Raw genomic sequence first — 250,623 nt, 5'->3', positions numbered from 1 at the left:
TAAAGCCAGTGGCAGGGACTTAGAGGCCTTTCCCCTTACATCTTTCCCCACTGCTCCACGGTCTGCCTTCCCACAAAGGTCTCCCTTCAACTGAGTTCTTTCAGCTCTTTATAGAAATCACCTAATCCCTTCCCAGCTGGGTTATAACCCCCTCTAGCAGGCCCAAATAGTTGTTCTTAAAGGGGGTCCATCTCTGAACTGGCGGGGGAGGGAGGCTCCTGGGGCAGACCACCCTGTTAGCGGGGAGTCCAGTTTAGTCAAGCTTTTTTCGCATTGTTGCCTACTTGCTAAGCTATCCCTTCTTCTCCACAAGGTGGTCTTGATGTCAAGTAGGCTTTTAAAGTGTTTGTATGAGCACCCTTGAGATTAACAGACATGTCTACTCTCAAATGGCTTTCAGTTCTTGCATCAAAATGGCTCAGTTTACAGGTTAAAAATATGGCCGTTTTCTAATTGTTTCTTCTACAAACACAAACTTGGGCTGTGGCCTGGATATGCTCATTTCAGGACCTGAGGGGATAAAGGTTGTTGCAAGTCACTTTAATGCCTCCCTACTCCTGAAACTACTGGAGGATGGTTTGGCCCCATCACAAGTGTGAGGTGTCTCTGAGCCAGCTATGGCTACTTTAAGCCACACTAGGATTCCTCCAGGTTCCCTATTAGGGCTGCTTTGCCTTACTTGAGTGGCACCGGCTGCTAGTGGGAGTTCTTTTTACTTTTTACATCTTCACCAGTAAGAGAGGTTCCTCGGGCTGGATTAGGCCATCAGTAACACTTGTCTAACTCTTGCTGTTTTTAATAGCTTTGCAGAGATATAGGTAAACAATTCTGCTGAGGCACTAACTGGATCAGAAACCAAATTATTCCCTCCTACCTGTATTGGCTCTGCAGGGCTAGTAAGAGTAAAAAGCAGCATGCACATTTTTTCCCTCTGGAGTCAGCTGGCCAGATTCTGATCAGGGAGCAAATCTGTTTGAGTAAAAAACTGTTATTTTCACATAGTTTCTTTTCAGATTAAAACTACACTTGAAGCAGAAAGTTGCAGTGCAGTGCTGCAATACATCAATTTATTTGAATCATCAGGCTATCCTGACACACCAGATACAAATACAAATTTACTATAAAGCCCATGTTTGACCAATTCTAATTCTGCTAATATTGTTCTGGAAAAGATTTTTAGACTTACATTTCCAAAATTAAATGGTGAGAAAACTGATTTGAATGGCTGAATTCTGTAATTAAATGACACAATTTTCCTTATTGTACTAAGAATTGATTGAGTTTAAACCAAAATGTCATTGAAATAAATTAGTGTAATTGTGTATGTTTCCCATTGTTTTGTAAAAAGGACAAGGGCCTGAACAAATTGTATTTTCAAATCCTGTGCTAACTCTATTTTAGAAATGCCTACATTGTAAGTAATTATCCTGTTGAAGTTTTAAGTCATTATTTCTGCAGTTGCCTGGGGAATTTTACAGACGAACAGTATTAATAAGATGCCAGGAGTAAGAATTTTTTAACTTCATCTCTGTCATAAAACAAAATGCATATAAACAAAATGGCATTTTCATTCATAATTACTTGACCTTCTGCAGATCTGGGTCAAGAATGAGGGAGTTTTGATTTTATGTTCAACTTAAATGGAAAATTTTAAATCCAGCATGCACTGAGAATTCAACATGCACTAAGAATCATGCATCCCAAACTTTGTGATCAAAAAGGCATCTGCTAATTATTTTCCCACTCAGAAGGTCTCAGCAGAGGAGTCCACAGAGTCTTCAAAGCTTACAGTGGAAATTGCTCATGGAAACATTAGCTCTCTACTTATTTTAATGAGAGGGAAGGGAGTGCTGTCCAAAGGTTAGACATGGGGACAGAATAAATATTTTGGGTTCTGTTCCTGTACATTTCTGCTTCTAACTTACTTGCCCTCATAGAGGGCTTAGAGCTGAGAGTTTATTAATGAATGTTTAAGTATTTTTGCAGTCCTTTAAAGAGTACCTTATTATTGGAGTGCATCCTCATGCATGGCTGAACACCCAGCCCCACTGTGTTTTGTTTTGTTGGGTCTGGAGAATTCTACAGCCACTCACCTTCCCTCCCCGCTGCCCTCTTAGTTGGAATGTCCAAAGGATAGTAACAGGATATTTTTGCAGCTCTTTCTCCCCTTCAATTGTATTGAAAATGGGTTTCTCTAGCAAGGTAATTTGGAAAGACTTTCAACTCTACTAGTTCAGAAGAACAAACAGGCCAGTCTGGTGTCTTTCACGCTGCTGGCAAATTGTGAAACAAAAGTGAAATGCAAGGAGGTGCTGTGAATCTGGGGGTTCTTTGCAATATTCTACTGGGAGTTTGAAAAAAAAAATCTCGAGTGAAAGATTCACTTAGGCTTTGGCAAACACTGTATTTTGTTGTGTTTCTAATGCAGCCGCTGTCAACCTGGAAAACATGTGCCTTGTGCTGCTTTTCAACATGAACCAAAGAAGCAAGGATGTCTTTAATGCTTATACAACTGGATATCATATATAGCTTTCTGATTTCTTTTTAAGTTAGCATTCCCCAATAGAGGTGCAATTTGATCTGTTCACGTCCCATAACAGACACAGACTGGTAAGGAATCAGTGTGCTTTTCTTCTAATCCAGAAGAAGGATCTTTATTGGACTTAGGGGGATGATACTGCTTTTCTTAAACTACTCCTTCCATCCCCACTCTGCTTCACTGTATAGCTGCTGCCTAGAAACTTCCCCAGCCCCATCCTGCCTGGCTTCCTGCTAGAGTTTTAAAGAAATAGTATATAGGCTACTGTCCGTCCCTCTTCCTGTATTATACATCCTTACCTATTATCTGTCTCGGGGAGTTGATTTTTTTGCTGCCAGCAGGGTGTGAATTTTTATAGTGATATCAATTATATGCCTGGCAGTAGAGGCAGCAAGGGATGAGTATGGGGGTGGGAGGAGGAGGGCATAACTGGAGGTGAGGGAATGGAAAAATATGTATGGATACAGGACCTTGAGAGCAGAACCCAAGAGGCAAGCAAGTTGTCAAAGTGATTTGCATTATTAGGCCAATATTTTCAATTCAAAGTACTGATGAATGACTTGTGGTAGCTTTTACAGCTGTCCATTATACAAAACATAATTTGTTTCCCTGCTACTTTGTCCATGTGACAGTCTGTACCCTCATGTTCATGCTTTTTACAAAATTATGATAAATCTTGTACAAAATATGCCCACTGAGGTACCATTTGAAAACTCAACATTTTCTGATCATTACTGTCCTGGTAAAATGTGTGGCAATATTTTATGTACAGTTATGAAATTCTATTGTATATGGCATGTTCCAAGTCTGGAGAAACAGCTTCACACCAGTTCCCCAGAGACAAAAGGCTAGCCAACACCTTAGCCTCATGTCAATATAATCAAATGAACTATAATCTGGTTAAGTGGTGATTCTTTGGCACAAAGAAAGGTATGAGCAAAAAATTTACATGTTGGCAAACCAATAGAGTTGCAGTGGTCTGAGCCCCAGCTGGAGATGATTCTCAAGGAGAAGGAGAGATATAAAAATGAAGAACAGGGGCCCCAAATCACCTCTCTCCCTTCATCTCTACTCATGGCATGAACAACGTTTGAAAGACAAAAGAAGCACCAGTGAACTGGGAGAGTGGTCCTGGCTGAAGGAATCCAGCCAGACTGATGTGAACATATAGTGAGAGAAATTTTGCTTTTGCTTTAAGTTCACTTAGCTTGTTAAATTAGGTATTAGTTTGCACTTTACCTTTTAGTTCTTTGTAACTAATTCTGACTTTTATGCCTCATTACTTGTAATCACTTAAAATCTATCTGTAGTTAATAAATTTGTTTTATTATTTCATCTAAGCCAGCGTTTTTGGATTGAAGTGTTCATGAACCTCCATTTGAAATAACAGGATTCGTGCATATCATTTTCACTTCATGAAATGACGGACTTTCTGCAAGCTTGTATTGTCCAGAAGGAAAGAGCTGGGCATTACAACTTGGCCATTTCTGGGGACAAGTGTGGGACTGAGTCCTGGTGTCATTCTGCACTATAATTCAGGAATGGCAGGCTAGAAGCACTGATATAATTCAGCTGGAAGTGTTTTTTCATGCTATAGCCTGTATGGGAACAGACCAGGAGTGGTTCCTCTCTCAGTGAAGCAGTGTAAAAGTCACCTCAGTTGGAGAGTTTAGGGAACAGAATTGTTCAACTGTCCAGATTGTACACTGAGGAATGTCACAGTCCACTTCCCTCCTGTTTTGCTCATTGTCTCCATGTGTTGTCCCACCACATGCTAACATTCTAGGATGTTTGAGGTTAAGTATGTGTAGGGTGCCCTATTGCAATCCAGTAATAATAACTGGTAGTCCCATTTCACTTGCTTCATGGCAGCTGTCATTCCTTAATCGTGCCAGCCCCAAAATTATGAGTCAAGCCCTAAAATAGCATTAGATTGGATTAAAAATCATGAGATCTAAAAATATAATACAGTTGGGATTCTTTTTATTTGCCTCCTAGGCTTTGAGCATGTAGGATTCATATTTTCATGTTTTCTCCTGCAATCATCAGGGCTAATCCTTGGGTAATCAATGGACTTCAGGACCTGAGGTTTAAACCCCCCCACTAAAAAGCATGAGACTTATGATAAAGTCAAGGGTAACACTGAGATGCCCCTCCACCAGCCCCTCACATGTGATCTTTAGAAACAATCAGATTATCTAGCACTATAACTGTCTGTTCTTGGAAGTTTTCCATTATGATTAACAGCAGGACCCTCCAATGGCTGCTAATGGGATGCAGGCCTTTGTTTCCAGCACTTCCCATTCCATAGTGCTCAAATTCTGTTTCCTTTCATCAAGAGCCCCCATCTTTGTTTTCCTCAAAGCTGAATAAGCCTGGAGCATTACATATACCTATTTGCTGTAGACAGCTTCAAATCATTAAGTAATAAATTGAAACTTAATTGGCCTCCGTGGTCCTGTAGCAAAAGCTTTTGACAGGTCAATGTAAAATTGTACCAATGAAAAGCCACAGTCCATGACTACAGCTAAATATTTATGTACCAAGGCATTGATGGCAGAGTGCTCTGCTTTCCTGAAAAGGCAGTGGGGTTTCTCGACTAAGATTTTTAAAATAGTCTTAAACCTGTCTCTGAGTTCGAGCTCTAATAAAGTTGATCCAATTCTTTGTTGGATGTTGTGTGGATGATGCAGAACTGCATCTCTAAACAGACTTGACTTCAAATGCTTTCAAATACCTTATAATTTCCCTCAGGCTCAGGGACACACTAGCAGGCAAGGAATACAATGGTTCTCATGTTACAAGCATTTACAAATACAATTACTATTCAAAACACCTGTGAGGTGTCATGATTTGAATTGTACAGATAGAGATACCTATGGGTTAAATGACTTGTCTGAGCTCACACAATGAATCAATGTCCACTGGGAATAGAACCCCAAGCAGTCTGGCTCCCAGGGCCCGACCTGACCACTTAGCCAAGTTCAGTGAAAACCTACAACATGTGCAGTGCCTTTTTCTTCTAAAGGTAGAACTCCTGCAACCACAAAACTGAAGCCGTCCCATAAAACCTAGGTTTGTGTTTTGTCCTGTGCTCATGAAAGTGTTAATTTCTCTTTAAAAATATCTTTATAAGCTCTCTTTTTATATATCTGCACTCTGGTATAATGGCCTCATCACTGCTCAGGCACTTCAGCTCTGTCTAGTCAGTGATCTCAGCTCTGTCCTGAAAGGCTCACCCTGTCTGGATGGAGAGTCATAATTCAGTTTCCCTATTAGTTTAGGTTTAAGCCTCTAAAACATGGAGGCTGCCAGTAGTGATAGACTGTACCAGTTATGCTTGGTGGCTTTATAATATTGAATGAACTGTCAGCTTCAAACTCATTTTATTTAGGATGTAGGCTGATCATGATCCATAGGCCCAAAACGGCCTATAGAATGCTTTCTGCTCTGAGCCAAATCTCCTCTTACGACAACATCCAACACAGAGCAATGGGAGTACAGCAGGATCAGGGGCACAAGAGGGACTGCAAAAGTGTGTGTGTGGGGGGGGCATGCACCTGCTAACAATGCCACATATTCAAACGTGCCCTAGATGCCTTCTGGTCATGCCACAGGGAAGGAGCTCTGCCATTACTCCACACAGCTCTGGTCAGGCCAAGTGGGGGGCTTGGGCTTCTACCGCACCACTGCACCCCTGCCAAGTTCAAGGTCTCAAAAGTGGGGGGCATGGTGTGATGGGGTGTTTATTCCCACACGGGCATAAAGGGGGATAATAAAGCCTTTGGGAGGCTGTGTGAGAAGCAGCCAATAGGCGAGAGACTGCAAGAAGCAGCCAATCAGGCCCCTCCAGGCTCACATTAAAAGGGCTATAGGGGCAAAGGTTCTTAGAGCTTAAGAGGGGTAGGACTGGGTTCTTAGTAGGTGGAGGGATGCAAGCGCTTTGGACAAAGCAGTTGCTAGCAGGGACTGGGGGAATAAGAGGGTGTTCCTGGTTGGCTGTGGGACTGAGCAGCTGGGTGCCCTGAGTTGAAGGCAAAAAAGGTGCTGGGATCATGAGGAAATGGCCTAGGGGATTATAGCAGAATAGACAGAAGTTAAAGAGATGCAGCAGGCAGTTGCTATTTACATGGTCCCTGTGTTGGGATCTAGAGTAGTGGATGGGCCTGGATATCCCCTGCTTGTCATTGGGGAAATGGCTGGAAAATAAGACTGTGATATGCATTCCCTGGAAGGGGGACATATGGAGGGTGACCTAGCCAGAGGACTGAGTTGTGAAGAGGACGCAGTGGTTCCAGAAGTTGAGCGAGGAGCTGTACGTGGGAGCAAAGACAGAGGGATGGTGTGCAGGATCAGGGGTGTTAGCCTTGAGTTAATCCCCAGAGCAACCAGAAGGAGGCATCAGTCTAGCAATGAGAGCTGCATCCAGTGACAATAGGCCCCTCTATTTAAAAAGAGTGTGTGTGTGTGAGGAGGGAAGGGGACAATTGCCTTTCCCCTCCCATCTGTGGCACCTATGATCAGGATTTGTCAGGAGTAAATTTCACAGTTTTCCAAACTTTCTCAAATAGTCTCAGACAGATGTTTTTCAAGTACCAACAGTGACAGTATGACAAACAGCCTGCAACTCCATGAGCACTAAGACATATGCAGAAAATCTATCATTATACCAAGTAGGGTGTGTAATTACCTTAGAAACTGTTCTACAATTGGTGTTAAACAGACAAAATTCCCTCTGATGGTCTCCACCTTCCTTCCTCATTTATATAGCTGCATATTGAGATGATATTTAATACTACTGTTTATCACTTATAGAGCTCTTCATGCAAGGATCTCAAAGCACTTTACAAGGGGGAGGGTATGTAGCATTATCCTCATTTTACAGATGGGGACACCCAGGACACAGAGTCAATAGTAGGGCCAGAAAAGAACCCAGATCTTCTGACTTCTAGTCCACTGCTGTGTCCACCACACCACATCACCCCGCCTTATTTGAATGACACACTCTGCAGAGTCTGGAAGGGAGGGGACTTAGGAAAATGGGGGAACTTGTATAATAAGCACAGGCCTGAACTGGGGCACGTACCACAACATGGATGGTGATGGTAGAGTGAGAACAAGAGCAAGACAGCTGGTCAGAGTCTCAGATCAACTGTTTACCCTCTTTCCAAATCCCCAAAGTTAATTTCCTTGAAAATTATCTAATAGAATTTTTGGCTGCTGATGGATCAATGGTTAAGGTGAACAATAAATTGGAAACCTGCCTTGTTCCCCTTGATCATTTAAACTCTCAGAATTAAACCCCTGATCCCTTTTCTACCAGCCTGAGGAATTGTAATAGCAAAATCCAGACAATGTTTAGGAGAGGTACAGAGCCACATAGACTGTGACCAAGAATCACCAGCTAATAGTCTCATGCACTTCTTCAGCATTGTGGATGCAATGTTTTCAAATAGCCACTACCAAGAAAATAAGAATTGATTGTTACTCAGTTTGTTATTATAAATGACCCCTATAGCCAGTCAATCTGTCATCTTAATGGATTCAATACCTAAGCACCATGTGGTTTTTAAAGCTGTTGTAAGACCTTCGATATTTTACATTAATGCTTTTGCTAAAGGTTTGTTTTGTAGGGGGCTGAGGAGAAAGAAGCGAACGTAGGAGGAACGTGTTAAAAAGAAATTATAAACCTTCTGCTGTACAAGAAGTTTGGAGAATGGCTTCAAAGATTCCATTAAAAATAGATATGGGGCCAGAACAAAAGTAAACAGAAGAAGCTGTTTAGTTATTGCAGAATAACCCAGTAGGAGCAATGCATCTAAGAGAACTTTGGCTTTGAGGCACAACATGGTGTTGATTAGTGCAAATAAACCTCTAAGAGAGGCACCTTTCAGCAATTACAATCAGACATTGCCACTGGGGCTTCAAAAGCTTCATTAAAAAAACCCTCTCCCAAAGCGAGCTAAAAATCTCAAATACCAAAGAAGTTAAACTGCTCAAGAACTTTTTTTGCATGTGATTATTTGTACATGGTTATCTGCTTTAAATTAAAAATGTAGGCATATAATTACACACATTCATGAAGAATAAAAAATCATAATGGCCCATTCCTGAATCCTGAAAATAAATGCAGCATGTGATATGGAATAAAAAGGCAAAAAATCTTTCTGAATGTGTGGAGCTGCATTGATGTTTTATAGTCATTTAAAAGAAAAGCTATACAATCTGAAAGATGAAGGTTCTTTTAGACATTGTTTAGGGGAATACTGGAGAAACACTCAGTGACAAATGAGATAATTCCATGTTTTTATTAGGTTTTGCTGATTAATAGCAACTTTGTCTTTCTTAGGTCCCAATCTTAAAACATTTAAGGATGTGTGTACATAACTTTACTCATGAGTAGGCCCACTGAACACTATAGGACTACTCATATGAGTAAAAATGCACACGTTCTAAAGTCTTGCATCCCGAGAGTTTCATAAGGAATAAGGAACTGTTGTGAATGGCACCAGGATTAGACACACTTGCCCCCACAAACAGAAGCACCCAATAACTACACCCAGTAAGTAAACTGTTTAGGCCAAAAACCTTTCTCTACTCCTGCAATCAGAATTTCAACTACAGAATTTCTAGTTAAAAAGAAGGCTGCATGTATTTCCAGTTTTTTACTATCAATTGTTCATGATACACTTGCAAATTTTTAAAACATTTATTCCCTACCATTATATATAAAAAAAAGTTTTTGCTGTTTTTTACGGAGCAAAAACCAGCCTGATTCTGCCTATTACATAATTGCAGATGTCTTCAATTATGTCAGCATATTTCTAGGAAGAGGGTTTGCTAACTTACATCTCTTCTGTTGGCTGACTTTGAGTAAACTGTTGGTTACTGTGTTTGCTTTAACTTCTCAATCATAAACCAGTGAGTTTTAAGAGAAGTAGTTATTTGGGAGATGGAGGACATTCCCCATCAGACTATAGTTATTATAGAAGAAGTCAAATTTTGGACCAAGTTACTTAATAAGATAAGGGTTACCAGAGTAAAAAATGCAAACATGTGACAAGCTTTTAATCTCAGTGGCATGCACATCACAAAATGCTGCAATCTATACCTGTGCTTTTGGAGTTTAATCCTTAATGACAAATAGTAACCAAAACCTGATAGAAGGACAAGCACAAGCATTGCATTTTTAATGTGTGGCACATCTAGAAAATATTATTTTTTTCATGATATTGCTTTCACAGCACCATGCTGTGAGAGTGGCATGCCTGGCCACAGAATATTTAGAGCAGTAAGACCATCAAGGGTGTGTATGTGTGTACTTTGCCTGTCACAAGTCACGCACCAAAGGGGTGTGTATGTGTGACCACCTTGTCCTCTGCAACAGTCCCTCAGTGCATCTCTATCCATTAGATGGAATTGCCCCTCTCCTTTTCTGAGTAGTTTTGTATTTACATTTTAAAAATAGTTAGTCAGTTGTAGTGCAGCTGGTTTTTGCAGTTATTCTGGTTAAAATTGTTATTGTTCTTGCAGAGCTGTTGGGCTAGGCCACTGCGGCAGCCTTGATTAAGCAGGGTAGAATGTTCCATTTTAGGGATATACATGTCTTGGCTTTTCTCCTGTAAATGGATTAATGACCAGAGTCATGATGCCTACAGTGTGGCTCTGCATAAGAAGCACATTGGCAGAACAATGCTTGCTGGATAAGTAACCTGATTTTTACAATAATTCATTAAGGGGGAATTTTTCAGAGTTGTGATCTTCATCTTCCAGTACAAACACAAATGTATGTCTTATGATGGTGTTTTCAGCTGGAGTGGTACAGTCTGCAAATTCAGGATAGAAAACAAGTAAGCAACTTTCTTTTTGGTGACTGGAAAAAGATACCTTGAAGAATCAACACATTTAAATCTAGCCACAGATATGAGTCTAGCTAGTGGCTGAGAAATGACCACACATTTGAGAAGTAAGTCTCTCACACTCCACCATCATTGTCAAATTTGCATAAGAGCCACATTGTAAGCAGTAAAGTGTCTGGAATGATTTTTGTTGGGGATTTTCAGACACCCAGGAAACCTGATCTCCTGGAGAAATTAGCCTTTAAAAAAGAAAGTAAATTCTAGAAAGTCAGATATTTTATTATCTGTATGACAGACAAAGTCAGGATGGAAGGATTCAATGTAATCAAACATATGGATAATAAAAGTAACCAATTTATGAAACTCATTGTATTTCCTTAATTATCTCAAATAATAGAGATGATTACAGGAATATTGGCTCAGCTCCTCAAAAGTATTTAGGCTCCTTACTTCTATTGGAACTTGACAACCTATAAAACCAGCAACCCAGAACAAACAAAGAATATTAGGTGAAATCCTGAGCTCACTAAGTCAATGGGAATTTGTCCACTGACTTTTCTGTGGTAAGGACTGAAGTTGGCTGTATATTTCCAAATTGCTTGTATCCTAAAGTGATTCCACTCTAGGAACACTCAAATTTACTAGACATAAGAAGGCGATGTGTTGGCTGCACAGTGGAAACACTGAATATATAGATATGTCTGTTAGAATAAAAATAAAAGCTGTAGAGAAAAAATAAAGAATTTAGGATTGAGTATTTTTCATAGACATCACTTGCTCTCACTAAGAACCTGTTAGTTGCTGTCCAACATAATTTGGTTCTTTGCAAGATGATGGTATGAATAACAGGGTGATAAGTATGTGTACAGTCAATATCTGCTCACCCTAATGCACATAAATGGAATTGTGACACTCCAAGGCTCTTAGTACAGGGAGACTGTTGGCTGTTGTAGCAACACAGTGTAGAATGTGATGACAGCAGAAAGTGTGACATTAAGATGGCCGATGAAAAAATAAAGGTTTCTGTGGTGATTTGTTTGGGGTTTGAAGAGGGATGAAGGTCAGCTTTCTGTGTGAGCTGGTTGAGAAATGTAGGAGTGTGTGAGGATTTGAGACTGCATCTGGTGTGTGTGTGTGTGTGTGTGTGAATGTCTAAAGTATCCTGTCCCACCTGCATTAAGGCCTGTGTGGAAAGAGACTTTGGCAGGTGAGGGATTTGTCCTTCAGTTTCTGATTTCATTATGTTCCAACTGGATTGTCTGGAAGGGCAGTAGCCAAGGAGGAGAAATATTGGCCAAGACTATTGGCACAAACCCCAGCTCTTAGGAAAACTGCCATGGATTCTTTAAAATTCATACAGATGAGACAGGTCTTTAGTTCTTATTCTAAAGATCTATCCTGAGTAAACGGCATGGAATTCAAAAGAATTTCCTATTAAGGACTTTGAACCTGCTCTTCTTCAACCTGTAGCTTAGATCTCTAAACCAGCCTCCTCCTCATGGCCAGTTGGGATATTTACAAAGTTATTATTAGGCTGTGGTGTGTTTTGCAGTTCCCATTTGGAGATGTAACTTGCTTTAAATGAGTGTGAATATTCAACTTTAGATTGTATTCATAATGCAATAACATGTAAAAAACAAATTGAGAAATAAACATTTTTTAAAATTAAAAATGGAATTTCTATGCTGGAGTCCAGGAAACCCTGTCAAACTTTGTAGTGGAAAACAATGAACTGTCTCAGAAAATAAATATCCATCTTTCAGGAGGGGAAGTTATTAATGAGATTGTCCTTCTCAGAGGAGTCTGTATCTCCCCTATCTCTAATGAGACTATCCTTTGAAGATTCAAGCATACTGAGAAGTCATGCTGTGTTTAAAAAAAAGAGTTGTGTGAGGCAATTAGCTACTTCAACTGCAATGGTGACCGCAAGTAGTTGTCAATTTGGCAGGCAGAACTGATACAAGAAAACAAGTAAGAATAGTTGTGAGGAATATAGTAGCTTGTATTCTATGAAAGATATTCAGCAGAAATGTGCATCACATGTTTTGAGCCTGCTTTTATAGTTAAAGGAGGTGCCATCAACAGACCACTGAATTGCTCTGCGTAATTGTAATAATGCCAGCTACCAGGTGGCACTTCTACCAGTAGTCAATGAATAGTATATAGTGAAACAAACGAACAGCTGAATTCAACCTTCCATTAGACAACCACAGCTCCTAGTGAAGTTGATGGGAACTACGGTGCATATCCAAAGACAGAATTTGAGTCTGGTTTGGTTAGCCAATGGAACTGAATTGGGCACATATGGGGAAAATAAATGGATAACTATTCATTAGAAAGCACATCAACTTACAGTTAGAAACTCCCCCTCTCTGCCCCCCACCAGAGATTATTGGTCTTAAGAAAAATGAAACGTTTGGGCTGAATATCTTTCACTTACAGCCTACACAGCAGGCAGTTACAAATGTTAGACTGTTATCATGAACAATGACCGTTTGTCATGGCTGTCATATGATGCTGCTTTTTTTAATGTCCATGGGCAAAACTCATTCCCAGTGTAACTTCATTTACTTCAGTATGGAGTTGAAACTGGGTGACTTCAAAGGACTTACACCACCTGTGAATTGGCTTCTGACACTTGGGATTTTTGTGTGCTATCATTCTGCATGTGGAACCTCCATTCAAGTCAGCTGGAGCTTTATAAAGAAATCAAAGGAAGAAAAATATGACTCCTATTCAGGGGGCAATTGGGATGTATGATGAAGTAGGTCAATGGTTGCACAGATTTTGAATCACAAGAAAATAGCCAAAAGGACTTCACAGGAATACATTAGAGAGCATGGGATCAGTAACAACATTACAGGCACATGAAAGACCAGATTGGTGGACCTGTAATACAAGACAAAAAGATATAGGAAAAAAATGGCTGCAGGCAATTCCCCAAAACTTCAAGACAATGTGTGTATGGGGTAGAGGTAGGCAATGAAAGAAACAGTTGCCTACAAGGAGAGAGCTATAAAGAAGAGGAGGGGGAAGCAAATAACTACAATAAGTACAAACAGGTTGTTAGGTGCCCCAAGGCGAAAACAATTAAATGTAGAGACCTGCTTTTATAACACAGGGCCAAATCATCCTTTCCACTTAAAAACTCATAAAAAAGAAAATTTGCTGCAAAAATTGTGCAGCGTTCAGAGAGCAGAATAAGCACTTTGGCCCAGATCCACAAAGGTATTTAGACTCCCAATTTCCACTGCAATCAATGGAAGTTAGGAGCCTAAATACCTTTGTGGATCTGGGCCTTGGATACTAAGATGATGAGGATGGTATGCTTATCTAAGCATAAACATCATGCTCATCACTATGGTATCTAAATGTTTATTGGGCATACCTACTTTCATCTGAAATCAATGGGAGTTCTGCAAGACTTTGATGACACTACATCTTTTAATTGAGTTTATAATCAGTTAGTATGGCATGATTGCCTCTAAACAAGGTTTGTGTCTGCTCACAATAAGATTAAAACTTGGTTAGTAACTATGGCAGCTAACAGTGTTTCATTCATTGCAAGCAGGCTAGACAGTCATGTGGCTGTTTTCATGTAACTGGTTTAACAAACTTTTTGTTTTGCAGTGAGGACAGGTTCCTCTAACCAGTTTGGCTGGTCCTCTTTCCTCCCAGATCTGTGTGGCAGGATATAATTGAGTACATCACTTCATGAGCTGCTCTGTGTGCTCTGGGCACTCTACCCCAAATCTAATGATCATTTCACAAGAGCATTTTAACTTAAATTAATTATATTAATAATTCTTCAAAATATGACAATTGCTTGAAGAATATTCATATGGTTGGTAGAAAGAACTAGTAAGATGATAATGAAGATTTCTAATTTATCTAATTTAGCTGATGATGAGGACCAAGAATTTTTTATCTCAAAGAAAAAATATGTTCCTGTATTCTAATCAGCAAAATTAGAGTGAGCTATCAATTGCTGTGATAACCAAGGGGCCTAATCTGATTCTGGGATCATTTAAAATACATTACAGTAGAGATACTCATGGAAAACCTGTCAGTACTCCTTCCTGTCTGAGATTTTGCTTATTACTGCAGTCAAATTGACCCTGATTAAATCATTTTTGTAACACTCCCTTTGCATAGAATAAATTATGACCCCTTCACCTTCCTCCTTCCCTTCTAGTTCAGGTATGAAGTTTTCCATTATTTCATCGTACCTCAGTCTGCCCCAGAAAATTATGAAGCATGTTGATATTTATGGCATGGTGGCAATTCTAAGCTGAGGTAACAATTTTAGCTGGCTCTATAGATGATTGATATTGGTTGCGTGTTATTTTGTAGTTTTATCAAGGGCAGTTGAAATAATAACAAAAATACAACTTTATCCATAATCAAGACAAGTACATAAATATTTGTATCTTGAAGAAATCCAGGGGAGAAGAAGCCTGGAATATATTGCTAAAAATAATGAAAGCAGGAGGAAAAATCAAAATCTTGCTGCCATCCTATCCTGGTACAGTATATTCAGGCACATAAAACAGGGGTAATGATATAATTACAAGGGCTTAGATGTGTTTTCAATCATTTTGTCAAGGTCCAGACTGTCTAATTTCAGTCTATTTCCCACACTAATATTTCATATAAAAGAACAAAAGGCCTCAAAACATAATATATCTCTTTTATGTAACGTTTGGTAATTCACTCCCACTATTCCAGTAAAGACCTTGTATTTTAAATCTTCCTGCTTTCCTCCCATTTTCCAGTCATATTTCTTCATCTAGTCATTAGTCGCCCATACACTTGTATTCTATCTTTAATTAAATATTGTTGGGTAAGAATCAAAGGATCTTTCTATGCCATCTGTTAGTTTAACAGTGTTTTGTATTTTGAATGAGGACTAAGCCCAAATTATATATTTGGCTCTTGCCATGAGTTCTGAAGCTAACTGGTGTTATTAAGAAGGCATATAATGGCAACTTCATGGTTAGGACAGTCCTTGTGTCCCTAGGATTTCACTGCCTCAAGAAGTATTTTCTGACCTTGTTGTTCTATGCGGATGCAAACAGGTCCATTTCTAATAATCCCATCTTCCTTGCTAACCACCTGAAAATCACCAGGTTGAAACTAAATTCTCCCTAGTTTATGTTTTACCATTTACCTAGTAATTTCTTCTACTTAGAGACCCTTTGATTTGGACTACATGTATTGATTTTATGTTTTGTTATATCCAATTGAACAGTTGGGGCTCCTTCCTTAGGGCTCTGCTTCTAGTTTCTTCTTACTTGTTCACATATAATACAACCATGTTGTTTGTTCTTTACACATTTTAGGGGAAGCTGAAGCTGGGCGAAGCAGCTGGGGTGCCAACCTGTTGACGTTGGAACATTCCTATGTCTACCACTGACCCTGTATGTATGTGAATTACAGATGGGCTCATCAGTCTATCAGGCTCATGTTCTGCTGGATCTTTCAAGTCTGGAGTACAATCTGTGCTGTAGAACTCACTGGTGCATCTGCACAATGCTTTGGACATAGAATACAGACTTCCCCAAGAAACTCTTTGATGTCACTGTGAGAAGGAATGCATCCTCCATACCAGATCTGACTAGCCTGGAAGCCTTTGAAATCTACATTCCAATGTTGTGTGAACAAGGTCACATGAAATTAGTGCAATGGCTGTACCAGACAATGACAGCAAAGCATAATACTTAAGTAACATCTCCTTAATAAGTTTTCAACTAGACACATTAAATACAGGAATATAGGACTGCTGGTTAGACATTTTACTCCAAGCCCTGAAATTGACATGCTGGATGAGGTGGGCAATTAACCTTTCTGGAATAGATGCTGCTCTTGATCACCTCACTGTAAATTTTGATTTGCTCTACTGAAGTATGTGGGCCTGATTCTGATCTTCCTTATACTGTTTATTACAGTGGCATAATTCCATTAATTCCAAAGGAGATAGTCCTGATTTACAACTGGATGAGATTAGAATCAATCATATTGAGACAAATTATTTGGCCTGCCCCTGCTTCTTTGTGCTGCTGTAGGGGAGTAAAGGGACCAATGAAACTGCTGGATCTTCATAGTTGAGGCCACTGTAGGGGAATCCCCAGCCAGTGTAGAGCTTGCTCTTACACCACCCCATATGCAATCCCCAGCATAAGTGCAAGCCAGGAGGGAAGATGGGATGTAACTGAAGCATGCCGTACTCTGGTAATCCTGAATTAGTGGATGCCAATTTGAGGGCTGTCAATAGCTGGCATAGCTGATTACTTCTATAAACTGTGCTGTTGTAGAGCTAGCTTGAGAAGCAAAGTGCACAACCGGCTCCCTTGTCGGCTCACCTCGCTCTGAACTGCCCAGCAAAAACTAGACACATCAGAGAATCTGGACCACTGCAGTAGAATTACACTGGTGTGATCAGAACTGCACACTGGCACAACCAAGCCTTTTGTGCTTCAGGTCAATTATCTCATTACCAGTAGTAAATACTTATATTATGGTAGTGCCCCATTAGGACCCCTTTGTGCTGGGTACTATACAAATACAGAAAAGAGACAGTCCCTGCCTTGAAGGTCTTACAATCTAAAGCTACAAATGGACAAAGGATAGGGGATGAAACATACAAGCAAATGGACCTGGTGAAGAATTGGCATGGTTGATTATCAGTGATGTGGGTACTTACCTCCCTTCCAGGGGATGTGGTAAGGCTTAAACCTTTGTGGGATCCTTTGATGAAAAGGGCTCAACAATGCACTGTAATATTATTACTAGTTTGATGGATGTTAGTGAACAACACCCTAATGTTTGTGAAGTTTCCCCCACCCCACAGGCTGTGGAGCAAAGTTCTGCCATGGCTGTGTGGGTGAGGAGGGGGTGTTTATAGGGGACCTTGTGGAGAAAACGGTGGAGAAAGGAGTGAAGGCCCTGCCCTAGGGTGGAGGGGGAAGACAAAGCAAGTAGACTGAGAAATACAGTGAGATGAGGTAGACAGGGGGAGATGGAGGGAGCTGGGGGAAGAAGGCATCAGAAAGGGAAGAGGGAACAGCTGGGAGAAGAGGGCTGATGAAGAGAAGCAGAAGAGGGAACGAGGTGTCCCCTGGGCCAGAGGGGAAGTTGTGAGGGGGAGGGGGTCCCACAAGGCAGGAGGAGTTGTTAGGGTTGCCACCTCTGAGGTGCAAATAAACCAGACACCCGGGATGATCATGAGTGCATGGGGAGTAGCTGTTGTTGATGGGGGGTCCCGTGGGCAGAAGAGTTAATGGGGAAGAGAGTCCTGGGGGCGGAGGGGGAGGCGGTTAGTGGGTGCTGGGAGTCCCGGGGGGCGGAAGGGGAGGCGGTTAGGGTGTGTGGGGGGATTCCCGGGAGGCGGAGGGCAGGTGGCGGTTGGGGTTTGGGGAGTCCCGGGGGGCGGAGGGGGAGGCGGTTCGGGGGCAGTCCCGCGAGGCGGAGGGCAGGTATGGGGGGGAGTCCCGGAGGGCGGAGGGTAGGTGGCGGTTGGGCTGTGGGGGGGAGTCCCGGGGGGGGGGGGGGAAGTGACGCTCCCAGCCGCCTTCCCTCTCCCTCTCTCTCTCTCTCTCTCTCTCTCTCTCTCCAGCACCGCCCTGCGGACAGCGCCCGGCCAGACGCTCGCACGCTCGCTCGCTCCCCACGTGGCCCCTCCCACCCATCGTATTGTGACCTCACCACGCCCATCGAACAACGCCGAGTACAGATTCCAAGCGCGCGGCCGTCGTTCTCCCACGTGACAGGTAATTCTCCTGCTCTCCTCCCCCCGCAGACTGGAGTCACTGTTCCTCCATCTCCGTCCACCCCGCTGCGTCGGGTCTTCAGTAGCGGGCGGTCCGGGCCGTTGGGGGGCTGCGCAGCGTCACCTCCCGGACCCTCCCCGCCCCGCGCACAGGTGTGTTCCTCACCCCCTCCCCCGCCCCCCGGAGCGGGCAGGTGATTGTCCTGCGCTAAAGCGGAGTCCGTCTAGGCTGTGCACTCAGAGGGGGCAGGGGGCCTGGCGTGGGGGGATCAGCTGAGGCATTGCACGTTAGAGAGGAGGCTGTTAACTGCTCCTGGCTGGAGGAGGAGGAGGATGTGCCCGATATTTTTGTAAAGCCCTTGATTTTTGGTGGGCAAGGCCTGGGTTCCTCGGGAGCCGGTCACTGGGCAGAGGTGGGGCCTGCCGGTTTGCCCTTGGGGTGGGAAAAGGCTGGCTGAAGAACAACAATCCTCGGAATTCCGTGGCTAACAAATCTGGCCTTTTAGGGATAAGCAGCTGTTGGTTAATGTTGCTGTAGTGCCATTGCCAAGCCCAGCTGATTTCTTGCCTAAGCTGCTTCTGAATCATGGTGGCTAAGCTGGGTGTTTGTTATGGTCACTACAGTTGCTGTAGTGAAGCCAGGCACCTAACCCAAATTGATAGGGTCACCTCTGCTTTATAGGACACACATGTTCTGGACTAATGTAATGTGGCTACTACTGTATATCGAAGTAAACCTTGACTACTCTGCCTTGCTCTGCATTGCGTGACCTCCCTATGGGTTGCAGCAGCACAAATGTGAAATGTAATAGTGTTTACATAAAATCATTTTAGTTTGCAAAAAGATGGAGAATTAGATGGTGATTCAAGTCCTTCTCTAAAGTTCAACCAAAAAAAAGCATTATTTTGCATTCATGATTGTTATGTAATTACATATTCCATCATCTACCACATACTTCTATTGGAGGTAGTGTGGTCTAGTGGATAGAGCACAGAATTGGGCCTCAGAAGACCTGGATTCTAGTCTCAGCTTGGTCTGTTGGCTGATCTTTGGCAAGTGACTTCACTTTCCTGTGCTCAGTTTCTCATCTGCAAAATGGAAATAATGATATCCACTGATGAAAAGCTCTATATAAGAGCTAGGTATTTATGATCTGGCACTTGGAATGGAAATATATGTTTTAATTATGCACTTGTGGTTCACTTAATCCTGAAAATGTAAAGGAAAGTCTTTAATTCATAGTTTCCCCCTTCTCTTATTCACCCAGGAGTTATACAGATAAGCAAAAGAAAATGGTAATGTTGGTCCTAATTTGATTATTAGCTTTCCAAAGCTAGGGCCTTTGGGTAAGAGGCCTGTGTGGCTGAAACAATAAGAAGTCTGCCTGGCTTTCATTGTTATGCTAAGGTCTGATACATCACTATGAATATTTTGACAAACTGATTAGCTGTAATTGTTCCATCTTGGGCAATGTGAACAACAGACTGAAAAGACAATGTTGTGTTCTGTAGTCATAGTAGGTTGAGGCACTTAAATTTCACGCAGGAGACTGAAGAACAAAAGTGACTTTCCTTCTCCTGTCTTTCAACTACTTGTCCTAAGTACTCCAGGAGACTGTGAAAGTGATGCTACCAACTTTATTGTCCACTAAAGCATACCAACTGGGTTTTATGTTTGTTTGTAAAAGAGTTGTATGTCCATTCCTGGTTTTTGTTTTTTCCCTCACCGTCTGTTAGTTGGGTTTTGCTTACATATAGATGACTTTAAAGATTTATTGTGTGTGAATAAATTGTTTGGCTACCCAAAAGATTAAAAAAAAACCCAAAAAAACCACAACCCACCAAAACAAACAAACCAATCAACCAACCCAAAAGAAAGCCATTAAGGGGAATGTATTTCTACATTTAGCACAGTTCCTCTATGCAGAAAAAACAAGGATTTAATTTGTGGTGATGTTTGAGCATTTTTCTATCCTCCTTCCTTGCCACTGTCTGCTTCTGTGATCCAAGGCTACTTATTTCATATCTGTCTTCTTCAGTTCAAATATCCATAAGGCACCAGCTTCTGTAAGGTTTTTCTACCTTTATTCATTCTTCAACACCAACCATACCTTATAGAGAATTTTGTTGTTGAGGAAACTCTGAAGGGGGAGTTGCATGGAATGCATTTTGAAAATTAGCCATGTTAAGGGACAGATGTTTTTTCTGAAGCTTAGGCCAGATTGTTAATGCTCTTCCTGTGAAGAAGTATTACTTCTTCACAGAGATCTAAAAGAACTGCCATACACACCTGGCATTCTAGGAAAAGGTTGTTGATCCATGAGACCAGTACAGTCTCCATACCATACTTAAGTCTAATGAGCAATGAAAAGAGTCAGCTATATCAGAAGATTACCATTGATACCAGACCTACTGTGCCACAACCTTTCCCTTCCACCCCCATTTCCCCTAAAAGGAAGATTAGATGCAGGGCTGTGTTAATTGACAATCGTGTCAATGTTAAAAGATACTTTCTTGTGCAAGGGTTGAAAACTAGTTTGAGTGTTAAGTATCTCTTAAACTGTATTACAGTACAGGCACGTAGGCTTTCAGACTTAAATCCACTAGGGCTATTTGTTTTTCTCCATTATTGTAATGTTGGATTTGTGTATTTTGTTTAAAAAATATCAAGTTTGCTTTTCCTTCCAGTTCAGTACTCCCTCCTCACATTTCAACCCCGGTAGAGATTTAATTAATATTTTCCTTTCAGTTGCTTGTAACTCAGCATGCTCCCTTGTCAATCACTGTTTTCATTTCAGGATTGATTTAGGAGACATTGTGCAATGGAATAATCATAACTGCTTCTTGATTCTGTATGTTGCCCTTTGTGCTGTTTTTTTGAGTGATGGGCTCAGGGCTGAGAATGCCAAAATGCGTTGTGATCACACTGCTGGTCTCTGATTTGCTAAGTGTTGATGTCGAAAACTGATGTCTGTGCTGGAGGGTGTCAAGCACAAGGGAAAAACCAGATGGAGGTCAGATTTATTGAGCAAATATTAATCCTTAATGTAAATCTGTTGATTTTGGAGTTATATCAGAAATAGCTTTGTCTACTTCTGTTTCATATCTGTGTAAAATGAGGTATCCCTTTTTTGTTAGGGATAATAGGTCTGGTATCAGTTTGCCTCAGCAATAATATTTGTGCCTTCATAGGAGACAATTAATCTGTCTTTGACTTTGTGATATATGTATTTAATAATTGGATTATCCCTTAAAATGGAGCACTGACTCATGAAATTTAAGCAGAACAAGAGGAAGATGGCTGGAATCACTTGTAGACGCCTTGCTTTGTTTTTTGTTTGTTTGTTTGTTTGTTTTTTTTCCCTGCTGGAATTTTTAAGGTAACAGTCAACTTGAGATCTAGTCCATGTTTTTAAAAAGTGAGCTAAAAGTAGCTGTGGGTGTTATATCTGCCCTAAATATCCCTGGCTGAATTTTGTGCTTTTACCATCACTTCCTTGTTTTTAAAATGTTTCTCTTCTGTAGTTGGTATATGAAAAAACTCTCATAAACAGGGAAACTGACTACCTGGATGCTGGGGGGTGACAGCTTTAAAGGCTGGGTTGACAGAGGGCTGGCCAGGGTGACCTCAGAGGGGCCCTATGGGGGGGTCCCTCTTCCTTTTTCAGGGGGACCCTCAGCTTCCCTCATGTGGGGTTCACTCACTCCCCCACCCACAGAAACTACATTCTGTGCGTGGTGGGTGCCCCCATAGCTCTAACTCCACCCGCAGGTCTTTGCACCAGTCGCAGCCCCGTGGCTGCCCCTCGTCATGCTCCCCCAAGCTTCCTGGCTGGGACTCCTGTGTGACCTCCACTTCCTCAAGGGCACCCTGGGCTTTCGGGACCTCAAGCCCACAAGGCAAGGCCTGGGGCACTCCCCCTTGGGGTCCCATCAGTGTCGCCTTACCCAGACCCATACATTTTCAGGGAGTCCCTGTAAAAATCTCCTCCACTGTCTGGGTGGTGGGTCACAACCACCGGGTGGCCCAATATCCCAGTCTTTGGGCAAAGACTCAGGGCTGCAGACTCCCTGTCCACCTCGCTGCCTGAAATTTCTGGTGGTATCACTCTGTGGCCAGCCTGACTCGTTCCAGGATGGCAGACTTTACCACCTCATAATCTGGGGGCTGTCCATCGCTCAGGGCCATGTAGGCTGCCTGGGCCTCACCCATCAGGTCGGGTGCCAGTCGCAGGACCCATGTTGCCTTGTTCCATCCTGCCCCCATGCCTATCCGCTCCAGGAATGTGTCCGGATTGTCCGCCGGGCCCATCTTACAAAGTTCGAAGCTCCGTGCTCGTGTGCTCTCCCCCATTGTGGGACTCACCAGTTTTGCAGGAGCTGCTGCTGGACATTGGCTTACTCCTTTATAAAGTCCTGCAGAGAGATTTTGCTAATCAGCCTGTCAGGTAAGCAAGGCCTGCCTTTCCAATGGGTGAGACTCATGAAGGCTTTGCACAGCCTTCCCCATCGCCTCCTGCTGCTCTACCAACCATTGCAGGCTCACCATCTCTCGAGCAGGCTGGAACCATATCCTGGACAAGCCCCCATGTGTAAGAGGTTCCTCTGCTGCAGCCCCTGTGCTTCGGTTCCCCTCTGGCCAACAAAGGATACGAAGGGTCTTTGTGCCCTTTGTTGGCCGGAAGGGAACTGAAGCAGAGAGGCTGCGGCAGAGGAACCCCTTACACTGACTATACAGGAGAAAATGTGAAACTACTTGTACATAAAAAGTTGTCTAATGCACAAAATAAACTGAGGGTTTTTTCCCCTCTCAGCTCTTTGCTATAATAATATTACCAATACTTGTAGCAATAGTAGGTGAAACATCTCCCAACATAAGTATGGTTTTAAGTTGACAGTGACTCTTTAGAAATGAATTCAGTATTCATGCCTGGCATCCCCATATCTTTTCAGGCTTTATTTATTTATTTTATTTATTTTGCCAATAAGCAAAGTGTTGTTTTATAAGCAAAGATTTTTACCCACTTCCCTCTTGGCTTGCCTGTTCCTGCTGTGAAGTCATGCCTCATTGTGATATCTCAGTTCTTTCCTTGATAAAACACTGACATCAGAAATAGAGGACTTTTACATTATGCTGTGGATCATAGCATAGGCACATAATTGCTTTTAATGCCATTCACTTAGAGTATATTTTTAGACCTCTTAACTCTGCTAATGTCATTCCAAATGGCTTTAGATTTTTGTATAACTTTATCAGCTGGTTCCAAAATATTTATTATTTATTCGTATTACCGTAGCACCTAGGAGCTCTCATCGTGATCAGGACTCTGTTGTGCTAGGTGCTGTACAAACACAGAACAAAAAGACAGTTCCTTTCCCAAAGAGCTTTATAATCAAAGTATATTACAAGATGGAAACAGACTGCTGAGAGTACATGGAAACTGAGGCAGTTTTAGTCAGCTTGATAGCTAATAGTCTCAACACACCAGGGCATAACTTAAATTTTTTGTAGGCATCAGGGAGAAGGAATTTTAAGGAAGGATATGAAAGAGGATAATGTGTTAGTTTTACAGATGTTTTTGAGGAGCTCTTTCCAAGCGTGAGGGATAGCCTGGGAAAAAGCATGAAGGTGCTTGTTTGAAGATGTGACAAGCTGGTGCAGAGGTTGGCATTATGGGCATATCTGAGTTAACATCTTGATAGTGAATGATAGGTGATAGGCCATGAAGGGGATGTCTACACTGAAGTTGAGAGGTGTGATTCCCAGTGTGGGTGGACTGATACACTAGCTCAGCTCGAGTTATCATGCTAAAGTAGCAGTGTGGATGTTGCAGGGTGCCAGGCGGGCGTGGACTTGGATAACTAAAATGAGCTATGTTGAGCAGAGCCAGCATGAATCTGTCTACCTGCACTGGGAATCGCGCTTCCTAGCTGCAGTGCAGGCATACCCTGCGGGTATGTCTACACTGCAGAGTGAGGTCAATTTACTTTCAATCGACTTTCACCCGCCGAACTGTAGAAGTCGCAGGAGTGTGATCACACCATGCTCCTTGCGTCTGGCTCTTGTATCCCCACTTGCCACGCTTGGGTTGATGTTCAAAGCGGTGCACCGTGGGTAGCTATCCTACAGTGCAACTGCCTGCAGAGGCTTTTGGGAAGCTTGTCCTCCCAAACATGTTTCCTCCCCTTCCCTTCTTGTCCCAAACAAACTTCAAACACTTTTTTGTGCCATTTTTCTATGCCGCACGCATGCTGTTGCTGGAGAGGTATGGAGCCCGCTCAGCTCTGCACTGTGATTGTGAGCGTCACAAATACCTCACGGCTTATCCTGCAGTATTTTCAAAGGCGAGACAGGAGCCGCAGTATGGAAAATAGTGATGTTACAGAGGCCACCCTGCTACAAGCCATAGAGCAAAACAATTCTCGTTTGCTGCAGGCTGTCACTCATCATCTTCAGTTCATGGAGCGCTGGTTCTGGTCCCGGGGAAACAAGCACAGACTGGTGAGATCACATCGTTATGAAGGTGTGGGATGATGATCAGTGGCTGCAGAACTTTTGTATGTGAAAGGCCACTTTCTTTGAACTTTCCATGGAGCTGTCCCCAGCCCTGAAGCGCGTGAGTACTCGCTTGAGACCAACTGGAAAAGTGAGTGGCCATCGCTCTGTGGAAGTTGGCAGCCCCAGACTGCTACCAGTCAGTTGGGAATCAATTTGAAGTTGGTAAATCAACTGGTGGAGCTGCTGTGATGCAAGTGTGCAGGGCCATTAATAGACTTCTGCTACACAGGGTAGTGACTTTGGGAAATGTGCAGGACATAATGGATGGGTTTGCCGAAATAGGGTTTCCAAACTATGGGGGGGGGGGGGGGGAATGGTTGGCACGCATATCCCTATCCTAGCACCTGACCACCTTGGCACAGAGTACATAAACCAGAAGGGATATTTCTCAATGGTGTTGCAGGCCATTTCATCAGCGTAAGTGTGGGGTGGTCAGGAAAGATGCATGACACGCATATCTTTAGGAACTCTGGTCTGTTCAATAAGATGCTAGCGGGCACTTCCTTCCCTGACCAAAAAATAAATATTGGGGATGTTGAAATGCCAATAGTGATCCTTGGGGATCCTGCCTACCCCTTGCTCCGTTGGCTAATGAAGCCCTACACCAGGCACCTGGACAGCGAGAAAGAGCATTTCAATAACAGGCTCAGCAAGTACAGAATGATGGTGGAATGTGCCTTTGGGCATTTAAAGGCCAGATGGAGATGTCTATTCATTAGGCTTGACATCAGTGAAAAGAACATCCCATCAGTTACATCTGCATGCCGTGTGCTCCATAATTTGTGTGAAACAAAGGGTGAAAAATTCCCCCAGGGTTAGGCTGTGGAGGCTGATAGGCTGGCTGCAAATTTTGAGCAGCCAGATTCCAGCGCTATGCTCAGAGCCGATGATGGAGTGTTTCGCCTATGGAAAGCATTGAAAAATCAGTTTTTCAATGAACCGCAGTAATGTATGTCTGCTCTGCCTTTCTCTTACCCATCACCACATCAGCAGCCCCATCCTTTTCTTTCCCTGCCCAAGCTATGAATGAATAAAGACAGATGTTTTTTAAAGCCACAAAAATGTATTTGTGACCCATTTCAATGCGGGGAAAGGAGGATAAGTTAACATTGGAAAGTGTCACTGTGCAAGCAATTGAAGTTTTTAAAGGGGCCATCATGTCTTTCTGCTCACCTCCACCGGTGTGGAGTGTAGCACATACTTCACCCTGCTCAGCCTCCTCCTAGAGCGCTTGGGGGTGGGGGCTGATAACAAAGTGGTAGGCGGTGGAGCGTTTTGGAGAGGCTGTAGAAGGAGTCTGTCCTGCCGCTGCTCTTCCTGGAGCTCTACCAGATGCCTCAGCATGTCGGACTGATCCCTCATAATATGCAACATATCCTGTTGCATATCACGCTCCTGCTGCTATGCTGATCTTCTGTGTTGCATATCCCTGTCTAGTTTTTCAGACAAGGACATCCTCCAGGCGCTGAGCTCTGTCAGCACCCTTGGAGGCATTCATTAGTTCGCTAAACATGTCATCTTGAGGTTTTTTCCCCCCTGCTTCCTAATCTGGGAAAGTCTTTCAGCAGGAGTATCCCTTCTGCAACCTATGCAAGGTATCCCTCCAGAATGGTAATGGGGATTTCCTTCTGTGTGATCATATCGGTCTGAAATACGTACTTCTTTACACTTAGGCTTATTCTTTAATGTGGAGATGGTGAAACTGTGTAACATACACAGTTTCTGTGGACAGACAACTATCCCAGTTGCCTGCTGCCCTCCATGTGTGAGGTGGCAGTATCTCAGAACAGTGAGATCTGTTACAATAAAAGGAAAAAGATGGTGTGGAATGCACACTGAACTAAAATGCTCCATGTCTTTTTTGTGTTTGTTTTTAAATATATGTTTGCCTGATAATGAAGTGAGGCAACAGTGAGGCAGGGCTGACTGAAGTGCACTGTTATGTCTTTCCTTTCTTTTGGTGTTGCTCTGGTGGTAGTTGTCAAGAGGGAAATGAGTGATAACTGGGAACTTTTAAAGGCTATTTTACTTAATGCTCAAAACTCCAGAACAGAGAGAGACTAGACTGGTTTTAAAAAAATAAATCAACCTGTTTCTGGATGAAGTGACAGCAGTGGAAAAAAGGGGAAGTTGAATATAAATTAGAAGCTAGGAATTGTAGAAAACCAGTAAAGCAAGCGAAAGGACACAAGGAGAAATCAATGGCTAGCAGAGTTAAGGTCAACAAGGAGTAAATAAAATCCTAATGGATAGCAGAGTTAAGGACCACAAGGAGGAATAAAAGGAATCCTAGCAAAGTATTGGTTCATTAGTAGATAGAAATGGAATTGTCTATAATGATGTAGAAGGCAAAACTATTTAATGTATTTCTGCTCTGTATTTGGAGAAAAAGCAGGATGATTTAAATGATTAAAAACTGGCTGATAGCTCTCAAAATGTAACTATATATGGGGAATCATCATCATCAGGGCCCTACCAAATTCACAGCCATGAAAAATTCATCATGGACCATGAAATCTATTTCCTCAGGTGAAATCTGATCTTTTGTAATACTTTTACTTTATACTATACACATTTAATGGGGGAGACCAGAATTTTTCAAACTGGCTGTCCCGACCCAAAAGGAGATTGCAGGCCTGTTGTAAAGGGTTGCAATATTGCCACCCTTACTTCTGCACTTACTTCAGCACTGGATGGCTGGAGAGCAGTGGCTGCTAGCCGGGCACCCAGTGCTGAAGGCAGTGCCACCAGCAGCAACAGCACAGAAGTAAAGGTGGCATGGAATGGTATTGGGTCAGAACCTCAGTTTGAGAAACATTTACTTAAGGACTTCACATGTTTATATTTTGCTGTTTTTAAATATATATTCATGCTTTGTTACACCACCATGAAATTTAAGATTTAAATATCTGAAACCATGAAATTCAATATTTTAGAAGTGCTATGACTCTAAATTAGCAAAAATGGACTGGGAATTCGGTAGGTCCCTAATCATCATCAAAGATGGTGTGCACGGGCGCCCGGTATGTAAGGCCAGGGAAGGCTTAGCCCCATTCTGCCCCTCCTGTTGTTTCACTTGGACTTGGTGGCGGTAGGCAGCCTTAGCCGGCCTGGCTCTGGCCTCTCCATGGTGGGTTGGCAGCTCTTTCAGCAGTGGGGCCAGGTCACCCCCCAGCCAGCCTGGGGTTGTTGGGTCGTGATGCGTCTTGGGCTTGTGGCGCTCTGAGGGTTGGGGTGGACTGGCCAGCCTGGAGCTGGAGTGGGTCGGTGGGCCAGCTGTGGCCACAAGCTAGGCTGGGGGTGGCGGGTGTTGCTAGGTCAGGCCGGCAGCGCTCTGGTGGCTGAGGCACTTGGGCAGGCAGTGCTCCGGGGGTCTGGGTGGACTGGCCAGGGCTAGCCCAGAGGAAGGCTGGTGCTGTGGCATGGCGCAGCATGGGCTGGCGGCACTCCGGGGGCTAGGGTGGACCAGCTGGGCTGTGGCTGGGGTGGGTTGGGGTAGGGCAGTGCTGGGGCATTTGGGCCGCTCCCCGCTGGGGTGCTCCAGCACTGGGGGGATCACCTGGCCGGTCTGGCTGGTGCTCAGGCGGCAGGAGAGGGGGTGGAAGGGGCGGGGGTTTTGGGGGGTGGGGGAGAGAGGACTAACCTTCCCAAACAGGCGGTTCACGAGCCGCCCATGATGGTGTGTTTTTCTAATTGTGTTCCTTGGGTCAGTTCTTGGCTATTGAACATTTTTATTAATGACCTGAAAGAAAACACAAAATCTTTACTGATAGTATGCACGTGAGACAGATATTGGGGCAGTGGTAAGTAATGAAGAGGACAGCTCACTGATACAGAGCCATTTGGATCTCTTGATAAGCTTGGTGCTAGCAAACAATATGTTTCAGTATAATAAAAGATGAAGTCATAAATAATAAAAAAGTGCAGGCCATATGTACTCTGACCTGGTCTTTGTATGGATTAATGTAGCTGATTACTGTGCTTTGATTATCCCATTTGCAATACCTGACAATAGCACAAGTTAGCGATGAAATGTCAGGGTTAACTTTTAATATTTTTGCTTTATATCATATCCTTATGTTTTTATAGTTTTTCGGGTGTTTTAAAGTGAAAACAAAATTATCATCTTCTCCTAATACTAATCTTCTTCTTTTGGCAATTTTGATTTCTCTAGCAGTGCAGTTGAATACTTGTCTAGGTTTCAAACTAATTTACATTTAGAACTCTAATTGTAAGAGAGGGCTGTGTACCTTCAACTCCCACTGGTGTCACAGGAAGTTGCTGATGCCCAGAATTTCTCAAAAGAAGTTGCAACTCTTTTTTGGGAGGAGAAAGGGTGTGTGTGATTCTCTTTGGGTCACTGGGAATAGCAGTGCACCTTCTTCACTATTCAGGAGTGCTCATTTACAAAAATTACAGACTGCTTAAAAGAATTACCCTGGTGGGCATAGACAAGACACCCCTTACAGTAACCTTGTCTTATTTAAAACTAAAGCCGATATGAACACTTATTCAAGCCCCTCTCCGTGTTCCATATCCTCCCCTCCACCACACACAGAACTATGAATTTGGGACCAGCTACCCCCTCTTCCCCTCTCAGGCCAAGATGTGGGAAGAAGCCCTCCAGGAAATCTCCCAGGGGGATTGCTCTTAAATGTCTCTCCTTGAAGGATGATGTGGCATCAGCAACAGCTGCCAATAGCACTATGAGGTGTGAGTGAACTAGTGAGTCTCATATGCCCTTCATGCATCCAGGAGACAGGGGTACAAAGCCCAAGCACTTTCTTGTTTAGAGCCATAGAAGCCCTCATGGTGTCCACAGTTCTAGATTCTGTGGGAAATAGTAATGGGCACCTTCACAGTTGTAGACAGCAGGGATATCAGAGCATAGACCTCGTAACTGATCAGTGGGCTTGAACTTTGTTAAAGAGGAAATCTAGCCTTATGCCATACTTTCCATGGTAAGTTATCCATAGTGCATTGGACAATAATGCTGATTGTTTATTTTGTCTTTTTAATAGACTTGGATCTTCTACCTAATGAACAAATATGAGTCACTTGAGGTTTCTTGCAGCTACATTGAAACCTCATGGCATTCAATTTTTGGTAAAGCAAGATGTAGCCAGAAAAGTATTTCCACAGAGCCAACGATGTGTTTCATCAGGAGGCACAGAACCATTCCTGAGTGGAAGTAATTCAAATTATGTAGAGGAAATGTACTACACATGGCTTGAAAACCCTAAAAGCGTGCATAAGGTAAGTCTAAATGTTAACTGAAAATAATACTATTAACCAATTTTTGTACTTTTATTTTGTAGGGTCTCCCAGTAAAACATCTTTTATTAAATTAAAAATATGAATCTAATCTTTTATACATTGATTGTTTCAAGATTGTTGATTGTTCAAGGTTAACCAAAGCAGGCATCTAATTTTCAGGGTTTTTTGTTGCAATACAATTATTTAATGAGTTTATTGGAGGAAAATAGTTATGATTTACAGAAGTTTCAAGCTTCTAATATTATTAATAGGGTCACAATGTGTCCCCTGCTGTATTTAAGTCATAAACATCTAGAGTAGTATTTTATAGCCGCCTGAGAGAGTTGAGTGCTCAGTTCTCCTTGCTGGCTTTGGAAATCCCAACCTTAAATGTTTTGAAAACTACCTAATTTAAGTTTCTGCTTACAGTTTGGAAAATATTTCACTCTGTACACATCTCTAAGCTTCAGACATCTGATAGCTATTTCTTAATTGTTACCCCATTCTTTGTATTCTTGTTTATGAAATGTTTTTTTCCTACACTATTAAGTTTTCTGTCAATTTTCAAGACACTTTTGTTTGTATAATGATGCTAATTCACTTACAAATATTTTGCTTTTATGCATTAATTTTTTTCATGGATTGGAATCTTAATGATAACTTATTTAATTATAGAAAATTACTCTTGTTTTTCTCTGTTAGTAATTGTGCAAACTGGTTATAAAGTGTTTGGTGAAACGTTGCTGCTGTGTTCTGTGCTCAAGACACATTTTTATAAATGTGATATTTAGAACTTGGTGGTTTAATTCTGATAATTTGTCTAGAAATGAGTAAAATGAGGCATACAAGTAATTAAAAGGAAGGCCAAAATTAGCAATGACATGATTGTTCTTTTGATTTTTCTCTGTGAATTTAGTTGTGGTGACACATTGACAGCACTGGTGACTGAAGCCTTCTGTTTCTTCACAGAACAAGTGTAGCAGAGACAGTGCGAGCTTCTCTATTTTATTTATCTTCTGAGCTGGAGGGCCCATCTTTAGGGGTGAGAAAGGTAGTTCAGTTTCCATAGGCTTTGGTTCCTATGATGAAACTGCCAGCAAAGTTACCAGCGAGTGTTGCATAGAGGTGTGGGTGTGTAATCCTGAGACCATCTCCTTTTTTCACGTACGTAATTCGCTTCTGATATGGGGACAATTTTTAGTTACTAATGACATTGGCAATTTTTAAGGTACTGAAAGGGTATTAATTTTTCCTCCTCTAGATTGCTGGGGCTTGTGGTGGTTCTTAGCATCTTTTTTTAAGAAAGAAGGGAAAGTATTTACTCTCCATGCCTGAACGCACAATGCAGCTATGGAACTTACTCATTTCTTATTCTTGTCTTAATTAGGCTGAAAACAAAACTTAATTTGACAAATGGGGTTTTCTGTGTGTTGGTGTTCAATTAATCAAAAGGAATATGTACCACAACATTCAACACAGTAAATTGATAGTGTGGCCTTTCATATAGATATATATCTTTTTGCCAGTAGTAATTTGGGAGCCATTTTTTGATATATGTTAGGGAGTGAAGATGATAATGGATGGAGTGTACATTTCTTGGAGTAAATTTTGCAGCAACCTGTCTTTGTCTCTTCTGTCTGATCATGTAACCCTTTCCTTACATGAGTCATCCTCACATGGGTAAAGACTATTCTCTTAAAGCGTTTCAGGATCATATCTTTAGACTTTAAGATCATCAGGACAGAATACATCTTACTCTGTTTGCATAATGTCATGGAGTCGTACATCTTTGCATAACGATAATACACTTTTTCAGGTGTTGCACAGCATTTTAGCATTGCATGTCCCATTGACTTTGATGGGATTTGCATGGCTGGAAATCCATGTAACGTTGAAAAATTTTGTCCGTCTAGTGTTTGTTATTTGACTATGTCCTCAACACAGATTAAATTCTGCACAATGATGATGATAAAATCAAAAAGGAAATAAGATTCACCTGTTACAATACACTTTTGATTGCTGATTGTGGAGTTCAACAGGATTTTAAAGGTCAATGGGGGATCTATTGTGCTTGGAGATGTTGACTGTTTTTAATTGTATATGGCAACACAGTCAGAAGAATGTGACTTCAGCAAAGCTACCAGCTTGGGTGGAAGGAAACTATCATGTTTTGTGATAATTTTGGTGTTGGTTTCTTTATTATTGTATTATACTAGCACTTGGACACTCTGGTTAAGATTGGTGCCCCATGTGCTATGTCCTGTAAAAATGCATCATAAGAGACAATCCCTGTCATCATGACCTTATTAGGTAAGTGGAAAAGAGACACAAAAGATGGGAGAGAAAATAGAGGCATGGAAAGGTGGAATTAACTGCCCATGTTGGTAGAGCTAGAAACAGAACTCTGGTTTCTTGGGTCTCCATCCAGTGCCCTATCCATTGGACTTTGAGAATCACGAAGTCGTAATTGCAACCATTGTGGTTTTTTAAGAGGAAAAACAAAATCAAACAACTTTATCTGTTTTTGAACATTTTTATTTTGTGATATTTTTAAACAGTAAGTACACATATTTGAAATCATTAAGCTATTGAATAAATGAGAAATGTTGAGCAGGATGAGAAGTTTATATGCTGACCAACAATCTTGGATGGGCATCTTAACCCTAAATAAATAGTGCCTAGCAGTTGGGGTCCAAGCCCTAAAGTAATCAAAATAAACAGAGATTGTTATCCTGGTCATTGACAAAACCGCCTGCCTGCAGATCTCTTGACTTCACTTCATTTCTGGAATTAGCTGATATCTAATTGATTCTTTAGAAGACTGCTTTGCAATTTTAAGAACATGTGGGTATTCAGTCTCTTGTAGGTAAAAACAGCCTAACAGTGCCTCAGATGTTATAATTTAATCTGTTTTGTGTCACTTATGAAGTTCAAAGGGACATGATCAGATTAAAATCATAATTAAAAAAGGAAACAAGTGTTCTAATTTAATTACTGTCGACAACCTGGATGATTAAAATTAAGAGATTTAACAAATCTACTTTTCTCTTGTTATGCTGTGTGTTTACTTTTTGCAGTTTTCCCAGTCTGGGCAGTGACAAATGCACTAGGCAGTTTTGCTTTTGTTTAATGAATGTAACTTTTAGCTTCTGGCACACAAACTCATTGCTGCATTGTTTGGACTGTTTAACAGACAAAACATTTTACTGGATTTTTAAAAAAATGTCATGTAAATGGTTTTATTGGTCTTAGATTTTTGTAAAAATTTTTAATCAAATCTAAATTTTGGGCCATTTTTGACTGCAGCGTTGATTTCCTGGCCAGCCCCTTAAATTAAAAAAATGTCTTCATATTCCTTCTACCCTTTGCATTAACTCTGATACCTGCTAAATTATCTCCTCTCCCAAAGAAGATTGGAAACTATATTCTGCTTCCAGAGTCGGGGCTTTTCCCGCCACTTGTTCGGCAATCCCAGAATACTAGATTGATTGATTGATCTTGCATTTGAAGTCCAATAGTTGTAAGGAGTTCTAGTGAACATTGGATACGATTCTTTTTTTTTTTTTTTTTTAAATACAAAAAATCTTATCAGAGCATGGTAACTCTTTTAATCTATTGCATTATACTCTCTGAGATAAAGTTTTAGCTGGCTTTCTGCACATGCCAAAGGGAAAGTCGGCCTTTGTAAACGTAGGTTGCTGTATTCCTGGGTTGAGAGGCTTTTAATTTGCTCCCTCTTTAACTCAATTCTGGGTGTGAGCGAACTTTAAAAGACTCCTGTTGTGCATATTTAGACCATCCATTGTGAATGCTTAAAGGGACACAGTCAACTTAAAAAGTTACTCTTTTTGAACATTTTTATTTAGGTGTTACAAGTAGCACTAGTGAGAGTTCTGTAAACAAAAGATACTAGTTGAAAAATAAATATTTTTTTCAATGTGTTTTCTTTCTGCACTTGTCATCAACTTGCTTATAGCCAATTTCACTCCCTTCCCTCCCCTTCCTCCCCCAGTCAATACCACCTATTGTTTTTGGGGCTTTTTCACACAACAGCAAGGGGAAGAAAGACTTTTGTCTGTCTTTAATTTGTGGGAGGGATGCAGGGGAGAGGAAAGGGAGAGAAACCACAGAAAGTTGTAAGGAGGTTCTGGAACAAGTATAATATCTAAGATTATATTTAGCATGCTCTTAAAAATTGACTAGATTTCAGTCATTAGCTCTTTAAAGAGACAAGTGCACAGAAGATTTTTTTTTCTCATCACTCCGTGAATCCAGATGAATTTACAAATTAATCAGACTGTTAATAGGGGTCAAAGAACTCCTCCTAAAGCAAGAAAGACTTGCTAGTAGTAGGTTTAAGATGTTAATATTTTATTGATATAAAGTATTGTGTTACACCAGTTAGGACCTTGAATATCTCCTCCACACATTGAATGATGCAGCACTATATACTACTATGTCCAGCATAATTTACAAAGGCCTGGTTTTGCATCAGGCTTATGACTGTTATAAAAGCAAGTGAATCTCTAACCCCTTGGTACAGTACCCAAAATATTCATTTTCCTTAGTTTTGACTCCCTCTGCTGAGGTGTAGTTTTCTCTTTTTGATTCTGGGAGGTGGAAAGATTTTAAGACGATTCCACTCACTTCTTCCTGGAAACTCCTATTAATCACAGCTCTCTGCATTATTTTTCTCAGAAGGACAGTAGAAGGTGTGGCTAATCTTAAGGGTGTGTGTGTGTATATGTGTAATTTAAAAAAAAAAACCCTTCTCTTTGTAATGTTGTCAGTTTGTTTCACACTCTCTCGTAATCAGTGTTGGCACTTATACATTTCACTTTTGAATATGCAGACTGTTAGGAACTTTTTACAAGATCGAAGAGAGAATAAAGATCTTTCCAGGGGGGGTGTGAAGGGGAAGATGGGATGGAATTTCTCTTGGAAACTATTTCACACCTCACCCCCTTCCCCGCTAGTTGATCCTTTTCTGAGTTGCTTTTGTATTCTTCTGCATTCATCTTTCTCTTCCTGAAAGTAGTATCTAGTATCTAAAACAACTATGGTCATAAAATGACATGAGCTCTGAACAAGGTGTCATTATTTCTGCTCATAGAATGGTGTCAGGGCAGTATATCATAAGGAGGGGGCTTGTCAAGGCTCAGTTATTACTATTACAAGATTAATTACAGAACTCCATGGTTTGATATTGAGTACATAATGGTTACCATGTTTTCCTGTATGCAGCCAGTCTACCGTGAGTGTGTAATTGCTTCCTTATATTGTATGTTTGGAAATCAGTCTTTATAAAAGAGAGGCTGTGCTATATAAATGTGATACCCTGAACTTGTCTTTTAGCATGTTCTAAAGCTTTATTGTGCCTACCTTTTAGCAGAACGTGGAAAAAGACTTTTAGAATAAAACTACTTTAGATTTTCTGGAGTGATGCTAGAATATAAAATAGCAACTAACCTCTCTTTATGTATGTAGATATGTACTGCTTTACAGTATGTGGTAACAAAACACAGTCATTGACTCATTTGAGTTGTGTTTATATTTGTTTGAAAGTAAGAGCACAAATTTATTTACTAGACTTGCTGCTTTTGGAAAAAGTATGGTGAAGCTCACTGCAAATGTAGGGCATCACAAAACTGAATAAAAGGTTTAATTCCTTTTTTTAATAGCTACGTTTAATATGACCATTCCATTGATAGTCTTTTCTTCCTATTGCTATAACTTAAATCAGATTTGTGGTGATACTTTTATCTTAAAGAATTTTACTCATTCAATTGAGAGAGGCTATGGAACTAGGTGGGTCTCAGTCCATTCAGTTGCATAATAAGCTCTATTGGTAGAGACAGACACTGATACGCAAGAGCTCCAGAAGACTGCATTCTGATGTCTTTCAAGATTGATACCATACAAGTTTATGAATGTCTTGATGGATGTGTGTCTAGGGGAAAACTAATTTTCTTTAGCTAAATGGTATGTTTTCCCTCTCTGCTGATGAAATGTCAAACCTGCTCAGCAAATCGCTACAGTCAAGAACATCAATAGCAAAAGTGAACTACCCCCCCCCCCCCACTTCTTCCCTTTGTCCCTCATCTACCTGCATCTTCAGATGTAACCATTCTGAAGCTATATCTGAAGTCTTTTGGCTTATTGAATTTGCATAGCAGGAACAAGGCCTGGGGTTATAAACCGCAAAAACAGTTAACTTATAATATCTGAATAGACTTGCTCGCCAACAGCCTCAAAGGCCATTTGTTTCGAGGCATGTTATTCCATTGCTTGTAGGTCTGCCCTATAATTTACTCTCTTTTTATATATCTAAATGTAAAACTTCTGGGAGACATGACAGAAAAAGTTACATTTGTCCCCTCCATGACTGTAACTTTGAATTTATGAATATCAAATGTCAAATATGTTGTGAAAATTAGAAATGTGAACTAATAAGCTGTTTGAAACTTCTTAATTTTAATGACCATTCTGAAAGGACCCTAATAAATGCTGTATTTAGGTACCTTATTCTCACTACCTGAAACTTAAAGACTAACTTTCAATGTTCTCAAATGTGTGAATCTTTAATGTTCCTTTCTGTGTAACTATATGGAAGTACTCTTCCAGGAAACCTTTCTTATTACAAGTGTGATTACTGAACAGATTACTGTTGACAGTACTTGGGATGAGCAGTCAGTCTGAAGCATTGTGGGAGCTGAGAGCAGTGCATTGTGGAATAGGGAAAACAAAAAGCACAGCAGCAAAGTGACATGGAGTGATCCACAGCTGGAACTTGAAGGGGGGCGGGCGGGGGGTGGTTGGTTGGTGTGTGCTCTGATCCTTTAGCTGTTGCTTGACCAGCTCTGCCCTGTGAGATGTCGGGCTAATCCCAGGGTTTTTATAATTAAAGCTGCACTCCAATCATCTAGAATCTAACAACTATGTAACCTGAAGATCTAATTTTGGTACCTGCTGAAACTTTCTTAAAGTGATTGTCATCACAAATTCAAATTGGATGTCTTGTCTGATTTAAAGCAATTAATGATGTGATAATGCTTTTCTTACGTTGCTAACTTTGTTTTTAAAGTTTAAAAAAAACAAATAGTTATCAGTCTGGATTTTGTTTTTTAAATAGTTTGGGTAGATTTTAGTTAGGAGGAGATTAATCAAATGGGATTGGTTGCTAACTAATCAATGGGACTTAGTGAAGTTAAGTATGTACATAAGTGTTTGCAGGATCAGGTCTTTAAGACTGTTGATGTGGAATCATTTAGTAGGGAGTTTAGATTTCAAATTGTTAGTAACCCATGGATTATAGAAACAACCTTCTACTCTGATGTATGTGGTATCATTCCAGAGACATGCACTGCTGGGATTCAAGTCGGTCAGCCTTCTCAGATTTCCTATGCTAGAGTCAGAATAACTTACTTAAGCTTATTAGTTAAATGTGACTCCAGTACTTGACTGGAGTAGTCATACAGCTTTGGTCTGCCTAATACTTATCCTAGGACAGATAGTGCAGGCCCAGTGTTCCAGGGTTGAATGCAGACCTTCAGCCTGCCTCTTTGTGCCCATGTCTAACTGATGGGGAGGCACAGGACCTTTTTCAGTAACTTCAGAATAGTTTTTGAGAATTGAAAGGATTTCCATCGCTTGGGTTCAGATATTCTCTTATGCAGGAAAAATGTGTGTTGGGGAGGGGGAAAGGGGAGATGACTGGAAACTGAATTCCCACTAAAATGTTTCTTCCCATCTGACCCCCTCCAAATGAGGTGGATGTTGCATGGGAGGCTGTGTCATAAAGGAGGAGCTTCTACATAACCTGCAGCATCAATGAGCATCAGATGAAAAAACTCATAATGGACTAAATGTAAATCTTGGATTAAAAAGTGGTGACGGTCTTTGCCTGGCACCATTTTTAAAGGGACAGATGCCAAACAGGTGGCGGGTGTGGTAATGGTAGTAGTCCCCTGGATACAAGTAGCCTGATGGGCAGAACTCCTATGGTCAGTGACATCTGGTTGAAAGATGAGCTCATTTTCTCTGGTTTCCCTAAATCCTATGCATTTCGGGAAGGAAATTTTAATAATGAACTCCCCCAAACTACTGAGTGAGTTGACAAAATATGAATCTGTAAAAAGACTGAGAAAGAGAAATGGGATGAGTAAAGGGGAGAGCAGAGTAAAAAGGAGTGAAGGAACAGTGCAACTGTGTACTCAAGAAAAGTTAATGTTAAGTCTACAAACTGAATTCCTCTTGTGAATGAATAAGCTTCTAAAAGTAGTGGGCAGTTGCCGCTAGCTTATAAATTGCATGAATGGCAAATAAGAGCTTCAAGAAAAAATCATATTTTGGAAAAACATATCCATCCTGTTTTATGCCTAGCCAAAATGGTGCGTTTAAAACATGTTGGGTGGCTGGAGATGAAACAAAGCATTCTAAGGAATTAGAGAAGTGTTGTTTTGCTTCATCAAATTTAATGGGTGTAGATGAGGGAGAGAGGGAGGGAAGAGAACAGTTTGTTGCACTAACAAGTTGCTTTGATTTACAAAGAACATTAGAGGCTGTAGAGCCCAGAGGCTCTTAAAACACCCAGTCTAAACAGCAAATAACACTTTGTGTCGGCTCCAGCCACTAAATTGATAACACCTGGCCCTAGGATTTCAGTGTTTCACAAATATTGAATATTACTAAACCCCAGTGATGTGGGGTGCAGTATCCCCATTTTACAGACAGGAATGCTCAGGCACAGAGGGATTGTCTGGGTTACCGAAGTCTATGTTAGACCCAGGAATGGAACCCTTTTGACACATGGGCTTGCCTGGGCTGCTATACATAGGGACGGAACTTAGTTACTGTTGTGTGTGTGTTTGCACCAGTAGGGCCTCCCTTCCACTCCAGAGGCACTGTGAGAAGAGAGTAGCTGTAACTTGCATTTGGAGCCTCTTGGAGCATTGTGGGCTGAGGCTAGCTTGGGATATGCCTAGTCAGTGCATCCTGTCCTCTCTCCTGTCGGCATGGCCCACTTTTGGGACTGGCATGGCCCAATGCACAGACTTTCTAACTCTGGTTACTACACCATTGGTTACATGGACAATCAAATCTGTTAGCTGTAAAACAGTTTAGAGAATTCTGCCTCCCACTTGGTCAATATTGTTCTGACTTTCTGTAGCCCATCTGTTTGGGCTCTGGTTCCACTAGGGAAAAATGAAGCCTTTCTAACTTTTCAGGGTTTTTCTTTAAATAGAGATTAATAGTTGGCCTTGTGAGACTGTATTGCAATTAAATTCCACATCATGGCATTTACTTTCTAAAAATACCATCTATTTGAAAACAATCACAATTGACTATTTTGGTTTCCAGTAATGTAGTTGCATCATCTTCCTATTTCAACAATGAGGACAAGTTGTGTGGTAGTTCTGTATTTGGCAAAGGGTTTAAATGTGATGGCTGATGTGATACTTTGCTGTAAGGCTTCAGTGCAGCAGGGTGGTTTTTCTGATGATGGATTTTATTTTTTAAATAATCAGGCTCTAATATCCAGGACACTAGATCAGGCATTTTTGTTTAATTAAATTCATTTTTGTTTTAGACTTTTAAAACAAAAATCTTGCCATAGAATTTCCCGAGTCTGGCTAACTCAGGAGAGAGAGGGGAAGTATTAACACTTTTTTTCAGTCCGGTGATGGAAATCAGAGGTGAAACAGACTTACTAGGCAGACCCCTGATGATGCAGGATTGCTCTTTTGATGCAGGATTCTTTTTCTTTTCTTTTCTTTTCTTTTCTTTTCTTTTCTTTTCTTTTCTTTTCTTTTCTTTTCTTTTCTTTTCTTTTCTTTTCTTTTCGCATAATATTCAAATTTTATCCTGTTATTCTGCTATCCACTTCTGTCGTCATCAAAGCATTTAATGATGTGTGCCAACATACTTGCTTAAACTAGAAGAGCAATACTCTTTCCTCCGAAAGGGTACAGCTCAGGAACTTAGGTGGTAATGGAAAGAGAAGAAGGCGATTGTTGTTTTTTGTTTCTTATTCACTGCATTATTACATTTAAGTCAACATTTGTGTTTGTACCTCAAGGAGTGTGTATGTCTTGCCTGAGGAAATAAAGATAATATCAGAGAAGGGATTAGCTCCAAACTTGTTAAGTCATAATAACCAATTCCCCCTATAATTAAGTTCAAATGGTTATGATTAATTTGGAAGGGATTGGACTAGAAGACCTCTTGAGGTCCCTTCCAGTCCTATGATTCTATTATTTGAATAGGACTAATTGATGCAAATAGGTGGATCTTTTGTTTGTGACATTTTGACTTTTGAAACGAGTATCCTCATAAAATATGCCCCACAGCCATTTAGATTACCCTGAAATCACAGCTCTGAAGTCCAGTTGCCTGTGTAATATCTTGAGATGCTGAGAAAAGAGCCCAATCCTGTTCTCATTCAGACAAAACTCTAATGGTAGTTGATAAGACCTGCTTGAGTGAACAGTTGAAGGATTATACAGTAATATAATTAAAGAAATCTACCTATTTTATTAATCAAGGCTTTCAGATATAGAGCTTATATATGCCATAATAGAACTTTCCTGGTTATATATCTGTGAATGTTTGCCTGCATTAACATCATAGGTAAATGGACTGAATGGATAATGTTATACTCTTAGCAATGTTCTACTTTTTAGATTTCGCTAAAATAGGCAGCCAACGCATCTTCACCCCCCAAAAAAACGATTATTTTTCATTTTGAAATGCCCATCTGATTGAGGAAGGTCATGACAGGTCATCTTTATTTTTAAGATTAGCACCATGACATTTGTATTTCATTCTTCAGAAAGTAATGGAAAGGTCTATAACATGGCAGAAATCAAGATCTTAGAAATCAAAGAGCAATAATAGTTTACATTTAGCCAGTGTCATGGAGTTGCCACAGAACTTGAGCGGAGCGGGAGGAAGGGGATACACAGCAATGTATATGTAATCTTATCTGAAATGCATGTGGCAGCCAAAGATGTCACAGAAGGATCTCACAAAACTGGGTGACTGGGCAACTAAATGGCAGATGAAATTCAGTGTTTGACAAAAGCAAAGTATTGCATACTGGAAAACATAATCTCAACTGTACATACAAAATATGGTATCTAAAGTATCAGTTACCACTCAAGAAAGAGATTTTGGAGTCATTGTGGCTAGTTCTCTGAAAAACATCCTCTCAAGGTGCAGCAGCAGTCACAAAAGCTAATAATGTTAGGAACCATTAGGAAAAGAGAGATAACAAGACAGTAAATATGATAATGCCACTGTATAAAATCATGGTACACCCATGCTAGGAATACTGTGTGCTGTTCTTGTCGTCCCATCTCAAAAAAGATGTATTAGAAATGGAAAGGGAAGGGCAACAAGAATGATTAAGGGTATGGAACAACTTCCCCATGAGGAGGGATTAAGACTGGGACTTGTCACATTAGGAAAAAGACAACTTAGAGGGGATGTGATAGAAGTCTCTAAAATCATGAATGGTGTGGAGAAAGTTATTTATCTCTTCGCATAACGCAAGAACTAGGGGGTCAATCAATGAAATTAATAGGCAGCAGGTTAAAACAAAAGGAAGTACTTCACACAACAAACCTGTGGGATTTATTTCCAGGGGATATTGTGAAAGCCAAAGTTATGATTGGGTTAAAAAAAGAATGAAATAAACTCATGGAGGGTCAATCAATGGCTATTAGCCAAGATGGTCAGGGATGCACCCCATGTTCTGGGTGTCCCTAAGCCTTTGACTGCCAGATGCTGGGACTGGATGACCTGGGATGGATTGCTTCATAATTACCCCTGTTCTCTTCATTCCCTCTGAAGCATCTGGCATTGGTCACTGTCGAAAGACAAGATACTAGGTTAGATGGACCATTGGTCTAACCCAATATTGCCATTCTTATGTTGCCATATTCATTGTCACATGCAAAGTTACTACTTTTTGAATCATGGATTTTATTTGGTCTAATAAAGCGATTTTCTTTCTTCCCTCCCTTTTTCTCTTCATCCCTCTTCTCTGCAACCTTGTCCAGTCTTGGGATTTATTTTTCCGAAATGCCAGCGCTGGGGGTCCTCCTGGACAAGTTTGCCAGAAACATTTACAGGACCTTTCAAAAAGCAGAGCACTATTGTTTCAGAGCCATGGATTGGTAAAGACACCAGGTAAAGCTGAAAAACTGGTTGAGGACCACCTGGCTGTGCAGTCATTGATCAGAGCATATCAAGTAAGTGTACTATTGCTACATAGCATTATATAGGGGAGGGAGTTTCCTTTTAGAAGTACTTTGCACATATTAACTGATTGTTTTCTTGTGCTTCCCCAGTCTTTCTGATTCCATTTGTTGTTTTTTATGTCTTGACTGTAAGCTCTTTGGTGCAGTCATTCTTTTTGCACTGTTTGTACAATGTGTGGTTCAGGGAGGTTCAGGTCTATAATGGAGTCCCTAAGGATACTGCAATATATGATTGATCCCCTTAACACTTTTAAGAGACAGATAAGTTTATCCCAGCTGTCCAGACTGGGACCCATAGAAGTTAAGTGACAGTACTGCAATGGGTGTCAATATCAGAGCAGGAACAATTTAATTAATCTTGGTTCTTTTATTTCACTCAGCACTGTGGAAATGTAGCACTTTAGTGTTTTGCCTTTTCATCAAGGAAACCATGCTACATAAAACAGCTGATCTTCAGTTATACCTGCTCATCTGACTGGAGGCATGGATTCCCAATCATGTGGCATTTATGTCAGGTTAGGAGGCCAGATGTGGAGCTGTTGTTCTTCAGTTGGCTATTTGACTGTGTTAAGAGGAGAAGGGTATTTGGGCCCTGTTAAATTAAGCAAACCAGCTGACCACTTCTGTGCATTTCAGTTGATCTAGATGGAGAACTGAGTAAGAATAAAGAAATGTTCTCAAATCCATTTGTTTCACTGGAGCTGATTTTTTCCTGGGTAACAAGTGATAATACAATCCATTGTAAAACAGTTGCGTGTTGTGCAGTAGCCTAATCTGCAGTTTAATGAATGTCTTAATATTTCATGAAGGTATGTGCAGTGAAAGGAAATTCCTCCTTGTCCTCCACAATCTGCTTTTCTTTGTTGAAATCTGTTTTCAGACAAGGGAAAGCCACTGTGATCTGTCAGTTTTACTTTCTAGAAGCTCTGAATTCTAGAAATGGAAATGACTTTGGATGACCAAGCAAATTGTGAATCCTAATCACCTGTGAACACAAAAGTTGGAGAAAATAGTTTTGTGACTTCTTTAGGTTATTTCCCTTTCAGTTCATGCTATGGTGTCATTTGGTTGTATAGTAGCATCCTTGTCCCGATGCTAAATATGATCCAGTCCAAGTCTTTTTAAATTAACGCATACTGCAGTATGATAAATAGGTGAAAAGACCTATGTAAATAGTCATGTGATGGAAGTCACTTTAAAAGAAATAATCTATGCAGAAAACGTGGCCATTTCCACACCAGCCTGTTGTTCCATCACTTGTTGTGTGAAATCTATAAGATAATTTTGTTGAAGTAACAGCAAGAATTACAGAATATTTGGCTGCTTTGATGTTTTGCTTAAAAAAAAAAAAGTGTGTGTGGGGGGGAGGCAAGCCATTGGAAGCAAAATAACCCAGAGAACACAACTTCCCTTTATTTGGGACTATGTATTCTCTGACTTAATTGATGGACTTAGAGATGTTTTTGCATGTTGTAAGCATCTACATCTCCATGAAAAAATAATGAAAAAGGGATTATTTAAGGCATCTAGGTGATTTTTAAATGTATCTAATCCTTTTTATAAATTGTGTTGAAGGGATGCTATCAATTTGTAAATGCCTCTTTGTCAGATTATGAAATATAATGGAGAACAATATAAAACTTTGATTTCTTGGACTTGCCAGTTTTGTGCTTTTTTGCAGTAGACTGCTTTGTGGCCCTTCTATTGGTAAGTCCAATCAATGCACTGCTTTTTCTAATATTGAGCTCTGGATTCTGTGAAGGAGGACTTAATACAAAATCAGAGAGTAATTTAGGTTAAGAAGAAGAATCCGTCTCCCTCCTCCCTCACTCCCCCCCAAAAAACCCACTAAAATGTTTCCAGGTAAACTTCATGATTTCTCTCATAATATAATTATCAGATATAAGTGTCCTTATCTTTCCATAAAGCATAAATCTAAGGCGTGTGCTTCTGATAGTCTGTACTTGAATTTATGCAAACTACTAACATACCTGGATGTTGACAAGGATGATTTCTGTATTAATATGTTCTTATTTTGTTGTTGCCACACTCTGAAACCAATGTGGGGAGGAGGAGAAAGTTTTGGATCTTTGTTGTGATCACATTAAACTTCATCCTCTTTCTCGTCTCAGCCGCTGGCCCCCCTCCTCCGTGCAACTGCTCTGTCATGAGTATTTATGCCTAAATTCAAGTGAGAGGCTGAAAGGGGGAACTGTTTTAAGATCTTGATTGGGATTATGTTTAGGTGTGAAGATGAATTAGAGCTAGTATTTATGTTCTGTTTCAATTACTCCCAAATCTTATTGTTTGCGTGAAATTTTGGGCAAAAATAGTAGAAATCTCTCAAGAACAGTTAAGTAGGAGATTTTTACCATCTTTGACTGAAATCTTGCAAGAAATATTATTGCAAGAATTTCACCCATATGTGAACTGAAAAATATCAGATTGTTCAAATTTTGGAATCCAGTGCAAAATTATAAAGTGGGTTTTGATCCTGAGTTTTGAATTGAAGTGTTCCTGCCGCAGGCAATTTGAAGGGCTCATATTTGAGGCTTTTGTGTTTTGCCCTTCTGTATTAGTGCAGGGTATTAGTTCTTTGTGGGTGACACACAATTCCATTAAAATGATTGATTAAAATGCCTTATATTGTGATTAATTATAGAACCTTACTTAATATTTACTAAATTACAATGCTATATTAACCGTTAATTTTAATGTAGTTCATGGAAATGCCTCATCACTTTTTCTTTCTTTCCCTGTAACTTTGAATGACTCTCTAAAATATGCTTTTGTACAGACCGTTCCCAGCATGATTTCCCGAAAACAATTGCATCGGGTTACCCTGGGTTTGAGTTTTGCCCTCACTGACACAGCAGTGAGTAAGAGCTGATTCTAAACACAGGCTGAACTTCGGTGTGTTCTCAAGAAATCATTTGGGTTCTTTACTTTAAAAAAAGATGTATGCAGAGAATAATAAAATAGAAGAAACAGACTGCTTCCATGTCATCTTCTGTTGTATCTTACTATTTCAAACTGCGGTTTTCAAACTATGTTGGGTGGAATGGCTGAAGCAGCCCTTCCTAATGGTCTGTAGAATAGAACAATTGGGGGAGCCACCTGATTTTGAAGGCATAGAAGCAATGGAGCTTAAATTGGTTGCTTGGAGTTGTTATAGGTTTCCTCGTCACCCTGTTAAAGGAAAATTCCATCTGATAACATTAAAACACCTTTGAAAAGAATTGCCTTCTGTGCATTCACCCGTGCACTGGTATGTAAAGTATTAACTCATTTCAGAACACACTGTGAATTTGTATGCATTATTGCTCTTCACACAGCACTCTAACCATTTTTTGTCCATATCAATAATTTTTCTTATTTTTAATATTAATCTTGCAAACCAGGAATACCATCAGACTTGTGATTCACATGCGTCCCTAAAAATAACGTGTCTTGAAACTGTTTTGCCGAGACTGGCAAATACTATTCAAAAGATAATCAAAGTGTGGTGCAGAAGTACTTTAAATCTCTTTTGACATCTACTGTCACTGCATGTAACAATTAAATGTTTTTAGCCAGATGGCTTTTTGTGATATTTTTACTGTTACACCTAACATGATTTATGTTATGCTGTCTTGGAATAGTTATGTTACAAATATTAATTAACAAGATAATTAAAATGTTAATATCCATAAAGAATTTGCTGTTTCCCTTTGCCTTTATTACTTCCCTCTTTCCTGAATTTTATGCAGTTGATCAGGATAAAACCTTTAAATGGTAGAAAATAAAAGTAATATCCAGTGGAAACATGTTCAGAGGCTCAATTTTGCAAGCTCTACCTACAGGGCCTATTGCTTACTATGCTGAGTTCTGATGAGATTATTCGCAGTAGTAAGCACTAGGTTTGGTCAGAAGTGTTTGCTGGATTGGGTCCTGAAGATGAAATCCTAGTCTTAATCAGTGAATTTTGCTACTTCAGTTAGATCAGGATTTGGCCTTTAGAATATTACTTTTCAGTACCTGGGAATGGCTTAAAAAATGTTATCTTACCATGTGAGATACCAGCATGACTTTTTGGAAATGTAATCCTAGCCCAGTGGAGGATGGATGTACTCTGTGGTGAAGAAGGGGAGGAAGCACTGTTGAGCTAGGAAATTGCTATATCCCTCTAATGGATCCTGCTGAAAGCTGGCATCTTCTTGCTTTAGGAAGTCAGACTCAAAGGGCAGGAAGAGGGGTAGCAGAAGCTGAAATTTTCAGTTTGTGTCCAGACACTCTCAAGAAAACTGGGCACAAAAGGGCGCGCTTGCTTTTTTGCACCATTTTGGCTGATGTACAAGAGGATTTCTCTTAATTTACTTGTAAATGGTTCTGGGGAGAATTAAAAACACACAGCAAAAAAAATCTTCTTGTACAATCTAAAAATATATATCTTTCTTGTTTTATTAGCAGGAGTTCCTAGTCAGCAGTGTCCCTGTTTAGAAACGGTACAATGGACTTTTACCTTCTTGTTTAGTTTTCTACTTTAAAGCTTTTAAAGACTGCGGCTCTGCTGCACTTAATGCATTCCCTGTCTTGAAAGCTTTTTTTTCTACCAGAATAATAAGCAAGTTAGTGTATCATGGCATCCTGGCTGGGTCATCAGTAGCAGAGATTGAACCTGGGTCCTCTGTTCATAAAAGCATGAACCTCTACTGCCTGAGCTAAAAGGCTCTGTTAGCCCAAAGGCAGTAGCAAATTCATGAACTTCCCATGTAGTCCAATGAGTACAGGGAGACTGCATGAGCATAAGTTATGTAAGCTTTTAATACATTAAATGACTCCTGCATCACTTTCCTAGTGACAGCATCCCAGCACCACTACCTCTTCCCCAAAATTGGGGCGGGGGAAGGAGGGTGGTTAGCAGTTGCCAGTTGTCAATGGCTCTAGTTTCAGACTCTCTCAGCTGAAAGTCCACACCATTCTTTTGTGCAACTCCCCTCCCCCCAACTCCTATTGCATGTCATTTCCATGAATTTGTATGCAGAGAGTAGTGTTTAGGAACCTTAAAATCCCACTTATTTTGCAGCAAGGACGTGTGTGTATGTTAAACATTGATAAAAACAGTTGCAATAAATAATATTAATATAGATGTAGATGCATGGGAACTGTGGTGTTCCATGGAACTAGCCCTGGAGAGTGGGACCTTCTTTTGCAGGACAAGGGGAAATTTTACAGCTCTAGATCTGAGTCTCATAAATAAGATGGTCTCTAACCTGGCACTTTGGTATCGTGTTTATCATCTCTATAATATGCCTGACTTATGCCGAACCTATGAGCAAGAATCCCAGGTTTGCTTGCAAATGATGGATCTTTCACATGGCAGTTTCCAGACTTTCGTGACTTGTCAAATTTTAATTTTAAAAATTAAACACAGTCTTGAAGCTTTCAGCCATGAATGGTCCAACCTGTCATATGGGGTCAATTTGTATTCCTTTTGGCTTCATTCATCCTGGGAAATAATTAATATTCTGGAATCAAAACATGGTTTTTTCTATTATCTGGCTTTTTCTTAAGGAAGATGGTTGAGCTGGAAAGCAGACTTAATTTAAAAAAAAAAAAAAAAAAGAAAAGAAAAGCCTACACTGCTACAGCATTGAACCTGATTCCCCCCATTTGTATCTTGTAAATGAAATCAATGTGAAGTAGCAACTGAAGAAAAAATGTATATGCTATATCTAGCATTTTATATTGTAATAGCCAATGTTACCATTTATGCTGTGTATGAACCATGTGATCATCAAATAGACTTATGAGTACCGGGCACTTTATGTGTATGCATATAACTGCTGCAGAAATGAAATGCTGAATTTTCCTTTCTGGAATATGGAGTTATTTTTTAAACTAGTTTTATGCTAAAAAGCTGTATATAAAATAGCACCATTTTACAGATCATTTGACAGATCTGCTTTTTCCCAGAATTATAGCTGTTGATGCTAGTACCCCAAATGAGTTACTTTTACTACTTCTGTTAATACTCCAGAGCAAACTCAAGTAAGACAAGGTCACTGGGGGGAAGCAAAATGAATTCTTTGCATAGGGCTTCACTGCAGAGGAGATGAGGAAGATCCCCATACCGAGTCACTCTTTTTAGGTGACAAATCAGAGGAACTGCCCTAGATTGAGGTATCAGTAGGGAGTATTTTGGAGCAAATTGATAAAATAAACAGTAGTAAATCACCAGGACCACATGGTATTCTCCCAAGAATTCTGAAGGAACTCAAATATGAAATTGCAGAACTAACAACTGTTGTATGTTATCCATTGCTTAAATCAGCCTGTGTAGCAGATGACTGAAGGGTAGCTAATATAACACCTATTTTTAAAAACCACTCCAGAGGCAATCCTGGCATTTTAGGTTAGTAGACCTAATGTCAGTACTAGGCAGATTGGTTGAAACAAGTAAAGAACAAAAGTATCAGACCCATAGGTGAACACAACACATTTGGGAAGAGTCAACACAGCTTTGGTAAACAGAAATCATGCCTCACCAATCTATTAGAATTCTTTGAGGGTGTCGTCAAGCAGGCGCGCAAGGGAAATCCAGTTGATCTAGTGTATTTGGACTTTTAGAAAGCCTTCAACAAGTCCCTCACCAAAGGCTCTTAAGTAGAGTAAGGTCATGTGATAAGAGGGAAGGTCCTCTTCTGGCTCAGTAGTAACTGGGTAAAAGATAAGAAATAAAGGGTAGGAATAATTGATCAGTTTTCACGTGGAGAGAGGTAAACAGTGGGGTCCCCTGCTGTGGCCTGTGCTGTTCACCCCTTTTTCCAGATCATTTATGAATAATGTTGAACAGTGAAGTGGCCAAAAACACCAAAGTTTCTCAAGACTTAAGTCAAAAGCTGACTGCAATAAGTTACAAAAGGATCTTAATAAACAGAGTGAATGGGTAACAAAATAGCAGATGAATTCATTAAGTGTATAGTAATGCACATTGGAAAAAATAATCTCAACTATACATAGAAAATGATGGGGTCTAAATTACCTGTTAATTCCATGATCTTTCTTGAGTGGTTCCATGAAAACGTTTGCTCAATGTGCAGCAGCAATCAAAAAAGCTAACAATGTTAGGAACCATTAGGGCAGGGATAGGTAGTAAGACAGAAAATATCATAACGCTGCTATATAAATCCATGGTACACCCACACCTTGCATATTGTATGCAATTCTGGTCACCTTATCTCAAAGAAGATTTATTAAAATTGGAAAAGGTGTAGAGCAGGGCAACAAAAATGCCTAGGGGTATGGAACAACTTCCATACAAGGAGAGAGGCAAATACTGGGATTGTTCAGCTTGGAAAAAAGATGACTAAGGTGGCTATGAGAGAGGTCTATAAAATCATGAATGGTATGCAGAAAGTGAATAGATAAGTGTTATTTACCACCTTCACATAACACAAGAAGTAGGGGTCCCTGATGAAATTAATAGACAGCAGAGTTTAAAACAAACATAAGGAAGTACTTCACACAGTCAGTTTGTGGAACTAATAGCCATGGAATGTTGTGAAGGCCAAAAGTATAAGTGGGTTAAAAAAAGAATTAGATAAGTTCATGGAGGATAGATCCATCAATGGTTATTAGCCAAGATGGTCAGGTTCGCAACCCCATTCTGTGGCCCCAATTGCCAGAAACGTCTGTCCTGGCCACTGTCAATAGGAAAGGATGAAACCTGCGGAAGCCTGACTCTCATCTGCCTCCTTTGTTGGGAAATGTCTGCCCCAACTGTGACAAGATCTGTGGATCCCAGATTAGTTTTATTAGCCACCTGCAGAGCCACCTGCAATAACTGGCTATCATTTTATGGAAGACAGTCATCCTTGAACTCCAAAGGGTTGCTGACTACTACTGGGTTGGACCATTGGTCTGGCCCAGCGTGGCTGTTCACGTTTGTTTATGATGATTCCATGAGTGATTTGTGTGTTTTCCCTTTTGACTGATTTAGTTTATCATGATTTTTTTTTCTTGGCATTTCCTTCCTCTTTCCCCTTCCTATCTAATTGCACCCATTCAGATCCGTGGACACCATGTGGCTCAGCTGGATCCTCTAGGAATCTTGGACGCAGACTTGGATTCATTCGTTCCATCTGACTTGATCACTACAATTGATAAACTGGGTGAGAACTTCAAACTACTTATGTAAATCAATATATTTGGCCAGAGGCATGTCTTGTGGCACATTGTGTCCTCGAGTGAGAATCAATAGACAAGGTAACTACAACTGAGTGTTTTGTTTTTCTTAAGTAGGACAACTATTAATTAGTGAAATGTTAGTCTAACCCTGTGTATTATTTTATGATAAATCACTGTGGCTTTGCTTAGATTGTGGAACATTTTATGTGAATCTAACCAGAGACCACTTCTCAGGAAATCTGAAAATAGAACGTTCCCTCATTCTTGCACTACCTACTTTTACATGAGTTGATTTATTTGTAGAAGCAGCCGGAGCTCATTAGTGCGCTTGTTCCAAAGTTGAAGAGATCAAGCACGCTTTTAAAACGTTAGGGAATCAAGTGCAGATTGGCTGATGAGATGGTAATATAAAATGTGGATTTGGTAATTTGCACAGTTGTAAGAGGTTGGCTAAATCATTCCAGTGAAGCTTCTCCCTTCTTAGCTGGTTGCCACTGCATGATATGTTGTTGGAACTTTTATTCTGGGAGGGTATGGGGGCAAACTTAGGACAGTAGAATTAAGAATAAGTGCATAGTAAATTAACAGTTACTGTAATAAGGCACCATGGGCTGGGGTCCCCAAACTATGGCCCACGGGCTGCATCCGGCCTGCTGACATTTTGGCCGGCCTGCTGAGTCCGCCCCCCCCTCCCGGCCCCACCCCTCTCCCACGTGATGTGGGCCCAGTGCCCTAGCCAGGAGGAGCCGCTCTAGCCCACCATAAGAGCAAGACTGAGCGATAGGAGACGATCATATGCAGTACATGGTTTGGACTACATCTAAGGCGACTAATAGATATAGACATTTCTATAACTGCACATCACTATAGTTTGAGTGCTATGTAGCAGAGATCTTAACTGTCAACTGAATCAAATTCAAAATGCATCCAATACATAGTTCCATAAAGCCTAGTTTCTAATAATTATCATAGTCATATGGCCTTATTGTTATGACTTAAAGATATACTCCAAAAACCATACTGGCCCATAGTTTTTTTTAGAGAGTGATATTATAAACATGCTAAAAAATCTTAATACAATAGTTCAGTGGTTGATAGTTATTCCTTAATTAGTTCTGTGGAATAGCAGACAGTATAGATTGCTATGAATGAATCTTTTTGTGGATGATGCAGGAGCTACATATTTTTTTAAAATACTTTTTATGTAAGTTTTCTGACTAAATGAAGAGATGCCCACACTAGTGTCTTAGTCTTCTCAATATACATCCCATCTGCTTTGCTTAATTTGAAGTATGCCTGAACTGTATCTTATGAGGGAGGAAAAAAAAAAGATTGCAGGATTTTGAACATTGACCGTAAATCTTTGTCTTGAAGTTCTCTTAACGCTGTCTTAGAGAAATAATGTAGTGTGTCCTGGTTCTCCAGGAATTGCTTTAGCTTCCTTAGATGACATTTGTTTCAGAGATGAAGCAACATGATTATGTGATTCCCAATGTTTTGAAAATGTAGAGAAAAGTTAGAATAAACAGCACCTGCTAAAAAAGATCAACTTGCATTGGAACCTAAAATTTATCACCTTAGTTGTTTTAAAGGCAGGTAGGTAAATTGGATTGAATTTCTGATCTTTCTTTGATCAGGAGATCAAAAATATGGTGGAAAGAGTGGATAGCAGCATTCTAAGAAATATCTACTTATTTTACATCTGTAATCCTCTTGGCCCTACTGCCTTTCCCAGATCTGGTGATCCAGAGAGATGAGACTCTGGGCTTCCTTCTGTGATATAAAATCAATGCCGCTCTCAAGCCTATAAACTAAGGAGACATTTACACAGAGCATTGATTCTCTCTGGCTCCCCCCTTTTGGAATAAGGCCCTCCTTAATTTGAATGAAATGTCAACTAGAAAACCCAATGGACACTTACTGATTTTTAACGTGCTTTCAGTAATTTTATTTTCAAATACGGACATCCTGCAAATAGGTTTGATGAATTAAATCTTTGTGAGTTAAACAAGATAGAAATAATATGTAAATCAACCTGGTGAGACGGATGAAACTTGAAATTGCATGTTATAAAATCCCCCTTGCCACCTACCCTTCAGTACTTTGGTGGTTAGTTCTTTCTCTAGTGTCACGAGCACTGTCTGTAATAAAAATCCTTCCTAGCTTCTTATACTGTCGCAGATAAACCAGTCAGCTTCACTCAAGGCTTCTGTGTCTGTTTTAAGGTGAGTATTCAGTGCCTCAGCATTGTTCTTTCCCCAAATGAGGAGCTGCTGTTTTGGCAAAGGAGACTCTCCCTCAAATGGGACCATGCTTTTGTGTGCATGTGTGTGTGTGTATGTATGTTGGGAGCGGCCCTCATTTCCTCAATTTTGGGAAAGGGAGTTGATAGCAGAATTTCCTCCTCTAGCCCACCATCTCTTGGGAGCAGAGTGGAGCTGCACAATTCTGCTGTCTTTGAGTGTGTGAGGAGAGCTGGCCACCATTAGCCTGGCCACAAAACTTCTGAAAAAGAGCTCTGCAGTGCATATCCCCATTCCATGTATCCTCTGTTTACAATGTACACCAGCAGATGGTGTTAATTTGGTTAGAGTGGTGTGCCGGAGGAATGCTGCTAGCCAGTGATATTCTGTAGCTCTGCACTCCAAAGGCCAGTTAGATAAAACTCTGTAGGATTCCAGGCTAAAGAGGCCAAACGTAGTGTAGTTCTAATAAGAAATAGCTGAAGAATAAACCCAGCTCTAGCTTTGTTAGTCACGCATGAAACAGTGTAATTAATGATTCATTCTGGAGTGGCCGAACCTTTGTCATGTGCTGAGTCATTAGCGTAAAGCTAGGAGCCTAAACTGTCCAAGGATTTCTATTTTCTCTAGCAGATGCATTATTTGACCTGACTTTACCTTTGCTTCCCTCTTTGAAGTTTTTGGGTGTGTGTGTATGTGTTATTGAGACAGGAAGCTGTCCTGGTTTTCTCTTCTGTAGTCCTTTCTGCACCCCAGGATGGCAGCAAAAGGCTTGAGGACACTTTATAAAGGCCTGCACCTGCCCCGCACAGAGCTTTGCTGTGCACTGACACGAAAGCTCTGTGAGGAAGCAGAACTGGGTTGAGTTTAAAAACCAGGAAGTTTTGTAATATGTAAAGCTAACTGAGATGACTCCTCAGAACAGAGAGACTCCTAGGTTTCTGGATATGATTATGATGTATGGGTGAGAGCCTTTCCTTCCTCAATCCCTTTTCAGGACAGGGAAAGAAACAGGTGCTGATCTATTTAAAAAGGGTCTACCTTTAATAGTGAAAAATTAAAAATGAGAGTGGGAGGGCCAGAAATCATGTCTTGCTGAAATCCAGGAAGAAACCTGGTGCGATGGATCCATCCTGTGGGAATTAGTGTCGCAGAAAACTCAAGTTCCACTTCCTCCCACCAAAGCCATGACTGATGCTACCCTAGCGGTGTAAGTGACTATCTGGAGAAAGAATAGGATATGACCTTAACCTTAATGGAAAAAATATTTGCAGTATGTTTTCTTTATTCATTCTTGTGACACTATAAATGAAAAATAAATCCTACAGTTAAAGGGTCTGGGTGGAAGCTACATAGTGTAGAAAGCCCTTTTCCTGTTTCTTTCAATCTAGCTATCTTCATCCCTCCTGGGCCATGAGATTATTGGATTTTAAGCCAATTACTGGTCCAGAGTTGGATCTTGTCCATCCTGGGCCTCAGGCCAGTTGTAATTTGTGGGTATAAATTCCATATACTGGATCAGAACAGGAAACATTTCACTACACTTTTTAAAAAATGGCAGTTGTTTGATTTTGCTTCGAGGTTTGGAGTGTTAGAACAAGTCCTAAGGGGATGGATTAATGGGCAGAGTGCAGATGAGGGAGTCAAAGCTGCATGTTAAATGCAGTTTATTGCATGACTCTGACTGCCTCATATGGCAAGTGTGTGTATAATCTCCAATTCCTGGCGGAGCTCCATAACTTCAGTGAATTTGGCTCATTTTGTTTTTCCTCATTTGATCATCATCATCTTTAAGGTGATTCAGTTGGTCAGATTAACTTGGCCAAAGGATTTGTGGTTTTTTGTGTTTTCTTTAGTTTGGACTCATCTAGGCCCCTGTTCCTTTTATAAGGGAATTCCAGAAGTTGGCTGTATAATCACTTTCTTAAAAAGTCTTGGGTTACCCCACCAGTTCTGCCTAAGCATGGGGGATGCCAAAATAACTGCAGCCCTGCAAGGGAGTTTTTGTCAAGCTTCTGCAGAGGGAGTAGGGTTTCTGCTAGAGTAGGAAGAGCTGAAGAAAAACCCTTTCTTAGTCACTGCGTAAGCTCCCTTACCTGAGCCTGCTCTCTGGTATAAGCAAAAGAATTATGATATACTATGGGTTGAGAAGTAATAATAGCTGTATTCTTAAATTAACTGAAAATGAACAAATATAGGTAATTTTAAAATTAAAACACTTGGATCACCTCATGCTATGTGCAGTCTGCAACTGCTGATCATGGTATCTATTAGAAATGCGAGGCACAAAAAGCAGCAGTAGATGGGGAAGGTGTGGTGTCACAGGGATTGTGGGAAAAGAGGGTTCCAATCCAGAACAGTGGTGGCAGAAATACTTAGTATGTCACACTCTTATATTCATGTTTGGGACATGCAATTTTGACCTACTGCGGTGGTGGTGTCTAAAGCTTTTGTCATGCTGATCACAGACTAGATGATGGTAAAGGAGACTTGCCTGACCAGCCTTTGGTGGCTTTATATGAGAGCTCACCACTTGGGCAAGGTGAAGAAGATGCACTACACGCATTGGCAGTGGCACAGGTTAGGAGGGGCTTCAAGGCTGCTAGTAGCTTGCCTTATGCAGGTCAAAGAGCCATTCTGTGATTCCTTCTCAATAAAGTGCCGCACATGTTGCCTTGAAGAGAGTGCAGGGTTTTTCCCCTCTTGAGATGATTTCATTTCTCTTCTTTGTTGTTTGTTTTCTGTGAAAGGAAAGCATCAAGCACTCAGGATCCCAGCTGTATTACCTTCACTGTGAACAATTGTCTGCACTTTTGATTAAAGTGAGAGGTCTTACTTTCTCCAAAATGGGGCACCATTGGAACCCTGTTGAGTTTGGCTTCCAGACTCATGCATTGCATGAGACAGATTAGTTATGTTCTCAATCTCAGCCTGCTGGGAAGAGAGAAGGCAGAGAGAGAGAGAGAGCACAAAAGTCCTTCAGGGTATCCAGAGTATATTTCAACCTTATCATGACTTTAAGTACAAGTTCAATGGTTTGCATTGACATGGCTTCTCTGAACCTCAGAAATAATGCTACATGAAATCCTGGGCATCTTGAAGAACTGTCAGGAATATGACATCACATGAAAAAGATGCATGCACTGTGAAACAGGAAGGGATGATATGGTTAGAAGTGAGGGTGGCATGTAAGTGTGTGTCTGGTGGAATGTGTGATATGAGTATGTGAGCAAAGTAAGAAAGAAGGAAGTTGGAGTGTGGATGATGGGACTCCCAAGTTCAGTGCTAACTGTTCCTCAATAACTTGTGATAGACCAATAAAGAAACTTGTGAAGAGCCTCTAATAACCACACAGGATACTTATGTATTGCTGGCCATGATATTCAGATATTCATTACCTGTATGTAGTGTCCAATGTATCAGTTGCCTTTAGGAGTTCTATTTACAATATAACTAGTTATGAGAACACATTTTGCAAAATACTAGTGCCTAAAAAGATCTTCAGTGAGGTGTAAGCTCAAAGATCCTTATCCCTTTAAACCTGAAATGATGCTCTAGTAAATATGCAGTGCTGAGGTAAAAGGCACAGCTGTTCTATTTGTGCCCAAATCACTTCTATTACATGTTTCATTATTTGCATGTAAATGCAAAGATTGCATATTAGTAATAACAATGTCAATGAACTGACTGTCTTGAATGGTAAAGCTGATGGAACTACTTAGTTCCATAGTGAGTACACTAAGTTCCATATTGGTTTGATCTTTAAGTTGCTTACTGCTCTTTCCCTTCTAGAATTTGAACATTGATCCTTTTTTCTCTCGTTAACTCTTAGATTTCTGGGTAGTATTCAGGCTGTCAGTCAATGAATGCTACAGTACTTGCTTACGGTATGTGTTCAGAGTTTCCAGTGGGTTAACATTAAGTTTCCTCATGCGGAAACGTCATCATGTACTATGAGCAATGTTGTGGTGCTTGTCGGTCTTGTTCATACCTCATTTCTTGAAACTGTAAAAGATAGTGAGGTTAAAAATTGGTTGAAACTGATTTCTTGGCCTTGGCAAGGTCCAGAGATCCCTAAATCAAGGGCAGAGATAATACATTCTTTTCACAGTATGTGGCCATGAGAGAAACTGATTTGTAAACCATCTAGTTCAAATCTGAAGTTATGGGTAGGACTTCAGTTACTAATGGCAAAGACAGGGTCAATTTCACCTCCTAACATTAAAATGAGACCCTGATATTTTTCCCCTGTGGGTTTCCAGTTCAAATGTAACACAGATAAATAGTGGCAGAAAGTTACAATATGGTGACTGTTTGATGGCATGTGTAAAATAAATTGATAATGTCAGTGAATGTCCCCAGACTGCAAAACTAGCTGGCACTCTTGTTGGCAGTCTCAAAAGCCAAGGACTGAATGTGTGTGCAGTGCAATTATAGCCCTACTTCTGTTGCATCTCTGATAAACAAGTATATCACTTCTTCAGTCTGGATTTTCTTCAGTCTGTTTTATTACTTCTGATTTTGCTGCTGCTATTTTTAGGTAATGCTTACAGTAATTTATTGTATTACTCAGTGGTTGTATAAAAGCATTCTATTGGCTAAAAGGCTGCTAATTATTTTATTTGCCATCATGTTACTTATGGACTTTATAGTATTTACACTTTTAGGTAGTAGGAAGAGTTTCAGAGAATACAATTTTATATTCTTTTGAAAACAGATTGGTCTGTAAAGAGAGATTATCAGAGGGGAGTTACCAGAAGTAGCTGGAATGAACTCAACTATGTTATGTATTTTTGTGTTCCCAAAAATGCATTGGGCATGATGATGATTCCCTTACTTGTTTTTGCAAGTCCCTTCCTTAAAAAGCTTATAGTTTAAACTTAGAAATTACATAAATGAGGTTCAAAAATTAAAAATGGGGGAAGGTGTGATGGGTTAATTCATGTACTCATTTTGATTCTGTTCAAAATGTTTGGGTTTTTTTTTTTTTCTTGTATTGCCACATTTCATGGCAGAAATGAGTTAAGGTGAAATAAATAAATAAATAAAGGCTAAAGTAATGGGAACGTGGAACATAGTGAAGGTGCCATGTTATTCCCCATGTTGAAGGTTTTCTGTCACATACAGCCTTCCACTGGAATATTGCACCACTTGCTTGCATAGCAGATACCAATCTAATAAATGAAATTTGCTCCTTCATCTAATTAACATCTTGAAAACTCTGCCAATGTGCTTGCACTCAGTTTATAATGCATTTCTCCAAGTAGTGATGAGTATGATGTGCATTAGAATCTGGCAATTCCGAATATTATTTGCCCCCTTTTCCCCAAGGTTAAGATGTGTTTCTTTATATTTCTAATACAGCCTGCTTAAACTTTCACTGTGTGTTGTCTTGACCAGGACATACTGCCTCTTTATTTTGTGCTTTTTGTCTCTCCACCCCTTTCTCATCAATTGACACGCTGTAGGGTTTTATGGTTTGCATGAATCTGACTTGGACAAGGTTTTTCGGTTGCCTACAACCACCTTCATAGGAGGAAATGAGACTGCTCTTTCTTTACGAGAGATCATCAAGCGGCTGGAGGTCAGTGTGGCAATTTATCTTGTGTAACTGCTTTCATCCAAATGGAAGTGGGCTGCTGGTGCCAGTTTCTATATTATGAAATTGGTCCATTCCACTTCAGCTGCTAATAGGACACAGAACGGAACTTCGAATGGCATTAAAGGTGACCTGAGAGGTTTTATAAAGGTAGAAGCTTCAGTGTCATCTATCAAATGCCCCAAATAACCAGAGCAGTGGAGGAGGAGGAGGGGAGGTGGTGGTGGGTACGGTGACCAGATGTTCTGATTTTTATAGGGACAGTCCCGATATTCGGGGCTAATTCTTATATAGCTCCTATTACCCCCCCACCCTCTGTCAGATTTTTCACATTTGCTGTCTGGTCACTCTCGTGGTGGGCCTTTCAGCACAATACTAATTTAAGCCCTCATCCTGTAGAAGGATCATGCTGGCAGATTGCTTTGCAGGATAAGGGCCCCTAAAACATTCCTTTGTGTTTTTCTTTGGGTCCGTCACAGACACATCCCTTGTAGGCCACAATTTGCATTGCAAGCTTTTATACAGCATTCTGTAGGGAATAGCAAGCATTGGCTAATTTACAGCACCTGACCTTGCTTCCTCACTTTCCTCCTCTTTTGGCACCACAGACAAATTCACACGGCCTTGCACAGCCTGTTTAGCAAGCTGAGCAGTGCCTCTTATCAAACCAGTTCTGACCAGGCCCGTCAAGCCCCTATCTCTGTCCAACGCATCACAAATATCTTCCGCGGCCTACAGTCACTAGCTTCCATTCCATGCATTTCTCCAGGATGCATTGTGAGTTCTATCCTGCAGCCTTGACATCAGTGAGACTCTTTCCTGAGTAATTACTTTGGGGCTGGACCCTAAACTCACGACAACCCCATTACAGATTGGAAATGGCTTGTGGGATAGTGGCTTTTCCTCCCTCTTGCATAGTTGTATTTGTTCCCCAATAGCTGATGTAATTATGCCATATGAATTCTGTGAAACTGGAAACATTTAACAGAATAATGTGGGGAGAACCAAAAATGAGATAGCAGATTATATTGGAAATGAATCACAGTACCTGATCTTGCTGGATGCTCCTTTCGAAGTACTGAATGCTTTCAACTATTGGCTTCATCACCTTGCGGGATTGGACTCAGCGCATGTACTGGGGCACTGGAGGGGATCCATGGTCATTTTCTATATTGCAGACTGTAGAGTGTATCTTTTAAGTTTGTTTTGTGCCTGTTTGTCTTATCCCCCTGCTATTTGTGTGGCAATTTTAAAAGCACCAGGCTTTTTCTAATCTATTTGCACATTGCATAATCATGAAAATATGCTATACAGGAAAAAAACTGAAAATTCATTTAATTGCAGAAGTTTGGGTTGGCTTTCTCAATGTTATCACAATCAGACTTTTGTATAATTGGATTTGGTGCTTTTTTTCCTATAAGAATCTCAGAATTTGGTGCTCCTATTAACTTCCTCTTTTATGTATGATATACCTTTCCAGTAAAAATTTCCTCTAAATAAATGATAGAAACTTTTAAATACCCATAATGACAAACTAAGGAGTTACTTCCAAAATATGTTGATTTTTGCCCTTATCAAAGACAAAATTAGGTTACTATTTTTTTCTTCCCCTGCCCTCTGTTTAGTTGGAAATCTAAAAGTAATTCCTATTCTTTTGAAAATTGACAGCTATCAAACAATTTGCATGAGTCTTCATAAATATCTTTTCACTATCTTTATTACTTGATTTCAGGTGACATTAAAAAAAAAAAAAAAAAAAAAGGCTCTTGGGATAAATTTTGATAAGCAATTTGAAGTTTTTCTGGGAGCATCCAAAGCAATGACTGTCTACAGAAATCTTTTTGTCAGTTAGATAAACTTATTCAATTAGTTTAGGGCATGTATACTGACCTGCTTTTAAATGGTTATTACCAGGTGGGAAGAATCTTCCAGATTCCAGGTGTCTGAAACTAGTTTTTGTGGTGAAAGTTTGGGGGTGTTGGGGTCAAGCAAATTCAGGATTTAGCAAAAGAACTGAATTGCTTACAATCCCCTAGAAAGAATTAATACAAGAGTGGGGGGAAATCGCATTGTAATACAGGGAGGTGGTGGGAGTGATAATTGAAAGAAACTATTTGCTTTAATTTTAAAATATCTGTCCTGCTTCTCCCAATCCATTAACTCCCAAAGTTGTAAGTTTCTGGACTTTGTGTTTTACCTTAGAGTACATACTGTCAGCACATTGGACTGGAATTCATGTTCATCAATGACGTGGAGCAGTGCCAGTGGATTCGGCAGAAGTTTGAAACTCCTGGTGTCATGAAATTTACAAATGAGGAAAAACGGACATTGTTGGCGAGGCTGGTGCGCTCCATGAGGTGTGTTAGGGTTTGTCCAGCAACATTTTCTTCTCTGTTTCTTTTGGGGAGAGGAAAGAATAGGTCACATTCTTTGGTATTTCCATGGCTTTTGTGACACAGTTAGCAGAAGATTCACTGGTTTGTATTGGAGGTTTGGGAGAATGTTTTAACAAACCAATCCAAGTAAGTAGTTCATAGTTGCTGTCTGAAAATAATTCTAAAGAGTAGCTTTGAATGCTGTAGCTGAGCTTTCCCTGCCAGTCTTCTCTTCTAAGGTACCTGATTGTCCACTATATTCTTTCTACTTTGCCCCACTCTGGTGCCACAAAAGCAAAAAACCCTTTTAACTGTCCCTCTCAGAATTTTCCTGGTGTAAGGAGAATCCCTAGGTGGTGTATAGAGTAGATGTGCTCACCCTATGTTGGGCATAGGTGGCACGGCGAGGGCATCCCTGCAACCAACAGTTGCTCTACTGCTGGAATAGCCTCTTGGGGCCAGGACAACTAGACATAATTTAGCACACTTCCCAGGCTTCAGAAAGCTGTGCCAGGAGAGAACAGGATTTGGAAGCATAAAGGTGACACAAAGCCATGTCTGTTCCCCCTCTTCTGAGCTATGCCAAATGCAGCTCTACCGTGGCACTCTGCCTGACCCACAGGCTTTTTTCTTCCCCTGTCTGTTTAGTGACCTGTATTTTAAACAAGTTGGAAATCTGTCTAGTTCCCAGTAGACTGAATTCCACATCTTACGAGTCACTCCCATCATTGGTACCCATGTTGACTGTCTCTGTGGCGAGGTTGTGGAGCATGAAGGCTGAGCTAAACTCTTGCATGTGGAGTGAGGCTTGCTGCCTGTTCTCTACATGGTTATCCACAGGACAGGGCTTCATTCCTCAGCGCTGTCGATCTGGCACCTTTGACAAACACTGCAGTGAGCACAAGTTAGTGACTCTAATTTAGAGAGTGATTAATGGGAATATGTTTCTTTACTAGAGTTCCCCCCACACCGCAAAAAAAGAGAGAGAGAGGCTGCAGAAAGCTGTTACAAATGAAGTTCCAATAAAATCTACTAAAGTTATTGTCACTGTGTGTGGTGTTCAGCAATGTTGTAGGTTGGGGAGACAACAGAACATCATTCCTATCCAATTTTAAGGACACAGAAAGGAATTTTAGTCAGACACTGAATAGTCAGGTGAACGTGGCATTTGAAGGACAGGTTGTTAAACAACCTGACTGTGTGAGGTTTCCTCATTTATCTTCCCGATGCAGGAATTTGCATTCCTTCTGCCTGTGGAGGGACCTGAGTTTTTGATCAGCAGGTGAAAGGGCCAAACACCTTACCAAATGTGCAAAATCTGCTTCATACTCTCTGGATTTGCCACCTTGTAGTTCATGGGGCATTGTCTCACTAAGAATCCTTCCCATGTTTATAATATCCCTTTAAATTTTTAAATTCAGTTTTAATCATTTAACTTCTCATTTGTGCTGTTTGTTTATGGCAGATTTAGAAATCGCATCCGAGTCATTTTTTTATTTTAGAAAACATGTCCATTGCATATTTCTGGAGATGCACTTTTTAAACACAGGCAATGTTAGGCCCTGATTTTGCAGTCTGATTCATGTGTCCAGATTCTAATGGCTGCACACGAGCTGGCGGGATCGAGGTCTTTCTAGACATGCCTGTCTCTGTCCCTCTCTCCTTCTCATGTACAAGTCCCCATGGTGTTTAGTTTCACAGTCTGGCAGGGAGGATGTTTAAATCTGACAAAAGCTGCTACTTTAAAACAAGGTGTGTGTGTGTGGGGGGGGGGGGGGGGTGGTGGTGTGTGAAATATATTTTTTGTGAAAGTTTAACAACCTAAATTTCAGCTAGTTCAGGGAAAATTTAGATTATTCAAGTTTGTTTTGCATACCTATCCTTTGTCCCTTTTTTTTTTTTTTTTTTTTTTGGGGGGGTGGACTTTAACTTAGCAACCTAAATTTGGCCTGAATTAGCTGTCATTGTCCCTTGAAGAGTGTGATGGGACTACTAAATTAAGCCTGGATTGTTTAGTGGGTTTCTGACTTGGCTGGTTTAAATATCTTGTTGACCTGGAGGTTGCATGTACATTTCTCTTCTTTAGAATGATAGACTTGTCAGAATTTGATCAAAATACTAATAAAGCCATAAAAATCCCTTCTAGTTGTGGTAACCAAGTCCTATTTTTCTTTAGATGTTATAGGCAGCCTTTTAGGTAAGGTGCACTGATACCTCTTCACTCTCCACGTATGAGCATATTGCTCTCTGAACACCAGAAAGGCTTTGGTTTTCCAAATGCTATTTTAGGACCCAAATGTTACACAAGGAAGGAGGAGAAACTTTTTTGTTTTTTATATTCCCACGTGTGGATGGAGGGAGGCAGGAAGGATGGGACGTTGTGAGGAGAGAGCCTTTTAATGTTATCAATTTGTGACTCTATCACATCAAAGGCTTTAATACATGACGAGCACAACTTATCGGCTTTGTCCATCTATGGCCTGCCTGCTTGTGAACATTTCTGACATACTTTTCTGGAGGACAGTAGGATAACCAGCTATTTCTAAACATGTGTAATCAAAATCCCTCTGCCCTTGCCCCTCCCCCAGGCTTTCCCAAAAGAGATGCCTAACTGGCCTCTTTTGATTGCTTCGTACATGATATGCCAGCGGATAAGGCGTTGCACAATAACACTGAAAATTGCAGCAGCCCAGAATGACGACTTGCAAGATGTCACTTTTAAGTGTTAAAAATGCTGTCAAAGTCAGTGGCAACATGCTCTGATAAATACACTTGCTAACTGGAAAAACAAACCAACAAAAAAGTTAAGCTGTGCACAACTGGGTTAACGCCAAGCCCCAAAAGAAAGGAAAATCGCTGATACATCTGCCATTTTGATTGACCCCATTGTCCAGAGGGCTTATGATCTGAGGGAGCCAATCCCTGAGCTGTTTGTAAATCGACGTGGTTCCATTGATTTCAATGGTGCTATCAAATTTACATCAGCTGAGGGATCTGGCCATTGTTCTTAAGGTTCCACACTACCTTCGATCTAAGCTGTTGGGTGAACTAAGAGTTTTCTGGAAATGTTCCATTTCACTGCTGTTTTGGCTTTTAAGTTTTAAGTCAGAGGTAACCTTCAGCATTATACTTGGTGAGTAAGCTGAGTATTAAGGGACATTATCAAGCTTTGCATTACACTGATGATGTAACCACTAATGTTATTTCATGAAGATTTATTTTTCTTTGTATTCCATATCTTTAGGCTTTATAAATGACCCTTTCAGCATTTGTTAAAAGCCACTTTAACTGTGTGCAGCGCTTCTGGCCCAAACCCATTAAAGGATGGAACAACATAGAACTGTCAGTAAAGGACAGATTTTATGTCTGTAGTTACAGATTCCTGAGGCATAGATTCCAGTGTAGTGGCTCTTGGCAAATTACCAACTGTTACATCACTTAGTCTGAAAAACTGTGCCATTGAATAGGGTTTCCAAGATTTCCCCTGGAATTACATGTTTTCTGCTGCAAATTTTTTTGCAGCCATTTCCTTTAATTGTTTACTCATTGTTACTTCCAGAGGATATGGGACTTTCTGCTGTCTCCTCTTGGATCTGCAGGGTGGCTTACTCTTCTGACATTCTGTTTTCCCTGCATGTGAGGCTTTCCCCATTGCAGTCAGTGGGGAACTTCACACATGTAGGGAAAGCAGAGTAGAAAAGTCAATATCTGACCGAAGGAAATTTTGCCATAAGGAGGTAACTCTTCTTTTTGTGCTTTGGTTTTGTTCTTCATAATATTTTCAAAGTCTCAAGATCAATTCACAAAATGCTGGTGAAAACTTTTAAAGGTGGGCAGGGAGGGTAGGGGGAAGAGACAGAGAGAGGGAGAAATCCCTCCTCTTTTATAGACTTATTTACCCCCACTAAAATTCATGCTCTGAGAAATATGAATGTGTATTGAGAAGTCTTCTCTAAACCTTCAGTGGGCATCTTGTGTTACTTTTGGAAATGCCCTTCAGTTGATTTTTTTTTTTTAAATCATCATCTGCTGCATTTCCTTAACTTATTGCTTTTCTCTCCCTCTTTTGGCAAGATTTGAAGACTTCCTTGCCCGCAAGTGGTCTTCGGAGAAGCGTTTTGGTTTGGAAGGATGTGAAGTAATGATTCCTGCTCTTAAAACCATCATTGACAAATCCAGTGAAATGGGGATTGAATATGTAATCATGGGGATGCCTCACAGGTAAAACCGTTCATTTAAAATAAAGGCAATTAAGAAAGCACTCATTTGCACAAGTGTGACAGAGGCTGCTTTAGATTGCAAGCCCCCTGTTAGAGACTGGGAATATAATGTGATTAGAGAGGCTGGGGTAAAACCGTTTAATTATTCCAGCTAAAAGATTGTATAAATAGCACAGAGTCCTAGGGGAGCTGTCTTTTAGTGAGGGGCCAAAGCTTTCTCAACTGGAGACCAGTCAAGATCTGCTTTGAAATAGCAAGTGAGTCTGGCAGGCATTTTACTTTAGTCCCCACTGAGGAGAGCTTGGAATTGAGAAGATGGGTGAAATAGGATGTACCAATCCATACTCTGAAAGGCAGTGCCAGGAATGGGGGCACTCTGTTGATGAAGAAGATCTTAAACAGGAAGGAGCAGAATCATTTTAAAAAGGGGAATTAAATCTCCTTTTATTTAACAAGTGAGATGCACATTTGCTTGTGGAATTTGTTTTGTTCCCAGGTCTGAATCAGCTGCATCTATGCTACAGTTGTCAATATAATCAACTTTTAAAACACTTTAGTATTTGGAACATGGCTGCTGAGCCACAGATTCTTTTTGAAAGGGTAGTCAGCTTTCTAGTAGGTGGGAGAAATGGTCCATGTAATTCAGGGAGCTTTAAAAGACTGGGTAGGAAAAATTAGCAAACAATATATACATATATCTCCATCATAGTAGGGGAAAAAGGGTTTATAAGGGTATTTTCTCATAAACTTTTACTAGGAGCTAATTTTCATACTCTCAAATGTTACATAGATGTCATAAAATTGTGTGTGTGTTTTTAAACTTAAATACAAAAATCAAAAAATGTAAAATGAAGGAGCTGTCCTGTGATAGCAGTAAGCCACTCCAGGGATTGTTAGTTGGCTATTGGTGCATTTTTTTGGCCTTCTGCCTCACAACATGACTGAAGCAAGTCGCAATATTCAACTAATGCACAACCTGCTGTGACTTATTGCTTATAACCATTAATTAAATGTATTTTCAAAGAGCCATATCCTACCTGCACATGGGTGTGAATGAGAGTAGCTGTGCATGTGTATCCAAAGGCAAAATATGGTACCCCCTTATTTCCCCCCAAATAGTCAAACTAAGTAAAACTCTCTCTCACCTGTGATAATTACTAAGTAACTGGTCTGGATAATAGCAATCCATTGATGGCATGTTAGGGTTGTTATAGAAACCCACAAAAGAAAAAAAGCCATAGCTTGTGATTATGGAGTGCTAATGGAGATGCAGTAGGGACACCTTGGTGTGTGGGCAGGGCTGGAGGGAGTGGTTGTAGGTTTAAAGAACAGTATTTTAGATGTTTAAAATCTTTTTTTTTTTTTTTGTAATTTCCAATATTGTATGGTAAGTTTTTATCAAAGAACTTTCTGTTGTTTCTTAGAGGTAGGTTGAATGTACTGGCCAATGTCATCCGAAAGGAATTGGAGCAGATCTTCTGTCAGTTTGATCCAAAACTTGAAGCAGCTGATGAGGTAATATGCAACTTTATTACTGATAGAGGATAAGTATTGAATTGTTCTGGATGCTCCAAGTAAATACGCCTTATTAGGAGCTATTCATGTGCTTAGTTTTGTTTTGGTTTCTAGTTTGTGATCAGAATCAGTGAGGTTCGTTGGTAACTTTATTCTTTACAAAACGCTATGGCATATCTTGTAAATGCAGAAAGATTTCTAGTCATTAACTCTAAACAGTAGTCATGGGTACTCAAATCACAGCATCTCTCTCTAACATCGCATGTTAGCTCCAACCATCTTCCTCTCTTTTGAACAGAGACAAGCATGTTCTCAGTGCTTAGTTAATATTAAGTGTTGGGGTCTGACACTGAGATATTAAAACAGAAGCAAATGATTAAAATTTTAAATTATTAAAAAAAAAAAAAAGAATTCCATGCAGAATGACACATAACTAAACAGAATCAATTTTCAGTATGAAGTGGAGATTTTAAACATTGAATTGCAAATAATTTATATGGTTGGTGGATGTTGATCTTGACTATCTCTTCTGTGTTAGGGGTCTGGGGATGTAAAATATCATTTGGGAATGTACCATGAGAGGATCAACCGAGCAACAAATAAGAACATCACTCTGTCGCTTGTGGCTAACCCATCTCATCTGGAAGCAGTAGACCCTGTTGTTCAGGGGAAGACCAAAGCAGAGCAGTTTTACAGAGGGGATGCAGAGGGGAAAAAGGTACAAATATTAGCTTTAATAATTTAACTTTTGCTAGTGTGTGTTTTGTTTGTAATAGACCAATTTACAAACGTTTTGAGCTGCAGAAGTGGGAGATACTTCAAAACACTGAAACTTTTCTATGTATAATTGTATATGTTGGCCTTGGAACTAAACTAATACTTCTAAATTAGATCAGGGTAAAGCTTCCTAGTTCTCTGACTGATTACTACGTTGATGAATTTAGTTCCTGAACTTGGAAACGTCAGATAGGTTGAACCTTTCACAGAATTGGGAATCCAGCAAAGTAGTCAGAGTGCAGACAGGCATGTTTATGATTTCTTATTGTTTTTTATTTCAATTGTGATAATTTCTAGGAATCCCAGTCATAGACCAGCGACTATGGTGCGAGCAATTGTAAAAATACATCACTAAAAGGAACTTACAATTACACATCTTGTTACCTAATACTTTTTTTTTTTTTTTTTTTTTAATTCCTCCCTCATCTTAGGTCATGTCCATACTACTACACGGAGATGCTGCCTTTGCTGGACAGGGAGTGGTTTATGAAACTTTTCATCTCAGTGACCTCCCGTCATATACCACAAATGGCACTATTCATGTTGTGGTCAATAACCAGGTGAAAAACAGAATTTCTTAAGCAATTTGGGTCTAATTAATGGCTCCCCAGATATTCCTTTGTTTTATTCTTGTCCTGATAGATTGTGTATACCAGCCCTCTTTCATGGACTAGAATGATCATACCCTGAAAACGGTCAGTACATCTGGCTGTGCTCAGTGTAGGAGACATGAATTTTGTGGGAACCAAATAAGTGTATTAAAAATGTCACATTATGTTAGATGAGTTAAAGAAGAAACTTATCTTCCAAATTGAAAACCCTATAATTACTGCCATGTAACTAATTATGTATTAAACTAGGACTTCAGGCATTGAAAATAAAATCAACCCTCTGCCCTCCGTTCTCCCTCATATTAACAGAAGCTTGTTGTTTCTTAGATTGGTTTCACCACAGATCCCCGAATGGCCCGCTCATCTCCTTACCCGACAGATGTTGCCCGTGTGGTCAATGCTCCCATATTCCATGTGAATGCTGATGACCCTGAAGCAGTGATGTATGTGTGCAGTGTAGCTGCAGAATGGAGAAACACATTCAATAAAGATGTGGTTGTAGATTTAGTAAGTAGTGGAGTGATCTTAACTCTTCACTTTGCTTATTTTATGCTAGTCTTTTAAAATAAGTCAGTAATGTCAAATATGTTGCTGAGTGTCCAATACATTACTGAGCTTGTCCTGTTTTTTATTGGCTTGAATGCTACCATTAAGCAGTTTTATCCATCTTTACATTATTGCTTGAATTGTAGTACTGCCTAGAGAACTGAACCAAGGCCGGGCCCCCTTTGTGCTAGGTGCTGTACACATAGTAAGAGACAGCCCTTGCCCCAAAAATACTTATGCTGATGTCTCTTAGCTTCTGTAAAAGCAAGAAATGTAATGCCTTAAGCCCCATAACTCCCTAGAAAGCAGGAAAGGGTAAGAGATTAGTTTCATGTCCCTCGTTATTGACAGAAATGAATCTTCCCTGTGCAGGTTTGTTACCGAAGGAGAGGCCACAATGAAATGGATGAACCTATGTTCACCCAGCCCCTGATGTACAAGCAGATTCACAAGCAGGTGCCAGTGCTGAAGAAGTATGCGGACAATCTGATTGCAGATGGGACTGTAACACTGCAGGAGTTTGAGGTACAGTATGTCAGCAGAGTAGAAGGCTGTTTGTGATGCTGTTTGCAGAAGGAAATGACTGCATGCTGTTTCCCTAACTACTTTTTGCTTCACTACTTCGTTGCCTTGATTCTATGCCTTTTTCTTACCTAGTCTTGTTTTGTTTCACATAAAATAGAAAATTGTACTCCTGGAGAAATGTGTGGAAGGAGCTTAGCTTAATTTCCATTACTTACCTGATAAAATTAAGGCTTAAAGATGGAGAAAAATGGAGGTTTATCTCTAAGTGGTGAAACTGAGTCATTTGTCTTGAGATCTACTATGTACGTAACTACTGTCAACCCAGGAGGACTGAAAATGCTGTGTAGTACTTAAAATAATACATGGTACCTGGAAAAACATGTTCTCCTCAATTCTTCGACTGATACCGTGATAAGGTAGGGTTGTTAAGGCTATTAACATTGGCTATGTTAGTGCCTCAGGAGCCTCTGATAATTGCGAATTAGTATGATAAACAGTTTAAGTGCGGGGAGATGCAGGGAATCAGAGTTCACCTCCCTGCCTTGGATCTGTGCGCACAGCGATTCAAAGGTGTCTTTGAATAGTCACGATTATATTCACAGCAATCTCTAATCATAGGAGCGTCTTATTGGAGCATCTTGTATAACTGGCAACGGTATGCAGTATGCTGATGTTTACTCAGAGTGGGATAACAAACTTGTTAGTTTTGTGCCTCAACTTGTATTGGATCTGTTGCTCTGAGTTCAAAAAAGATATATCTGAACTACCCTATAAAAGATTAAATCTGAATATTTTCTTATATTAGCTATTCATATTACACTGGCTAAATCTTTTATAGTGTACTTTTTATACTTTTGGAAGTGCATGTAGTAGTAGAAGTATTAATGGCACTGTAAAACAAGGTATTGCATGGGGAGACTGTATTCCAACTTTTTAGGAATGTAGGATTCTAGATTGAATCAAAGATCACTTAGTCTGTACCGAATACTTAATGAAATAGCCCAGATCAGCTAAGGTGTTTAGGCTTCTACTTCCATTGATTTCAGTGGAATTTAAGAGCCTAAAGATCTTTGTGGATCTGAGCCAGTCTGAGGGAATTCCTTCCTGATCCCTGTGGTGATACTAATAGCCAGCTGAATAACCTTAATCTTCATACGTAAGAAAACAAACTGTATGTGCTGCTCTGATGCTTTCATTCTATCATGACGTGGAATACCACCAGCTATTCTAGTATTGGACCTTTCATCTACAGAATCTGCTCAAAGAACCTAATAGCAGGGTAGTTTTGTGGTAGGGACAAATGTGTTTTTAAGAGTTTTTGAGCTGAGTTAAACTCCATTAAAATCAATGGCGTTACTCTGGGTTTATATTAGCATAACTAAAATAAAAAACTGGAATTTTGCATATTCTTATGTGGATGTTCGTTTTGAAATGGTATGCACTTTCTATAAGCAGTGTTTTTTTTTTTTTTGTTTTTTATCTCTAACTTCTTTATATGGAGACTTGTTGTTGTTCTGTAGGAAGAAATTGCCAAGTATGATAAAATCTGTGAAGAAGCTTATACTAGGTCTAAGGATAAGAAAATTCTACACATTAAGCACTGGCTTGATTCACCTTGGCCTGGTAAGTGTCCTTTCAATTACCCTAGTGCCAGTGAGACTGGTTGGTGCCATTTGTGCTTTCCTTTTGAACCACAATCCTGGCACCTTTATTGAGCCCTTTATCAGACAACACATCCTTTTGAAGTGAAGGATTTGGTCCTTGGTTTGTATGTACTAGCAGAATGACAGGATGCCGAAGCAGTTTGGCAGAGGTGCAGTTGTCGTACATCTTTAGAAATGGATGTGTCAAAAGCAACACTTTATCACTTTGAAAACAGCTCATTTTCAGTCTGCTATTAACAGAGAAATGATTTATCTGTAATGTTACCTGCCTTTATTCCTTCAGGAGGAAATTCCAACTCTGTGCACCTTTATTTTGAGGGCTTAAGAAGGTCTGAAATGGTGCACGTGCCTTATGCTGGCTAACTCTCTGCAAATGGTTGAATTTCACTCTCAGTGCGTGAAAGTAAAACAGCAAACTAAAGAGCCATCATGTGCACATGAGATCAAGTATTGTTTCGTATAGGGCCTGAAAATAATCAATTTCCTAATTTAAAGGTGTGGAAATGACTTTTGACTGTTGAAAACATTAGGACATTTTAAGAGTTTCTTTTAACAGTAAAATTCTTGTTTTTATTTTTATTGCAGATAATGTAGAAGTTCTCTTAATAATTAGGAGCCTCCATTCATCCACAATGTCTTATAAAAATTTCTCCTTCCAGGGTTCTTTAATTTGGATGGAGAACCAAAGAGCATGACTTGTCCTCCAACCGGCATCCCAGAAGACATGCTGAACCATATTGGCAATGGAGCTAGCTCTGTGCCCCTTGAGGGTTTCAAAATACATGGAGGTCAGCTGGATTCTCTGTTATTTTTGAAAGTTCAGACATTGCTTTCTTTGTCATTGCTTTGTTTGTTTCCACACCTCAGTTGCTGGGTGGTTGCTCTTCTGAGGTGTATTGATAAAGGGGAGGAAGGAACTGATGACCTGTCTTCACAGTTCACATATTCTCCATCAAGAATTAGTATTAATTTGTTATCATAGCACTCTCTCCTTACCTCATTAAAGTAAATTCCTTTTCTCTGTGGTCTTGTAATATGGAGGGAGGTGAAAACATGTAACATGCAGCTGGTTAAATGTTTCTTAACGAAGAGGGTAAGACTGTAACTACCCAGACTAATCTAGGCAACTGTTCTTTTCTGGCTGTGCAATGTATGTGTGTCTTCAGTTGTGCAGGTGGACACGTGCTTGTATTCTTTAATGCATACTATAAAAAGATGTCTGTACTACAAGTACAAATCTAACTTCCTTCCTGAAATGAGTGTTCTAGATCCCAGCATGTTTTTATAATAGTAAAGGCACAGTTATGATTGTGGAGACCATGCCTTATGATGCTTTTGTTGTGGGTAAATAACTTTGTCTTCATACAAGGTCTTAGCTCAGGCCAGTCAGACAATACTGCTTGTTTCAAAGCATATTTCTAGTACAACTAAATGGCATATAATTGTATTCTGCTTAGTGTGGGGAAGTTTGGTCAGACTTTCTTTCAGCTTGTGGGCAGACAATCACACTTTGTAGTCCAGTGATTACATAAGTCCTGCTACTGAGAGTCAAGTGCTTTGTGAAAAATATCTTAACCCTGGGCATCAAGGGGCTTAATTCTGAACTGGTAACTATAACCATTAAAAGTTAAACATATGACTAGCTCAATGGATAGTGGTCTGTGCTAGCACTCCAAAGTTCTGAGCATAATTTCTTTCTTCCTGGGCTGTTGGAATCTGAAGGCACTAGAGAGGCAGTATACTCAGTCTGTGGGGAAAAATGGAACCACCTGACACAGTAACCCTCATTCACCTGGTCCATATCAGGTGAAGGGAGTTCACCTGAGTGAGAGGGCTGTTTTCAGCATAGGATCCTCCCTAGAAAATCTTCTTCCCCTCTATACCCACCCTTTAAAAAAATGAAATGTCAATATCCATCCTGCAACCACTCAATATCAGCAACTGCATAGGACCTTCGATGTATCCATTTTCCTTCAGGAGTATTAAATGTAACAAGTGGTGGTAAGGGGATCCCTAATTATTATTAGCATGTTTATTGCAGCAATCACTGTATTATCTTGAAAAGTTTGGTGTGCATTTATGCAAGAGGCTCTGAATTGCTGTGACACTTTGATTAGTTTTAAATTAACATTACTGGAAGATTAATTTTAGGTGTTGATTGTACACAGTCTAATAAAAATGAAGGACATGCCTCTTTCAATAACCTGATCAATCCTTGACATCTCTAAGTGACATGTATCAAACCGTAACATAGCTTTCTATTTTTCTATGGGATGGTATTCCTCTAAAGCTGTGGATACTACAAGCTAGGGGTGTGATTCCTCTGCTTGTATACCCATAACTCTTAGTGTGGATAGAGCTGTAGGCAGCAGTGCCCAAACTATGGTCCACAGAACTCTTTCAGGTGATTCAAAAGGCCACCAGAACAGATGGAGAAGGAGAGGGCTTAGGGAGTTAAAACGGGAGGCGCTCCATGAAGGTACGTGTCCATGTTTTATCTCTGGAACAAAAGCAACAGTGAATACCTTCCTCTTTTTCCAGAGAAATGCCACTGCTCAGATTGTCTGGCAGTAGCTGTGGTTGTAGCAAGTGGCCAGGTTGTGGTTCTGCCTTGCACAGATTGATAGAACTTTATTGTGCAAGTCTCTGATTTGGGGAGGTTCATTCCTGAACCTGAATCCCAAGTGCCCCATTATAGTGCACTAATCGTAAACCACCAGATGAGCTGTTTAAGATTTGAAGTAATTTTTGGTGACTGAATCTTGAGTTTATTGGCTGGGTGTGTTTTATGTGATTAAAATTCAGAAGATGATGTTATGGCTATGCTTTCAATTAAACATTTTCAGTGTTTGTGTTCAAGTGGCATTTAATTAACGTAAATAATTTGTCTAAATCTAACTACAATTACCAATCAGGAAGGATACTCCTATTGCACACAGTGTAGCAGTCAGTCCTCAGATACATCTGCAATAATCGTTTGCGATGTTTAACATACAGATTTCTTGTAAAATCTATATCAGTACAATTTGGGTCTCTCTTGGTGAGAAGGCATGTTATGTTTATTTGTACAGCATCAATATTGTGCTTTAGAGATGTCTAAAGACAAGAACCCTCTGCAAAGAGATGGGAGCGTAAAGAAACAGTGTACTAATTAGTGGCATGGGCTGGAAAGTGAGAAAAAGGTATATAATTGTGAGTGGTGAAATAGAGCACTTGATCATCTGGAGTAGGGAACACTTGTTTGTTAGGGAGGATATTGACATTTGGAAAAGCTGTGGTTTGAAGGAAGAGTGAATTGAAAACTGGTCGACTGAGTCTGTAAAGGCGGTTTCAGGTGAATGCGGCTTCATGAAGGACAAGTTGGAGTGAGGTGGTGGTGGTGAAAGGAGTAGTTAGTTAGGTAACCTGGGCAGAGGCAAGGGTCAAATGAAGAGAGACTAGTGTGGAGTGGAAGTGGCAGCTAAATGTACACAACTTAGATGATGAGGATGAGTGTTGGGAAGCTAGTGAAGGAATCTGAAGTGGGGCTGGAAAAGGTTGGATAAATGGACAAGGTAGATGATTTTATTGAACATTTTGGACAGATTCAAGGCAGGCTAAAGAGGAAAGAATCAAGGGATTGTGGAAATGAGAAAGTTGTAATAATTGAAATGTGAGGTACCTTTGTCAAGGGTTTTTTGTGCTAGGAATGGGGAGAGGCAGAGGAGGGATTTTGGAGGTGTTGTAAAGGGGGCAAATGGCAGGATTTAGCAACAGCATCAGTATGGAGGCAGGGTGACGCTCTGTTTGCAAGGCTTGTATTCTCATAATTTGATGTACACTGATATATGGAGTTTTCAGTTTTGTTTTCTGTGAAAGTCCCTGATGTTGCACCTTGTGCTCTTTTTTTATTTAAAATTTCCATGCAATTGTAAAGACTGAAGAAATAACAAGATCTTCCCTGTGGAAAGCAGCTGGTGCATAAACCATAGGCTAACTGAGTATCCATATCCATTTCAAAGTAAACAAAAGTTGGTATGGAGACAAGCCTACTAGTGTAAAATCTAAAAACAGAACCAACCAACTCCAGTCTCTTAATTTCAGTCTTCCGCAAAATAGTACCAAATATATTTTTAAAAGTTGTTTGTATTGCTGCACAATGATCTTCATGGCAAACTCTGTATCTGACCTTATTTCCTGTTGCTAAATCATGATATAAATAACTGTTGTAGTTTAATATTATCAAGTCTTGATTCTGTCAGATGTTGTCTGAGAAGCTAGCTATTTCTATTCCCCTCTCTTTGAGCTGTATTTTAAGTATATTTGTGTGTTCTTGGATGTATTAGGATCTGTGTGTTTTTTAATTTGTGCTGCTGCTGGTCTAGATTTGCCAAGAACAGTGGGTCAGCACCTAACTGTGGGAGTAACTATTCAACCTTGACACATTTTCCTGGTTTATCCTCTGTATTCTCAAGGCAGAGAGAGAATCATAAGATATAATAAGAGGTGGCTGTGAAACCTTTGTCAACTAGCCTCACCAATTCCCAACTGTTACCCCAATATAGGGCTTTCTCGGATCTTGAAAGGCCGATTGGAAATGACCAAGAACAGAGTTGTAGACTGGGCCTTGGCAGAATACATGGCTTTTGGATCTTTGCTGAAAGAAGGGATCCATGTCAGACTGAGTGGGCAGGATGTGGAAAGAGGCACTTTTAGGTGAGTACCACTTTGGCTGCTGCCAAATACTAGTGGATGAAAAACTGCATGTAAATTTCCATGCAATTTAGAGACTGAAAAAATTACAAGATCTTCCCTGTGGAAAACAGGTGCATAAGCCATATGCTAACTGAAAAGACAAGTTCCATACTACGGGCGAGGGGAGTGCAATGGGTACAATCCAATGTATACAACTTTTATATGGATTTGCATTTTTCTCACTAAAGGAATGTCCACTATCCTTGCATGCTCCCACCCCCAAATTAACCATTGATAACTTGCTTAATTTCTTACAGGTGTCATAGCAGAAGTGAATAGTAAAATGGGGTTTGACTGTGGAGAAGGTGGTGGCTGTGGTGTGGGAGGGTGTTTGTGCATTAAGACATTGTGGAAGGAGACGCAGATAGTTATGGGACAAACTGACAGAGGAAGCTATGCAATAAGAAACTAATGGAAAAGCAGGGAGGGGCGGAGTTACGAATGGGTTTGTACCTGAGGACAGGTGACTTGAGTGTGGCATAGTTGGAGCAGTGGGGTGAGGAAAGTGATTTTAACGGCTATATTTTGAATGGTTTGGAGAGAGTAGCTAGGGAGACTGGAGAGAGAGAGAGTGGTTTCAGTAATTAAAATGAGAAGTAATGAGGCTTTGAGTTTTGTCTTTCTAATTAGAAAGAATAGGATGCATCACAGAAATTTTTTGAAGGCAGAAATCGTAAGTTTTGGACACAGCCTGGATAGTATGGGGTAAAAGGAGTTTAAGTTGATGGCATGACATCTAGGTGGGGATGTTGGAGATCCAGGCTGAGATTTGCAATTTGGTCGAGGGGGAGAGGCCGGGAAAATGGAAAAGTAGATCGGGGAGTCCTTGACATGATGGTAGTTGCCCTCCTCAAGGGCATAAAGGGCAGAGCATGCTCAATTGTCCCTCAATTCCTCCTTACTGCCCATAGCAGCATGGCGGAACCTCTGTGGTGTCCACTCTTTCTCTGTGTACTTTGCTAGTGTTAGTCAGAACTATAGTTATATAGTTAGGTAAGTAGGTGGTTTATATAGTTAGTCATCCATTAGCAAAAATATATATAAAATAGATCATTTTTCCTTAGATAACCTTCAGTTAGGCTAAATCGTTTCCCCTTGTACTGAGGTAGGGAGGGGTTGGCAACATGGCAGAGGCTAAATCTCCAGGATTTGAGACCTCCCCCGCACATGATGCTTCTATACTTATTAACAATGAACATTCCTGATGCCTCCACTGCATGGGAAAGGGACACATCCTGGAGTATAGCTCAGTCTATCACTTCAAACACAGTGGCTGTTGTGCAGGAGTGATCAAGACACCAGGGACCTCCAAAGTCCATACCAAGAGAAGAACCTAACAACATTGGATCTCTTGGCACAGTGTGCATTCATCTGCTAGCCTCCATATGAAGGGTTGACTCACACGGGGTCCTGGGCTGGGACACAGTGGAGAGGGAGGGAATTGGTCACCCTGCTCCACCACCTAAAAGACTGAGGCACCTCGCCCTTAGGTCATGTGCACCAAGTAGGCCTCCTGGCCCTCCAAGCACCTTGTTACAGGATCTCTGTGTCCCAACCCCAAGGAGTAAGTGATTACCCCAGCAGAAGTCTCTTTAGACAATACTTCTATATCTGTTGTTACCACCAGCTACAGAGGACCTCAGAGCCACTGAGGAAGAGACAGATATTTCATCATGAAGAACCCTCGTCTGTCTTTTCCGCTGCCTCACAGTTTGGGGCTTCCACCTGGCAGCAGGTTTGATATCATCATCAAGAACTTGATAGAAACATCAGAGAATTTTTTGCATTCTTACACCACTTCCTCCACCCCTGGACAGCTGTATTTAATTATCAGAAAGGTTGGGCTAGGATTACCTCAGACTGGTGGATCCTGAAGATCATAAGCAAGAGAGATCCTATTCAGTTCCATTGCCTTCCCACCCCTTCCCTACTTTCTGTATCCCTTTTTGGGTGCCCTTCTTATGACTGTTAAAACAAGTAGATCCCTTCTACAAATTGGAGCAATGGAACGTTGGAGTAGAGACTTTTAGTCCTATTTTTTTTTCTTATTCAAAAGGAGAAAGGGGATTTGCAGCCCATCCTGGACCTTTGACATCTCAACATACTCATTCGACATTTCCACGTCAGGATGGTGACTCTAGGCTCTGTAATCCCCTTTTTGGATCTTCAGGGCTGGCTTGCTGCAAGAGGCTTATTTCCTTATATCAATCCATCTGTCCCATAGCAAATACCTCAGATTCCTGGTAGGCACATCTCTCTACCAGTACAGGGTCCTACTCTTTGGTCTTTTTCCACAGCATCAAGAGAATTCAGCAGTTCTGGTAGTTCATCTAAAGAGACAAGGGATCCAAGCGTACCCTTAAGTGAAGAGAGAGAAATCGACACAGACTCAGATTCAGAGTGTAGCTCATAGGAGTGGGGTTAGGCTCCAGGACAGCAAAGCTTATCTCCCACAGCAGAGATTTCATACCAGAGTAAGTCTCGTCAACCCACACCAAGCCCACCCACGAACATCAGTGAAAAGATACCTTATATTTCTGTGACCTCATGCACTTTTTACACAGCATGTCAGACTTCACCTACTCTCTGGAGACAAGGGTGGTTGAAATCTGTACCTACCCAAGAAACACCACATGCATTTGGTGGTCATGATCTCCAAGGAACCCTTTCCTCATTTAAACTGGTGGAAGAATCTCCTCAGATGTGCAATACAGTACCCTTCTTAGTATCTCTACCTGCCAAGACTCCGGTGACAGAGGTCTCCACTCAGAAGTGGGGCGTTATATGAGCTTCCAATTCAGGCTTGTGGTCCTCTCGGGAAGCTCACCTTCATACAACAGTTTTAAAGCTCTGAGCCATCCACCTGGCACACACAGAATTCCTGCCTCCTCTTCAGGGATCCACAACACAAATGCAGACAGACAATACTGTAGCTCTGCACTATGTCATTAGACAAGAGGGAGCAAGATCATTCTTATGGTTCAAGTGCTGTCTCTCCCATGCCTGCTGGGAGCTGCTGTAGGGCAAGCTGGGGTGCAGCTCCTAATCACTACCTGTTGTCATGGCCTCCCCTCTCTCCCCACTGACCATCCGAATGGACAGGAAGCAGTGATGTAGGCTGAAGCTGAGCCAGATGGATGATGGCAAGTAGTGATACCCACAATCAGTTGAATTAGCTCAATACTATGATTTTTTTTCCCAACAACGAGAAGACAGAAGTGGGTATTACCACTAATGCCTCCCTACTGTTGGAATGATCACGGTATTGGGCTAACTTAGGTATTTCTATGCAGTCTGTGAAACCATGTTTTATACAAGGCCTTAAACATGAACGAATACAGAATTTGATCGCTTGACAAAATATAAGTGGTGCCCCTATCCCGACCTGACTCTCAGTGAAGTAAAATCTTAATGATGTATTTAATTGAATCCTTTGATGCGAAGCCCATTGCTGGTAGTGGATGAACTAGCAGCTGCCCTATGTTTCATTGTAATTGCCTATAGTAGCTCATGATGAACCAATTTGGTCTGTTAGCCCGTTTCCTTCTGGCATGAAGCTCCAAGTTTCTGCTTAACTTCATTTAGTATCAAACCTTTGAGGCTTTCTTCTCCCCCTTCATCTTTTATTGCCATTTTAGCAGAATCATTGGGACAAGCATTTTAAAAGAAGAGATACTTTCAGTAGATTTTTTTCTTCTTAGCTTCCGTGTTAGAGTCTTTTGCTGTATGCTGCTCAGCACATCCTGGGAGATGCTCAGCATCCTCAGCTCTCATTAAATTCAGGTAGGAGTTAAGGATGCTCTGGACTTCATAGAATCGAGCCATTAGTCCATTCTCCTAAAGTAAGGATTGATTAATATAGTAGCATTCTTCCATAGACCTGCAATGAGGCAACACAGTTTCCTCAAAATCTTGATTCTCTCATATGGCTTTTGGGAGAATTTTCTTTTCAAGTTTTATTTTTAGAGCAAACAGCCTGATTTCAATGTAGGTGTAAGGAAGTAAATAACTTAGTGGCTGCATGGCTATATAGGATATATGTCTACTTTGTAGCTGTCTGGTGCGATTCTCAGTGTGGAGTAGACAGACTCGGGTAGTGAGCTAAAAGTAGCAATATTGATGTCGTATCATGGGCAGCAGTTTGGGCTAGCCACCTGAGTCCAAGCTCACCTGATCCCATGGATCCAACTGCAATTCCTGAGCTAGCATGAGTCTGTGCACCTGCACTGGGAGCCACACTTCTAGCTGCAGTGTAGACATAGCTATAGGGAACACACAAAACCACATGCCACTGAAGAGAAGCCATTTAAACTAGCTAGGTTAACAAGAGGTTCCTATGCTGTCTGATTATAGCTCTGGAATTTATTGATCACCTAAATTGATCAGCCTTTTGGAAAATGAGTAAAAATGGAATAAGATAAATGCTTGTGGAGTTGAACTGAAGCCTTCCATAATCATAACTGTTTGATTTATAGTATCCTGCTCTTGCTTTATTGTTAAGTTCATGTTTGCTTGCAGCAGTCTGAAGGATCTGCCAAGTGCTTTTGCTAGAGTCGAATGACTATATATCTCAATTTTAATTGGTTAGGAACCAGCTGGACAACAAGGAATGAAATTGGAAAGTGCTCTAAAAAATCAGGGTAGGCCATAGTATATCAAACAATGGTATTTTAAAAGTAGAAAAAAAAATCCCTGTAGAAATTTGTAAGGCTTAACATGTAATATTCAGACTGATTTCAGAAAGGGAATGAGGCAGAAACATTTGCTCAGGATGGAGGCACATCTAAAAGACTGTAGTTTTTAAATAAATATTGTCTGCTGTTGAGTGAAAATTATGGAACCTGATGTGTAATAATAAATGTGTGTAACACACATAATCATTAACAGAATTTCTCAGAATTCCCATGCACTGATATTGGAACAAGCCCCTCTACAAGAGACTGAGGAATGAGCATTATATCTCCTGTACCCTTGCTTCAACCTAAAAATCCAGTGTTTCAAATTTGAAAGGGATAAGCAATTAGTATTTTAGAAGTGCTAGAAGTACTGTGCTACTGTAATGAGAACATTAGGGCAGTTGTTTACTATAATCTTTGCTATCATGTAGTCTCCTAAAATGTTAGCTGTAGTGTAGTCTGCAGTACTTTCCATGACTGTTCGTTTGGTTCACACCAGGACTCAGACAGATCTTTGTGGTGACACTGGGCAGCAGAGACTAGTCAGGGAACTGGAGCAAGATACAGGGTGCTGTTCCGTATCCAGAAGCCTCCACGAAGGATCCCCATTATGTTAATTTTAAGAGTCTTGTTTCTTCTCTGGAGACACTATCCCATTAGTTCTTTCGCTAGTAAAAACGCAGATCAGCTATTCTATCCTCTGAGATTGGAATTTATGATGAGTCTTTTACTTCCCACCTCAGCACTCCATATTATTTATAATTAGCAGTAGAAAGGCAGCTGGATATTGCTACAGGAACAAGTGCAGTCCCTTTCTCTTCCAGCACCTAGGAATGGGGGGAGAACAGGGTGAGGTGAGGGGAAACCTGAATCTGCATCAGCACGATGAGTCACAGAGAGACTGCCAAGGGTCAGTGCCACATCAAGATGTGATTGTGTGTGTGTGTGTGTGTGGGGGTGCCACATCAAGATGTGATTTTGTGTGTGTGTGTGGGTCAGTGCCACATCAAGATGTGATTTTGTGTGTGTGTGTGTGTGTGTGTATAATTCTGATGAGGTGGCTCTCCAACTATGCTTACTCTAGCCAACATCTACTGGGGAACTTAACTGTCTTCCCAAAAGTGGACCATGTTTTAGTTTTATTTTCCCCTTGTGGATTTGAGGGATGTGGAGGGGAGGTAGCATCAAGAAAGGAGTTCTGCCTCAGAGCTATCCCCTCCTCCTTTTCCCCCCGCCCTCCTTCTCTCCCCTCCCCCCGTTTTTACTGTTGCTCTTCAATAATCCTGCCTATCCCTGATCTTATGCTATTAATTAATTTCTATATAGATTTGAGAGCTGTTTTGCTAAGATGCATTAGAACAGAGGGGACTACAGAAAAAGTCTGTCCCTAATTTGTTCAGCATCATCAGCTACACAGCACATAATAGCTATTATCAGTGTAACAGCCTTCCTTACCTTAGTGGTTGTAGAGCTGAACATATTGGTGTGATTCACTCAGTTAGTCTTGCTCAGGGAGTTAATGGATTACAGTAATTACTTCAGTCATCTCTGTTTTGATAATGTTCCTTAGTGCACCATTCTAATGCTGATTAATGAAGTTCTGGAGAGCTGTAAAAGGTGGGAATGATAGTGGAAAGTGAGGAAGAGGATGCAACTGTTCTAAGTCTTGGTCCTTAAAAATACTCAATAGGTAAAATTTTGCTGTAAAAAGACAAACCACTGTCATCTTAGGGAGAGGAGTAATAGAATTTCACAGCTGACTGTAATTTGTTAAATGGCTACCCTTTGTGCAATGGTTTCCATCTTTTGTATTGTGTGGCATGCAGAAATATATACCAATCTAACCTCTACATTGCCCAGCAACAAAACTACAGTATTCTATCTGATCGAGAAGGCATAATACTATTTTAAAAACTGAGTATTAACTGTAAAAGATCTTACATTTTTACTACATTTACAAATATTTTTAGCAAAAACTGCAGTAATGCTGATGTATTTTCACAACTTCTTAATCCCTTGGGTGTAATAGAACCAACTCTGAATAGCCAGTGAAAGAACATTCATTTTCATGTGAACACAGTACTTTGTCCTTTTGTATAGTGGTACTTCTGGAATTCAGACGGGAGTTACAATGGTGTATAAAAGGGGTAGTTTCACAGTTCCCAGGACATAGTTTCTAAGGTTTAAGATAATATATGGGAACATATGAAAAAACATAGATAAATAATCATTTGTATCTACATCTCTTTGTAGCCATCGCCACCATGTACTCCATGATCAAGAAGTTGACAAGAGGACATGTGTTCCCATGAATCATCTCTGGGAGCAGCAAGCCCCCTACACTGTGTGCAATAGCTCCCTTTCAGAGTATGGCGTTTTAGGTAAGTCTGAGAAAACACCTGGGAAGTTTTCTTATGCAGTAAGAGGTCTCAAATGAGATCTGGTAATTGATGACTGCTAATTAGGAGCAGTTTTGTTTAGATTGTAAATTTAGATTGAACCTGCACATATTGAGAGGTTCTGTTCCGATGAGATCTCAGAATCTTATCTGAGTTATACAAGCCTCTTAGCTCTTCCCTCAGATTTCTGGCACTGCCTGCAGCTGGTCAGGCTGGAAATACAATGAAAAGCTGTTTTTGTTGTATCTTAGCACTTCTGCTTCCATTCTAGTGGGAACCAAAAAGTGCAGGGTGAGGGCATGAAAATGAAATTTTATGACTGGTAATCAGTTTTTTCTTTTTATTGAACTCCCTGAAAAATGTTGTTTGTCGAAAATACCTTAGTAATTTTATTAAAATTTGTCCTTCTGTGATTAAAGTGGGATTTTAAAATTATTGTTACAACTAGTAGCTGAGCTACTAATAGCTGAGTTGCTATTGGACTGGTGTGGGAGAGGGCCTAGTAATCCACCATCTGTGCTGTCTCTCTCTCTCTCTCAGCCAATGCAGTTGTTGCATGCAAATTAGCTGCAGCATAAGGGTGGTGATTGGTTGAGTTATCGCTGATATCACGGTGGTCTAGGTCTCTTGGCACAGCATAGAGCTTGCTGTAGCTGTACACCTCATGGATATAATTGGTAAAGTCAAAATGGCAGAGAATTTATAAACTGGACAGTAACAGACTGTGAAATCCAGTGATTATTGGACCTGGTTGTATTCTAAACATAGAGATCTCAACCATGCTTGTAGCTATTTTCATCAATTAACACTGACTCAACAGACCTTCTAGGCTTCAGAATAACAGAATGACAATCCTGGAATCTTATTATATAGATCCTAAGCCAAATTCTGCCCTTCGGTAATAGACCGTGATTTGGTCTGTTGTCCTTTTAAACAAAAGACACTAAAATATGTAAAATGGACTGGAAAAGATTCACCTTTTATTTTTATTTTTTCCTCCCAGTTTTGAGAATATGATGACCATGCCTACATATCATGCATACAGATCTGCTCAAACTGGAGCATCATTACACACCTACTGTAAAAATGCTTCCTTCCCCCTTCCTCCCCACCACTGTTCCTGTCAGCTGTTTAAAACCTAATTGTGGATGGTGGGGGGAGGGAGGAGGAGAAATGGGGTGCAAATTCAGAAATCCTACTGGAGAGTAGTTTACGTTGAACACTAAAGCATAGAGCTGAAACATACCGGCACCTGTCTTATACAATTTCCTGTTAAATACTAATGGTAATGGCTGAAAGTCATTATATTTAAAATCTATTTTAGGAGAAGGATGTGGGGCAGCACATGCAGAAATTCATCAGCAAAGGTTACGAGGAAAAGATTTGTAAAGTAATCAGATTCAAAATAACGAGAGTCCTGTAGCACTTTAAAGACTGCAGAAATTTGTTAGTCTTTAAAGTGCTACAGGATTCTCGTTGTTTTTGCTGTATACAGACTAACATGGCTACCCCTGTGGAACAGATTCAAAATGAACATTAAAATGGTTTAGAATGTTCCGTCTCCTATACTGGCACCTTTGAAAATACACCATCTCTACATCATAGAGCTGTGGAGTTCTATTGACATTATACACTTGCTAAAGAGGGACTTTAGCTATATAATGTGGCTTTGCAAATTTATTAACAAGTAGGATGAGAGGTAGTGCTAGGAGTAAAATCAAGGATGCCTTGGAATACAGGTATGAAAACCTGTTCCAATCTTGTGTGTATTGAGTGCTATTCCAAATGCACTACATATATTGAGATCACAAATCTGTTAGAAATGGCATTAATCATAGGGAATCAAATTATACTTTGGCACTGGACAGATGTCACCTTCAGCTGGGGGTGAATGGATGACCTCACTCAGACAAGCTATGGGTGGCAAGAGGATATGTGGTGCACAAAATAAAACTGATATGTTTAATAAGATATCAAGAAGTTTCATTGACTCTCGGGATAAATAATGAAGAACTATTACATATCCATTTTACAACTCAAATGAAAGCAAAAGGGAAAAAATGAAAAGTTAATAGATTACAGTGGCTTGCAATAAGATTAGTATCCTGTTATATGGCTATTTAGCTGTATAAACATCTAGAGGATTGAATTTTAATATATGTATGTCATTTAGGTTGTACTGTTGACAGTGTTAAATTCAGATGGAGCGAGGCAGTATGGTCAGAGCCTAGACCTAGGAGTTGGGGTTCCTTGGGTCTTCTATGTTCTTCACCTGACTTGGTGTATGAGCAAGTACGGGACACTTCTTCATTCTGTGCCTCAGTTTGTCCCTCTGTAAAATGGGTATATTGATACTTACTTGAGGTGGACAAGAGCGTAGAATTTCATATGGGATAAACTGTTTTGCAATTCCCTTTGGTTTTTTTTTTTTTTTTTGGTGTCTCTCTCTTTTTAAATCCTGCGTGTGTTTTAAATCAGTGCACTAATTTAAATTCTGCAGCTAGGTAAGTGTTCATGGTATTTTTAAAATAAATTCACAAATACTTAGCCAAATGTCTGCTTCTGAAATTTGGCTCAGCTCTAATGCTTAAATATATCTGGCAGGACATTGTGAGCCTTAAATTGAATTTGTAAAGCATTATGAAGTAAAATTGGAAAATGATATTGCCTATCCTGATCCTTTATGAAACATAAAGTTGGTCCCAACATTTTTATCCCCCTGGCCTCTTGATGTTGTTTTATACCACATAAAAAAAATAAAAAAAAGGGGGGGGCACCCAAAGCAATATTTTTTTTAATTGGCATGGCTTCTTCCCTCATCTAGGCTGAGAGAGTCTGAGTACAGCCTTGTATGATGTAACCATTCAAATCTGATATTTCCAGAGTGTAAATGCAGCAAGGAAACAATTATGGGGCTCCTTTTCTAATTTTTCTCCACAGTCCTCTTAAATATATATAGATGAAGGGTACTATATAGGTACAGATTAATATTGTTAATATTTTCAAATAACATAATTTTAAAAATCCACAGCTGTGGCATTCTCAGGCAATAAATGAAACAAAATGGACAGAATAATTTACAGTGGATGAGTGTGACAAACCAGATTTTCTAATCTTTTTTAAATTAAAAATACCACCTTCTATGTGAAGTGGGTTTAAAATTTTAATATAATGAAGTCCTCACCCTCTTTCTTTTAGCTGTAATGACTTGAATTTTGTTAACATTTACCATGTATCATGGCTATTGGAAATGTTTACCTTTGCAAATTGTGTTTGTTGAGAGAGTGTTCTTAAATGAGAGAGCTCCAAATGGATGTTTACCTCTTTTATTAAGAACTTTGATCAAACATAATTTATTATCATTATAATCCATTTTGCCAGTAACATTTTTAAGGGATTTTTTTTTTGAATGGATAGTTTATGAACACAATGTCATAACTTTCAAGAGGTCAGGAAGCTTTGTACACAAGGAATAGATTCTTTCTCAAGAGAGAAAGCAACACCTAGTTCCAGTTTATATCTACATAGTTGTATAGGGCTAGAAATAGGAACCTTTCCGTGTTAATCGTATGTGTTTTTGAAACTTTAAAGAGCCTGTTTCAAAGGTTAATATTCAAATGAAACTTTTTTTGTACCATTTAAAAAAATAAACATCAACAGTCAAAGACAGTGTGGGGACAAAAACCGAAAAACTCAACAACAACAAATTGCACAGACACAGGATTAAATATTCTAGTCTATCTATTTACCATATACAATATCTACCCAGTACTTATTTACTCAGTCCTACTGCAACTTGAGAAGTATCTATCAAGACAGATATATTGTATCTTGCTCATCATCATCGTATTTGTGCCCCCAAACTAAGGCCTTGTCTATATGGGAAAGTTGCCCCAATTTAAATCGGTGTGTTAAACTGATACAAATTATTAAGTGGAAACTTATTTTGGTGTAACTCATGCAGGCTGCTGGTTTGGGTGTCAGTTGTTTCTGCAGTATTTTTGTTTGATTATTGGAAAATGGTGGGAAAGAGGGCTTCTATGCAGAGTAGTAAGTGACTTCTCCTTTCTGGACTGTCATGTTTTGAATACAGAGATGGTGGGGAGAAATGCAAACCTTCCCAATCTGAGGGTTTGCCACTTCAAGAGCAGACAGTGAAAAGAGGAGCAGAATTTTTTTTTGTTCTCCTGTTATCCTTACTACACACACAACACTGTTCAAGAAGTTTTGGAGTGGTGGTCCTGGAAGTTTCTAATATTGCAGTGTGGCTATGAATGGAAAAGAAGTTAAGATTATGAATTTAATTTGTGACTGCGTAAACATGCAGTAACTCAGAATCATTTTAGGAATTCCCTTAGCTTCTGTGGATTAGACCTCATTAAGTAAGAATGGATTGAAATAGCCCTGCATGACAAAACCACAGATTGTTTCCCTGTCAGGTGAAGAAGCAAAGAGCTGGCACCTGTTCAGAGCTATGAGCTCTGCACCAAGTTATTGCTGTGCCTGTTACGAGCACCTGGGGTATAATCGTTCCAATAAAATGATACTCTGATGAGATTGATTTGCCTCAATGATAAAACCAGAGCAGTCTAGTTACCTTGCATTTTAAAAAAATATTTGTTTTCACATGCAACCTGAGCGGTGTGTATGTTTAGGGGTTGCATGCTGTACTACTGTTCTTATGTTTTGTTTGTTACAGAATAGCCTGGTGGATAGGTGAGTTTTGGAGGTATGTGGGTTCAATTCCTGGCTCTGCCACTAGTTTGCTACTTGAGCTTGGGCAAGTAACGTCCCTCCCAGTGCCTCATGTCCCCATCTGTAAAACTGAGATAATAAAAAAAAAAAACCCACAAAAAAAAAAAAAATCCAAGAGTCCGGTAGCACTTTAAAGACTAACAAATTTAATTTTTGTAGGCATAAGTTTTCATGGGCTGTAACCCACTTCTTCAGATGCAAGAAATAGGAATCAAAAGGCAGGTTATATATACATATCCAAGGTTAAACAACAATGGGGAAGTAGTTGAGGCCTATTCACAACCATTGATTAGAAGGTGAGAATGTGTGAACAGTGACAATTACTTCTTGTAATGAGATAGCCATTACAAGCCCCTATTCAGACCCAGTCTGATTGTGTTGAGTTTGCATATGAGTTCCAGCTCTGCAGTTTCTCACTGAAGTGTTTTTGAAGTTTTTTGTAGAAGTATGGCAACTTTCAAGTCAGCTACAGAGTGTCCTGGAAGATAGACATGCTCTCCGACTGGTTTATGAATGTTATTATTTTTTGTCTGATTTGTGTCCATTTATTCTTTTGCATAGTGACAGTCTGGTTTGACCAATGTACATGGCAGAGGGGCATTGCTGGCACATGATGGCATATATTACATTAGTAGATGTGCAGGTGAATGAGCTCCTGATGGGGTGGCTGATGTGGTTAGGGCCTGTGATGGTGTCACTGGAGTCGATGTGGGGCAGAGCTGGCAATGGGGTTTGTTGCAGGGGTATGTACCTGGGTTAGTGTTCTTTTTGTATGGTGTATGGTTGCTGGTGAGTGTTTGTTTGGGGGGCTGTCTGTAAGCAAGGATACGTCTGCCTCCCACAGCTTGATCAAGTGAAGGATCATCTGCTAGGATAGGTTGTAGATCCTTAATGAGGTGTAGTAGAGATTTTTAGCTGGGGACTGTAGGGGATGGCCAGTGGTGTTCTGTTGTTTTCTTTGTTGGGTCTGTCCTGTAGTAGGTGACTTCTGGGTACCCGTCTGGCTCTGTCAGTTTATGGTAATAATATGATGATAATGGTAACCTTCTTTTTAAAGCACTTTGAGGTCTAAAGATGAAAAGCACATACAAGAGCTAGTCATTACTATTATATTAACCTGGGTGTATTGTTTTAGTTACAGCTGGACTATTGCAATTCACTTAGTCTCATAAAAATAGTGTGTTAGCTGAAACTGAATAATCTGCAGCAATAGGGAAGTCTGGAAGCATAACTGAGTTGCTCTGTGAAGGTATTGAGCAGAAAGCCAGAATGTAGTTTCACCAGTTTATCTGGACATCTTAATGGAGGAAGAGAGCAGATGTAATTTACATGTCCCTTATACCCACTCAGCCTACTAATACATATTAATTTATTACTTTAAATGTTATTTTGTAAACTCCCATCTTTCTTCTTTCTCTTGAACCTCCGACAGGCGTTCTATTGATAATAATCTCCTTAGGGGTGTGCGGCTCTCTTTGTTGAGCTCTGACTGGATACTGACTTCATGAATTCTAGGACTTTCCCAAGATCTCAGGTGCCTCCGAGTCACAGAATCCTAGAAATGCAGGGCTGGAAGAGACCTTCAGAGGTCTTATGTAGTCCAGTCCCCTCCACTGAGGCAGGGCCAGCACACTCAGACCATCCCTGACAGATGTTTGTCTAAGGTGTTCTTAAAACCTCCAAGGACAAGGATTCCACAAGCTCCCTTCAAAGCCTGTTCCATTGCTTAGCTATCCTTATAGTTTGAAAGTTTTTCCTAATATCTAACCAAAATCTCCTTTGCTTCAGATTAAGCTAATTACTTCTTGTCCTACCTTCAGTGGACATGGAGAGCAATCAGTCACCATCCTCTTTTTATAACAGCCCTTAATATATTTGAAGACTTATCAAATCTCTCCCCAATCGTCTTTTCTCAAGATTAAATATGCCCAGTTTAATCTTTCCTCATCGGTCAAGTTTTCTAAAACTTTTTGTTGCTCTCCTCTGGACTTGCTCTGATTTGTTCCATCTTTACTGAAGTGTGGTGTCCAGAACTGTACATGATGCTCCAGCTCAGGCCTCACCAATGCTGAGTAGATTGTTGCCTTACGTTGGGAAAACAGGGAACTCCCAGACACATGTGATTTGAAGATAACGGATGGACCAGCAGAGACTACTGGACCTTCTTAGGCCTGGAGGTGGAGTTGAGCATGGTTTTATGGTTGACTGGGAAAGGTGAGGAAGAAAGGAAAAATATATATCTGTTGATTTTAAACTTTTTTGGAAGTTTTAAAGGTTTGAATTCATCTTGTGATTTGGAATAATGCTGGTGGTTAGGCTTTCTGAACTATTTTGTTCGTAGTAGGGCTGTTAAATTATTAAAAAAATCAATCACGATTAATCGTGAGATAAAAAAATAATTGTGATTAATCACAGTTTTAATGGCACTGTTAAACAATAATAGAATACCATTTATTTAAATATTTTTGGATGTTTTCTACATTTTCTAATATATTGATTTCAATTACAACACAGAATACAAAGTATACAGTGCTCATTTTATATTTTTTATTACAAATATTTGCACTGTAAAAAATAAATAAAAGAAATAGTATTTTTCAGTTCACCTCATACAAGTAATGGAATCTCTTTATCATGAAAGTGCAACTTACAAATGTAGAATTATTTTTTTTACAGAACTGCACTCAAAAATAAAACAATGTAAAACTTTAGAGCCTACAAGTCCATTCAGTCCTACTTCTTGTTCAGCCAATCACTAAGATAAACAAGTTTGTTTGCATTTAGGGGAGATAATGCTGCCTGCTTCTTATTTACAATGTCACCTAAAAGTGAGAGCAGACGTTCGCATTGCACTTCTGTAGCTGATATTGCAAGATATTTATGTGCCTGATATGCTAAACATTCATATGCCCCTTCATGCTTCAACCACCATTCCAGAGGACATTCTTCCATGCTGATGACACTTAAAAAAAATTAAATTTGTGACTGAACTCCTTGGGGGAGAATTGTATGTCTCCTGTTCCATGGTTTTACCTGCCTTCAGTCATACATTTTGTGTTAAATGGCAGTCTCGGATGACAACCCAGCACATGTTGTTCGATTTAAGAACACTTTCACGCAGATTTGACAAAACACAAAGAAGGTACTAATGTGAGATTTCTAAAGATAGCTACAGCACTCGACCCAAGGTTTAAGAATCTGAAGTGCCTTCCAAAATCTGAGAGGAATGAGGGATCTGAGAGGGTGTGGAACATGCTGTCAGAAGTCTTAAAAGAAAAACAATCCAATGAGGAAACTACAGCACCCGAGCCACCAAAAAAGAAATCAACTTTCTGTTGATGGCATCTGACTCAGATGATGAAAATAAATGTGCATCAGTCCGCACTGCTTTTTATCATTATTGAGCAGAACCTATCATCAGCATGGAAGCATGTCCTCTGGAATGGTCAAAGTATGAAGGGGCATACAGATGTTTAGCATATCTGGTATGTAAATATCTTGCAATGCCGACTACAAAAGTGCCATGTGAATGCCTGTTCTCATTTTCAGGTGACATTGTAAATAAGAAGCGGGCAGCAATATCTCCTGTAAATGCAAACAAACTTGTTTGTCTTAGTGATTGGCTGAACAAGAAGTAGGGCTGACTGGACTTGTAAGTTCTAAAGTTTTACATTGTTTTGTTTGAGTGCAATTATGTAGCGCAAAAAAAAATCTACATTTATAAGTTACAATTTCACGATAAAGAGAGTACTTGTATGAGGTGAACTGAAAAATACTATTTTATTATCTTTTTTACAGTGCAAATATTTGTAATAAAAAACAATATAAAATGAGCACTATACACTTCGTATTCTGTGTTGTAACTGATATCAATATATTTTAAAATGTAGAAAAACAAATATTTATAATAAATTTGAATTGGTATTCTATTATTGTTTAACAGTGCAATTAAAACTGCGATTAATCACGATTAATTTTTTAATCGAGTTAATTTGTTTTGAATTAATCACTTGAATTAACTGCGATTGACAGCCCTAGTTCCTAGTGAACAATTAAAAATCCTTTCAACAGTAATATTCTAAAAGTCCACAGTGCTTTTCATCATGAATGATCTCTAAGTAAAGATTGTATTTATGTAATAATAATGATCTTACCACTAATATGGAGACATCTCTGAGCTGGAATTATGGCAGTGGTGTTACCAGGGCAGCACTACACCATTTTTTGTAGATGAAGAGGTAGCAAGTATCATTATCCAACTAAAACTGCAGCAAGAAATTAGATAGACAATGTAAAAAGTGAAGGCCAGGTTCTTACAGGGTCATATAGTGGGGCTGATGGAGGGCATAAGGAGGATTCCCCCACTTCTTGGTCATCAGCATTTCCATGACTCGGAAACCAAGAGATGTTAATGATTTCACTGGCTCTGTGGGCTGTATTCAAGTTAATGATTTAAAAGAGAGCTTGTGTATCCCAATCCCAGTCCCCAGGGTTACATTTCTTTAAAATATAGCAGCAAGCCTTTCCTTATGGATTTCCTCTAACTGACATCAGACTAATAAATCATGTGTGGCCATCTCAAAAACACTGGCTAGATTATTTTAATTTTCATGCCTTAAGACACTTGAAAATCATATTGAATTAAGCTGGAGCCTTATTTTTGTTACTTGAAAGACACCAGTTCTTGTGGCAGTCATGCAAACTGCTGTGGGGGGGAATACAGAATGGGTTGTGCAAGTTGACACTTTGCTTAACACTACCCCCTATCACTGCCATACTGACAAAAGAAAGATTGATAGAGCACACACAGCAGGAACAGAACTAATAACTTGCAATTCTAACTTGCCTTTCATCTGAGGATCTCAAACCCCTTTACAATCACTAAAATGAATAAGCCTCACCCAGTGCCCCTGAGAGCCTGGTAAAGGAGATGTGTTGGGATCACTTGATCCATCCCTTCACACAGCTCTTTCTGGGGTACAATACAATGTGTTTAGTGGTGCACAGCTACATTAAATAACAGTTTAGGACAGCATGTAAAGAACGGTGCCATATTCATTTGAAATTAAAGGATAATATTGGTATGCAGACCATAATTACCTGGTTCAAAATTTTGGCCAGGGGACAGGGTTAAGCTCCCTATGGTTATTAGAAGTGTCCTCTATTGGTTGATGACCACAAGTGGTCAGGACCTCAGTTTTATGTCTCAACTGAAAGTTAGACTACCCCTGTCCTAGCAGAGTGCAGCATATGTGCAAATAAGCCTTGAACAAATTAGCCATATTGCGTATGTTCTCAACCATGTCACCCAATCAGCAGAAATAGTCTCTTAATGTTTGTTTAAAATTAGAATGGGATTCAAACCTATCTGGGGAAATCTATTTTGTAAATACCTTTGGGAACTTGCAGTGAAGAAGTTATACAGGCGTTACGCTCTTTGAATGGTCTTGGAGACAACAATATCCTAGAGAAAAGGGGAGCTGAGGTTTAAAATGTCTTTTGGAAGATAAAATTGTTGGGGGCAACTAGGATTATCCAAGCACATGGAGTTGGAGCAAAAAGCCAATCCTTCTGAGCCTTCAGCCTTTTTTTGGCAAGAAGAGAACAAGAGCATCTGCTGGAGTCATGGATGGGCCGTTCAGAGTTCAGCACCACAGGGATGTAGTGGTTCACCAACTTTCTTTCATCAAGATGGGTCCAAACATCTGGAATAGAATTTCTATAGGAACTGTGCATAAAAAGTCACTCTACAAAAGTGGATACAAAAAGTATATACTCATGTATAAAAGAATAAATTTTTAGGATCTCCCTCTTCTCCCCCAATAAACACATTCAAGTTGTTCTATGCATTCACCAGGAGTGTATATACTGATCCTCCCAGGAGGAAGGACAGACTTGCAGACTGCAGCAGTGTCCTTTCAAAGTTTAGGAGTAAATATCTTTAGTTTATACTAACTGTAACTTTAAAAAAATCAAGTGAAATGTTGCAAGAGGATGTTCTTGTGGTTAAAGCACTGCACTGGGACTCAAACGATCTAGGTTCAAATCCCAGCTCTGTACAAACTTCCTGTGTGACCTTGGACAAGTCTCATAATCTTTTACCAATGGTAATCTCAGTTCTCAATCGATAAAGTGGAGATTTCCTTCCACCCTTTGTCAGCCTTGTCCATTTAGATTATAAACTCTTTCATGAAAGAACTGTCTCTTTTTATGTGTATGTACAGCACCTTGCACATTGGGACCTCAAACTTCTTTTTGAGCATCTAGGTGCTTCTGTAATTTCATTAGTGTATTCTTGCAGTCCCTTTGTTTCTGTAGGACTTCATGATCTAAAAAGAGATTAGCAGAAAATTGACAGAGTAATGTAAGTGGTTAAATTAAAAAACAGATTAAAAGCTAAACAAAGGGAAAGGGTTTGTTTCAGTGGAAGTTAATCGTGTATTGGTCCTACTTGACCTAGTCCATAACCAGCTGCTGATGACTTTAAAAATGAAATAGTCCTACATGGGAAGTTCAACGTGCTGCTGTCATCTGGTTCTTAATGTATTTTTGCAGTGTTTTCAGTTTCTTTTTATTTTTAAGTCCTAATCTAGTTCTTGACACACAAGAGTATTAGACGCAACATTTTAGTGCTGCTAAAACCCTTTTTCCTCCCCCAGTGGCGTAGCTATGCTTTGCAAGCTTTTTTATATATCATAGAACTCCTATGAAGCAATCTGCATATCCAATAAATTCCCATAGGAGAAATGCTCCTGGAGGGCTTCTGACCTCCAGTCACCATGGTGTAAATCACAAATGACAAGTACATGAAACCTGCCACTGAGCACTTGCGGGTGGGTTTCAAGCAGTAGCCTACTGTGTGCAGAGAATATCAAGATGCCAAGTTGGTCTGCATGAGTTGCAGAGTTCCTAAAACTTTTCTAATTTAAGAAGTTTGATCACAGCCAGAAATCCTGATTCCAAAGATTTCTTTCTGTGTTTATTCTGTCTTCCCTGTAGGTCACACTCTTGCTTGGCAAATATTTGTTAAAGAAAAAGGAAAAATTGCTCCTGGATTTTATCCATGCACTGTGTTAGGGGAAAATTTTTCAGCGGCCAAAAGGCAGTTAGGCACCCATTGACGGTCAACAGGAGTTAGGCACTGAACTGCCTTTTGTGCCTTTGAAAATCTCACCCATAAGTTTTAGGTTATACTGATTCAGTGCCACCTGTCCAATATTTCATAGATCAACTCTAAGCAGGGAGAGGCCCAAACTAACACGCCAGATTTAGATGCTCACACCCAACCTCCAAATGTGAGTCCATTTGGTTTTGCATCTGAAATATCTGTCTCAGACCCATCTGTGGTTTTTTAATGTATTGTGCACTAGTAACATGGCAGAAGCTGGTGGCAGTAGGGAAGATCCAGATTTTGGGAATGAATTTTGGTTTTCTGTGACTTGAGTGGATGTGCTTGCTTTCTGTTGGATGCATTCAGGCTACACTGAAGAATAACCTTTGTGTTGGTCTCCGTGTAACATGCAGCAAACTCAGGAAAAGACAAAGGGGATGAAATGATTCAGAAAAGGGGGGTGGGGGTGCGGTATTTTTTACTAATTAAAGGAACAAGAAAGCAGAGATGAGTGTAGACACATCTCACAGGAAAAAGACACACTCTCACTTTTCAAATCTCACTATGTAATTAGGTATGCAGTTTAGTTGTAGCTGTGTTGGTTCCAGGATATTAGAGAGAGAGAAGGTGGGTGAGGTAATATCTTGTATTGGACCAATTTCTGTTGATGAGAGAGACAAGCTTTCAAACTACACAGAGCTCTTCCTTAGGTCAGTGACCTGAAGAAGAGCTCTGCGTGACTCGAAAGCTTGTCTCTCTTTCCAACACAAGTTGCTCCAATAAAAGACCTCACCCACCTTCTTTCCTGAATGTAATTTAGATGGCAGAGAGAAAGTCTGTACAAGGAACAGAATTCACATGAAGCTGTCATATTTTCCATTGTTTTTTTCCCCTCAGGTCTTTGTTTCTGAGCAATGGTAAGTGTACATGTCCAGAAAATTTTGTAATAAAATCTTAGCACAGCAGAGACTACACCAATCTGCTGCTCTATTGGGTATGTATGAGATGGGATGGCTCTTACATAATACACTACCATTATTTGAAGATAAATGCTTAGACTCTTGGTTTAAATTAAACTTGTGACTTCAGCATAAACAAACCGTTCTTACAGATGTCCTCTCTAAAGATAGTGAACCACATTCTCCGTCAGTCACGGCCCTGTACATCCATAGTAGCCTCACTAGAGTGGCCCAACTTTGCGGGGGAGGGGGGGGGCGAACAGAGCACAGAATTTAACCTCTTGTTTTTACTTGTTTAAAACTGTAGGTGGTTAGTATTTTAAGCAGTAGTTGGTTTTCATGGTTGGCTGTCAGTGACACTTCCATGGGCAGGAAGTGCTACACAGGTACAGTTAAATGTGAAATTGTTGAAAATAACTTTGAGTCAAGATGTGCCTGGCCTGTCTGCAGGTGTGAGTGGGAGCAGAGCGCACAAAGAGCCTTGAGGCCCTCTGCAGGCCACCGACACATCCTATTGCTTGCACTCTCGAGCTAGCACTGCCTATGATGTTAGCCTGCTTAAAGAGAACAGGGATACAGAAGGGCCATTGGCTTTCTACCTCTTCACACCATGAATAGAGCTGGGCCTACCCAAGCTAGAGCACACACTGCCCCCATCAAAGGATGCAGCAGGAGTCAGTCTCCGGAGCCTCTGAAGAAGCTGTGGTCCAGTGTTTCCAGGAGCTCCCTCTGGGGCACTGCAACATCATACCCTCCATACTGTGGAGCTGTGCCTTAAATGTGCAATTTTACCCTTTGACTAAGCAGAATGGTCTGCCTGCCATAAGCACACTCTCCACCTTGTATTGCGATTTAGCCCCATCTGGCTTCATTCTCCATTGCTATAGGAATGTTTGTGCTCTCTCTAGTCTCGTGGCCCATGTAAGTGGGAGCACTGGGATGGATGGGGGTGGATTTTCACAAATAGGCTATTAACTATAGGACATAAGTAAAGAAAAATAACTTGAAGTTAAGATAAGTCATTAAAATGAGATGATTATTACATGCCTTATATTTAACCGTGTTTTCATGAACTCTGACTCTGCTTGAAATCTTGCATTTTAAAGCTGCACAACAAAGCTGTGTAGCAGATGTAAATACTTCAGCAGATTGCAATTAATGTGCCTCAGCACAGCTGCTGAGCATGAATTATGGTAGCTGGTTTGTATTCTAATAACGTTTTGTTCGTTGTTCGCCATTGCCAGTCATTATCACCCCAGTCCCTGCAGTAGAATTCGGGCTTTACACCATTGCCACAGATCTCTTCCAACTAGAGCAGGCATTTGTTCTGCGTCTAAGTGATGCCCATATAGCCTGTTGTGAGGCTACTGTTGTGTTTGGAGCCTGACAGGTTATAGGAACAGGCAACAATCATTCTGGCCTGTTGCATTCCAGAGTTTGCAAAACGTGATTTATATTGAAAATCAGACTGCTGTCAGTCTGCCTGCTTCCCACTATATTTAACTATGATCTTTCTGAATACATGGGACAAATTCAGCCCTGGGGCCCATATTCAGAATCCATAGTTACATTTGTTTGAGGCTAGAGAGGCAGAGTTGTCTAGTGGGTATAGAATGAAGCTAGGGAAACCTGGGCTGCAGTCTCAGCTCTTACTGACTTGCTGACCTGATGGCAAAGTCATGTGACCTCTGTGTAAATCAGTGTTCCCAGTGCAGGATGAGAATAGCATCTGCCTACCTTGGACTACAGTACAGCAGAGGGGAAAATGGTTGGAAATGTCCCAGATTATGTGGATCTGGGCTGAGATGTCCAAAAAAGAGGAAAGCAGTGACTCTGCAACACATTCCCTCTTTTGCTTATCCCAATCCCATGGACCCTGTGGAGTTCTGGCTTTGGGAGGAGCTAGGAAAAGATCTGCTCTCTCCTGCTGCTCCTCCTGAAAACCTACAGTGATTTTCCTGTTTGCATTATCTTAATCAGAGACATCCTCCCCACAGTAGAAGTGCTGCCCAGGCCTGCTCCCCTCACTACAGTATTGGGACAGATGTCAGTGAAGAATGCATAGTGCCTTGACTCTTGAGGGAGGTTTTAGCCCCTTGGTTCTGAGGAGGGAGCACTTTAGCTGCATTGTCTCCAGTAACTTTTCTGAAACTTTGCCTTTATTGGGTTCCCTGTTTCTTCCCTTTGCTCAGTTTTGCATATCTAAGGAATGATCCATGGATTTGCAGATCCTGTTGACTTTTTGTAATAAAAATCACATCTTTAGAATCTCTTGTAATGTTCTGAAAATTTAGGCACTAGCTTAGTTACATAGGACAAGAACATGTAGGGTTCCTTAACTAAGGAAAGGAAACAGGAAATGATTGATAACAGCCAAATGCTTATTTACTGAAAAAGCATTTTCAAAGTGTCCTTCACCACAGTATCCAGTCGCCATTTGGTGAATAAAACTTATATTTAAAAAAAAAAATCCTTGAAAAATTCAATTTATATCTGTAAAAGACCATCCACAGCAAATTATTCCATCCAGTGCCTGTATAAATATTCAAGCACGTTCGTAGCATTGTGCAGGCTGGTGTAATGCAGCAGGTTGACAAATAGTTTATTTAACTGAACCCTAAATATTAAATATATATTTAGGTTTTTTTTTAAATGGTGGCATCTACCTAGATTCGTGTAGAAAATGTTTTTTACTACCAGGAGGAAAAAAACCAAAACCAATGGTATTAGTTAACATTTTAACTTTTTCATGGAAGCTGAAGTTTCCACATGATGATGTTGACCAGGACTACTAACGTAATGAAGAGTTTGCAGTATTGGATCCTATATGTATAAAAAAAAAAAAAAAGTCTGCTAATCCTTCTAGCAGAAATGGTACTATTGAAAACAGTGTTGCACTTCATAAGTAAACATTCTCGATGCATATTCTGCTCTGTCTTTTGTTTAATTAGTTGCAATAGAAAGGTGCTGGCTTGATTACGGAAAACCAACTGTAATTCTAATCAGGATCTTTTCCTTTTTCTTTCTACCTATTTGTTTTTAGGTTTTGAACTTGGCTTTGCCATGGCAAGTCCCAATGCTCTGGTGTGCTGGGAAGCGCAGTTTGGTGACTTCCACAACACTGCACAGTGCATAATAGACCAGTTTATCAGCTCAGGACAGGCTAAGTGGGTTCGTCACAATGGGATTGTGCTGCTTTTGCCACATGGAATGGAGGGGATGGTAAGGATTTCACTGATTGGAACAATAAATGTGCTTTGGCATAAAGTAGTAGAATATAAACTACAGAACCTTTTATTGTCCCCTCTTTGCAGCATACAAATGCAGTTGCAGGATTTTAGGATAACTTTTATGAAAAAGAGTGTATTGCTGATGTGTTAGACTGTTCCTCTATCACAAAAATAAATGTGCTTGCAGTGACCAGTCTTGACAATTGGCTGCAAATGAGAACAAAAGGAAAATAGCATTGATATATTTCTGAACATTCAGTCGCCCTCTCCTTGTGCCCTCCTCCGAGTGGGTATTTTGCAGTGGTGGCTGCCATTGTTCCCCTACTCTTTGAAAGATGTGATCAATACAAGGTGTGTATCAATGCAAAAAATGTATTATTTCTTCATTAGAGCTTGGTATGGTTCTGAAAAATTAAACTTAAAATGCAAAGATTCTAGAAAGAGCAAAGTATAAAGGAAGCAGCTTGGGAGTCTCAGGTACAATTTTCAATAGTGTTTTTATAACACTTGTTTCTCTTTTTTTATGATGACATGAAACAACCCTCAGATACATGTTTTACCTGTATAAACTTTACTTTGAAGTTAGAACTTTGTCCCAACGGGTTTCTATGCAGCTTCCCAACAAATATTTTCTTTTAAAAAAAATTATGATGGTTTGGGTAATTTGGGGGGGAAGAAGAAATCCTGCTTTTTTTAGGCTTTGAATGGCTGCTCGCTCCTCTTCTCAGTAATTCCTAGTGGGATAGCTAGCCACAAAAGGTCTGGGACCAGATCTGTATAAAATCTACATGTAACTCTTTTTCTTCTGTTCTGAAGCTGGAGTTAGCAATAGAATCATTCTAGGCATCTTTTAAATTTATTTTTAAAAGTGACATAAGCATTGTGCCCTGTGCTATTTGAAATAGTTATTTCCTTTCAGAATTCACTGACACTCAGTGTTGATGTATGTTTAGAGTATTTCTATTAACAAATACGTTACCATGATACTGATGCACTTGCCATAGTTATAAATGTTCTATTTCCTTCACTTTAAGCAGACATAAAAGCACTTCTTGTTCCCATTCTGTTTCTATACATTTAATTCTATGCAGTTATAACCTCTCCTGACACACTGCTGTTCATTTGTACCCAGTGGGTGATTTTCTGTATGGATGTTTATACAAGAGTGCAATCTTGCTGACAAATGTCCCAGTGAATTCAGCTTTGTTTGAGTAAGGACTGCAAGATCAGGCCCAAGATGGATCCTTAGGACTCTTCCCCCCCCCCAAAAAAAAAAAAAAAAAAAAAAATCCCAGCATGAAATCTGGTTCTGAACAGCAAAGCATTCATGTAACTAGAGAGAATTTGCATGCCAATATTTTAATTGCTATAAATCTTCTTCCTCAGCAGCCACTCGAAATCCAGAATTTGCGATGGTTCTGAAATGCTCCTATTTTGCTACAAGTGGCAGCAGTGCTGATTATAGGAGAATCTTGACTAGCTGCTGTTGAGATTAGTTCTCCTCCCAGAGGAGCTTTTTGTTGTAGGAGACTTATTCTCTCTCTAAAATACAATGTTTGGGACAGAATGGCTGGGGGAGGTATTGGTAATAGGATGTGGATCCTTTCACCTCTAGGTCGCTGGCTAACATACAGCCAGGTTGGTTGTGACTGAAAGACTTTGCTGCCTGATAGCTCCTTGTTGGCTCATGTGCAACTAAATAATGGATTCCGTACAGGCCCTATTAGACGGGGTCCACAAAACCACCTCACCATCAGGCTTGGTGGTAACTGGCAGTCTGTTAGCTGTCTCAGCAACATAATTAAATGTAGCCATGGGCAGTGAGCGGGGTCTGGGTTGAGGATTATTTGTGTGTGTGTGTGTGTGTGTGTGTGTGTGTGTGGAGGGGGGGGGGAGTTAGGGGAAAGCTAGCATTTTTGCTGTCTCCTCTGTATCTGTTTTGTAGCTACCTTTCTTTGTAGATACTTTGCTTTGTGGTTCTCATGCCCCTACCACTCATGAGAAGACAAATTTGCACCGCAAAATTGAGGCCATTTTGCAAGAGAACATTTATACAAGAAACCGACATGCTGGCTGTTCCATCTTCATGTTCCTTTTGTGACTAATGAAGATATTGAGTGTATTTTGTTAGGGGTCCCTGTCCATACCATAGGGAGGAGTCATGCAGTACACATCACTTTCCCATCTTCTTTTAGCAACAGTTTCTAAGTTACTTGCGTTAGAAATCACTGTGGTGTTGTCAGGGATTTTGCATTGTGACCTCAATGCAGTAACAAAGAGAAGAGGGTGGTGCATAAGGGAGTGAGCCCTTGTTTGTAAGTGGAATTAACTGTGAGAAACAGCTGAAAGGTTAAATAGGGTCTTTCAACTTAAAGGTAACTCCAGGGTTTTCTCTGGTATGAAAGAGCTTCTTAATCATAAATATGTCACCCTTACAAACCATGAAACCCAGCATCAGAAATAAATAAAACCATACACCATATCCTTTTGTCGATTGCAACGAATTCTCTCCAGCGTTAACAAGGGAGAAGAGTGGGAGTGCAAAGAAAATGGGTTCTGTTGCATTCCCTATCACCGACGTACTCTGTGACCTGTGTTCCTGTTTCCCCATTGTAAAATGGGGCTAATTATGCTCACCCCTTCAGTGAAGTGCCTTGAGATTTAGTGAAAAACACTACCTGAGTGATATAGGAATTTTGCATTATGCTATAGTTAAAATATCTAAGAAGGATTTAAGGAGTTATTGGCTTAGCTATGCCAGTTAAACTTTACTCAACCGAACATTGATTTTGCAGGGAATTGTCCAGAGTACATAGACCCATCTAGAGCATCCTGTCTTATGTCAAACTGGTGTGCTGGTGGGGGAAGAGAGCGGTTCCATTCTCCCCTATGCACAGTCACGCTGCTGTAGGATAGGGTTGCAGCGTAGTGCTCAAGACGTAGCTAAGTGGGGTATCCAGCTTCTGCCTTAGCAGGTGCTCTGTGTCCCAAGCATGCGAGACCTTCTGGCTTGTGAACGTATGCTGCTTGTTTTTAAAGCATCACAGATTTGTGCCATACCACCTATGCTCTTCTTGCATCGTTCTGTCCTGGATTGGTGGGATGGTTCTCATGTCATAAGTGTCCCAGGCACTCTGTCTCTTGCTGCACCTTGCACAACCACATTGACTAATTAACCTTTAATTAATGGTAGTTACATCTGAGCTCTATGTAACGCATCTCCATGCGATCTGGGACTAACTTAGACAAGGTACTCAGGATCACAGCTCCTTTTATTCAGGGCACCACCATGTTACCTTCTTCAAAGCCCTCCCTCTTCTCTGCTTGTCATTGTTCCAGCCAGAGGAGAACTGCTGTAAGGGTGGGGTGAGCAGCCAATATCAATGCTGCTCCATGATGATTAGGCTGACAGGAAGCACTTGTGCAGTGAGTAATCTAGAAAGACATCTAAATTATTGTTGGTTTTGTTTTAAATTATGTGATTACCAGGGCCCAGAGCATTCTTCAGCCAGGCCTGAGAGGTTTCTACAGATGAGAAATGATGATTCCGATGCTTATCCAGTAAGTAGATTTGTCAACAGCAATGTCCTTTCTCCTGCTCTTAGCTTTTCAGAGATTTATTTTAAACCAGGTTTTGTTGGGTTTATTACTTGAGAAATCAATTTATTGCCACCAAACAGCACTTGTTTTCCCCAACCGCTTGAATTTTTTCCTACAGGGTTGAAAGTCATCTTTTTAGGACAGCTAGTTGGTGTATTTTAATGTTTAGCTCAGATATTTGTTTTAACTTCAGCTCATTTTGATAAAAATAATAAAGGCGCCTAGTCTGTCTGCACTTCATTTGAAAGCTGAGGTCAGATGTAATTTGTCTTTGGCAGTATTATCTCTTTATGGCTGTTCCTAGGGGACAGTAACTCTTCCATTTTATAAAGCTGGATGTACCATAAGCAGGTCTCCGTAACACATTTCTAAGGAAGATCAGATGGCATTAAAAACAGTGTTCTTGTAACAGAGCTAACTGTCCAGCTGGGAGTTTCAGAATGCAGATGCAGTGTAAAAATATCTGGACCAAGAGAATGTGATGTTATGTTTAGGTGACCAATTCTCAGTGTTTTTTAATCCTATATATTTATTTTAGTACTATAGTTGAATCATCTAAATGCTTTAAAGGTTGATCAAGACTTTTTTTTAGCTAAGCTATCATTCTGACGGTCAATTAGATATTCCCCTTCTCCAAGGTAGACTACTAAATATAGACTTAAAATCCAGCCAATTTAAAAAAAAAAAAAAAAAAAAAAAAAAAAAAAAGTTAAAGTAGTCTTGGATGCTAGCTACAACTGCCACCCAGTCCCCTTCCAGTTTCTATGGTTTTACAGCCCCATTGTCTTTATTTTTAATGGTTATTGTCTCTGCTTTTGTGTGTGGAAAAACCCACACAAACAGGGGAAATGGACTGACTATATACTTAGCACTCCAAATATACATAGTAAGCAAACAAAATTATTATTATTATTATTTATTATTATTTGTAATCCTGTAGGGCTCAGGAGCCACAGTTATAGACTAGGACATCATTGTGCTAGGTGCTGTACAAACAGTACATGATCAGCTCCTATTCCAAAGAGCATACTATCTAAATAAAATAACAGGTAGATGACAAAAAATATGGGCAGGGAGTGTTAGGATGAGTTAAAAATAACTACTCACAAAAAACCTATGTTAAAGGAACATTAAGGTTGCAAAGTCAAGCACTCAGAAGTTAGGAAATGCCAGAACATGCATTATGATACAGTCTTTCCAGCCCTCCAGTTCCCGAGCCAAAGTCAGGGTCATTCCATTGCCCCCTTGTTTTCCTCACTGGCTCCCAGTTAGTCTCCTCGCCTAAGCTGTTTCAGTCTCTCCACCTGGCTCCCATGCCCAATCTCCTGCCTTCCCATCTCTTCTAGTTCTCAGTCCCAGTGTCCTCCTCAGCCAGTCCCAGTCTCCTTGTCCAGTTAATCCCAGCCTATCCCCCAATTCCAGCTCCTAGTCCCAATCAATCAATTTGAGTGTGTCTTCCCCATCCCCATAATCCCAGTTTCACTAGGTTCCCTGTCAGATCTTTTCTATCCCCCACAGTATGGCTCTTCTCTCTCTCTGTATTGAAGTTAGTTTCCTCTGTCTACCTCAGCTGACCTGGGGGGGGGGCATCATTGAAAGCACAGGTCAGTCTTCCTACTTCCAGCTCTTTTTTGAGTGATTGCACATCTACTCCACTTCGGGGGAGGGGGTGCGCTTGTGCACAGTCGTCGGAGACTTTTCCCTCAGCAGTACCCATTGGGGCAGTGTGAGCGCCCTCACAACGCTGCACGTGGGCACAAAGAGCCACGCTGCCCCGATCCCCTCAGTTCCTTCCTGCTGCCAGTGATTGCTGCTGGAGCTGCACTCTTCGTATATGCTAGTCTTTCCTCTTTTAGAATATATAGAACCTGCAGTGTTTTTAGTTTTAGTTTTTAGTCTAGTGCAGTGTTTCTCAACGACCGGTCCATGGCTTCTCAACAACTGGCCCGTGAGATCTCCCTGATACAGTATGGGAAGCTGGTCCCTGGTATCAAAAAGGTTGAGAAACACTGGTCTAGTGAAATATATTTGTACATAGGTAGATATAAGAATAAGTTTAGAATAGTATTTCCCTAGGGTAAAGCTCCCAGTTTCCAGTAAGTTACTGGGCTTGGTATCAGACTCTCATTTTCCTGGCTTCAAGGCCGGTCGCTCATGTAACATGACCCAAGCGCCAGCTGCCTTTAGTGTCTTGGAGAGTGCATGTGAGTGACAAGCATCACATTTATAGAGGGTTCAAACCCTGATCTGAAAAGGCACACAGGGTTGCCAGACTCTAGTATCTGCTTATGGAGTCTGCACTTTGCCTGCTGTTGGAACTTCTCCCTTGGAACATTACTTAGCACATCCAAGTCAGTTAGGCGTGCTCCACTGTTCTGACTGAGTCAAGAGGCAGATCTTCGTTGTCAGTACCTAAGAATAAACAATGTAAATCTCCCAAGGACTCAGTACTGGGGCCTTCAAAGTCTGCGGTGAGGGCACTGAGCAGAGGCAAGATGCATTCAAAGAAAACACACCTCCAAAGTCAGTCCATAAGCCAGGAGGGATTGCTGACTCCAGAGCACAGGAAGGGTCCATTGAGACCAGTCCCTGAAGGATCAGTGCACCTTTCAGTACCACAGACTAAGGAGCTGTTTCTGGTGCTGTCTAAATCTGAGGCTTTCGAGGCTTGCCAGAGGGTTGCTTAGCCCATCAGTCCTGGCTTCCCCCACTGTTCAGGAGTCCTCCTGCTACCAGTATTGGAAGGGCATGCTCCCACAGTCCTGATTCCAGTCCCAGAGCATGGTTTGTGTCTTCTACAGTTGTGGCATCTCTTCCATAGGGTTCCAGCCAGAGGGGAGCCAGAGGTGATCTCGCCAGTATCCCCATCTCAGACTCTGAGCTGGTCTCCCTGGTACCGATGAGGTCAGCTTCCAGTAGTCTGAGGAAGTGGGCTCCAACATGGGATCATTTTTTGTCTCCACCTGAGCATTCCCAGCAGCCCCAGTGGGATGCCTGCCCACAATGGTACCAGCCACAGCCTCCGTACTCTGGGCCAATGGCCTTCATGTAGTAAGGTCTCACCTCCATATCAGTGGCCCTTTTTGACCTCTTGGGGTTTCCCTCCACATTTGAGAATCTCTTCACTCCCTTCCTGCCCTTCTACATTGGCTAGGTGCTGGGATCATCTGCAGCAAGGTCACCATTTGCCCTCTCTCCAGTACCAGTACTGTGCAGGGGAAACTGTGATCTGGACTCTTATGTGGAGGAATTGGAGGAGGAACCTCCTTAACAACCCTTAGCTACTGCTGCTTTGTCACCTGATGAGGTGGTAGTGACTCAGACTACTCTCTCTCCCCACCCCCAATGATTTCAGAATCCAGACTTGTTGAGGAGGGGATGCTGCAGCTCTGGATATCCAACCAGAAGAGGTGCTGGAAAGGACCTCCCAGGCTCATAAACATTTTAGCCTCTGCAGGACCCTGTAGGGTAGCTCTCTCTATTAATGAGCCTATCCTGGAACCAATCACGGTTTTATGGCAGATCCCATCTTCTCTTCCTTCCACTGTTAATAGGGTGGAGAAAAGATATGTCCCTTCACAGGGATTTATTTGTAACCATCCTTCTGTAACCACCCTCCTCAAGGCTCCCTCCTAATCCCTGCAGCTAATGAAAAAGAGAGACAGGGCCACCGGACTTCTACTCCGAAAGAGAAAGAAACAAAAAAGCTAGACCTATTTAGCAGGGAAATTTATTCCACAGGAGGATTACAGTTCAGTATTGTGAACCAGCAAACTCAGCTGGGTCGCTATGATTTCAGCCTGTGGAATAATGTCCTGAAGTTCAAAGACAAGCTTCCTGATGAGGCAAAGCAGGAGTTCACTGGAGTGAGGACAAATTAGTTGCCAAAACAGCATTGCAAACAAGCTTGGATGCAGCAGACTCCATGGCTTGAACTATGGCTTCATTCATCTCTATACAGTGTGCATCTTGGTTGCAGTCATTAGGTCTTCCCCTGGATGTGCAACAAACCATTCAAGACCTCCCATATGAAGGCCTCTCCCTGTTTTCTGATCAGACAGATGAGACGCTTCATAGTCTTAAGGATTCAAGGGGGACCCTTAAGTCTGGAGATTTATACACTGGTGGCAAAAAGAAAACGGTTATGCCCACAGCAGTCCCAGCCATTTCAGCCCTTCTTCCTGTTGGCCAGGATGGTTCCAAAAAGAGGCGCAGAAGTTACCAGGGTCCTTCTCCTCCCATCTCTTCTGCAGCACCAGTTCTTCTAGGCAAACTGGGTCCTCTAAGCATTCATTTTGATCTATTGGTTGAGACCAGTCTGTCATCTTTCCCCACCCCAACTTTTGCCCATTGCCTACCCCATTGCAAGCTTTGGTATCCGAGCCTCCGTACACAATTTTATTTCGGGACAAGGTTTTCCTCTGACTTCACCCTAAATTCTTGCCTAAAGTGGCGTCTCATGTTCACGTTAACCAAGTGATTTATTTACAGACTTTCTTTTCAAAGCCCTATTCTAGTAACGCTAGATGTTAGAAAAGCTTTTGACTTTTTTCCCTGGATCAGACAAGACCATTCAGGTTTTCGTTGCAGTTTCAGACAGAGTGAAGGACCACCCACTGTGCACCCAGAGGATCTCTGCCCGGATTTCCAGCTGTATTCATGTGTTACCAATTGGCGGATATCTCATCTCCAAGTAAAGTGGTGACTCACTCACTCAGGTTTCAGGCAACTTTGGTTTATGTACCCGTACTGACCATTTGTGGTGGTCATCGCTCCATACGTTTGCCTCTCGTTATGCCATCTCTTATCAATTTAGAGATGATGCCAGTTTTGGGCGGGTGGTTCTACAACCACTGTTCGAGTAGACTCTGAGCCCACCTACAGCTCAAATGGCTTATGAGGCACCTATAGTGGAATGAACATGTACAATCACAAAGAAAAAACGGTTACCAGCCTTTCTGTAACTGTTCTTTGAGATGTGTTCACATGTGCATTCCATGATCCACCCTCTTTCCCCTCCCTGGGCCTTTCTGGTAGGAAGGAACTGAGGGGGATCAGAGGCAGCGCAGCCCTTTATACCTGCACGCAGTGGTGCAAGGCACCGGAGGGTCACTCATGCTGCTTCGATAGGTACTGTTGGGGGGAAAATTTACAACAACTGTGCCTGAGGTGTGCACACTCCAACAGTGGAATAGACGTGTGCAAAACATCTTGAAGAACAGCAGTTATGGAAAGGTTGGTAACCACTTTTTCCAGTGCTCAGCCCCACCTGTGCTAGGAGCAGCAATTATAGGGAAAAGCGGGCTTTATCCTGGTGGCCCAGGGGTAGAGCATGCTCAGTCGTTATGTGGGGATGGCGCATGTACAGTCTGGTCAGGTAAGGAGCTGTGAGGGACTGGAGCATGCTCAGTGAGGATGGAATCCTCTGATATTTTGGCTGCTAAATTCTTAGATGAGCATGTGTAAACTGATTTTTCAAAGGTTTGTATATTGGCAAATTTGGCTGATTTTTAACAGGGATGGCATCTCTTAAACAAAGGTCACTCTCCTACCAAATCGCCACTGCACAGCATAGGTGCACTTGAGCTGTTCAGAGGAAAGGTTGCCAGCATTTTTTAACATGGAGGAAAATATTTTTCCCTAGCTTCTTTCCCAGAAATGGCTCAACTGTTTTGGCTGAAATTACAATAAATAAAATAAATAAATCAGCCAGAGGAGACACCCAGCATGGAAAAATGCAGCACAAACTGGTAACGTTTTTGGCAAAAATTATAAACAACTGAAAATATAGTCTTATAAGAAGTTATGGGCAACCTTAATAATAGATGGCACTTCCAGCCACACCTGTAATAGGATGTTTTATCATAGACTACCTGTGTGCACAATTGGTAGATGAAATAAGATGACTATTTGTAATCTCCATGATCACAGCTCCTCACCTGTCTAGACATTCTTAGCAGATTTCTGTAGGCATCATGGCAGAGGTAGGTTTTTATACACTCTAGTCTTTCTGAGTAATCTTAAGCATGATTTGTAACAATAATAGGTCCAACATTTTCAGCTCCAAGTGTGATTTTGTTTTCCTAGTTCACTGTCCCTTTAAAGATATATTATAGGGTGAAGTAAAGTTTGGGAGAAAATTTGACTTCAGAAGGAGATGAGATTGAATTGCTTGGACACTTATCTGTATAACAGCAAAACAGCAGTAAAACGATCTACTGATTAGGGAGCATGCTGATTTTCTTGTCTTTAGGGTTATGTGTACATAGTGATTATGATGATCCAAAGCCTGCTGAGTCAGTGGGGGTCTTTCCATTGACTTCAGTGAGCTCTTGATTAGGTAAGTGTGGGAGACAAATGTTGGAGTGTAAGTATGAAGAGTCTGCATTTTTACTCACTGGTAGTGATAAGTGCATCCAAGCCTACTATCTTATGCACCAAAATGCATAACATATTGGAGCCTAAAAAATGAATGGGGGCAGGGTCGGGAGGAAGAGAAAGGAGGCAGCTTTTCTGATGCCTTTTAATATCTTTCTTAGGAGTTTAGTGCAGATTTTGAAGTTTCCCAGCTCTATGAATGCAACTGGATTGTGGTGAATTGTTCAACTCCAGCCAATTACTTTCATGTCCTCAGAAGACAGATTTTGCTGCCATTCAGAAAACCAGTAAGTAGCTTAATGGGTATTGTTTTCTAATTGTACTACTGAACCACTTGCATTTACGGTTTTGTTGGTACGTAACATACAGCTGAATGGAAGATGTGTGTATTTTAGTATTTCTCACTGAAGCTCAAGTTGGAGACTGATAACCTGATTAATGAAATCTCAGCTTTTGCTTTGTAGAATTTTAAGGCCTGGTTTTCAGCTTAGTTTCCTTTTGTCCATGCAGGTGCCCACCTACATGCTTTTTTAGCACTAATGCCTGGGTATTGCTCAAATGGGTTTTGTAAATTCTACCACTTGTAGATGGACTTGAAAAGTGGACATTTTTGTGTGCACAAAAGGAGGCCTCCTTCTGCAAAACAGACTCTTATTAGCCTTATTTGCAATGATGTGCTCATTTTTTGTCACTTACAGAAACATAGAGCAAACATGTTGCTCTGATGTAAATCATGACTTTTTCTGGTGCAGGTTAGTCCACATTTCAGCTGGAATAAACTGCCTCTTATAAGTCACTATTCATATCTTTGCATTGCATCTTCACTAGGGATTTGCTTTCGTGTAGCTACACTGGTGGCTAAAACCATAACGTAGACGAGGCATTAAAGATGAAGTTGAACTTGATCTCTATATAATTAAGTTTTGATGCCCTTATGGTCCAGTTGACAAAGGGTTTGTCTAAGCATTCATTCAGTTTGAGATTCTCATCCTCTAGGGATATGTACACACTGATGGTGGCAAATTCGCCGCTGTCAGATCGATTTATCCAGATTGATTGAGCAGAAGTGAAGACCTGCTCAATCGATCCGGAAGTCGATTTACTAAAACCACCTCCCCAAAAAGCGTAGTGCCGCATCTACGGGTATGCATTTCCTGTTGGCAGAGTGCAGTGGAGATGGCATGCAGAAGAGGATTTAGGAAGTTGATGTAAGTAATGCAAACTACTCTACGTAGCTTGCGTAACTCCCGTCGACTGCCGCTGAATTTCACCGTAAGTATAGACTAAGCCTAATTCAGGTTTAAGGCCTACTTAGCAACCTCTGTAATTGCTTCTCCACTCTGGGAAGATTTGTGATAAGAATGAGACCCTTACCAAGGGCAATTGCCTTGAGTTACACCAGAGCCTAGTGTGACTTAAGCTTTGTTCAGTGCCATCCCATTACCATTGAATAGCGCAAGTGTTTTTAAGGAAACTCAGTGTAAGTTTCTGAAGCAATTTGGATTCTATACAATTTGTAAACTAAAATACAATAGTTGGATGTTTATCATTAAACAAAAGTGCAAGAGATTTTTCTGATAGTTCTCTATCTTAGTCCAACTCAAAAATGTGTAATTCACACTAATTTTGTGTGTCCTCAGAGGGCAATCGTTATGTAGGCTGGGACTTTCAAAGGCCCCTCAGGAGTTAAGTGAAATTCAGTAGGAGTTGGGTGCCTAATTGCTCTGGGGCTCTTTGAAAATTCCAAGCCTTCAAGTCTCCTAGTGTATAAGAAGAGTTTAAAATAATAATTTTTCACTGTTTTAGTGTATTCCCATGTACCCTGTCCCTTAAAAACCTGTGATAGAGTATCATAGGCAGTCTCCATTTGTGTGTCAAGAATAATACTGTGTATGTACAACAGGCAGTGGACCAAGTAGCAGCCTCTGAGAATTGTAACCATCTGTATTTTACAGCTTATTATCTTTACACCCAAGTCACTGCTGAGACATCCTGAAGCTAAATCCAGTTTTGACGAAATGGTATCTGGTAGGTCAAGTTACAAATGTTGTGAACGCACAAGCATCATATGCAGCCAGAGTGCCAAACTATGAATTCAGAATGTTGAGTATCCATTCCAGACAGGGAACTAACTTCACCTTGGGGAGCTCACATGCACCTCTCATTGATTGACTTCCTGAGGAGCTGCTGTGTGCAAGGGGGGAGAGACCTGCCTGACCTAGTTCCTGTACCAAAATTATCTGCATCCAAATAATGAGAGTTCTTTGCCACTATATAGTGAAACTGAAGTCTTTCTCATAGCTAACGGTATCTTAGTGAGGGGATGGCATTCATCTCTCTGCAGAGATCTTTGCATCCTCATAAGCTTTTAGGGATCCGTCTTCATTGCTTGTCTTCATTTGAAAAGTTGAAATGTTCTTTGTGCTGCTTTTGATAATTCCATGGCTTTAAATCATTCCGCATTGCTTCCCTTCCCAGGAGTGGTTCTGATTCTACTGACTTGTCACTTCCTTCCAGTCCTGGGCCTGCTGTATCCCACTGTTAACCTAAAGCAAGATCCTAAGCAGTAAAAGTGAGGAGTTAAGTCAGCGCTTGGTAGTCTGAAACTTTGCTCTTTGTGCCGGACAGCCACAGAAAGCAGTGGTGGCAAACCCGCCATCTCCATGCAGTCAGGAAAAAAGGAGAGAGGGTGTAAGCTTGCCAGCCAGTGTGGCACATGCAGGGACAGGTGCAGAACTGCTGAATGATCAAGTTCCAGAGGGGTAGCCATGTTAGTCTGTTTTTAGCAAAACAGCGAGAGTCCTGTGACACTTTTAAAGACTAACACATTTATTTGGGCATAAGCTTTCGTGGGCAGAAACCCATTTCGTCTTGAGTGATCAAGAAGTATAAACGAAAGAGCTGGGCTCTCAGCCTAAGGCGGAGTCCTTGGATGCATTAGTATTCTAGCATTGTGTTTAAAGGAAAAATTATGGTCAGATTTTCATGTCCTAAGAATTCAGATTTGTAACTTTTGTCATTTGCACCAGCCTCCACAGTAATTAATGAAGCATTTGTTGCCACTTAGAATTTGCTTTGTTTCATCTTTGTTCCATTCTCTTCTTCCTAAGGAGATTGTTACTAGGAAAATACAATGTGTCCTTATTTGAATGCATTGCTGGTCATCAAGGGGATTTTCCTGGATTTGACTGTATTGTTGCCCATAGAATTAGTCAGTCTGGAAACCCCAGGTTAATGAAATTCAGAATTCATTAATGATTGCGGTCTGGTTCCTACATGCTGTCACTCTTAGTTTATGTCCTGGGTTCCTTGTCTATTTTACATTAGCCCACAATAGTGGCCAAAACTCCTACTTAATTGCTCATTCAGATGTATTTGTGCTACTGCTGTAGATGGCTTCCTTTTAGATCTATGAAGGCTGAGGAGTCTAACTCCAGCTGACCCAAGAAAGCATTGATCCAGAGTCTTTAGTGATGAACTCTGGCGTTCAGCCAGACTAGATAATTCAGACATAAATGAGTTTTTCTTTCATGCATTTATGCCTGTTTTTCTCCTAGGATGAATGATACAAACAGTATCTTATTCTCCTGGTGAGTGGGTGTGTTGTGTTGGTTCAGACTTGGAGGTCATGCTGCTATTTGCAACCTCGCAGTTGGTTGATTAAAACTATTTCTATATCAATCATAGAAGGGAGCGATGGATGAGACCTATTAGACGATCTAGGATTACTCCCTACTGTACATTCTAGTATTATGTGTCCTCAGGGAAAATATGTACCACTGTCAGGATATGCAGCCTAAATTATATCCCCGTACTCCATGCTGTACAGCTGAGTGCCATATTAATTCTTCTCAGATAAACCCACTTTAATGTCTCAAACAGAAAGTCTTGATCACACAGTATAACAAAGATGCTAGTTATGTACTTGCTTATATAGTAGGAGCTCCATTATAACTATCAGTTCTTGCTACCTGAAGGTTTTTGCTGGTGCACAGCCTTGTAATAAATATACAAACACATCTTTTTAAAACATATTTTACTGGAATGAAAAGTAAAGTTACAGCACATACCAAGCATATTTGCAGACTTTCTAGAAGGTATTTCCTTAATTCTGTAGTTATGATTGTCTTAGAAATAATAGGGGTTTTTTAGGTGGCGTGTTTAGTTGTTAAAAATAAAACTCAAGTCAGCAACGCTGGGCTATTAAACTAGCTCCTCAGCACCAAAAACACAGGTTATAAATAGGTGACATATGAAACAAGCTAACAATATCCTGTAATATCTTGAACGAACCTTATTGAATTGAGTTAAACCTTGTTAAATTGAGTTTTTAATATCTTTGGAGTCCATGGTATTAAAAATGCAACATCGATGTGTTATTGAGGGTTTGTGTATTTCCCTTGGAAGGGCAAATAGGAGAATAGCAGGGGGTGATCAGGCAAATTCACTCAGGTTATAAAATACCCAGAGAAACTCTATCTCCTGGAGAGATCTGCATATGCTAGTTCAGACTGGAATCTCCAGGGACCAACAGACAAAGGATTTTAGGATAAATAGCCTGGTTTTAAACTGGCTCAAGGCATCCTTTCTGATCCAGTAAATGGACAGGACTTCTGGTCCATGGAGGGCCCCAATCCTTAGGGAAGGGTCGGAAGGACTAATCACCAACCAGAACACTTAGAGTGAGATGGTGATCTCAGGTAGTCTTATTAGCATGTGGATAGGTTCTGTTATTGTTTTTAAAATGTTTTCTCTGAAGTGTTTTTACCTCAAGAATAAAATAGGCTCACATAGGAAGAGTTGTGTGCTCTCTGTAACTGTGGGCTGTCCCACTGTTAACTGTCTCTAAGAAAAAGCAAGCAGAAGTGCTTGGCAGCCTGTCACTGCTGGGAATAACGCAGTGAAGGCAGGGAACTATGCAGCCTGCAAGTACCCTGGTCAGAAGGGGGAGAGATGAGGGTCTGGAGGCAATGGCTGGGGAGCCAGAAGCCTGAGAGTGGGTGCCCTGGCTGGACCACTGAAGAGAAATACAGGTGCAGTGTAAGCCCAATACCTGGCCATGACAAGAACGATACCAGTCTTGAAGTCCTCTGTCCAGTTAAGTTGTGAAGAGCTGTTTATCAGAAACTCTTTTTAAGGGCTCCCTTCCAGACTTGGAGTGTATTTAAATATCCCACATCAGAACCTGGAGTCTGAAAAGATCTAGGAATACAGAGGATGGGGTGATACAGTCTCTTGGGTACAGAGCATTATGACAATTACTCTGCAGCTCATGATAGAGCCAGTTCAGTAGAATTTCTTGACTGAACGTGACTATCACTAGGGAAATGCACTTTTATTTTAACTTTTGGTGTGACTAGGTACCAGTTTCAGGCGTGTGATTCCTGAGGATGGGGCTGCAGTGCAGACACCGAACGAGGTGAAGCGGGTGATTTTCTGCACAGGAAAGGTATACTATGATCTGGTTAAAGAGAGAAAGAATCAAGATTTGGAGAAACAAGTGGCTATAACTAGGCTGGAGCAGGTGAGTGCCCTGAACCTCATTGAAAATACAGACTTCAGGAAGAGTCTCAGCTAAGGGTTGTTTAAATTGTTAGTGGTTGCAAGGCATGATGATGATGCTTAGCATTTGTATAGCACATTACATCTTCCAAGACATCAATTAATCCTCAAAAGCCTCTTGTGAGCTGGGATTTATATTGTGGGGATAATGAGATGCAGAGAAGCTAAATGCCTTCCCCAAGGCTGTATAGCCAATCGGTGGCAGAGCCGGGATTAGAATTTGGTAGCTCCTAGTCTGCTAGATCAAAGTGTGTCTTGAAAATAGTCATGTATGTCAAGAATGGTCAAATGGTACAGCCCTCCAGTGGTCCCAAAGCATCTTTGGCAAAGGATTCAGCACTACAGAAGACATTTTCCCTGTAGCACGATGCATAACAACTATGCTACAGAAAAGTGTGCTAGCATTTTTGCTGTTCCCACTGGTACTGAATACCATGATATGCAGAATGCACATGTGGTTATTTGTCTTTTTAATTTAGAGTGGAGGTGATATTGTAGTTATTTATATTTACTCTGCTAAAATTAAGTGCAATAATGTACAAGAACATACAGGTACTAGGTAGTTTGGTAGCAGTGCACAATATTTGCCAGGTACAACTTTGCTGTAGGTGATATCCAACTATGTAAAAGAAAGCATTGCCATTTATTTTCAGTGTATTATCTCTTTTCAGATCTCTCCATTCCCTTTTGATCTGGTAAAGGAAGAGCTTGGGAAATATCCTGGAGCTGATCTAGTGTGGTGTCAAGAAGAGCACAAAAACATTGGATACTATGACTACGTCAAACCTCGTTTTCGCACTATTGTGAATCACACTCGGCCCATATGGTATGAGACTTACTTCTGTGTTTCCTTTGCATCACAGGCACGATCTGCCTTCCAGGCTTTGTACTGATTTGTTACTTTTGAGATGGATCACACATGCATGGAAGCTTCAAACTCTACAGACCTTGAGAGGCCTGAGTTTAGGGTTTAGAGGTTTTCATCTCTCTCCTTCTGTTTCAGCCTGGCCTTTATGTCCCCAATGTGTGGTCCACATCGTACTCCCTTGTTCTGGTTGGTCTGCACTTGCATTGCTCACCTGCTGTCATGGGTTGGTGTTCTAAGCATGCCTGCCATCCTAAATAGTGAGAGCCTGATGATTATCCCAAACCACTCTCTCTAATAGGTGACTTCATTTTTAGTTAAACTGCTTTTGATTTTTATTTAACAAGCCAACACCCTCTTCACCACCACTTTCTATACTGCTTGGTCCTATTGCACTTTCATGCCTTATGTTTATCATTTTTACTTCTGAATGGACTACTTTTCCCTTCTAAAAATCCCATTCTAAATTGTGCCTCTCTGGAGGAGACAGCCACTGAATGGAACAATATCTGAGCCATTGCAAGCTTCCTTCACAATTATTTTTCCAGCCTGTTTGCTCCTGAATCACTGTAGGGAGATTGGTACAGGAATGACCCAGATTCTGATCCCTTCCTCACCAGTATCAGCCTATCTTATTAGTGAAAGCTGACCCAGACATCAAATGGATCTGTTGGACCAGGTCCTCAGCTGGTAAAATTGTCATAGCTCTGTTGAAGCCAGTGCATCTATGCTGATCTACAACAACTGAAGTTCTGGTCTATAACCGGAAAATTGCTATATTGCTTTGAATCTCCAGTGGAGCTAGAACTGGAGGCATGAGAGCAAATCTCTTGTGGACAAAAGACAGGAGACTTCTCCTGTCTTACACTTCAAGTGTTTTCTAAAGCTGTTGTTCAGCAGTGTATTCTGTCTACGTTATATGTACCCATCCTTGCTAGTTTGAGGCCTGGTCTCCACTGCCGTCAATGGGAGATATGCAAGCTACATAATGTAGCTTACGTATCTCCTGTCGATATACTTACATTGCCATACCACGGCGTCCTTATGGTGCTGTGTCAACTAGACACACCCTCCCATCAACGCAACCTTACTCCTTTCTGGGATCATTTGAGCAGGTCTCCATGACCTGCTGCATCGATCACTGTGGAGCCGGCATTGTAGACCTATCATTAGTGTTCTCTCTCTCCTCTCCTTGCTTGTTGCCTACCCAATTGTCTCTTGTGTTACAAAGGTATGTTGGCCGAGAACCAGCTGCTGCTCCAGCCACAGGTAACAAGAATGCTCACTTGGTGTCGCTCAGGAGATTCCTGGACATGGTTTTCAACCTGGAGGCCTTTGAGGGAAAGATGTTCTGACGCTGAGACGACAGCCCACCATCTCCATGCAGCAACATTATAAAACACCAATTCCAAAGGAATAAATAAAAGCATATGGGGAAAACTATTGAGGATTTTGGTTTTTGGCTTTCTAAGATAAAAGGCTGTGAGTAGATCTTCCCCTCTAAAGCACTGTAGGCAAACTGGGGAATGAATGAAGGAGTAAAGCCTTTACAAATGTCTGAAAGATAACCCCAAGTATAGGGCTGCTCTGAGGGTAATAAGACCAAAACAATGGAAAAAACTAAAGAGTGAGGAATTAGGGGGAAATATATTAGCCCCTTAGTGCCACAGGACACTCAATTCCCACCTTAAGTTGCATTGATGCAATTCCTTCTCTAGGCAACATAATTAACTTGACTGACTCGACATAGCTGTTATATAGGCACTAACAGTGTGCTTGGCACTTGGGAGACATGATCCCCAACCTAAAGAGTTTATAGTCTCAATAGATAAAAGGTTATTCAGACAAGAAATGCCAGATGGCCAGCAGGTTGAGTCTGTCATGTAGCATGCAGGATTTAGTTTGTATAGTGACAGGAGTGTGGTAGCATTATGTTGAAAGAATTTGTGGAAGAAATGAGTTTCAAAGATCTAAATGAAGAGGGAGGGGAAGTGAGGAAGCTTCAGACTCACGCAGCAGCATGAAAAACCCAAGACAAGCCTGGGACCAGAAGGAAATGTGAGGCTGGAAGGGTGGAGTGAAGAAAATAAGAATAGATGAGGGCTTGTGGCTAAGCTGCAAAACTGGGTTTAGAAATGTGTTGGTTCAGTTCTCAGCTCTGCTATATACAACTTGTGTGACCTTAGGTCAAGTCACTTACTGTTCTGCACCTCAGTTTCCCTTCTGTAAAATGGGAATAATGTCTCCCACCTTTTTGTCCATCTTGTCTACTTAGAGTGTGAGCTCTTTGGGGCAGGAATGGTCTCTTTTCATGTGTATCTACGGTGCCTAGCACAATGGGGCCTCATCTCGGTTGGGGTCGATAAGCGCTGCTATGGTATATAATACATAATTAGAGCGGGGATGTGGGCACAGGTGGAATCATGCAGAGCCTTGAAGCTGAGGACAAGAAGCTTGAATGTGGTGGCAAGAGGAAGCACTTGGAGGGGAATGATATGATCCTATTGGCACACAAGGAAGATGATTTTAGCAGTGGCCATTTGGATCCATTGGAGGGCGGTCAGGAGGGGCATAGCAAAGTCATAGATGGAAGGTTGGATAAGGTGGATAACTGTGTTAACTGTAGCAATTGGCTTGAGGGTTTTTTAGATGATGCAGAGAGAGAACCAGCTAGATTTTGGTGAGCGCCTCTGGAGAGAGGAGTCTAGTTTTGACTCCAAGGTTGTGTGGATGGGGGTGCCCTTAACAGCAGCGAAGCAGGGAGAAAGAGGGGAAGGGGTTTAGGCAGAAAGATTAACTCAATTTTTCTATGTTAAATTGGGGTTGGTTATCCTGGATAGAACAGGAGAAGTCCGGGATGGGGAGGTAGAGTGGGAATCACTGATAGAGTGGAAGCTTTGTGGGGAGGGTCACATGAGCATAAGGGGTAGCTGTGGGAAATAAAGGGACCAGGAAAAGAACATTGACGGATGCTGACAATGGAAGAGGAGAAGGAAGTCTGCACAAAGGGATAGTTGACAGAGCAGCTGGAGCGTCCTAGGAGAGCACAAGGCAGTGAAGCAAAAGAGGGTGAGGGACTTTGAAGGAAATCAGCTGGTGATGTATGGATTTCCACTCCCTGGGCTGCCCACAAGTCTAAGGATCATGGCAGACAAAATAGGAAAGTCTTTCTGTGCAGGTTTTCTGTTTCTGGACAAGCCCATTCTTCCACTTTACAGCTGGAATGTGGCTTTTCCATGTCCTAGGTGCTTTCATGTAAGCAAGGGTAAGGGGTAAAATTTGGCCTTTTACTCACTTTTGATGGAAAGTCAGTTTTGTCAGTATAGTTCCCTGTTCTGTCCGATGCTAAGTCTCCAGCCTGATTTTCTTCACTTAAACTGGAGTAACTCTATTGACAGCAGTGGAGTTACTCTTCATTTACACTGTTAAGAGAAGGGAATTGAGCCTCTTGTTTTTTGAAGTTTGGTTGTTTTGCTGTTGCTCACTGACCCAAGGCATTTGAGTTTTTATTGACCTGTAAATTGTTTCATTTTCTTAACCCTCCTCCGATACTGACTACCTTGGAATCTGAAATATGAATGTTATTTCCAACAGCCAGGCTGATCTTCTGTTAAAATAGCTAACATACAGCATGATTTCAGGCTCAGAAGAATAGAAGCTGAGATAATGTGATTAAAACATGCTGCCAGGTAGAACCTTATGTTTTTAATGTGTGATACTTCTAGATTTCTGCAGGTACCTGAACTTATTACAAGTACCGAAGAGTGAAAACTGGGACTGTTTAAAATATTTGCATTGAAGTTTGAAAACATTGCTGTCAGTTTGATTGTGGTTTTCTGAGGAAATGATCCAATTAGCCAAAACTGTCATAAAATGTCATTGTTACTTTAAAAACAGGATCTTTTTTTCCTTGCAGACATTTTTAATTTGATTCAACTTGCAAATGGAATTGCATGCTAATGTCAGCACGTTATGCAATTTAAGCAGACAATGGGCTCATGTTCATACCCCATTGCTCGAAACTAGTAAACTATACTATCTTAGTCTAATGCTGCTTTTAACTTAACTGAGGACCAAGCACCAGCCTAGCAGGCCAGAGTCAGACCCTGGGGAGCATCTCTGGGGAAACAGGGACTAGTTTTACTACAAAGAGATTGCATGTTAGACCATTTGCCAGAGTGCTACTGACTATACATTTGATCCCCTGCTTTGTCATGTCTTGTTCCTTTTCCCGTTCTCTTAGAGCATAGGATTGAGTGCAATCAGAAGCCAGGTTTCCTCTACCTTATGTCCTTCCTTGGGCCAGCAGTTCTAAGGAGGCCTACAGATGGTTTCAGAATGGGTTATTGGAGCAGGCAGACTAACCTCAGGTGAGCCAGTTTCACATGCAGGATTTTATAGTGAAAGCCGTTGATCTCCCTAGGAACACCACAACTCATCCTCTTCTCTGGCAACTGTGGCTGGCTTGTCCCTGTGGCTGTGGGTTTCTGCTGGACTCTAGCTGTTATCTTCCAGCTCTACAGGTCTTGCAGTGGCAAAGAATCTTCCCTTCCTTGGGCCACATGAGGTCCTCTCCTCCTGCAAGTGCAGACTGCTGCAGAAACACCATAGTAAGCTGTGCAGGGGTGGGAAGCCACAGGCTGTATGGGGGTACTTCACAGCCGCTATATACTATGGGAAGAGTGGCTAGTGATTCCACCACAAGACTACAGCCCCTTGTTGCTGCTACAGCCCACGGGCTGCACTGGTGGTCGCCAAGCAGCAATTCAGTCACACATGTTAAGCCACTGGGAAACCAGTTGAAGTAATTCTTTCCTCAGCCCATCTTGGATTCCCTGCCCAAAGCATGCTTCCTCAGCCTTTGTGTACAGAGGGGCTAGAGTGTGCTTGATCCTGGGTAGTAAGGTCTGCCCCTCTGCTGCTGCCATCGCCATTTTGCCTGTGACTTTTAACTGTCCTCTAGATCTCAAAGTCCATCATCTCCTCAGAGTGAGCAGTCAATAGCCCTGTTAAAATTTAAATTTGTAGCTGTGAGTTTCAGCCAAGAACACAACCAGGACACCAACTTTCTTCAGGTTCACAGATGGGTGCATATGTCCTACTGTCGGCTCCCTCTGCCTGCGAGACAGCAGGAGAGTGGAATGATCCCTCTGCTAGAGCAGATGGACAATGTGGTGAGGTGCTCACCTGCCCCTGGGATCCAAAACCAAGCTTAGTACATTCAAGAGCCTTACTAGTGTCCCTTTATATTGGGCTGCTTGTCTTATGTTCTTCTCTCACCTATGAACCATTATAGTTGATTCAGTCTTTGAAGTTTAACAATCTTTGTAGATACTGGGAAATTACTGGAAGTCTAGATCAGTAGGATTTGTCTCCTTTCATTCCTGTAGCTGAGAACATGAGTCTTAAGTCAGTGGCCACAATCTAAAGTATTTCAATGTTGTTATAAATGCACATTTCAGTGGCAAGAATTGGGTGCAGCTAAATAATGGTGGGACTATTTATTGTACCCTGTGTGCCATCTCAGCACAACATGAAATATTTCAGTCTTCATTTCTATGATAGATGTACGCATGGCTCTGTATTCACAAAAGCAAAAAACAAAATTAACATAGAAATAAAAGTGGTGAATGACAGGCTTCCATTTTCATTGTGTGTCAGATGGTGGCATTATGGTTTTAAAAAAAGAACCCCTCCAAGAATGTAAAAAAAGAACTAAATTCTCTGATGGCTGGTTTTTGACAGTTTTTCCTTTGAGGATTGGTATTAGCATCCTGTTCATAAAAGTGCTGGCATCTCTCATTTTTTTTCCTGCTTTCTCTGTCTGTTTTCTACCTCAGTGGAGGTCATTTCAGTTTAGTAAAAGGGAAGGAATTGGGCTATTTGATAGGGTAGGAAAAAAGTAGAGCAGTAGATGGCTTTGAACAATCTGATTAAAAATAATTTCATGGCACTGAGGTTTACATTAAAATAAAATCAAATATTGACCTAATAAAAAAAACTAGAGCAGTTAAATCGGTTACCTTTCTCCATGCCAGTTCAAAGCAGATTTACAAAATATCAGAGTCTTCTTAAACAGCTGTTTGAGAGAGGCCTCATGGGAGTAGCATTTTGGTGCAAAAAGGTTATTTAACGAATTTCTACTGCTTGGGCTTTTCCTGTTGGCTCCGCTCACTGGACAGTAAGCTTTCGAAATTCTAAACTGAGATTCATAATTTGCAATAAAGCATGATGATGAATAGCCAAAATCCTGCCAATAATGCACGAGCTGTGTATTTGTTTCATTAATGTATGATCCTGTTGCTGTGCTGGAACATGATTTCTGAATAAAAGTACATTTGTGGACCTTGAATGAAGGCTTCTGAAAATGAGTGCTTGTGCATCAATTCCAAACTCAAAGTTTCCACTGAGAGAGAAATGCCATGTCTCTGGCTTTCTTTTTTGAACAAACGAAATAAGTTAGTCTCTGAACATTTTGAAATGGAAGGCTTTTAGCACATGCAGCATTTGGGCTAGTTTATCTGTTATGTAAAACAGAAGTAGTTAAATATTTCTACAGTGCTTGGAATAAGGTCAAGTATTATAGGTCCCGTCCTGCAAATCTTCTGCATGTGAAACCCGAGTAATTAATTGACATGTTTCTTCATTCATTTAAGAAGGAAAATGCAAGCATCACAGTAAAAGAACATCCAGTTTGTCATATTTACCAGTGAGATCTCACACCATGTGTATCCATAGCAGATTGCGAGGGTGAATAGCTTGTGATGTGGCTTTTTTGTTTCTGGTCTGTAATAAAGAAAATTAAGAATTTAATTGATTATTTTTAACAGTATTAGCTGGAAGAGCCCTTACTGCTCTGCCTTCTCTGTTGTCACCATCAGCAATCTGCCATAACAAAGGAAAACCACTTTCTTTACACTCATACTAAAGCAATGCAAGGTAACATCTATGACTGGAGAAGAAATGTCAGAGCTTGTTCACTGATTATCTATTTTAATAAAATAAATACACAACCCACCCTCTAAAAATCTTTATTTTAATTTTAAGAACTACCCAGGAGAGAGAATCTACATAAAACCCAACAACTTTTACTTTGCTTTCATAAACACTAATGATATCCACGTGTAATTCAGTAAACTAAAAGTCCCTAATTTTTGCAACTTGTTACTGGCACACTTCACTGGAATGTAATCAAATAGCAAACCTACTGTGAGGCTATATATACACAAGAAATCCTGAAGATATCCTGAATCTTATATATACATTAATCCTGAGAAGAGGACAGAGATTCCATTGTAGGAATAGCAGGTCTGTAATGATAGTGTAGCCATGTTGGTCCCAGGATATTAGAGAGACAAGGTAGGTGGGGTAATATCTTTTATTGGACCAACTTCTGTTGGTGAGAGAGTCAAACTTACACAGAGCTCTTTTAAAGATATTACCTCACCCACCTTGTGTCTCAAATAACTGGAGGAAGAAAAGGCTTCCTGTAGACTTGTGTACTGTAAACTTGATTCATTTGATTGATATTGCAAGCATGTTGGTAATCTTCACTATAACAGCACCCTGCTTTGGCATTACATGTTTTTTTTGGTTGGGGGGATGAGGGGAAAGAAGCAGATACAAGTTAATTGAAACATTCTGTGAATTTGTGTCAATTCACTGAGTTGTTTCGGCTGGGGTGAAAAAACCCCCAAAAGTCTAAAATGTTTAGTTTTGGTATTTTTTAAATATTTCAGTGTTTCAACTCAAAATGACTTCAATTGAATCTTACTTTAATTTTATTTTTTTTTAAAAAAGGTAAAAATATCTAAAACCAAAATGTTTTGTTTGACCTGAACTGAATTTTTTCCCCACCTTTTAACTCAGTGGGGGAAAAAAAAAAATCATTTTGGGTAACAAACCATTTCTCCTCCTCCTCCCCCCCATTTTGGGGCTCAGCTGCTGAGCCGGAAAATCACTTATTCGCACAGCTCAACATACTATGGTTCATTACAACACTAATGGCTTCAGAATTTAGTATATTAACACACACTTATTCTTGGAGTTCACTGGAAGACAAAAATAAGGCACAAAGCTCAGCATTGGGGGGGGGGGGGGGGAAGCATACTGCAGCCTTTACAAATGCTGTTAAAGAGGGCTACTTCACTTTGTCTTCCTTTTGGATAGGGCAGGAATGAACATGCAATAATTTTAAAGCCTGGGCAGAGGAGGGGGAAAGCTCTGACTCAGTAATTCATAAAATGTTTTAGGTCTCCAGCTATGAATCACAAACCTTGTCCAGTTATTGACTGTGTTCTTATTACCCATGTTTAAAAAAACTAGTTCATTTATTCCTATTCTGTACTCATGAACAAGTATGCACAATGTGAAACAACACAGCTGCAGCCACTGCACAGACAACATCTAAATAGAGTGGATGCCTTTTAAAATCTCATGTGTTTGTTACAATGAGTGCAGTGCTGGGCTCATTCAACACACATTGACTTCAACTGGGGTACAGGTCACTCAGCACTTCATAGGCTTGGCGCCTGTAATCCCAAATGAATGATCCTAGAGAAGCTGACCAATTAGTGGCCATGACAATGTAGTACTTCATTGGCTAGTGGCTGGATATTTTAGCCAAAGGTATCCTAATCGCCTATATCTGAGACCATTTTTGTGATATTTCCTTAAAATACTTTTCCAATACGTCAATCCTACATGATGAGTAAAGCTCATTGTGAATGTCAAAATCACATGTAGTCCTTACTTAACAAGCCTTCAAATGATTTCTACTCCTGTTGCTTTGTTTCTAGAAGAGGGATGGAAACCAAGTCCTTTAGAGACAGTAGAAAGCAAGTCTAAGGGCCAAACTCTGGCAGCAAAGTCAGTGACATTACACCCATTTATGCCAGGACTGAATTTACCTCAAGTATTTAGAAGACTGTTTTATTATTGGAAATTTTAGATGCAAGGGCTCCTTCCACATGAGTCTAGTAATACTTGGGCCTCAATTCTGAGATCTGAGCTGTACTTCAGATTGCTTCACCCACATGAAGCTCAAATGATTTCATCACTCAGGTTTTATTTATCGCTTTTTCACCAGCTTCCTGTGTGGCCATGCAGAAGACATCTCTGTGTTCCAGTTTTCCCATTGTAAAATAGTGCTATCTACCTACTTCACATGAGTGTGCTGAGGTTCCTTTGTAGAGTGTTTCAGATCCTTAGGTTTTATGGAAGTGCAAAATTCTTTGCTCTATTAAAAATCCACTATCCCCAGTGGCTTCTCTGTTGGCAGGGGCTAAGAACAACCATTCTTCTCCCATCCCTTGAAGTGGTCCCTAAGAGATATGAGGCATGTCAGCAGGCCAGGGAAGGGAAGATTGCACTGTTGCTTTCTTTGCTGCATATATTCTGTAGACCTGGTCTGCAGGTCCTGGACTCTTGATCCAGTGCCTTTTCATGAGCACTAAATTCATTCCAAAGCCAGACTAGTGAAACCTTTGCAGCTGAGTCTGGGCCTCACGTATCTTGTTTCCTGTTGTGACACATCTTTAGGTTCATTGGTAGCAAAGGCCAATTCAGGAGAGAAATTACAAGTGTTTTACAATGCCTGAAACCCTAGAGATCTCTACCCACTTTAATCAAAGGTCTTCAGTGTTATTTTGTCTGTCTCAGTCATTTAGTATTTCAGCATGTAGAGTGTTGTGTTGCAACAGGGATCTTGATTTGATGGAGCCCATGGATTATGTAAGGCTGATTCTTGGGCTAAAAAACAAGGTAACATTAAAGATAAAGGACACAGACTCCATGATTAAATTTCCTTAGTCATCAGAAAAAATGATAGGAAATCAGTTGCCGACCGAAATACAAACTGAATACATTTGTCTGCAACGAGCGAAGAGAAGCTTTTTCTCATACTGACACAGCTGTACGTTAGTTTCCCCGTTTCTTATTTTAACCTTTTCAAATTTTAAACGCTTCCTGACACTTAGCACAGATGAAGCTTTAATTCTTGTTGTTCCATTATTTAAAAATGTGGTTAATTATCTAAAAGATGAAAAAACTGAAGCGGGGGAGGGAGACAGTGGAGAAATCTGTACAGGAAAGGAAAATGTTTGGGGTTTGTTGATTTGCATTGAAAATGTTTTGCAGAATTTCTCTAAAGCCGTTTAATTATTGATAAAGTGCATCAGTCAATTGCATTGTGAGCAATTAAAAAGTGATGCAATCATTGATGGTAAATTAAGATCTAGTTTCTTTGGTGGTGTGGTGGGAGGGACTGGACCACCTTTAATCATCGAAGATGCCTTCTCAAATGAAACACAAACAGAATTTCTGTTATAGGGGTACTGTTGGTTCTGCATCCTATTAGGTGGCTAATAAATATCTTGATTCCCTGTACCCATGATCAGGCATAGGAGAAATTTGTGTTCCACTAATCTTGCTCCTAGCAGATTAGCATTCTCTTCCTCCACAGAAAGAGGGCACTTTCCAGACTCCTATGAATGTAGGAATAACTAGCAGAACCTATAGGAATTGCTGTCTTACCTTTTAACCTGCCCATCTGTGACCAAAGCAATAGATACCTGTTTCAAATGACTGATTTATGCAACACCTGCCAGATTAAGGAGCTTTAACTTTGTTTTTCTCACTTTGTGAATTAAATAAATCAGTTGTTTAAAAAGGGGAAAACCAAACATCCCATCATCTGCAAACATAAGTTGCCCCCCTCTCCTCTCCCTGCCAGCAGGTCACCAGTAGTGTGGATGCTCAGATTTCCACATTGTAAGCCTCTTTTGCTTGAGCTACTAGGATGTTCGCCTCTGTGTGGATAAGCCACAGGGATGCGACACATTTTGCCAGTATGTTATACAACTATTTGCTAAAGAGTAATAGGCTGTTGAGGATCAGTATTCCTGGGTTCTGTTCCTGGCCCTGAGGGAAGTGTGGTGGGTGGTTTCTGACCCTAAGGGAAGCTAGTGGTTAGAACAGTTTTATATGTACATACGTTTGGCGTACTCTGGCTGAGAGGCACTGTGGGTGAAACTTGGGTGTGCCTTAGTAGAGACTTGAGTTCTGTCAGAAGTGAGCTTGTGCAGCCTCTTAACTTATTTGAAAAATGGGGAGAATGCAGCTTGCCTCTCTCATAAGGTAGAGATATGAGGATATTCTCAGTAGCCAGGCTTGTGAAGTGCATCAAAATTAAACAGTCAGTATGAAAGAGATGAGCTAAGAACATATGGGTCTTGGACCTTCCTCTTAAGCTACAGGATAGCCTAGAGGGGAGATTTTAAATGTACTGTTGTCCACAGAACATTGCCTGACGGTGCTGCAGAACAAACAGGATAATCATCCAAAATGTAAAATCCGTGACACCTAAAAGGTAGGTTAACATCATGAGTAGTGGACAGCAACCTTCTGTCATTGCAGATAGTTAAGCCACTCTGGACGCTAAACTCCAAATAGGTATATGCTATCACGTACCTGCTTCAAGCATCTGCTGCTTAGAGACTGAGCTGAAGCATCTGACTAATGCGGATTTCCAGTCTAAAGTTGCTCAGCCAAATGCTAACATAAAGGACGCGCTTCAACTTCAAAAAAAGGACCTGACCTTCTGAAGAGGACCCCGAGCTACCACACCTCAGATGCCAGTACATAGTACCAACCTAATATTTAGACAAGGCGAGATTATGTATACTCTTCCCCTCCTCTCTTACTGTGAACTGATCACACATTCAAGTTCTAAGGCACAATGCTCACTATTGTAACAATTTAAAAAAGGGTTTAACATGCACTGGTGGAGCTGAATGGGGTCAAGCACAGTTTAAGTGATCAGGACCAAGTGGAGAAACATGCCATAGCCTGGGTAGGTTAGGGAATGGTGTTGGATCACTCTTCTAAAACAGCATGGGAGGCTGTGTGATGCAGGTCAAGCACTAGACATGAAACCTGGCTCTCCCACTGATTCCCTTTGTGACCCTGACCATATTACTTAATATCTCTCTGCTTTGGTTTCCCCCCTTGTAAAGTAGGGCTACCCACCTTTCTTTGAGCCCTCGGGATAAAAAGCACTGGGTATAACAGGCAAGCATTATTTTGGCTGTGCTCAAACCCTGTTGGAACTCCATTTGGTTACAGTAGAGTTTAAGTAGTATTTCACAACAGATGTTACATGCCGTTGCAAAGATGGTTAGATGTAGATGGGTCTGTACACTCTACTTTGGTGTTTTTCCTTCACTTTCTGAGCTGACTCTAGAACACAAGACTGAAATTTTCAGGGTACGTTTTTCTGTTTTAATTGGTAAATGTTAGGTATAAAATTGCTTTGTCTTTGTAATGAAGTTCCCACTCACTGTTAGCCTACTTCCATGCGTCGTGCTCTGGGAACATAGAACTCGCTGCATCAGGTACTCCCTTGTTGCTCTTTGCTTGTGCAGCAATAGTCTTTCTTCTGGTAATGTCGTCATCTGGCCACATCACCATTTAGTCCACCCTTCCCAGGGTTACAAAAGCTAACAGGAAAACTGTCCAAATGCCATTTCCAGACAGTGTTTAACCTCTGCTCAAGGCTATATGCCACTCTACCAGTGGCTGGCAGGGGAACCCAGGCCCACCTGACACACTGGGTTCCAGCCTAGGGACTCTGTAACTAGCAATCCAGGTCCTCAGGCCCTGTCCTTGTTTCTCTGGTCTCCTTCCTACCCAGCCTCTATCTTCACTTGCCTAGTTCTGGGTTTGTCATGGGAGCCTACTCTTCACCCCCTTTTAGCTTCTTGCCAGACTCCTTACTCCAGGACAGGTTCCAGGGCTTACTCTTCCTCTGGGTTTCCCCCTTGTGACTGCAGACCCTCCCCTGCACCCCACTTCTGCTCTCAGCTTGCTGGCTTTACAGTGCTGTCCCAGCCCTTCCCCAACTGGGCTTCACTCTCAATTAACCCTGGCCCTCCATCTGTCAGGTGATGCTTGACAGGGTGACCTAATTGGCCTCTCAGGCCCTCGTTAACCTGATCTGGGCTGGTGTGGCATACACACCCCCTCAGAGTCTGTTCAAGCACATTTCCACTATTCACAGGGGGGGTGATACATGTGGGCAATTAAAGCTGATTGGGTGGCAGTAAAGTTATAAGTATATTTGTAATAGTTTAAGTTTAACCTTGACTCCACTCCTGAGTGTACTCATTCTTTCAACTGAATTATTTTGTGAGTGACTAGAGATATAAAAACCTTAATTAAAAGACCATCAAGGCCCTTCTACTATTACAAGGCACAATATACACACTCCAAATGTTGCTGCATCTTAAATACATAGATTTGGAAATAAATGGTGCACACCATCCCTAGCCCCATCTTCATTAAGTTACATAGTAATTGGACCTGTGAATTATATAGGAATGAAATATGTATGAACTGAAAAAGTTTCACTTCAAAAAACATTACAGTTCTACAGTCAAAATCAAAAAGTCAAAGTGCAAATGGTCAAGTTCCTACAGCAATTTGTAGCCTGGACTGGGATCCTCCATTGTGAGGTTTGAGGGACGGGATTGTTTGAGTCCAACGTTAGCACCTATAACTGCTATGTATTTAATTTTAAATGTTGTCTGCTGGTTACTGAAACAAAAAAATAGCAACATGCTGACAGCACAGCCTTTCATCCTACTAGGGAGGCCAAGAAATGTTAGTTATCCTCACCTCTCTCCATACAGAAGACTTACCAGTCTCCTTAGGTCTGCTTTATCCAGAAACTCACATGAAAAGACCAAACTTTTTTTTTTTAAAGGAACTGGCCTTTTATCCCAAGTAGTAGGTGTGTTTAGGTAATACCTCCAGTTCCACCCCAAACATGCCTCTCCGTAAACAGGAAGTGATAAAACACCTGCCTCCAATGCAAAAGGCAAACCACACCCCAACGAAGGACTTGGTTTCCTCAGGTTCAGCAGAGCAACTTGACTTTGTTTGAGGTAAGCACAGGGCTTTTATGTTCCATATTGTCAGCAAGTTGGGGGACGGGACATTCCTGATTTATCACCCATGTCCTTTAGTATATGATGCACATTTAAGTAAATACCAGGAATAGTAGCAATACTACATGCAATACTATATGTATGCAGTGTGGCTGAGTTACCATTTCTGTAGGAACCTCAACTTTTTCATTTTGTAACTCTGCATTTTAAGCCTGCACCCTCAACAGTGCAATAAGTTACTTGTTTGTTTTATTGCAAGGCAAGGATTTATTATAGATACTATGTACAACACCCAAACCATTTATTTCCACAGTGCTCATTTCCCCAAGCAAACCACACAAATAAAGAGGAGACGGTGGATTTCAGATGTCCACAAAGTCCTTATTAAGCCCTCCTTCAACATAAAATAAGTTCTTCATCTTGCATACATGTTGTGATAACTATTCATGGGGAAAGAATGGCAGTCTGGGGCCTATTTCTGTTGATTATATGTAGTGTCAATAGATAAATATTGATCACTCATCTATAACTTCAGAGTTCAGAATGAAGTCAGATACAAACTCATATACCATCAGGATTTGGAAGATTATATTGTAAGTCATTGCAAAGGTAATATCCACTTTATTTGCAACAATGTCTCTGATACTTTAGGTATGGTAAGTCAATTCATTATCTTAATTCGCAGTCAAGTACATGTATAATTTTATTGTAGATCAGCCAGACCTTTACAAGGAAACTCAATTAGTAAAACAGTAATTTTAAACATTAATTTCTAGTCTATATTATACTTATTCCTCAAATGAGTAGCTTCACTTCTGTTGATATTATTCAGAAGGATGAAATAAAATAATGTGCTTTCTTGAAACAATATAATGAATGTAACTGGGTAAAATGGTGGTACATAATCCACTGTGAATGGAAAGAAATGTTTAACAAACTGCTCCCAATAGGCATTTTAGAGAGGCAATATTTATTACTATACATTAATTAAGGATTTACAGAAGTCCTTGAATAACTTTTTTTTTTTAAATGGGAGAAGGGGAAGCAGGCTGATCCCTTTTGGATTTTTATGCAGTTAAACCTTCCTTTGTCCATGGTTCTTGGTGCTAAAATAATGTAACTTCCATTCAGTCCCATTTTAAGTAAACAATATTTACAATGTTGAGTCTGTGGCATTGCACTGTGAACATTTAACAGTTGTTCTTGAGTTTCATGGCATAGATGCTGGCATCAGATCAGCAATTTGGCATCTGGACTGAAGGAGAATAACTTCTGTTTCTGCAGAATAACTGATTCTAACAACCAATTGTAAAGCAGTCTTTGAGTGAATTTGACTGGGTTTTTTTTAGTGCAATATACCTGACAAATACATGTATGTGTAATAGCCTTAGACCATGTTTGTATTTCCTTCTTCTGCAACTTCAGGTACCAAAGAAGCCATAAATATTTTCCAACTTTACTAATCAAATAGCATTTCATAGAAATTTTTGCATAACATATACTGTTAAAAATCTCAAATGATTGTTGATATAATTCTATTTCTGGTTTGAGGTAATTCAAAGCTGAAGCTGTGTGTTGCCTTGTGACTCTTCTAAACCAGATTATTTTTTCTCTGATAATAGTGTACTGACTCATCAAATGGAGGGAGTGGAGTTTTAAAGCTGTTTAAATTTTTGTGGTTCTAAACAGGCTCATAGACTCCTGTGCACTTCTGTTACAATGTGGATACTGTTGTTTGAAAAAAAAAATCTTTGCTCATTTTTTTGACCATCATTCCTTATTTAACAGTGATCCAGAATCTTTATACCAAAATATACTGAGATTTTATAATGGGAAGAGATTTCTTTTGTTAATAATAGGCCAAATTCTGAAGCTCTTGCTCAAGCAAAACTTCCACTGGCTTCAGTGAAAGATCTACCTGAGTGTGGACATCAGGATATGGTCCTGTATTAAATAAAACTGTTCCTGCAGAGACTATCATCAAATGGTTCTGATATTTCCTCTTCTCTTGGGTGCCACTATTGTGATCTTCATTTGTATAAGAAGAAAAGAGATGGAAATTCCAAACTAAGGGTGGTTATTTTTAGGTCTTGTTTCAAATACCATTCAAATCCCTCATTAGATATACTAGTACAATGCTGTTTGTTATAGTGAACCTACTACTAGAAAGTTCATGAGCTCAGTAAATATATTTATGCAGAGAACTGTAGTAACTTTATGGTATCTGTCTTTGTTATGAAACCCAGGAGAGAGCAAACTGAGCTTTCTCTGATATGTTCTATGCCCTATGATTAATCCATAAGCAAATGACCAAATTTACAAATTCATGATACTTCAAACTAAACTTTAAATTTCCTTGCCAGCAATATTCAGATGTATATGTGTATAACATCGTATATGTTTAGTGCCTCTGTGCATACATGCATGTGTGAATGAGCAATAATTCCTTACCTTTATCATGCTGCCTCACAAGATATACCAAAGTTAAACATTTTTTCATTCAGTTGGCAGGTGACCAGTTCTCAAATAAGTCTTAAGTTGGTAATGTAGCTCACCATTTGCTTGCATGAGCCTATTTGGAGTGAATAGCTAGCTTGAATCATATATTCCTAGCCAGAACAGAAAAATCACTTGTATATTATATTATTTTCCAGTAAAATATATATAAAATAAAATTTGGTAGGGAATGCTCTCAATATTCTAAATATAGCATATCAGAATAACCCAAACCATTATTAGCAACTACAGAGACACTTCAAATTCAGTAGTTAAAGGACAAAAATCTTACATTTCTTCATTGGTTAAAACCTTGAAACTAAATTGTATTTTTTCTATTTAAATATTCCCCTGCAGTATTTGCATCCAGATTATTGCAGCAATGTAGCATAAGTGTTTACATAGCACCTTTTATCAGAGAATCTCAAAACACTTTACAACATTAAGGAATTAAGTTTCACAACAGCCCTGTGATGAAGGCAACTAATCTCTCCAATTCAGATGAGGCCACAGACAGAAAGAGAGAGAGGTTTAGTGACTTGCACAAGATCACATATGAAGTATGTAACAGAGCTAGGAGTAACGCTTGGTGCATGTGAAACAAAAGAATAAAACTGACATTCAGCCTTGTCTAGTTTCACTGCCTAGCTAGCACAAAAAGAAAATATTCAATCAACATACATGGTGAAAAGTAAATGAGACTTCTTACTATTTTGGATTTTAATAATGTTAGGGGTTGTTAGTAACAGATAAAGTCCATTTGAAAAATAAAACATCCTGTCTCCCTCTAAGAACATAAGAATGCCCCTACTGGGTCAGACCAATGGTCCATCTAGCTCAGTATTCTGTCTTCCAACAGTGGCCAATGCCAGGTGTTTCAGAGGGAATGAACAGAACAGGCACTCATCAAGTGATTCATTCCCTGTTGTCCACTCCCAGCTTCTGACAAATAGAAGCTAGGGACGCTCAGGGCATGGTGTTGCATCCTGCCCATCCTGGCTAATAGCCATTGATGGATCTTTGATTGATTAAACACTATTCCCAGACCTGTGCTGACATCAGCTTTTTTAATATTATTATTATTAATAATATTCCAAGTAAATAACTGACTCTGGCACCTATGAGAAATGAGTGATTATCATGGGAGGCGCTGTAACTTTAATGTGTCAAATAAGTAGAAGAGGCCTGTGAGCAAACAATATATATTCTGCTTATCAATGTGGAGAGAAATTTACCTCATTTCACAAGGCCTATGCATTGCTTAAGTCTCAATGAAATGTTGGATGTGACTTTTGCTAGTCCTCTGCATTTAATTGATTTTCATTAAATTATACTCTTTTACCAGTGGTTATTCTTGCTATGGTTGTGATAGAGTCCTGAGAATTCACTGCCTGAAAACATGAAGTGAAATAACAATAGTGATACCTAGCTCATCAGTAGATCTCAAAGCACTTTACAAAGGAGGGCAGTGACATTATGCCTATTTTACAGATGGTGAAACTGAGACATAGAGAGGTGAAGTGACTTGCCCAAGTCTCATAGCAAGCTAGGGGCAGAGCCAGAAATAGAATTTAGGTCTCCAGTGCTTTATCCATTTGGCCACTTGGTTTTCCACTCTTCTGCAGCACGTCTGCTCTCTCTCTTTTATCCTGTCATACATGCACTAAAACTGCTAATGGCTGTTCTTAGATCTTGCAAATAAATGTGTTTATCAATGCAAGGTTCAAACTGCCACTGGAAATAATGGCCAGGAATGTGACCTAACAGTGCAAATGGTGTGTGACCTGCATGTTATGTGACACTAGATTATACTTTTTTAAAATGAGAGCTCAGGTGCAAGTTCTATGTAATGCTCTGTAGATAAAAACATCCCACACTCATCAGAGAAATAAAAGGCTCAGTTTATTTGCTCTCCTAGTGTCCAATTCTGCAAAGGGAGTGACATGGGCACCACATAACCATAACTCTACTGCAACCTATGCTTGCTGCAGTTGTTTTAATCCTTTATTTACCAAATGTTAAGAACTTATGCAATGTCTTTAAGTACTTTCAGAACTACAAATATGTGAAAACTGGCAGTTTGGTTGTTCCCTCCTCTCCCCTTGTTTAGAGAGATTACTGGAAAAAGTCAGATTTTTGGAAGCACGTGTAAAACAAAGAAAATCATGCAATACAGCATAATCATCTTATACAAGATTATTACTCTAATAGGCAAACTATTTTAGTTATATTGTGTTATTCTGCCATTAGTACCACTTGACTGCCAACTGTGCAACGGAGGGGCTGCAATCAACAAGGATCTTTGTGTGTTTTCCATTGTAAATAGTATTGAGGACAGACGGTAGAAAGGCACTTAATGGCACAATTTCTTCAGTGATTAAGAATACTTGAGATCCATTTCAGTGATCAGAAATGTGTCTTAATGAGACAATTAGTCAAGACATAAAGGCCACATAGCAATTTAGTTTGGGCTCCTACTGGCACAATGTAGTGTTTCTGTGTTCTTCATGATTTGACTTTCACAATAGACTATATGGAAGTCACTGTAGAGAGAATCCACAAGTAAGATTTCCTTGTTCAATCATCCCCACATGGCTCTAACTGTAAGACATGCCAAAAATGAAGATTTGAAAGTACAGTAGTCTCTGTATAACTTTTAAAAACACTAAATCTCTTTGTTCCAATGGCTATAGCAGTCCAATAGGCTATCCACCACTTACAGACACCATGGCAACTAATTGCCACTAACCTTTGGATGGAGGGGTTGTAACCCTCAAAGTAGTACTTAAATTTGTATTTTTAAAATTATTTTTCTTTTTGTAAAAATAAAACAATAGAGGAGACATCGTACATGCTGGGTAAAAGCTCAGCAAACCGGGCCTACAATGTTACAAGTTCTAACAAGGCTGGCTAAGAGTTTGATGGATTTAGTTTTTGTCTTACTCGTTGTAGGAAGGTGCTGTGGCCTTCCTCAGAGCCTGGGCCCGAGGAAGGGCCGTGACATCTCTGGTGGGCAGATCAGGACCCTGCAGGCCAAATACCCTGGGAGCAGAGGGGCAGGGCCAGGACAGGAAGGGGAGGTATAAAAGGCCGGCCTCGCAACTCAGTCAGGAGGAAGTTACTGGCAGAGAAGTATGTGCCTTTCCCAAGGCTGCGGTCTGGGCCTGACCCAGGCCCCACTGCAGTGCTGAGCAAGCCCTCCATGGACCAGAGTCTCCAGGGCCTGCCAGGACTGCTGGGCCCTAGTGAGGGGGAAGAGCTATCAGAGGCTGCTGACTGGGAGAGGCCCCCTGAGGCTGGCCCTGTCTAAAGGAGCTGCCTGAGTCCTGGGGGCCAGAGGACCCACCAGGACCCTGTGACCTGGAGGAGCTGCCATCCACTGATGGCTCCAAGGAGTTCCCGGACCTGCTGCCAGTTGATGGTGAGGGACTAGTGGGACTCCCAATAGCCGTCTATCCCAGTGTCTCCCTGGCTCCAGGTACCTGGGTTCAGGGTGGGAGGAAGTAGCCCAGAGGCAGCCGACTGCAGTTTGGCTGAGCTTGTGGTCACACCAGTGTCAGCGTGTTGTGGCTGGAGCCCTGCTGACCCAGTGGCAGAACCCCTTTGTAATATTTACGCTATTTCTGTTCCCTCTTCTACTCTCAGAGTAGAGGTCAGGAAGCATCACATATGTAGGAAGCAAACAAGTTATTGTTTTGTTTCAGTCTTCTGAAAGGTCAATATAGTTCCTGCTTCATACAATTTTAGCTACTGGTATGCTTAGTTCTTCCCACGTATTGAAGATGGGTTCTTAAATGCCTCTGGCATCCTTGGGTTATTAGTAAGGAACCATAGCAGGGCATGGTGATGGTATTACTTTGACAATGTTTCATTATTTTTCTTCAGATCCATTCTGCAGTAAATGCAGTTGGGTTCAATTACAAATGACCAATGTCCCTGCAGGTTAAGGTTGTTAGGAGATGATGTAGGGGGTAGCATTTGATTATCTCTTGTGCTGTGAGCTTTTGTCTTCCTCTAGACATGTTAGAAAATGTGGTTGTACCGCCTAATAATACTTTTGGGCAACTATCACTGTGCTCCTTTGTTCAAATAGTTGCACCAGAGTGCAAAAACTGACACAAGGAGTATGTTGTTGTTTCACAGGAGGGAAGTAATCCGTTTATCATTTTTAAATAATGTATCCAGGACCTGAACTGAATAAACGATCAAAAATGCCAGCATTCTGGCAAAATGATCATTTGCAAATGGTAGATAATTTGAAAATGCATTAACCTGGGCAAAAATATTGTTAAGGTGGAGTTAAGGTTGACAGTTGTTTGCAGTGTTGTTGTAGCCATGTTGGTCCCAGCATCTTACGGAGACAAGGTGGGTGAAGTAATACCTTTTATTGGACCAACTTCTGTTGGTGAAACAGACCAACTTTCAAGCTACACAGAGCTCTTCTTCAGGTCTGGAAAAGTTATTCAGTGTCACAGCTATATAAAAGGTGGAACAGATTCTTGAGCATAAGTCGTTAACACGTATTTTAAAGCCACTTCACCTTTGGACAGAAGTTGGTCTAATAAAAGATATTGCTTCACCCACGTTGTCTCCCTTAATGTTGACAGTAGGTATCAATAACTTAAGGATAACCCCCCCCCCCACCCTCCCACTACAGTTTGAGCATTAGAGAGCCAGAAAATTCAGAATTAAAGTTGAACTTAAAAGAAACACAAACATTTTAAAAGCTCATAAGCAGTTAAGGTTGCCCAAACAACATTAACCCTGACCTCATAATAATGACATTCTCCCATCTTCCTTCCCTCTAGAGACTTGCTAAATGCTCTCGCTCTGTGTCTAATTACAGAGACGGGCAACAAAAATGATTAGGAGTATGGAACAGCTTCCATATGAGGAGAGATTAATAAGGCTGGGACTGTTCAGCTTGGAAAAAAGACAACTAAGGGGGGTATGATAGAGGTATATAAAATCATGAATGGTGTGGAGAAAGTGAATAAGGAAGTATCATTTATCCCTTCACATAACACAATAACTAAGAGTCACCCAAAGAAATTAATAGGCTGCAGCTTTAAAATAAACCAAAGGAAGTACTACTACACACAATCAACCTGTGGAATTCGTTGCCAGGGGATGCTGTAAAGACCAAAACTATAACTGGATTTAAAAATAAATTAGATAAATTCATGGATGATAGGTCCATCAGTGGCTATTAGCCAAGATGGTCAGGATGCAACCCCATGCTCTGGATGTTCCTAAGCTTCTGACTGCCACATACAGGGACTGGATGATGGGATGGAGCACTCACCAATTGCCCTGTTCTGTTCACTCCCTCTGAAGCATTTGACATTGGCCACTGTCGGAAGACAGGATACTGGGCTAGATGGACCATTGGTCTGACCCATGATGATTGTCGTTATGTTCTTACAAGCATAATCTGTGGTCCATTCTAATGATTAGTAGGAAATTATTTTCTTCCAAAGTACATTTTTGTTCTATGGGATATTTCTGCCCAAAGGAAGCTAGAATTAGCACAACTTCTGTATTAAGAGTATGGGATCCTAGTTTTGTGGTCACTGATAAAATAACCATTTAGTATGGATGGCTAAAGTTGTCTAAGAGATTCGGGTTTTTCTTAGAAAAGCGTTATGGCTCTGAGATATCATCATTTAGGTGTTTTAAGCAAATTTCCGTACTGTCAGATGTTTTTGTTTCTTTTATAATTAACCTTAACTGTACTGGTAGTCTTAACTTTAAAAGCTTTTCCCTAGATTTTTTTCATGGCAGAAATAGTTACACACAGTAATGATGTAATATTTTGAAAGAGATGGCTTGAACCTAAACTCTAGAATACCAATGTTGTAATTTTAAAGAAATTATTAGAACCATATAGAAATTACATATCAATCTGTAATATATTTAAGATTAAATTAATATATAGTTGATTCTGTACAAAGGTTATATTCTTGTTTATTTAACACGACCATATTTTACCAAAATTATGCAGAGAAATACTAAGAGATGAGAAAATGTACAGAATTACCTTTATCCTGGTATTTCTGATGCCATTGTAATATAATTGCTTGGTCTATAGTAAACCAGTGTAAGAGAGAACATGTGCCTGCTAATCAATAGGCATTTAGCACTGCTATTCTGGCTTCTTCACATAGTGGATCCAATTTGCCATCACCTCCTAACAGAGAAAGATAACACTTACAAAGGATCTGTAGAGTAAATAGACTTTCATCTTGCCTACTACTCCTTATCGTAGCATTCATACGTTCCTTTGAGTTCTCCCATTCAAGTGCTGGAACCCAGCTAAACCCTGCCTCTTGTGAGACCTCTGACAGGATTCCCAAAAAAGTGGTTACATCATCAGACCATTGTAAATCCTGATGTCATGGAATTATGGTAGTATCTGGTTCTCCCTGGACCTTATCCAACTAACAACCAGGACTGATTTTGCTTAGTTAAATAAGTTGATGAGACTGATTCAGTCTGGGTCAGTATTTGGAGTGGAGAACTTCAAAGAATACAGAAATATTGCAGGCAATGGATGTGCACTGTCGTTGATTCGGTAGATAGATGGCACTCCTCTATATAAGCCAGTATTTAATCAATGCCCCAGCATGGAATTAGGTGCTATCTAAGTGACATCTTTCAGGTAACAAAACTGAAGTCCTTGCCACATGTAGTCATAGTGATTCTATGACATTTCTGAACTGGTAGAGGTATTAATTTGAGCTGGCTGGAAAATGGAAATTCCTTATAGAAAAAAAAATTCATGGGTTTTTGGGGGGAAAAAGTCCCAAATTGAGATGAAAAAAGTTAAACTGTCCTAGGAAGTCTATTGCCAATTTCACTTTCTCCCTGCAGGCAGAAAGTGAAATTGGCAAGAGCCTTCCAGGTGAGCAACCAAGAAGGTGTCATTTTGACAAAATTGAAATTTTCCTAGGGAACATTTCAATTTTGCAAAAAAGGGCAGTGTCTGTCAGAAAATCATTGTGCTGAAAACTCCCAACCAGCTCTAATATTAATTACAGTTCTGGCCAAATTCCTGTGTAGGTTATTAGACCCAGTTATACTGAACTCCCCCTGCTGTTTCAGTTGAGACACTTGCCTTCTGTCCTAGCCTGCTGTGCCCCGTCCCAAATGTGGCTTTACTTCAGTTACACTGAAATGACCCCTTTGTATATAATCTTACCTACCTCACATAACTGTGAGGCTAAATTATCTATGTATCATACTTATATGGCCCCATTACTGTTGACTGAGTGCCTCACAATCCTTAATGTAGAGAGAGAAGGTGTGTGGGGTAAAATCTTTTATTGGACCATCTTCTGTTGATGAGAGAAACAAGCTTCAAGTTTACACAGAGTTCTTTTTCAAACACCCTGTGATGTAGGGAAGAACTTTTTTATCCTAATTTCACAGATGGGGAACTAACACATGCAGACTAAATCACTTGATCAAGGTCAAACAGCAAGCATGTGGTGGAGCAGAGAAATGAACCTGTGTCTTCCAAACCCCAAACTAGTGCCCTAGCCACTGGGCCATCCTTCCTCTTACTGGGCACTTTAAGATGCCTCGTGTATAAGGCATTTTAGAACTGCTAAGTATTAATGTTAAAACTGACAGAAATTTGACTGTCGTAGGAAGCACTATTCCTTCAAAATTAAATAGCTTTTAAAGAGGAGATACAGTGTAGAAACTCCTGTACTTACCAAAGTCCAGGTCATTAATGTTGCACTGGAAAACAGTCTCTCCATTCACTATGAGTTCTACATTATTCCAATCTGGTATCTCTTCTAGAATAAGTTGGTGTCCATCTGCTTGCAACACAGCTACAAAAAGAGCAGAAAAGCAGCATGCGGTAACTGTCATTTGCTTGGTTTTTCATAAGCTTTTAGTGTTTCTAAAGTCTGGTACTCATGAGAACAAGGATCCAATAATAAGGCACAGTGCAGGCAAGCACTGTGCAAGATTATTCACAAAATTCTACCAATTCTAATTTGCAGCTTCACTATTATTACAGTAATGGGCCTGTGTTAGATGAAAAACTCCACTCTTTCTCAATTATAGTCTTGCATTAAGAGAGGCAAAAAACTGACTATGCACTTAAACATGCTATTAATTGACATAACATTGGCATGAGGAACCCTCCATGAGGAAGACAATTAACTTATAGGTAGTTTCAAAAGAAATCTCTAATAAAACATTAAGACAATGCTATTGTGCAACTGGAACAGCAGGCAAGCTTCAACTGTACTGTTGACTGGCACATATAATGCATCTTGTTTCTGAAAGGTTGCTTAGAGAATTATTCTTCAGTATAATTTAATATTTTTGAGATGCTCTAAAGTAGTCAGGATATCTCTGGTCAGATTCTCCATGTATGTTTTTCCAGAACTTGATTTGAGATCCATTCTGAACAGATTGACCTATGTTAGCCACCTGCTTTCACAAGCTAGAAGGGAATTTGCTTATTGCAGCACATTATACAGTGCTGTCTTAAATTCAGCAAACCTGAGGAAATAGGAGGATTGGTTATTAATACAGTTCTAACAATACATGATTAGTGTATTCTGATTTGAACTTTCAAATTATTTGTAAATGGCATCTTACTCTCTCTGCATGGGAGGGTGGGTGGGTGGCTTTTTATGGCAGTCCAAGCTGTACAATTAATTAATTCCATTAAGTACTTATCAGTACAAAACTACAAGGGTGTGGGCTAATATTAAGATCAATTCTTTTCATTTAACACACTGATCAGGGAACATGCATCTACTGTAGATCTCTAAACAACCGTACTGACCAATGCAAAACAGTCCTTTTCAGCTCAGTGTTCCAATCAGTTTCTTTCAGAAATGTAGACAGAAGTATAAACTTTTTGCATCTAGTAACTATTACAGTTATGACTTAAGTGTTGGCATGTGTCCACTTCATTGTTTAATCGGTTTACTAGAGCCAACTGTGAAAAATATGATTACAGAATTTTAATTTAACTTCTTGAGAAACTACAGACAGTGTGCTCAGCAAGGAGTCCACTTAATAAGGTAGTGCTCCTTGAGCTTCCAGCAGTTTGACAGTTTGGGACAGGCTTCATTAGATACTTTTGAATGCTTTCTGGAGAGTTTTAATGGGCATCTGTGATAATTAGCTCTATAAAGTTCACATTTACAAAATATAAACTACCTGCAGTAGGTGGTATTCCATTTCTGTACTGTCCACTCTACCATTTAACTAATGTCCTCTAAATTAATTTCTGAAAAGGATAGCTCAATGGGGGACTTACTCAAACAATTTCACTAATTTAGGATCTGATTCTGCAAAATCCTTATCCATGTGTGTTTCTTACATGTTCCATTGACTTCAGTGGAACTCCACTCATTAGTAAACACAACATGCACAAGTAAGAGTTTCCAGAATCAGACCCTTTGTTTCTTTTTTTCTTTTCTTTTAATAAAGATAATGCTTTAGAACAAATTTATATGACAACTCACTGTAGGTGCATTTCTAGGTGTGGATAGGCAGAGATTTTTTTATGTATGAGCTATTGTAGATGGAAATGAACAATATAATTAAAGTGGGAAAAATATTCCTTAATAAATGGAAATTAGACTACAGAAGATCTTCCTTCATGTACATTAAAAAAGAGTTTTACAGCTATAATATAAATAATTTTAATGACAATTTTTCTCTTTTGTGTTTGGTACACTGAACTGAATATATTTTTCCACAGCTATGCATATCATCATTAAACTCTTCTACCCATAGACAACTCTACTTTACGTCTCCCAGCACTGCACTAAAGGGTTAAAGGCTTATTTTGTTACCTTTATACTGTTTACACCTCAAGCATAAATATATTGTGCACCTCCAGCTCAGTTCCCAGTTCAGATGTCTCAGCTATGTACTGAGGGTGAAATCCTGGCTCCACTGAAGTTAATGGGAGTTTTCCATTGACTTCAATGGGACCAAATTTCACCCTTAGGCTCAAGGTACCCGTCTGTCTACTTTCTATTAGTTGCTGTGAGTTATCAATGATCTGTTAAAAGAAAGACTAAATAAAGTTACTGTGTTGGTTTCTAAGTACCGATCTTATACATTGATCTTATGAATTTATGTAAACTCTGAAAATACATAAAATTTAAGTTTATTTCAGGCTTAGCAAAGCTTTTTAATGGATTTTGTGTAATTGGAAAACTACAAGGAAATAAAGTAAGCTTTTTTTTTTTAATGAGCTAGAAAGGATTTAAGTACTCATTCTTATTAAGTCAGACTTAAGGATCTACTGTGTTCTTCCTCTAACACATATCTAACTCCCGTTCATGGAAATTGCATGCATAATTGCATTGATTTCAATAGTTACTTGAGAGATGGATTGGGTCAAAATGTGTGTATTAGCTGAATTGAGGTGTTATATTTTTGAGTGTGTGTGTGTGGTGTGTGTGTGTGTGTGTGTGTGTGTGTGAAAATAAAATCTGTATGGGTAGATCAACTGATAAATGCACTGAATAAAACAAAGCAGAAAATGATTTGTTCTTGACAGACAATTGTCATAGATGTTATAATATTACTGAGCTATTATCCAAACTTCTCTGAAAAACTAAATGATTGGAATGAGACAGAGTTTGCAAACCATTTGCATTGTAAAGAACTGTAAAGGAAAAACAGAATGTTTCCCCTTCACCTATATAGAAACATAACTATCCTGAGTGTTTACAAGCTAAAAATGTAAATGCTGCTGCTGTATTTTATTAATGAGGTGAGAGGAATATTGACTCTAGATCTGATTCATATATGTACTGTATACTTGTAATTTGCAGATGTTTGTACTCAAGTGAGTGCCAAACTATAATGGCCATTGCCACTTTCAAGTTGTGTGGAGGGGAGAGGTGGAAGGTGGGTATTTAATATTGTTGAACAGTTACTGAGGTACGGTTAACTTAAGACACACTTCCATGCGAACATCGTTTATCTAGGGTTGTGAAGAACACCTAACTATAATTGAAAGCTCTAAAAACCCTGAAAATTATTTGTCTAACTTTTCTTGTGCGGGGACGGGGCCTTGTGGATAGTCAACTGGGCCCCAGTTCTGCAACCACTAGGCTAATTTAGGTGAGGTGATGCAGGAATGTAGGAGGTGTGCTCAGGGTTAGTTAAGAGGGAGAGTGGTGACAGGATCAAGGTTGTAGTCAGTTTCCTCTGTTACTTGCCTGAGCCTCTCTCCTAGGAACAGCCCAGACCAAACATTTTTGAAGAGGTGAGGTGAAACCTCAGAAAGTGGGCGGGGGCTTCAGCCCCGGCTCCTCCCTAACTCCGTTCAACTTTTCTTTTCTTTAACTAACTGCATTTCACTTGGCCTCCCGCAGGGCTTATTCTTCCCCTCCTCCCCCGGACGGGACACGCTGTGCGGCCGCTCCGTGTCCTCATCCCATCTCCAGTCCCGCCTAGGGGCGCGCTGAGACCCGTACACTGGCTAAAGCAGCCGCAGCGACTTGAAACGAAGTCGGGCCCCAGCCGCCCGCCAAGGGTGGGGTGAGGAGCGGGTGGCGGGCAGGCCTCGCAGAGGTTCGGTGGGAGCCCGGGATGGACGTTCGTCGCTCCCCCCCCCCCCGCGCACCTTGCAGGCCCTGCAGGCGGAATGACCTGTGCTGCAACACGCCGCAACTCCGGTAGGGGCCAAACCGGAGCGTCACGAGCGCGCGCGCGGGCATGGCTGGCGCTTGGAATCCGGGCCCCGGCTACAGCCGCGAGCTGCCGCGCCGTGTGGTTGCTAGGGGAAACGGCGGGTCACGTGGGTGGGTTGGGCTAGGCTCGGTCTGCGGGTCACACCCCACCCACCTGCAAAGCGCGCACGCACCCAGGCAGGGTTGGTGCGTCACAGAGAGTCACACCTCCACACACCGCCCGGCACAGCCTGTGGGTCACGGGCTCCGAAACAGACGCACAGCCTGGCTGGCTCGGTTTGTGGGACACTCTCCCGCTCCCAGCACCGCCGCCAGGTTTTACTGTCCTTTGAAAAGGGGGTTTCCCTCCTGCCATTGTGTATTTTGCAGTAATTTCCCGTTTTGTAACAAACATGAATGTGTGCCCTACTCAACCAGCTGGAGCCATCCTCCTTGAAAACAGCTACTGAATACACGACAGGTGTGCCGGTGCAAGGCATTGCCCCTTGACACCAAAGGCTAAAATGTTATTTCTGAAACAGGCTTTTGGATTGATCAAATGTGTTAATTTAAGCATTAATCATGCTGATTATAGTAGTGCCTAGCGGTGGACCAAGAATGGGCCCATTGTGCTAGACCCTGGGCAAACACAGAGCAGTAGACAGTCCTCCTTACTGAATAATGTTGGTGACCATAAAGGTTATTTTGTTTTGAGTCATTATTAAAGGAAAGAAAGATCTGGGATAGTAGTTGAATTCTAGTAGTTGCCTAAAAATTCTTTGACAGTTAATAAGAATTTAAAAACAAGGGTTTCCAGTGGAAATACTTTCTCAACTATAACTCATATTTTAGGTATTTTAAACTGGTATTGTTAGAATTGTAGTAGTAGGATTGAAATCTCAAAGGCAAGGTGTACTATGTAGCGGTTAGAATGTGCACTTCCAAGTTTTGTTTCTGGTTCTGCTACTTATATGGGGAGATGACCTTGGACAAGTCACTTAACCTTTCTGCTTCACTTGACGCTTCTGTAAATTGGTATAATACCACCAGTGTTTGTAAAAATTCCATAGAAAGCACTATGGAAGCATGACCATCCATAAAAAGAGGATAGTGAACTGCTAGCATCAATGACATGGCCCATCATGAATGAAGAAGTATTCCAGAGAGTGTAAAAATAGACTGGAAACCTTTTTAATGATTCCTATCTTGTCAAAGAAAATGTAGATGATATCTAGAAAAATGGATTATCTTCAGATGACAGCAAGGGTTTGTTATGTTCTTTCTCCCAGCTACATATATGCAGAGGTCCACTAGCAAGGAAGCCTTTTTAAGCTGACACTTCTTAATAGCATATCTGACTGACTGACGCTTCTCCATTCCATACAGAACAGAGGGCCATCACTGCCTTCCATCTTTGAAAGTCTCTTGATGCAATCTTAGCTTCTTCCCATGTCAATTTGATAGCTTTCACTTCTGCTTCAGTTGTGCATTTCCATGTTATCCATGGTCTACCTTGTTGCCTCTTACCTTGTGGATTCCAGTCCAATGCCTGCATTATGATGTTCCAGTCTTTTCTTCATATATGTCCTAGCCATTTCCATTTTTGTTCTGTAATTTCCTGTCCCATAGGTTTTGCTCCTCCAGAATTCTTCACTTGTGATTTTTTTTGGCCATCCAATATTGAAAATTTGTCTAAGGTAGTTGTTTATGGAAACTGGGAGCTTAGATAATAAGGTCTTAAGTCTCCAAGTTTCAGTGCCATATAGTAAGACCAACTTTAGAATGGTGTTAAATATTCAAAGCTTTTTGTGTAGAGGGCAAGGGTCTGTTTTTTTCCAAATCCACTTTAGAGTTAAGAAGGCATGTCTGGCTTTCACTGTTCTGGTTTTAATGTCTTCATCATGTATAGATCAAATAATAATACTATCTATCAAACAGAACTGTCAATCGAATTGCAGTTGCCGCTTTACCTGAATTTTATAGATTTCCAAAAACCTTTGATACAGTGGATAGAACCATTTTATGGAGGTTAAGTCACTATGGAATCCATCAGAAATTTGTGAACATAATTCAGAGCTTCTATGAAAATATGACACACCAAGTAATAACTAAGTCAGCTGATTAAGCCATTAAAAGTTACTACCATCGTTAAGACAAGAATGTCTTATGTCACCCATATTTGGTTTTTTTTTTTTTTTTTAAACTGGTAGTAGATGGGTTATGAGAGGAACCATAGAATAAGTGAGGTGCATACAATTGACTTGCACATAGAAGTTAGACTTTTGTTACAGACAGGTGTGTGTGTGGCAAAGCTAGTGTTTGGAATTGGAGGCAGAGGCCAGGAACAGTGCCGAGAATCAGAGCCAGAGTCAGGATCCAGGAGTCAAAGCCAAGGGTCAGATCAGAGCTAGAAACTGAGCAGAGCAGGAACAAGGCAAGCATAGGAGTGATGCAATGGCAGGCATAAGCGTTGAGCAGCTGCTTTCCTGGTGCTGTTATTTCTGGGCTTAAGAGCAGGCCTGGTGACTGCTCTCAGCCAACCAGGGGGTTTGGTCTGTTAGGGTGTTCAGCTGGTCCCAAACTCGGTGGCAAGCTCTGATTCCTGCCAACCTTGACTTGGCAGGTTACATCAGTTAGCTGTGCCATACCCATAGAGACATGCAAGCCAAAACAAAGGCTTTCTAGGCCTAAGCATGGCTAGTAGGGTTGAAAATCGACACCGAGGAACCTGGAACCAGAGAATCAAAACACAACAAGAAACACCAGTAATACTTTCTGGGACTAACGTAGAAGAGGTCTGATAGTGCACATATCTTGGCAGCCTTGTATGTATGTCAGGTGGAACAGAAGAAGACATCGTAGCATATCTCGTTTCAACATATTTGCTTAAGAAATGAGGCTAAAATAACTGCTGTCTGTATGATTTAAATAAAAGCAATCGGGGCTTTTCTTGCAATACTTTTTATTGGATACAGATTTTACTCTTTAAATACTCTGAATTCACAGTACCAATATACAGTTTATTTCAGTTATATAATATAGCTATAGCTATTTGTTTCTTTAAAGCATAAAACTTAGAACAGAAACAAAATTAAGATGCTATAAATACATTTACATTTGCCATAAATCTATACTATGTTATAAAAATAAAAATGTCACTAAAATATTGATTTTGTATTCTGGTGATTCACATACAATAAAAGGTTCAGATACATTGTTATAGCCATTTCCTGCAGAACTTACAAGCATAGTGCCACTGAGACTACTCACAGGCGTAAGTATTTATCCCTTAATATGCGTCACCATTAGGAAATAAGATTTCTCCCACTTCTGTCCGTTCACTGTGATTTTTGAGATTCATGAGAATCTCCTTTTTAAGTGAGACATCAATCTATAAATACCTTTGGGCAAAGCCCAGCATTGGGTGGGAGGGTGGGCAGGCTTGGAAGGATTAGATTTTTATTGGTAAATGTCAGTAAATGTTGATTTCACCTTACCCACGCAAACGGATGAAAAATATTTCCATTAATAAGAATGAAAATGTATAGATAGGCAAAGGAAGAAAAATGCTGTTTGAGAATTTGTTAGAGTTTGATTTATGGATATTTACTTTGTATATGTTGACGTGATGTTGACAGTTTATGTTTTAATGGTTATAAAGCTTTTACTTTTTGAATCTCAGCATATACTGTCATTAAATAATTATTGTCTGACCCCCCACGTTTTCCTGCACCTGTGAAAATTTAAATAGATAAAAATTTAAAAAAATGCTTCTCATAATTTTGTGCAACTGTGAAAATTTTAAATCAATAAAAAATGAAAAATAAACAGATATTATCTCAATTATTTTTAAAAAAATTCTGCCAAGCCTGTATGTTTGTGTGTACATATATTGCATGAAACTTTACCTTCCTGAACCATTTTGCAGTTAATAGTTAGATTTCAAGTGTCACCAACATATTTGTGATAAATCATTGTCACTTGTTATATTAATGTTTGGCAGGATGAATTCAATATAATTACAACATTCTCAAAGCACTTAGTATGAGTGATCTATTCACAGCTTTGTAGTTGAACAATATTTAATAGTTTTCTGTTAGCTTTGCATAGATGCATATGCCGAAACAAAGTGTTTTAAAGCTGCTGAACAAAACTGTATTCTACTGGTTTAAAACAACTGATTTTAAATACATTCACAAAAAACTAACCATTTCCTAAAAGCCACAGAATATTCCACTGCAACACAGTTTCATATAACATGGTTGTATGTGATTCAGTTAACTGAGAGACTGGACCGTAACTGATAAATTGAGAACACTTTCTGGAATCACATTTGCTATGAGTTTTATCCAACTTGCATACATTAAGTATCATTATCCTTAAGTAAAATTTAGCCACAGCTGGGATGACTGCATTTCTTGTGCACAGGCACCCTGATTCAGGAAGGTACATCAACATGCTTAACTTTAAGCATATGAGTAGTTAACATTAAGCATGTGCTTACGTGCTCTGCTGCATCATCCAGTTTGCCATTGTGGCCTATAAGGATATGGTGATGTGAAAAACAGATGAATAGGAAAAACAGGTCAATATTTCTGGAATTATTAAGTAATTGCTGGTAATCAGGAAGGATTAATGGTGGTTGATATCTTATTCAAATGAAAGAATGATGACAAAACCTTCCATTGTTAATCAGTTTGCAGTGAGGAAAATAAAATCATCTGCATGAGTGCTGCACCCTTTTGTGGTCAGTTTTTCTGCCTGCCAATTAATAGTAAATTAATATTATAAAATACTATGATTTTTTTTAATCCAGTCTGAATTTCAATGCATACAGTTGTGTGCTGAGTACATAATAATTAATCTGAGCTATTTTGTGGCATGTGCTTGTGCCAAAAAAGGTGATAAAAATGCAAGTTATACTTTGAAATAAACATTGACATCTGTCAACATGTAAAATCATTTTTTTCCAGTCTTAAATATATCTAATTAGAAAAACCATAACCATACATCATATTTTCTATAAATTAGCAAACTCAAAATTGTCCTAGTTTCAAAAAGCTCAGTCACAATTCTGTGATTGAAAAAAAAAATCAAGATATTTTGGTGACAAGTTTGTATTAAAAGTGCAGATTGCCTTAATTAAACAAGCAAGATCATATTGAGAATGTTGTATGGTAATTCTCATAGCAGCAGTATAAAAACAAAATGCTAAGTCACATTTTAAACAGCAAATTAAAAAAAAAGAATTAAAAATGGTTAATTGCCAGATAGCATACATGCTACTTATTTTAATGTAATTCTTTGTTATATTAATTTTGGAAAAACATCATACCATAGCATTATTTAATACTTTAAAAAATTCTTTCCCTTTTTTACTATTGACTGAATGCAGTTCTGTGCCGTAACGAAACCACGTTTTTTCAAAGCAGTGAACACACATTAAAAATATGGGACCATATCTTCAGCCAGTGTAAATTAACATAGCTGAATTACACAAATTGAGGATTAGACCCAGGGTGCTCAAATATGACAGGCGACCCTGTATAGCCCTCTTGCAGCAGAGTACCTCAGCATGTTCTTAACTGGAAGTACGTGAATAGTCCCAATGAAGTCAATGAGACAGCTAGCGCTTAAAGCTAAGCATGTTCATATATACTTTACTGGGTCGGTTCCTAAATTAATTTAATTTAATAAATTATAAGTATCCTTACAGCTATGCAGTTAGTCTAGTGTAGTGGATCATATTCGGTCCCATGCACTTAGGGCTCTGAATGATGAGGACAGACATTCAGCCCAATGGGAGGAGAAAGCACAGATCTCCACTCCACTATGTCCAACTAAACAACCCCCGCTAAACTGTCGAGAGTGACCTTGCTGACTGGCTATGGGTCTTCTCCTGCTCCTAATTTAATTAATAAGAGTCTTTTTATTGATTATCATGAAAGTTGGATAGGAATCAGGATGGAAGATCTCTAGACAGAGCTAGCTGTGTCTTTCAGTCAGAGAGAAAATCACAGAAACAGAGGTCGGGAGTAAAGTGGGTAATGGGGGGTGCCTCAGGTTGCCCCACTCCCAAAATAGATTTGTTACAAAAGTTGTACCCTTGGTATATTGTTCTTACCATTTAGTTAACTATATTAAACAATACTGAAGCAAATGGCTTGTTTAAAGACACATACTCAATGTAAGACTAAAATGCTTAATCTACTATGTATGAATCAGCACTTTCTGTATCTAAACACAAAAACAAACACCAACAGATGGAATGATCAGAAGTTAGAATAAGTGAAAAGTATTCTTAAAAATGGATCATGTCTGTAACTTCTACAGTGGGGACTTGTGCATTTTGCAGAGCATATCTGAGTGCCTGCCTCTCTACTCCAGGTATTTGTAACTCTTTAATTTCTTATGATTGCTGCAAATCTACTGTTAGTCATGTGACTGAAATTCATTCCTGTGCAGAGGGCTGACAAAAGGATTTAAGGGGAACTGGTGCATAGGCCTCACGCTGGGCCTCTGTGAAGAGATGGATTTCACCTTGTATGAGGAGGAAATAGGTATGTGAATTAATTTAGGGCAAAATTCTCTCTGCTTCATCTTATGTATCTTGACTCTGATGTACTGCTACAAACACAGAACTCCTGATGCAAAGACCCCATGTAGATTATTCTTGCTTTTACTAGGAATGCATGTGTGCATGGAGCTAATCAAGGTCAGATGGATGGATGTTAAAACCGCTTTTGCAGTGGGATATTTTAAAACTAAATATTGATCGGAGTGGTGATACAATATGTATCCATATTATTGCCATCTTCAGTTCAACTGACCAGACCAATCGTTACTGCTGACTATAGAGCAAAAACCAAAAACTTCAATGTTATAGCATTCTAGCTTTCATCTTGATTAAATAGTACTCTTACCTAAAACGAGCTGCGTTTTTGTTCTACAGTAAAATGTTTCTCATTATACCTTGCCTCTGAACAGTTGTATCATTGTTTCTTCATAAGGAGTTGCAGGGTGGGGGAAAGGAAAGGGTGCAGGAAAATGTCACACAGACAGTTAGAACTTGCGTCTATTTTGAGATTTTACAGCTGTTTCTTGTTTAGCCAGTGATTTTGTCATAGTAGAATTGCATTTGCTGCACAAATCTCTCATTTCCATGAGACTTTCTTCCACAGCTTTAGCAAACATGACTGAGGAGGTCTCTTTACAGTCTTTAAAGCTTGAGATGCAGAATAATATATGCTCTGGCTGTGGGTTATAACATGCACCATAACCATTGGGGATCACAGGCCCATAACAGCAGAACATTTCCATGGTAGTTGGAACCTGATAGTGGGAAGAGGGGAAAGAATGATTTCAAGTTTATTTCAGTGCCACTGATTAATCTAGTTAAGATTAAAAAAATTATTCCAAAAAAAAAAAAAAAAGACCCAAACATTTTAAACATAGAGGATCTCTTTACCAAATAAGGTTGCCTTAATAAGAAGTCTGGATACCAAAATCAGCACTTTGACACACAAAACAGCGATGTATGTCTCTAAACACTGATCTGAGTGTCCAAATGCAGAACTTGGATGTTTTATTTAGTTGCCTATGTTTGAAAACCCAGCTCATTTGCATATATTTCACTTATTCTATCATTGTAAATAGACTTTTCATGGCTATTAGCTTTGCATACTGATTTCTACAGAATAACCAAGACTGCGTATCAACAATTATACTGCCTAAAATTTCCCTAAGATTTCACTCATCTTATCTCAATGTTAATTTAAACTTGTAATGTGAAAAGTTTAATTAGTTATGGAATGTAATACTTGTGCAGCTCTTAACATTTATAATAAGGAAGCCATGAAAAAACAGTGTATTTTAATGCATTCAGCTATTAGTTGAAACAATTTTTCTGTTACAATTCAAATGTAATTGTGGCAATGCTGGAATAAAACATTTCCTACTGAAGGAAATTTAAGGGTTGTTAGAAATCTATACATTTCAGACTTTGTGTACATGAGCCTTCAAAAGTGACTTTTGGCTTTTTAATGGTGTAGAACAAGCCATTAGTCCTGCTAATAGAGTCATAGAATTGTCAGATAAATTTGCTGTGCAACAGCCGAAGGCCATCAAGCTATTCAGAAGCACTTTTTGCTCATGGATGGTTTCTTGGAGAATTTATGTAGTGGTATTCTGGCTACATTCACTCATGTCTGAAAGCCCACAAACATTATGACAAGATCAAATTACTTATTAAGGTTTTTATGCTTCAGCACAATATTATCTTCCTCTTTACTGCAGTCCTATATAGTTGAGGTGGAGTTTCAGTAAATGAATTACTATGTGATTTCTTTTTTCACCAAGCCTGCCACTGAATGTAGACAAACATTTAATTTTTAAGTTTTGGTGCCCCCTATACATATTAAATTATTGTTAAAAATGTTGAATCTAGGAAATATTGGTGTGACTGATCATTTTGTTACCAGCATATACCATCCGTAAATGTAAACACGCATTTGCAGATCAGGGGTTGCAGTGCTGGCAATTTTTGTGACTATCCAAAGGATGAATAAGCCTATAGTTAGGATATTTACGCTCTACATTTCATGTTGTTATTCCCCTACTGTTGGATAGGCTGAGCCAGTGATGGTCTTAGGTCTGTGCCAGCTGTGAGGCTGCCTTGGGGATCCACACATAGCCAGTCCACCAGTCATAGGGTCTGAATAGCACAATCTCATTTCTAGTTGTCGTCTTATCCAGTTTTCATCTCATCTTCTGATTAAAGCTCTTGGATGTGTTTCTCTGCTGCTGCCTTCTTCCTAATTTACTGTTTAGTAGAACTTCCCATCTGGTCTGTAGCAGATACTTCAGACTAAAGCCTTGCAACCCGGTGTACAGGCAGTGTGCCACAGCCATGTAACAGCCAGTCAGCATTGTTTTACGTGTGCTGAGGTGGGAGCATTGGCAGATGAGGAAAGGCTGCGCGAGGCCTTGTACTACTTAGTAAAGTGCATAAGTCCTTGCAGAACCTAGGCTACCACTAGCCTGAGATTTTAAACACAGTTGCTTTTAGAAATAAATATTTGTTCATGCTTCTTGGTCTCTCTCCCCACCATGGCAGCATGTTTGCCATGGTGGCTGTGCTGTCACTGGAAAACAATTATTACAGGAGTTGGTGCCTTTCGATCCCCCTTCTGAAGTGGAAGGGAAGGAAGCACAAGGTTCTCATGCAAGTTTTGTTTGATTTTGTGTTCAAGACTAGGCTTCACAATGTTTGTCTGTCAGTTGGGGTAGAGCTTTGTATAGAGAAGGGAAGTTATGGCTTCAGCCAATTTTTGTTATATGCATTTTGACTATGGAAAAAGACTGTGGAATGAAAATCAGGGGAATTTTGCATGGCTGTTGGTGTCGCTGTCACAATATTTCAAAGCCACCATTCTTGTTGTGAACCATAGAATCAGCTGAATAGGAATGAATTAGTTCTGTCTTAGACTTAGAGTCGTGCTATAACAAAACCCATGAATTTGAAACACTAACCTGGCTGGTTGAGAGGATAAATCGACTGCTTGTCAAATATGTTTCATCTGTAAATATCTCTGGCAGTTCCTTGCAGTGCTCCCGTGCTGTCTCTCTCAGCCCTAGCAAGTGATTGTCTATTGCCATTCCAGTAATGGCCTAGGAAAATATAATAGAAAACAGGCAGTTTAATTGACAAGGTGCAGAACTACAGAACTCCCAAGTATTGCTGTCATTTCCCTTGGTTAGACTCAGGGGACTTGGTTTGTGTGGAATAATGCCCTAACTGTATTTTAAAATGACATTTAAATGTACATTGTGGATAATCAATAGTAAAAGTTCAGAGTACTTTGAAAATGTAAGTGCTATGTAAGAGCCTGATCCTGAGAAGTGTTGAGCACCCACAAGGCCTACTGAAGTTATTTGGAATTATGGGTGCTCATTATCTCTTAAAATCAGTAAGTATCATGGGTGGGATTTTCAAAAGAGCCAAAGGGAGTTAGACATTCAATTTCCAGTAAAACTCAATGGTAATTGGGTGCCTAACTCCTTTAGGCACTTACGAAAATCTTACTTCAGTGTTTGTACTGGTTTCAAGGAAATTTTCCAGGGAGCTCCAAAACCTCTCCAAAAGGTAGCAAGAATATTCTCAGAAATTTCACTGTTGTGTGGATTGGGTCTTGGTTGATAAGGGGCTTAGAGTCCAACAGAATTTAGATCCACAGAGTTATCTACGGTTCCCAATCACTAGAGAAGAAGGGGTCAGGAAGTGGGGATTCCCTCTGTTGACGCTACCACTGACTTAACTTCCAAATCCTATCCCGCCATACAGTGGCATTATCTCCTAGGGCCAGCTATCCTCTGATTGTTCTAAAATCCTTATCAGGAATGTGAAAGAGATAACCATGACATCCTTATGACATCATCACCACTTACTTGTTACAACCTTCCTGTGCTTTGGGAGACTAGAATTGAATTAACTGAGAATTTAAAAAAAAATTGGCTACAGCAGGCTAGGTTTTGGCTGTTCTGAACTGGGTCACTCCAGAAGAACAGACACATTTAAATCTAACTTTTTCCTTCAGTTTATTTACCACAGCTGCCAGCCATGGATGCTGTCAAATACCTTTTTGGTACATATTCAAGTTCCTGGTGAATCAGTTGGTGAATGTATAGACTTCATCCAGGACCGAAAGCTAGAGCTCATCACTGGTGAAATCATTTGAGCAGGGCAGATCATTTATATGCAGAACAAGAAAGTTCAAACAACAATTAAAGCAGAATTGATGGCTAAAGGGGCACAGAAACCTAAGGGTAGGGAAGACAAGATTTCCTTAAAAAAAGGAGAAAGGTAGGACTCAAAGAAGGCAGCAATTTGTTTTTTCTGTCAAGGAAAGAATTGTCCTAATGTCTAAGTAGATGAACAATGCAAGGGGCAGGGAATAAATAACCTTGTCTGGCTTATGAAGGAAAACATACCTTTGATCAATGGTCTGTACGCCCATCAGCGCACATGGTTCAGAGACACTGGAGAAATGATTGTGCAACATAACAGTGGTTACCTTGGTTTTTCCCATCGAGGGAAATTGACTTGGTGATCAAAGGAAATATTTTGCTATCACCCAAGATTTATAAGACTCTTAGCAATGACATTTTTGCAACATAGATCAATACCATGTCTGAAAAGAGACAGAGACAGGCTAACGAAATAAACTGTGAGTCAACACATAGGAAAAAATTGTGCTAAATTGAATTTTAAGGCTCCAATTTTAAGATAGCAATGTTGCTAGAAAGCCCCAGCAAGGGAAAATAAAATCACACTAAACTGCTGTTTATGTTATGAGGTGGATGTTTGATTTTCTTCAGGGCTGGTATGTTTCAGTCTGTAACATATACAATTTAGTCAGATTGTGTAAATCTTCACTTGAATGTTCCCATAGTCCTAAGGCACATCTGTTAAATGGTGTTCTTATGAGAATGAGGGAATGCCCAATGATCAAAAGTGGGTGGAGTCCTTCTACATCTAAAATTGAATTCCATTATCTCTTCAAGTGCATGATGATAATATGCCTTCCTCAAAAAAAAAAACAAAAAAAAAAACAAGGGGCGGGGCAGAAGAAAAAGTAAAAAAAAAAAAAAAAGAGAGAGAGCGGGAGCTAATGAAATATTAAGGTTGAGATTTTAAATTCCGTAGAAGTTAGGAAACCCAGAATTAAAGTTCCCAAAGCAATTTTAGCTCTGTCCCATGAGTTGCACAAAGGTCTAATATTTGTAACATTTTTTGTTTGTCAGACTGAAAATGAAGTACTGCATATTTTTTGGTAATCTTGGGGAAAGGAGGCACTCTTATTTGTATTAAGGTAGTGCCCAGAGAGCTCAGTGAGAGTAGGTCCCCTTTATGCTAGGAACTGTACATGCACACAGTGAGAAACAGTCCCTGCCCTGAAGAGCTTAAAATCTACATAAACAAAGACAGACCCAGGATGTGTGAAAAGAGAAGTATTAATAGTCCCTTTTGACAGATGGAGGACTAAGGAATAGAAAAAAATCTGTGGTAGAATCAGGATCTGATCCTCCAGTGTCCCAGTGCAGCACCTTCCCCACAAACCATCATTCCTCATCCCTTTCTTCATTCCACAGTCTGAAGAATGCCTCCTTTTACACTTCCCCCTCACACTCTGCACATGCCTTTGGGATAACGATTAGTGGAGAATGCTTTCTTGACTATTACTACTGTTTAAGCAGTAACCGGCAACGATTATGCCCAGCAGTTTACAGTGAATTTGTTAGGCATTGGACTGCGGCAAAACCAAAGGTGGTAAATTCTCTAACAAAACTGTTTATTAACAATTATTAACATCATGAGTGATTTGAGTAAGTTATTACTATTGTAAGTCAGCACTTTGTCTTGACACAGCAGGTTGTGAAGTGTTACCAAGACTGAGCTGCTTCTCTTTTAATCAACAGAAAATGGGTTGTTTTACTAGTAAAGTGATTTTTTCACCAAGGGGATCCCCTTGTTTTATTATAGAGTACATTCAACAGTCTTTTTAAAAGGGGGTATCATACAATCATTCATTTGCTGTTAATAACCATGATTTTAAAATGCAAGTTCTAGGTCATTTTTTTTGGAATACGTTTCATTCGGAGAACCAGATTCTCAGCTGGGGTACCTGGATGCCACTCCATTGATGTCATTAGAGCTTTGCTCGTTTACTCAATGGAGGACTGGGCTCTAAAGGCCTAGCTGCTTCCCCTGAAGGTTAATATAAATATAAAAATATGTCAGTAGCCAGCTTTAGAAAAGTAAACCCTTGTATAGCAGAGACCTTCTTAAACAAAAATATTGGATCTAAATCTCTGTAAACCATGGGAGAGCTCTGATTTTTGCAGTTCCATCTCTGTGTGTGTGTGTGTGTGTGTGTGTATGTATGTAGATGGGAGGGCTACTGAAAGGTTTTGCTGGTTACTTTTATGCATGCTTGCTTCTATTCCCTACAAGACCCTTTAACGTTCACTCATCACATTATCTTAAGCTATGTCTATACTTGGAGCTGGGGGTATGCTTCCCAGCTCATGTAGACAGACTTGCACTAGTTCTTATCAGGATAGCACACTAAAAATAGAATGCTAACCATGGTAGCACAAGCAGCAGCATGGGCTAGCCATCCTGAGTACAGCCCCCTCGGACTCTGTGGGTTCATACTTGGGGCGGCTAGTTCACGTCGCCGCTGCCCGTGTAACTGCAGCTACACTACTGTTTTTTAGGTCTCTAGCTGGATGAGAGCTACTGCAAATATGTTTGTGTGAGCTGAGAATTAGCACCTCTAGCTCCAATATAGATGTAGCCTTAGTATGCCCCATTTCCTCCCCCTCCCTCTACCATTCCCCAGTTGTCGGCCTGGTTAATGGTTTTTGGTGATCACAAGGAGAAGTTAGCAAAATCTATCGCTTGGTTTCCTATGGTCTAAAGATTTAAAAGCGCACAGATCTTCTCATAGAGTTTTTGGACACTAGACTAAATACTGTGCTGAATTTAAAAAAAAGAAATACAGGTGGGTCTCTCATTGTGGTCCTGCATCTGCCTGACTGTCTGAATCTACCTGTTGCTTCTTGTCTTATACCTATTGTAAGCCCCTTGGAGCAGGGAATGTCTTTTTGTTCTGTGTGCGTACACTGCCTAGCATAACAGGGTCCAGTATTGGGGCTTCTAAGTGCAACTACAATACAAATAATAATATTAATAAGTGTCACACAAATATCTAGTGTCCATGTGGAGAGATCAACTACACAAGGCATCTTCTGTGACAACACTATATAAGAACTATCATATTTGGAAAGGTTATGGCCAAGAGTGTCATGTCCAAAGGTTATCATATAAGCTAATGACCACTGTCATATTCAGACATTTAACTTTACAATATCAGTTTCTGGAAAGTGAGATCATAGAAGATGGAACCATATGGTGGTTTGGATGGTAGGTCAGATAGTCAACAAGATAGTGTGAGACACTGGCTTCCTCTGTATTCAGAGGTACCTAAAATATTTGAAGCTCATGTATGTAGTGATTATGTCTTTGTGGGTTTTTTTGTTTTTTTTTTATAAAACTGACTGGTTTTTCATCAAGGCAGAACAACGTCTTACTCACCAAAATAGTATAATTAGTTTGGGCTGTGATTGCATCTTTAAATCGTTGCATCTTCTCAGATTCCTGTTGGTGGAGTAGAAACATAACTATTACTGAAAATCTCTCCATGAAATAGCTTCTACTGGCAATGAGCTAACAAATAATAGTCCGTACACTCAAATGTCCCCGGTTACCCCAAAATACCTTCTTTGTTGTGGGCACTCAGAATGAATGGAAGGCCACTATGGTTCAAAGTTATACTCACTAGTATTGCTTTATTTTGTGTGGCTCAAATAGGTCATAGGACCTGATCTAAAGTCCATGGAAGTCTTGCCTTAATGGAGTTTGTATCAGATCCATAGTCAACATAACGTCTAATATATTTTTTTTAACCATACTCTTATATATGTGGCATCAAATGTCACTTAATAAATTCAAAGCAGAATGAATTGTACCATTACATGTATTGTATTAGTGAACAGAACCAGTTTATTGATACTAAAATATGATCAGTACAGATAAGATAACTGGTGAAGAAAATTCTCAGTATCTGTACATACGGTATATAGGGTAACTGTATATAGTGTAGGTCACTGCAGGGTCAGTAAAGTTTTCAACAGATGAAGGTGTGACTAATTAAATTTTAAAAGGCACAATAATTACATAGTTAACTCAGCCTTGAAAAGCCATCATGGAAATTTACCAGACTAGACACTAAATCTATTGACCATCCTTTATCATGTCAACAATGACAGTGATGTTAGTGGGGGAAAAAAGTATTGATATTTTACCAGCTGGTCAAGAAAATCACTCCCCTGAGTGAATGGGAAACTAGATTTCCGAGGCTGCTTTAATGTTTACAGTACTTCACATCTCTGGTTACAGAATTGTAAATCCGCCAAGTATCAGACTTTCAGTCATAGAATCAATCCTATGGAGAGCTGCTACGGTATATCAAGCCAGATGTTGCAGATTAGTGAGATCTTGAAACAGCCAAAAGTTACTGACTCCTTTTGTGTAGTTCTAAATGAACAGGAAAGCTTCAGTTTGCCTGGGCAATGAGTGATCTCTTGAATAAAGAATTCATTTTAGAAGCAATCCAAGGCCATCATCAGAGACCTTCACAGCACAGAAGCTGATGTCTCTTCATGAGATAGAGCCAGGCCCCAGGTCCTTTATATGGATTCAATTACAAAATGCAGTCTTTAAGTCTGATTAATTTACAGTTTCTCAAGCAATCTCTGCAATGTCAGATGTTCCTTCCTGTGAAGATGGTGTCAAGTGCATGAGATATATCTCCTGTGTTAGAAAATCAATCTGACTCAGACTCAATCTTTGGTGACTGTTCAAGCTATCATTTGAAAATCACTTTCTTTGGTATCAGAAACAAAATATTTTCTGGTTTGATTTGGACTAATGGCTACTAACAAACAATACTTCAGAGAATTAAAGGCTACTTAAATAAAAAAACATGTCTTTTAGTCCAACAAAAAATGTTGCCTTTTCACTTCCATAGGAGTGTGGGTCTGAAAAATTCAGCTAGTGGAAGTACTTCAGTTAAGGGAATCCTGTTTCTAGTTCATTTTGTAACTATAGTATATATGGTTCTTTACTGAAAAAGAACGGTGAAATCTGAACAAATAATTGTATTCCAAAATTATGGGTGAAAAATCCACAGGGCAAATCAGATGCCCAGCACCTTTCCAAATGGATAGTCTAACAAAATATGCATACTTTATTATCTCCAGGAAAACCATAATTCCATGGGGCAAAACTGCACAATAGTAGTACAAAGGGCCTACCTTCAATCAAACGTCCTCCGAGAACGCCCCCTGCTCGCTCCCCACCAACGGGAGAGGGTTTCGCCCCGACAGCGGGATTGGACCCCAGATGGTCACATGACCGGAAGCAGTCGGTGCGACCCCTCCGCCAATCGGCGGGTGTTTCACGCCAAGAGCTGGGATTGGACCAGCAAGGGTTTTTGAATTTGTGCCAAGAGCTGGGATTGGCCCAGCGAGGGTACAGGGAGGAGCGGGGCTCCCCCACCCCCAAGCAGAGCGGGCTTAGGCCATCCCAGAAGGGAAAGGTGCACCAATGGGGATGTTTGAGCGGTGGCGGCGCAGCCCCCCAGAACTTTTGGGGCCTTTTAAAGCGTCTCGTTTTCGAGACCGCATGGTTCACAGCTCGTGGAAAAACGCTGAGAGGGGAACATGGACGCCTTACCACCCCCGTGAGGCCTTTGAAATTTGTTTTGGCTCCTAAGTTCTTGGCCCCCTGGCGTAGAAAGTGTTACATTAGTACCCTCAGAACTGAGGAGGACACGCCTTTAGCCCAGCCTTTGTTCGACACACCGGAGCCCGAAACCCAAGCGCCCGACGAGCCTCACGCTGTCCGTGACCGTGGAGGAGGGCGGGTCGCCAGCGGGACAGGCCGAAGGAAGAAGTGGGACACAGGTAAAGGAACGAGCACGATTCCAAAATCGGAATAGAAGACATAGAAACTGAAACCTCAACGTAAAAGTTAAGGCTGAAGGAAATGTCATATGCAGTTTGTACCTCGAGACAACCTGGTCAGCAAGAAGATTCAGATGAATAATGTTTTCAAGCCTTATAAGCAACAATCTTACATAGTTAAATGAACACAAAGTAGACAAAAAAAAAAACACACTGTGAAGAGCAAAATAATGCTGGACAGGAAAGTAAGGGATGCAAAGAAGCAAGACAAATAAATGTTAAATTTGCATCTTCTCCAATATTTTTTAATCGTTATCTTTCTAAGAAATGTGAAGGTGGCTGGAAATTCCATTGATAACCTAAACGTCTCATTAGAGTTCGCATCTGTGCTAAATGAAAATAAACATGACAACTCAATCTGTTACAACAATACTGACGTTAAGTGTTACTATGCAATTACATACACTTTGATTCTGGTCCCTGGATTAATAGGGAACGTTTTAGCTCTGAGTGTCTTTTTATGGCTACATGAAAGAAGCTAAAAGGGCTGTGATATTTATGATCAATCTAGCCATTGCTGATTTAGCACAAGGTTTATCCCAGCCTGTAAGGATTTTCTATTACGTGTCTAGAACATGGCCCTTGGAGGAGGTGTCTGCATATTTTGTTTCTACCTTAAGTATGTAAATATGTATGCAAGCATCTACTTCTTCGTTTGCATCAGCGTAAGATGATTTTTGTTTCTTATGTACCCCTTCAAGTTCAGTGACTGCAAACGCATATATGATGTGTACATCAGTATTGCTCGGTGGATTGTAGTCTGCATTGGCCGTTTGCCTTTTCCTCTTCTACGATTTAACTATAGTGAGATGAATATCAATAATAAGTGCTTTGCAGACCTCCCCATAAATGATATTAAACTTTCCAACTCCATTGTGATGATGACCATAGGTGAGCTGATTGGGTTTGTAACCCCTCTGCTGATAATTCTGTATTGCTCTTGGAAGACTATCCTATCATTAAAAGAAAAGAATTCCATTTCCCATGACTTTGGAGAGGAAAAAAAAAGGCTTTAAAGATGATCCTCACCTGTGCTGTGGTATTTCTGATTTGCTTTGCACCTTATCATATCAGTTTTTCTTTAGATTTCCTTGTTAAATCACATCAGATAAAAAAATCCACATGCCCAAAATGTTATTTCAATATTTCATGCAGTGGCTTTGTGTCTTGCCAGTTTGAACTCCTGTGTAGACCCAGTCATATACTACTTTACTTCAGATGGATTCAGAAGACGACTTTCAAGACAAGATTTGCAAGACGGTATTCAGTTACACAACAGAAGTTATGCGAAAAAGCATTCCAGAACTGTGTAATAAGGTAAAGTGGTAGGATATTATTTAGCTGAGGTGAGTCCTGCTTTGAGCAGGGGGTTGGACTAGATGACCTCCTGAGATCCCTTCCAACTCTATGATTCTATGATATTAACATTGCACTTTCTGAAATGATTGAAAGAATGTCAGTGTTCAACATCATATTCATGTGGCCCAGCTTATTGGGGAAAATTCTGAGGTCCTTTATCAGGCAAACATCTGTTGATTTCAATGATCATTTGACTGATTAAAAAACTGACAAAGGACTTGAGGCTTTCACCTTTTTCTTGCAAAATTTTTGTGAATATTGAATTTAAACAACGTATTATGTGTATTATAAAAAGAATTGATATGGTGCCCAATCCTGAACTGGCCAAGCCAGAATAAAATAGCTTTGTTTATGTGAAACTGATGAGTTTAAGCTTGGGATTTCACTTGTTGAATAGAGCTCAGGCCAGAGTACTAATTCTGCATCCAGCTATTGCTGTGTGCAGGACAGGGAGCGTAAAGGATGTGACTCCCGGCCTGGAGGTGGAAAGAGCAGGCAATCCGCTACAGGGGTAGCATGTTTGATTATTTTTAACATATATTATATAATGTTACTTTTTTTGTTCCATGCTATTCTTACTAAGAATGATAGGTGTTTTTATTGCAGTGTGATTTATTGATTATGGAATCCAACCCTTCAAGCAGCCTTTCATCAGGGCAAGGTAAAGCCCCCTATTTAACTATATAGTTGGGGTTTAAGAGTTTGCAGGGTGTCATACTAACTCAAATTATGCTTGTCTTTCATTTAAAAGATGCAGATACACTTGTGACAGCTTGTTTGTATCCTGTGGTGGAAGGTAAATATTTGCAACTGGTTTTCGAATGTGTGTTTTACTTTTATTGTGTTTTTATTTTTTATTTTTATATTGTGTCATTCTTAGTAAGAATAGCATGAACAAAAAAGTAACATTATATAATATATGTTAAAAATAATCAAACATGCTACAGTTTTTTTTAGCCATCAAAATACTTTTGCACAACTTTAAAAACAAGCCATCAAACATTAAAAATAAAACACACATTATATAATATATGTTAAAAATAATCAAACATGCTACCCCTGTGGCGGATTGCCTGCTCTTTCCACCTCCAGGCCGGGAGTATGCAAGGAGAGTGGTGGGTGTAGAAGAAAACACAGACTAACTCATTGTTAAAATGGAAAAATACAACTTCAGTCAAAAGAAAAGAGACAGTAGGGGCAGTTTGCTATCTTGATTTTAGCTTCAGAGAGAACTTTTTGTCCACGCCTAGCTGACCATGCTGATCTGTTAGCACATTCTAACTGCCTTTTAGCCTTCAGCTGCATGCTCAAACTGTCTTTGTGACAAACTTCATGTTTCCACATGGGGTTACTTTATAATTCTTTTATCCATAACAGTATGTAAATGTATACATTTCCAACAGCACCCCATAGACCCTTATTTGGTTACATAACACCTATAAAATGAATATTAACAACTACATAATGCATACAATTATACCTTCCCACTGTTTGTTGCTTAAAGGATTACCAGTCACCCTAACACCTATAAATTTTTCACTAACATTGTTTAAAATAAAGGCCTGCCAGTGATGGGAAAATAGATAATACTCCTTTGCAAACATCAATGAATGGCTTGGGTTTCTTTTAATGCTTAAAATAAAAATGTTTGTACCACAACCACAGCACACACTCTACAAATAACATTGGTTGTTATTACAACAAATGCTTTTTAAAAATATGAAAGGTGTGTGATTTTTATTTTGGTTATGGTTAATATACTATTTTAAAACTGTCATGACTCACCAATTCCTGAGGCTTTATTTTAAAACTGTCCAATAGCATTCAGTTACCCCCATCCCTTCCCCACCCACCTTACTGTAAGTAAGGCCCTGCAAACCTATTACCTGATAACTCTAACCCTAGTGAAAACAAAGGTTTGGTGAGTCAGGCCCATGTCTCAAGCATTCCTGGGGTTTTTTTTTTGTTTTTGGTTTGTTTTCTTCTGCTACACACATTTCAGCTTTTTTTGCTGTAAATACACAAAGACACAATAGCTGAGTTCTCACGTTTTTTATTTAAGACATGCAGCCACCTTGAAACATTTATCATATATATATATATATATATATATCATATATATATATATATATATATATAAGGCCCACACAGGCCGTCTTAAAGAAACACAGATAGTCACAAAGCCCCTTTTCAATACTTTTCTTTACAGCTAACAAGCCTGATTCTTACTGTAAGTGAGACCGCCACAGACCTATTTCCCGATAACTCTAGCCCCTGGCTGGCTTCTTGGAATTCTGTGGGGTGGGTGTTGGTAAGTCAGACCCTTGCCTCAAACATTCCTGGTTTTCTTTGTTTTGTTTTGTTTTTAAAACACATTTTTCCCCCCACAGGTTTTTACTACACACACTTTGTCTGATACGTTGCGCATCATGTGGTTGAAAGCTGATACAGGAAGGTCGTGGCAGGTCACATCCTTTACGCTCCCTGTCCTGCACACAGCAATAGCTGGATGCAGAATTAGTACTCTGGCCTGAGCTCTATTCAACAAGTGAAATCCCAAGCTTAAACTCATCAGTTTCACATAAACAAAGCTATTTTATTCTGGCTTGGCCAGTTCAGGATTGGGCACCATATCAATTCTTTTTATAATACACATAATACGTTGTTTAAATTCAATATTCACAAAAATTTTGCAAGAAAAAGGTGAAAGCCTCAAGTCCTTTGTCAGTTTTTTAATCAGTCAAATGATCATTGAAATCAACAGATGTTTGCCTGATAAAGGACCTCAGAATTTTCCCCAATAAGCTGGGCCACATGAATATGATGTTGAACACTGACATTCTTTCAATCATTTCAGAAAGTGCAATGTTAATATCATAGAATCATAGAGTTGGAAGGGATCTCAGGAGGTCATCTAGTCTAACCCCCTGCTCAAAGCAGGACTCACCTCAGCTAAATAATATCCTACCACTTTACCTTATTACACAGTTCTGGAATGCTTTTTCGCATAACTTCTGTTGTGTAACTGAATACCGTCTTGCAAATCTTGTCTTGAAAGTCGTCTTCTGAATCCATCTGTAGTAAAGTAGTATATGACTGGGTCTACACAGGAGTTCAAACTGGCAAGACACAAAGCCACTGCATGAAATATTGAAATAACATTTCGGGCATGTGGATTTTTTTATCTGATGTGATTTAACAAGGAAATCTAAAGAAAAACTGATATGATAAGGTGCAAAGCAAATCAGAAATACCACAGCACAGGTGAGGATCATCTTTAAAGCCTTTTTTTTTCCTCTCCAAAGTCATGGGAAATGGAATTCTTTTCTTTTAATGATAGGATAGTCTTCCAAGAGCAATACAGAATTATCAGCAGAGGGGTTACAAACCCAATCAGCTCACCTATGGTCATCATCACAATGGAGTTGGAAAGTTTAATATCATTTATGGGGAGGTCTGCAAAGCACTTATTATTGATATTCATCTCACTATAGTTAAATCGTAGAAGAGGAAAAGGCAAACGGCCAATGCAGACTACAATCCACCGAGCAATACTGATGTACACATCATATATGCGTTTGCAGTCACTGAACTTGAAGGGGTACATAAGAAACAAAAATCATCTTACGCTGATGCAAACGAAGAAGTAGATGCTTGCATACATATTTACATACTTAAGGTAGAAACAAAATATGCAGACACCTCCTCCAAGGGCCATGTTCTAGACACGTAATAGAAAATCCTTAGAGGCAGGGATAAACCTTGTGCTAAATCAGCAATGGCTAGATTGATCATAAATATCACAGCCCTTTTAGCTTCTTTCATGTAGCCATAAAAAGACACTCAGAGCTAAAACGTTCCCTATTAATCCAGGGACCAGAATCAAAGTGTACGTAATTGCATAGTAACACTTAATGTCAGTATTGTTGTAACAGATTGAGTTGTCAGTTGTCATGTTTATTTTCATTTAGCACAGATGCGAACTCTAATGAGACGTTTAGGTTATCAATGGAATTTCCAGCTATCTTCACATTTCTTAGAAAGATAACGATTAAAAAATATTGGAGAAGATGCAAATTTAACATTTATTTGTCTTGTGTTTTTTTTTGTCTACTTTGTGTTCATTTAACTATGTAAGATTGTTGCTTACAACGCTTGAAAACATTATTCGTCTGAATCTTCTTGCTGACCAGGTTGTCCCGAGGTACAAACTGCATATGACATTTCCTTCAGCCTTAACTTTTACATTGAGGTTTCAGTTTCTATGTCTTCTATTCCGATTTTGGAATCATGCTCGTTCCTTTACCTGTGACCCGTTTCTTCCTTCGGCCTGTCCCGCCGGCGACCCGCCCTCCTCCACGGTCACGGACAGCGTGAGGCTCGTCAGGCGCTCGGGTTTCGGGCTCTGGCGTGTCAAACAAAGGCTGGGCTAAAGGGGTGTCCTCCTCGGAACTGTTGCTAATTTAACACTTTCTACACCAGGGGGCCAAGAACTTAGGAGCCAAAACAAATTTCAAAGGCCTCACGGGGGTGGTAAGGCGTCCATGTTCCCCTCTCAGCGTTTTTCCACGAGCTGTGAACCATGCGGTCTCGAAAACGAGACGCTTTAAAAGGCCCCAAAACTTCTGGGGGGCTGCGCCGCCACCGCCCAAACATCCCCATTGGTGCACCTTTCCCTTCTGGGATGGCCTAAGCCCACTCTGCTTGGGGGTGGGGGCGCCCCGCTCCTCCCCATACCCTCGATGGGCTAATCCCAGCTCTTGGCACAAATTCAAAAACCCTTGCTGGGCCAATCCCAGCTCTTGGCGTGAAACACTCACTGATTGGCGGAGGGGTCGCACCGACCCCTTCCGGTCATGTGACCATCTGGGATCCAATCCTGCTGTCGGGGTGACACCCTCTCCCATTGGTGGGGAGCGAGCGGGGGGCGTTCTCGGAGGGCGGTCGCACCATCCGCTTCCAGTCAGGTGCCCCATCTTTACCAGGAAGTCATAACCTGAGGAGGGACCGGATGTCAGGTGACCAGATGGTGTGGGACTTCCGGTGATAGAGGCGGGTAGGGCGGGGCTTACGGTCATGTGGACGTTTGATTGAAGGTAGGCCCTTTGTACTACTACTCACAATGTTTTACAGGATTCTTTAGATGGAATAAATACATCATCTATATTTATTGTTGCCTTGGGGGCAAAATAAAGATTTGGCAGGTCAGAGCACACAAAATGAGGTACAGGCTGGTAAAGCTGCAGAAATGAGAAATTTCTAAAGAAATGAGGACTGTGTGGTCACATATGACATTCCCTTGCTCACTCACGTGATGAAACTCCCTTAGGATATCATTGGTGTGTACGCTTTTTCAGAGTGAAGAACTGGGAAATAATGATGCTTTGCAAGTGCTGGAGAAGCCAGGTAGTTGGGTCTGAGTAGTCAGAAGGAGGGATAAGAGGCAATGGTTCAAAGAGGAAAGAGAACTTGGAGGTAAGATCTGATTAGGGCATCTGTCTTCTGCTAGTGTTTCTGAAAGCGAGAGCATGCACTGGTGTGGTGCCCAGGCACTGCATGCTGCCCAAGGGTAAAGAGGAGGGACTGTTCTGGGAAAGTACCTCAGGGTTTTCCCACTCTGGACAAACTTCATCTTCCCAGGCAAGCTATATTGTTGACAGGAGCACTGCATCACCAGAAAAGTTATTGGCAAGGAGAGGCCATTTTCAGCATGATAGTGAGTCCTGTGTGAGGATGGGTTGGCCAGGTTGGAAGAGGGCTCAGACCAAAGTACAGTGGTTACCATTAAGAAGCCTTCATTTACCTAGAGTTATCACACAGTTATGTCCTGTTCAAGGATCACCTCAGCTTTTCCTTCATGTTGCAAATGGATTTTTAACATGGAGCTTCTGAGACCCTGTTCAGCACAAAATGGATTTTGGACTGGACAGACTTATGGAAGTGGAAGATGTGGTAGGGGAATGGAAACTGTCACCTTGTTTTACAATTCTCATGCAGCCTCTGGAAGTTTGTACACAGGTCAGCATTACACTAAGACTTCTTAGATCACCATTCCTCATTGCACTGCAATGTTTCTGTTAAAGTTGTGGTAGATGCATGGAAGCAGCTACCCTGTTAGAAGAGGCTCTGTACAAATAGGTCCAAATTCTGGCAAGGCATTACACAGAGAAAAATTTTGTGCACAGCAGAGGTGGAAGTCTCCCCTACAAAACCTGCGGATAGATGTACAGAGCAGTTTTCCTGCCGACTGCAAAGGGAAGAGCCTGGGACAAAAATTAGGGTAAGCATGTTTGTGCATGTACACTCCTTGATTTGGCAATTGCATATGTCCACCCACCCACCGCCCTGTGCAAATTATTCATATTCCTGGTAGGTGGATGGAGTGTGTGTGTGTGTGTGTATGTGTGTGCACATGAGGCAGCTGAATAGTGCAGTTCCAGAAAGTGGATGTCCGTGCATTTTGGAAAGCTGTTTCCTTAGCATGACCGAGACTTAAACACCTAATCTCATGAAGTTTTCACCTGACTGGGCATACTAGATAAACAGTAACTATGTTTGGCAGAAGTGTGGCTCTAGAATCAAACAGGCCAGCTAGCATCATGTATGCAGTGTATGGTTCTGAACTTTCAAATTCAGTGTGAAATTATGTTATTCTCCAAAGAGCAGAATTTGGCTCTGTGGGTGTAAATTACAAAAGATTCTATTAAGTAAGTTTAGACAGAGATTCTGTTTCTCATGGTTTAATTATCTGATCATGATTTTGGGTGCTCAAATAATAAAGCGAATACACTCATAATTAGCATAAAGCTCTGGTTCTCACAGAAATGAAGTCCTATCTCAATACAGTCTATGAGGCCTACATTTTTGTCACCCTTATCTATATTTTTATGGTCTTATTTAACATCTAGTTGATAGCACCCAGTAGATTGAAAAACATGATTCTCCTCCCCGTTTTAAATAAAAGTGAAAGAGAGAGATTAACGTACCGATAGAGATGACTTGTCATCAATCATTGATTTTACAAAGGCTAAAGCTTCTGGAGTTGCAGACCTGATATTGTCAACTCTTCCCTCTTCAAATCGGCGTATGGAAGCACTTTCATAGGTAGGAACAAGTCTCCTGTGGCATCTGAGAGAATGAAATATGAAAATAAGAAAATAATTGTGTCAGGGAATTATAAAAGCAGAAAGAAAAATAGGCTCAGTAGGTTTTATTTTTACAAGGTTGATTTTATTTTTGTGTAGTATTTCATTTTAATGTTCATAGAATGATATAAGAAATTTCCAAAAGATGGATACTATGGCCCTTTTAATACAAACAGCTCTGAACAGTTGAATATATTTTAGTTATGGAATGGTAGTAAAAAAGTACTTGATGTGTGAATACAAGGCTAATAAAACTAGAATTTACTGAAATATCTCAAGGAGTGATACGAGTGCCATGATAAAATAATTGTGTGATTAATCATTTACGTAGAGAACCGAATCATGTTTTATTTAAAACCAGAAAGAAAAATGCATTGAATGTTGTGTGTGTGTGTCACAGAAAATTAAAAGAGGAATAGAATGCTATTGCAGATTTAGAGCCAAAGGTGAAAACCCAGGTTACAAGCGGAACTGTACATGGAAATTGGCATGTTACCATCTGTTTTCAATCCTTTGTCCACTGCTTTTGCAACCAGTTGCCTTACTGATATCCTCAATGAAAATAACGTACAAATTATTTTGGCTTGTCCACACAACAGTTGAATTGGGGTCCTCATTAATAGGTCACTGGTCCCCTTTCCCGTCTGCAGCACAGTTGAAATTTTTAGTCGAGAGGGGACCCACTGTGCTTTCATAACCAAGCTATGGACAGTCCATTGTTGGCAATATTGGATTTCAGCTAACAAAGTGGGTGAAACAAGCTTAGCATCTGGTCACGTGCAAGACCATTCCAGAATTTAATTTGATAAGTTTAGGAATTGTTGGTGTAACTATAAGAAACCCCACAACTGGTCATTACCTTGGGATATTAATTGTCCTGACGGTCCCTAAGAGAGCCTGTGACAATGGGAATGTTATGGAGATTAGTAGAGTAAAAAGAGCAAGCAACGTCAACTCTTAGTGTCAAAACCCTGGGGTGCCCAATGTGCCTGTGGGAAACCCAACAACAGCTTATGTCAGCAGTACAGAGTCAGTCAGCAGTAGTTACCACCCTGCAGTGGTGCTCCAACTCTATATGCTGCTGAGATATCTTCAGAAGGTCTCTGTTCCCTGTGGATGGGGAACTGAGGGCATTATGGCAGGGTGTGCAGTGTGCATTGTGGGTGTGTGCCAGAGTTCTCTTCGAGCTGCACTCCATACTGGTAGATACCTTGACACATAAGTGCTTACTGCACAGGGGAGTTGCTTTCCATCAGGGGTCTGGGGCTTTTCCTTCTGTTGGCCACTTCTGGTGCCATGAATGGGGTTGGCTCCCACCATGCCCACCCTCCTCCCTGCCCCCCGACACACTGAAAGTGAAAGGGAGGTTGTGTGGGACAGGCAGAGGAAGGGGTGGGTGAGAAGGTGGGCAAAGCGAAATGGAGAGTGAGGATGAGAGAGACAGCGTGAAAGGGAGAATATGAGTGGTGGAGAGGCAGTGGTAATGAATGGGGGGTATGGGGTGAATGACGGGAGAGGGAGTAGTAGAATAAGATGGAGAGGTGAGGACATGGGAGGGGAATAGATTGTGCTCATGGGTTTTAACTGTGACTCAGTTAGTCATGGATTCCTTACACAGAAAAATACATTAGAAGTGATCTTGGTGTGCAGTACACAGACCCTCTAGGCCCGAACCCCAATAGGGAGGGGAGCAGCAGCTGGGTCTACTACTCCTGCCATGGGCTGTATCATTTGTTCATGTATTAGCAGCTGCAGCCTGCCTATGCCAATTTAGACAGGTGGTACTCTTGCCCCAGGACTTCCTTTAGGCTAAGAGTCTACTCAGTCATGTGCTTACTCATTTCAAGCTTTTGCGTGAAGGGATTACACACCATTATTAGAGAAGCCCAGAATGTTTTACATGCTGAATCTGAGCTACAACTTGGATTATAATAGCCAGACAAGAGGCTGTGACCATTCTCTGATTTATTTGTGAATGTTCTCTTCAGCTTCTGAAGCTATAGGATCTGTAGCTTTGCAGTAACTGTGAATGTTTTGCTTACTTGTCTAGCTGATTTAAATAGTTCGATTATAATTGTAAAACATATCACATGAGGGGGGTGCTATATGTCAGAACAAAGTGACTGCTATTGTGAGTTTCCACCTTGCATTTTAAAGACCCCATCCAGCAGACCTAACTCCCTTGGATACCAGTGAGAGTTGGTCTGGGTGCAGGACTGAGCCCTTTGTCTTACTGATGAATTGCAAATCCGTGCTCACAAGATACTATTCCCATGATTTGATTAACATACCTGTAAAAGGCCAGCTGAAGGGCTACTTGAATGTAGGCATCTGGGCTAGTCTTTTGTTTCTTGATAAACTCTTTTCCATAATTTTCAAATTTGTAAGCAATAAAATCTAGATTGTTTGCTATCCTAGAAAACAAGCAGGGGCATTTGTTGTAAAGGAAAATGCAAGATTTGCATGTAAGATTTTGGTTTGCAAGCAATATTTAGAAAATATTTTTCCTGTGTACCGTTCACTACATATCTCAACTAGCACCTATTGTGCACACAGTTCAATCTAATATCTGGCACTTGGCAACCAGTAAATTGTTCTCAACTAACAATTTCTAATCAAGCACTATTTAACTTACAAATTTAATCTTCAGCACTGCTTATGAGCTGTGAGTTAAACACTTTTTTCCAGTGATTCTACTCCTGAAGGCTAAACATGTTCTTCTTCCTTATTCTAGATTACATGTCAGTGAAGCACCCATATTTAAATAATGGAGAGATTAAAAAGTCTAATGCAGGCCCTGATTTTATTATGGATTCCCATTTTTAAAAATGCCACTGTTTTGTTTATTTAGAAACAAAACAAAACAAATTTGTTTTTGGTATCGGGTATGATCTAATACCTCTTGTATTAGATCTTAGATTTTAAACACTTCATTATCAGTGTTGCCTTAACTAATGGGATCACAATAGGCAAAGATTTAAAATTGGCCATGTGTACATTATGTTAATTTTTGGTGGAAAATTAGACAATAAGCCTGAATCTTTCAAAAAATATTTGTCTTTCAAAGTCATGGAGAAAAATTCCATGCATATCCATTGTGATCTAGAAAATCCAGCTCCAAAGAACCGGCCTTTGTAGTAGCAGTGTAGATACAAGCAAATTAAATGCTTGAATTCAAATTGTCTATTCAAACCAGTTGTTTACAATTCCCCTGAATACATTTCCTCCACAGGCTTGGCTATGTGTTGGTCATCAAACCATATGCCTGTAAAATAGAGGGTACTGTTTGCATTTTATGTAAATAATGAATGCTGTATCAAATTTATTTCCAGTGGTATTTGTAGTTATCATTAGCTTCTCCTGTATTTACATGAAAGGAGTGTAATGATAGTGCATTTCCTGAGTGCATTGTATTAACCCTACAGCCTTAAAGGCCTGATCCTGTGAGGCACTGAACACCTTAAGCTTTCATGGGACTTGAGGGTGATCAGCACTGGGTGGGATCGGGCCCTATAATAAATTAGTTGTTTGTCAGATGGCTCACAACTTGAAGCAGTTGTTCAGAAAAGTCAAGGAATCTGCAGTACCTTTGAAGTTTTTCTGCTGATGATGCTAAGTGTCCCTGAATTTCTGGAGAACATTTCCATCTCAGTCTTCTTGGAGTAGGAAGCTCACTCACTGAATCAGCTCTGACTAATTTCTTAGAGTTTTCTTTCCTGTAAATGTTAGAGAAAAAACATTAGGAACATGGTAACAACCTATTTCTTCTGAATGGTGTTATAGTAGTTTTCTTGGTAAATAATTAGTTCCTGACATGTTGGACAAACCAGAGTGAGCTCTGATATTTTGGATGTTCTTTTTTGCTGGGAAAAGCACAAATGCAATTGGCCTAATTCTGATGTCACTTATACCACTGTAAATAAAGAGTAACTCCAAAGAGCCAATCAGTTTGGGTAGTCTTTAGACCCATGGTTTTTATTTGGGGCAATCTCTGCTTGTTGGGACAAAGCCTAGTCCCAACCAATATCAAGGCAACTAGGATTTGGTCCATTGAACAAAAGTGGAGAAAAATGAAAGTCCTGAATTGTTTCAGTGCTTTATAATGTGAAATTCCAGTTATAAAGGACCATAACCCAGAATGTGAAGTTGTTTTCCCCCTCCTCCCCCCCCCAAACATGACTTCACTGTGCATTTCAAAATAGGGTTGAAGTGGGGCTAAAGCCATAGGGGTGAATTTCATTCTGAAGGAAGATCCCAGGATGTTTACAGCAGATACTGTGTATTTTCTTTTCAGGCACATTCTTTTCTTTTAACACTTAGGAGGCTAAATGAATACACTTGAGCAGAAAACCACCTGGACGCTGTCCTACTATGTTAATAATGAGAGGACTCACATGTGCTTGAGCAAATGTTCGGTGCACTGTACCAGGACGATCCCATCAAAAGGGGAGTGTTCGCACACAGTACCACAGACTCCATCTCTTCCCACAACAAACTACCAAGGGAAATGCCATGACATAAATAACAAGCATTGGATAATGTACTGAATGTGTGCTTTTGATAAGAAAATAGCAGGACATTGTGATTTCTTTGTTATTTGCACACGTCTGGAATCTGCCCCTCTAAAGGTCCACTAGGACCAGAGTTGGGGAGCTTTAGCTTTACAGTGAAAGACTTGGAAAGAAGAGGAAATATCAGCTGCTCTCATCCTTTTTCTTGTTCTAGATTTCCTAATTTAACCTTTCTCTTTCATTTAGTCTAGTATAAAGATATTTTCGGGAATGTAGAGGAGATATGTCTCCTCAGCTGCATGGATAAAGAGTAGCATTATATGTTATGCAAGTGATTATGCATTAAAAAGGGCACACAATAAATGCACTGCAACACCTCCCATTCCCCAAGTAGGTCAATGGTCTTGCTTTCCCTGTCTGTCTTCTCTCATGGGCAGGAAGCCAGTCTGGTTTCCATGCCAGTCCTTCCCAGCCTATAGCTTGACATGCTGCTATGACCTCCCCTCCTTACTCTGCTGATTCCCAGTCTGAATATCCTGCCTTTGCTCATGGTCTATGCCTGATACGCTAAAGGAAATGACAACCTACTGTAATGTGCTTGGCCCACTGTGGTATCCAGATGGGGTATCCATCCTGACCCGGTGGTGATCAGCCCTGATGCATGAGACTTCAGTATGCCATCTTTAGTGTGTATCAGAGCAATTACATGTCAGAGTACAGTAAGATTTTTACCTGCATGGGTTTGTCATACCAGCGATTGGCACCATTTTTATCATAGCCTCCCCCATGTAGAAGTTGCAAAGCCATATTTGTGTCATTGATTTCCATCCCACTTAGGCCATCCAAACACACCAGGCATATACATCGTTCAATCATATCCAGGGAGTCTCGGTTAGTAGAGTCTGTGGATAAAACATTGAGACGTTTATAACTGCTTCTTATTATTTGGAATACTGTAGCACCTAGAGTGCCCCATGGAATGAGGTAGTGTGAAAACACAGACCACAATCCTGCAGTGAGCTCCAGGCAGAAGGGCTTCTCTGTCCTGCAGAGCCCTGTTGCCATCAGAGCTCGTTGAAGAATCAAAGCTATAGAGTAGGACAATCCCTGCTCCAAAGAATTCACTTTTGTGTTAGTTTTGCAATATAACTCTTTCTTTTACAGTAGTTCAATAGTATCAGCCTACAAAGATTACCTACCTTACCATAGCACATGAGGCAAAATCAGGCCTTTGGTTTTTCTGAAGTAACTATGTAGGAAATTTGTTTCACTTCACTTCACCATGGACTTTTCATCACATCATGTTTGGGCAGTAAAATGCCATCTGTTAGGTTTACTCCCATCACCTGCTTTTCATAAGAAATATTTAGTCCCTACTAATACATATTGCATGAATTTCCATTTTTGTGCTTCTTCACTCCACTTCTCATGTGTAATATGAGACTGAGATTTTGCTTGATAAAAGCTCCAGAAGAGGTACGTGCACCTAGATTTTTACCAAAGCAGGTGCGACCCTGGAGGTGTTGCTTGACAAACATTGCATGATGAAATAACCGGACCTCTTCAGCATCATCCTTTTTCATTATATTGTTTTCACAGTAAATATCCTTTTGGAACAAACAAACATTTATTTGTTCTCTTATTTAGCCTGAAAATTCTCAACTTGGTAGCACTGAAGAAAATCTGTCTGAGTAAACTCACAATTTCATGTAAAGAAAGAAAAAGGTCTCCAACTTTGCCAGCTTTTTGTCAGTAGTTAAGTTCCTTGAAGTCAATGAAGAAGATATCACAATGGCATGCTAAGCTACTCTCAGTTCATTGTCTAGAGGTCAGAGCACTGGATTGGTACTTGGGAGACTTGGGGTCTAGTCCCAGTTCTGCTACTGGGTTAGTCATCACTGCCCTGTGCCCCTATTTCCTCAATTGTAAAATAGGGATAATGATACTCATCCCCTTTGAGGTTTACTGATTAAAAAATGCCATATAAAAGCTAGGTATTATTGTAATTTGAAAATGGTAAAAATATGAAGTTAAGATTGTGGGGTTGTCATGAATACTTTATTGTGTAATCCACACTTCACTTCTCCTCCATCCCTTTCTGTCACTGACCTCCTTTGAACAAAATGCACCTATTTTGGTTTCCAGTCCATGCTTCTTTCCTCATCCTGTCTTCCCCTCTCTCCTAAAGGTGATGTGTATAAAATTTTTCAACAGTTGGGCTTGTGCTCCCTTTTTTGTCTGTGATGGATAAAGGCATGAATGGTTTGTTTGTTTGTTTTTCTGTACGGCTTTTAACTCAGAAATATTAGGAATGTAAAGTCTGATCTTCCCTGTGCATTGGCTTTAAAGCTACCATAGCATTTTTTTTTTAAATAAGAGTAGTCTTGCCCCAGTGTCCTTACCTATACATCTCTTCTTTCCCCAGTACGTGCCATTCTGAGGTGTCCCGAGATGGCTATATTTCACTGGCGCAATGTGTGCATTATTGTTAAGTCCTATTAGCATTCTTTAGGATGGAAGATGGTATATAAACGATTAATGTTGTTTGTATACAGAAGCCTCCTAATATTATGGAAGCAAAAACTGGTTGGATTGTGAGTTACAAAACTACCATCCGTGTTTGCTTACTCTTTGTTCAGTGTTTTACTTATGTTACCTCACAGGCTTACACATTTTATTACAGCTGCTGCCTACTATCAGCGGCTTTCTCTCTGACATGTGGATTCAGGGCTGCGATAGCCTAGTGAATAAAATGAGACTCTCATGCTAGAAACAGGAAAGCAATGGGAAAAATGCTCTTACAAATGAACCAGAACCTGTTCAGAGAACCAATCAGTCAAACACTGACAAGTTGATCATGTAAGCAGAAAATGAACTGAACAAGAACTCGTGTACCATGACTTGGGATGGGGAAAAATTCTAGAAGGAATGAAAACAAGGGGCTAGCAGACAATAAAAACTGCATGAACATTTTGTCTTTTTACCCCCTCATCTAACACACACACTTGCATTTAATATGGTAAATCAATCTTCCTAGAAGATTCCTATTTTTTTTAATAAGAAAAGATGGGAAGGGAATCATATGGGCCAAATTTAGACTCTGTAGATGAGACTGCAACTCCAAAGACTTTAGTAGATTGGCACTTGCTTACACCAGATCCAAATTTAGACCTCTGAATTGGATTAGTTTTGCAGTATGAACTCACAGTTAATGACTCTGTGTGTGTGTGTGTGTGTGTGTGTGTGTGTGTGTGTGTGTGTGTGTGTGTGTGTGTGTGTGTGTGTGTGTGTGTGTGTGTGTGTGTGTGTGTGTGTGTGTGTGTGTGTGTGTGTGTGTGTGTGTAATAATGGTGACTGATGTCCAAGCATGACACCATATAGCTCCTTCGCACCCTCGCCCTCTTAAAAACCAGTTCTTTCTTGTCTGTCTGTGTAACCATACTTGCACGGGCCCCATTCCTCACCATCTCAAATGTGTTTATCCTCACAATATCCCCTTCCCAGTGTAGAAAACCCATTCCTGTTGCACCACTCCTTCTCCCCCCAATGAAGAACTGCCACCTACTGACTCTTTCAGTCAGTTCCATCAGCCATTGTAGGCCATCACCTCGGCCTAGATGAGTTGCCATTACCAGCAACATTTCACCACAGGTTAAGGAAGAATGTTTATAATAATTGGAAACTCGAGTATATTTTAGGCTGATCTATTGCATTAAATATTTCTATTTCATTTTTAACTTTGCTTTAAAGCCACTTTACTGATTGTCTTTTCTTAGGTGTCACAAACTGATGTAAATCTCTATGGTATGTGAGTTGATCTTAAAGTAGTTTCCATTCTATGCTGTTCTGTTCCAGTTCTCATATTACATCCCTCACAATGAACTGTTGAATTCTCTTTTCCCGTGTATTTGTTTTATTTATGCTTGGTGTTTGTCAATGAAGTTTATGCCCTTCACCGATACACAGCTACAGTCCTTGTGCTCTAAATTATTTGCTATTTATGTGAGTTCATATCATTCAAAGCAATCTCTTTGGAAATAAGTGTCAGTGGTGTTTCCAGAGATCTCTTTGGTAAAGAGCCAGGAAACACTGGAGTGTAGTAGTTCTGTTGTGTTTTTTCTTTTTTGGCCAACTCCTGTGTTTTTAGAGCAAGTCTTGCAGTATGGTTAGGGTACTAGGCAGTGTTTAATTTGTAATGAAAGAGGCACCGGGCTCAAGCAAATTTTTTTTTACATTCATAACTGACACAGCAATTAGAGATTCCAGGGCTATGAACTGCCAAGCCTAGCCCTGGCACAAATTAAGCACTGGTACTAGGCTAGGGCTTGAAAGACCTGGTTTCAATTCCCTGCTCTGTCACAGACTTCCTGTGTGACCTTGGGCAAGTCACTTAGCCTTTCTGTGCCTGAGTTCCCCAATTGTAAAAACATTTCCCATACCTCAGTTTTCCGTCTATAGCAATGACATATCACATTAGTAGCCCTTCCCTACTTCACAGGGGTGGTGTGAGGATAAATGCATTAATGATTGTCATGTGCTTTCAGATGAAAAGCTCTATATAAGTGTTTGTTAGGTATTAATATATTATTACGTAGAACAACAGCACCTGGAAACAGATAATTAGCTGACCATCTCCGCTTCATTTAAAAAAAAGTTCTGCCCTCATGGTTGCAGAGAAAAACTTGAAAAAGTGGTAGAGTGTACCCTACAGACTCAGAAACCAGAAGGCAAAGAATTATTTTTTAAAAAACCTCATGATTTTTTTGAAGACTGGCATGGGTTTTTTTTTTTTTTAAATGCTTGGGATTGGCAGTACTGTGTTTGTTATTGTCCAGAAATTGGGAATAATTGCTTTTAAAATAACAAAGTCAGAGTAAGCGATACTGGCTCTTCCTGCAAATGTTTGGAGCAACTCAGCTGGTTGATGTTTCTTTCCTCTTTTGCTAAAATTCACTAATTCAGTAGCTGTTTTTTTAATCCAACTATTAATCTTTATGTCCCTTTAATTCTTTTTCTACCATAACATCAGTACAGCTATGGATCTCCATCCACCAGTGTAAATAAAACTGCGAGATGTCCATAGTCAAATCTGAAGCATATTTTAATGCAATTATATCTCAACATCTGCTTTGACTCACCTGGAGGAAAGGCATTTCCTGAAAGTCTAGCTGAACTTCAACAGCATGAGAGTGCCATGGCTATGTTGATATTTTATTTGTTTTTAGAACATTGAGATCTATGAGACTGACAGACTCAGATAATTGGTGTTGGGATAGAAAACTTTTCATGTCAAGGTTACTGATATGAATGTGGTATGGGTTGATCAGAAAGTTATTGGCATATCTTATGTTGCCTCTGATCTGTGGACTTCAGTTTCCAATGCTGTGACTCTGGTATCCTTCATAAACACTAGATAAACTTTTTTTTTCCTTATTAGAAGTACACTCTGATCTATTTGCTTTGAGTAGGGAGCAATAAGAGGTTATGAAATATGTGTATTTCTATTCCTTGCATACCTGCAGGAGTAAAATATGTATTTCCTTCTAGCACAGGCTCAAAGTGCATGGCAAGTAGCAGACCATTTGCAAAGTAGAATGAAAAATGGATTTAAAGAAACTATGGAAACAGAAGGAAAAAAGTAGCAATTTTTAAAGAAAATGTTTTTTTCTATGAGATTATATAAAATGTCCACCATTTTATTGTATGTAAACTTGTATTCCCAGGTGTTCTGATATTTTGCTAAAGGCCTGAACAAAAGCCCGTGGAAGCCAACGAGATTTCAATGGGCTGTGAATCAGGTCCTTAATTACTATTTTTTCCATCTAAAAAGTGCTTACCATCTTTTGTCTCAGCAGAGGGGCATCTGAAATGATGCGTGCACTTTGTGTTTTGATGGCTGATGCAGGTTACAATTAGTGACAAAAAGGATATTTACAAAGTTTCCTGCATGTAGAAAGGGAAATACCAGAAATACTGTGGTAAACATAATTAAGAAAACAATTTTTCCCAATGTAATCCACAATAATCTTAATTAAAAAATAGCAATAGACTATCAATCCAATAGGGAAGAATAAAGAAGATAGGTTTGATTTTTTTGGGACCAAACTTTCATAGCCATGACATGCACAGGTGATGGCATTTACTTGTGCAAAATCTGTTTTTCATTTCCAGGCCTCTACATGCAGATGCTCAAATGTCTCACCTGAACAAGTAGGTATCAGTACTTGAAAAATGTTTGCATGAGCACAGAAACAGTTACGCACACAGAAACAGTCTGTTTTTGCTCATATACATTCCATCACTCAGCTGTGATGGTGAGGTGATGGAAACCTCTGAGGTCTGAAGCCTTCTTTCAGAATCTGGTCTTTAAATAATATGTACTATATTCACTCTTTTCCACCTAGATGCCCTATGTCAGCTTACGTGGCTTCTCTGTCTTTGCTTGTATCTAGACCAGAGAATTCTCTTAGAAATTCACTGGAGTTTCTGCGTTTACATAGTGATTATTTACACTTCAAGAAAACTTTTGCTTGCTGCTCATGGATTTGGAGGAGTGGAGCTCAGAGAGTGAAAGAGTGCTGCAAACAAGACTCAATGATAAAGACAATTAAACACTTAGCCAAAAAGTTTGAGCCATTGAGTAAACAATGTTTGCAGACTTGAAAGGAAAATCAGAATAGCCGAGGATTGAATCAGAGCCAAGAATATTAGCTCTTTGGGTATTCCAGTAAACTGGTACATTTCCGACCCAGTAGGATTTGCAGAAGATGACATTCCTAAACACAAGTGAATTTTAGTGTAGGAGAATGGTATGAGATTGGCACTTCCTGGATACGGACATTCTCTGTCCACAGAACGGATGCCACTGCTGTAACAGAGGGTAGGCTGCAGGATGCTGCAGAGACAACTCTCTTACAAAGGTAATGTTTCTTGGGATCCTGAGTGGATGAAAACACAATGAGTCAGACCCTTAGCTGTTGAAAATTGGCTTAGTTTCCTTTTAAATCAATGGAGTTACAGTGATCACACCAGATCTGGTTGAATGCGAAGCAAACACTAAATTCTTCAATAATGTTGATTTTAAGAAAGATAGAGAATTTTCCCATCTATATTTAACACTGTAATTTATAGGTGGAAGGTCTCCAGAAATGTATCATTTCTGTACTGTGCATTCCTATAGAAAAGTTAATGCTTAAATTCCATTTTTCTTCTTTGGTTGTAAAGAGGATTGGGGGTAGGTGGGTTGTGTGAAGACCCATTATCAATAATTTGCAAAGGGAAATGGGCATCCTCCTCTGGGGAAATATTTTGAAATGATATTCTGTTTGGAAAACTCTGGTGCATTTCTAAAGTACAAATAATATTCTTCCTAGTAACTGAGCAAGAGATAAAGGGATGATTTAGCATTTTTCAGAGAGAAAGATGAACTCCAACATGGTCCAGCGAGAAAGATAAAAAGGAAAATTTCCCTCACCTGGCTTCAGTTTGAACACTGTGTAAAACATAATGTGCTAGAATATCCAACACTTGCTAAAGCCTGTGAAGATGCATTGTACTCATCATCACCATTTGATCATGAAGAAATAGACAAATCACAAAATCTGATGGAATGTTCAAAATTGATTGGATGAAAGACAAAGCATGGGATGAAATTTATCTACATGGCATAGTCTCTGAAGTTACACAGCTGAAGGCTCAAAACCATACTTTCTGTTCCACTATATGATGATACCTCTGAATGCTTACAAGAATTGAGCTTCCTCATGCTAGAGGAATTCAACAGTTGGGCTGAGATTTTAGCCATCTATTTGCTTTACGGATCACCATCCATCAAGGACAAGTGATGATGATGATGAGGATGAGGAGGAGGATGAAGAAGAAAAGGTTGGGATTGCTGCTTCTAACCTTTCATGAGGACTGTCCTGGCCTCTGCCCACTCGGTTCTTCCATCAGATGTCAGTAGACCAATTGGAGGCAGCCTCTCTTCTTCGTTCTCTGCCATTTTGGCTATCTTTCTTAACTGAGTGAACAGATCCCCTTCACTGAGACGGCGGAAATTAATGACAACATCCAAAACAAAGAACTGCAGGGAAATGATAAAAGTCAGAAAGGTCACAGACAGATTATACTGACGTCTGTAAGAAAACATCTTACTGAATTTGGGATGGCCTGGAGAGATGCTGCAGCTCTGCACAGTGAGAATTACATGGCTGAGGGAAGTGGAGTGGTAAATCTTTGTAGCCTGATATTGTGCTCTTACCTGTTTTGGGTTTGATACCAAATGTAACTCCCAGGACCTCAGTGGGGTTGCTCCTGATTCTCACTGGAGTGAGAGCAGAATAAGGCTTACTTTGTTCGAATAAAATTAAAAACACCGGAGGAATTAAAACCAGGAAACATGTTAATAATTTCCATGATCCAGCTCTTTTAAAAAAGCACAGGGATATATGATACTGTTATATGTGGAACTCTCAGACCTTTTTATAACCTCTTGTTATGTGTTGATGTGTTCTGCTTGCTATTTAAAGTTTGCCTGCATTCCAAAGATGACAAGTAGCAATAAGTAAACTGCAGAAGATTCAGAGACCTGTTGTGGATGGATAAGCAACCAGGAGTCTGGATGCTTTTCCAGATTCATCCAAACCACCTTGATAGAGAAACTGACAGGGTCAGATTAAGACCAGTTGGGACCTAGTTCTACCAAAACTTTCCCTCCTGCCAAAAAAAAACAACAAACAAAACCAACCAATCAACAACAAAAAACACCAAACCACAAAAAAAGACTTCCTAGATTTCCCCCCCCCGATTCCTCACTCTGATCATTCTTCTTCAGCTCCCACAAATAGACTTTCCCTGCTAGTTCCTTCCCTATAGACATGTTATGATGGGGTGTTCACCCCACAAAGGATTAGAAAGGGTTTAGGAGGTCAGATAGACCAATTAGCTGCCCAGGCTTCACCTGGAGGAGGAGCCAGGGAGGGATTAAATGAGGTTTAGCTGGGTAGGAATAGGTGGGGCCTATAAAGCCCAGGAGCTGAGAGCTGGAGGGGGCTGCTAGGAAAGCTGCTGGAAGGCAGGCGGCAGTCACTCCCTGAGAAGAGGGAATTGGTTTGGAACTGGTACTCCCAGATAAGGGAGAGGAACCAGGAAGAGTAGGAAGCAGTCCAGGGAAGGAGCAGTGAGGGCTGAGAAGGTAGAGCCCAGAACAACTAGGTTGACGGTCAGTTGAGGGTCCCTGGACTGGAACCTGGAGTAGGGGTGGGCCTGGGTTCCGCTACTGGCCACTTAGGAAGTGGCATCATCAGGGCAGCACAGGAGAAGACTGCCTGGGACTGTTTGCGTAGAAGGACTTTGGATAACTCTGGGTGGGAGAAACACAGATGGTGACCTGGCTGGAGGACTGAGTCATGAAGAAGGTGCTGTGGTTCCTGGAGTGAGTTGGGCCTGCGAGGTGTGAGGATAATGGGAGAGGCATCATCTGGAGAGGGCGTACCAATTGGCAGAGCTAATCCCCAGGACGTCTAGCAGGCAGCTCCATTGTGGTGAGTGGACCCCGTAACACATGTCATTCCTTACTTTTCTCACCACCCATAGGTTTCTTAATCTTCTGCCCTCCCATTATTACTCTTCATTGGCTCATGCTCTGTTAGGCCTGCACAGGCTGGCAAGCAGGGATTCCAAGGATGCTGCCTTAATCCATCCAGCAAATTTCATGAGTACAGAATTTCTCATGACATCGCCAACAATTCTGAAACTTTGGTTTCTCATCCCGATTCAGAAAGAAAACAAATTTCAAAATGTCAGAATTTCCTGTGGAACACAAATCCTATTTTCTGACCAGCTCTGCTCTTTACAATACAATTAAAAGCAAAGTCTTTGCCTTTGGAATACACCATAAACATACTAAATGCCAGGGATTTGGAAACAAAATTCTGTATGGGAGGGGTACTGTACAAGGTCTATTCTCCCCGCACCCTCACTTAAAATTATACAGGCTGAACACTGTGCTATATGCCAATATACCCACTATAGTTTTAAGGGTCAAAATATAAATGTTTCAGCAAATGCACTTCACACAAATTTGTTTGTCCAGTGACATTGCTTCCCTGCTTGATAAATATTTTTATTTGCATAGGAACCAAATTAGCATTTTCTCCAGCCCCACATCTCTCCTCTCTGCAGCAGTGTACTCAGAATGTAAGCTGGGCTACAAAAGGTAAAAGGACAGTGGGAGCTTCCTGTTAAAATGTTAGCAGCATATCACTGATAAGAACGGAGTATGGGCTTCAGGACTGATTCCAGTGCCATCATCTATTGTACATTCGTTGAGTTCCTGGACCAGTGATTGTATTACATGATAATCAAGCAAATTTATGCATACCAGATTTCTGCAGGAAAGAGGAAAAAGGTCTAAAACCTAATGTCTACTCACCTGATTGTTACAAGCAACAACGATATGCTCTGGTTCTGGCATTATGCTGCTTTTCTGGGCCACCAGAGTATCTTTGGTATGGCCTGGAAGACGATAGGAAGAAAAGAGTCCATAGTATTGCTTCATACAGAGAGGATGACCAGACAGCTGTCCACGAGCAAAATCAACAGGTATAGCATGGCTGGAGAGAGAGAGGAGAGAAACAGAGCCAGAGAGAGACAGAAAGAAAAAGAAATCTAATTTTTCCTTTTTTCTGTTACAGTTAGATTAGGTACAATACAAATGGAATAATAAAAACAAGATTACAGTGTAAGGAAATAGATGAATTCCCATACCAAAGTTAAATACATCACTCCTGGCAGATTCATGCATATTCATTAAGCAATTGCATTTGCATTCAATGAATATATTTGGAGATTCAAACAATAGCAGGGCATGCAAATCAGTAACTACAACATATATTCATCATCTGTGGATATACAGTATACTTGCACTTTTCATCATCCAGTGTAAAATCTTTACATATGTAGCCCCTGCCTTTCCAAAAGATTGTCTGTCTTCCTCCAAGAATCCTGGGGTAGGAGTAGGGAGCCTGCCTAAAAGGGACCCTCAAAATTCTATGGGATTAATGAAATTCAGCTGAACATCTGAAGCTGACATGCACCCTAGAAGGCAATGTGTGATTTCTGCTGGAAGCCCAGGTCAGAGTAGTTTAGAATGCCTAAGAGAAACATCTCCATGTCTGGAAATCAGTAGAACGTGCAGGATGGAGGGGAATCATCTGGACTGTGAGGGGGTCAACGTAACCCTGCCAAACAACTCTCCTTAGTGTGACACGTAGGGGAAGTAAATGCTGAAATTTAGCAGCTATATCTTTTTTTTATTGCTAGGAGTCTGACAGCAATACTCACTAAAGTATCTCTTTAGTGACCAGGACAAAATCTGGTTACTTTGCCATGGAATATTTGTTTTTCTTCTTTGGTTATGGATTTTAGGATGTTGTATGGCAATGTAGTAGAAACTAATGTAATTGTCATTCTGGGGAAGGGCCACAGGGAAATTGTTGGTCTTATGGTAGCCTAGGAGAAAGTTGTCTAATTCCTAGGTCTGCCATAGAGTTCCTATGGGATTTACTTCCTTGGACAAGTCACTTAGTCTCTCAGATCCTCATCTGTAAAATGGAGATGATAATACCTCCTTTCTTTCCACCTCCCACCTTTACCTTGTCTATTTAAATTGTCAGCTCTTTAGGTCAGAGACAGTCTCTTGTGTACTGATATAGTGCAAAGCCCAATGGAGTCCCAATCTCATTTTGGGCCTATTTTTACAAGAATAGTAAATAACGATAAATTAAGATAAAAGAGCCTGGGATTATCATGATTTTAGGAAGGGGACTTTATGCTGTATTATTCTGACAACAAAACTTGTAATGATTTAATAGATGTTAAGAAATGTTCTTGTGTTATAATATTTTGAATGTCTAAGTTATGTTTTGTTTGAAATACTTTGCCTGGGCAACTGGGTTATTTACATAGCTAAAACCACATAGTTTGGAAAGTTATGAACTGCTTTTTCATACTAGGTTTGTGCCTACTGCGCTTGCTGATGTAGTGATCCAAAAGATACTAGGACTACATTGACTATCCTAAGATTGTAACAGGGCAACAAGGGATATTGGAATGTTAATGATTATAATCAGGAAATATTAGTGTTGGTACCCAAAGGTTAGCAACAGCTGTAAAACATCATAGACAAGGGAGAATTATTAACGTGAGGCAAGGAATACTGAGACAAATCTTATTTAGATCAAGGGAAACCAGGTCAAAATATTAAAGATAAAATGTTACATTTTTGCTAAGCAATATGTATTCCTAGCTCGTCACAGAGGCATACCATGCTGTCCTTTAAAGATGTGGTGAACTAAATTAGTATGAAAAAGTACTTTATAACATGTCAACATCTGTATTTTTAGATATGCAGATATGACCTACAGTTCCATAGTTTATTTTACACAAAAGCACATGTTCCTGAGTAACCAAAGATGGTAAATTTCTGAATAATTTCAGACTTTGAAGGGAAAAATCAAACAACTTCTTCAATTTCTTTTTTTATAGTCAGTTCAGAGGTGGTGAGACCTCAGAGGTTTAAATGTGGGCTTTGCCTTCCCCTGACCCAAATGAAAGCTGGTCAGGATGCGTGACCAGGGGCCTTTCATTACTTCATGATCTAAAATGTTTCCTCCCCCCACTGTGATGCAGTGTGCTGTACATCGATCGTCTTCGGCATTCCACTCTTTGGATGGATGCATTTCAGTAGTACCACTGGAATGTAGTTTGTGAAATTATTTAGAATGAATTAGGCTTCCTCTTCTGGGGTTTATTTTCTGGGTTGGGGTAGGGAACATCTCCTTAAGTTAACCATGGAGGAAGGCTAATAACAGAAATATGGGAAATTGTAGATATACATGTAAAGGAGTTTACTATACTGGAAGTTCTCAAATAATACATAAGGATGTTGGCAAACTTTGCTACTACACTGCCATTCATTGATCTGTGGTTGGAGAGGATGGACTTCTTGGGTAGGTCTGAAACAGTCACATTAATCAGATTTTATGTTGAACTGTAGATTGTACTATGTATCTGACAGATGACTGACATGAACTATGAAGAATCCTCATCAGGCACCTCGTATTGTAGTAATAAAGAAGAAGCGTGTAAAATGTTGCCAAAGCTACCATACCCAAATCATTTCAGTTCCTAACATTAGAGAGGTCCAGTGAATTATTGCCCAATGCAGCCTGACTTTGGGCACCTCCCACCATTCCAAAGCAGAGCTTTTCATGTTTGTAGTCAATCTGTGACTCTAGTTCCAAAATACTTACGCATCCAGTAAAGCTTTATAGCTGAGCACTCCTGAAATGAGATTGGCAGCAAACCTGTAAGTAAAAAATAGAAATAGCATCACTCTTGCCATGCGGCAACATTGTGCCATTTCTGGGAGTTCAGCTTGAGACTGAGAAGGCTCATAAAGTTCAATTATTTTCTACAGCGTGAGAGAGTCTGTCTCATGGCAAGAGCAGAAAAAACAACTCTGATTAATTTTAACATACGTATGCAGAGGAAGGAACAATTGACTAGTGTGTGTTATTGTTATGTATAGGTTGTATGTATGTAATGCCTAAGAGCCTTAGTCCTGGACCAGGGCCCCATTGTGATAGGTGCTATACAAACACAGAAAAAACGACAGTCCCTGCCCCAAAGAGTTTACAGTCATGTAGTGATGATCCTTGCTTAACAATTAAACAAAATTACACTGGCTATTGCAAGAGGATACTGGGAAGTAGTTGTTTACAGATTGGGAGGGGGACTGCATACTTGATAGGATTCTCAGCAATATAAATGCTTAAGTACTACCTGGTGTATTGAAGTACTTGCTGCCCTGAAATATATATTGCTCAATGGCTGTAGGGCAGGCACTATTATTTCCTCAGACCGCCCATTTACTATGTTTCTGAATGGGATCCTCTATGCTAAAAGTGTTGGCTTGTTACAGGTCATATGCATTAGAGAAATGCAAAACGTAGTTTCATAAAAAAACAATGTGCACAGTGAATCTATTCAGTAACAAGAGGAAGCACAGTTATTATAATGTTTAGAGTAGGTTTAAAAAGAGACGGTGCTCTGTCTATGCAAAATGTTAAAATAATACAGATCAGCTTCAAGGTTCTGGCTGGTTTTTAAAATTTATAATAGCATAAATTCATATGCAATTTACTCTCTCAATAATGTACTGCTGGAAAGTGCTAAAAGCAAAGGGGAAATCTGCAATATTTGAAAGAAGATTTGCTCTGAATTGCTGTTTAAAAGGGGGAAATTATTTGGCAAAGGTTGAGAATTGGAAACTTACTTTTTGAATAGCATCTGAGGATGTATATTGTGCACTTAGCTTGTATAAATGTTGTTTATGTTCTACATTTTCACTTTTAAAAATAAATTTAGCCACCCTAACATCCATATAGGGAAATGGTCAACACACAAATTGTTCTTTGGAGACTGTTGATTTTAGAAACAACAGGGCTCCAGAATTCATTGGTTATACGTGCAGCAGCAGGTACAATCAGGAGTAATGCAACTACTTTTTGATATAAAATAATTTTTGAAAACACTATCTGTTCAAGGGACCTTTCTTCCCCTCATCCCCACCCTGAGTTCTTATCCTTCAATCTGCTCTGCTGTTGTACATAGCCTAATTTTTCACGAGCCTCGCAAATGATTTTCTCCTGGCTCATGTTTAAATATTGTATTTCCTAGTTCTTTTCTTTGGGCTTTGCAGCAGTCTTCTGCATTAATCTGTTATCCTGATCAATGACAACAAAGCACTCACTCTTGTTTTAGAATGGACTTTATCATATTGTCAGAGGGTGTTGATTTCTCAATACTAGTCCTTGGTATCCCAGTTAGTGCAATGGAAACATCGGGTTGTTTTGACACTAGTAAAGATAGTGCCCACTTTCCAGCACTAGTGCGGCTTTTGGGTACATGATGGGAGAGTGGGCAGCATGCTAACTTTTCCTACTCATCAGTCCCCAAGAAATGCTAAACTGAGCACAAATGTTTTCCTACATGGCACAAAGATCTCACATTAGGGTGGCTGACATGTTGGGCTCTGCTACAGCTTGCTGAGTTGTAATTGTTGCATATTGGAGACTGTTCCACTCTGAGCAGCATGCATGGAGTCAGGATTTCTTTTCCCAGCAAAGAGCTCTTGTTTGGGGAGCTATCTAATCAGCAGTTTAAGATGCTTCATAAATATCCCTAGTTTTAAAAGTTCCACACTATATTTTGTCTAAAATGGTAAATGTGATGGCAAAATTTTATATTAGAAGTATAATTCTCGACTTAAGGTTTCTGCATGAGTGAAATTAGAAGTGCCTATAGACAGTATGTACAGTAGGAAACGGTTTAATGGCTGCCACCCTCATTCATTCAAACAAGCTAGTTGTCTGTTTCCCAGAGTAGCGTTTTTAAAGGGTTTTGGGTTTTTTTTTCCAGAGGCAAAAGCTGTGGTCTTTAGTACGTTACCTCAGCTGGTCGTTCATATCCTTGAAATGTTGACGAGCAAAGATAATTGCAGGGCTGGAATTGACTGGAAGAGCCAACCGGTTGTTGAGGTACATGTCATCCAACCAGTAGTTAAACACCTAAGGGAAGGGGACAAAACATCATACAGCTAAGTAAAATAAGCAGTATGTGTGTCTGTGTGGATGGAGGTGTTTGGTGGCACTAGGCATCAAATGTGGGCTTTGATTAATGGGACCATTGATCATTTTCAGTCTGGCCTTAGTGGTCTCTGCTCACTCTAAATCAGCCACAAATCCATTATCCTATCAGCCAATTTATGGTAATTTACAGTGTGCACCATAAAAAAGTAAACAAGTATGTCATTTTATTACCTGCTTTTTCTTCACAGCAAAGCATTTTTTTCAAGACACCATGGTAAGTGTTTGTTTCTGAATGGCATCCACTGTATGTTCAAGAGACGGGGAGAGTTTAACCAGTGTAGACTTCCCTTGTGGAGATAGTTGCTACAAATGTTGGTTGCTATTGCTTGGATGCTATTTTTATTATCTATCAAACACCTTCCGTGTGCTACTGCTTTGCAATACATACAGATATACCTAGACCCAAAGAACTTAACAATCTAAGCCCTGATCCTGAGCCTGTACAAAACCCCATAATAGTCAATGGGGCTTCGTGCACATGCAACAGTGTATTTACATGCCATCAGATGCAAGATTGGGGCCCAAATTAGACAATATAGTTAAAAACGAGCCACACCAGAGCCTGAGTTTTCAAAATTGACAAGTGATTCTGGGTACCTCCATTTTTGGATGCCCAACTTGAGAAACCTCCAAGGGGCTGATTTTTAAGAGGGGGCTGGTGCTTAGCTTAGCATTCTCTGATCATGAGACCACTTGAAGTGGGGGAACTCCGGAACTGGGGCATCTAAAATACCAGTTGTTTGAAAATTTAGGCCCAGGTGACCATGTGAAGGTCAAAAAATCAAAGCAGTTCCAATATTGGGTGCTTGTTTGTTTTTTAATTTAACAAATTTGTAGGTGGGAATTAACAAATTATGCCACTGAGAGGTGGGGAGAGAAGCACATCAACTGCTGGCATGTCAGAGTATGTTTGTCATCAGTATTTGAGCCACACAAGCACAAGTAATGACCTCTAATTTTTGTAGAAAAATTGAAAGTACAATAAAGACATTCTCATATCCCCAGCCACTGTTTCATGTTGTTGCTGATCACCATCATTTGGAAGACAGACAGTTGTTTGGAAAATCAAATTGTCTGTCTGAATTTAGCAGATACACTTTGAGTACAGTAAATATAAACAGAGAAATTATGCAAAAATAATTATGAATTTATGCATCTGCTGAAAAAGATTTCCTCTGAGATTTTTTTTTCAACGATATGGGAACAGATGTTGAAAAGAACTCCTTCCCCCACATTCCCTGGAGTTTTCAGGAGAAGAGGCCCTTCAGGAGAATAGGCCATAGCTGTATTCCTGGGAAGTTAAATTCCAAATTAAAATATTTCTAGTTTGCCTCACAATCGAATGCTTACTTTTAATACCCAGACTGAATGTTTTGATATTTCAGAAAAGCCTTGTATGTGGCTCATCTATAATTCTTGTGCCCTGTAGGGGGGTCACATTTCTTATTTGAATGATCAGCTCTTTCCTTAAATAGTTATCAGAAACTTTTTAAAAAAATTAATAAATGTATTTTTACTCCAACAAAGAAGACAAATTATTATTTTAGGAACAGAATAACAAAAAGAGATTTGACCACACTCAGTGCACCTTGCAGATGACATCCATGTAGCAGGGAGAAAATGTTTTACTTGGAATGTGTTGGCTTTTTAAATCCACGTGTCATGCCATCATTACAATCTTGGTCTGAATATAGGAATACTTTAATTGTTCAAGGGTTCTTGTGGATCATATCACTAAAGCTGGGGGGAAATTCTGGCCTCACTGAGGTAAAGGGCAAAACTTCCATTGATTGCAGTGGGGCCAGGATTTCACCCACTGAGTATCTTTCTTCCTAGATGAGATGGATAAACTTTAATACAGACCATTTTTCTAGTTTAGATACAATTTCTGTCTATCATTCATTACCCAATATGCTGTCACTACTGCCATTTTCCAGATTGAATAGAGACAGCTTCAAAATGGATGGCCTGTAACTCTCTGCAAAGATCAAATACATTTTTCCTATAACTTATTGAATCCTGCTTTAGGGAGTGGAAACCTGGATTGTTTAAAGATTGAAGTCTTCAGCATGGACCATGCAATATTTTTTTTCTGCAAAGAAGGTATTTTAGGGAAAGCTTCAGATATATTATACAGAAAGGCAAATAATAGTCTTATTTTAAAATCATGTTCCTCATGTACACAGCCCAGAATAATCTGACTTGGTCAGAGATTAGACGGAATTGGTACCGAATAGTACACCATGCCCACATTTATTTTGTAGCCCCATCAGTTCGTGCAGAATTTTAACCTTTTTTTAAATAAAAAATTTCTAGCTCTCAAGGTTGCAAAGAGAGCCTTCCAAAAGAGATGAGATGTAACTCTTTCTCTGCATAAGTATACAAATAGTTTAAAACCATGGCTCTGAGAGATGACTCATTCTACTGAGTTGTTGACCCTAAAGCCTAATGATGGCACTGTAAATATCTACATTTTTAACAATGTCAGTGGCTAGTCATTTTAGAAACATTCCAGTCTACCCTTCTGGGATTGTGGGTGGAAGCTGAGAAAGAGCACCAGCATTTCTTAATCTAGTTTGACTCCTGGACACCCAAAAAGTGACCTGATTTATAGTAATCTGTAGGTTTTTCACATAAATCTCTGTTCACATGAAAAACATCAGAAATAACGTCTAAATGAGCATCCTCAGACACATGCCATTCTTTTTCTAATGTGCATTTACTTACCCAGTTTCCAGTCTTCTCCCTTTTATCAAGAAGTTTTTGCTGTAAGGATTCTCCTAGGCCTCCTGCAGCTCCAAATTGTTCCACTATGGCCTTGGTCTTCCTAAATTGCTCCTCTGGCACCAAGTGTTTCATGCATTGTAGGTACATATGCAAGGTCTGTTGCAGTGGTGGGACTGGAAGCTTCGGCAGTGTCTAAAAGGATGGAGTGGTAAGTAATTTTAAGCATTCATAGTATTTATTTGTTTTTGGTTGAGTTACAATAGATGATGTGAATATTTTAGAGCAATATATAGGTTCAGATGGGATCTTGGTTTTGAGATGTTATTATCTGAGACTGGCTCATACTCCTGGCTTTGCCTGAATGTCGTTTCTGTCACATAGACTTTTTTGCACTAATTGCTCTAGAAATAGCATGAAAATGATTTTTCTTCTTTGTATTAGAAAGATGAGCCAGATGAAGGTTAAATAAATCTCCTAGGAAGAGTCAAAGTTCTCCTTAAGGGAACCCTTCCTGATGATGCTGGAATCTTACCAAGTTTAACATAAAATATGCAATGATTCCTTTAAAAATTAGTTGGTGCTGCTGCCCTCCACATGCAGATTGATTTTTAGGGATAGATACACAGAGCTTTATTTGAGGATGAATAAAAGGGAAATATGGAGGACCACATGACCTCTTCCTTTAGAAAAGGTTTCAGCCTTTTTAGGAAAACTTCCCTTTTGGACACCTTTAATTCTCCTGAGGAGATTCCTTTAGCTATTGTCTAGGTCTGGCTCATCTTTCCAATCCATTTGCATACCCAGGGCAGCATCAATGAATTCCAATGTCTATTTTAAATTAGTGGTGTCTCTTAGCAGTTGTGGTTTTGAACATTGTGGGTGTAACTGTGTCACTTCAGTGGAGTTGGATCGGTGATGATGTTGACCCAAGATAACTTGGATGTAAACTATCTGGTGAAGAGCATGGTTAGTTGTCTATGCAATAATGAATCAATGGTTGCTCTCAAATAGCATTCCTTCGTGTTACCATGCATTACTTTTTGGACCTTGTTTTATCATTTGGAATTAAGCCAAACAAATTTGAGCTTTCATTAAATATAAAAAGGGGAGAGAAGTCTAGTGGAGGGGGCAAACAAAGAGATCCATGGAAGGATTAAAAAAATGTGAGAAATTCTGAGTCTACCAGAAATCACAAATGTAGTCATCAGAGATCTATAAGGCTGCTTCAGAGTCCTGGAATTGACTTTCACCTATTGGAGCCATCCGTTCCCATCCATTAGTATTTATCATAAAATGGGATGTTTGTGTGGATCTGTTTTTTAATAGATAATCATTCTTTTGTTTTGGCTTTCATATGTTTTATAAACAGGCACTCTTTAGATTGCTTTTCCCCTTTTGATGTACTAGAAATTCATTTTTAACAGGTTTGTTCCTTTATCAGAGAGATTGTATGGGTGAGAGCGAGCTGTGCTCTAAGCCAAGAACTGGGGAACAGGGACCTCTGAGTTAAAATCCCAGCTCTACCACTGCCACCGAAAGCTGTAGAGAAAGGCATCACTTTGCCTCAGTTTCCCCATCTGTAAAATAGGGATAATACTTAGTTACTTATGGAGAGTGTGATGGGATGAATTAATTAATGTTAATGAGGATGTAGGGCCAGTTTAGCCTGTAATGCATCTATGTACATCATAAGTAAATAAGTGGTCTCATTATTATTTTTGTCCATTTGGTGCACAATACAGGCACACAACTTCCTTTGGAATTCATTTGAGCAGTTCAGTGGTAATGGGCATGCATAATTGTATCTCCTGGTGATGTCAGATACTCTGGTTCCACCATGTTTTGTCCAAGTAACATTGCTGTTAGTTCCACATCTTTACTAAGGCCAAAAGTTTCAAACTTGATGGATTTAGGTAACTAATTTTAGGCATACTCCTCTGAAATTTCTGACCTAAGCTCTAAATCAGCGTATTAATTCTTTTTAACACTTTTACTCAGCTGTCTCACAAATGAGTTGTAAGTGAGAAACTGATAGGCTTGTACTAGTAAGAAATGAATATTTGCCATTTCAAACTCTGTTGTAACTAAGGAATCTGCTTTTTTTTTTGGTCTCTGTTTCTTAATCTGTAGAATGTGGACAATAATGCATAACTACTTAGTAATGCTCACAGCGGCGTTGTGAGGATGAATTGTTGGTATTTTGAAAAGTGCTAGTACTAGTTTAAAGGTTCTGATACTGGACGGTTGCAAATGACCATTGTTTTCCAAAAATAAAAAATGAGGTCAGAAATAGTGCTTGTATTTACCACTGGGTTTCATTTATAACACTGCTTCTATTGATTAGTCATTAAAAATCATCTCTTTTTAATCCAACTCTGGGGTTTGGTTTTACTTTTTTCCAGAAACAGTCACTTACTGTCTCATCTTTGCTGCATGTGTCTTTCTCCTTCTTCTGTGTGGGTTTCTCTAAGATAGGCATTCTTGCATTTCTTTTGATATCTTTTATTGAGGCCAGAAACTGAAGCCACTTGGGGGCACTTACAGAGCTGCACACCTCAGTTCTGGAAATAAAAAAGATTTAAAGCCAAGTCAGTAACTGTTATTTATTACCAAAATGTGCACAGTATATAGTGTTCCTTGTGCAAACATACACTGAAGCTTAAGAATGCAAAACTGAAGAGAAACAGAATTCCAATATCTAAAGTAAACTGAAATCGAATCCTTTGAATATTATTTGTCATTCAATTTGTTGCATTTCACTATAAATTAATTTCTATAGAAAGATCCCATGCACATAAAGGATTCTGTTTTGCCAGTTTTGACACACTTTATTTTGTCAGTCTCATTTATCTTACAGTATGTCCCGCCATCTGAGAGTAAGGTCTGGTCTGCAAACAGCTTTTCTAGTAGTATAACTATGTCAGTTAGGGATGTGACTTTTTGCTGACATAGTTATACCAGTACAGCCCCTACTGTTGTTCCGGTATATTTGATCTAAGGTACTTCCAGGGCCCCCATTAAAAGTGTGAGATGCTCCAATACTGTGGAAATGTATTTTTTTTTCTCACAACACTGCTGTGAGGTAAGGAAGTGCTGAGTGACTTGCCTAAGGTTACAGAGGAAGTCTGTGTCAGAACAGGGAATTGAATCTCCTTGAGCCCGAGGTGAGTGCCCTAACCATCGGACCATCTTTTTTTTTCACCTATGATGTTGCCTTATAGCAGTATAGCTTGTTCTCCTTCCCATTTAGGAATAAACTATACCAGTATAAGCAGACGTATTGTAGAACTGCATCCACACCAGGGGGTTGTGCTGCTTTAGCTAAACTGGTATAGTTAAGGTAGTACAACTTTTGTGTGCAGACAGGCCCAGATGCTAAAAGGTACTTAGGCACCTCTCTGCCTCTCAATTCAGGTGTCACTGACATTTTCAAAGCTACTGCTAAGCAGCTGTCCAACCCAGTAGGCACCTAAGTCCCCTAGGCACCTAAATTTCTGCCAGTCAGCATTTGCAAAGCTGCCTATGCACTGATGCCACCCCCACAGGTGAAATAAATACTTGCTGATCAAGTATTTACAGAACCTTACTTCTTTCAATGTCTATGAAATACTTGTGACTGTACAAAGGCACGGTAGTGGTATTATAGCTACAATGGGGGTTTAACACAATTGGTAGGATAATTTTTTGTGTATGAAAGTGAGAGGTGAATAACCCTGACTAAAAGCTGGACGTGCCCTTCTGTGCATAGATAGTCTGACTTTCAGTCACAGCTACTTTCAATCTAGCATCTCTGACAAATCCTAAATTCACTTAAATGTTGTACAAGGGTATCATGTTGCTCCTAATGATGGAAGACATGCAAGATGACTTTATAGTTACTCACTCTGCTGATTGAAAGGGACATTGTCAAAGTTATTGGGCCAAAAATTAATTGTAATGTCTTTGATTATGGGGGGCTGAAGTTAAGGACATTCACCCAGTTCTTTCAGTTAACTACATGTTTTTCAGCAGGATGCTGCAGGAACCATGTAGTGTTCACCATACTTCAAGCAACAGCAAAAATCCACAACACAGGAAACTGATCTCTTCTTTAGCAGATAACAGAGAAGGACTGACTGATCTAATCCACTTATTTAGGTTCGTTTCCAACTCATTATTGAAGTCAATAGATAGGATTTAGCTATCAGTTAAAATTACTTCTTGCAATTTATACTGTAATGGTAGTTTTACCTAACAGCTCACAACCACTCATTCTTATTCTCTTTGTTATCAAGAGTATGCACTTTGAGCTATGTATTACTATGGTTTGTAAAATATTTGAAAGGACTGAAGTCAGGGATATTTAATGCCTAATATAAGTCTCAGCCAGTCACATGGCAGTTATTTGATAAATGTCTATTGGGAAATCACAATTAAATCTTTTGCTCTTCTTTTTCATACTAAGACTTTTTTTTTTAACTGTTTCATGGGATGCCAGGGAATATAAGTACTGGGATGCAATTATGAAAGGGAAAATATAGGCCGAATGTTAGGAGAAACTGGAGGGTGAAGTCAATTAAGCTTTCATCGCTTGGGCCATTTAAAGCCACTTTGCAGGAACTAGTAGGCAAAGCAGGGAACAATCCTGTATTAGCTATGAGATCGATCAAGTGACCCAGGAGATCTTTTGCAGTGTGTCTCAATGAGCATGGCACTGATCCCTCTACATGCCAAGTGCCGCCTACAAGGTCCTGATCACTCCCATTGATCTCAGTGAGGATTGAGGACTTTCAGCACTTTGTGGGAGATCCTCGGCACCTCACGGGACTGTCTTTTTGGGTGCTAGCCAGGCTTTGCCCAGCCGGACACCGAGTAGGCGAGATGAACGACTCAAGGACCCGCAAAGCCAGCTGCGGTGGGGAAAGAAGACTCCCGTGGGGCAATACATTCCCCAGACAGAACGAGAGCTACTAAAACCAACATCTCACCTTCCCCTCCGGCAGGGGTGAGTGGGGATCCTGACAAGCTACCCAGCGCGACTGAGGGGCAGCCACCGCTGGACTGGGGAGGGCAGCGGGGCAAGCAGCAAAGTTCCCGCTGCACCGCAGCGAGCGGGCCCGAGGGAATACTGGCAAATGGGCTGGGCTCATACCCATGCACAGGGGGCATTGCAAGGTCTCCGCTCCAATGCCAGGGACAGCATAGGGCCGAGAGCTCCGTGTCTAGCGGAAGCAGAGGGCTGCGTCCGCTGTGCTGGGCTTCCGAGCCCTGTGTCGGGTTCCCGGGGCGGTGGTGTGGGGACACTGGAAGGCCCCCCTCCAGCCCAAGAGCTGCAGCGGGGAGCGGGTGGCAGCTCCGTGTCACAGGGCGGATCCCCAGCTCTCTCTGCTGGGCTCTGAGCCCCCGCAGCCTGGATCTCTCGCTGCTTCCCACGCCACTGGTTTACGCTGAACTTTCGCTTTGCCCGCCGCCGTCTAGTCATGACGGTGAGCGCTTCCTTCTTCGCACGGCTTCTCTGCCCCTGCCCTGCCCATCTCCTCCCCGCTTCCCATCCTGCCTCGCTGGGCAGCTGGAGGGAGCCTCTGCGGCCCTAGCCCTGGCTCGTCCCCCTTTCTTTCCATGCCGAGGGGTTCTGCTCTCCCCGGCTTTTGGGTTAGTCCCTCCCCAGGTACCTCCTAGTCGATTCTGGGTGAGGCAATAGCAACGGGAGGCAGCGATCAAAAATAAAAGCGGGCGATAAACCGTAGGCTTTGCGCTGCGGCCGGAGGGGGGGGGGGGGAGACCCTCGGTGAGTTTCTGCTCTGAACAAGGAGTTGTTAGGCTCCCCGTGGGGTGACAGTAACTGGCCTACGGTGCTGTGAGTGCGGGGAGCCCGCCGCTAGACACAGTCCGGAATTGCCACGGAACTAGGCAAACTCCTACGTGCACCGAGTCCTTGGGAGCCAGTTTGCCAGCGTGATTCCCTCTTCCGCTTTGGGGTCAGAACCCGGACAATCATCCATCCCCGCTGCCAGCGTTTCCTCTTCGCCCGCGATGCAGCCACCTCTGGGGTGGGCACCATTTGGCGGCGGATTTGGGACACGCGTCTGTCCCAAACCCGTCCGAAAAGATCCAGGTGTCCCAAAAGACGCGCTCGGAAAGGCCGGAGCACTGAGTTATAGAAGCAGCGCTGGCTCGCACACAGGGTAACACCTCGACGGACAGGGCAATGGCTGTCCCGGTCTGCCAGGCTCTGATGGGATGAGGCTACGTGTGTAAACATGTAAAAGGACCGCGCAGATACTGCCTGCAACCAGCCCCTTTGAGGAGGTGATTTAAAGCGCTGGAATAGGCAGGGATTAATGGACTTTGCCAGCTAAGTCAACACCGGAAAGGCTTAGCAGCAGAGCAAATTAATAGCAGCAATAAAAGTCAGTCTCCCCGTTGCTGCTGCTCTGCGTTTGGGGTGCTAACCGGATTACAAACCGGTGCCAGCTACAACAGGTAACCATAGATGTAAACGTTTCCCCTCCTTCCAGCCCCAAATCTTAGTGTAGTCGCCTCCCAGCTAAATGAATGAGCTGCCTGAGATGTTTTTAACCGCTCAGCCGAGTCGCTGGACACCCTGCGAGGACTGGAGGTTCGTTTTGTTCGCGGGGTGCAGTTAGCAAGGAAAACATCCGCGGCGAAATTATGAAAAAGGCGCGCACGCCCTTGCTAGGGAAAGGCGCGTCCGGCTCGGACAAAGGGAGGAAAAGGCACGGCTAAAGGGCATTGGAAACGCAGCCCTTTCCCCTTAGTGCGCACAGCTTCCAGGCTGCACCGGTGCCCGAGAGCCGCGTAAAGAGGCTGCTCCTTACCTGCTCCACCGAACTGATCGAAGCCAAAGTTTCAAACGCAAATCTCCCGGGCGGAGGGAAGCGTGGGGACCGGGATGTCAGGCTGCAGCACGCTCCCTGCCGGCTCAGACGCGCTCTGGGGAAGGTGGAGGCTTTGGAGCCTGGTTTTGCTCTGTCCAAGGTACCTTCATGGCTCCCTTTCCTGGTGCGCTTCCTTCTGGACACATGAACTGGCGTTTGGAGAACCTCTTCCTTCCACCTCCCCGTGTCTGGCTGCCTAACTCCTCCCTCCCTTTCTTCCTATTCGTGCAGTCCGAGCGGCTTCCCATAAAGCAACCCAACCCAACCCGACCTCAAGTCATCTTCCAGAGCTTTCCTCCAGGCGAGAGAGAAGAGCAGCCTCCCCTCGGGGGACACTTGGGGGGGGGACTTCGCAATCACTGTCCCAGCAGCAGACGGGGCATTTAAAAGCAACGTGGCTCTAACGCTGCCTCTCTCATCGACTAGTGCCCGGGAGGGCGTTGTCCTCACTGGGCACCAACCCAGGGCGTGTTTTAAATCGAAGGCGCCTCTCTGAGAGTGGAAAGCTGGTGCGGGAAAGGGTGGGTGCCCCTTCTGCGCTGGCTTCGATCAAGCCTCATTTTCTTCCTGTACTTCGTTGCTGGAATCACAGTTGAGCCCTGCCATGTGCAGCTGTCTGACGAAGGGAAAAGGGCCCTGATATCCCTTCCAGAACAGCCAGACACGCCGTGGGCATGCAATGTACACGTACACTGACCGCTCCACGGATCTGGGATTCCGGATCTGCTTCTCCGTCCCATTGGGAACCCTTAATACTCTCCAACCCTTAAAAGTCCGGGCTGAATGAGAGCGCCCCTCTTGAGTATTGCTCAACAGTTCCCAAGCTTTCATTAACGCTTTCCTGGGCTTTCATGATATGATTAACGGTGTTGCTGGGAGAGGACAGTAGTGAAGGGAATAAACAGCTCGGACTCGAAGGACACATTCAATTCCCCATGTTTTTCTGTCTTTAATTCAGTGGTAAGGCAAGTTCGTCTCGTGTCGTCGTCCCCCCCCCCCCCTTTAAACAATAGCAGTTTCTCCGTTGACCAAATCAGGTCTTTATCCCCTGGGTTCGTTAGACTGAAGGCATATTTTATTTCTAAATCTCTAGCCCTCTAGGGAAGCGGGTTGGAATTGGAAGTGCATTTCGAAAGAGCTTATTAAATACCCTCTGCACCCACTCTTTAAAGTAGTACTAATCTATTGACGAAGACGGTTAACCGAAGGGTTCTGAGCAATAAGAATCCGAGTTCTGTAAAGAAATTATTTGGTCCCCTTGAGTCACAGCTGAACAAGGCAGCAACTCAAAGCTGCTCCTTTGTTTACCTTTGTCAGGGAATAGAATTTGCTATTTCTTTTCCGTCTGGTTTAAAATGAAATCAAAATGTAGGTGTCTAATGAGTGGGCAGTCCCTGAGTTTATAAATATTGCTACACTGGTTGAACCTCCTTACCAACAAACACAAAAGAAAACGGTCATTTGAATCTAGTCACACTGAAAAGAAGATAAGTTTTCAGTGACATTAACTAAAAGTCATGACAGATTGTTCCTATTACCAGTCGCCTAGGGAAGGATGCCAGGGAAATCCGAGTTATCTGACTCGGAGAGAAAAGATTTGTTACATCCTTAAATATTCTTCGTGGCAATTGCAAACAGATGAGCTTAATTTCATAAAAGTGGGACTCAACTTGGTCCTACGATGGTTATTGATTAATTGTTACCAAAACCGAAATGCGTTTTCATTCTTGTTTGTTTTTCTGAGCAGGAACGCTGATGCCCCGAAAACTGCTACCACTGCGCCCTAGGTCAATCAGAGACCTTGATGATCAAGTGAAATTGATGAATGGTTTGCTGCGTTTCTTCTTTGCAGTACCCATTTTTCTAGGAAGCTAGAAGGAGCTAGATCGGTTAATATACACGCCAATAGGGGAATCTTTATTTTTAAGAAAACGAGTCGTTTGTTTTGTCTAATAGATGGATGCACATTTAAATAAACGTTGCATTATATTGATCTATAAACCAGGAATAATCTTACAGGACAAAAATGAGCTTCGGTTCTATGTTTGCGTTTGAACCAAAGGCGCTACCTTTTGGATTCGTTTGAATAAATCATCATAGCCCACGATACTGACAGCCTTTGTGAAGCGCTTTGAGATCTATGAAAAGCGTTATATAAGAGCTCTGTAGTATTGTTTATTTTATTTTATGCCATAGGTTACAGTTATGAGATATAGATGGGACTGCAGTCCGGACAAAGTACTAATTTTTCCTTGCTGTTGGAAATGCAAAATTCGGAAGCATTTGAGTATGTAAAGTCTTTATTGGAAAGGTGCTGTGTTTTAAAAAACCTTAATATCATATCAGGACGCTGTATGCAGTGGTGTTTAATGCCGTGTTTGCAATTCTTTTCTGTCGGAACATTTTGACATAGAATTCGAAGAATGAGGGAGGTTCCCTCCCCCAGGGTTTTATCTTGGGCGATGTATTGAATCGGTCTTAGAAATAAAGGACGTGGATGTTATAGGGAACTTCTTGACATTTGTTAAAGAAACAGCCTTGATCTCAAAAACAAACACTGAAACACACGCAGTGGATTCCCTCAAACTTCATTTATTCAGATCATATTATCCTTGTAGTTTTGGACTTGCACATGATACAGCAAATGCATTTACCAGGTAGTAGCACAAACAGAAAAATGATTACAACGCTTCAGCTGATTCCCAAAGAAGAAATAATACGATATGATTGTTTGTTGCTGTTAAGTATGAAACCAAATGAAGATGTCAATACCTATATACAAGATTTAGTAAACTTAAATCTCTGAATATGCAATCTGAATTTTATTAGACTCCCCCCCCACCCCCTTTTTTTTTACAGAGTTATACAGTATGTCACGCACAGTTTCAATTCGAGAAAACTTTTGCACAAGAGACCCCAGCTAAAAGTTTTTGGAAGAACCAGCACAGATTTATGTAAATGCATCGTTCAATTAGTCTTCTTCAGGATTTTTCCTGGCCAATGTTTAAGGAAATGCCAACTTAAAATAAGTCTAGAAGAAGAAGAAAGCCATTACATCGTGACAAAGGTTAGTGTATATATTGCACATTGGTACATAAACATATGGCAATAATGCTTTCACTTCCCCTCCCCCTCTTAACCCTTGTTCTGCCAGCTCCATGTAGCCTAACTATATTCATAGTCTGAAGAGTCCTCCTCCGAGGCCCCTGTCAGGTCTCTGTGGTAAGAGTCCACGCTGTTTCCTTCCACCCCCCCTGCGGCCTGAAGGTTTTTCCCCTTGCCTTTGCGCTCCTCCATTTTGATGGTGTCATAGAGCCCTTTGGGTCCTTCTTCCAGGAGGATGTTCCTCTCCGAGTGAGAGGCTTTCATTTGGCAGACGTTTTTGAGGAAAAGGAGGACGGGGGCGTAAAGCACGTTGGCAAGGCCCATGCCCAGGTTCAGCTGCACAAAGCCCAGGGAGTGCACAATCTGGCTGGCCACTATGGGCCCCAGGGCGTACGCCACGGAGTAGGAGATATCAGCGATAGCATAGACGCTGCCGTAGACCGACACGTGGCGCACGTCCACGAGGAAGGCCAGGGTAGGCAGCAGGGCGGTGTCCACCAGGGCAATCCCAAAGCAGATGCCGCACAGCGGGACGATGAGCTGGCCGAAGTTCCGGCAGGCGGGCACCGTGCAGGAGCTGGCCCCGATGATGGCCATGCCCAGGGCCCCATAGAACCACTGCAGGTGCGGGTACTTGGCGGCCAGTTTGACGGTGATGTAGACGCCCAGCACGTGGGGGAAGAAGGCGGGGAGCCACGTGAGCCCCATCTCCCACTCCGAGGCCTGCATGGTCTTCTTCATCCAGGTGGCGATGGTGGGCTCCAGGAAGGCCAGGGGGATGTTGCACGTGGTGAGGGCGCCGGCCACCACGGCGATGTAGGGGTCGAACATGAGCCTGTGGATGGGGGTGCCCACGGGCATGTTCTCCCGGGCCCGGTTGCTGAAGGGCTTGATGACGGTGAGCAGCAGCAGGCCGTCCAGCAGGCAGACGCAGGCCAGCACCAGGAAGGGCACCCGCTTGCCGGCGAACTGGTAGAGGACGCCGCCGAAGGGGGGCGCCACCAGGCTGCCGAAGGAGATGAAGGCCAGGGCGATGCCCAGGGCCCGGCTGCGCTCCGACTCCTCGGTGTACTTGTCGGCGATCATGGCGATGCCCGAGGTGTCGGCGAAGGCCGAGCCCAGCCCCTGCAGGCTGCGGGCGATGAAGAGGGTGGCGTAGTTCTCGGCCAGGGCGAAGATGATGGTGGAGAGGAACATGACGGTGAGGCCGATCAGCAGCGGGATGTCGTAGCCCACGCGGTCGATGAAGGTGCCGCTCAGCGGGTTGACCAGCAGCTGCAGTATGGCCTTGGAGGCGAACAGCACCCCGATCTTGATGTCCTCGTTCTCCGTGGGGTAGCGGGGCCCCAGCACCGACTGGGGCCGGCTGGCGTTGGCCCCGCTGGCGTTGCTCTCCCGGGCACGCGGCTCGGCCTCCCCGGAGCGCAGCGTGTCGATGTAGCCCGGGATGATGGGCACGATCACCATGTAGAGCATGTTATCCAGCAAGAGAGCCACGCAGACGATGACCAGGATCAGCCGCCGCTGCCGGTGCACGTCCTGCATGGCCGTGCCCAGCTGCTTGGTCTTCTCGCCCATGGCGTCGGAGAGCTTCTCCACGGCGGACTTGGCCAGCCCGGCGCGCCCCTCGGTCGCCATCGCTCGGGTCCGGGAGACGGGGGACGGGACGCACAGCCCTTTCTGCGCCCAGCCACACAGCTGCGCTGCCCTCCTGAAACTTCAGCCTCTCAGCTCAGCGGATGCGTCGCTATCTGGGCATGGGGGGCAGCGTGGGGAGAGGCACTCTGAGGACCCAGAAAACTGAGGCTGGCAATCCCTCCGGCGCCGGTCCTTTTCTCCACCCCCCCCCACCTCTCTTTGGCGATACGCCCCTGTTCCTCCTTCTTCCAGAGACACCTGCTCCGGTCCCGTCCTCCTTCCTCTCTCCCCCGGCTGTCGCTCCGCCGAGGCAGTTGCTCGCCGGCTCCTCACATCCCCAGCACGGCTTTCATGTCTTGAAAGGAGGCGCGCAGGCCCGGACCGGACGGGGAGGCTGCGGCAAAGCGTCCCGATGCGCCTCGACAGCGGCGGCCCCTTTGCCTGGCCGCCGCTTGAGGGCCGGGGCTGCCAAGGAGCGAGCCCGCTCACTTCGCTTGCCTTGGCCGGGAGCTCACTGCCCGTCTGCGGCGCCCATCGCTGCCGAGGCGGTGAGGCGGATCAGAAGGGCTGGCCATCAATAACGACAGCGCTAGCCACCCCCCGGACCCCCACCGCTCAGAAGGCCTCGGGGAGCCGGGCGCCTCCGGCTCTCGGCTCCATCGCCCGTGAGCCAGGCGGCGGCAGCTCTACGCTCAGCCCCGCGAAGGCAGTGGCATTCCGGCTGGTGTGGCCCCCGGCGCACATTGAGTTGCATGCTGCTTTGGTTCTTACTCTTATTTTTTTTCTTCTTTAACCCGCCCCCCCTCTCCCCAACCCCCGTTTCCCCTCCCCATCCAGGGCTGTGACGCACAGTTAGCTCTGGCCCCCAAGTGGTTACTTTGCCAGCTGCGTCTCCTTATGCTAATGTAACACATGGAGGAGCCTTAGCCAATTACTAAGGAGAGAGCCCAGACTGGCCCTGCGCTCAGCCCCTCGGAATGAAGGTTTCTGCATCTCCCAGGGACTAGCCCACTGGTGATGGGAGAGGGAGACAGACAGCAAGAGGGAAATTTAAGGCAGCCACAGACTCCGCCAGAGGAGCGTTCGTGCACAAACATGACGGGGACGTGCAAGGCGCGGCACTAGCCCAGTTGTAAGGCGAAGCAGACCTGAGAAGGGACGTGGAAGTGGTGTAAGCGAGTGTGGCTAGATCGGATCCTTCATTCACTTCGCTCCGCGAGCTAGACATTGCCGGGGCGCTGCTTGGGCAATTTAAATGAAGGATTCGTCACTTTATTCCGAGCCCAAAGGAAGAAAGAGGGGAGGCGGGTCGCCAAAAAAACAAAAAACAAACAAACAAAAAACCCCAACCCCCCCCTAGGTGATGTAGGTGGGCTGTGACCCGCAAGGGAAAGCAGCAAACGGCGCAGACTTTGTGGAGCAGAACAGAATCTTTGTTGTATCCGCCCCCGTGGAGAGCGCATTGGATACTTTCAAAGCGCCCCCGCTAAATCCCCCACCCTAAACGCCAGCATTTGGGCAGAGCGGGGAGAGCTGGGCAGGGCTGACACCGATTCCTTCCCTTTGCTTGCATTTCGCTGATCTAACTCAGCCCGTTTCCCGTCTCACTTATGTGGCAGTGTCCTCTGGGCTTGAGGCGCAGAAGACGGCGCATAAAGGAAGAAGCAGAACCTAAGACTTCACTGATCCTGTCCCTAAAACGTCCGCTCGCAGCCTTTGTCTGCCAGTCGCACGTTGTCCAAACAGGGCTTACTTTTGTTCATGGAGTTTGAATGAGTGCTACTTCCCCAGAGGGGTAGCAGGTGAAATGCTCATATGGCCAGATTGCAACTGCCTGTGCTTAGGAGAGATGCTCTCGGGCTCACTCCAGTCTCCAACAGCGTTGATTCCTTTGGGTTTTTAGACGCGGCGCTAGGCAGCGGGGGATTGATTAACTCTTTGGCCACGGCTCTGGTTCCTCTGTAAAACGCTTTTCTTCCCAACTTTGGGCCGGCTGTGAGATCGCTGTGATTTTGGTTGTCCTTTTCCCGGAAGAAATAACTTCTCTCCGAGGAGCCAGATGCTTGTGTAATTTACGACTCTTTACAGGAACGGGCACTGGCGATCGAGAATTGGTACATCCACAGACACCGTTTCTATATCTTCACACCCACTCCGACATGCCTAAGGAGCTTGTCTTGACTCTACCTTTTCAAATAGGAATGAATGATACCTCTGGAAATGCTTCATACAGGCTCTGCCTTCTCTTGATACTCATTTTAGTGTAACCCAGAATGGCTAAATATGGTTATAAATTAATCATAGGTCCCCATCTCCAATTTAGGCACGGAGGGGCATTTGGGAGGCACTTTCTAGACCATTTGTGCCACGCTTTGTAACTCCATTTGCCACTAGTTTTTATTAGATTGTCCTTTGTCTGAGCAATGTAGTTCTGCTGAAATGAAAAACATAGAAATACTCTCCCTTCAAATAATAATTAAAAACGGATTAATTTTCTATATTAAAAATTTGTTTCACATTTCATTAAATCTGGACTGAATGATAGAAGAAAATAACTGAAATAGAGCACAACCCCGCAGTCCTTAAAACAGGCAACTCTCTGGGAGCCCATCCCTGGAAGGGACACTGTCAGGAATAGTTTGAGTTTAGGTTTTGATAACAAGGCCGTTTTAGAAAACTAGTGCCAAGGGAAACGTTTTCATGACGATTTTAAACGTCAGAGAAAAGATTTTCGTTGGGATTGTAAACCTTCTCCTGCAGTGTTTACAGCATAAACACTGCAGCATTGTGCTAGTTTAGAAGAACCTGGAAGTGAAGTTGACCATACAGCAGTATGAAACCGACTAGCTTGTTTTGACACCTAGATGAAAGAGATGCAAACACTAACCCAACAGATAAATGAGGAAAATTAATAAAACGTGTACATTTCCTGCACTTTTAATCAATGAAGGTGGAGATACTAAGGCAGCAAAGTCTTTTAAATGTTGTATATAGCACATTACCAGTTTGATAAATATTTAGAAAGATATAATATATTCTGATAGGGATTTCAAACATTTTAGACTAGGTTTTAAAACAAATACAATAAAAATGACTAATTTAGGTATAAGCTCTTTGTAGCAGAGATCTGCCCCCCCCCCCATTGTGCTCTGTGGAGTTTGGAGCATATTCTTGGTATACAAGAAATAAATAAATAAATATTCCATATAGCAGAGTTATGTGTAGACTAATCCGAGGAGATAGTTCTGCAAATGCTGTTTAAAATAATTAGACCTCTCAATTGAATGAAAGATGGTTTCTTCACTGATGTGGAGTTCAGGGCTCCTTCATTTGCTTGCATTGCACTCTGCTGGGCTTCTGAGGCCAAAGATAAAGTCATTCATTTTGTCAGTAGCTGTGTCTTGCACTATTGAAACAAAACAGTCTAGATGATCAGAAAGACTCTTAAGATGAGTGCCTGCATAGAGAGGTATACAGATGCGATTGTGCATTTACAGAAATGGAGAAGTAAAAGAAATGTAAAATGATATTCCCTCACTGTTGTTGTAGTTATTAATTATCTATTATTTATTTTATTTTATCCAATAACAGTAACATTAGGGACAAAGATCCCAAACTGAGATCGTGAAGATGATGTAACATTAGTCAAATGACTATTTTCCCAGACTGAAAAGAAAGAAGCCAGGAGGAAAGATAGTTGGTATTGCGTTAATTAAAAGTCATTGTAGTTACTGCTGGATGCACAGACCAGCTCAGTTGTTCCCTTTTGGAAGCATTGCCCTTCCGACAAAGAACTTAGACTGGAGCTTCCACAGAAATGCTCAGAGGGATCAGGCTGAGGAGGAGGATTTAAAAAATGTATAAAGAGCATAACTGGGATGGATGGAGAGGAGGGGAGGGGAGAGAAAATGAATCTAGGGTTAAGAATAAAAATGCTGAAGGACATTCTCCCTACTTGTGATGGATGTCACGTTTACAGCAAGTGGTAATGGATTGTGTGTGTGTGTGGTGCGGATTTGATTTTGGATTATTGCTGTGCTGTAGTCAAGAGTATTGGAATCTTGGCTCTTGCTTAATGAGGCACTTTATTTGATTAAAGTTTCCCTTTTAATAAAAGATATGGCCATTTCCCGTCTCTAAAAGGTAATCTGGCAGGGGGCATGCCTGGAAAATACAGGGACTGGTTCTCTTGTCTCAGGGGAGCTGATATCTCATTTATTACCATCAAGGGTAAGTTGAATTATACTTGTAAAATGTCACATAATAAATTTAGCCTTCATAGTAAATCAAATCAGTTGATTCATTTATCTACGACAGATGCGTCATAGCTACGTGAACTTCATTGACTAGACAGAACTAATAGGGAGAGAATGTACCTTCAAACATGGTCGAAATTGATGGAGCTACAGCGAACTGAAGTAAAAAGCATCACCACAAGGTCAGTTTAGAAACTAATAATACACTAAAATAGGACTCTAGGGTAAGGTAAGGTGAAAGCACTTTGTCCTTATGTTCTGTTTTTCTGAAAGCCCAAAAAGACACTACAGATACACTCACTTTGGGTTGAAGGGGAAAATGCTGAGGAGCAGATGTCCTTCACTGGTCCTACATTGCAGTACATTAGCTCTTTGGAAACCTACTATGGACATCAAGGCGAGTAAGAAGATTCTATGTCTATAAAAGAAATAAAATCGTATGGTCTAGAAGTAGTTACCTCCTTTGCTCTAAAGGTTGTAGATAAAGGGAAGGGAAGCCTGTCATTATCATCTTGTCCTACTTGTGAATTTAATGGCAAACTGACATTGAAGGAACATGGAAAGAGTCTGCTTTTGTTGCAGAGTCTTTATATTGGTTTTATCATAATTTTATTCATCGCCATCAACCTTAGCACATATGAAGGGTGAGAATCAGGAAAACACATGACTTTTCATCATCTATATTTTCTATGTCTAATGAGTTTTTCAGCCCTCATAGCCTCCAGTCCTCATGGGCTTTTCAGGTTCCAGATACTCAAAATCAGAAAATTGTTTCTATCTCACTGATGCACTTTTTTTGGGATAATCCAATCCAAAACCTGTAAGACAATGTTATGATTTTAAAAAATCATAACAATCGATGGAAGTGATGTTTAGGATAATCAGATTTCCACAGGGAAGAGAATTTAACACATTCAAATCAATAAACATGTAAAAAGCTATAATACAAGCTGAATTTGACTGATTGGGAGAGACTTGTAGCAGAGCCCACAGGTTTTTAATGCTCACTTCGGTAAGAGTAAAAAGTGAAAATTCTAGGAATTTCTCAGAAAAATGCTTCTATTCTAACACCAATATAAATATTCTAATAGGAAAACAGAGGCAATGACCTTGCAAAATCTGCATTCCCCTCACTGAATTACTTGTGACTCAAAGAAAACACTTATATTTTGGGTTAAGAGTTGCATTAAAGGTAATAGTAGTGCAATTTTATAAGTAGAAAGAGAAGTCGCTTTTGATAAGACAATATTGTAAAGAATGCATTTGAGATAGTTATAAGGTGCTTAGGAATCTGTCTTGCACAACAGAAAAACTTCTTGGTATAAAGAGACTAAAGGCAATGATTCAGAAGGTTGGACCATTTCGCATTTTCAAAAGACTAATCCCCTTAATAGCCCTACTACTTAATGTTTGTAATCAAGAGCTCATTCTCTTAAGGATCTGGCAATACATTTTGGCATCCATCACTGAACAAATGATGTGTTTCCTTTTCTAGATAATTTCTCACAAAGATCTGTGTGTCTATTTCTCAAATAGAGAAACCTCACCTATTTAGACAAATACTGTGTAGGATGAAAGGGGAGGAGATTTGAAGTTAATTTTCAGTAAACTCAATTTCAAATATCCCTTTGAATGGTAAACAATGGAAGTAAAAAAGAGGATTTATATTATTTTTGTATGCAGAATTTAAGAGCAAATGCAAATATTTTGCATCATCCAATGATATTTTTTCCCTTGCATCACTGATACCTTGATATATGTAAGGTGTCATCCTGATCCCACTCAAGTCAATAGTGGTTTTGCCATTGACTTTGTCAGCATCAGCATTTCCCACCCACCCTTTTGGATTGTTTTATGGAATTGATTACTTTAATTCCCTGATAATTTTCAGGTAAAATACAGAGATAACCAGGGATATAGGCTTTACACTATAGCATATTTAGTATTTGCATAAAACCAGTGCTTAAATTCTCTGAAACTGTTGTTATTGCTTAGTTGTTGACAGTAGTAAATCAGCAATTTGTTTATATTGCATACTTCATATAGTTTGAAAACTGCTGTCATGCTTCCTGAATCTTTTACAAATAGTGTTTTGGGAGACAGTAAAACAAATGACAAAGAGAAGGAGACAGCAGGCAATCAGAAACTCCAGGTTTATAAACTATCCATAAGCTTGTCTTAGCTTAGTTACAGTTGATGTTCTTGTTAATACTTGTGGGTAATACAATCACAGTTGAAACTGGAAGAGAGCTATTAGATTATGTTGTTCACCTGCAACTGTAGGATTATTCTGTATAATATATTCTTGAGTGTTTTCACATTCGTTTAAACAGCTCAAGCAATGGGGATTGCACCACTTCTTGGGAGAAAACTCCACAATCTAATATTCAACCTTAAACTTCCTTTGCTCAATTTTATCCCATTAGCTCTAGTCCACTGGAGCACCTTAAACAATCTCCTTTCCTGCTTGGATTTTTACATCCTTTAAATACTTGCTCTGTCAATTGCAAACCATCCATTGATTGATCTCCTGTATCAGTCTTGTCTTTCCTTGAGCTACACATCGCATCAGAAAAGTCTTCAAGGAGATCATCTGCTCATCCTCACCATCAGGTCTTTTTCTAGGCCCCACCGTTATCCTGATCCTATCAAATCTCACTTCACTTCACTGACAAAACTTGTTAAAGAGATCCCTAACCAGCTCTAAAAACATAAGTCTCACCAAGCTGCCTTTTTTTCAGCCATTCAGTGCAAAAAATACAGAATCTTATCCTTGTTATATAAACTCTCAAGAATAATTCACCAAAGAACTCACCTGTCATTTAATTAGATAACAGAAAACTCTCCTGACATTTTAAGAATGCGTACAGGAGGTGTGTGTGTATAGAAGATACTTATCTAAGTTCTTTAGCTTTGAGAGGCCAAGTGAATTGAGACAGCCACAGAATGAAGAAGAAAAAGAGTCCTAATAAGAAGGAATTTAATCTGGAGTAGGAGTAAGAGGCCATCAGCTGAACAGAGTGGAGTAAACAGGAGTTGGGTGAACAGGAGTACCAAAAATGTTCTGATGGTGTGATGATTTGGGAACTCTGTCTACGTACAACTTATTGATTCTAGTAGATATTGGATACTCTATATATATATATCTGTGTCAGACTGCAGACTCCATTTTGAACACGGGATTTGTTTGCCTTTGAGAGCTCTCCATGTTGGACTGGAATTCCAAGGGGCAGTGACACAGGGCTAACACTAGAGGATCATTAAATCAGGATGGTCCTCGATTCAAACAGAAGCACTCTAGGCTAAAGACTGGCTCCTGCCCAGGAATTGGTTTATTGGGAGAGGTTGCCTGGCAGTGAAGTCACCTAGCAGGGGCCTGAGGTCACCTGTTGAGGATGATCAGGAGGTCCCATGACAGAGGAGACTGGAAGGTTATAAAAGGGCAGGAGCAGCTCCGCTCCTCTGGTGGGTCTTTTGGCCTTTTTCAGAGGAAAACTGCTGCAAGAGTGTGATGCAGAGGCAGGGAAACCCTAACTACCTGATGAACACAGATAGACACTCAAGGGAAGGGTGACCTACAGTGAGAGGGGTGGTGTTCTTTTCTACATCATTGGTTTTTTTTCAAACTGTGGGGCACACTTCTTGGGGGTGCATAGAGATATTGGGGGCATGAGGTGGGGTGTGAGGCTGTGGCTGGCTGGGTGTCCGGGCCAGCATTGGAGAGAGAAGACACAGGGAGAACACGCAGGGAGTCCTCAGTGTTCAGGGGCAGGGAGTGCAGCCCCATCCTGCCCAGGCAGCAGCCTGTTGCTCTCATTTTCCTCGCCTCCCTGTGTGACTGCTGGGTTCTCCCTGCACACTCTCCCTGCTGCTGCCCTGCCCTGGACCAGACACCCAGCTGGCTGCAGCCCTGCATATTCTAAACCCCCCAGAGCCTGTGGGAACAAGTGGCTCTGGGCAGGGGAATGAGTGAGGAGCCCTGGTTCACTCCACACTGCCATCTGGCGTTGGAGCCAGCTGGGTCCTGCTACCGACCCAAACATGAGCTTCCCACTCCCTTTGGTGAGTCTCTTTCTTCCCCGGACCGGTGGGAATTGTGGGGACGGGCTATTATGTGACTCCTATGGAGAAGGGGGTGGGGGGTGCATTGGGAACTGAATAAAGAGGAAATGATTTAGAAATCTTTTGCTAGGCTGTGTATTTGCTTTCGCTCTCACCTGATCCAGAAGAGCTACATAGTAAACCAGAAGGCTCACACCTCAGTAGGATACTGGGGAGCATCCAAGAACTGCCTCGGAGACTTGGGGAGACAGCATTGGCTCTGGGCCTAGGTAATTGGACTGTGGGATACTCCCTGCTCAGAGGAGTGTCAGGCATGAGGCCTGCATTTGGAGTGCATTCCTAGTGGCCCAAAGCCAGAGAGACAGAGTCTAAATGCTGCCCAGCCCTAGCAAGCGAAGGGCACGTGAGATTCAATGTTTGCATCCCCTCACAATCTGTTGAGTATCCAGGAGGGGGAATGTGATCAGATCTGACAGATTTTATTGGAAAAATTGGGTGAACAGGAAGACTGCAAATGTTTTGATGGCATTGTTTCTAGCTCTCATCTCTGCTGGATGCTCAACTTTGTTAATGTCTTAGTACCTTACTCCCACTCTGATTAAATTCCTTCTTATTAGGACTCTTTCTTCCTCATTCAGTGGCTTTCTCACTTCACTTGGCCTCTCAGTGCTAAAGAACATGGATATGTATCATTTACACACACACGCGTGCTTGCCTGGGTATATTCTGGTAATGTCAGGAGTGTTTTTGTTTTACAAATTGTATTTAGCATGTCGACAATCAGTTTTGCTGGCATTTTATCTGAAAATTTTCAGTATGCTGGGCGTTCTCACTATACTTTCTGCATAAGAAGAGTATCTAGACAAAGCTATCTGGAATGTCACATTAGGTAATCTGTAAAGTGATCAACATTGTCTCATGGAGAAGAATTTTGATGTGAATTGTAAGCCCTCCCAAACTGAAAGGCAAATGTCCTAGAAAGGGAAATGAACAGCATTCCTGTGTTTGCAGAATATACTGCATGCAATATATTCTAGTGTGCAGAGCTCCAGTCACCTTCTGTTCAAGTTGTTAAAATGAAGCTTCCTTTTTTGCCAAGAAAGCTTCATCTACAGTGATTTTATAATGCCCTACTACAAAATTACAATTAAAAAAGACAGTTATGAATAAAACACAAACAGATGGGCCCTGATGTCCCTGGGGACAAACAGAACGATCTTGTTTTGCATCTTTACAGTGACAAAAATGCTTTCCTATATGACTTCTCAGTGGTCAGAAAACGCAAGGTAAAACTTAGATCATCAAGAAATAATTATACATATCCATGAACATGTATGCATACCTGTGTGCATGCATTATGTGTGTGTGTGTTATGTATGTGCATATGCTATTAGTAGCTAATGCTGTGACAGAAGCTATAGGTGCTGTTGCCCACCTATTTTCATTATAATCCCCTATTTACAGTAACTCGTCATTCTGAAATGTTCACCTTTGAGTGAAATTTTCCATAGCTGGTCTCTGCTTCAGGATAGTTGTTTTGTGTATGACACGTTTGAGTCAAACAATCAAGAATGTGGAGAGTGGGATAGGGTTACCTTTTCCCACTCTGAATAAAACCATCTCAATCTGGGCACAAACTAGGATTCAGGGTTGTGGCAGTTTAAGGGTTTAACATTAGATATGGGCTTAGATCCATTTCAAACTCCTGGGCTAGGTAGAAGATCAGGGCCAGATTGTGGGCCTGGCCTAAGATTAGGGTGGGGTCTGGCATTAGGCCAAACATAGCATATAGTCAGTTTGGGGCTGTCTTAGGACAGGGGGCGGAGGCAGTTAATGAATCCAGGCTGAGTTTAGGTTTAGTAATCGTTTGTAAGAGAGGACTAGGATCCTATGGTGCTATGGTTGGGGTACTTGGGTGAGGATAAGTACTGGGGCCATTTCAAGGATCTTGGACTTGGGTTAGGTTAGGCATTGGGAAAGTGTGTGAATCTTGTCTAGCGTAACATGGGGCCAGCTTTAGCTTTGGTGCAAAACAAATATCTCTGCTTTATTCTGTGTTCAGGCTATTAAGGTATTGATCAAGTATCTTTTCCTATGTATTAAACGTGCCTATTACACAACCTGTAGGAATTTTTGCTTTATAAACAAGCATCTTTGTATGGCATCTAAATGATTATATTAATTAACACATTGAAATATCTCCCCCATCAAAACCCCACAAACTTTCTTAAACCATCCCCTCAGTAAGAGCCTGGGTAAACAGACATGCTTTGCAATATGACCGAAGGTCAGCAAACGCAGACTCTGCTGCACCAAAAGATGAATGAATCTCTGGGTTGTTTGCTCCTCACTGAAAACCCCCCAGCCTAACGGCCCCAAACTTGCTCCCTGTGAAAAGCTCCTCTAAGTAACTAGGCTGTTGCAATTTGCATAAACTGGAATTTGTGGATGTTCTTCAAATATTGCACCAAATGGAGCACATCGCAGTAGTCCCATCTGGAGATGGCAAAGGCACTAGTTACTATGGTGAAGACAGTATCCAAAGAGAGTGGTCACAGACTTGTAGCAAAAGGGAAGTGGAAAATAATACTCTTGATCACTGCTGCTATTTGGACTGCTTAAGAATCTAAAAATTGAATGCAAGTTAGGGAAAAGATTCTGAGTCTGTGGGGTAAAATCCACCATTTTCTTCCGTTTTTTCCCCTGCCCTATCAGAATTACTATTGTGTTATGCAGGTTAAGCTTCAGCTAGATAATTCTCTTCCAAGCCCCAACCTTGGCATGACACTAGGAAAGTCGATCAATCACATAGTTTAGGTCCGATACAACAGAAACAGATGAATGCAATCAGTCCAGTGGCGGAGCTACAGTTCAAACAGTCTTATCATCACCCCTAGTTGCTCCACATACTCACCAAACAAGATGGGTGACAGAATAGAATGCAGCAAGTAGGAGCACTTGGGGCAAGTGAATTGTGCATGACTTCCTGACCGTTTAAGTGATCATATTATGTCCATAAGCATGAGATTTATTGTCCCTCATTTTAGCTTGCACTCCATAAAAATGTTACTAGCATTCAGAGTGGATAAAAATCAATGATTTCTTTTAAAAAAACAGATTTTTTTATTTAATTGGATATTTTAAATTTAAATTAAATACATTTTTCTTTTAAAGGTGAACCTATTTAAAATTAAATTTGAAATATGACAACCCATGTTAAGGCCTAAATGTATTATAATCTATGAAAATCATTTATATTAAATCAAAAAACAAATTGTAATCAATAAATGTTTGCTGCCAAAGTTTTAAAGAAAGCTAAACCCCACTGAATTGATGGAAGTCATTAGCTAAGCTCAATTGGAAGTGCTAAGTCCATAGTTTGACAGCAGGAGCTTCTTCTGATGGTGTAGAGAAAATATCATCTTCATTTCAGTCTATTCAATTAGTTCAGTTCAATGATTAGTTCATTTGAAGCTCAGAAACTGATTGGGAGTTGAAAAAAGTTTGCTTGCCTCATCCAATCTCTGAATAAAAACTAAATGTGAGAGGATGAAATCTACTGGTTCTAAAATCTTGAAGGACATGGTGATCAGAAACAATCACTTTGATTCACTAACTACAAATAATCTTCCTTTGTTTATTAAATCAGTTAGTTTTAAATACAAAACTTTTATTTTCCTTGTCTATCCAGTACATTTAAGGTAGTTTTATTTAACTAATAAAAAAGTAAAATCTGTTTTTGTGCATTTTTAATTGAATTCCAATTTTTTCCATCCAGAGTTTGACATTAATCATAAGTAAAAAGTTAATCATCAGCTAGTAAATAAGAAATGCATCATTCACCATTGTCTAACATAGTAAAAATGTAGAAATTAAGAATCTGAATAAATGTCTGTTCAGCTATTTGAGTGCTTCAATAAATGTGTATAGACATAGTGTATCCTCCTGATTAGCAAAAAATAGTACAAAATAAATAAAAGCTATATTTAGTTGCAGATCTACATGTTTTAATGGTTACCAACCAGGGTGGAATTAACTTTTCTTTAGCAAAATATATACAACGTACAAATGAGAAACAAGATTTAAATCACCAATTTTAATCATGGCTTAAATCAGCAAGCAGAAACCTTGATTTAAATAAATGATGTTAATCACTTTTATTTAAATCAAACCGCCCTGCTATCATTCTTTTTTAAAAATTTGGGCATAGTATTTGACTTCATGACCTCCTATAGCTGAGAAATTCACAGCTTGACTATATGGTACGGGCAAAAGCTTTTCGTTTTATTTGTTCTAAATTTAGCTTCCCTTTTATTTGCTTGAATAACCCTGGATAAGATAAAAAGAGTGAGATGAGCATTTTTCATTATGCTCTTTTTAATTTCAAGTGTCTTGATTAAGTGTTTTCTAACTGTCAATCCTGCTTCAGATTGGCATATGGTATAGAGAATATGCAGTTCTCAATGGTTGATGAGCCCTTCCTAGTGATGTACAAAGGTCAGGTGTTCATGCTGGTTCTTTTAGATCTATCAAAGCAGCCTTTGATATTGTTGAATAATGTTGAGTGAATAATTCATGATTAATAATACATTAGATGAATTTGTTGTCTTTCTCTGCTCATGAATGGTCAGAGAATGCTTTACAATTGTCTCACATTTATTTGGTATTTGAGAATTGTGCGAATCATTCTTGGTCTGTTGATTGTTCATGAACAGTTTGTTGCAAATATTCAATATCTGAAATTTGAATTATGTACTGCATTGACTAGCTTTGATTCGACACAGGCCTTATATTGTTTCTGTTTCCTGTCTGAAAGAACATTGTTTTACAATTAGATTTCTGACTTGTGTTTACAAATTAAAAGTTCACTATTTAGGACTAGTTTCTTATTATTTCCTTAAAAGGTGTTGTTTCAGTGAGGATTCCTGCCATGCTTATCATTGTAGTATATAGATTACAATAGAATTGCAGGGATCTTAACATTGATGTTGAACATATGGTGTAATGGATGCCTCCTTTTAAATAGAGACAAATAGAGATCTGTGCTAATGGACGCCCTGGCCCCCTGGTGAGATGAAGGACAGTAATGAGATCCAGTAGGTTTTCATCTCCTCTGTACAGTGAACTTTTAATGAATTCTTTCCGTTTCTCTGATCCATTTAAAAATGTCTCTACCACTTTCTGAAGATGGCACTTGAGAATTAAGAGAGGAGGCAGTGATTTTGCCTTTCCACCATGTATTGCTAGGGTTAAATTATTCTCTCAGCTTTGCACAATCTTGGTATCTGCTCTTCCTGTGGATATTCCTTTGACTTCAATACCAAAATTTGGTACTTCTGTTCAGGAGACTTTTGTCTGATATCTCTTACAGAGACTGCATTAATTGGATACCCGGAGTCTGATTAACATCCCTAGTGCTGTCATAAATCAATTCTTGTATACTTAAACAAGTTATATCAGCCTAATGGGAAAAGATGTGCAGAGACAAAAGAATTAACCCAGGGAAGTGGAGGGTCGATACAATTGTATAATCTATCACTTAGTGTTGTGAGCAGTGCACTTGGATAGTTCCAAACCCAAATCTCTCAACAGCATCTGACACTGGGCCTCTGGGACTTCCAAGTGCTTGGAGGCTGCAACAGTTTAATTATTTTTGTTATTAATTTTTATTGCTCCAAGGTGGAAATCATCTTTGTGTGAATGCATTCACATGTGTATGTGTGTGTAGATCTTTCTGTCTAATGCTGTGTATCCTTTTCAATAAAATCAGAGCAGAGGCAGTAGGACTGATCTACGCTAATGATTTAATACTTTCCAGCTAGGCAGTTTTTCTTAACCATTGATGCAAGAAGGTTGAGTTGCAGTATTGTTTATATGCTTTAATGGGTTGCCTAAATCTAACTATATGGGACTGTTACCAATTGAAGGTATAATTTGGAAGACTTCATATGCTATATATATAATATTGTTGGACCCATGATGGAAAAACTCTCCCAAAAGATGAGGTTACAATGATACTAGAGCAGGGTTTCCCCTATTTTGTTACAGCATCATTCCTTTTGGAACATTAGGGTCAAAATGAAGATGTCTGTTGAATATTTATAGCCCTGAAATGTGTACCAGGGTCTCTTGGTGAAATCAGAGAGCTGCACATGCACATCTGAGAGATGAGTTTTTCCTTCAGCATCCAGCAATTATTATCTGGTTTGGGTTTAGCCAAGTCCTATAGAAGAAAGAAAAAATTATCAGTCCTTCCCATTTTCTTTGGGTGTGCTTCAGCTTTCCCTGGAAGGTACCAAAATTTCCTCAGGGAGGCCATCTCATAATTTGAAAAGCAATGTAACAAAAGCAATAGCATTGGATACAATATTAACTCCTTTTTCTCTGTGATACAATTAATTGTATCATGCTAAGGGAAACCAAAAGAAAATCATGCTCTACACTGAAATTTTTGGATAATCAGAAATCCTTTTAGTTGACCTATATGCTCCAAACAAATGCATAATAACCTAGGGGATTGACAACTTGTGTAAATGGGCACTCCTATCACTGTGGATATATACTTGGTTCTCAGAAGAAGGTTTCTTCTCTTCTATGTTACTAAACAAGAAAGTTTGGGCTTTGGAGAATTACTCCAACACAGGATTACAGGATTGCCAATAATCCCATTTTGTCCAAGACAGTCTGAGGTTACTGACCTCTGTCCCAAGTCAGTAACAGTAGCTGAGACTGAAAAAAAATTGGTTTAAATTCTTTCCTGTGTTTACTAATACTCCTGTTGCTGCTGGGGTGGCCACTGGTTTTCTTCCCATCTAACTCTGGCAACTTCCTCAGACAGAGAGTCAGTCACTAGTAGAATCAGCTTCAGCTCAGTTCATTTGGAGGAGGCAGATAGGAAGTGACAGGGTAGAAATGTAAGGGGAACCTCACTGAGGGCAGAGGAATTGGGAACTCCACAGGACAAAAAAGGAAGGGGTAGAGAATAAGCAACAGGGTATGTTGTGGGTGAACCTGATTACCAGAGCATAAAGTTACAACACTGAAGATAATGGAATCTATTGCATGTTAATACATACGGATTGTATTTAATTTTTGTATGTACTGAATTTAGATATATTTTCACAATATGTGCTAAAGAGATATTTGAGCAGAGGAGGGCATTGGTGCAGGGAAACAAAATAACCTGTGGAAGAGCATCCTGGTATGAGAACATGAACAATGACCCACCACAGTTATCCGCAACTTTATCCCCTCTAGCGTGCTGTTGTAAGTAGTTGGACAACATTTGCTTGCATTGCGGGAAGTTCCTTAATTCAGAGTAAGGTTTGTGGCTTTGTTCCCTTGTGTGTGATTTTAAGATGTCCCATCCCTCAAAGGGTCTCTGTTGTAGTGACCCTTGCTATGATACTGAAGCCTATAAAACTTGTCTTTCAGGGTATGTCTGCACTACAGTTTGTGATCTTCATTGAACTTGACTAAAATTGCCAACTACTAGCACAAACCTGACAGTAAACAGTAGCTTAGACACTCCACAAATAGTTGTGGTTTACTTTAGATAAAGTCCTAGTTTATTGGCAGTTAATTAACTTGAACTAAAAGACTACAAACTGTCACCAAATAAACCTTTTATTGGACCAACTTCTGTTAGTGAAAGAAATAATCTTTCAGGCTACACAGAGCTGAAGAAGAGGTCTGCATAGCTCAAAAGCTTGTTTCTTTCACCAGTAAAAGTTGGTTCAATAAAAGATATTCCATCATCCACCTTCTCACAGCATGGGTCTCAATCTATTTACCACTGTGGGCCGCACATGCAGCTCTTTGTGTTATATGGGCTGCACCTGTGCAATATCTATACCATCCTGCCTGCTGTGGCTGCCTGGTCTGGCACATGTTCTTTGATACCTGCTTCCAGACAGTTTGGGGTAGGGGTGATCACACTCACCAAGCCATTGGGGATCCCAGCTGGGAAGCTGGCCATGGGACAATTTTCCACCCCTCACCAGCTCTCCCCCCACAGAGACAGGACTTACAGGGCAACCTCCTGCTCTGGCTGTGAGCTCCAAGTCCAGACATGGCCAGCAGGGGATGGGCAGGTGGGTGCTGCCTGCTGCAGACAGTCCAGGGCACACTGCAGCCTGGAACATGCTCACTGTGCTCCAAAGGTGACACACAGCTGTGGCAGGAGGAGGGGCCCGTGCCCCCCCCATTTTTCCAGATGCCTCTGGCATGGACCCTGAGAAGTGAGGATGCAGTGCTCCTCCTGTGGCAGCACTGTCATCCCCTTCCCTCTGCCTCCTTCCCCACCCCATCTCCTTTCCTCTCCACACTGTCCCCTACCCCTGCCCTGTTCCACCATACCCTTCTTCTCCCTCCTACCCTATCCCATCCTAGGCCACCCACACCCCAACATCTTACACTAGATCTGGATTTCCAACTGGCATTAAAAACCCAAAATTATTTCATATTTCTTTCTTAGGAGTGTTGTGTAAAACTTCATTTAAAAAAGTCATCCATGAGTGCTGGCTGTGCAAACGTGTTTCATGATGATACATTTTTTCTCTTATAAATCTAAAAGAGGTTAAATAATTTTAAAAGTTAGCATTTAATGTTATTTAGGACTCTTGTGTAGTGCAATGTACATCTTTAACAATATGAATTGCAGAACGTATGGCAGATTGTAGAGCAAGTTTCAGAAGCAATATTTAATGGCTGAATTATACATGCTCTGGTTAAAGGGGGTTAGAAGAGAAAATCTGGCACACAATCTTTCTTTTTTAAATTGAACTAATGCTGGTGTGAGGCACCAGATTGACAGCTCTGCAAACAAAATCTTGTCTTGATTACCAGAACAGGTGGAGCAAAGGAAACAGCAATGCAAATTTTCCCACACTATATCCTTCCAATGCATGATCCTGGACAGTATAATTCAGGACTGTGTACATCAGGGTGGAAGGCACAGAGAAATATCCCATTGAAACTACCTTCAGTCATCTAGATGCCATGTTGCTGATCCATACCTTACTGCAGTATGATGGTGCACAGCCTAAGGGTGAAATCCTGGCCTCTTTAAAGTCAAAGGGATTTTTGTGTCTGATTCTAATGCGTCTAGGATTTCACCCTATTTTAAAAAAAATGTAGAAAATTTTAAAACTTAAAAAAAATATTCACTGAGGCTTTAGATAATTTACACATTACATTATTAGAAGATCCTTACATCTGCCATGAATGTAATCCTACATGCTTGACAGCTGCTGCCTCTGCTTGGAATCATTATTTCCAAATAACTGGTTTCTTTGCAGTGTGTCATACTGTGGTGTAGCATCTGCTGCTGCTGACATGGCTCTGTTGGATCCAGGTGCAGGCTGGAGCGAGTTTACAAGGTACCCAGTGGTTCCTCACTGTACTGAAGGAGTGTGGAGTGTGCAGAAGGCAGATGTATAGCTGGAGATGAATGCAATCCCACCAACAGGAATGTATCTTATAAATAGTGATATGTGGTGGATCTGAGAGTACAGTAAATTCAAACATCACCGCTGGAAAGTCAGTGGCTGGAGCTAACTATGAATGGGAGGTAGACTTGAAGGAAGGTGCAGGCAACTTTTTTTTCTAGCCCAACATCAGCCATTTGTTAAATTTATTGCTCCTTTTCAAATTAGTTAGTCCAAGGGTGCCCAAACTACAGCCCATGGGCCATACATGACCCACCAGAGCATTTCATAAGGCCTGTGGCCCTCTTCAACACAATATACTAACAACCAATTAATTAGCATTTTGTCATCATGTTTACATAATTTTAGTTTCCACAAGTGTGTAAACAGACAATCCTGTACATTGAAACACCATGTCTAAATACATAGAAAGCAGCTGAACTTAAAATATAAATCAATACTGATGAGTTTAAATCTGTTTAGTCCACACACAAGGTTCTGCTTAGGTTTATGTGGCCCTCCTGTGTAATATGGGAACCACTGATTTCATCTAACTGCCAGATCTGGCATGGTTCAAAGCATTGGTGACTATTCAGTACTACAAGGTGGTGGACAGCTCATTAAAGAGAGCATAGAACTGATTTGTGGCAATTTAATGCCACCTTCTGGTTTAAAAATATAACAACAGAATTACTCTTTAAAAGAGTGGTTTTTTTTTGTTTTTTGTTTTGGTGTGGACACTTTTATTACTAACTAAACAGGATCAATCAAATATAGAGCTATGTCAATAATTTGCTTCCATAAATAGGTTTCTTTTTTAACACACTTTCCATAACACAACCAATTCATCTGCCACTGTATATTGTCTTAAAAAATCAGCTTAAAAAATTTGCTAATGATCTGAATGGATAGAGTAAAGTTTATAGAATTCAGCTTTGGATCCTTCCTGCAGAAAGCTGTCAGTAAATTGGATCTGTCAAACCAGTGCATCCCAATGGATTAATGCTATTTGTTCCCTAGGTACATGAGTTTAACTGTATATTAAAATTTAGTTTTGGTTTCATATTAAAATAGCTGAAGCACCCGTCCTAAAGAGCAATAATACAGTTTTGTTGACCTTACAAGATGTGATCAGTTCAGAAAATAAGGACTTCATATGTAGTTTCTTTCCATTATTTATTAATCTACTGAATAGACTGTTTATCAATAAAGATTAAGGGCAATTGCAAGTTTAGTTAAAACAGAACTGATTTATTTAAAATATCTTCTAGTCAGAATGTTTGAAATAAAATACAAATCTGATAGTTAAATATTCAGGTTAGAAAGAAAAGAGGCATTGGATGTGGATAGGATTCTCTTGGTATTTGCTCATGGTTTTTCCCCCAGTAGGGGGTGCAAATGTATTATTCGTTGCGGGCGGAGGGAAAGGTGAGAGGAGGATTGTGCTGTTTTTCTTCTGAACGCTCCAAGTCTGATTCTCTACTGCCTTACATCTGGTGTAGTATTTACCTGAATGCAAAATGAGTGCACTGTGATTATAAACTGCTACCACTGGTGTAAGTGAACTGAGCATTCTGATTTGATAGTATTTCACACTCACTTTGCACAGATATCAATTACTATGGAAGGTTCAAACCAGTGGAAAACTAGGCTTTTTCTGTTTACTTCAAGCCCATTTTATTGTTATTGAAGATAAATAATTGTTAAACATCTTTTTATTGTAAAAGTATATTTTATTTCTTTGATGTGGATTGCTGAAGAGATGCTGGTTTCTTTTCATTGGCATAAACAATCTGATGCCACTTTTTAGAGGCCCTATAAAAATTTATTTGCTGAAGTGAGTAGGAGTTTGATTATTGTGACACATGGGAAAGATAGATTGCCCTTCTGATTGATATGGTTTGGACATTTTAACATTGTCACTTACATGTATTGAAAGTCAATGGGCCTGGACCAAAATCCCAGATCCAATTCCAGGTTTGTGGCTGGGTGAATTCTGTGATCTTGATCCTAATTTCACTCTTCCGTTATTGAATAAACCAAAACCCCTCTGACCTGGACACCTCTTAATTAGTGGGTATTTGATATTTGAATGTATATTTTGCAGTTCATGCTCCTCTCCATTTAGTGACAGTGCTGGTATGATACATGCTCTTACTGCTTTGTAGATATTTTCCTGGCCTCTTCTATCCTGACATAAAACTCTGGACCGAACAGAACTGTTAAATTAAACACCTCTAAGGCTTGTGATTGTGATGGGAGATATATAGTTGCAACAATTAGTTATTCCTATAATGTTAATCATTCTCACTAGATGCTATGGTAATGATAAATTGTGGAGTAAAATCATTTGAAACACTAAATAAAAAGGAACAGCATTTTTTAAATCACAAAAACAAATTCCTTTTGAAATTCTGGTATTTTTGTGTATTTCACTTGATTAAAACGTTAGGCCCAATCCTGTAATTTTTTTTCTCACATAGGAGTCCATTCTGTCTGAGAAAGGACTGCAGGGTTGGGGTGTAGGAAGTAGTTTTCTGTGTTCCCATTGCTATTATTGAAAATACCTTTTTCATAAAGGTTTCCTCCCTGTTTGATCCGTTAGTGAAGATGTAATTGTATTTATGTTATAATCTATTATCATTTTGTCTATTGTGATGTCACAAATGCAGCCTTATGATTTTACTGAAGAATTTTTTGTGATAAGATGGAAGACTGTCCTTATTTAAATGATAGGTTTGATGGCCACTAAGCACGATTTTAGATCTTTAGTGAGATATATTTGTAAATTCCTCTTTAACACAGTTTGTTTCTATTAAAAACAGACATAGTGGTGATGTATAGTCAGTGTGTTGAGAAAACTAGCTGCCTCTGGCCTTTTCACAATGAACATTTTCTGTGGCTGAGAGTCCTCCATGCCCCCACTTTGAATCCCAGGGACCCTCTGGATAAATCAGACAGGCAGAGGAGAGGTTACTGCAGATCAATTAGAGACACCTGGACCCAATTAAGGGCTACTCCAGGTGTACTTAAACCCGGCCTTCCCTAAAGGGGGGGGGGATGAAGGAACAAAGGAGAAGGAGAGAAAGCAGCTGCCAGAAAGGTGGCTGGAGGAGAGACTCTCCCAGACCAGGAGATAGTGCTTCTCTTCAGCCAGAGAAGCAGAGAGAGGAAAAACCCCAGCCCCACCCTGCAGGAAGGACCAGTGTCTTGAACCCTTCAGGGCTCTACCACCACCTCTACAGCCCTGAGAAGGAATCACAGAAAGGTACCTCCCTGGGCCCTGGGGCATATACGCTGATTGGGACTACCCGCCCCTCCCCTGTGGGCTTGAAGGACTCCCCCCAGGCCTGAAATAAGGCCTGCACCAAATGCTCCTTGAGGGAGGTGCTGAGGGGAAGAGCCAAAGGACCTGTCCAGGTTGGGGCAGAGTTACCACAGGCCCCGCTGCCAAAGGAGACTGTGGCCAATAGGTGAGACCAAAGGGGGGTTGCTGTACCACATTATGTATTGCCATTCCTAGCTGTGATAAACCATGATTGCTGAGAGATTATTGCACTTCTCAGATTATTAGAATCTCTTGGCATTTCTGAGGTGTGTGATAATCACCCAGAAGTCCACTGCTTATTATGTCCATTTGTTGAAATAGATCACACCATTTTCTTTTCTATTTTTGAAAGTTGCAAATCCAGGACCAGGCTCTGGCATGCCATTAGAATGGGGCATTTCAAAATGCCGAGAAAGGCACTGATATTTGAAGGGGTGGCAAGCTTCTGCTTTGGGACTAGTTGTGGTCTCTGACAGGTGAGTCCAGCTTTCGTACAGTCAAACCTGCCCCGTCATGAGCAAACGATTTCCTACTTCTCCTCAAATTGACATTGTCTGTCAGGCTGAGCTAAAATGATTCTCTCCAGGAGGAGATTATCCAAAGGTGATTTTTTTTTTTTTTTTTTTTTAACCCTGCTGTGACAGGATGATGGCAGCTGACATTTCACTTTGAGTCACACTAACTGTATGTCATTCTACAAGAAATGAAAGGCAACTATTATTAACGATGTCATTCATTTTTATTTTTGTTATTTATTCCATCCTGTCCTGTTTTTATATATTTATGTTTTTGGTCACTAATTGATTGCTTAGAGAATACCACTTTAATGGTATTTACATATTTTATTGATTATATTTTAAAATCCATAACAATGTCTAATATAGGGATCATGAATGAACCATGAGGTATATATTGTAGATACATAGGATCATGTATTCCCTTCTTTTTCACTGTATGGCAGGAAAGCAGGGATATGAGTTATGGCCAAAAGGATCTAAAAAATCCATTAGAAGGTTAATACTGTCACATGCCAGGGGTTAGTATCCACTAAATCCAGTGGCTACTGTTACACTTTTCACAGTGTTTTGCTTTTTCAATCAACTATTTTGGTCATGCTCTAGTACAATGTGGGCTGCCTGAATCTGTCAGAGGGTGATACTATAACTTGCTATCTTTCTTCTTTGTGTGACATCTCAGATTCCCTGCTGGAGTATGATATGGCTCACAGAAAGGGAATATATGTGTGTGTGTATATAATACTCCTTCTACTATCTATAATAATCAATAGATCTCAAAGTGCTTTACAAAGGAGGTAAGTATCACATCCCCATTTTACAGATGGGGAAACTGAGGCACAAAGGGAACTCTGCTATGTAAATAAGAGAGAATATAAAAGCAGTGAGACCTATAGCTATAAAATAATTGTTATGAGAGCCAATGTTAGCATTTTGGGCCAGGCTTTGGAAACTGTTTTTCAAGGTGCAGACCCCACCTGCACCAACTTTGTTCTAGTTCACTGTGATCATACTGCTAGATAAAGGTGATGGGGGAATTAGCTGTATTGCTGTGTTTTCTTGTAAATAGATGAGTTCCTTTCTCCCACATGAATAGCAGTCAGCTGGAGAATTCATTTGAGACCTTTAGTTTCTAGTTCAGTCAACGAAACTAATTTTGTAAAATGCGAACTATTCAGGTGATGTCTGCGAGATCTGGTCACAAAGCTTGTGTGCACTGCTAATCAGGTGGCCTGTAGAAATGCTCCATTGTTTTTAACAGTATTTAAACTGTTAATGGATGTGCCAGGAATCCATCTGTCATGACCAAAAAGTTTACATGTTGTGGCTAGGACACCTAGTTTGCATTCAATTTCACTGGAGCTTTTGCCACAGTTCATTGTATAATTTTCTTCAGAATGGTCATTCCACAAACTAAAGATAGATTAAAAATCACATAATCTGCTTTAGTGGACATTGGTTTTAGCATACACTGTAGATTAAACATTCATATCCCAAATAAATTTCAATAAATGGAAACAGGCAGCTCTCTGTTAGATGGAGCTCTGAATAGTCAGGACAAAGGAGTTCTGTCCTGTCAGCAAGGAATTTAGTGACCTTCCTCACAGCACTGCTCAGCATTTGCTAGCCAGAATTTTGTAGGTGCAAGAGCCCAGGGAATCGGGAGAAATTACTTCAATCCTGATGGAAAACAAGACAATCCCTAGGGAATTTTTAACATACAAATGAACATTTTAGGCCACTCGAGACAGAAGGGCAGTTGCTTGGACTTATTTTCTGGGGGCTGGGTGTGGTTAGATGAAACTCCAGTGCTGGATGATTTAATCTGATTGTTACAGGTGACTGAAGTGTTGTTGTTATTGTGTTTGTCTCAGGATAATAGAGGGACAGGATGAGTGAGTTAATATCTTTTATTGCACCAACTTCTGTGGTGAAAGAGACCAGATTTCAAGCTACACAGAGCTCTTCCAGACTGGGAAATTTACTCAAACTGTCACAGCTAAGTACAAGGAGGAAGAGATTGTTTAGCATAAGTAATTCACACATTCTAAGAGACCACTCAAGGTGAAGTGGCCTGTTGACACTTATTCAATCATAGGACAAATAAAAAAGGGGATGTGGGCAAAGTTATAGATTGTTGTAATAAGACATAAATCCAGTGTCTTTATTAAATCCACGGTTTTTAGTGTCTAGCAAAGTTACGAAATTTGAGTTCTCAGGCTCGTTGTTTGAAGTCATTGTGCAGGTTTTTTTTGAGGATGAGGACTGAGCGGTCAGATATGGAGTGATCATTTTGTGAAAAGTATTTGCCCATGGGTGATATGGTGTTTTTGTCTTTTATCATTTTTGTATGTGTGTGAGTTCATTTGAGAGCGTAATGATTGTCTGTCTGTTTTACCCACACAATTGTTATTGGGGCATTTAGTGACCTGGAGGAAGTACATCACATGTTGTGATAAATGTGTGGGACCCATAGATTTTGATCAACACTGCCCCACAACACACCGTTCATCATAGCAGTGGAGATATGTCTGCAGGCTTTGCATCTGTTGTTATGGCAGGGTCTGGTGCCACTTTGAGTTGGCATGTCCTGATCTGTGGGCAGCTGGCTTCTGATGATGAGGTTGGGGAGATGTTTGAAGGCCAGAAGAGCGGGTTCAAGAGAGATTTCTTTCAGGGTGTGGTCCACATTGAGTATGGGTTGTAATTGTTGAATGATTCCCTTATGGATTCTGGTATGGGATGGTAGGTGAAAGGGTTGTGAAGACTGACACAACAACTAATTATTGCTTTCTAGAAAAGTAAATAAGTGCTTAGAGAACTTGGTATCTGCACATGTGTGACTTCCTTTCTTTAGTTTAAATCACTGGATGACTTTATCTGCTGGAATTAGGAGCAACCTTTAAAAACAACAGCAAACAAAAAAGCTGATCACAGTTCCCCGTTTTTGTCACAGTGGCAGGGGTTCTTGTTCCTTTGGTATATACAGTTAACGTTGCTCAGCAAGTTGTGCTTAATAAAATAACAGCAGTGGAAACAGCATGTGGGAAACATGTGCCATACATTTCCTAAGGAGTGAGCACATAATAATACTTCTGCAGTGCCTTACATATACAGGTCTCAAATGCTGTACAGATATTGAGTTCAACCTCATGTGAGAGATTATGGTGTTGTGTGGCTGCTTCCAGATGGAGAAAATGAAGCACAGAGAAGTTCCAGTGACTTCCTCAAAATCACACACCAAGACAGTCCATAGCTGGCAACAGACCTGGATCCAACGCCCAGACCTGTGCATTTAATCATTAGACTTTGCTCCCTGTTCTAATTTTAATGTCATAAAAAGACCTAGGTGGGCCCTTTATTCAAGAGTGAGTTTCACTCTTTATGAATAGGTTGAAGTCTGTTATATTCCTTGTAATTCTCACACACACACAGCATTGTGTTAAAACTTGCATTTTTTCCCCCGACTAGCAAGGGTGGGAATACTCCACGTTGCTCTTCAGACTGTTCCTTACAGTGTATGATGTTGATGTTCTCTGACCAAGGGGAAAGAATCTGGGCTGTTGTGCTTTTGGGAAGGAGAGAGTGAAGGAGAGGAAATGGTGGAATCACAGAAGACCTGCTTTTCAAAGCATAGCATTGCTGCTGGGCTGGCTGTGGTGTTCAGCCCAACCAGATCTGGGTCCAATGCCTAGTCCTGATCTCTTGCTGACAGTGAAACGCAAGGTAAAATACTTAGAACCCGCCAGTGGGCTCAGTCTCTAGATAGAGAGGAATTCCTTTGTCAGTTCTGTTTTCCTTTAAAATTTAAGAACAATTGTTTGTTTAAACATTTTTGTTCAAAAACCCAGAACGTGACTTCATTTCAGCCCCAATTCCTGGTTTGGGAAGGGATGGGAGAGAGCTAGTGAAAAAATTGCTTCTCTCATAAATTTTCAAAGGAACAGCTGGGATTATCTTTCTCTAGCTATTTCCAGGTCTCTTGCATACAGGACTCAAGACACAGCACATCATTGCCCCACTTAGGGAAACGAGAATATTAGCTTTATCAGTAGGAAATGCTTGTGTCATTGGCTTGAGGGAGGGAGTGACTTAGAATTTTAAAACAGGCTGGGAGTAAATCTTCAGCCCTTTAGATTTTCACATTATAGTTCAATCCTTCCAGCTAAAGGAGACTGAATGGGTCCTGGTTTACACTCATGGCAAAATTTGGCGGCAGTCAACGGGAGATATGCAAGCTACATAGAGTAGCTTTCTTAGTCGACTTCCTAAATTCTAATTAACGCAGCATCCCCACTGTGCTGCACTGATGGGAAATGCCCTCTGGTTGATGCAGCATTAATCTTTTTGTGGGGGTGTGTGTGTGGATTTATTGAGTCAACTTCCAGATGGATTGAGCGGGTCTCCGCTTGCGCTCAATTGATCTAGAAGAATCAATCCTGCGGTGCCAAATGTGCCACTGTGAGTGAAGACATACCATCAGAGTTCCTTTGAGGCCCATAAAGGTTATTCCTTAATTGATGGCAGTTCATTGCTACCATATCAGGTACATGCTATTCTGTGGAGCTTCACAGTTCCTATGTATAAAAGCTTAGAGGTAGCATGTGGTTAATTGATACAAGGGATTCTCTTTCCCAGACCATTTTCCTCCTTTTTGCCTCTGTAGTGAAGATATGGCCTGGATTTGTGATATGATATAGCTATTTCTGTGCAACTGGCTGGCTGTTGTGATTGCACTGTAGGATCAAGCAGAAGGAGAATTTGGGTTGTGTTGTCAGTTGTGTTGTGCTTGTCAGTTGTTGGCTGTGTGCGTGTGCCCCCCCATGTAGGTGCTGTCCCAGCTCTGCGCAGGTCACCGAGATGGCACTGACAATTGAATGAATCGACGCGACCATGGATCTGCTGAGCAACAAAGGCACCCGGCCAGGTTTATTACAGTTAGCACAATGAGAAGTGACCTATAGCGGACAAACACACTTCAAATACGAGCGCTCCGTTACAAGGGAATGGCACAATTAATGGCGGGACTCTCCGTTATCTCCTAGGCTGGACAATGTCATTCCCTCTGATACCCTCTTTAATACACTGTTACAGACAAGTTTAGTTCTGCCCCTTTGATGTAGGGAATTACCACCCTCTTGACGTAGTCTGATACCACCCCTTACCTTACACTGGATGGTTCGGGCAAAACACCTCTATTTGTCATATAATAAGACATTTCTATCCATTAAAGTGTCATTTCAGGGGGTCAGGTGGCACTTGTTATCTCTTTGGTGTTAGGATGTCCTGGTACCTTCTGCCTCTGATATGTATTTTTAGACTTTAGTAAAGTTTTGGAAATGTGTTTGCAGTATCATTTTTCTCCTTGCCAGTTTCTGTGAGGTTGTAAGTTCACAGCCTAACTCCTGCTACCTTGGCTTTATAACAGACTTGACCATTCTTTTAGCTTAAGCCTTATGTCTTGGCCTGTTATGCTAGGCTTCAGGCCTCATGTCTACTACACGTCTCTCACGTCTACTACAGGTTGCTAGGGAGAAAAGCATTTAGTTGCACACAAATTATTATTAGTTTGGATTATTTATATTTCTCTAAGTGTTTGTGGTGATAGCTGAATTATGCCAAACCAATAACAATTCCTTTCCCAAAAGAGCTTGCAATTTAAACACATCAGGGAATATAACACAGTGCAAATACAGAGTGAACTGTGCCATTATAACTTCATGGAATAAGCAGGTTTCTGAATGTTTTTAAAAGTGGAGAGGGAGGCAGCTTAATGTACATTATTTAGATGGGTGTTCTAAGTATAGACAATACCAGCAGGAACACTGGCAGAAAGGAATGTAAAGTTGGGAGTGGGCAAAGGAGAACAAAGAAGTGCTCAGAAGTGAATCTTGGTCAGAGCATACCTAAGGGCTGTAAAAGGGGAGAAGGACAGAGAGCGAGTCATGGGGAAACCTGAACTTAATGTAGAAGAAGAGAGGAGCTAGTGCGAAGATGCAAGAAAAGAGAAGACCTGATCAAGTTGGCAGGAAAGGAAGAACATTAGATAAAATCCAGAGAATTACTGCAAAGGAAATTGTTTCAAGTACCATAATTATTGTTTTGGTGGTGGTAACTCTTAAAGGTATTACATATTCCGCTTTATTTCTCTATTAGAGCTGCATCTGGCAAGCACTACCTGTAATTGTAATATATATATAGAGAGGGGTGTGTGTGTGTGTGTGTGTGTGTGTGTGTGTGTGTGTGTGTGTGTGTGTGTGTGTGTTACATATAGAAATGTATATAATACACACTGCATGATCTTTACAGGTTTGTAAAGGTCATACAGCAGCTGAAAGATTGTTTGCCTTATAGAGAGTGTCCCTAAGCACATAATAAAGTTATACTATTTCCTAGGATTAGTCCAAGGGCTGTCCCCTTTTTCTCTTTTTTTTTGTTTTGTTTTTTTGTTTTTGGTTAGTGGAAGTGTCCCCTGATGTCATTGATGCAATTTATAGAAACTTTAACTTTAGGATCAAAATAACATAAGAAGTCAGTCTTCAAAAATTTAGAGCAAATTTCTGAGCCTCTTGAACCTGGTTAGAATCAGGTAGTATTTAAAACTGTAGCCATATTCTATACCGTCACTAAAAAAAAAAAAGATTAAATTAACCTGTATTTCCTGAGGAAATTAGAGCATAGATAACTGCTTAACTGGCTAATCTCTTGAAAAACATCAAGAAACAAATTTTAAAAAAATATTTAAAAAAAATCTACAGAATGAAAGTAAATATAAGAACCGGGTATTTCTGGAATACACTGAATGAAACCTAGATTATTTAATTTTCTAAAATGCCTGTTTTAACATTGTTTGCTACTTATAAGAGATTTAGTATGAGACAGCTGATGCTCCAGTGCTTTTTTGAGCAGCAAGACAAGTACTTCAGGGAACAAAGTCCAGCCATTTGCTTTCAAGAAATACCACACTGTGACCAGAAATCTTGTAGTAATGCAGGTGATTCTGACTATTTAAAATGATAGCACTGGAATACATTCCCTATTGAACACAGTGTTTTTTTTCACTATCCCAAGGACTCAAAATATATTTTAGAGCAACATGCTATAAGCCAGAATGTTTAACTAGGAGAGCGGGCAATGATGTCAATGATAAAGTTCCTCTGCACTGTGTATTTGAGAATCCTGTAGCTGCAGATCCCTTTACTAAATGGATATAGTTATCCATTAAACATAGCAGCATTTTTGGAACAGCCATTAAAAAGGAGAGTTAGGAGCCTGATCCTGTTCCCATTGAAGTAAACTGGAATTTTGCTATTGGCTTAAAAATTGCGTGGGATTAGACCCTTAAGGTTTGATCCATTGCCCATTGAAGTTTCTGGAAAGATTCAGTATTCACTCACTTTGTGAAGTGCTCAGCACATTTTTGGATGTTAAAAATAAATTAATAAATAAAAGGACTTGAGTTTCTGCCTGATCTCTGCTCTCTCAATCACTTCCTTGCCTACTTTTTGATATCTTGCCACAGTCAAAAAGTTTTCATCATGTTCCTACCATGCTCCCTATTGAGGAAACTTGAAAGTAGTCTATTATCAGATCAATAAAGTTCTAGAAGTAGCTTAAGAGGCTATGCTCATCATGAGGAGCTCTTTAGTTTACTTTTATAACCAACATAATTCTACTTATAATTTGGAACTGCAGTGCTATTGTTTTGTTTGTTCATTTATTTATTTTACTAGGACTTTGTAACTGAAATATCTAGATTAGGGTTCTCAAAATATTTCAGTTATATGGATGATACTCTTTAGAGAGGTCTTTTGATGGATATCCTCCTTCACCCAGTCCTACTTCCCCTCCCATTCATAATCGCATAACATCTCGGTGGCAACTATCAGAATGGCTTACATATGTCTATACTGACTGCGGCAAAGTTGCCGCCATCAGATTGACCTTTCTGGATTGATTGAGCCGTCAGTGAAAACCCACACAATTGATCCAGAAGTCAACACTGGTAATCCACCCCTCAAGTGGTGTAGCGGTGCGTCGATGGGACTGCGGTTCCCTTCGGTGCAGTGAAGACGGCGTGCAGAAGGGAAACACAGCAGTCGACGGGAGTTACGCAAGCTACTCTGTGTAGTTTGCGTAACTCCCGTCGACTGCCGCCGAATCGCCAGGTAAGCGTAGACCAGGGAAACTTAATACTAGGGATATATTTAATATAATTACAACTGTCTTTAGTGTGATAAGTGCAATTTCTTTTCTGTGGACTTACATTTCATCTGTGTGGTAAAGAGCAGTAAAAGGAAATGTAATTATTACCTGTGATTGAGAAGTTAATTCTCAATTATTTATAATCCTTATGATTTATGTGTTCCAAATGCTAAGACAGAAGTAGAATATTGTTTGCTCAGTTAACCTGGTTTAAAATGAGCTGAATCTGAAGTTCCTCAGAAATCAGCACTTAAGAAATATGTCATTAAGCAAAGAGTTGGCACAAAGATATGTTCAAGTTTGAGTTTTTGGAGCAAGAGGGTCCAGTGTTCATTCCAAAGAAGTCAGTGGGGTTATTCCCAATTCACACCAGTGTAAGTGAAAGTAGAATCTAGTTTGCTGTGATAGAAGCTCACTTGCTACCTTCTTGTTCTTTATTTTATTTTAGAGTCTGAGAACCCTATTGTGCTGGGGACTGTAAAACCATATAAGAGACAATCCCTGCCTCAAACAGCTTACAATATAAATAGATAAAAGACCAACACATGGGGAGGAGGGGGAAAGACATGTAGATGGAATATCTGCTTCATTTGCTCCCCGAAAGACTTGGAATTAAATATAGAAGAAGGCAAACAGGAGCATTGGGCACATAGACCTTGAAGTAAATGGGATTATTCACATACTTAAAGTTAAGCACATACTCTAGGGCTTTGCTGCAAAAAGGCCACATTGAAGAGCTATCTATTACAAATGATGATTTCCTTTGATAAGTAAAGCCAGCAGCATGAGAATTAGGCAAATCCTGCAAACATCTGTCTGTGAATAATTATTTGACTTTTGAAGGAAATACTATGTTTGCCTTCTTGTGTTTTGGGTTCCACTAATGTTCTAGTGAATTAGTTTACTGGCAAGAATGTGGAAAGAGTAAGTTTTAAAGCAATTATTGTAGGTGAATTTCAAATTATTATTTACATGGGTAATCCAATTTTAACAGTTATGCTCATCCAATCAGGGAACAGAAACAGATATGCTAACTTGTGTGTCTAATGAAAATGGGTCAAATTTCCAGTATTGAACATTTGGAACAAACTCCGAGTGAGTGAGTGAGTTACTCTTAGAAATTATTTAGCAAATGGTTTTGTTTGAATAATTAATATATTTGAGAAAATAGCCATCTATGAACAGACAATTATCAAATGGAAAAAGAGGCTAACTTCGACTATGTTATTTGTTACTCATGTTTTTGCCCAGCTTTAGGTAGCAGTTGAATTGTTTCCAACAAGTTGAAGAAAAATGGGCAGGCAAACACAATCAAATGTACTTTTATTTGCAGTCTCTGCACAATCTCTTTTCCCTTCCCATTCGGGACCAGCGTTTAGAGGTAATCCTCTCTGTGGGGTATGAAAGCCAAGTTTGTCAAGGATAGCTTGCTTTATGTCTATGTGATGCGTACAAAGTGCAAAATAAGATGCCGTTGAATTTGCAGCTTAAGTTCAATACTAATCCTTCAAGACAAACCTATAAAATTCATGAATGTTGCTCCTAATTTTTATTTACATAATTGTGATCCAAATTCTTTGAGCCTCTTTGTTGTTCCCTCAGAATATGCACAAAAATGCTGAAAAATCATATGCTAATTGGTCAGGATGCCTGGGTAATTGCCTGCACCGCTATTGGTGCAGCAGCAGGGAACACAGTGGAAAGGGTGCACATGGATTATGAGGTACATGTTAAGACACACAGGCTTAATGTTGGCACCAGCCTAACACTGGAACGCATCCTCAGTTGCAAACCTGACTCCGAATACTGTGGATTTTGGAGAAAAGGGGAAGGGTTCATCTTCTGAACATGGCTATGCTCAGCTCAAGAACCGAGTTTTAACACTGATTTGCTAATTCATAGCTATCTTTGTGCTCAGACAAAACTTCCATGACACTAGTATTTTGGTGTTGAAAACATAAGTTTCCCTTGAAGCTATATTCAAGTACAGTATTCACTTTCAGTTTTTTCACTAAAGTAATTTCTATGTTTCAAACCTTCTTGTCTCTCTGCAGTGTAGTGACTTTTCATGACTCTAGTGGTGCTATTCCCATAGTTTGTCAGTGGTTCTCAATCTTTCAAGACTTCTATACCCCTTTCAGGAGGCTGATTTGCCTTGCGTATCCCAAGTTACACCTCACTTAAAAACTACTTGCTTATAAAATGAGACCTAAAAATACAAAAGCGCCACAGCTCACTATTACTGAACAATTGCTTACTTTCTCAATTTTACCACAGAATTATAAAATAAATCACAACCCTCATGTTGAGAAACACTGATATAGTGAATAGAGCAGTATAAACAAGTCATTGTCTGTATGAAATTTTAGTTTGTACTGATTCACTAGTGCTTTTCATGTAGCTTGTTGTAAAACTAGGCAAATATCTAGATGAGTTGATGTACCCCCTGTGTGTCATGGGCTCCATATTGCTAACATATAATGGAGACTATATATAATTGATCATAGCTCACATGGTATGGGCTTGTTCTTTCTGAGGAGGAGACTTTGATTTCTCTCCCCACTATCACAAGAAGATCCAGGTCATAACAGCTAGGAAGTTGTTAACAAAAGTTGTTAGCATATTCGGCACAAAGTTGTTAAAATATTCAGCACTGTCTGCTGGAGCCGATTTATTCATTAAACCAAACAATATAAATGCTGTTTTTCCACATAAATCTGGAAATCACTTGTGGCTTTCTTAAATGGTCATTTGGCTGTTAGCGTTGTATTTAAACCGCACAGTATATTTAGCATTTATGGTGCTAAAAGGATTATATGAAAATAAATACTACATAAGTGTCCATAATCAGATCACTGTTTAGCAAGTCATGAGTGGCGGAGAATGGAGTGCCAATCTGAGATTAAAATTCTAATTTTAGGGTGCTAACAACAAGAGAACCCCATTGCAGCTACAAGGTAGCTATTTAGATTTCTCAGATATGGTGACTCATGTAGTCTCAGGCCCATTCAAACTTTTATGGTCAAAATTTCAACCAAAGCTTTTGACTATAGATTACATATTGCCTTCACATAATGAACAAATAAAATCAAACCAGAGCCTTTTTGTTATGTCTCTTATGAAATAACAAGAATACATTTCAAGAAGTCAGTTTCTTTCTGCTTAAAGGCTACCGCAAGTTGAAGTTTAACAAGCAGGCTATGTGACCACTTTGGGTCTGTTTTATGATTGCCAATGGCAGTTCTTCACAAACGATGTACCTATTCCTATAAGATTTCAATCATGATTCTTGCAGAAGAAGCAAAGCTAGAGGTGCTGCTGGGTAACACAAACACTTAGTTGCCCTTTCCTTGGGAGCTGTGCCCGTCATAGATTATTGTAGGGTAACCCGCCCCAGAAAGGATCTTCCAGTTTATTTCATTTTCAACACCTTAAAAATAATTAGGCATATTAACATCAAAGGCTCATAAGTCACAGTCTTCCCAGTCTGGCAGGAGCAAGGTGATTTCTAAAATAAGGTATGATCAGTTTCTAAACTGGTCAAATCCTCTTGGTGCATTACCAAGTTACTAGCTACCTCAAATAAACAAGTCAATGTTATTGAATAGGGGTTGGCATTTGAAACATAAGGGAATATTGTGCAATTTTGATTCCCCACTGCATTATATTTTTATTTGGTAATTTGCATCTTTGTCAAGGACTATAAAATTAACACACTTTGCCCAGGTGTTAAGGACTACATACGGTGCTAGGCGGTGGAGAATCGAGCCATGAAACGGTATTCTGTTACTTAGAACTGTGGGTATTTCTTTGGGAACAAAAAGGGGCAGTGGGAAGTACTGTGAATGTGACAGTGACCTTTTAAAGGGTCAGTACATGCCACTGGATCACCAGTGTTCACTTACAAATAAAGTAGTTGTACCCTTTACTGTAACTAGCTTGAGTCTTATATAGTAGCAGGCAAAGCTCTTGCATATTTTGTGTAACCCAAACATTTACTGAGCTGGAAAAGTGTAAGACTGGGCGCAAATGCATTGAAATGGGGCATTTAAAGAATACTTGAAATAAGCCCCTTTTTATTCCTGTTTGACTATAGTGACTTTAATGAGACTTTACATAACAATAAAACCCTCTTAACAGGATCTGTGTACCTATGTTGCAACCAATTTCACCCTAAGATGAATCTCCATTTTCAGTTCTGTCACTTGTCTCTGTCTAGAGACATTTTTTCCAACAGGAAAAACAAAATGCATCATTTGAAACAGCTGTGTGAGTGCTTGCTCATTTTCACAAAATGCAAAATCATTTTCACATGGGATAATACTTTACTTATCTCTTTCCCAAGGGCGTGACACTGGAAAGTCAATGTAATTTACTCATTTCTTGTGTGGGAGCTGTGATGGGGCATCTATCCCACGCTGGCATGTAAGCTGTTAAAAAAGTTCTAGGGAGGCTGTGCAGAGAAACAACCAATAGGAGAGAGGCTGTGAAGAGCAGCCAATCTGGGCTCAGCAGATCCATATAAGAAGACCTGCAGGACAGAGCAGGGTCAGTGGCTGCTGGGAGCTCAAGGAGGGAAAATTGTGTCTCTAGTTGGCTGCAACCCTGTAGCACCTTGAATAGAGCAGTGCAGGCAGGCAGGCAGGGCCCCAGGGAGTAGTGAAGGAGCTTTAGACGGGCTGCTGGGACTGAGTAGGGTGTTGTGGCTGCGGGGAAGTGGCTCAGGGAAATGCAGAGGTAGTTGAGGCAAAGGAATGTAGTAAGTGATAGCAGTTCAGAGGGTCCCTAGGCTGGGACCTGGAGTAGTGGGAGGTCATGGAACCCTGCCACTTGCCATTGGGGAAATGACTGACAGTTGGACTACAGTATTAACCCTTGGAAGGGGAGAGCACAGATGGTGACATGGCTGAAGGACCATGTCATGAAGAGGGCACTTTGGTCCCTGGAGTGATGCAGGTCAGAGAGCAGACGTGATGCTGAGCAAGGCACTGTCAGGAGATGGTGTACTGATCTGCAGAGCTAATCCCCATGACTGCCAGCAAGAGGCAACAGTATGGTGAGTGGAGCCCATCACTTGATGGAGAATGCAGGCATGCAATGATTTGGAGAGTTCAAATAGCTTTGAATAAACCTCCTAAGGTTTTGGTACTTATCTGAGACAAATCCAAATTCCAAATCTATTGAAGTTCAGCCAGTGCGTAGCCTATAAAACTATCCTTCTTGCTTGCATTCTATAGGGATTCTATAGGGATATATCTTTTCTTATAAGATTTAAGTATGATTATGTGATTATAATAGAGTGATATATTTTATTTGTGTTGTAACGCAAGGTAACATACAGGCCATATCCTGTGTAACAGCTACGTAATCATCATACACACATTCGGGAATAAGTGTTGAAAGTATAGCAAAAACAAGACATATATGGTATAAATAATTAAGCAAGATAACTAGATTTCCGCAGACCTTTTGACCTAGATGTTGAAAGGGGTGATGTCAGGTATTAACCAATACATCATAAGACTCGGGACCCTTTTCCTGTCAGAAAAACAAATATACCACAAAACCCACAGAGGGTCAAAAAGGCAAAGGTGAGATCATGGAAACTTCTGATAAGTGATGAGGATATCTCATTAATATACATGAACCTGCCAGCCTATGACATGTGGGTACCCCACTATTCTGGGGTAGGAATCTAAGTATGGACTTAGAAGGAGGACCCATATTCTCAGAGTATAAGAATGGAAAGATCATGCTATTTGGTGCGATTGTCATCTATTCCTGCTTGAAGCTTCTTTACTCTTAGCTCTCCGCATTGCCTACTCCACCCCTTTCCCCTCCGGAGGTGAGACATCTCTCAACCAGGTCATCAGGGAAGGTGTAAGTATATTAGGCTAAAGAATATCATAGATATATATTATATGTCTCTATAATTAAGATTGTCTTATCCATTATTCATTTGATTGTTCATTTACTTTATATCAGTCATTTGTTTATCATTTTATGCTATCTTAATAAATTATAAAATTATACAAATTTGGTTATCATTGAAATATTCCTGTGGTACCCCCAAGAGTCCTTATACATTCTTCTGGAGCCTGGTTAGGACACGAACCTCATGATCCTCTAATCAGATCAATTGGCAAACCTATAACCCTATTCAATATTGATACAATTAAAATCAGGCTACAAGTGCTAGTCATACAGATCCGTGCACTGACAGAGAGGGGCACTGGAGTATAAATTCCAGGTTGGGCAGACGTACATGCGCTAGCCTCGATAGATCTGGCATGCTAAAGAAAGCAATGTAGCCATGGGAACGTGGGCATAGCCACTTGAGTACAATCCTGTCAGAGACCCTGGGTATGTACTTCACTTTCAAGAGATTCTATAGAATTAAGGCTTCTAATTTAAATTACTGACTAGTTTTTTAATTTTGGAATTGAGCACCATGAGATTTTTCCATTATAGGGTCAGGGCTAAAATCGATGCTGCTTCATGCATTGTATTTAGCTGTATAACTTCTATATGCCTTTGATTTCTGTGTACATCATCTTTAGATCTCTAAGGACTCTGTTGTTTGTGTCTGAGAGGAAGAGTTATTGAGTTAGAGGAGATACACACACATAATGTGCTCTCTCACAGAGACTTTACTTTTATTCATTCTCGTTATATTGTTTCCCTTGAACTATATAGTGTTATTCAGACTGAAAGGACGCGTTACATTTTTCCACCAAAAAGCAAACATCTCCACTGAAACGCCTGTAATGTATATGCTAATCCTCCCAGTATCTTTCTGGAAAGTTCATTATTGTTTCTTAAACTCCTCTGGGATTCAGGCAATCTGTGGCTAAGTTCTGTTTTCAAGTTACACAACAAATCTGAATCTGTAAAAACAAAAAAGTTTAATTTCTTGCCATAGCCAAAGGAATTCAGTCTGTTCAGATGATATAGACCTTGTTATAGTAATAAGACAGGTATGATCCTTCCTATGGCTATACTGGAAAATACATATAATTTACTTGAACGTATACAATGTAAATCAGAGAAGGGCAGGAAGAAGGAATGGGGACAGATTCAGATTACTTGCTGTAGAAACCTAGCATGGTCTACATTGAAGATACTTTGGCACTCATTTGATTTCACTTATTCATAGTCAGCTTCCCTCTGTTTGGTCAACAAAGTTGTGCAAAACCATTTCACTTCTTTATTAAACTGTTAAAATTTGAGATGGCCCCTAATCCCAAATTTCAGCTCCACTGTGGATTCAAACTTTTCCAGGGGTTTAGTGTGTTCATATTGTGGTTTTGTTTATAAAGATAATCACTAACCATCGGAGTTGGATCGGGTCTGAATTTTGTTTCACAGGTCCTAGTTTCTGAAGGTTCTATGGCCAAGCTTTTTAAAGCCTAAATTTTGGTCTTCTAAGTAAATGAATTTATCTTCAAAAGTGCCTAGCACCCAGCAACTCCCATTTATGAGCCAAACTTTAGGCTTCTATTTTTTTAAAATCTTGGTCCAGTTTGATACCAGCTGTCATCAAAAGCTTCATCCATCAAACCTAGAGTTATTAATGGCCATGCTGCTGCTGCATTTCCTGGCCTGTCCACTAGCAATGGATTACATTATATCAAATGAGTGCCTCCCGAAACATAGAATAATGTCAGGGTTGGTTGACCTCCTAGAAAGGTAAATCAGAGAAGGTAATGAAGAAGGAATTCATAGAAAAGCAATCATACTGTGTTAAGAAATATATATGGCCAAATTCTGATCTCTCATACATTAATTAGCCTGGGAGTAACTACATTCATTTAGATAGGATTACTTCTGGTTTACACCTGATTAATTGAGGTCTGGCTCCTAGAATGCAACTTGTTACTCCTATTCCTTCTGCTCCACTGAACTGTGAAAAGAATGAAAAGCTGTGTCTGGAAGATAGCGAGACAGAAAGAACTTGGAGCAAGTTTTGTTAAAAAGTATTAATGTCCATGGATCCTAGTCACAGACCAGGACTTGTGATCTGAGTAAACAGTATCAGAAAAAGTAGAAAAGGAAACAAGACTTGATTGAAATCTGTCCTCCCTGAATTTTTGTTCATATAATAGGTATTTTTTTTTCTTTTTGAATTTTTAAACAAATTTCACCTGTCCTAAAAGATGTCTTACTAACAGCACTGGAAACTGAAGAGTTGCATATATATTCACGGAACAGGTAAAGCATGCACAGCAACACTGCAGTCTGCGAGCTTTTCTTGTGTTGTCCCATCAACATGACTCATCCTCAACATCAGGGACCATTTCTGGCTATGTCTACACTGCAGCGCTAATTCGAATTAGCTTAATTCGACTTTCAGAAACTGATTTATAGAAATCGCAGCAGACTGTCCACACTACAGTGTTTGTGCTGGTTTCTTGCGTCCACACTGGCCAGCCTTAATGTGAATTAAAAAGCAGTGCAATATGGGTAGCTATCCCATATTGCAACTAGTCACGGTGGCTATTTGGAATACTGTCTTGGTCCCAGGATGCAACGCTGCTTCCCCTACCCTTCCTCCCTCCCCCACCCCCAAAGAAACAGGAAAAGGATTTTCGCACCATTTTTTCATGCCACCACGATCGCCATTGCTCTAGAGACATGGAGACAGCTGAACTCTGCACTGTGATTCTGATCGTGAAAAATACAATGCAGCTTATCCTGGATTACTTTAGAAATGGAGGAAGAAGGCAAAACAGGTATTACACCTCTGCCACCGTGGCTGCCCTGCTACAGGCAATAGATCAGAACAATTCCTGATTGCTGCAGGCTGTAATGTTTCATCTGCAGTCTGTGGACCACAGGTTCTGATGCAGGGAAACGAGCACAGACTGGTGGGACTACATCATTATGCAGCTGTGGGATGATGATCAGTAGCTGCAAAACTTTAGTATGTGAAAGGCAACTTTCCTTGGACTGTGTTCAGAGCTGTCACCATCCCTGAAGCACGTGACTACTCACTTTAGACAAGCTATGACGATGGAGAAGAGAGTCGCCATCGCTCTCTGGAAGCTGGCAATCCCTGACTGTTACTGCTCAGTTGGGAATCAATTTGGAGTTGGTAAATCTACAGTGGGATCTGCCGTGATTCAAGTACGTAGTGCCATCAATAGACTTCTGCTAAGAAGGCTAGTGACTTTGGGAAGCATGCAGCACATAATGGAGGGGTTTGCCACGATGGGGTTCCCAAACTGGGGGGGGACGGACCATTGATGGGACTCACATCCTCATCTTGGTGCCTGCACACCTGGCGACAGAGTACATAAACCGCAAGGGGTACTTTTCTATGGTCCTGCAGGCGCTTGTGGATCACAGGGGTCGTTTCACAGACATCAATGTGGGGTGGTCTGGGAAGGTGCATAATACTCGTGTATTTCGTAACTCGGGGCTGTTCTCTAAGATGCAGGTGGACACTTTCTTCCCTGACCAAAAAATTGACATCAGGGGTGTGGAAATGCCAGTAGTGATCCTGGGGGATCCTGCTTACCCCTTGCGCCATTGGCTAATGAAGCGATACACCGGTCACTGGGACAGTGACAAGGAGTGTTTTAATAAGAGGTTAAGCAGTTGCAGAATAGTTGTAGTAAGTGCCTTTGCGTGTTTAAAGGGTAGATGGAGGAGTCTCCTCACTAGGCTGGACATAGTGAGAAGTACCTCCTTTCTGTGATATCTGCTTGCTGTGAGCTTCGCACACATTATGAAGAAAAGGGGGAAACATTCCCCCAGGATTGGGCTGTGGAGGCGGAAAGACTGGCTGCCAATTTTGAGCAGCCAGATGCCAGCACTACACGTAGAGCAAACCATGGAGCACTTTGCATTAGGGAAGCTTTTGAAAACCAGGTTCTGCAATGAGATGCAGAACTGATTTCTGTTCATGTATGTTGTTTGCCTTTGATGTTCCCCACCCACCCAATGCCCCTTTGATAGCTGTGCCTGACGAATACCTCCCTGAATATGTGAATTTTTAATTTAAAAACGTTTTTGAATACTGAAAACTTTATTTCTTTACATTCAAATCATGGTGGGATGGGGGCGGGCAGGGGGGAGATGAGGGTTCATTCACTGTCTCCAGGGGTAGGGTGGCAGCTTGCTGAGGTGGAGGAGAGCAGGGGCTGCATCCTGGACAATCTCCCATGAGAGCTTGTGGTGGCGGGGGAGGTGGAGGGCAGCATAGCCCTCGGTTCAGGAGCATTGTGGGAGGGTTGCAGCGGGATTGTGCCCTGCCTCCGCTCATGAAGAGCCACAAGATGCCCGAGCATGTTTGACTGGTACCACAGGACTTTCAGCACCTCTGCCGTGGTGTGTGATCACTCTCCAGCATTTGTCTACAAGTCTCCATGACTCTGTCCATGCTCTGGGTCAAGGTCAGTTTCCATGCTCTTTGCTCTGTCTCTGCTGATGTTGAGGCAGTCATGAGCTCAGAAAACATCATCTATGGTTTTTTTTTTTTTCTTTCCCTTTTTCTAATATGAGGTAGTCTGTCCGCTGCATTTCTTAAGGGTCGGTCCAGTGCAGAGGTGTCTACAGAATGAAAGAAAAATAACAGGGGACACATAGTTAGCATAGTGAATACAGTGATAGAAATGTAACTATTTGAAAAAGGACTCAATGAAACAATGTTGCCACAAGTAGCATACTGACTGAATAAAGTGCTCCAAATGTTACACTAAATCATTTGCTAGATATAATTTAAATATGTAGCCAATGAAACAAAGTGGTCCATGAAACAATGTATCTAGGAGATGATGTCCTCTCTCAGCTTGTATTACAAGCCCCTACAGAGATCATCTGCTGGTGGGTTGCTGTGGGCTTTTTGGGAAAGCAAGACTTGGATTTCAAACCCGTTGAGCAAGCACTCACAGCTTGCTGGGGGAAGAGGGGGGGCAGAGGGAGAAAGGCTTGGATTTCAAACCCTGCGTGGTGGTGTGGGGGAACAATGCTTAAAATGCAGGAAGCCATGATTCTGGCTTCCTTTTTTGCAGAGAAAATCAAGGGAGGGATAACAAATTACATATGTTACATTTTCCATGTTATAACAAGTGATATTACACGTAGTGTTTCTCAACACATAAAATAACTGAGCCCTGGGTTACCACCCAGTACAGTCAACGAAACGCCTGAGATCCCCCTCGTGCCCCCCACACCTAATGTACAAGGACAGAAATGCTAATAAGAAAGAAAACTCACCAGATGTGCCTTCCCTGGGATCATTTGTGCTGTCCTGTGTGCTGGTGGACTGCTCGGGGGTCAGGAATAACTTCTGTGTTTGGGAGAATGGACACCCCGCTCTCATGCTCCCTGCTTTCCAAACTTTCCTCCTCCTCTTCAAGGGATTTATCCTCATTCTTCATGGACTGAGAAGCAGGGGAGGTATTGATGCTATATGGGGGCATGGTGGTGGGATCGCCCCCAAGAATAGCATGCACCTCATCATAGAACCTGCATGTTTTGGGAGAGGACCCAGAGCAGCTGTTCACTTCCCTGGCTTTCTGATAAGTCTGCCGAAGTCCTTTATCTTCACTCTGCATTGATGAGCATCCCTTTTGTGTCCCTTGTCCAGCATGCCCTGGGATATCTTCCCATAAATGTCCAGATTCCTTTTGCTGGATCTTAGCTGAGACAGAATAGACTCCTTGCCCCACAGCCTGATAAGGTCTAAGACTTCTGGTCTGCTCCATGCTGGAGCACATTTGGGCTTTGCAGTAGCCATGCTGAGAACAATGGGAAAGCGCTCTCCTCGCTGGCAGCAAGCACAGGAAATGAAGATTCAAATCTTCCCGGAGCTGCTTTGGGGGAGGGTAATCTGAAATGGGGCATCATGGGATACATTTCAGAGACCAAGTAATTCGAATCAAGTCCCATTGTTTCCACACTTACACTAATTCGAATTAACAAATTCAAATTTAGGCACTAAGCCACTTGCAGAGGTGGTCTTATTAATTCGAATTTAAAGGCTCCTTAATTCGAATTAACAAGGTGCAAGTGTAGATGTGGGAGTAATTAATTCAAATTAAGGGACTTTAATTTGACATAAGCCGCCAGTGTAGACCAGGCCTCTGAGTGTGATTTCTTGGCCTCTTGGTAGCTAAACATTGTCATTCTGATCTGGATCCATTTATTGTCAATTTGCAATTACTTTACACATATTTAAATGACTATACAAAGTAAAAGGGAATGGAGAATCAGGTCCCACATTTCCAATTCTATTATTAAGTATTACTGCTGAAGAAATCTTGAAAAAAGTTCTATGTAACTAAAAGTTAATCACTAGGACCATGATCGAGCAGAACAATTAAGTGGTGTGCTTAACTCCTATTGGCTTTGATCAAACTGCTCACATACATGAAGCTAAGTAAATGCTTAAATGATTTGCTTGGATCAAGGCCTAGCTCTCTAAAATCTTAATCTCCAGTGCAACCTATCAGCTAGTATATCTGATATGAAGGCAAATCTAGATCCAGGTCCAGTGCTAGCAAGTCCCTGCTTTCCTGTTTTGCTATATCCACTATAATGTGAGGTTGTATTTTAATAAAACCACATTCCGTATGTATATTGAGTAACTTAATATACTGCCCACTAGAGAGAACAAGCACCCATAATACTCTCTGTGGCTATCTAAGGGGCTTCAAGTATAGAAAAGATAAGGAAGGTGTTGTTTGCTATTAGTCTTTGTACATGCAGTTTTAATTCTATTTAAGTATTCAACTTTCATCAGTTTTGGGAATTTCTTATACATTTGTGTATTTAATTTCTGGTATTCATAGACTTTTGGTTTTCCAATAAACTCTTGTGTATTATCTCACAAGACTGAATTTCCACACAACATTTAAACTATTTGTGCACGCATGCAAATGCACCATATTGTTTTATTAAAATGCACTTTGTTTGGAGAGGGAAATGCACATTTTCATAGCAAAATACACCTCATATTTACCAGACTATCCATATAGATTTATGAAGAACATAGAATGTTCCATATGATATATATTCTCTCTATCTGTGAATTTATATACTCTTTATATGTGAATTTCGACATGCATTTTTGCATTGTAATTTCAAAATGCAAGTTTACTATAGAATAGACTAAGGTGTGCATTTTCAGTCAACCATCTCCAGATATAATACAATATAATAGATTTAATGGGATATTATTGAAAACATGTGTACTTGTGACCAATAACCAGGATTTTAAACTAAAATTTTCTTTATATTCCAGGTGGTTGAATCAAACTCATAATTAGATTAAGAGATTATTCATAAATTATAAAATCAGAAGGAATCATTGTGATTTTCTAATCTGACCTCCTGTATAACACAGGCCAATGGATTTCCCTGAATTAAATCTTGTTTGAACTAGAGTATATCTCTTACAAAAACATGCAGTCTTTATTTAAAAATTTCCGGTGATGGAGAATCCACTAGAACCCTTGGTAAATTGTTCCAGTGGTTAATTACCCTCACTGTTAAAAATTCAGCAGAATGCCTTTTGGGCTCATGAATGCACCAAGGACGTTTCAGAGGGTAGCAAATGATTTAACCCAAGTTTTGAGAACAGAAGACATTCTCAAATACTTACATGACATCATTTATTTCCATAAAACATGGGAGGAACATTTGATAGGAGTGGAAGGAGTCTCTTTTTAAGGAGTCAGGGTTTAAACTTGCAGGAAATAAATGTTAGTATGTGTGGAGTCACATCACCTTCCTGGCACATGTAATCAGTGAGAATGGATTTGAGCCCCAACCCCAGAAACTGAATGTTATCAAGGATTGGAAGGTTCCCACAAATATGGAGGTGGTACAGCTGTTTGCAGACCTCTGTGGATTCCACAATAGATTTTTTTTTTTTTTTTTTTAAATGTCACAGAGCGGGCAGCGCCATTATACCAGCTAAGTAAGAGCAACTTTGTCTGGATGGAAGAACACCAAAGAGCGTTTGAGTCACTGAAGGAAGGATTTCTAACCCATGCTGTGCTTAAATTCCCAGATGTATCTTGTCCACTCATGGTTACCTGAGATGCTGCAAAGGTTTCTATCAGATTTGCACTTGAGCAAATAGATGAGCTCAGTAGCTGGAGGTGTATGGAGGTCACAAGTTAAATGAGAGGGAAACCAAGTATTCAGTTACACAGCGGAGTGTCTGGCTATTGTGGAGGCCCTCAAGGCCTATCATGCCTATTAAATAAGCATGGAATTCACAGTGTACACAGACTGTAGTGCCCTGCAGTGGTTCCTTAAGAAACACAACTGAGAGAGACACTTGTGGAGATGGATTCATAAACCGTCTAAATATGCATTCACAGTTCACAATAAACCTGGAAAGCAAAATGCTGATGCGTTCATCTGGGTAAGTCTCCAGGAATTAATGATTAATCTTTAATCGAAGTTTGTCATGTGTTGAAACCTTCAGGAATACATCCAACCAAATTGGCAACCCTATGAAGACCCCATGCACCTCAACAGCTGGATATCAGTGACACAAGGATTGCATTCCGGAAGGTGGAGAATAGATGAGCCAGAAGTGAGCACCAGGCACAAGATGTCAGGAAAAAGGAAAATAATGTGCTCATCCAAGAAAGAAGGTGTGGCTATGCATCTGGAAAAAAGCATCCTGGAAAATAATCCCAAACTTGACTCTGTTTTGGAGGGGACCTCACACAGTGATTAAGAAATGAAACAACTTATCTTTGCTGATACAAAAAGCAGGAACTCGCTCCTTTGTAGTGCATTGAGAACTGCTGCACAGATTCATTGAAAGAAAGAGGGCAAATACTGAGGATGCTCAACAAGAATGAAGAGCAGAAATGAATTTGGAGATACCCCAGCAGGTTCCTATGGCTTGTAACATGAATCAGTTGTGGAGGAGGATTGCCGGTGTGTTCTGAGGACCTCAACATAGTGATGTCTTCAACAGTCTGTCCACAACAGATAGGACTGACCTAGAGGACATGAACTCTCTCACTGATAATCTGAATCCAACTATGAGTGAGGTATGCATGTCTGAATATAGGACTCGAGTGGATAGATGCCCATGGAAGTCTGTGTGGATGGCAGAGTACCTGGATTTTTAGGAGCTGCTATTCAAATTCTTCTTTAATTGGAGGTGGGGGTGAAGGGTTGTAATATTTAGTGTAATATTTAGCACCTCCATCAGTAGATGGTGCTATATCCTTATTTTAGTGTTAAATTGTCTTGTATGTTGTGCTGTTGATTTGACTTGGGGGGTTAGCAAGAAGTTACTTGTGTGTATTGGAGCTGATACTTGCAGTGTTCCAAGAAATCTCTGTGATTCTGAGTATTACAGTACTTGCAGACCGTGATCATGTCATTCCTTAACTTTCTCATTGTTAAGTTAAACAGCATGAGCTGTTTTGAGTCTATCACTATAAAGCACTATTAGGACTGAGCTTCTTGGCCTTTTTTAGGTCCATATTTACTGAATCCATACCCACCTCTTTCTCCTTTTGGGTGCTGGCACAATCAGGTCACTTATATGTTGCTCTGGAGGTGCAGCATAGCATAATGGTGGACAAGGGGATACTGCAAAGTCTTTGCCTGACCCTTAATCCAGTTCCTAAATCAGTTTTCTGTGTCATGAGAAAAAATCCTATATTTCCTAGGAAAAATGCATAAAGATGAGCAGTGAGGAGAAACTCTCAGAAAATCTGAATAACTTTTTATCTAGATGTGGGGTTTTTTTATGTGGGTATAGGTGATTCTGGAAGATTGTCAGCAAGAGCCTGATTTTCAGATTTACTGAGGACTTCAGTTGGAGTTGTGAGTGCTTGGCACCTCCAGAAAATCAGACTGCAAGAGATTAAATGTTAGGAGTTGGTCCGCTGGAAGAAAACCTGAGGAAATTATGTTGTTTTTATCTAGGGATAAGGAGGAGAATTTCCCTCCTCTTTCCTTAAAGGTCTCTTTTTCATCAATGCATCAGAGAATTATAAAGGTAAATCCCACTGACACTAATGGGAATAATAAGCATAAATGCCCTGAGAATTAACAGGGGTGTCTCTTATTGTTGGCAGAGTTAGAATACTGTATATTCTAAAGCATTAATAGAATTATTGGGTACTGAATCAAGCAATATAACCTTGAGAAGTTGAACACTTTTTTTCTTATGTTGTGTTCATTCAAGGGCAGTTGCCAAGCCCTATCCAACTGAAGGCAGCAACAGAAAATTCCCCAGTAGTACAAGGACTACACCTAGTGTATAAAAGAGCAGATTGTAGCCACTCTCATCTTTAATAAAGAGGTGCAGATCAATGGGCTGCAGTTCCCAGTATCCATCATGCCACCTTGAGCTGAGTGGTCCTGGAAGCTTAAGTAGCCTTGAGTTTCAGCACTATTTTTAAAGACTAAGAGATATGGTCTGCACTGTAGAAATTTGTGGCCCCAATTTGGCTGTGAGGCTTCCCTTTGTATGAATATTATGAAACTTGTTTCCAGATAACTCCATTTAAATCCATGTATGGATTTTAGTCTGGTATGATTTATCAGTAAAGAGACAGGTTTTGTAAGGGAAACCATGACCATCAGTAGTACTACTGGTCACTGATGCAATGCTATATAAGTGAAGATGTATTGTGCTAAGGGTAACTATAAAAACAGTGGTGCAGTTTCTTAACACTACACTACTACATACTTTTTCCTAAGAGGGGGGGAAAAAATGAAATACACTTTTAATGGATATCAGCAGTCCCTACTTTTTACAATTAGAATGCTTTTGGGAATGTTATATGGTTGAATCAGTAGCAGAGAGCCTTTTGGTCCAGTGTCAAGTTCCCAGATGTTTTCTGTATGTTTGGCTCTTGGGTTTTTTTCTTTTCCTTTTTTGGTTTGTTTTTAAAAGAGAGAATCCAATTTTTGACAGCCTGGTAAATTCAAACTTCTGCAGAAGTCTCAAGCTGGCTGGTTTCCTGCTTTCTTCACTAGAAAGTCATGAGCCAATGTGTGATGAACTGAAAAAGTTACTGAGGACACTCTTAAGTCCAAACAATAGTTTAAATAGACTGTATCAAATTTAGGGTGTACAAGATGAAAGAGAACTATGACAGGAAAAAGGAATTATTTAAGAGTGAAAAGCTACAATTCTGTATATAATTTTCTTCATTTATATATTCTAAGGGAAAAGCCATTCAAATCTATTGGGCAGTCTTTGATTTATATTCTGCTTTCCTATTGTGATATCTGTGCATGAGGTGACGACAGCTAAAGGATAGAGCTTAGGTCTGTGTAAAAGAAAATTTTCCCTAATACAAGTAACAATTTCCCATGTAAAATGTGTTCAGGTGTAATGGAAAATGTTCAGGTTTGAGGGTCCTGGACATAGACCTGCTATTTGGCTGAGGGGTGAGAATGTTGAAACACAATTAATTACCTATGATTTTTCTTGACTTGTGCCTTTTTTGTTAGCATTAAATAAATAAATAAATTGGTGGTTTCCTCATTCACAAACACTATTACACCAGCATTATAAGAATCCAAGGGTTGCTTAGTGTGTCTCCTCAGTTGCAATGGCACATCGATGAGAGGAATCCTTGGTTTTTAGGAGGCCAAACTGCCTTGGAAAAAAAATGACAACCCTTTCTTTTGCCCAATCCTAGAAATGAATCCAAGCTAATTAACATTAACTTATCCACTCCCTTGAATTTTATGGAGGTTTAGATCTAGATCCAGAACTGGATCAGAATTTAGGAGAATGAACAGAATCCTAAATCAGAACAACCATGTACTTTGCAAAGATTCTGGTTCACATCTCAGTCTAGGTCTGAATTCTAGGTCTTGGGCCCTCTATATAAGTCTGAAAGATTTGAGTATTTTTCCACAGTTCTCCCTCTCCTTTTGTCAAATGACCTTTGTATTTTCAGGAGCTGGGTTGGACCAAACTGGAAAGTGCTGAGGTAGCATGAAAGAGACTTGTGTTTTCTCACAATATTTTTGGTATGATGTGAAGCATGAAATGAAGAAGTTTCATGAATGAACCTGTACGTGGGAGATTTCTAGCCAAATTTTGCGGACTTAAACACTGCAGATAATTTGCATAAGCACTCAATAGTTTGTATATTTACCTAAACTAACACCAAACTCCAAACCTTTTGAAATTCCATATCACTTCACGCTTTTTTTGCAGATATGGTGTGTGACTCTTTTGTGTTAGCTGTTCAGAGCCGGGATAGCATTCTTCTAGAGGCTTATA

At 40.6% G+C, this 250,623-nt stretch overlaps 4 protein-coding genes and 2 pseudogenes across 6 annotated transcripts; 2 read left to right on the top strand and 4 right to left on the bottom strand.

Annotated features, from left to right (window-relative positions):
- The first annotated feature begins 18,111 nt into the window (after positions 1 to 18,111).
- Positions 18,112 to 116,200, top strand: OGDHL (oxoglutarate dehydrogenase L). Of its 3 annotated transcripts, none has more exons than XM_067552470.1 (23): positions 18,112 to 18,167; positions 29,747 to 29,981; positions 42,044 to 42,235; positions 50,295 to 50,397; positions 58,125 to 58,240; positions 60,458 to 60,612; positions 64,705 to 64,851; positions 66,275 to 66,365; positions 66,904 to 67,083; positions 67,574 to 67,702; positions 68,081 to 68,260; positions 68,672 to 68,824; positions 70,345 to 70,447; positions 71,148 to 71,276; positions 75,033 to 75,183; positions 82,152 to 82,279; positions 98,166 to 98,344; positions 101,842 to 101,913; positions 108,492 to 108,617; positions 110,286 to 110,358; positions 113,691 to 113,854; positions 114,564 to 114,718; positions 115,989 to 116,200. In XM_067552470.1, exons 2-23 carry the CDS (start codon positions 29,775 to 29,777, stop codon positions 116,110 to 116,112), a joined length of 3,057 nt encoding a protein of 1,018 aa, XP_067408571.1. In that variant the 5' UTR covers positions 18,112 to 18,167; positions 29,747 to 29,774; the 3' UTR covers positions 116,113 to 116,200. The 3 variants fall into 3 exon arrangements, with proteins under 3 accessions (XP_067408571.1, XP_067408570.1, XP_067408573.1); XM_067552469.1 differs by lacking the exon at positions 18,112 to 18,167 and adding an exon at positions 18,178 to 18,319; XM_067552472.1 differs by lacking the exon at positions 18,112 to 18,167 and adding an exon at positions 18,500 to 18,516.
- Positions 116,201 to 137,234: 21,034 nt separating this feature from the next.
- On the bottom strand, positions 137,235 to 142,961 carry CUNH10orf53 (chromosome unknown C10orf53 homolog). The gene is made up of 3 exons (XM_067552473.1): positions 142,823 to 142,961; positions 138,921 to 139,040; positions 137,235 to 137,389 (listed from the first exon to the last, which is right to left on the bottom strand). The coding sequence occupies exons 1-3, from the start codon at positions 142,914 to 142,916 to the stop codon at positions 137,325 to 137,327; spliced, it is 279 nt and encodes a 92-aa protein (XP_067408574.1). The 5' UTR covers positions 142,917 to 142,961; the 3' UTR covers positions 137,235 to 137,324.
- Positions 142,962 to 149,930: 6,969 nt separating this feature from the next.
- CHAT (choline O-acetyltransferase) lies at positions 149,931 to 193,452 on the bottom strand. Its single transcript, XM_067552981.1, has 14 exons — positions 193,390 to 193,452; positions 190,974 to 191,165; positions 188,047 to 188,165; positions 185,847 to 185,900; positions 182,966 to 183,146; positions 180,439 to 180,616; positions 173,266 to 173,435; positions 172,417 to 172,517; positions 171,610 to 171,738; positions 170,314 to 170,436; positions 167,864 to 168,005; positions 157,027 to 157,089; positions 152,400 to 152,537; positions 149,931 to 150,200 (listed from the first exon to the last, which is right to left on the bottom strand). Exons 1-14 carry the CDS (start codon positions 193,450 to 193,452, stop codon positions 149,931 to 149,933), a joined length of 1,923 nt encoding a protein of 640 aa, XP_067409082.1.
- LOC137156193 (probable G-protein coupled receptor 174) lies at positions 159,852 to 160,831 on the top strand (annotated as a pseudogene).
- LOC137156192 (probable G-protein coupled receptor 174) lies at positions 163,858 to 164,844 on the bottom strand (annotated as a pseudogene).
- Positions 193,453 to 200,427: 6,975 nt separating the features above from the next.
- Positions 200,428 to 202,683, bottom strand: SLC18A3 (solute carrier family 18 member A3). The gene has a single exon (XM_067552930.1). It carries the CDS (start codon positions 202,592 to 202,594, stop codon positions 201,017 to 201,019), a length of 1,578 nt encoding a protein of 525 aa, XP_067409031.1. The 5' UTR covers positions 202,595 to 202,683; the 3' UTR covers positions 200,428 to 201,016.
- Positions 202,684 to 250,623: the final 47,940 nt, after the last annotated feature.

The sequence above is a fragment of the Emydura macquarii genome, unplaced genomic scaffold, assembly GCF_026122565.2.
Source record: "Emydura macquarii macquarii isolate MOO-44397 ecotype Brisbane River unplaced genomic scaffold, CSIRO-AGI_Emac_v2 contig_1390, whole genome shotgun sequence".
NCBI lineage: Eukaryota > Metazoa > Chordata > Testudines > Chelidae > Emydura > Emydura macquarii.
This window is presented reverse-complemented; position numbering and strand designations above follow the sequence as displayed.

Coding starts and splice junctions, on each gene's coding strand:
- OGDHL (XM_067552470.1), top strand. CDS start 29,775: ATGAGTCACTTGAGGTTTCTTGCAGCTACATTGAAACCTCATGGCATT. Junction 67,084..67,573: donor GGGATGCAGAGGGGAAAAAG/GTACAAATATTA, acceptor CCCTCATCTTAG/GTCATGTCCATACTACTACA. Junction 98,345..101,841: donor CACATGGAATGGAGGGGATG/GTAAGGATTTCA, acceptor TGTGATTACCAG/GGCCCAGAGCATTCTTCAGC.
- CUNH10orf53 (XM_067552473.1), bottom strand. CDS start 142,916: ATGCCCGCGCGCGCGCTCGTGACGCTCCGGTTTGGCCCCTACCGGAGT. Junction 139,041..142,822: donor CCGCCTGCAGGGCCTGCAAG/GTGCGCGGGGGG, acceptor CTCTTTTTGTAG/CTGTGTTGCAAGCAGATGGA. Junction 137,390..138,920: donor CATTAATGACCTGGACTTTG/GTAAGTACAGGA, acceptor TTTCTCTGTTAG/GAGGTGATGGCAAATTGGAT.
- CHAT (XM_067552981.1), bottom strand. CDS start 193,452: ATGCCTATCTTAGAGAAACCCACACAGAAGAAGGAGAAAGACACATGC. Junction 172,518..173,265: donor GGTATGACAAACCCATGCAG/GTAAAAATCTTA, acceptor TTCCCTTGGTAG/TTTGTTGTGGGAAGAGATGG. Junction 152,538..157,026: donor AAACTAATTATACTATTTTG/GTGAGTAAGACG, acceptor ATATTTTCCTAG/GCCATTACTGGAATGGCAAT.
- SLC18A3 (XM_067552930.1), bottom strand. CDS start 202,594: ATGGCGACCGAGGGGCGCGCCGGGCTGGCCAAGTCCGCCGTGGAGAAG.